The following is a 239,897-nucleotide window of genomic DNA, read 5'->3' as shown; positions in this document are numbered from 1 at the left end:
AAAAAAAGAAAAGTGCTTTGAATTGTGTCTGTCACGTAGGAAATATTTTGTGTTGTTGCTGCTGCTGCTGCTGTGTTCTAGTTGCTGGGGATACTGCTGGGTTCTTCTAGCTCCTACTAGAAAGACAATGAGCAGTGACTAGGGAAGTAACCCCGGTCTTTGCTTGTTGTCTTTCTAGTAGGAGCTGGATGCGTGGCCTCTCACTGACTGGGCATGCAACTGCATCACTGGGATGTCTGTTTTGCATGTGGAATAGGATATTTCTTGTGTGCTGTCATCACGGGTGAGTCTGTGATTGTTTGCCTGTGTTTGTGTTTGTGCTTGTAGGCAATATTGCTGTGTGTGTGTGATTCTTTGATTGTGCGGGTACAAATGCAAGGTCAAATCTAACACAAATTGTGAAGGCACGCATTTGGTGTGATCTTGTGTTTCTGACTCTGAGGTGCTGGGAGTGTGTCTGTAATTGGAGTCTTGAGAACCCTTCTCTCAGCTGTGAGGCCACTCCCCTACATAATGTCCCATAGGTGACCCCTGGGAGAGAGATCCTTCCAAAATGAGCCTCGGTTTCTCCCTAACGGGGATAGTGGGCCCAGTGTCTCGGGGAGAAACTCAGAGTGGAAAGGGAAGGTGGGAGGAGACCAATGAGGCCAGGGAGAGGCTGAGAAACGTGATGGTGACACAGAAAAACGATGGCTGGATGGGGACAGAAGAGCTGCACAGAGATGGGGATGTCTGTCCATTCATTCCGTGAGCATTTCCTGCAATGTGCCAGGACCTCTGGTTGGTTCAGGGGAAAGCGGAGACCCAGAGAGATGAACGCCCACCAGGAACGCTGTTGCTGCCCCAGGGTGGCCCTCTGCCTCCACAGTGGGCTTCAGTGACAGTTAAAAAAAATTTTTTTTTTGAGACAGAATCTCACTCTGCCACCCAAGCTGGAGTGCAGTGGCATGATCTCGGCTCATTGCAACCTCCACCCCCTGGGTTCAAGTGATTCTCCTGAATCAACCTCCTGAGTAGCTGGGACTACAGGCGCCTGCCACTGTGACCGGTTAATTTTTGTATTTTTAGTAGAGAGGGGGTTTCACCTTCTTGGCCAGGCTGGTCTTGAACTCCTGACCTCGTGATCCCTCTGCCTCGGCCTCCCAAAGTGCTGGGATTACAGGCGTGAGCCAGTGCGCCCGACCCTCAGTGACAGTTCTGAGTGACGGAGATGCAGAGATGAGGAGGGATGGAGAAGGCCAGATCTGTCCAGATCAAAGAACAGAGGCCAAGGGGGAAAGGTCCTTTCCAGGCTAAGGGCACCCCCATGATTCATTTTCTTATCACCTCCTAATAGGCTAATGATGTATCTGTGCCTCCTAATCATTATTTTCCACCGAAACCAGGCTCACACCCACAGCCAGAAGGGTTGAACAAGCCTTAGTATTGTGGATTCATGGGAGAAAATGCCTGGGAGACCCCATCCTTGGCCCTGCCTTCGCTGGGACTCAGGAGTCCGAGTCCCCACCTCTCCACTCCCCCAGCCCCAGGAGTCCCGCTCTCGGCCCCTTTCCTTTTCTTGTTTTCTCTCTGGGCCTGTAACTCTTTGTTTATCTCCATCTGTGTTTTGTGTCTCTCTTGTATCGTTACATCTGTATCTTGATTCTCCCTCACTGGGCCTCAATTTTCTCACTTGTAAAATGGGGATAATAATAATAATAATAATAATCCAATCTCTCAGAGCCGTGATGAGGAAGACATGAGATAATTATGTAAAATGCTTAGCACAGAACCAGGCCACAGTAAACTCAGTACAAGAGAGCTCTATGATTATTACTGTTTTATTCTTTTTATCTCCCTTTTGGTATCTCTGTTTTTCTCTTGGTCTCACGTGAGTCTCTGGTCACCTCTAGCTCTGGCTTCCTTTTGCAGACATCACCTGCCCCTGACTTCACTTTTCGGGTGAGGAAAGGGCATATCCAGGTCACAGCTTCCCCTAAGCCTCTTCCCTCTCCTTCTCTATAGACCAAGCTCCACCTCATTACCCAGAACACTTGCCTGGGGGTAAGGCCTGGTTCCCTTCCCATAAATAGCCTCATAAAATCCTGAACCCCAAACCTGTCATCCCCGGGCGGGCGAGTGACTCAAGATCTCGGAGTTCCCGCTCCTAGACACCAACCCTTCAGGTTCCCAGCCCCCTTCTCCCTCTGACCCAGGGGTCCGGGCCCCCAGTCCCTCCTTCCTCGCGTTCCAGCCTTCTCCTCCTTCGAGATCAAGGAGTCTGAACTCTTAGATCCCCAACCTTCCTCAAGACCCAAGGATCGGGTCAGCAAACATCCCAGGTATGTGGAGCCAGAAACCCCATTCACGGCTATTCTGCGACCGTCTACGCCCGGTGCTCCCACCCCGATTCTGTGTCCCTCCGGAGGCGGGTCCGACATGCGAGGCTCTCCTTCGAAGTCTGGCTGCGATAAGCTACCCCTGACGTCAGTCATTGCCTTCCAGCCAATGGCACTCGACCTTCTGCTTCCCTGGGCCACTCAGGACCCTTTTCCTAGTAGGCGGGACCATAACCTAACTTGAACAGCGATAGGCTACAGAAGACGCCAGTCTCTGCCAGGGCCCGTCAGTCGGCCAATAGAATATAGACCCGGAACCTGACGCATCGGAATCCCGGTCTACTCTGCGGAGGCCTGAGCGGGCTCGCGAGGGAACCAGTTCTACGGGTCCGGCCGGGTAAGCCCTTCCCAGCACGCCTAGTATTGGGATTCTGGACAGAGCTCGGGTGGGAAAACGTGAGGCATGGTGAGGCTCGAGGCGGAGAGGGGAGCTCAGCCCCGGAGAACCCATCTTGCTTCGTTGGAGAAACTGAGTCCGGGAAGGGGGATCTCAGTTATTTATCCATCCATTCCTCCCAGCCTAAGCCTGATTCTCGTCTGCTCCTGCCTTCCTGCTCCTTCATCCGTTCAGCTCTTCCTTCCCTCCCTAACTCCCTCACTCACAGATTTCCTGGTCTAGCCACTCACTCATACACTCTCCCACCTATTACCTAGACAAACATTTCCGGAGGCTTCTGGTGTGCCAAGCCTCGTGCTGGGCGATGCTGGTACCAAGATGAGTCAGCCTGGGCCGTGCCCTCAAGGAGCCCGGGTCAGATGGGAGGACAGACATTGACGGGCAGGGGTGTGCAGAGGCGATGGGGAGCCCAGGAGAGACTGTTTGTAGTTTGGCGTGGTCGGCAAAGGGTTTCCAGGGGAGGGACCATTGGAGCTGGATCTTGGAGGGGTAGGAGGTGCCAGGCAAAGTGGAGAAGAGGGTGTGGGGAGGGTGTTTTTGCGTGACCAAAGACAGGGAGGCATCCAGGAGCAGTGCTGTGTGCAGGTGCCCAAGGGGAAGGCCAGTCAAGTCGGTGTGGCCAGTAGGGGAACTGTAAGGCTGGAGAGGCCGAAGAGATGGGCAGAGTCCAGGCTGAGGAGCTTGGAGTTTGTCCTGGGGGTGAGGGGGTAGTGGAGAGCCATGGAAGGGTTGAGAGTAGCGGAGGACAAGGTCATAGTTGGACCAGAACTGGAGGAATGGAACTGGAAGCCAGTGGCCCAGGAGGCGGCTCTGGCAGGGATTCAGGGAGGAGAGAGTGGAGCCTGGAACAGGGAAGAGGCCGAGGGGATAAGATAGAGATTCAGAAGGCAAGGCTGGGTGCAGTGGCTCATGCCTGTAATCTCAGCACTTTGGGAGGTTGAGGTAGGAGGATCACTTGAGTCCAGGATTTTGAGACCAGCTTGGGCAACATAGTGAGAGCTTCATCTCTACAGAAAAATTAGCTGGCTGTGGTGGTGCGTGCCTGTGGTTCCAGCTACTGAGGAGACTGATGCAGGAAGATCACTTGAGCCTGGGAAGTGGAGGCTGCAGTGAGCCAAGATCGTGCCCCTACACTCCAACCTGCACAAGAGTGAGACCCTGTCTCAAAAAAAAAAAAAAGAGACTCAGGAGGCAGAGAGAACAGAAAGTGGGAATTGATGGGCTATGGGACAAGGGAGTATCCAGGATGAGACCCAGAGCTCTGGCCTGGAGGACGGCGTAGCCATCCCTGAGGTGGGGACAGGGAAGAGGAGCAGGTTGATGGGTAGTGACTCTTTTAAAAGACAGAGGTGAGCAAGGGGTTCTATGAGTTGGACACGGGAAGCTGTGACTCAGGCCAGTGGATCTAGACCTTCAGGAAGAGTTCTGGGCTGTGCAGCTCCCTGCTCCAGCACAGGCTCTGACTCAGAAGTCACTTGTTGGGTGAACGTGACCTCTGAGCTGAGGATCTCTTGCTTCTCATCCTCTCAGGAAACCACTTTCTTGTTTCTGCATCTTCAGTCTCTCCCACCTCGCCAGCATTCAAACATGTCCATCATCTCTAAACACGTGCCCTGTATCAAGCTCCCTTGTGGTGCCCACGGGCTCAATTCCTTACCTTCTACTCCCTCTTCAACTCACTATGTCTGGCTGCCCAACTGCCAGAGCCCTGCAGTGGTGCTGGACAGGGTCACTGAGGTCACCTGCTCACTGCTGAGACCTGAGGGTAACATTTCAATCCTCATCTGACATGGTCCACTCCCTGAAACTCCCTTTGCCCTACATCCTCCTTTCTGGGCAGCTTCCTCCCTCTCTGGTTGCTCCTTAGAGCCCTCCAGCCTTGCCTTCCACTGCCCACCCCACCTACCCCTTTACTGGGGGCGTGATCCTCAGGGCTGTCTCTGTCCTGGCCCTCCTCTTACTTGTCCCACATGCCCAGGCTTCCTGGAAAGGTTCCAGTCCCTTGGCTCCACCTAGACTGCACTTTTTTTTTTTTTTTTTTTTGAGACGGAGTCTTACTTTATTGCCCAGGCTGGAGTGCACTCGTGCAGTCTTGGCCCACTGCAATCTCTGCCTCCCAGGTTCAAGGGATTCTCTTGCCCCGGCCTCCCAAGAAGCTGGGATTACAGGTGTGCATCACCACACCTGGCTAATTTTTGTATTTTTAGTAGAGACAGGGTTTCACCATGTTGGTCAGGCTGGTCTTGAACTCCTGACCTCAGGTGATCCACCCACCTCGGCCTCCCAGAGTGCTGGGATTATAGGCGTGAGCCACTGCACCTGGCCCCAGACTGTACTTCTGACCCCTGCTGCCTCCTGGGTTGTCTTACTGAGACCTTCCAGCTCACCATGTCCAGAATGGCCTCAGCAGGCCCTGCACCCCTCACACACCTGAGCCTGAGCCTCCTCTCAGTGAAGAGACAGCTTCACTGTCCGTCTGCTCCCCTGGCCAGACCTGTGTGTCATCTCTGTTCCCTTGCTCTCCTGTAACCTCATCAGTAAGTGCTGTTCTTCCCACCTTTTTTTTTTTTTTTGAGATGTAGTCTTACTCTGTCACCCAGGCTGGAGTGCAGTGGTGCAATCTCAGCTTACTGCAACCTCCGCCTCCCGGGTTCAAGCAATTCTTCTGCCTCAGCCTCCTGAGTAGTTGGGACTACAAGTGTGTGCCACCACGCCCGGCTAATTTTTTAGAGATGGGTTTTCACCATGTTGGCCAGGATGGTCTCGATCTCCTGACCTCGTGATCCACCCGCCTCAGCCTCCCTCTTCCCACCTTTTATGGCTCTGGGATGCTCCACCTACACTGTCTACCCTCACAGCTCCTGCCCCAGCTCAGGCCTCCTTGGCCTGCAGGGCTCCAGTTTTGCCCTTTTCTGTCCATCCCCCAGTGTTCCAGCAGGATCTTTCAGTGCCCTGAGCTGACCCTGGCCCTTTCCTGCTCAAGGCATTCCTGTGGCTCCCCACTGCCCTCCAGTTTAGTCAAAATAGTACTCCAGGCTATTCAGGTCCCTCATACCCCTCCCCACTTTGCACCTGAACTTCTGGTCTGGGGGAAGCTTTTTCTAGCCAGGTGGTAGCTTTGATCACTGCCGGCCGGCTGTCACAACCTGGCATGTTTTTTCTTCCTAGAAGACTTTTGTTCATCCTTTAATGTCAACCTCAGATCACCACCTCTGTGAAGCCCTCCCTGACTATCACAGGTGGAACCCCTGGGGACTGTGACAGCCTGTGTCAGTTCCCCCACGCTCTCTGAATTCAGCATCAGAAGCCCTTTGAAGGCATGTCCTGGGTATAAATCATCTCAGCTCCAAGCTGAGGGCCTACAAGGGGCCAGTTGGTCCAAGAGCTGTCACAGCTGGACAGAACTTGCATTTCCAGTTTTTATGTGTGTTTTTGGAAACACGGTCTCACTCTGTTGTCCAAGTTGGAGTTTGTGGTGCAGTCATAGCTCACTGCAACTTTGAACTCCTGGGCTTAAGTGATCCTCCTGCTTCACCCTCCTGAGTAGCTGGGACTGCAGGACTGTGCCACCATGCCTGGCTAATTTTCAATTGTTTTTTTTTGTAGAGACGGGGGTCTTGCTATGTTGCCTAGGTTGGTCTCCAACTGGACAAACCATCCTCTTGAAGTGCTTGGATTACAGGTGTGAACCTCCGTGCCCAGCTATTTTGTCAGCTTGTTTCTGGTTTCCTGCTAACTTTGCTTCAGTTCTGTAGGGTGTTTGGGTCACTGGAGCCTTTGAGACTCAAGAGATTATTATTTCCCCCTGGTGGATGCTGAGCCTGGTCTCCCTGGGACCAGGGCGAGTCCAGCTAACCTAAGGTCTTTAAGGGGAGGAGCTGAGGATCCAGCATTTCCTAGCAGTGTACCTGGATGAAGTCTGCGGGGAGGTGGATCTGGTTTAGCAGGGAGTCTGCTCCCTTCTGGTCCCAAGAATCCAGGCCCCTACACCCCTCATTCCAGGTTTCTTGGTTTCCAGCCGCTTGAGTACGATGCTGCCCCCTGGTGGGCCAACACCCCACCCTATTTGAGAGAGGCCAAACGAAATACTTTTATTTACAACAAACGAACAAACAAACCGACCTGCAAGGGAGGGCCAGTGCCCGCCCGTGCGGTGGTCGCGTCAGCAGCATCAGCAGCAGCAGAAGGCAGCGGTGGCGTGCAGGTCCAGCCGTCTTGGTAACCAGTGTGTGTGCGCATCCCCCTCCCCCAGGCGGAGGTCTCAGCTTTCAGGTCCCCGTCCTGCCCCCTTGTCACCCCCGACTTAAGTAAGGCACAGCCCGCGCCCCCTCCCACCTGGCCTGGGGCGCATTCATCACGGAGGCCAGTGCAGATGGAAACAGGCGTTTAGTGTTGCCCCCCGCAGCCCTCGTCTCCCCGCGCGGCCTGGCTCCAGAGGGTGGCTCAGACCTGCGGTGGGGCGGGAGCGGGCGCAGCGGGCGGAGTGAGGACGAGGCGGATGCGCTCTACACACAGCTCTGCGGCCTGGCGTGTCTCGCGGCACAGCGACGCCAGGGTCAGGAAGCCATGTGGCAGGTCCTCCACTACGTGCAGCGTCACCGGCCGGTCCAAGTGGCGCAGTCGCCGCGCGAACATGACCGAGTCGTCCAGCATGGGGTCCAGCGCACACGCCTACGGGACAGGACAGGGATGGACATGGGGAGGGGGTGGGGGACCGACAGACCGGGGTCGGGTAGAGCGAGGAGGGGTTTGAAGATCAATGGGGGTGGGGAATAACGGATACAGACAGGGGTGACAGAGGCAGGAGACATGGGGGTGAGGAGTTGGGGAGAGAATAGTGGGGATGGGGGGAATTGTGGGAAGGAAGGGAGAATGACTTTTAACTGCGCTCCCTGGCCTCTGTCCAGCCTCTCCCTTTCCACTCCCTCTAAACCTACCTTTTTTCCTCTTGATTCTCTCCAAGCCCAAGGGGCTGCCCCACCCATCCTGCCTCTTGGTGCTCAAAATTGCAAAAGAAAATGGGGGGGGGGTGCGGGGGCAGCCCTGACTCCTCCTCCCTCCCGTTTGTTTGGGGCATTGTTCTCTCCTGGGGACACGCCTGTCCCTTTCTCCCCCCTCTGGAGCTTTCTCAGGTGCACCTGTGCCCGGCCCCGCTCCTCCCTGGGTGCCCTGCTTCTCTCTAAATGCACCTGCACCGACCCCCTCTGGTGCTCACCACGATGTGCACAGGTGGCAGGCTCTTGAGCATGCTGTCGGGTGCCAGCAGTGGCGACATGAAGGGATTCTTGACTATGGGCGAGGAGTAGAGAGGCATCTGTGTGGGACCCTGGCTGGAGCGCCGAGGGTGGAAACCCTGGGGAAAGGTGGCACTGACCCCCAGGCCTCTGTCCATGGGGCTCAGCTCATTTTTGGCCTCAGCCTCTTCCCCTGCATCCTCAGGCGGTAATAAGAAGTTGATATCGGAGGGCGTGGAGGGACCAAGTGTCTCAGCTGACAGCGACATCTCGGGGGTGTCTGACGTCTCGGAGTTTCCCCTCAGGCTCAAGTCCCTCAGGGTCAGGTTCTTGAGGGAATCCGTGCCCAGTGGGCCCTGGGGCTGGGCCAGCGCTGCTTCAGACACACTGCGTCGCATTGGCTCTGAGAGAGGGGCAGCAGATAGGCCTGGCTCTGTTAGTTTCGGGGTGTGTGTGGCTGGCAGGGAAGGCCACAGGAAGGGCAGTCACCTGTGGAGGGCTGTGAAAGGCTGTGTTTCCCCAGACTCATGCCTAGGGGATAGGTGGATGCCCAGGTGGTCATAGTGGGGGTCTTGGCAGTGGGGCTGTGTGTCCTAGTGAAGGATGTGTGTGTGTGACTGGGAAGGTTAGGTGCAGTTTACCTCTAGGAATCTATTTTTTCTTCTAGATCAAGGAAACGAAAATAGTCCTTAGTTCATAGGTGGCAGGACTCAGTGGGATAAGATGTGGGATTAGGTACCACTACCCACTGGGGGATAATAATATAGCAGTATTTTTTTTTTGAGATGGAGTTTCGCTCTTGTTGCCCAGGCTAGAGTGCAATGGTGTGAACTCCGCTCACTGCAACCTCTGTTTCCTGGGTTCAAGTGATTCTCCTGCCTCAGCCTTCTGAGTAGCTGGGATCACAGGTGTGCACCACCACGCCTGGCTAATTTTGTATTTTAAGGGTTTCTCCATGTTGGCCAGGCTAGTCTCAAACTCCTGACCTCAGGTGATCACCCACCTTGGTCTCCCAAAGTGCTGGGATTACAGGTGTGAGCCACTGAGCCTGAACTTTTTTTTTTTTTTTTTTTGAGACAAAGTCTCACTCTGTCACCCAGGCTGGAGTGCAGTGGTGAGAACATGGCTCATTGCAACCTCCACCTCCCAGGTTCAAGTGATTCTCGTGCCTCAGCTTCCCGAGTAGCTGGGACTATAGGCATATGCCACCATGCCCAGCTAATTTTTGTATTTTTAGTAGAGACGGGGTTTTGCCATGTTGGCCAGGCTGGTCTCCAATTCCCAGCCTCAAGTGATCCGCTGGCCTGGGCCTCCCAAAGTGCTGGGATTGCAGGCGTGAGCCACCACGCCTGGTCTTACTTGTCTTTATAAATCCACAAGGTGAGGAGCAAAACAATATGAGTAACTACGTAAGTGCTCTGTGGCCCAGAGGGTCAATGGAACAGAACGGGCACACCAGGGGTGTTGGCATCTTCTAATAGCACCTACTGGGTGCCACGTACTGTACTGGCCACTTGACCCAAATGGCTGGAGGCAGCCCTCACCACAGCCCAGTAAGGGTGCTCTTTTTTTATATTTTTGACAAGGTATTGCTCTGTTGCCCAGGCTGGAGTACAGAGACTCAATCTTGGCACTGCAACCTCTGCCACCCAGGTTCAAGCGATTCTCGTGCTTCAGCCTCCCTGGTAGCTGGGACTACAGGTGTATGCCACCACACCCCACTAAGTTTTGCTCTTTTTTGAGATGGAGTCTCGCTCTTGTTGACCAGGCTGGAGTGCAATGGAGCAATATCAGCTTACCGAAACCTCCACCTTCCAGGTTCAAGTGATTCTCCTGCCTCAGCCTTCTGAGTAGCTGGGATTACAGGCACCCGCCACCATGCCCAGCTAATAAGTTTTGTATTTTTTGTAGAGATGGAGTTTTGCCATGTGAGCCAGGCTGGTCTCAATCTCCTGACCTCAAGTGATCTGCCCACTTTGGCTTCCCAAAGTGCTGGGATTACAGGTGTGAGCCACCATGCCCAGCCTCTTCGCTGGGACTTTTGCTGTGCTAGGCTGTCCCTCCTGGCCACCCTGGCAGGGCATGTGATGGGAGGGAGTCACTCACCTGCTGTGGGCTCTGATATTTTTTGGGACTTGCGCCCACTCAACTCCAGGAAGGAGTTGAGCCATGAGGAGGCCCCCAGGCGGAAGTCCCGGAGGAGCATGGCTGTGTCCCGCCGCACCAGCCCCATCATGCCTAGGGCTTTCTGGTCTGAGTTGGAGTGGTCCTCTGTCTTTGCACCTGCAGAGTATATGTGGGGAGCTGAGTTGTTCTCTCTTTCTGTGTGCATGTGTGTGTGTGTTTGTGTATAAAAAGGCTTTTATTTTAATAAGTAAAAATGGCTAAGCTTCCAGAAGTTCTTCAATAGGATTTCAGAGGGAAGAAAAATACAAGAGGCCAGTGAGCCAGGCAGGTGAGAGAGCAGCAGAATCCCCCGCCCGCTGGCTGCCTCTGCCAGCCATAAATCTGGCACAGCCCCACGACAGGAGGCCGTGTGCCTCTGTACGCACCCCAGCTGCGGGACCCCTCCTTGGAGGGCTGCCTTTGGTGCCACCAACCCACTGCAGTCCCCATGGTTCCTGGGCCTGTCCAGAGGGTCCTCGCTAACCCCCTAAGGAGGGGGCTGCCCAGCCCTGCAAGCTGAGAAGAGGAGCCGGGGCAGCCTGGGCGAGAACCCTTGTCAGCCCCTGGCCAGGCAAGAGGCCCGCCCTCCTTCACACTCCTGCCCTCCTCACGGGGCCCAGCTCGCTGACAGCCCAGGCCTGCCAGGAAGAGCAGCTTCCCCTGCCCTTCTGCTGGGCCCAGTCTTAACGCACAGAACTTCAGGCATCTGTGGCCCCAGGGACCCAAGAATATCTGATTGCTTCAGAAGGGATAAGGCGGCTGGGTGCAGTAGCTCACGCCTGTAATCCCAGCACTTTGGGACGCCAAGATGAGAGGATCGCTTGAGCCCAGGAGTTCAAGACCAGCCTGGGCAACATAGCGAAAAACACAAAAATTAGCTGGGCATGGACATGGTGGTGCACACGTGTAGTCCCAGCTACTTGGGAGGCCGAGACAGGAAGATCTCTTCAGCCTGGGAGGTCGAGGCTGCAGTGAGGTGTGTTCGAGCCACTGCACTCAGCCTGAGCAACGTGAGACCTTCTCTCTCTCTCTCACACACACACACACACACACACACACACACACACACACAAAGGGACAAGGAGTGGTAGATTCCTCTGCCTGGCCTCTCCTTCCTCAGTCACAGGCGTCCCGGATCCCAACCTGTTCCTGCAGGACCCAGACATCCGGCAGTCCCCTTTCCTGCTGAGGATATGGGCCTCACCAGTATAGGCGCTGACACACTTGGAGAGCACACTGAGGGGCAGCAGGGGGTCCATGAGGCTCAGCAGGCGGGAAGGAGACGCAGCAGGCTGCAGCATTGTGGCCGGGTAGGCTGCCATGATGCCATCTGGCACCCGCACCCCATAGGCTGCTGCCCGAAGGGCCACAGTGAAGCAGAGGTTCCCGCCTGCACTGTCCCCTGCAAGGCATATTCGTTCTCCTGTTGAACCTGGTTTGGGAGAGGGGTGGTTGGTCACAGCCTGGCAGGGGCAGGGGACTGGGGAGGGAGGGCAGGGAGGAACTCAAGCTGGGATAACTGGGCTCTCCAAGGGAGGGTGTGGGGCACTCCAAGGTCTAGCAGACTGCAGTTTTGGAGACTGGCAGACTGAGGCACAGATTTGGGCTCATGTGGTAGGCAGAGGGTCAGGATGACTCAGGACCTGGAGAGGCCCAGGGAAGCTCTGGGAAAGCCTGGGGGTGCTGGAGGTTTGGAGTAGGGAAGGCAGGTGGTGGGGAAGGGGAGCTCAGGCCTGTTGGAGGAGGGGGGCCTCAGGGTGGAATGGAAGGTCAGGGTTCAGGCTCAGCACAGAGGGGCTGGGCTACAGGCTCTGTTCCCTGGGGCATGGCCACACGCTGCTCTGTCTCAGCGTCCTCCCAAGATGTTTATCTTTGAAGAGGGAGGTCAGAGACGTTGGAGTGTGGAATGGGAGGCTGGTATGGCAGGAAAGCAGGGCTTGGAGCTATCAGAGGGGGATGGCAGAGGCCCGAGGAGACAGGATGGTGGGTGGGAAGTGGAGGTGGAGGAGATGGAGAGCCAGCCTTGGGTGCCGTGGCGAGGGACAGAGGATAAAGTGGCTGAGGTGGAAGATTAGCCAGGACCTGGGTAAGCAGGTGGCAGGAGCTGGGAGGTGTGGTGGGAGAGGAAGGTAGAGGGTGTAAGGCTGAGGCTGGAGGAGCTTACAGCAGGCTGGGCTGGGATGGGAGCAGGTACAGGTGGCCATGGGGGACTGAGGCTCACCAAGGAGGGCACAGTGCTTGACGGCCCAGCAGTAGGCAAAGAAGCACTCCTCCAGCGCACGGGGGAAGGGGGCCTCGGGGGCCAGGGAGTAGTCGATGGAGATGATGGGGGCACCCAGCTCCAGGGCCCAGCTCTTGAGGTAGGGCTCATGGGATTTGGAGGTCTGGGCCACAAAGCCACCGCCGTGGAAGTGGACTACCAGGGACCGTGAGCGGGGCGCCTGCTGGGGACGTGTCCACAGCTCCAGGCTCCGTTGGCCGTTGGACTTCACCAGGCTGCTGAGCTCCTCACTGTCCTGGGGGTGAGGAGGGAGGCAGTGTGTGAGGCTGGGGAGGGCTGGCCAGAGCTGCCCCCTCTACGGGGATACCGAGGAGGGTCTGCTCATGCTCCTCAGCTCTGTCCCTGTCCCTGGCTGAGGCTGGAACCCTACCTACCTGTCCTTCACGCAGGTCATAGGAGATAAGCCTGATGAGGACGGGCCCAGGGCCCGTGTGGGCCAGTGGGGGTGAGATGGTGACCGTGAGCGTGGGGTCAGCAGTCAGCGGCATCTCAAAGGCTTCAGGTGGCAGGCTGAGCAGGCGGCTTACCCTCACGGTGGCTGATGCCATGTTGGCCAGAGACTGGAGGGAGGGGACAGAAGGGGTGCTGGGGAGGGGCTGCCTGCAGGGGGGCCCTTCACCCCTCCCTCTGATCCCCAGTCTTTCCCCTTGTGTGCTATCCCTGAGCCTGGAGCCCCTCAGAGACCTACTGTGGCCTCAGATGGGTCTCTGGACCTCAGCGTCCCCATCTGTAACAGGCCCTCACCGATAGCACCTCGATCTCAGTGATATTCCAGAAGGCTTTCCAGAAATGCACGTCCAGGTTCTGTGTGATCCGCTCAAACTCAGCCCCACGCAGCTCAGGGTCAATGGCAAAGCGGCCACTGGTGAAGAGGGAGCTGGCGGCCACACCTGGGGGTTGGAACGGGGGTGATGGAGTCCCAGTGGGTCAGGCTGCTCGAGCAGGGGTGGGGAGGAGGGCCAAGAGGGGAGGCTGTGGGCAGGACCCAGCCAGGACTCACTGAGGCCTGTCTCGTTGCGTTTGTAGTGCTCCCCGAAGGACACCAGCCCGATGGAGATGGTCTGCAGGAATGGCCGGATGGCAGGTGTGAACTGTTGAGAGACGCGGCTGTGTCACCCACCGCTCAGGAGAGGGAGGGGGACAGGGCAGGATCGAGGCGCAGGGACGTGTTGGGGAGACGCGTTCATTCAGTAAACGTTTCACAGGCTCCTACTGTGTGCTGGGCATAGCTCTCACCTGGTTCACGGACCTATGTTCTCAAAGGGAAAACAAATGATCAGCAGATAGGCAAAGCCAGAAGCAGCATCACAACAAGGAACCATGAATGGTTTGAAAAGAAAAGGCAGTAGGTGGAATGGACAAGGGTGATGACTCTGGAGGAGGGATCTGCCTGAAGCGAGGGGAGGGTGTTCCCTGCAGCGGGCAGAGTATGAATGCTTAGAGGTGAGCTCATGCTTGGTGCTTGCTGTGGGTAGCAAAAGCCAGGGAGGGAGCAGAGTGAGCAGTGGGGAGAGGGCCTGGGCAGAGGAATTTGGATTTCATTCTCAGTGCGGGGTGGAGCTACTGGTAGGCTGTGAGCTAGGGAGTAAGATGCTGCGGGGACTTCCTGAAAGTCAGAGAGAGGATGGGTTTGAGAGGGGGCAGCCAGAAGACAGGAACAGGGAGATGGTCAGAGGCAGCCCACCAGGCGCAGGGACCTGAGGCAGAAAGCCAGAGAGGGAGACTGAGGCCAGCTGGCCACCACATGGGGAGGGAGAGACAGCGTCTCAGAGAACAGACAGGCAGTTAAGGAAAGACAGTAGGGGGCAGGCGCAGTGGGACTCACGCCTGTAAACCCAGCACTTTCGGAGGCTGAGGCGGGCAGATCACTTGAGGTCAGGAGTTTGAGACCAGCCTGGCCAACATGGTGAAACCCCATCTCTACTAAACAAAATACAAAAAGAAAAATAAAAAAAGACAAGGTGATGGGGACACAGGATCTGAGGAAACGGAGCCACAGGAGGCTAAGACAAGGGACTGGTGGGTTCTTCTGTTCACTCTACACTGGCCAAGGTCCTGCTGCACATGGCCATGACAGGTGAGGCCTCTCTGGGGGACTGCCTTGCACCAAAGCAGAGCTGGGCCCTGCCCCTGGCTGGGTGCTCAGTAGGCCAGAGGGCACCTGAGTGCCTGGCTATTGTGGCTGGGATGCTGGTTCGGGCAGCCCCGGGAGCTCTTTCTCATGACTCTAGGGTCACGCTGGGACACAGGGAGGGGCTGGCTGGCCCAGCTGGGCTGATCAATACTTGTGGGTTCAGCCCTGGTGAGGGGAGGTCTCCAGGAACACCTGGGCTGGGTTGCCGAGGACAGGCTGGCCTGCAGGGAAACCTGGAGAGGTGGCGTGGGAGCAGGAGGCTGAGGTGCGGGGAGGCCCAGAGGGCCAGGACTATAGGGTCACACAGCTGCAGATCCCTCCCTGAGGGGTCTGAAACTCAAGTGACTTCAGAGGCCAGACAGGTAACACAGAGTGAATGCATCTCCTGAGTGTAGGACAATAGAGAGCAGTGGATATCCTGGTGAAAAAAGCTCTGCAGTTGTATTTCTTACTACTCAGCAGCTGTGGCACACACCCCTGGTGCAGCTCTGTCTGAGCTCCAGCCAACTTCCCCTTTCTGTACCTGCTGTTTCCTGGATCCAATAGTGCTGACCACTGTGGTTACTTTACCACACTCTAGGCCAGGCCAGGGGCCACCGGGTGCCTTCATCATGGGCCCAGAGGGGCACGGGGCGGGGGGCTCACCTGGAAGCCCAGGCAGCGGCCATAGAAGCAGCCCTTATGCAGCGTGACATACTCCCGCAGGAAGTCGGCAGTGAGCCCCTCGTCGCCCTCGAAGAAGAGCCCCCCGGGCTGATTGGTAACCAGCAGGCGCTGGGCGTAGTAGACCAGAGCGCGGAGCTGGGTGAGGGCAGCCAGGTAGGCCTCCAGCTCGGCCAGGTTGTGGCTGGTGCGGAAGAAGATGCTGCGGCGGTTGGAAGCCACATAGCGGGATTTGTGCAGGAGGTGCGCCAGGCAGCAGCGGGCCGTGTGCACTAGGCTGCGGTACCCGTTGGCCGGTGTCTCTGGGTCCAGGTCAAAGAGGTGTGCCACGCCGAGCAGGCGGCCCAGGGCTGGCTCCAGCCCCAGCGCCTGCTCCCGCACACCCTCAAAGACGCCTGATAGCCGCCGGGCCGTTTCCCCAGGGCCCTGGCTGGAGAAGAAGGCTATGTTGTCCTCTGCCAGCGTCACCAGCGACTGTGTCATTGTGCGCAAGTCCATGTTGTGGATGAGCCTCGAGGCTGTGGGCAGGTGGGGAGGCCTGTTAGGTGGGGCTTGCTCAGCGGGGGCCCAGGAGTCTGTGCCCTAGCTACCCCCTCCTCTGTCAGACCCCAGTTCTTTCTTCCTTCAGTCCCAGGGACCCAGGACCCCAGGGTCCCCCTCTGTTAGACACAAGGTCACCCCCTTGTCTCTAGGAATCAGAAATTTGGGGTCCCAGTTCACAGTGTCTTCCTCCCTCCTCGGGAGCCAGGAGTTCTGCCCCTCAGCTCCCTCTTCCCTCAGACCCAGGAGACCAGGCCCCAACCCTTCCTCTTCAGGACCCAGGAGTCCCTGCTGTCACCTATTTGGGACTCAGAAACTTGCTGCCTCAGCCTCCTCCTATCCCTCAGACCCAGCAATCCCAGCATTCTCCTAAGCCCACACGACTCTGGTTCCCTAACTCATTTCTCTCTCCTATGATCCAGGAGGCTGCTGGTCCTTCTTCCTTCCTTCCAGGAACCCGAGAGTCCAGGCACCTGTCTCCATGAACTCTCCTGGGGCCCAACACTCCTCCTAAATTCCAAGACATCTACCTCCAGTTGGTCCCCACTCTCAGGACCCAGGAGTCCAGGTCTCCTGTCCCATCTTTCCTTCTCAGGCCCCAAGTGCTACCCAAAGGCCGCTCCCCTCTAACAACATTTGGGAGAGTTCAGCCCCAGCCCATCCATTCCCATCTCTCTGGAGCTTGGTCTCCAAGCCCAACTCTCTCCCTGAACCCAGGAGTTCACAATTCTAGACTTCACTGAAGATTGTTCCTTGTCCTTCAAGTCTGGCTGTGGAACCCCCTCCAAATCCCAGTTCCCTCCCTGTTTTTCTATGAGATCCCCAATACTCAGTCTTGCTTCTTCCCCAGCAGGGTCCCCTGGCCTTCAGGCTTGTCACTCTTTCTGGGTTGCACAGCCGGCCCTGCTCCCCTGCCTGGAACAGCGATTCATCGCTGCCATCGACCTTGAGCATATCCGTGCAGGTTCCATGCTGAGAGCTTTCTGAGTGTTTGCTGCTTTAGTGCGATAACCCTCTGGGACCCACGCCACCTAGGTTCAAATCTCTACTATTGTCAGCATCCCCATTTTCCAGGACAGGAAACTGGGGCTCAGGTTTTAAGTGAGGAGGTAAAGGTTGCACTAAAAGTGGTAGAGCTTTTGTAAACCCAGCTCTCTAGGTCCACAGCCACTCTTATGGGGGGTTCCCCCCTAGGACTCTGGAAGCCACATCTTGAAAACTTGCCCTAGCTGGGTGTGGTGGCTCACACCTATAATCCCAGCACTTTGGGAAGCCAAGGCGGGTGGATCACAAGGTCAGGAGTTTGAGACCAGCCTGACCAACATGGTGAAACCTCATCTCTACTAAAAATAGAGAAATCAGCCGGGCATGGTGGTGCGTGCCTGTAATCCCAGCTACTCAGGAGGCTGAGGCAGGAGAACTGCTTGAACCCAGGAGCTGGATGTTGCAGTGAGCCGAGATCGCACCACTGCACTCCAGCCTGGATGAGAGTGTAAAACAAACAAAACAATTTTTTTTGTTTGTCTGTCTAAAACAAACAAACAAAAAAATCGCCTTGGATTACATCTGACTCTGCATACTTCCCGGTCCTCAATGCTCTTCCCTTTGAGATCCTTTCCCAGGCATTCAGGCCGCAAAAGCTGCCCTTGGTGGAATGCTACCATCTGCTCCAGGGACTTCCCTCCCAAAGCCCAGAACCTTGCCTGTTCCCCTAGAAGAAGGTATTTCCTTTCCCTTCTACGTCCTGGGGCCTGGCAGCAGCCATTCCTGTCTCTTAGCTGGCTGCAGACTCACCCCTCCCAGGCATCTTCCGAGCTCCCCTGGGCTGGGACTGCTGGTCTGTGGCTTGTGCCAGTAGCAGCCTGGGACAATAAACCGGGGGGCGGGGCTGGCTTGCTCAGGGTGTAGCCGTGCAAGCCACCTCCCACCCAGAAAGATCAGTGAGGACCACGTGCTGTAAACAGAGTAGAGAGCCCAGCTCCCTGCCCTGCCCCCCACCTGCTCCCAGACTCTCCTCAACTGGAAATCCTGTTACAGGCTCCTCTGTCTTAGAACCCAGGAGTCCACACCCACAGCCCCCTCCTCCCTCAGACCCAGGAATCCAGGCCCCCAGCCCCTTCATCCTTTAGGACCCAGGAGTCCCAGCCCCAGTCCTGAACTAGTTGTCCCCTCTCACCCAGCCAGGCTGCCCTCTCTCTCCCCAGAGAAGGCTCAGGGAGCCAAAGGCCCAGTGATCTCAGCTCCCTCCTCCTCCTCTGGCCCTGGCACAGCCGGTCCCAGCTGTTGTGGGGAGAGAGGAGGTAGCCAGCCCTGCCTGTCCCTCCTGGGAGGACAAAAGCTGATTAAGGGCAGTGCCAGGCTCAGCTAGGGGCCTGAGCAGCTGGTCCTACTGGGTGGTGTGACCACACTGGGCACCCTGGATCTGCCACTTACCCCTCTCAGCCCACCCTGCTGTGACTGGCATCCCCACTTCAGGCATAGGGAAAGAGAGGCTCGAGAGACCCTTCACCCATGTCATTCATCCATGTCATTCCACACACTCCTTGCCTGGCCTCAGCTTGTCACCTCAAAGAGGTACTCCCCAGTTGTTCCTCCCCACCTAAGATATGCACCCCCTCATTATTTTCGGCCATGATACTTAGTTCTGTTCCATTCTGCCATTTGACACTGTATTTATTTTTTGAGACGGAGTTTCGCTGTTGTTGCCCAGGCTGGAGTGCAATGGCGTGATCTTGGCTCACCGCAACCTCTGTCTCCCAGGTTCAAGTGATTCTCCTGCCTCAGCCTGAGTAGCTGGGACTATAGGCGCATACCACCACGTCTGGCTAATTTTGTATTTTTAGTAGAGACGGGGTTTCTCCATGTTAGTCAGGCTGGTCTCGAACTCCTGACCTCAGGTGATCTGCCCACCTCAGCCTCCCAAAGTGCTGAGATTACAGGCGTGAGCCACCTCACCCGGCCTTGACACTTTATAATTTGTTTACATACTTGTTCATCTCCCCCAGAACAGAACTGGGTTTTATGGAGCTATGAAACTTAGAAGGTGCAGGGGTGTGGCCCTTTAGAAAGAAGAATACAGAATAACAAATACGAGATTAGGGCCTTGGAAGGGGCCTGTGCGACTGAGAGGCCCTGAGGCTTCAGGGTCATTTGCTTGGCTGGAGGTGAATCTTTCGTCTGGGACTGTGATTCCTGAGGTGGCCCTGGGGCCTGCCATGGGACCTGGCACATAGCAGGTGCTCCGTGGATATCTGAAGCAGGAAGGAAGGCATGAAGAGGCAGAGTGCGGGCAGAGGGGCTGGTTAGCTCGGGAGAGGACTGGCCCTCCCCAAGGCTGGTGGACAGATGGACAGACAGAGGCCTTAGGAGGCAGTGTTAGGCTTGCAGCTGTGAAAATGGGACGATAACCCAAGCTGTCGACCCTGGATGAGTCTGGTTTCCTCATCTGGAAACTGCACTTGGCCGTTCTGCTGGCTCAGGGTGGGAGACAGGAATTTTTTTTTTTTTTTTTTGAGATGGAGTCTTGCTCTGTCGCCAGGTTGGAGTGCAGTGGCACAACCTTTGCTCACTGCAAGCTCCCCCTCCCGGGTTCAAGTGATTCTCCTGCCTCAGCCTCCCAAATAGCTGGGATTACAGGCGCCTGCCACCACGCCGGGCTAATTTTTGTATTTTTTAGTAGAGATGGCCAGGCTGGTCTCTATCTCCTGACCTTGTGATCCGCCCACCTCGGCCTCCCAAAGTGCTGGGATTACAGGCGTGAGCCACCAAGCCTGGCTGTGAGACAGGATTTATAAGCGGCAGCCATGGCTAGCGTGTTCTGCACACGGTTTACTTTGTGGGCTCACTTGACCTCCCTGAAATAGTGTATTGGGTGATTTTTCTCTGCAGCACTTGTCACCATCTAGTGTACTATACAATTTACTACAGGAATACCTCACTGTACTGTGCTTCGCACATACTGGATTTTTTACAGTTGAAGGTTTGTGGCAAGCCTGCGTCGAGCAAGTCTGTCTGCATCATTTTCCCACAGCAGGTGCTTACTTCCTGTCTCTGTCACATTTTGGTAGTTTTCACAGTATTTCACACTTTTCCATTATTATTATTATATCTGTTATGATGGTCTGTGATCAGTGATCTCTGATGTTACTGTTGTAATTGGGGGCGTTAACAACCATGTCCATGTAAGAGGGTGAACTTTACCGATAAATGTCGTGTGTGTTACCGATAAATGTCGTGTGTGTTCTGACTGCTCCACTGACCAGCTATTTCCCCCATAGCTCTTCTCCTCGAGCCTCCATATTCCCTGAGACATACAAAATTGAGGCTGGGTGTGGTGGCTCATGCCTGTAATCCCAGCACTTTGGGAGGCCGAGGCAGGTGGATCATTTGAGGTTTGGAGTTTGAGACCAGCGTGGCCCACATGGTGAAACCCCATCTCTACTGAAAATAAAAAATTAGCTGGCATGGTGGCTTGTGCCTGTGATCCCAGCTACTTGGGAGTCTGAGGCAGGAGAATTGCTTGAACCCGGAGGTGGAGATAGTAGTAAGCCAAGATCGTACCACTGCACTCCAGCCTGGGCTATAGAGCGAGACTCTGTCTCAAATAAATGCAATGAAAAATAAAATAGGCTGTGCATGGTGGCTCAAGCCTGTAATCCCAGCACTTTGGGAGGCTGAGGTAGGTGGATCACAAGGTCAGGAGATTGAGATCATCCTAACATGGTGAAACCCCATCTCTACTAAAAATACAAAAATTAGCTGGGTGCGGTGGCAGGTGCCTGTAATCCCAGCTACTCGAGAGGCTGAGACAGGAGAATCACTTGAACCTGGGAGGTAGAGGTTGCAGTGAGCTGAGATCATGCCACTGCACTCCGGCTTGGGCAACAAAAGCAAAACTCCATCTCAAAATAAAACAAAATAGAAATCAGTCCAATTAACAACCCTACAATGGCCTTGAAGTGTTCAAGTCAAGGAAGAGTCTTGTCTCTTTCATTTTAAATCAAAAACTAGAAGTGATTTAGTGAGCAAGGCATGTCCAATGCTGAAACGGGCTAAAAATCAGGCCTCTTTTGCCAGTTAGCCAAGTTGTGAATGCAAAGGAAAAGTTCTTGAAAGTAATGAAAGTGCTACTCCAGTGAACACATCAATGATAAGAAAGTGAACCAGCCTTCTTGCTGATACAGAAAAAGTTTGAGTGGTCCGGATAGAAGGTCAAACCAGCCACAACATGTCCTTAAGCCAAAACCTAATCCCAAGCAAGGCCCTGTCCCTCTTCAATTCCATGACTGGTGAGAGAAGTGAGGAAGCTGCAGAAAAAAAGGTTGGAAGCTAGCAGAGGTGGATTCATGAAGTTTAAGGAAAGAAGCCATCTCTGTAACATAAATGTATGAGGTGACGCAGCAGGTGCTGACGAAGGAGCTGCAGCAAGTTACCCAGAAGATCTAGCTAAGATCGTTGATGAAGACGGCTACATATTTTCAATGTAGATTAAACCACCATGTATTGGAAGAAGATGCCATCTAGGACTTTCACAGATGGAGAGGAGGTCAGTGCCTGGCTCCAAAGCTTCAAGGCCAGGCTGACCCCTTACCAGGGGCTAATGGAACTGGTGACTCAGTTGAAGCCAGTGCTCATTTATCATTCTAGAAATCCTAGGGCCCTCAGGGTTACCCCAGATCTACTCTGCCTGTGCTCTTAAATGGAACAAAGCCTGGATGACAAGATGTCTGTTTATAACATGGTTTATTGAGTATTTCAAGCCCACTGTTGAGACGTACTGCACAGAAAAAAACACTATTTCTCAAGGACAATGCAGGTGGTCACCCAAGAGCCCTCGTGGAGACATACAAGTAGATTAATATTGTTTTCTTTCTTTTTTTTTTGAGATGGAGTTTTGCTCTTGTTGCCCAGGCTGGAGTGCAATGGTGCAATCTCGGCTCACCACAACCTCCGCCTCCCAGGTTCAAGCAATTCTCCTGCCTTAGCCTCCCGAGTAGCTGGGATTACAGGCATGTGCCACCACACCCGGCTAATTTTGTATTTTTAGTAAAGACAGGTTTCTCCATGTTGGTCGGGCTGGTCTCAAACTCCCGACCTCAGGTGATCCGCCTGCCTCGGCCTCCCAAAGTGCTGGGATTACAGGTGTGAGCCACCGTGTCCGGCTAATGTTGTTTTCATGCCTGCTAACACATCATCTGTTCTGCAGCCCACAGGCCAAGGAGTAATTTCAACTTTTAAGTCTTACTATTTGTTATTATTTTTTTAATTTTTAGTTTTAGAGATGGATTCCTGCTGAGTATGGAGTGCAGTGGTGCAATCATACCTCACTGCAGCCTTGAACTTCTGGGCTCAAGTGATCCTTTCACTTCTGCCTCCTGAATAGTGGGGGCTACAGATGGGCACCACTATGCCTGGTTAATTGTTTTTTCAGATTTTTAGAGACAGAGTCTTGCTGTGTCACCTAGGCTGGTCTTGAACTCCAGGCCTCAAGAAATCCTCCTGCCTGTCTTGGCCTCTTGAGTAGCTGGGATTACAGGTGAGAGCCACTGCATCTGGCTATTTTTTTGCATTTTTTTTTTAAGAGATAGGGCTGTGGTGCCTAGGCTGATCCTGAACACCAGACCTCGAGTGATCCTCCTGCCTCAGCTTCCCGAGTAGCTGGAATTGCAGGTGACTGCCACCATGCCCGGCTAATTTTTGTATTTTTAGTAGAGACGGGGTTTCATCATGTTGGCCAGGCTGGTCTCAAACTCCTGACCTTGGGTGATTCGCCCACCTCAGCCTCCCAAAGTGCTGGGATTACAGGTGTGAGCTACCATGCCTGGACTGACCCAAATTTTGAAAGTTCTACTGTTGGCAAAATGGTATCAAACAGTATCACATGCTATGGAGAACTGTTTTGTGAAAGAAGAGTTTATCGATGCAGAAAACTTCATTGTTACCTATTTATTTATTTATTTTTTGAGATGGAGTTTTGCTCATTACCCAGGCTGGAGTGCAATGGAGCGATCTCGGCTCACTGCAACCTCTGCCTCCTGGGTTCAGGCAATTCTCCTGCCTCAGCCTCCTGAGTAGCTGGGATTACAGGCACGCGTCACCATGCCCAGCTAATTTTTTTGTATTTTTAGTAGAGACGGGGTTTCACCATGTTGACCAGGATGGTCTCGATTTCTTGACCTCGTGATCCACCCGCCTCGGCCTCCCAAAGTGCTGGGATTACACATTGTTACCTTATTTTAAGAAATTGCCACAGCCACCTTCCACAACCACCACCCTGATGAGTCAACAGCCATCACCACTGGCCCTCCACCAGCAAAAAGATGAGGATTTGCTTAAGGCTCAGATGATCATTAGCACCGTATGGGGCCAGGTATGGTAACTCATGCCTGTAATCCCAGCACTTTGGGAAGTTGAGGCAGGAGGCTCACTTGAGGCTAGGAGTTTAGACCAGCCTGGGCAACATAGCGAGACTCATCTCTACAGAAAAAAATTAAAATATATACATGGTGTTTTTAGACATATGCTATCATACACTGGATAGATTATAGTATAGTGTAAACATAACTTTTCTATGCACTGGGAAACCAAGAAATTTGTGTGACTTGCTTTATCAGGTGGTCTGGAACTGAACCCAAAATGTCTCTGAGGCATGCCTATATTTATATTGTTTGCCCTCTGTCTCCCCCACTAGATTATAAGCTCCTTCCTCCAAGGAGCAGGAAGTTTTGCTTGTTTTATTCAGCCCTTGGGCAGCACCTGGTGCACTGCTGCCCCTTGGTAAAGTGGCGGCATCCATGCAGGTAGGGATCCATGGGTAGGGATCTTTTAAGATGAGGAAGCCAGGCATGGTAGCTCACACCTATAATCCCAACACTTTGGGAGGCTGAGGCCAGTGGATCACCTGAGGTCAGGAGTTCGAGAACAGCCTGGCCAACATGGCGAAACTGTCTCTACTAAAAATACAAAACAGCCAGGTGTGTTGGCGCGTGCCTGTAATCCCAGCTACTGAGGGGTTGAGGCAGGAGAACTGCTTGAATCTGGGGGCAGAGATTGCAGCGAGCCAAGATCATGCCACTGCATTCCAGCCTGGGCAACAAAGAGAGACTCTGTCTCAAAAAAAAAAAACAAAAATAAAAGATGAGGAGAGGGGACATTTCCGACAGAACAAGTGACTGTAAAAAGGAGTTGAGAAGGGGCTGGACCCAGGCCCTAGGGACTCCAGAGCTCTGCCCTTTGTCCTGTTCCAGGCATCTCCCTGAGGGATGGGCTGGGCTGGGTGGAGCTGGCAGGAAGGGATGTTGAGGTTGCCAGAAACTCGCCAGGAATCCCTGTCAGAGGGCACTGGGGCAGGGGCAGGATTACTGGGGCCATGGGTGAGGACTGGGGCAGAGGTAGGGCCGAGGGGATTCGGCTCTGGGGGGGGTGTCCCACTGACTGAATATCCCCCCTAGGCCCTTTCTTTGCCCGAAAGAGTTTCTGAACAGCTGGATCCAACTCCTGAGGACTGAGCAGGGGTAAGAAGGGCAGTGGGGAAGAAAGTTGTGTGGGGGATGGAAGGGGGATGGGGGAAGGGCCAGGTCTGGGGCCTTGGGAGGAAGCAAAGCCTTCTGAAGCAGGGAAGCCTGGAATCAGATGCAGGCAGGGACAAGTGAGTGGCTGGATCCCTGAGAATGTCTGCATAAAAGAGCAAATGTTGTACCAACAGCCTCTGCGTGCCTCGTCTCTTTGTGTGTGTGTAATTTAAAAATAGAGATCAGGTCTGGCTATGTTGCCTAGACTGGTCTCGAACTCCTGTACTCATGCAATGCTCCTACTTTGGTCTCCCAAAGTGCTGGGATTTCTTTTTTTTTTTTTTTTTTTCATTCTCAAAGGAGGTAATGAGATTTATGTGTTTTATGTGAAGTGACTCATGTCAACCCATGAGTCATTATCTCAACCATTATCATCCCTTTTGGCAGATGACAAAATTGAGGCACAGAAAGGTGACGTGACTGCCTGAGGTGACATGGGCAGCATGGGGCAGCTCCAGGGTGGTACTGCTGTTCTCTGCTGTGTTTCTGTATGCTGCTCCCTCTCTCTGTCTGTGCTTCAAGTGTGTGCTTTCTGGTCAGGTGTGAGTGTGTCTGAGGTTCATGTGTTCGTTTGCACCTCTGCAAGTATGTGTCATGGCTAGTGTCCTGTCCTGTGTCCGTCGGCACTTTTTTTTTTTTTTTTTTTGAGATGGAGTTTAGCTCTTGTTGTCCAGGCTGGAGTGCAATGGAATGACCTTGGCTCACTGAAACCTCTGCCTCCTGGGTTCAAGCGATTCTCCTGCCTCAGCCTCCTGAGTAGCTAGGACTACAAGCGTGCACCACCACACCCAGCTAATTTTGTATTTTTAGTAGAGACGGGGTTTCTCCATGTTGGTCAGTCTAGTTACGAACGCCCGACCTCAGGTGATCTGACCACCTTGGCCTTCCAAAGTGCTGGGATTACAGGCGTGAGTCACTGCGCCCAGCCCTGTCAGGACTTTTTCTCAGCCTATACATGTTCTTGGTATGTTTGAAGGTATGAATGTTTGTATGCAAGCGTCATGGCCTATGTGTGTTTCTTAGCCTGTGAGTGCATCTGTGTCTGTTTCTCTTGGCCTGTAAGCTTGTGTGAGTGCGTCTCTATATCTCTGAATGGATATACTTGCTTGTGTGTGTCCTGGTCTCTGTGTGTGTGTTTAGAACAAATCTCTCCCCATTTGCTCAAGCTGGAACCCAGAGTGTCATCCCGGCTACCTCCCCACCCCCCAACTCCCATGCAATCCATCCCTAGTCCTGCCCACCCTGCCTATTAGGGGCCTCCGGAACCCGGCCCTTCTCCCCCCCTCTACTGCCTCCTCCCTGGTCCAGGATGTAGCATCATTATCTGGGTAACTGTGACATCTCTGATTTTGTTCTCTGATCTGTTGTCCACACAGCAGCCAGAGTATCCTTCTAAAACATAAATCTGTTCACATACTTCCAACCCTTCAACATCCCCTGCCTTGCTCTTAGGGTAAAGCCCCTAGTCCTGGACATGGCCTCCCAAACCAGATACCATCCTCCTTTCTCTTTCTCTATTTTTTTTTTTTTTTTTTTTTGAGACGGAGTTTCGCTCTTGTTACCCAGGCTGGAGTGCAATGGCGCGATCTCGGCTCACTGCAACCTCCGCCTCCTGGGTTCAGGCAATTCTCTGCCTCAGATTCCCGAGTATCTGGGATTACAGACACACACCACCATGCCCAGCTAATTTTTGTATTTTTAGTAGAGACAGGGTTTTCAGCATGTTGGTCAGGCTGATTTTGAACTCCTGACCTCATGATCCACCTGCCTTGGCCTCCCAAAGTGCTGGGATTATAGGCGTGAGCCACTGCACCTGGCCCCCTCTCTCTTTTTGAGACAAAGTCTCACTGTTGCCCAGGCTGGAGTACAGTGGTTGATCATAAGTCACTGCAGCCTTGACCTCCTAGGCTCAATTGATCCTCCCATCTCAGCCTCCCAGGTAGCTGGGACTACAGGTGCACCCCACCATGCCCAGCTAATTTTTGTATTTTTGGTAGAGACAGAGTCTCGCTATATTGCCCAGGCTGGCCTCAAACTCCTGGACTCAAGCGATCCTCCCACCTTGGCCTCCCAAAATGCCAGGATTACAGGTGTGAGCCACTGTACCCAGCTAGCCATCATCCTCCTCTCTTAACCTGCCTGCCCTGTTTCGTCTTCCTCTTTGTCTTGGCCTTGGCTGAGCTCCCCCTGCACTGTAACTCACTGCTTCCTCAAGCCCAGGTCTTTCTCTGTCCTGTCCTCTCTGTTCCCCTGCCCTCCCCCTGCTCTCCCCCTGCACAGCACTTAATGTCTGCTCACCCTTGGGTCCAATATTGCCTCCTTGGGAAGCCTCCCAATTCTGTCTTCTCAGGGTATTTTTCTCTGTTGTATTTATCACAGTTTACAGCCATAGTCTTATCTGAGTAATATCTGTGTCCCCAGCTCAACTGTGAATCTGTCCTTCTTGCTACCGAGAGCCCAGGCCTGGCACAGCTTGGTGTTCGGTGAATGTCTGCTGAACGAATCTGTGTGACTAGAACCTCTTGGGCCCAGAATCAAGTTTGGTTCCACAGCAGTTGTGGGCCCACAAACTCCCTGCCCCGAGGAGACTGGGGCAGCCATCTCTTTGCCCTCACTGGGCAGGTAAGGAAGCCCAGGCAGCCTTGGTCCCTCAGAGCCCCAGTGTCGTCATCTGAGAAATGGGGTGATCAAGGACACTAGCCTCATCCAGTTACTGGCAAGATGAAACTGATGACGAGGATTGCTCCAGCCAGCCCCGATGCCCTTGAGGCAGGAGCGAGTTCTGATTAATTCATCTAAGGCCAGACACCAGGGCAGGCCTCAGGAAATGACAGGCAAATCTTGGAGTTTGCAGTCATGAGCCTTTGTGAATGGCTTATTTTGCAGGGAGCCCTACTCAACTGGATTCTGACTCCTCATGACAACCCTAAGGGAAGCATGATTATTAATATCTCTGTTACAGTTCACACATTCCTTCACTTATTAATCCAATAAATATTTGAGTGCCTATGTGCCTGGCATACTGGGCTCTGTAAATATAGGGTAAACAAGGCAGATACAGCCCGGCTTTTAGGATGCTCACTGTCTAGGGGGAATAACTAATAATAACCTTCGCTTCTCAGGAGGGTTTGCTGGGTGCCTGTGCCATACGCTCTACACCCATTCAAACCTCACAAAAGGAGGCGCTCCTATCATCATACCCATTTTAGAGCTCAGACAGCTGAGGCAGGGAAAGAGGGAGCCTTCTGCCCAGCGCATCACTGCTCCTAGCCTGAGGAACCAGGTCTCTGAAGCCCACATTTCTTAACCACAGTCTGTACTGCCTCTGGGTATGCCATACTGCTTGTGAGGCTCAGTGTCTTGTGACAGCAAGTGCCCTTGGGCTCCAGTCTGTCTGCCCTCTGAGCCTGTCTGAGCCTGTGTGTGTCTGGAGCCAACTCCAGGTCAACTCTGGGCTAATGATGTGTTCTACCACAGGGGAAACAATGAGTCTGGGGTCCCTGGGGCTGAGGGGTGGTGGTAGTTTCTTTCCTGCATGGGAACTTCCCACAGGTCCTCATGCTGACTGACAAATGCTTCTAACTGAGGACCTGCTCCTGTCTGAGGCTTGCAGGATTTCTGATGGCCTGTCAGCCTTTCTTCACCCTTTTGAGATCTGAAAATAATGTGACATCCAGAGAAATCAGGCCTTCCCTTCTTTTTCCTGAGGCAGGTGTGGAGGTCTAAAGCCAAGTCAGGGCCCCTTGTCTTGGAAGGGGTAGGGGTCAGGGCTAGGCCCCGGTGGAGCCGGCTGAAGCAGGTGGACTGACATGGATGGATGGATGGACTGACTTGCCGGGTGGGAGGTCGGGGCTGCGATGAGCTTTACTGGCCCCGCTGCACTCTCCACTACAGGTACCCCTTCCTCCTACCTCTTCTTGACTCACCCCTAGACTTCCTCTTTGAGTAACAGCTGCTAACCCCCTTCTCCCTTATCCTCTCAAGAGCAACGGGGCCCTGAACATCGGCGCTCGAACCATTCCCCAGGTGGGAAACACTGAGGGCAGCCGTTGCCCTTGATCACACAGCGAATGAGGAACCCGAGCGGGAACCCTGGTCCACGAGGCTCGCATTCCGGACTCTGCTCCCAAGCCGATCTGGGCGTCAGCTAGTCCCTGTGACAGGGTGGGCCTCTCGGCTCTCACATCACCCCCTTCTCACAATGGATTATCCCGTCGTCCCCGCAAGCGGCAATGGGCCAGTCCGCGGAACCCCTCACTCCTCGCGGCAGTGGGCCAGTCCACGCTGTCCCCATTGCCCCGCAGGATATGCGAGGTTCCTTCCGGGCTGCTGCCGGTCTCCGGGCGCTCACCTTTGGCCTTGCCTTTTCGCCACCGCCGGCGACCGCGGCTCCTTGAGCCCTCTTTGGCATTCTTCGAGGCCGGGGCGGCCTCGGCGGCTTGCGTTCCCCCAGCCGACTCCATCAATTCCCCGCGGTCCTTGCGCGGGGGCCAATTCCCCCCGCGAGGCCCTGCCCGGAGGGCCAATCCTCGCTACACACTGCGGTGGGCCCCCCTTATCACCCAATCCCGGGCTTGCTCTTCTGTGGGCCCCGCTTCCTAACCAATCCTGGTCTCCCTCCGCTGCCGTGCTCCGCCCCAACCGCCAGAATTTAAGACCTGGCTCCTCCCCTGCCGCGCATTAAAGGGCTACCGGCCAACAAAAATGCAGCCTCTGAGGCGGCGAAAAGCGTCCTTCGGGCAGGACTAGTGCGGAGCCCCGCGGGGAGCTCCCCAGGAGGGAAGTCGCAGTCCTCCCTCGTGCTGGGAAACATCCCACGTGCAGACTCAGCCTCGCCAGCCCCCTCACCTTCCCAGGGAGGGCTCCCCTAGAACGCGGCCTGACCCGCCTGCTGAATGGGGAAAACGGGGCGCCTCTGAGCCTCTGCCTGGGGTGGGGGCGGGCTAGGTCCTCTGCCAACTCAAAGACGAGGCGGAGCGCCAGCGTTGGAGGCATGGCTGTGCCGGAGAGTCTCTGGAAGAGGGAGCCCTGCCTTCCCTCTCCAGTCTCCTTGTCCTCCTGTTCTCCCTCCGTCTCCGCCCCGCTCATCCCTGCTCCGGAGAATGGCGAGGGAGAGGGTGTGTGTGTGTGTGTGTGTGTGTGTGTGTGTGAATGGCGAGGGAGAGGGTGTGTGTGTGTGTGTGTGTGTTGGGGGGCGGGGGGGGGGCGGGAGAATGCTCGGCGCCTGCGCACTAGCTTCAAGCCGCGGGCCGGCCCACGAGAGGAGGTAGAGGGAACCACGCTTGCCTAAGAAAAGGCGGGAAACAGGAGGCTCGAGGCTCGCGCACACGCACACAGCCAAGTGCTTCTGGATCCCCTGAGAGGCGGCCTCGCCCGCCGCGGCGGTGTGGGGAGGGCGTCCCTTGCGACCGTGCTCTGGAGGCCTGGAGAAACAACTTTCCAGGTCCTCAATCCCTGTCCTGCCTGCCGCCGCCTCTCTTCCATCCTTCTCAAAGCATACCACCAGCCCCGGCTCTGAGAAACGAGTTACCCTCTTCTTCTCAGCTCTGGGAGACACGGGATGAACTGGCCGCCATTGCCTGCCCCCTGGACCAGGGCCTCACAGATGCTCACAGCTTCAGGATTAGGGCTGCATTGCTTTCCCCCCACCACCTCGGCCGACTTCAACAAGTAACCTCCAGTTCCGTGGATAAAACTTGCATTCACCCCTTCTCCATGGCAGGGGTTTTGAGCCTAGAGAAGGAAGATTGGAGCTTCCTGGGGCTCCTGTGAAGCAGGCAGGGGGCGGCACTGGGCCCTGGGAAGAGGAGGGAGTGCCTGCGGCGAGCCCAGAGCCTTGGGTCCATCACCCTCTGATGCTGCTCCCTCAACTTTCCTGCCGTCAGTCCCTGACCTTGCCTGAGACCTTGGTGGCTCCCGCACCTCCCTCCAAGCTCCTCCTTGCTGAGAACATAACCCGCAAGGCTGTTCCGCCTGGCTGGACTGAGTCCCCTATGGAGGCAGCCTGGCAGGGAGCAGGTGTCTTTCTGGCAGCAGAGGACAGACCTGGTAAACTGAGAGATGGTTGATGCCCTGAAGTTCTGCCTAACTTGCATGGAAACTCCAAAGGGTAAGTAAGTTCCTTGTCTCGCATTGTATTGCTGGGACTTAGCCCATGTCTGCTCCAGAGCTGGTGCTTGGTCAGTTTCTGTGGATGGATGAATGAATCCTGGCAAGAAGGCCGCTTTCCTGGTCTCCTGGTCCCTAGCCCAGAGTGAGAAAGCTTTCCCACTCTGGGATTTGATTTTCCCCAGATCCTCTTAGGGAGGCAGTCGGGTGCAGAGACCCCGGCTTCAAATACTGACTTTGCCACTTCCTAACTGCATGGCCCTGTGAAAGATCCTTTACTTCTTTATTTTTCTGCCTCAGTGTCCTCATTTGCAGAATGAGGATGTTGGCTGGGTGTGGAGTGGCTCATGCCTGTAATCTCAGCACTTTGGGAGGCCGAGGTGGGAGGATTGCTTGAGGCCAGGAGTTTGAGACCAGTCTGGGCAACATAGGTGAGATCACGTCTGTACAAAAAATGTAAAAATTAGCTGGGCATGGTGGTGCACCTGTAGTCCCAGCTACTTGGAAGGCTGAGGTGGGAGGATGGCTTGAGCCCAGGAGTTCGAGGCTGCAGTGAGCCGTGACTGCACTCCAGCCTGGGCAACACAGTGAGACTTCGTTTTATTTTATTTTTTCCTCTTCTTCTTCTTCTTCTTCTTTTTTTTTTCCTGTTGCCCAGGCTGGAGTGCAGTGGCACAATCTTGGCTCACTGCAACCTCCCACTCCCAGGTTCAAGCAGTTCTCTGCCTCAGCCTCCCAAGTAGCTGGGATTACAAGCGCCTGCCACCATGTCCAGATAATCTTTGTATTTTTGGTAGAGAAAGGGTTTCACCATTTTGGCCAGGCTGGTCTTGAACTCCTGACCTCATGATCCACCACCTCAGCCTCCCAAAGTGCTGGGATTGGAGGCATGAGCCACTGTGCTGGACTTTTTTTTTTTTTTTAATAATGGCAATGTTGATTTTTATCTCAGGATTGTTGAAGGATGGCCAGAGCTAACTTGATGCACCATAATTTTTTAGTATTTCTTAAGTAAATGAATGTCCCTGAGAGGCTTCAGTTCCTTCAGGTTCAGACTCACCTGTGTCCTGGTAGTGTCTGTGATTCTGGGCACTGGTTTTCTCATGTGGCGACGTCCCACCATATCCTAACATCGCTTTATAACCGGATTTTCTTTTCAAGGCTAGCTTCACTCCCGGGGCCACCATTCCAGCCGTCATGGCTGAAGAATCTGTGTCTGAAGATGACCCCATATCTGATTCTGACTCAGAATCTGTGATCCACTCAAAATATGCCTTCCACTCTAGGGCTGATCACTGTATGGACAGTTCTTGCAGTTTTTTTTAGAAATCCTGGCTCCGTCAAAGATCCTTGCTTGGATTTGGCTCCCTGGACTGGAGTTGTTCGCTGGGTTGTAGGGTCTGACTGTTCAGATGTCTCTTGGGATGTACATTCAGTGGGTGCCGGTGGTTTCCTTTTGGCTCTAGGTTTAGCCTGAGCCGCGGGTATTGATTCAGCTTCTTGTTGAGTTGGAGGTGGCTTTCCTGGCCCTGGCCCTGGTTGGGCTATGTGTCTTTCTCTCAATGCTGGCTCCTGCTGAGTTGTAGATTCTTTTCCTAGCCCAGGTCCCTGCTGGGAAGCAGCTTCCTGTTGAGTGAGGGGCACCCTTTTGATGTGAGGTGATTGCTGTGGTGCAGGCTTTTGTGGGGCAAGAAATTCCTCTTGCAAAGCAGATATTTGTTGGGCTCTAGGTTCCTTCTGGGATTCAGCATCATGTTGGGCAGGAGGCTCCTGCTGGGTGAGGGGTCTTTGCTTTGAAGCAGGCTCCTGTTGAGTATTGGATCCCTGCGGAGTCTTTGATTCTGGCTGGGCTGTGGGTGTCTCTTCTGGCCCAGGCTCTGGCAGGGTTATAGGCCTCTGGTGTGGCTCAGGTTCCCAATCTGGCCTAGATACTAACTGAGAACCTGGCTCCATTGTTATTTCCCTCACCAGAGAGGTTGATCTCCCAGGTTTCATCCTTCTGGGCTCTGACCCAGGCCTCTCTCTTCACAGATCTCTCATTGATTCCTCATGATGGCACTTCCCTTTGGGTTCCACTTCATCCTGGCATCACCGGTCTTCCTTTTTAAGGCAGCTGGCAGTGGGCTGATCACAGCTGGCCCCCACTAAGTAGTGAACTCTGTTGCCTCTTTTGAGGGAGGATTAGGAATAGGAGGAGCCTATGTGCCTAGCACTCTTATAAGAATGGAGGGGCTAGCTCTCTTGTGTCATAAATAGGGCCCCACCCCACTCACCACTCACTTAAAATGTTTCTTCTCATAAGGCAAGCATCCCAATTTAGTCCTCTGGGTCATTTGGGATGATAGAAGCCAGATGCTGAATGAGTATTCCTTTTTTCTCTCTCCTTTTGATGTTTGAGGAAAGCATCATTCAGGAGGCAGTCTTTGTAGTTGTTGTCATAATTATTTCCGTCTTTGTTCTTTCCTACAAATGGTTGCCAGTTTATTTATTTATTTATTTTTGAGACAGAATCTGGCTCTGTTGCCCAGGCTGGAGTGCAGTGGTGCCAGTTTTGCTCACTGCAGCCTCTACCTCCTGGGTTCAAGCCATTCTCCTGCTTCAACCTTCTGAGTAGCTGGGACTACAGGCATGCACTGCCATGCTGGGCTAATTTTTGTATTTTTAGTAGAGACTGGGTTTTGCCATGTTGGCCAGGCTGGTCTTGAACTCCTGACCTTAAGTGATTCACGCCCCCCAACCCAAAGTGCTGTGATTACAGGTGTGAGCTACTACACCCAGCCAGGTTGCCAGTTTAATTTCCTTATATTGTCACTCTGATCATTTAAGTCCCATGCTAAAGGCGAATGTCATGCCCTCCCATTTTTATAGCTTGAAGCCCCTCTGAATGACATTTGAGATTCTCTATGCCATCTCTCTAGCCTTAAAGTATGGTTCTGTACTGGATTGGAAACTCAGAGAATACAGTGACCACTGATGATGATGACTGATGATGACTGTGGTAATGGTGATGAGAGTAGTCATAAATACCGAGGGCTGCCTAAGTGCTAAGAAACTGTGCCAAGTTTTTTTTTTTAAACCTATATTATCTTTAATAAGACCATGTCTGGTTCATTGGTATGCTTTTTTTCTTTATCCCACCTAGCTCTTATCTCAGAAAGATTTGTTAGAATGAGTGACAGATGAACAAGTAGGCCAGTGGAGAGAAGTATGTGTAGAATCTGGATTCAGTCTGCAGTGAATAGGGTAAAATGGGTCCTTTGGATTTGAAGGAAACAATTTTGATATATTACGTTTTAAAAATATTTATTGACATCTGTTTGCTACTTTCCTGATTGTAGTTAAGATCAAATGAGTCCAGCTAGGAATCTACAGTTTCCTGGAATCTTTCAGATAATTAAGACTAAGCCTGGGTAGGGGGAGGGCACAGGATAAGAATGATGAGAGAAAAGGCACTAGAAAGAGCAATAATCAAAATGATCTTGAGAAACATGCTTTTTGAGAGCACCGGAATGATTTAGGGGGTGGGTGCGTGGGAGAATGAGGTGGGAGAAGAAAGGTGTCCTCTAGGTGTGCTCACTGTCTTCTTGACTGAGAATGTTTAATTGGGAGAGTAGGCGCTCAGAGCTCCTACAAAGGCAGAGCAAAGCTTGTTAGCTGACATTGTTTGAGAAATTGCTGGCAGGCTCTGGAATGCTTGTTTGGCTTCCTGTGGTGCCTTCGGTGTCCTACGATGCAAATAGAAGGGAGAGGCTAGTGTTAAAAACATTTTCAACAGTTAATTTATTTTATTTTTTTTTTGAGATGAAGTCTCACTCTTTTACCTAGGCTGGGGTGCAGTGGCGTGATCACAGCTCACTGCAACCTCCGCCTCCCAGGTTCAAGTGATTCTCCTACCTCAGCCTCCCAAGTAGCTGGGATTACAGGCACATGCCACCACGCCTAGCTAATTTTTGTATTTTTAGTAGAGACGGGGTTTCAGCAAGTTGGTCAGGGTGATCTGGAACTCCTGACCTCTGGTGACCCATCTGCCTTGGCCTCCCAAAGTGCTAGGATTACAGGCATGAACCATTGTGCCTGGCCTTAACATTTAATTTTTATGAGAGTTTTAAAAATTATAAAAATAAGACTCATCCAGTGGAGAAAATTTTAAAAATCCAGTAAAAAGTAAAAGGACTCCTCCCATCCCAGCCTCTGCAACACACTTTCCAGGGCTAACCACTGTTAATATGTTTGCTACATATTTTTCCATACCTTCTGGTATATAAATATAATGGTTTATTTTTAAAAACAAAAATGAGATTATACTCTACGTATTACCTTAGTGTGCACCTTTAACAAATCTGGCCAGGCATGGTGGCTTATGGCTGTAATCTGAGCACTTTAGGAGGCTTGAGCCCAGGAGTTCAAGACCAGCCTGAGCAACATGGAGAAACCCTATATCTATGAAAATATAAAAACTGGCCGGGCATGGTGGCCTGGGTACCTGTGTACCTGTGGTCCCATCTGATGGGGAGGCTGAGGTGGGAGGAACGTTTGAGCCCAGGAGGTGTGCTGTGATTGTGCCACTGCATTCCAGCCTGGGTGACAGAGCAAGACCTTGTCTCAAACCACCACCCCTAAAAAAACCCAAATCTATTTTTGGAAAGTATTATATTTCTATAGAAGTTCATAGAAGCTTATACATGCAGTATAAGTTTCTATTAACAACAAATAGGTATAAAGCAGATATTCGTGAAACTACTACCTAGAGTTAGAATATTGCTGCCGGGTGCAGTGGCTCACGCCTGTAATCCCAGCACTTTGGGAGGATGAGGTGGGCGGATCACCTGAGGTCTGGAGTTTGAGACCAGCCTGACCAACATGGAGAAACTCCGTCTCTACTAAAAATACAAAATTAGCTGGGTATGGTGGCACATGCCTGTAATCCCAGCTACTCGGGAGGCTGAAGCAGGATAATCGCTTGAACCCAGGAGATGGAGTTTGTGATGAGCCTAGATCATGCCATTGCACTCCAGCCTGGGCAACAAGAGCAAAACTCCAAAAAAAAAAAAAAAAAAAAACATCGAATACTGCCAGCATTTTCTTTATTATTTACCACCTATGTATATACATTCCTAAACAGTTTAGTTTACTTTTGCTCATTTTTGAACTTTATGTATACATTATGGTCTGAATGTTTATGTCTCTCCCAGTTTTTTTTTTGAGACACAGTCTCACTCTGTTGTCTGGGCTGGAGTGCAGTGGCTCACTGCAACCTCTGCCTCCTGGGTTCAAGTGATTCTCCTACCTCAGCCTCCCAAGTAGCTGGGATTACAGATGTGCACCATCCCGCCCAGCTAATTTTTTTGTATTTTAAGTCGAGATGGGGTTTCTCCGTGTTGGCCAGGCTGGTCTTGAACTCCTGACCTCAGGTGATCCGCCTGCCTTGGCCTTCCAAAATATTGGGATTACAGGCGTGAGCCATGTGCCTAGCCTCTGCCAGATTTATATGTTTAAATCCTAGCCCTCAAGGTGATGGTATTAGGAGGTGAGGCCTTTGGGAGGTGATTCGGTCATGGAGGCAGAGCTCTTATCAGTGGGATTAGTGCCCTTATAAAAGATGCCGAAGGAGTTTGCTGCTTCTGCCATGTGAGGTTAGAGTGAGAAGGCTGCTGTGTATAAAGAAGCAGACCCTCACCAGACAATCTATTGGCACCTTGATCTTGGACGTCCCAACCTCCAGAACTGTGAGAGATAAATTTCTATTTTGTAAAATCACTCCATCTATGGTATTTTGTTATGTTATTCTGCAAACCAAGCAGACTAAGACAGTACATAAAAATCATACTATAGTGATTCACTCATGTCTTATTTTTTTTTACTCAATATTATGTTTGTAAGAATCATTAATTTTATTATGTTTGTTCGTCCTCATGGATATATGATGTTCTAAGTACCACAGTTTATTTATTGATTCTACCATTGATGAATGTTTGGTCAGTTTTTAGTTTGAGGCAGTTATGAGCAATGCTACAATGAAATTCCTGTACACGTCTCCGGTAGATTGAAGCATATATACCCTTTGAGTATATACCAGAGAGTAGAAGAGTAGAATTGCTTAGTCACAGGACTATACCTAGCTTAAACTTTAGTAAATCACTGCCAGCAATTTTACACTCCCATTAACAGCATATGAGAGTTTTTTTGCTGTACTGTGCCAGTGCTTCATCTCGTTAGACTTTACATGTTTTTGATGTGTATTGACTTTTGTCACAAACTTAAAACTTTTGGCCATTCTGATGATTGTACAGTGATATCTCACTTTTTTTTTTTTTTTTTTGAGACAGGATATTGCTTTGTTGCCCAGGCTGGAGTGCAGTGGTGCGATCTCGGCTCACTGCAACCTCCACCTCCTGGGTTCAAGTGATTCTCTTGCCTCAGCTTCCCTGGGATTACAGGTTTGTGCCACCATGCCTGGCTAATTTCTGTATTTTTTTGTAGAGCTGGAGTTTCGCCATGTTGGCCAGGCTGATCTTGAACCAGGGAGGAGTCAAATTCTGTTTGATGCTGATACTGGTATAATCATCAGAGACTAATGACCAGGTCTTCAGCAGCCCCATCTACCCCCACTTTGGTAAACAGTGAGGTTTTGAAATCTAAGAATTTATTAAACCTTTCTAGTATCAGGAGAATTGTGTCCTGCTTTTCCTGCTCTTCCTATTTCCCGGCAAGTTGACACTGAGTAGAAAGGGCTGAGTTGTGTACTTATCCTGGTCTTAATTTCACCTCTTTTTTTCTATTCTCAACCCATGCTTCATCCCTAGTAATTCCACGGAGTGACTCTGGTATAAGGAAAGTCATTCTCTGAAAACTTACTTATTTTCTTCACATTGCCCTTGAAATGATCACAGGGACACTGCTTCTTTGGCAGCCCAGACGCTGTCATGAGTTTTCTTCTAGGGCCTCTCAGGAACCAATCTGAAACAACAGCATTACTACTTAGATGGGAAAGTTAATATATTTGATAGGAGGGAGTAGGACAGAGCTTTACTTGGCATCTTCTGTGCCTTGCATTTCTACTGCAGTGGGGTGGGAAAAGGGGTCAATACAGTATAGTGGGGACATCCAGCTATTTGAAGCCAGTATTTCTGAGTTGTTTTTCCTGACCTGTTTGGCCAAGGGTTTGGTGGCAGGTTTAGAGGGTGTATCAGAATATCATGAATCCAAAGAATTAGGAGCAAGGCCTGGGTGTCTGCCTTCCAGTGGCTGCTTTCCCTCGGGCAAGCCATTTTGCCTCTCTGCTTTCAGCCTTGTCTGTGAGTAAAACAAGGCTGAGAATAGGATTCAGGAAGCTTTTGGAAGGCTAGGAAAAAATAAAAAGCCTTTTGGACGGTAGCCCTGGGTTCTTCAGGAAAAGGATAAGGGGCAGGGGGCAGCCTGACATTTGGCTGGCTTTCCCCTAGACCTTGGAGGAGTCCAGTTCTTGCCTGACAGTCAGGAAGAAAGCAGGCACGGGTGCTGCATGTGGCAGGCTGGTGGAGAGGGGAATGGGTGAGGTCAGCTGAGATAACATCTGCATTGGTCTTAGAGGGGCCCCAGGGAGAGAGCTGGGGTCATGGTGATGCCATCGCTATTGTTGATGCTGAGTTACTGACCTTTGCACTCACATTCTTGGCCGCCTTCCTGGAGCCACCTCCTAGAAGCCTGGCCTTGGTCCCTATGGCCTCTGGCGACCCCTGTTGGAAGGAAACAGGTGCATCCATACACTGGAAAGGGAAGGGGCCAACAGAAATGGTCCTCCCAGCATTGTGCTACCTACGTCAGCACAGTACTATTTTTCCATTTTTACTTCAGGAATCTAGGTGACTTCAAGAGACAAATATTTTATTTTAATTTATATTTTTGAGATGGGGTTGCCTAGGCTGGTCTTGAACTCTTGGTCTCCAGTGATCCTTCTGCTTTGGCCTCCCTAAGTGCTAGGATTACAGGTGAGAGCCATTGTGTCCAGCTGAAGGGTCTTTTTTTTTTTTTTTTTTTCTGAGACAGAGTCTCGCTTTGTCACCAGGCGCCAGGCTGGAGTGCAGTGGCTCGAGCTCAGCTCACTGCAACCTCCGCCTCCTGGGTTCAAGCAATGCTCCTGCCTCAGCCTCCCAAGTAGCTGGGACTACAGGTGCATGCCACCATGCCCAGTTAGTTTTTTTTTTTTTTTAGTAGGGATGGGGTTTCATCATGTTGGCCAGGATGGTCTCGATCTCTTGACCTCATGATCCACCAGCCTTGGCCTCCCAAAGTGCTGAGATTATAGGCGTGAGCCACCGCGCCCGGCTGAGGGGTCTTTTAGTGGATAAGGAATTGAGGTTAAAAATCTGGCCTCTACGTAAGCATATTAAAAAATTTAATGACTAAAAAAAATCTGGCCTAGAGAAAAGCTTAGCTGAAGGTAGGTGGAGATAGAATGGCTTCTAGATGGAAGAGAGGATAAAAGGTAAGGGTTTGTTAAAACCTCCCCTCTCCCTCACCCCCTACATTAAAATCCTCATGACTTAAAAGAGTGAGAGCAAGAAGGAGATTATTCCATTAACTAAGATCTTCACTTGACCTCCAAGTTGCTGTATTGTTTTTTTTTGAAACAGGGTCTCACTCCGTCACTCAAACTGGAGTGTGGTGGTGCAATCATGGCTCACTGCAGCCTGGACCTCCTGGGCTTAGACAATCCTCCCACCTCAGTCTTCTGGGTAGCTGAAGCTTCAGGTGTGCATCACTCCTGGCTAATTTTTTGTATTTTTTGTAAAGACAGGGTTTTGCCATGTTACCCAGGCTGGTCTCAAACTCCTGAGCTTAATCAATTCGTCCGTCTTGGCCTCCCTGAAGTGCTGTGATTATAGGCATGAGTCACCACACCCAGCCCAAGTTGCCATATTTGAATCCAGAGTCCCAGTTCAACTATTAAACGATGTTATTTACCTTTGTTCCTCTGGAACAAATACATTCTTCTTTTGGCCTCTGAGTTTGTTTTATTTTCTGATTCTATCTTACACTTTTTTTTTTTTTTTTTTTTTTTTGTGTGTGTGTGTGTGGAGAACAGGGTCTTGCTATATTGCCCAGGCAGGTCTCGAACTCCTGGGCTCAAGCTATCCTCCCGCCTCTGCCTCTCTAAGAGCTGGGATTACAGGTGTGAGCCACAGCGCCTGTCTCTGATTCTATCTTATCTACAATTTTTGATACTTAAATATTCCTATGGCAGGCCGGGTGCGGTGGCTTATGCCTATAATCCCTTTACTTTGGGAGGCCAAGGCAGGCAGACCACAAGGTCAGGAAATCGAGACCATCCTGACTAACACAGTGAAACCCCATCTCTGCTAAAAATGCAAAAAATTAGCCAGGCATGGTGGCATGAGCCTGTAGTCCCTGCTACCTGGGAGGCTGAGGCAGGAGAATCACTTGAACCCAGGAGGCAGAGGTTACAGTGAGCCGAGATCATGCCACTGCACTCCAGCCTGACAACAGAGCAAGACTCTGTCTCAAAAAAAAAAAAAAAATATATATATATATATACACACACACACACACACACACACACACACACACACATTCCTATGACAGTCAAGGATGATGGTTTATAGACTTGAGATTCTCAGGCACAGTGGCTCACGCCTGTAATTCTAGCCCTTTGGGAGGTCGAGTTGGGCGGATCACCTGAGGTCAGGAGTTCAAGACCAGCCTGGCCATCATGGTGAAACCCCATCTTAAAAAAAAAAAAAAAAAGAGATTCTCAACTAAGAACTAGGCTCAGGTGACACCTCCTTTATGGGAGTTTCTGATATTTCCTGTTAGAATGAATTATGCCTTCATGTAGTTCCCCTTGTATTTGAATGCAATTCTGTTATTGCACTGTAATGCTATTTTTTGGAATCTTTTATGGACTGAATTATGTCTCCCAAAATTCACATGTTGAATCCCTAAGCCCCAGTACCTCAGAATGTCTGTATTTGGAGATAGGGCCTTTAAAGAGGTGATTAAAATGAGGCTGTGCTGTTATGGTGGGCCCTTCTCCAGTCTGGCTGGCATCCTTATAAGAAGAGGAGATTTGTACACACAAAAAGACCCCAGGGATACGTGTGCACAGAGGAACATGTGAGGACACAGCATGAAGGCAGCTCTTATGGACTGAAAGTGTGCCCCCCTCAAATTGATATGTTGAAATCCTAATCCCCAGTGTGGTAGTGTGAGGAGGTAGCCCTTTGGGAGATATTTAGGTCATGAAGGTGGAGCCCTTATGAATGGACGTAGGCCAGGTGTGGTGGCTCTCACCTGTAATCCCAGTGCTTTGGGAGGCTGAGGCCAGGGGCTCGCTTGAGGGCAGTAGTTCAAGATAGCCTGGGTAATGTAGCGAGGTCTTGTCTCTTCCAAAAAAAAAAAAAATTTAAAGGGACCCTAGACCCTTTAAAAAAATAGGCGTGGTGACTCATGCCTGTAGTCCCAGCACTTTGGGAGGCCGAGGCTGGTGAATCATTTGAGGTCAGGAGTTTGAGACCAGCCTGGCCAACATGGTGAAAGCCTGTCTCAACTGAAAATACAAAAATTAGCTGGATGGGGTTGCGCATGCTGCCTGTAGTCCCAGTTAGTAGGGGTGCTGAGGCAGAATTGCTTGAACCCGGGAGGCAGAGGTTTCAGATAGCCGAGATCATGCATCTGCACTCCAGCTTGAGCAACAGAGCAAGACCCTGTCTCAAAAAAAAAAAAAAAAAAAAGTGAAAGAAGAAAAGAGATCCTAGAGAGCTCTTTCATTCTCTTTCCACCTTGTGACAATATGAGAAGTCAGCTGTCTGTAACCTGGAAAAGGACCCTTGGCAGAATCCAATTGTGCTGGCACCCTGATTTTGGATATCCAGCCTGCAGAACTATGAGGAATAAATTTCTCTTGTTTATGCCACCCAGTCTGTGGTATTATGTTATGGCAGTTCTAGCAAACTAAAATAAAATCTTTGTCCTTCACTAGATTCTGAACCATTGGTTCAGTAGTCATTCAACTACATGGTTCCTGACACATGGTAGGCATTTGGTAAATGTTTGTTCAACAAGTGGTTGGATAAGTTGTTTGGAGAGGACCCTTAGAGATCATATGGCTCAATTCAGGTCTCCTCCTTCCCAGACTTCTGCCACACAGATGAAGGGTGTTACATCATTTCTCCAATGGCTGCTTTTCAAATGTTCTCATGTGCTGTTTTGAGTGCTGTCAAAGTAATTTAAGCAGGCACAGCCCCTGCCATCTAAACATTTCTAACATTTTTACTCTTGTCTGTCCTCTACTCCTAGTTCCAGAGAAAAACCACAGAATATTAGAGCCTGAAGGAAATCCTGGATATTATTTAGTTGAATTCCTTAATTCTGAAATTTTTTTTCTTTTCAGTTTAAATGTAATTTAACTGTTGGAGAAATGTTTTTTTTCTCCTCAGAAAAGAAAATTTCAAAAGTACAAACAAAGAAGTTATTATCCTTACCAACCATTCATATTTTGGCAGATTTGTTACCTACATATTTTTTTTGTTAATATAGTGGTAACCATAGCATGTAAACATATTCTCTTTTTCCATTCAGAGGCATGTTGCTGTGTCATCTTCATAACACATTTTTTTTTTTTTTTTGAGATGGAGTCTCCCTCTGTTGCCAGGGTGCAGTGCAGTGGCTTGATCTTAGCTCACTGCAACCTCTGCCTTCTGGGTTCAAGTGATTCTCCTGCCTCAGCCTCCCTAGTAGCTGGGACTACAGGCCCGTACCACCACACCCAGCTAATTTTTATGTTTTTAATAGAGATGGGGTTTCAGCATGTTGGCCAGGCTGGTCTCGGACTCCTGACCTCATGATCCGCCCCCCTCGGCCTCCCAAAGTGCTGGGATTACAGGTGTGAGCCACCATGCCTGGCCAACACATTTTTAATGAATGCATAATACTCTCAATAATTATATGTTCCAAATTATTTGCTGCTTTTACATTGCCGAATATTTTAGAAAGTTTTATTTTTTAGATGTTGGTAAATTTCTTTGTTCTTATAACTGTTTTCCAATTTTGGATTATTTTCTTGGGAGAGAGTTCCCAAAGTGGAATTACTGGGTCAAAAGTTAAGAAATCGCTGTACTAATTCAATTAAATCACTATCTCCCTTTCCTTTTTTTTTTTTAAGCTGAGGAAACAGGCCCAGAGAGAGCAAATGAAATGCCCAAGTTCATATAGGTATTGGTGACATATCTAGGCTGAAACCCAGGTCTAGGATTTTATTATATTTTTAGTGACAGGATCTTGCTATGTTGCCCAGGCTAGAGTGCAATAGCTGTTCACAGACATGACCACAGCACAGTGTGGCCTCAAACTCCTGGGCTCAAGTGATCCTCCTTCCTCATCCTCCTAAGCACTACCACACCCAACTACAGGTATAAGATTCTTAGTCTGTTGTTTTATTCTGCAGTGCTAGATGACCCTAGTTTCATAGATGAAACTGAAAATGAAGCTGCGTGGTGCTATAGTATTATGTCTCTCAAACCTCAGACAGTTTTAGACCTTCTTTGTGATTTTTTTTTCTATAGCTTGTACTACCCTTACTATTATTTACTTCATGCTTTTTCTTTCTTTCTTTCTTTCTTTTTTTTTTGAGGTGGAGTCTCGCTCTGTTGCCCAGGCTGGAGTGCAGTGGCATGATCTTGGCTCACTGCAACCTCCGCCTCCTGGGTTCAAGTGATTCTCCTTCCTCAGCCTCCTGAGTAGCTGGAATCACAGGCACCTGCCACCATACCTGGCTAATTTTTGTATTTTTAGTAGAGATGGGGTTTCACCATGTTGGCCAAGCTGGTCTTGAACTCTTAACCTGAAGTGATCTGCCCGCCTTGGCCTACCAAAGTGTTGGGATTACAGGCGTGAACTACTGTGCCTGGCCACTTCATACTTTTCCTTTTTTTTTTTTTTTTTTTTATAGAGATGAGGTTTCACCTTTTTGATCAGGCTGGTTTCAAACTCCTGACCTCAGGTGATCCACCTGCCTCGGCCTCCCAAAGTGCTGGGATTACAGGTGTGAGCCACTGCGCTTGGCCTCTTTTTTTGAGACAGAGTCTTTCTCTGTCGCCAGACGCCAGCCTGGAGTACAGTGGCATGATCTTGGCTCACTGCAACCTCCGCTTCCTGGGTTCAAGCAATTCTCCTGTCTCAGCCTCCCGAGTATCTGGGACTACAGGCGTGCACCACCACACCCAGCTAATTTTTGTATTTTTTAGTAGAGATGGGCTTTCACCAGGTTGGCCAGGTTGGTCTCGATCTCTTGACCTCGTGATCTGCCGCGACCTCCCAAAGTGCTGGGATTACAGACGTGAGCCACTGTACCCCGCCATACTTTTTCTTTAAATAAATTTAATTTGCAAAACATCCTCATCCTATGCAATATTAACTGAAATTACAGGTTTGATGTATGCTTAGATTTTTTTCCTAACATGTATTAAAATAAACACATAAGTATTAAAGTAAAAACAAGCTTATTTACTTTCCACCTAAAATCAGTTTTGGGAAATGCTGATACAATGGCATAATCATGGACTTTATATCCAGATAGACCTGGAGTCAGCTACTGGCTCTGTCACGTAACTATGTTGACTTAGACCACTCACTTGGCTTCTTTAATCTTTGAATCCCTGATTTGTAAAAGGAGGATGGTAAAATCTACCTTGCAGAGTTGTTAGGAATAAATGAGCAGCTGTGGGAGTCCAGTGCCCAGGCAGATATTGAGTACATGTTGGTTACCATCGTGGTTATTACTGTGGAGTTCTGGTTATTTTCCAAAGAGTGTGTATGCTGGAATATTGGGCTGTGGCTTTCTGCTGATGTGTATGTGTAAATAAGTTACTTCCACTTGTTAAGATTTGTGGTGCATCTGTCATTATTTTCATTTCCCAGATCCACTACATATGTACTTTGTGACTTTGGACATAGTACATATGTACTTTGTGTAACTTTTCTGTGCCTCATTTTCCTAATTTGTAAGATGTGGTTAATAATGGTACAATAGTCCTCCCTTATCCACAGGGGATGCATTCCAAGACCCCCAGTAGATACTTGAAGTCTCAGGTAGTACCGAATTGTGTTTTTTCCGTACATATATATTTATATTTATACACATGTTTATATTTATACATAGATATTTATGATAAAGTTTATGAATTAGGCACAGTATGAGATTAACAATAACTAATAGGATAGAACAATTTTTAAAATATAGTGTAATAAAAGTTATGTGAATGTGTCCTCTCTCTATTTCTCAAGATAACAATATTTTTGGACCACAGTTGGCAGGTAACCGCAACTGCAAATTACTGTACACCAGTATGCATGTGTGTTATTTCCCAGCTCTGACCACTAGAGGGCCTCAAAGCACTAGCACCTACTAGCAATGGGCATATCGGTGCCCATGGTCTGTAAACATCATTCTCCCATGAAAGGAACTAGGGCTTCCAGGAGAAATAGCTGATCCAGGACTGGGGCGGAAAAATACAAGAGGAGACTCAAGCTTCTTGTGGTATCAGAAAGTAAGGAACTGCTCAGAAAACGATGGGAATGTATGTAAACTTCACAGAAGCCAACTGGAAGGAGCTTCCGATGGCCAATTTTGGGACAATATGAGCAAGATAATAAAAAATGATAGTAATGGATTCCAACCCCAAAATACCCATGAGTCCATGCTGATATAAATAAATAACTGAACAAATAAGTAAATAAGGAAGAAGAGGCTGGGCATGGTGGCCAGTGCCTGTAATCCTGGCACTTTGGGAGGCCGAAGCAGTGGGATCACTTGGGGCCAGGAATTAGAGACCAGCCTGGCCAACATGACAAAACACCATCTTTACTAAAAATACAAAAATTAGCTGGGCGTAGTGGTGTGTGCCTGTAATCCCAGCTGCTCAGGAGACTGAGGCAGGAGGATCACTTGAGCCCAGAAGGTGGAGGTTGCAGTGAGCCAAGAAAAGAAATAACTCTTTCTTATGGCAGAATTCCGGTTAATAAATGTAGAAAGAAAACTGGAAAGAAAATCACTATTTGGCTAACACTGCAGTGATAATTATTTATAGGAAACAATCATCCATAGATTCTAGAAATTAATGTTAAAAGTATGATGATGATGTAACTGGTGAATAACAAGAAAAAAAGGTATGATGAGAAGAAACAGGCTATTTACCTATCTCCAAAGTGTCTCTCCACAAGATACTTATTAATTACAAGGAGATGAATAGTAACTTTAACCTGCAGACATCACCTGAACCAAGTGCTTAAAGTGAACCTCATCAATAACGAAAGATATCGACATCCTGGGCCTGTTCCTGGGACATCCAGAGAAGGATACCTCACTTCTGTAGTATTCTTGCCCAAAATGCCTAACTGCAAATATCAGACAAACCCAAATTCAGGGGCATTCTACAAAACAACTGGCTAGAACTTTTCAAAAGTGTCAAGGTCCTGAAAGAGGGGGAAAGACTGAGAAACTATTCCAGGTTGGAGGAGGCCTGGGATATGTGACATTTTATTCACAGGGATCCCGGATTGGAGTCTGGAGCAGAAAAAGGACACGAGTGGGATGATTAGAAAGATTTGAACGTTTTTAGATTAGTTAATATTGTGATATCAGTGCTAATCTCCTGGTTTTGATAATCGTATTATGGTTGCATAAGATATTGTTTGAAGACAATTGGATGAAGAATATACTGGAACTCTATCTTTACGATATTTTTGAAAGTCAGAAAACTGAAAAGTAAAAAAAAGAAATGTATTAAATTTCTGTGAGGACAAAATGAGATAGTGTGAAGTGCTTAGAACAATGCTTGTGATATAGGAGTTCTTAATGTGTCTGATACTATAAGTAATTTTATAATTAAATAATATTACAATTAATGAATAATCTGTTATTGTAAGTACTTTATTTCCTAATGTCCTCATATATTCTCACTTCTTTTCATTTCTTTTATTTTTTTTTGAGACCGAGTTTCACTTGTTGCCCAGGCTGGAGTGCAGTGGAGCAATCTCAGCTCACTGCAACCTCCGCCTTCCAGGTTCAAGCAATTCTCCTGCGTCAGCCTCCCGAGTAGCTGGGATTACAGGCATGCACCACCACACCCGGCTAATTTTTTTTTCAATTTTTTTTTGAGACAAAGTTTCACTTTTGTTGCCCAGGCTGGAGTGCGATGGCGCGATCTCGGCTCAGGGCAACCTCCGCCTCCCGGGTTAAAGTGATTTTCCTGCCTCAGCCTCCTGAGGAGCTGGGATTACAGGCATGCGCCACCACGCCCGGCTTCCGGCTAACTTTTTGTATTTTTAATAGAGGCGGGGTTTCACCATGTTGGCCAGGCTGGTTTCGTACTCCTGACCTCAGGTGCTGCACCCGCCTCGGCCTCCCAGAGCGCTGAGATTACAGGCGAGAGCCACCGTGCTCAGCGTATTCTCACTTATTTCTATTTCCCTTTCCCCTGGAAAAGCATATTGAACATGTATGTGATTAAGAGATAAAATAAGATTTTATTTTGAGAATTATTTTGAGGACAGAGGAGCTATTATTTCCTTTAGCCACTAAGTAGCTCAGACTCAGGCCCACACTGCAAAACCGCTTGGCTGGGAAACAAGGTTTGAGCCCCGCCGATACCCACCCTATGTGGTTTGTGATGGCGCCCCCTGGCGGCGCAGCGAGCTTTCCCCAGTTCTTCACCCTCTTCGTTTAGGAGTGACTTGGAAATTCCACGCAGTCCATTTATTAAACCCTTTCTAGGTCATGCCGCGGGTCATTTAATCTTCATAACAAGTGTGTGTGACAAATGGTATTTTCTTCATTTTGAGATGATAAAACTGAAACTCAAAAAAGTGAGGCAACTTGTCCAGGGTTGCAAAGTGAGTGGCAAAGCCAGCATTTGGATATAGGTCCCCCTGACTTCCAGGCTGAGTGTAAAGGTCTAGGTAAGTTTAAAAGTGTGGCCATGTAGAGAACTATTGGTGTAGAGCAGTGGTTGTTGACCAAGGGTGGTTCCCCTTCCAGGGACATTTGGCAACGTCGGGAGATAGTTTTGGCTTCCATAACAGGGGTTTGGATGGAGGAGAGGGAAGGCTGGTATTGGCATCGAGTGGAGAGAGGCCACGCGGATGCTGCTGGACGTCTCACAATGCACAGAACAGCCCCCACCACAAGGAACTGTTCAGCCCAAATGCCAGTAGAGCTGCTATGAAGCCCTGGTCTGACTCAGAAACCTGAGGATGCATCTTGCACTTAGCTAATGATTGCTGAGTGCTGAACTGGACAGCGTGAGGGATATGGAAACAGGGCACCAGTCTGTGCCACCAAGGAGGCTGCAGCCTAGAAGGGCAGGGAGTGGAGGCAGGAGAGGCACATGAAGGCCTTCCATATAAGGCAGCAGATGAACAGTGCTAGAAGAGAGCATCCGGTACGGCTGAGCCGGCTCTCAGGAGGAAGAGTGCACCTCTGACTATGGGAGGAACTGAGGGAATCTGTGGGAATGTGGTTTTGAGCTGGGTGTGTAAACGAAGTTGAGCTAGTGGGAAAAAAAAATGCCTGTTCAGGGAAGGGCAGACAGGCTAGTTTGGGTGGAGAAAGAGTATTTTTTAGTGAGTCGAGAGAGGTACACTGGAAAGGCAGGTTGGGGCTAGAGCTTTGAGTCCAGGCTAAGGACTCTAGCCTGGGTGTCTGTCATAGTGATGGAAAAGTCCTCCTTTTCGAAATAGTGGTCTAGGCCCTAGGGCTCTGGGGCTCAGCAGCTTCCAGAGTGCCCTCTCTACACAGGAGGGGATGCTGGAAATTGGGGTGGAGAAGGGAGAATGTTTCCTGATTTTAGGACCAAGTTGATGCTGAGTATGTAACAAAGCTGTTTCACCTCAAAGTGGCCCTTGGGGAGATGGTGCTCCCAAGCGGAAATACACATGGGGGTCAGCTCTCTTCTGAGTGGTTGTTCTATGAAGGACTGGGCCACTTTATAGTGAAACCTGGAGCAGATTTTGAACCCCTAAGCAAAGGTCTGCTTCCCAAAATGTGAGCTGTTACAGCAGGGCTTGCTGTGGATAAAGCTTCAAATATGGACACTACCTGGTGACAGGCTTTTTCTATTTATTACATTACTATTAAATGGCATTAAGACGCGTTGGTGCCATGTCCGGTGCACTGTAAAGAATGTAAGCAATGACTTCCTGATCTTCTATAAAGGTACCACCCTCCCATCACCATCATTAAGGTTAGCCGTGAGATATATGTAACTCTTTTGGAAAAAGGTTGGGGGAGAAGGTATGGGAGCAAATCTTTGTTGGGCTAGTATATACATACGTACATGCATACATACATATGTGTGTGTGTGAGGGATATCAGTTACAGTTGCAGATATGTTCATGTACTGAAAATATCTCATTTAACTCTCTCAACATCATTTGGGTTTAAGTAGTTTGCTGTTTTTTGTAAAGGAGGAAACTGTCACTGAGAAAGGCTCACTTGCCCCAAACCCCCATAGCTAAAAGAGGCTGCATTTTGATGCATCTGTCGCCTGTTCTGCCACATTTCCTCCCCCCATTTTTCCCTTCATAGACAGTCTTGTTTACCTGGATTCGGGCTGCTGGAGACCATGGACATCAGCATTAGTGGCAGCAGCAGGAGGAGGGAAGAGATTAGAACTTTCATTGCAACTGTTGGTTCAGCTGTAAGTTGCTTGAAGAGTATAATGGAAGGTTCCCCGTTGGAAGCTCCTGATCTCTGGGGATGGCTCAGGCCAGGGTACTCAGCCTGGCAGTCTGCGCTTTAGTCCCAGGCCAGCGTTCCCATTCGAGGGCAAGAGCAGGTGAGGTGACGCTGTCCTGCTGTTAGGTAACAGATTAAACCATGTGCTTTATGGGAATCTGGGAGGTGAAACTGGTCAAACAAAATAAATGCAGCATTCTTAAGAACATAAGAAGGTGACTGATAACTTGGCAGCTGTGCGCGTTCTCTCCTGTACTCCTTCCCGCCTCCCACACCCCAATGCCTCATGATTTCTTCCTCAAGTCTTTTTTTCTCACTTGGATTTCCTTATACCTTTCAATGACCCTCTCTATGTGAGTATTTGGCAGGGAAGTGGGTGCTAAGTGTTGGTAGAAGAGACGTTGACAAGGTCTGTTCCCCTCTGTGCTCCCGTTCCCATCCTTGACAGAATACCGGGAATAGTAGTGTTGTTGCCTGGGAAGTTGCCCTGTCCTCGCTCTGTTCACAGTTCCCTCCAATTCTGTAGCCACATAAGGTAGGAGCAGAGCAGGATCTGGGGCAAGAGGCCACTCCCCCTGCCCAGAACATCGCCACTGGAGCAGTAGGTAACACCCGGCATCCTTTTGTGTCCATCGGGAAGGTGGCCATGGCTTTGTTGTTCCAGTGTAAAGGAGAGGGAACTGGGTTGGGGGAGACCCCCAGAGCTGCAGGTCCCAGAGGGTTTGAGAAACAGGAGCCACAGGAGGGAAGGAGCCCTGGAAGTGTGTTTGCCCAGCTGCTGCTGGGGCGCCTGGCTCCAGCCCTTGTTTGGAAATGGCCCCAGGCAAAAGAAGAAAGGTAACAATACTTGAAGTAAACATTAAGGGTCATGGAATATCAGGACTTACTAAACTTGACATTTATTTGAGACTTTAGGAAATATGCTAAAAGGAAGAGGAGAGGCTGGGCTTGAATGCTGGGTGATTTTCATGGGGGCTGAAGGGAAGATTAGCAAGGGAGCCCTCCTTGGAAGCCTCCGGGCAGGAGTGAGAGCAGGGGATGTGACTTTGTTTCCCTGAGAGGAGGGAAGAGGCAAGGCATGAGTCAAAGCCCTTTGAGTTTTGTTTGACCGTTCTTTTTTCTTCACGTTTTCAAATTATCTTTGCCCGTTGACTTGTCACAGACTTGATTGTGGACTTTGCTACTGCAGGGTTTATAAAACACTGCAGGGGCCAGGGACTGTGCCAGGACTGAGCCTGTGTTCGAGTTGAAGACACAGGCTGGGCTTGTTCTGATGCAAATCACTGGTGTGGCTTCTTTCTGGAAAGTTCTAGAAATGGTCTCTGCCTTTAGGAGGCTCAAGTCTAACCAGGGAGTTGACATCCAGTTCATAAAGCCTAGAGATATGAGTGCAGTCATCTCTCAAAGTGGCAGGAGAGTAGGGGACTGAGTGGGTGGAACTTGAGCTGGTTTCACAGGGGGAGGATTTGGGTTGGTGGAGGGCAGAGAGGAGGGCTGTGCAGAGCAGGGGCGTGTTGAAGGAGAGGCGCCCCTGGAGCTCTTTGCATGGGGATCTTTGAGGACAGGGCTTTTTGTGTTCTTTTTTGTATTCCCTGAACTTACACAGGGCCTGGCACTTTGAGAGTATTCTATAAATTACTATTGAATGGGATGATGGTTTTGTAGCCCGTTAACTGGGCCTGATGTATTAGAAAGTGTGCAAAAATGCAGCTCATTAGCAGAAAGAACATTTTACTGAAAAACCATCCTGTGTACAAATGGAGCCTGGTGGGGCCGCTTTACTTAATGCTGCTGAGTTCTCATCAGTCCACACCGAGGCCACTGCAGGGGCCGGGAGCTCCTCCTGAGACCTTCCTCCGGGTCCCACAGTCTCTTTACCCCTCCATTCTCCCAGGTCCTGCTCCCTGTCAGTTCACTCCATCTCATTTTCCCCTCCATGCACTTGGGGTGGGTGTCACATCCTGTATCCCATTGGAGGGGGCTTCGGGTCCCTCAGGTCCATTGATTAAAACACCCCCAAGACAAATGGACTTCTTTCTTGTTAACATGACTTCTTACAATGCATCTTGAGAACATTACTTGTGTCAAGAGTCTCTCTGATGTACAGAGGCCCTCCCTCCCCCAGGAAGGAGGTAAGGGGAAGTTAGGAGAAAACCCCGTCCTGCCTGGGTTACTTATTTCCTTATTCTACAGTGTACTTGGTAGACGTTCAAAAATATGTGTTGACTTTGTCCATAATTCACATGGATCTAATGTAGTCATTTATTCACACATATGTTCAGTGAGGCTTTGAGCACCTGGTGTGTGCCTGGTATTTGCTAGATGGTGGATGCTGAGAAGATCAGGTGTGCTGCTGTCTCTGAGGAGCTCTCACTATGCACCTGGACCTAGGGTGACTGAACCTACCTGCTCTACTTTATAGATGTGGAAATTAAAGTGCAGGGCAGTTATAGGATTAGTTCAGCGACACGGTCACTAGCCTCGAAGTTAAGGGAGTAAATCAAGTTTTCTGACTTGCTGGATTTTCTGTTAGTGTGCAGCCACCTGGCTAGTGTGCAGCTACCTGGTGAGCTCTGATGGGAGAGAGAATGTTCAGAGTGAAGTCGGAGCCCTGAGCACCCTGGATTAGCCAGGAGGACATGCCGGGTCCAGCTGTGACTTCATGAAGGACCATTGGGGACATTTGCATTCTTTTTCACTTTGAGCTTCAGATGAGGAAAACTGACCCCAGAAAACCAAGAGTGGAAAATTTTTCACAGGGGATTGATGAGATGGGTCGGAAAACCCTGTATTGGGTGGGTGCAGTGGCTCATGCCTGTAATCCCAGCACTTTGGGAGGCTCAGGTGGGAGGATGGCTTGAGTCCAGGAGTTTGAGACCAGTGTGGACAACATGGTGAGACCCTGTCTCAACAAAAAGTATTTTTTTTTTTTTTAAAGAAAACCTTGTGTTGATGTCTGTCATGGTGTTTCTCACTGAATGGTCTGGCTTTGAGTGGGTTCTGTCTGTAGCCTGGAGCTCTGCGAGGCAGGGACCAGGTGTGATTCACCTTTGTCTCTCCAGAGACAGTACACAGCAGACTCCAGTAAATACTTCTCATAAAATAAAACTGAGCAAAAAGTAGACACCTGCACAGGTGTGGGATGACTGAGCAGCGGCACAAGCAGGAAAAGTCAGCGTCCCCAGATCAGCTGATGTGGCGTTTGGCTTCTAGAGAGAGGTGAGGTGCCAGGACGGGGATGGGGGTCCTGTGGCTCTGCTGCTCTGGGGACACCCCTAGGATTTGGAGTGTCTGCTGTGATTGCTTCACTTCACTTGCCTGTGGGAAAGTGAGCAGAGGGTGTGGGGCTTCAGGTCAACCCAGGTGGGAAATGGCTGAGGGAAGATGGGTGGGTGGCATATAGAGGTTGTTTCCCAATATTTGAAGGTGGGTTGTATGAAAAAATGTTGGACTTATTTCAGCCTACAGAGAGTAGGACGAGGATTGGTGAGTGTGTATCAGACATATTTTGGCTCAGGATGGAAAAGAACTGTCGCATAAAGTAACTTTCCTTGGGAAATTACAAGTTTACTGGTGCAGTTCAGGCCAGAGCTGGGTGTCTGAAAATACCTATTAGAGTGATTTCTAAGGTTACAAGGGCAGAGCTGGGCTTGAAACCAGGTTTCCCACTGATACCACATATTAAGATATTATACCAACTGTAGTTTGCAATGAGTCACTGCTCTATGATGCAGGCTGAGCTCCCTGACAGTTACTTCCTGTCTTTGTTGGGTGGTTGTGATTTTATCTCCTCTGTGACCCAGACTTTGCCCCTTACCCTTTGGTCTTGCCAGCCCTCCTACTTCCTTTACTGGTGACGAAGGTTAAGTGCATTTACTGATGATGGTCACAAGGCAGCAGCACTGCCTCGCTGGTATTTCCTAAGACTTCTGCTTGGATTTGGGCTAGTCTAAGACGCTGTTAGGATTAAGGGCATGAATGAGGCTAAAGGTAAACTGTATTTTCTTTTTTTCTCCTGTGAAGTAACAGAATTTGAGGTGAATGCAAAATAATTGCATTTTAGAACTGGAAGTACCATGTGCAGTGGTTCATGCCTATAATCTCAACACTTTGGGAGGCTGAAGCAGGAGGATGGTTTGAGCCCAGGAGTTCTAGACCAGCCTGGGCAATGTGGCAAGACCTCATCTCTATAAAAAATAAAAAAAAAATTAGCCAGGCACAGTGACACATGCCTGTGGTCCCCAATACTTGAGATCCTGAGGCAGGAGGATCACTTGAGCCCAGGAGGTTCAGGCTGCAGTAAGCTATAATCATGTCACTGCATTCCATCCAGCCTGGGAGACAGAATGAGACTCTGTCTCAAAAAACTCCAAAAATGAATAAAAAAAAAAGATCTGGAAGAAATGCTTCACACATTTTAATGTGTTCACATATCACCCAAAAATCTTGTTTAAATACAGATTCTGATTCTTCTGGTGGGACCTGAGATTCTGCATTTCTTTTTTTTTTTTTTTATGATTGACATTTTCACAAGATTCTGCATTTCTAAGGAGCATCTGGGCGATGTCATTGCTGCTGGTTGGGGGACCACACTTTGAGTAGCAAGGCTTGAGTATCATTTAGAGATGAATTCTCATTGCATTTGATTTATGGATGAGGAGAGACTAAAGTGCAGAGAGAGTCTATAACTTGTCCTCCATAGCCATGCCCTTACTGCATGACTTTGAGTTTAAACCCAGGGCTTCGGCCTCTTTATCCAGTCCTCGCTCCATGTATCATGTGGCCCCTGCACTGTTGCTGGTGGCATCTCTTTAGCTTAGGAACTCAGAACCCCATTTTTATCACCCACTCTGGGCTTGGCTTAGGGTGTCACTTTGACTGGTTCTGCCCTTACTGAAAACCTTCAGTGACTCTTATATTTTTTGAGATGGAGTCTCGCTTTGTCGCCAGGCTGGAGTGCAGTGGCATGATCTCGGCTTCCTGCAACCTCCGCCTCCCGGGTTCAAGTGGTTCTCCTGCCTCAGCCTCCTGAGTACCTGGGACTACAGGCATGTGCCACTACACCCAGCTAATTTTTATATTTTTAGTAGAGATGGGGTTTCACCATGTTGGCCAGGATGGTTTCGATCTCTTGACCTCGTGATCCACCCGTGTTAGCCTCCCAAAGTGCTCGTATTACAGGCCTGAGCCACCACACCTGGCCTTCAGTGACTCTTCTGTAATCACAAGATCAGGTTCAGACATCTGTATCTAGTGTTCATGCCTCTACAACGTATCATCCCCCTTTAGCAAGCTTACCTAACTTCCCTGTTTTGTAACCATCTCTTTCTGCTCTAGCTCTCCCTGCTCCTTCCTGTTCCCTACCCATACTCTGTTCTGGTCTCTCTCAGCGGTAGTGGTGGTGATATGGTCTCTGGTGTTAGACTCACTGAGTTTCTAATCCCACATCCACCACCAACCTTGGGAAGTTACTTCTCCTTTTTGAGGATCAGGATCCTCCTCTGAAATAATCCCATATGGTGGTTGGAGAGGAGTAAATAAAAAAGCATCTGTACCTCATAAATATATACAACTACTATGTACCCCCAAATGTGAAAATAAAAAAAAAAAAGAAAAATAGCATCTGCAAACCCACTTTCATTCCTGAGACCTTCTTCAAAGCTGGCATCTACAGTGATGCCTGACACCTGGTTCCCATGGCTTGTGTTTCTCCTTGTCTCTGCTTTCCAAAGGGTGAACCATTCAGGACCTTACCTGAATCCCATCTGTTCCATGAGATCTTTCCCAGCCATTCCTGACCCAGCTGATCCCTCCCTTATGTACATTATTTCACCCATGTGTTGGCATTTAATTATGTGCCAGCCCTCTCAGTGAAACCCCATAGGGAGGCTGGAAGGGTATTGACTGTGTGAGAATTGAAGGTTAATTGAATGAGTTCTTTTCTGACTACTCCCTGAGTGTTAGAGCTGCCTTCTCTCTCTCTCTCTTTTTTTCAGCTATTGCCAGCAGCAGTTCTTCCTGCACCAGCAGCACCAGACCCTGGCAGGCATGTGAATACCTTAGGGGTTGCTCTTGTGAGGGTCTTTCCTTCCTGCCTCTGGGTTTTCATTAAATTGGTATTTCCTTTTGCATGATATCAGTGGTCCCTCTAAGGGAGAGATTGATAATATCTCTTTATGGAAGTGCCAAAATAGTAACTGAGGAAGTTGAACACAGTATCTTATTGCTTAAACAGCCTGGTTACAGGAGATATGTACACATTTTCCTGTTTCATGAAAATTACAACAGTCTTTACTCTCTTATTTCAGAAGAGACTAAGGATAAAAGACCAAGTGGGAACCTGGGCAGTATAGCGAGACTCCATCTCTACAAAAAAATAAAAAATTAGCTGGGGGTGGTGGTGTGCACATGTAGTCCCTGCTACTCTGGAGGCTGAGGTGTGAGGATAGTTGAGCCCAAGAGCTCAAAGCTACAGTGAATTATGATCATGCTGCTGCACTCCAGCCTGGGTGATAGATCAAGAGAACAAAAACAAAAATACACGAGTGAGGAGGACAGGGTTGTTTAGGGGAGTTAATGTACCTCCAACCTGGATTCTGTGAACTGTTGATTCAGTCACACCTGGAAGTGTGCATCTTTGCATATGTGGTTATATATTTATATAACAGGATTCATAATGCCCTCTGTGTCAGTGGCAATTGGGAGATCATGTCAGTCAGGCTTAGGATATTAAAATGATATGATATGTGCTTTCACTGGAGCAAAGGTTTCTCTGAAGTTTGGAGAGAAAATGGGCCAGGAGGGCTGGACACTTTACTTGGTGTCCTCCCTTTTTCTTTTTATTGGACAGCAACCTACTCACTCATCACTTTCCCAATCAGGGTTTTTTTAACTTTCCCATTTTCTTACAATGGGTCCATGCCAGTGTTCAGATATATTTATTGTGCCTGGAACCAGATGTTCTTTTAAAAAAGAGAAGCCCAAGGACAGCTTCCTAGCTGGTTTCCAGGATTCTAATCTTCAGTCTAAGCTGTGGGTTTCCAACCCTGGATACTGATGAGAGTCGCTTGTAGGGCATTTAAAACCTACCAATGCCTATACCTTCCCCCAAGAGAGTCTGATTTGATTGGTGCAGGGTGTGGCTCAGACATTGGTTGTTTATGAATGCTTCCAAGGAAAATGACCATTTTACAGTGGAGGAACTCTAGCCCAGGGCTCAAAGTTAACATCTCCAGTAATCGGAGATACTGACATCTTAGGGCATCCTAATATGATGGGTGGAGAAGGCGCAGCATCGCCTCTGTGGTATTCTTGTCCAATGTGTGTAACTTGAGTTTCATCATGAGAAATAACTAGAAAAGCCCAAGCTAAGGGTCATTCTACAAAATAACTCACTAATACTCTTCAAAAATGTGAAGCTCATGAAGGCAAAATAAATTCTGAGGAACTGTCCCAGATTAAAGGAGACTGGGAGGACAGAGCAATGAGATGCAATGTGTGATCCTAGATTGGATCCTGGTCCAAAAAAAGAACATTAGTGGGAAGATAAAGGGGATTTGAATAAGATCTACAGATTCATCCCTTGTACAGTGTCAGCGATCATTTATTGAATTTTTTTTTTGGTTTTTGAGACGGAGTCTTGCTCTGTTACCAGACTGGGGTGCAGTGGCATGATCTCAGCTCACTGCAACCTCTGCCTCCCGGGTTCAAGTGATTACCTTGCCTCAGCCTCCTGAGTAGCTGGGACTACACGCGCACACCACTACACGTGGCTACTTTTTTGTATTTTAGTAGAGACGGGGTTTTACCATGTTGGCCAAGATGGTCTCAATCTCCTGACCTCGTGATCTGGCTGCCTCGGCCTCCCAAAGTGCTGGGATTACAGGTGTGAGCCATCCCAGGCCCATTTGTTGATTTTGATGATTATACTGTGGTTATCTAAAATGTTAACATTTGGGGAGGTTGAGTGAAAAGTATATGAGGACTCTGACTATTTGTAGAAGATTTTTGAAAGTCTGAAATTATTTCAGATAAAAGTAGAAGTAAAGAAAGGAAAAGAAAGTTTTCGGGTAATTCTAATGAGTTGCTAAAGCTGAGAACCACTTCCCTAAGTTATCTTGCCTAATAATACTGCCGAGAGTAATCTTCCTGGAAATACCATATGTGTACCACATACATATGTTTGTGACCTTCTCAAAGCTTTCTAGTGATTGCTGTCATCTAGGATGAAGTTCTTGTTCCTTAGGCTATCATTCAAAGGGCCATAGCATGTTCTCAATCTACTCCGTTGATCTACGTGGAAGGACTTAACCTACATTTTCCTTTCTCATGTCTGAGCTTACTCTAATTCTTTTACTCCTTCCTATATAATACCCTTTCCTTCCTATTCAGCCTCCTGAGCTGTTCCTTGTCCTATGGTCCATTTCAGACCCTTTCTGTTCATTGAAGCCTGTATAGTTATTTCTGTTAGAAGCAATCATCCTTCCTTTCTTTCAATTATGGTAGGTACAACATTGTGGATTGAGACATGAGCTTTAGATTCAGAAATATGTGACTCTGAATCCTTTGACCAGTTCCACTTTTGACCAGTTCTGAGATAAGGGACAAGTTTATTAACATCTTAGAATAGAGGGATAGTAGTACCTGCTTCAAAGGGTCATTGTGACCATTAACTCTGAAGCAAACATAAAGGTCCCCAGCACAGCACATAGCAGGTTCTTTTCTCATTATTTTTATAGCTCACTGGTCCCCAGAAAGTATGTGGGTAGTGCGAAGGGTCTTATCAAAATTTCCTGCAGAGCCTTTTAAAAATATTTGCACCTGGTCATCACTTTAATGGAACTGAATGCCTGGGACTTTAAGAAATTCATATGAGATTTTTTTCCCCCCCTTGGAACACTGAGTAAATAAGTGACCTATGGGCAGAGGAATGTAATTCAGTAGAGGGAGAAGGAAGGGACAATGGGTTTTTAAATGGGAAAAAGCTGTGATGCTTTCCACACCCACTCTGTTGCTGTCAGTGAGACAGCATTGAGGAAGTATAACTCCCTAGTACAACTCCTTAAACCATGAGTCCTGCACAACCCTTCACTAATCCATTCCCTGCCCAGGTGATGTGTTCCTAGGTGAGTCAGGTCCGCATGAGTCAAACACTCTTCTTCCGCTTCAGCTCCTCCATCCCACAGCTCAGTGCTGTGTGCTCTGGTCTGGCCCCAACTCCCAGGCCATTGAATTGGTCTAAGAAAGCAGGGCTGGGAGGGGCAGCTGAGAAGGAAGTCAGAGGCCACCAGGCATGGAAAGAGGCAGGTGGGGCTGTCATTGCTCAAAGGCCACACACTCTGGGTGTGTTTTATGACTGCTTCTGGATTTGAAATCTTCTCCCCTTTGTGACCATTCCAGGAACTCATCCTTCTCCTGCTTCCTTCTCATCACACTTTCTGTCTCTAGGACACCCCTTTTATGACTAGAGAATAGCTGTACAAATAGTTAACAATTCAGTAAAATATTTTTGTTTGTTTGATATGGAGTCTCACTCTGTCGCCAGGCTGGAGTGCAGTGATGCAATCTTGGCTCACTACAACCTCTGTCTCCCGGGTTCAAGTGATTCTCCTGTCTCAGCTTCTCGAGTAGCTGGGACTACAGGTGCACATCACCATGCCCAGCTAATTTTTGTATTTTTAATAGAGACGGGGTTTCACCATGTTGGCCAGGATGGTCTTGATCTCTTGACCTTGTGATCCACTCGCCTCAGCCTCCCAAAGTGCTGAGATTACAGGCATGAGCAGTAAAAATTATTTTTTATGAAAACCGGGAACCTGGCCTTTCTTTTTGCCAAAAGAGACTGAAGTTCGTAAAAGCCAGCTTTTATTCAGGGCTGTGCAGTTGTGAGTGTGGTGTTAGGGAATAGCTGTGTAAGTGAAGGGCGAGACAGAAAACAAAATGCTGGCTATTTGTCAAATCCTGAGAGCAGAGAGCACAAAAATCATTCTGGAAGGTGGATGTCATTCAGGAGACCTTGGACATCTTATGGCGTCCTCTGCTAAAGGAATCCCTTCTTGTAACCCAGATCATTATGTTTGTCTCGGTACTATCCTTATTTATAAGATGTAAAGAGAAAGACTGGGCCAGGCCTGGTGGCTCACACCTGTAATTCCAGCACTTTGGGAGGCCAAAGTGGTGGATCACCTGAGGTCAGGAGTTCGAGACCAGCCTGGCTGACTTGGCGAAACCCTATCTGTACTAAAAAGTACAAAAATTAACTGGGTGTGGTGGTATGTGCTTGTAATCCCAGCTACTCAGGAAGCTGAGGCAGGAGAATCACTTGAATCCAGGAGGTGGAGGTTGCAGTGAGCTGATATCATGCCACTGTACTACAGCCTGGATGACAAGAGCGAAACTCCTCAAAAGAGTGAAGAAGAGTGAAATAAGGAAATTCATATATTAATTAGCAGGGCAGAATCGGGACTGGTATGTGTAAGTTAAGAGGAAGCATGTAAAAATTATATGTGAACATAAAAAGGACTTGTTTTAAACAGACCTCTCTGTTCATAAATAATGTGGACTGTCTTGAGTAGATCATCACAAGAACATTCCAGCAGAATCACAAGGGAGTGAGTAGTGTGGCTTCTTTCCAAATGGTAGTTTAGAGTGAGCAAGTCACTGAAAAGAAAGGAGACCAAGAAGATGGGTGAGGGTGAGAGAAATGGGATGGCGAAAGGAAAAGATTGAAAGAAATGTTTACTGAGGACTCATCAGGTACCAGGCTCTGTGTTTTAATGACTTACACACCTTAATTTACTCTTTCTTTGTCACATTGTCATCCTCGGGTGGAGTAAGAGTCATCTGTGCTGCAAATGAGAAGAGGCTGTGGGAGGTGAAGTGAGTGGTCTAGGGTCATTCAGCCAGTTCATAGCAGAGCTGGTGTGTTTCACCTCAAAGCTTGTGCACTGGCCTGTGATTCAGACAGAAAAGTGAGACACGGAAGGCAAGGCAAACTTTTGTTGTGGGTGAAGTTTATAAAAGGTACTTTTATTAGGCAGAATAATGGCCTCCTAAAAATATCCACATTCAAATCCCGGAACCCGTGCATTTTACTTTATTTGGCAGAAAGACTTTGCAGATAAGATGAAGTTAAGAATCTTGAGATGGGGGAATTATTCTGGATTATCTGAGTGGGCACATTGTAAACAGAAGGATACTTATAAGTGAAAGAGGGAGGCAGGAGAGTCAGGGTGAAAATGATGTGGCATGAGAAAGACTCCACTGGCCTCCTCTTTGAAGACGGAAGGGGGCCATGAGCAAAGGAATGCAGGTCGCCTTGAGAAGCTAGGTCAGGCAAAGAAGAGGATCCACTCCTTAAACCTCCAGAAGGAGCACCGTCCTGCCAATGCTTTGATTTTAGCCCAGAGAGATCCATTTTGGACTTTTGACCTCCAGAACTGTAAGAACTGGGATAAATGTATGTAGTTTTTACATTCCAGGAGGTTACAGTCTGCTACACTGTAGAAAAAAGGGACTGGAAAAAATATGCCAAAATGTTAAACAATGATTAGGTCTAGATTATGGGTGGGAAATAGAATACAAGTGACAGTTATTTTTTCTTTCATACTTTATATCTTAATTTTCAAAGATAAGAAATTAAATATAATAACATTGTGATATTATAAATAGAAGTTTTTCAATGTACCTGTGAAAGCCCCTGGAAGATCACTGAGAGGGTATACCGTTGAGTGTAAGGATGAATTTGCCAAGGACAGGAGTGACGTTAGGGGTACAGTTTTTGCAAAGGCAGGAAGAAAGGGCCTTCCTTATCCTTCAATCTAAACGGTCCATCATTTCCATGGATCAAACTCAAAGGAATGAATCTTTAGTCATCAAGGAATGTGTTCAGTGACATCTTATGGGGTAAACAGAGACATTCCCGCAGCCTGGAATCAGGATGAAGTAGCTTCAGACTTGGTGGCAGGAGAGAATGTGTTCCTAAAATCTGTTGTTTAAGGCTCAGCCTTTCCTGCTTTTTTCCTCCTATTATTTCTTAACAATACTGGGCTGGGCAGGGCCCCAGTCCCGGAACAGGTCACCTATACTTTATAGGTGTACTTTTTTTGTTTCCTTTGTTGAAGGGGAGTGGATATATAGCTCTGAGTTTATTTGTTTGTTTTTCTTTTCTAGTAATTGGGGAAACAGAGTGGCTCTTTTCTCTACTAATGGCCTCATAATGGAGCCATCTAAGTCTCTTCTTGATTCCTCTACCCTCTAGGGAGCCACACCTTTCCCCAGCCCTCCTAGACATGGGGAATCAGAGGACCTTGCATAAAGCATTATATGAGGAACCAAACCAAACCTAGGCGTAAGAACTTTTGTAATTGGCTCTATTTTTTCTTCTTTCTTTCTTTTAAAATATTTTAAACTTTTATTTTAGGTTTCGGGCTCCATGTGCAGGTTATTTTTGTTTTGTTTTGTTTTGTTTTTGAGACAGAGTCTCGCTCTGTCACCCAGGCTGGAGTGCAGTGGGGTGATCTCAGCTCACTGCAACCTCCGTCTCCTGGGTTCAAACAATTCTTCCATCTCAGCCTCCTGAGTAGCGGGAATTACAGGCGCCCGCCACCATGCCCAGCTAATTTTTGTATTTTTATTAGAGACAAGGTTTCACCATGTTGGCCAGGCTGGTCTGGAACTCCTGACCTCAGGGGATCTGCCCACCTCAGCCTCCCAAAGTACTGGGATTACAGGCATGAACTACCGTGCCTGGCCTGCAGGTTTATTATATAGGTAAACTTGTGACTCAGGGGTTTCATATACAGATTATTTTGTCATTTGGGTACTAAGCATAGTACCCGACATTTTTTTTTTTTCCTGAATCTCTCCCTTCTCCCTCTCTCCACTCTCAGGTAGGCCTCAGTGTCTGTTGTTCCCCTCTTTCCGCCCATGTGTTCTCATTATTTACCTCCCACTTATAAGTGAGAATACATGGTATTTGGTTTTCTATTCCTGTATTAGTTTGCTAATCTATTTTATTAAAGTATGTGTCTTTTTCACCCCTCCTCCGTCTCCACCCTAACATTTTAGGGCTAAGTCCTCATCTCTGGACACAAAGAAACTGGTTTCCTAGATGTTGCTATGGTTTGGTTCCACCCACCAGGACAATGGGCCTATTTTTTTCTATAATCAAAGGCCCTGTGTTTAGCCCTTACAGTTCTACCCTGAACTGGTGCCAAAGCTCACATTTACCTGTTCTGTTCCTTCCAGGTCATCTCAGAATCTGCAGGCTTGTGGGGGCAGTGTAGGGGGTCCTGAGTTGTGTCCACAGAGAGGGGAAAGCTGTGGGAATCCAAGACAGTGTTCTTGAGAGAGTCTTCTAGGCCTGTTGGCAGAAGCAGCAGAATTGTGGGCCCGGACCTGGGTCTTAATGTTGGTGACTGAGCTCTGAGTTTGAATGAGTAGAATTTGCCTATCTAGGCCTTAGCTGAGCCTTCTGCAAAATGAGATTTGAGATGAACTCAAGCCTATACAGCTTGACTGCTCTGACTATAAATTTTCTTTCCTCTTCCTCACTGAAATCTATATCATTCTTTCAGGGCCCAAGGACCCACGCTCACATAAAATGAATTTGACTAATGTCCTTATGAGAGGGACCAACCCTCAGGCTTTATGTGCCCTTTGGCCTTTTAGGCAAGAGTGGAGAGGGTAGATGTTTTTGTCCTGGCCTTGTTTTGGTACTGTTTGGTAGCAGATCAGACTGTGAAAGTCTTGACTACCAGCTTAAGGAGTCTGGACTCTTGTGATTGGGGAACTACCAGAGGCTTTTAGTGGGAAGTGACCTGTGTCTCAGGACACATACTCTAAGAGAAGTGTGGCTATGTAGAGTCCACATGAGAGACTCAGATCTGAAGTAGGGGATCAGAGGGCATGGAGAACAGGGGGATAGGCCTGAGCCATTTGAGGAAGAGTTGGCAGGTCTTTCTGAGTGACCAGATGGGAGGAGGTGGCAAGGAGGGGCCTGAAGATGGCTCTGAGCTATGTCTAGTTTGGGCTTTTGGGTGGACTGGATGTCATTAGCCCCAAGATAAGGGTGGGGCTAGGTTGGTTAGGGACTGAATGCTAAACCCAGGTTTGGATGTTAAATAAGATTCCTATGGGCCATTCAGGTGGAACTACTGTGTGGGCAGTGGGAGAATACATCTGGGGCTGGAGCCAGGGAGTGGTGGAGGATAAGGAGGAAAGAGGGAGTGACCTGGAGGGTCTCTGCCTCTGTGGGAGCTTCACACCTGCTCTTCTGCATCCTGAGCTCATGGCTGTCTTCTACTCTTTCCCTCCCTTTTCTCTGATCAGAGTGATTTTGCAGGGTTTTGACTGAATAGATATTCTTATCCCAGGGGTCACATATTTACTACCAATAAGTCTTTTGGAAAATGGGGGCTGTGAATCAATGAATGGAGAGGTGAAGAGAGGAGAGTGAAGGAAGGACTTTTGGAGAAAGATAATAGGAAAGAGCAGGCAGGTGAAACACATGCTATAAAACATGTTAACATTCATTATAAACTATGAAAAGCACAATGCAAATGTACAGTTCTGCTGAGAACACTGCATCCATAGGTCAGAAGCAGGAAGGGTGAGACTAGGAGGGTAAAGGGGAAAAAGTAGCTTAGAAGGAGGAAAACCAAAAGCCTGGCTACCAGATCTAGAAGTTTCCTTGGAAGGCTCTCTACTGCTTAGAATTTACTTGGCCTATTTAATCTGTTGGGTGTAATGAGTTGTATGTGTTTATATGACAGTATTAAATGCTAATAGCCAACAAACATTGTATGATTACAGTAAGTACATCTAATGCAGCTAGTGTAATTAATATTATGTACTAACACTACAATGAGTAGCCAACAAATATTGTGTGCTCAGTACATACCAGGCAGTGTGCTAGACACTTTAGGTTACTTCAGTTGATCCTCACAACAGCACATGCGGTGGGTGCTTTTATTGGCCCCATTTTACAAAGATGAGGGAGGTGAGGTATAGTCGTTTGCCCAGGGCCTCGCAGCTTGTATGCTGGAGCCAGAATGTGAAGCCAGGCCGCCTGGCGGTGCTCTTAATCACTCAGCAGTTAAGTATAGTTCAGTAAATTTTATACTTTCCTGTTTTTTTTTGTGTGTTTTCTTTTACCTTAAAAGAAGACATAGATAAAATACAGCACAGGTACAGAAAGTGTCAACTTTCAGGTTGACTCCCAGATCGACACCAGGAATGCTGGGGAAAGCAACAGGGTAGGACTTCTCATAGAGTGGTCCTTGGATCATCTGTATTGGAATCTTCTAGGATGTTTGTTAAAAACTGAGGTCTAGGCCAGGTGTGATGGATCATGCCTATAATCCCAGCACTTTTGGAGGCTGAGGTGGGTGGATTGCCTGAAGTCAGGAGTTCAAGACCAGCCTGGCCAGTATGGTGAAACCCTGTTTCTCGCCAGGCACGGTGGCTCACGCCTGTAATCCCAGCACTTTGGGAGGCCGAGGTGGGCAGATCACCTGAGGTCAGGAGTGGGTCAAGACCACCCTGGCCAACATGGTGAAACCCTGTCTCTAGAAAAAAAAAAAAAGAAACCCTGTTTCTACTAAAAATACAAAAATTAGCCGGGCATGGTGGCAGGTGCCTGTGATCTCAGCTACTTGGACTCAGGAAGCTGAGGCAGGAGAATCACTTGAACCTGGCGGAGGTTGCAGTGAGCTCCGCGCCACTGCACTCCAGCTTGGCGACAGTGCAAGACTGTCTCAAAACACACACACACACACACAACACAACACAACACACACACACAACAAAAAACAAAAATTAGCTGGGCTTGGTAGTGCACGCCTTTAATCCTAGCTACCTGGGAGGCTGAGGCAGGAGAATTGCTTGAACCCAGGGGTTGGTGGTTGCAGTGAGCCGAGATTGTGCCACTGCACTCCAGCCTGGGCGACAGAGCAAGATTCTGCTTCGAACCAACCAACCAACCAACCAACCAACCAACCAACCAACCCAAAACAATAACGTGGTCCGTGCTTTCTTTCTTTCTCTGGGCTCTTGGAGGGGTGGGGTGGGAGGACAAAGAGCCGATGCACTGGCCTTTATGCCAGAGGGGCACAGTGAGGCAGCAACTCTTATATTTGCCTTTCGTCTTTCATTTGTTTTTCTCCCCCTGAGATAGGTTTCACTTCTCTCTCTGTCCCGTTGGGGAACTTCCCAGCTAAGGACCTCTGTGTGGTTGGGTGCTCAGCTGGGTGATGAGCTCCGGAGGGGAGCAGTCGTAGTTGTGACTTCTCTCGGGCCTGTCATGCTCTGCCATGGAGGTGGAGCGTTGTGAAGTTTAGCTGCTTCACCGCAGTCTGCTCAAGAGTGGGGACTCCTGAAAACAGTGAGGGACAGTGGAATTGCAGCCTGGGGTGTGAAATGGGGATCCCGTTACCTGCAGCTTCAGTCTTCACATGTCCTCATCTTTTCCAAAATGGAGGGTTAATCTCCCCTAGGACCCTGAGCTAAGCAATACAAACAAGAGGAAATGTTAATCTTTCTGCCTCACCTCATCCACTAACAAGTTTGGAGAGTCAATCCAGTTAAACCTACTGCCTTGGGTGAGGACATCAGACAGTTTTGTGCAGCTCAGTTTTTGGGATATTCACACTCTAGCCTCAGGAAGATCCAGAAGTGAAGGAAAGGCTCTTGGTTGGGAGTGAGGAGACCTCGTTCTGTGTCAGCTAGCTACCAACTTTCTTTGTTACCATGAGAAAGTCACTTACTTACTCTGGACAAGGTTTTCTTATCTGTAAACTGTTGGATTCGAGTGAGATAATCTTTGGTTTTCTCAAGGTCTGATTCTATGATTAGCAGTGGGAGGTTGGGACAGGTGTGGCAGAGCCACACCATGCTGCTTTTTCTGTCATGTGTGCCTCCCTCCCCCAAAAAAGAACAAGTTGTGTTTATTTGTATCTCTTCTTGAATAGTTCTGTGTTTCTGTGGGCTGAAGAGGCCCACTGTGGGTGTGGTGAGGAGAGTCTCTGGAGGCAGGAGCTTCCCTTGGGTCTGGGGAAGGAGGCCCTATTGGTAGCTTCCCTGCCACTGAACAGACTTGTCATGTTCTGATAATGGCATGACTTCCCTTCCTGCTCTGCCTGCCTCTCTAATATTCAGTCTCTAGATTAGGTTATGATTGTTTTAGTAGATTTCCTAACTGTTTCCTGCCTATGGTTCTTTGACCAAATAGCGGGAAATTATTTTCATAGCCATTAGGATCTATCTCTGTTTCATATTTCCCCTTTTCCATAGAACCTGACAGAACACACTGGGCACAGAGAGACACATCTGCACGCTCCAGGTCCCAGTGTTTATTCATACAGATATGGTGAAGGGTGGGTGGGGTTATGTTCTTACAGTTTGGTTAGTATTGTCTGGGGAGCTCCTGTAACACGTGAGAATCTGTGTGCCGTGATATGTCTTGTATGTCACTGTCACTTAAGAGTTTAAGGTGAAGCTTTGTGAGTGTGTCTGGTTTGTGGATGTGGGTCAGAGTGTGGATCAATGACTGCTGATGCTGAGAGGAAGTGATGTAGGAGCTGGGCTTGCTCTCTTGATATTTTTTGCTTTTTGTGCAGTGTCCTGGCTGGATAAGATGTTAGAAATTTTCTTTCTTTCTTTTTTTTTTTAGACAAAGTTTCACACTTGTTGCCCAGGCTGGAGTGCAATGGCACAATTTTGTCAAAGACTGGATAAGATGTTAGAAATTTTCTTTCTTTCTTTTTTTTTTTTTAGATAAAGTTTCACACTTGTTGCCCAGGCTGGGGTGCAATGGCATGATCTTGGCTTACCACATCCTCCACCTCCCGAGTTCAAGTGATTCTTCTGCCTCAGCCTCCCAGGTAGCTGGGATTAAAGGCACGCACCACCACACCCAGCTAATTTTTGTATTCTTAGTAGAGATGGGTTTTTTTTTTTTTTTGAGACGGAGTTTCGCTCTTGTTACCCAGGCTGGAGTGCAATGGCGTGATCTCCGCTCACCGCAACCTCCGCCTCCTGGGTTCAGGCAATTCTCCTGCCTCAGCCTCCTGAGTAGCTGGGATTACAGGCACGCGCCACCGTGCCCAGCTAATTTTTTGTATTTTTAGTAGAGACGGGGTTTCACCATGTTGACCAGGATGGTCTCGATCTCTTAACCTCGTGATCCACCCGCCTTGGCCTCCCAAAGTGCTGGGATTACAGGCGTGAGCCACCACGCCCGGCCCGAGATGGGGTTTTATCATGTTGGCCAGGCTGGTCTTGAACTCCTGACCTCAGGTGATCTGCCCGCTTTGGCCTCCCAAAGTACTGGGATTATAGGCGTAAGCCACTGTACCTGGCCCTAGAAATTTTCTTAATCCAGTCTGAAATCCGCCTTGTTTTATTCCTGGGTACATGTCATGTGAGGGGTTGGGAGGTGGAGGTTGAAATTCTCAGACCTTCCTGAATAGTCCAAGGTCAGTTCTCAGGAATCAGATGTTGGCTGTTTAGCCATTACATCCTTGGATTTATGAATAGGACCTAGACAATTTGATAGTTTCTGTGACAGAGGTATCGTCCTGTTCCCGGAAGATTAGTGACAAGTTGACATGCAGGAAACTGGTCATATTTATGGCTTGTTTCTAACCAACATTTAGGCATTTTGCCCTTTAAAAACAACTCAATTTCCCTGATATTTTTCATGTACCTAACAAGGGCCAGTTGTTGAATTCTCAAAGATAAATAAAATATGATCCCTTTCCTCAGGAACGAATGCTTTGTCTTTTCTTGAACATGGCCTTCTGGGGCTAATTTCCACAGTACCCAACTCTTTCTATTGCAAGCACTTGGGAGCTCTCAGAACCAGACAGCCTAGCTCAGACACTGCAGCAGCTGACAGAGGAGAGTAGGATGTGAGTCTAGCCTCTTGCCACTTCTGAATCTCCCTTTTAGGACACAGTGGCCATGGGAAGGCAGGACACTGGGCTCCTTAGGAAAGGCTGTGATGGGGAATGTGGTGGGGGTGGCAACTTTGATTATCCCTCAGCTTGCCCCTCAGGGCCCCAAGACACAACAGCATGGCCTCAAGCACACCCAGAGGTGGAGAATGGGTGTATGTTCCCTGGTGTACCAGAAATGGGATTTGTTAGTCATTCTTACAAACATTAGCAACGAGATGGCAGGGCAATTTGAGCCTCGTAGAGTCAGCAGTAAGGAACTATAATTACTTCCCTCCATTTAGACCAGGATGCTGGGCAGTAGTTAAAGGGGGCAGGAAGGACTAGGTGTGGTGGCTCATGCCTTTAATGCCAGCACTTTGGGAGGCTGAAGCGGGAGGATTGCTTGAGGCCAAGAGTTTGAGACCAGCCTGGCCAACTTGGTGAAACACTGTCTTTACTAAAAGTATAAAAATTAAGGCCAGGCACGGTGACTCATGCCTGTAATCTTTATACTTTGGGAGGCTAAGGTGGGCAGATCATATGAGGTCAGGAGTTCAAGACCAGCTTGGCCAACATGGTGAAACTCCCATCTCCACTAAAAATACAAAAATTAGCTGAGTGTGGTGACATGCACCTGTAATCCCAGCTACTTAGGCTGAGGCAGGAGAATTGCTTGAGCCCAGGAGGAGGAGGTTGCAGTGAGCTGAGATGACACCACTGTACTCCAGCCTGGGTAACAGAGTGAGACGCCATCTAAAAAATAAAAATACACATACATATATATGCCAGGCATGGTGGTGCACACCTGTAATCCTAGCCACTTGGGAGTCTGAGGCATGAGAATCACTTGAACCCAGGAGGTGGAGGTTGCAGTGAGCTGAGGTCACACCACTGCACTCCGGTGTGGGCGACAGAGTGAGACTCCATCCCAAAACAAGAGGTGGGGAGGGGCTTTTGGGGAGAAAGATGCACAAGAAATGCTCAGGCCAGGCACTGTGGCTCATGCCTGTAATCCCAATCCTTTGGGTGGCCGAGGTGGGAGGACTCCTTGAGCCCAAGAGTTCAAGACCAGTCTGGGCAACATAGCAAAGACCTCATTTCTAAAAAAAAATTTTATTATTATTTATTTTATTTTTTTAATATAGAGATGGGGTTTCACCATGTTGGTTAGGCTGGTCTCCTGACCTCAGGTGATACACTCACCTTGGCCTCCCAAAGTGCTGGGATTACAGGTGTGAGCCACCATGCCCGGCCTAAAAAAATTAAAAAAAAAAAATTTAGCTGAGTGTGGTGACACATGGCTGTAGTCCCAGCTACTTAAGAAGCTGAGGCAAGAGGATCGCCTGAGCCTTGGGGTCAAGGCTGCAGTGAGCCTTGATCGCACCGCTGTATTCCAGCCTGGGTGACAGAGAGCAGAGCCTGTCTCAAAATAAAAAAATGTAGCTGGGCATGGTGGCGCGTGCCTGTAATCCCAGCTACTCAGGAGGCTGAGGCAGGAGAATTGCCTGAACCCAGGAGGCAGAGGTTGCGGTGAGCCGAGATCGTGCCATTGCACTCCAGGCTGGGTAATAAGAGCGAAACTCCGTCTCAAAAATAAATAAATAAATAAATAAAAATAAAAAAATGAAAAAGACATGTTCAGACCAAGTGATGCCAAATTTTTGTCTGAGGCTCATACATTAAGCTGCTGTCTCTTCCACCACACAGAGGCACAAAGGCAGTGGCAGCTGGGACTTCCCTCCCTGTTTTCTCCCATTCTTCTAATTCTTCGTGATGCCCTTTTGTGACTTCTTTCCTTCTTTAACACTACCTTTGATATCATTTTAGCCTGATGTCACTTGTGTAAAATCACTGGGGGTAGGATGAGCGAAAATTTTCCAATTCTACATTCTTTTTTTTTTTTTTGAGACAAGAGTCTTGCTCTGTTGCACAGGCTGGAGTACCCTGTCATGATCATGGCTCACTGCAGCCACAACCTTTTGAGCTTAAGTGATTCTCCTGCCTCAGCTTCTGGAGCAGCTGGCTCATGCCACCATGCTTGGCTAATTTTTATTTTTTTATTTTTTGTAGAGACAAGGTCTAACTATGTTGCTTACACTGGTCTCAAACTCTCCTGGACTCATATGATCCTCCTGCCTCAGCCTCCCAAAGTGCTAGGATTATAGGCTTGAGCTGCTGTGCTCAGCTCAAACCCCACATTCTCTTTTTTTTTTTTTTTTGAGACAGGGTCTTGCTCTGTCACCCAGGCTGGAGTGCAGTGGTGTAAACACACCTCACTATAGTCTCAACCTCCTGGGGTCAAGCGATCCTCCCACTTCAGCCTCCTGGAGCTGAGATCACAGGCGTTGCCTGGCTCATTTTTTCACTTCTTTTTCTAGAGATGAGGTCTTTCTATATTGTTGAGGTTAGTCTTGAGCTCCTGGGCTCAAGTGATCCTCCTGCCTCAGCCTCCTATAGTGCTGGAATTATAGGCGTGAGCCACTGCGTCTGGCCCAAACCCCACATTCTTTTCATTCTTTTTTTTCTTTTCTTTTCTTTTTCTTTTGAGACGGATTCTTGTTCTGTTGCCCAGGCTGGAGTGCAATGGTGCAATCTTGACTCACTGCAACCTCTGCCTCCTGGGTTCAAGTAATTCTCAGCCTGGGTTGCTGGGATTACAGGTGTCCACCACCACGCCCAGCTAATTTTTTTTGTATTTTTAGTAGAGACAGGGTTTTACCATGTTGGCCAGGTTGGTCTCAAACTCCTGACCTCAGGTGATCCACTCACCTGGGCCTCCCAAAATGCTGGGATTGCAGGTGTGAGCCACCATGCCTGGCCCCAAACTCCACATTCCTAATGGCAGCTCTGAGCCCTACATATTTCACTTCTCCAGGATGACCCTGGGAACGTAATTCTAACCTGGGTCCTATTGTAGCTCTTTCGCCAGCCCAACAGCTCCCTAAGTATAGTTCAGCCTAAGAGAAAGAGACAGAGAGACTTTGAGCACTGGGTGTTTGGTGCCTCCGGAGTCAGACAGACTGGAAGATGGATTTAAATCCACTTTGTCCTCTATTATCTGTGTGACTTTGGGCAATTGACTTAAGCTGTCTAGAACTCAGTTGCGACATCTGTAAAATGAAGATGATACCATGTAATAATTATAATAATAGCTAGTGTATTGAGCGCTTTATATTCATTAATACAATTTATCCCCATACATCTCTAGGAATTAGGTACTATTGTAGTTGCCATTTTTCAAGTAAGAAAATTGAGGCACAGAGAAATTAAGCAGCATGCCTGCATTAACACAATTCTTAAGTTGTAGAGCTGGGATTCTGAACATGGAAGCTCGACCTCTGAGTATGTGTCCTTAACTACTGCACTGGAATAAGGATTAAGGGCAAAAAAACAAACAAACAAAAAACAGACCAGATGTGGTGGCTCACGCCTGTAATCCCAGCACTTTGGGAGGCCAAGGCAGGTGGATCACAAGGTCAGGAGTTCAAGACCAGTCTGGCCAAGATGGTGAAACCCTGTTTCTACTAAAAATACAAAAATTAACCAGGCGTGGTGCCTGTAATCTCAGCTACTGGAGAGTCTGAGGCAGAGAATCACTTTTGAACCCGGGAGGTGTAGGTTGCAGTGAGCCGAGATCGTGTCACTACACTCTGGTGTGGGTGACAGAGCGAGACTTCATCTCGGGGGAAAAAAAAAAACATTTAAAGCACCCAGTATAGAGCTTTGCAATCAGTATGCACTCAGTAAATGGCAGCTGTTGCCACTAGGGTAGAAAAGCCTATTTCCAAGCTGTGTTTCCACATGGGCATGTGGAGGATGTGGCCCTAGGTCAGGGCAGGTCAGGAGAGACACAGGTCTTCTCACTGACCGGGGTTTGTAAGATGTCAGGGCTTTTTCCACTCCAACTATGTTAGACAGAGTTTGTTGGCAAAAGTCTTGTTTCTTTAATCCCAAAGTTGCCTAACAGGCCCTGAAAGGAAAACACAGGAGCTGGGTGGCCATAGGAAGGAGCTCCCTCCCAGTGAGCCAGTTGCTCAAGAGTCACTTTTCTGACTGTTTCAGAGGAATCTAGCTTTTTGTATTCTGCTGTCTTACTCATTTAGTCAGGGCTCCTGGATAAGCTACGTGGGGAACAAAGTGGGGTCTCTGCCTAAATTGGCACAAGGTGAAGAGTCAGTGCCAAGAAACTAAGGAGACCCTGCAGGGACACGGGGAAACCCAAATCTGGACTTCAGAGGAAGGGAGCGTCAAGCCTGCTCTGATTCCTTGTCATGTATACTTTGGCCCTCTGCCTGGGCTTGTGAATGGCTTGGTCAGTCACTGAGCAGTTCCAGCACACCTGTCCCATTCAAATCACCAATTGGTTTAGAGGCAGCATGGCTTTTAGCTAAGTGTTTTTTTTGGAGGCCAAGGAAACTGCATTTCACCATAGCTCTGCCACTTTTTAGTTAAGTTGTGTGATCTTGACAGTTTACTCTTTTCTGAGCCTCACTTTTCTCCTTTCTGAGAAAATTATGAGCATCTTTTTTGAGACAGAATCTCATTCTGTTAACCAGGCTGGAGTGCAGTGGTGTGATCACAGCTCACTGTAGCCTCAACTTCCTAGGCTCAAGCAATTTTCTCATCTCAGCTTCCCAAGTAGCTGTGACTACAGATGTGTGACAGCATGCCTGGCTAATTTTTAAATTTTTTGTAGAGATGAGGTCTCTCTATGTTGCCCAGGCTAGTCTGAAACTCCTGGGCTCAAGCAGTTGTCCCACCTCAGCCACCTAAAGTTCTGGGATTATAGGCATGAGCCACTGTGCCTGGCCGAATTACGAGGACCAAATAAAATAACATACACAAAGCCCCTAGAACAGCAACTTACACACAGTAAGTGCTCAGTAAACGTTCACAGTCACAGGTTAGGTGCAGTTGGGGGCTGTGGAGATATATAAAGTATAATCCCTTGCCTTTAAGGAGGTTGTAGTCTAGGAGGGGTGAGAAGTAATAAGATAGAAAATCATGTAAATCACAATGTTGGGAAAGCATGTAACATAATACTGGCCAGTTTTGCACAATGATAGTATTTTAGCCAGTGAGGTTTATCCGAGGTGCAATTATTGTGAATGGGAAACTTCCCAGTAATGTCAGCCAACAAGTGTTGTGGACTGTGAAGGTTTTGGGAGTTCAGAGGTAGGAGAGCTGCCTTATGGGCTAAGCTGGCCAGGAAAGGCTTTCTGAACAAGCGAATGTTGCAGATGTGCAAAGATTGGAGAGGAAGGTGGAGGGACACTCCAGAAAAACATCAGAATGAGGCCAAGTAGCATAAATTCAGAGGATAGGGAAGAAAACAGACTGGAACCAAGGGCTTGTAGAAGACACTAGAGGGAGATGAGATTGAATAGGTAGGTTGAAGTCAGGTTGTAAAGAGCTTTGAATGCCACGCTAAGGAGTTTGGAATTTATCTGAAGGTTTTTGAGGAGGGGAATGACATTCATTTTATGACCTTGATGTGGTCACTTATTGTTTTAATTTCTCTGGGCTTTAGATCCTTCATCTATAAAGTAAGAAGTCTGGATCATGTGATTGTAGAGGAGTTTCTCTGGCTAGAGAGTTTATGATTTGGATCACCTGAGGTCAGGAGTTCGAGACCAGCCTGGCCAACATGGTGAAACCCCTTTTTTAAAAAATTATAAATTAAAAAAAAAAGAGTTTATGATTCTATGATACAGGAAGATTATTTTATTTTTATTTATATTCATTTATTTTTTTGAGATGGAGTCTTGCTCTGTCACTCAGACTGGAGTGCAGTGGCACAATCTTGGCTCACTGAAACCTCTGCCTTCCCAGGTTCAGCAATTCTTATGCCTCAGCCTCCCGAGTAGCTGGGATTATAGGTGCATGCCACCATACCCGGCTAATTTTTATGTTTTTAGTAGAGACGGGGTTTTACCATGTTGGACAGGCTTGTCTCAAACTCCTGACCTTGTGATCTTCCTACCTTGGCCTCCCAAAGTATTGAGATTACAGGAGTGAGCCAACGCATCTGGCCAGGAAGATTATTTTAATGATAAAACACAGAATTGGTATGAAGGGGAAAAACTGTGGGTGGAGGTATTATTTAGAAAGCCAGTGAAATATCAGGGAAGAAGCCTCTTGTAAGAGACTCTGTGTGTGGGTGAGGAAGGCTTTTATTGTATGTTATAGGTACTTTGACATTATAACTCTCTTAATGGTTTGAGTTCTGCAACATACATCTCAGGAGACACCAAACTTGGGGCCCCTGGAGAAGTGGAGAAGCTGATAAAATGTTTCAGGAAAGGAGTGATTATTTGATAGCCTTCAGGTTTATGTCAGTTTTGTTCTGAAATTATCTGAGAAGGAGAGAAATAACATTACTGCTTTTCCTTAAATGTTTTGTACAGTTTTTCAATTTGCAAAATAGTTTCACAGGTATTATCTCATTTGCTTTTCACCAGTCTCCTGAGGGAGATTAGGCAGGTGCTTTCTCAGAGTTTTTTTTTTTTTCTTCTTCAAATCGAGGCCTCATCATTCTTTCTTTTCTTTCCTTTTCTCTTTTTTTCCTTTTCCTCCTCCCCCCCACCCCTCCTCTCCCTTCTCTTCCTCCTCCTTCTTCTTCTCTCTTCCCTCTTCTTACTTCTTTGTAGAGACAGAGGGTCTCCTCATGTTGCCCAGGCTGTTCTTGAACTCTTGGGCTCAAGTGATCTTCCCACCTTGGCCTCCCAAAGTGTTAAAATTACAGGCATGAGCCACCACACTCAGAGTTACTGAATTTTTTAGTATCTGGCCAGATACTATTTACATTATAGACACCTATAAACCAAAGAGTGTCTGAGACGGATCTCAGTCAATTTAGAGGTTTATTTTGCCAACGTTGAGGATGCACCTGGGGAAAAAGAGACAAGTTGCAGTATGATCTGTGGCCTTGCTTTTTCCAAAGAGGGTTTTAAGGACTTCAGTATTTAAAGGGGAAAAAGCAGGCAGGAGAAGGAGGAGGAAAGAAAAAGAAAGGGGAGGCTATGCAGTGAGGCAAGCAGTTTCATTCTTGTGAGGCTTTGATTAGCACCCACTGAATTCACATTTTACATGTGAAAAGAAAGGAATGGAGGGGAAGTCAATTATGTATTTATCTAGTGCTCAATAGTTCTACATTTTACATAAGATAATGTAAGCCTGTGAAATTACAGCTATCTGTTTAGGAACAAAGAAAAGGCAGTTTCTGCATGACTCAGTTCCCAAGTTAATGTTTCTCTTTGGCGTAGTGAATTTGGGATCCCAAGATTTTATTTTCCTTTCACAAACTCAATGCATTGATTACATTTAAGACTATACCATGTACCTCACAGATGGAATCCAGTAAATGTTTGGTGCTATTCATTCATTCATTGAATTCCTTAATAAGCATGTAGTTTGCTGAATGCCTACTAGATACTAAGCACTATATTAGGTACTGAGTGTATTAATGGGAATAAAAACATGTGGCCTTGAAGGAACTCATAGTCTTATAAGGGAGACAAGTCAAACAGTTACAGAATTGAATGACAGGCATTGGCCAGGCGTGGTGGCTCATGCCTGTCATTTCAGCACTTTGGGAGGCTGAAGTGGGTGGATCACCTGAGATCAGGAGATTAAGACCAGCCTGGCCAACATGGTGAAAACCTGTCAAAAAAAAAAAAAGAAATCCTATCTCTACTAACAATACAAAAATTAGCCAGGCGTGATTGAAGCAGGAACAGCCACAAACAATCCTCTCAAACACTGAGCTGGGAAGGAATTGGCAGTTTTATTCGGCCGGGAGTCTTGGCAGACTCGGACTCGTGTCTCAGCAGACTCGTGTCTCAAGAATGAGCTCCTCGACAAAGAAAATCCTAGCCCTTTTAAAGGCTTACAGTTCTAGGAAGTACATGTGAGAGGGTCATGATTGATGAAGTAGGCATGGAATACATGACTAGGTGGGGGTTTGAGCAAGATTGAGTGAGAACAATGCTTTCTGGAGGGCGCTTCTCCATTTTATGCCTGTGATCTATAGGTAGGAGTGTGATTAAGGGTGGGGGCTTAATCTTAACCTCCAGGTCTGGTCAGCGGAGCCAGCCGACCTTGCCACTGACCTCATGCCTTCTATTTTCAACTTTTACTTATTTTGAAATACAATGTAGAAGGCTAAGGGGAGGTGGTCTTAGAAGCTTAAGAGGAAGGGGTCTCCTTCCTCATGATGAGAGCTCCTGTAATCCCAGCTACTTGGGAGGGTGAGGCAGAAGAATCACTTGAATCTGGAAGGTGGAAGTTGCAGTGAGCCGAGACTGTGCCACCGCACTCCAGCCTGGGCTGGAGTGAAACTCCACCTTAAAAAAAAAAAGAATGACAGGCCTTATGATTAAAGGACAAATCAAGTGTTACAGGAGCACAGGGGAGGGTTTCCTAACTTATCCTGGGATAAGAGTGCTGAGAACAGAGAAGCCTTTTCTTTTCTTTCTTTTTTTTTTAAGAGCTAAGTTCGGAAAGAAGAGTAGAAATTGAGAGAACTGCTGTCTAGGCAGAGGGAATAATACATGCAAAGTCAGTGATGTGAGGGAGCACCTGTGTTCAGGGAACTGCAAGTAGCTGAGCCTGTTGTCATAGAGAGTACACAGGGACAGTGATTAGAAATAATCAGGGACCAGATTATGAAGAGCCTGGTATGCTTGGTGAAGAAGTTTAGATTTTATCCTCAAGATGACGGAGAACTACACCTAGATTTTAGGCAGGTATTGATATAACCACCCAATGGGTTCTTCGTGCCCATAATCCACAAATAATGACCACAGCATTGCAGTAAAGAAAGAGTTTATGATGGGGTGGGAGGAAAGAGTTTAATTGACACAAGGCTGGCCACATCACATGGGAGATGGAATTGTTATTCAAATTAATCTCATCTTCAGCTCATAGGCCAGAGATCTTTCAAAGGCAGTTTGGGGGAAGGGGTTGGAGTGGCCATGCAATAGGTGCTTGCTGCTGATTGATTTGGGTGGAGATGAAATTATAGGGTCTTGAAGCTGCTCTCATGAGCTGAGTTGCTTCTGGGTGGGGCTACAGGAGTGGAGTTATCAGGTCCAGGTGGAGCTCTGGGTGTCAGACATGCAAAAAACCTGAAAAGGTATCTCAAAAGGCCAATCTACAATAGTGATGTTATGTGTAGAACGTTATCTGGTGACCAGTCTACAGCTTAGCAGAATTCAGTTGCCTCTCCTTCCCTGATGGCTTTTCATTAACTTTACAGAGGTGGCTGAATTTTGGGGAAGGTTTCTTATCATTTAAACTGTTAACTAAATGTTTCCCAAAGTTAGTTTAGCTTAAGCATGGGAATGATTAAGGGAAAGGCAAGATGGGGGAGCATGGGTTAGATAAGATCTCTTACTGCCATATTTTTTTTCACTGTTATAATTTTTCCAAAGGCAGTATCATTGACATTAGCAGACTTATGTTTTAGGGTGATATCTTTGACTGTCAAAGTGGAGGACAGATTGAATCAATGAGTTGGGGTAAGATGAACCCCAGAAACAGGATAAGTTGAATTAGCTGTGATTGCTGCTTTCTTCTCTGGGATGCTCCTTTCCATCTTTAGGGACCTTGCCTGTAGTACTTGCCATAGCACCAGGCAAACAGAAGGCATTTTACATCATGTGTTGCTTAGCTCCACCGCTGTGGCTTGTGCTAATAGTGACTGGGCACTTATTTGAAAGTAAAGTGAGTACCCTTTTTCTGTGGTCACAAACCAGGCAAAATTGCTTTCTTGGTTAGAACTGACATGGAAAATACACACACACACACAGACACACAGACAGACATATATACACACATGTATACACACACACACACACACACACACACACGGCAGAGTCTCACTCAGTTGCCCAGGTTGGAGTGCAGTGGTGCCATCTTGGCTCACTACAGCTTCCACCTCCTGGATGTAAGCAATTCTCTTGCCTCAGCTTCCTGAGTAGTACAGGCATGAGCCACCTCGCCCAGCCAGAAGATATGTTTTGTTTGACTTGTCTCAAGATGTTTCCATAGGCATTTTCCATTTTGTCAAGTCTTTGTTCCAGAATTGATAGTGGGTACCTTTAGGGCAGGAAACATATTTTTATTCATTTTGTGGTCCCTGGTCTTATCACAACACATGATACATACTAGGCAATGATAGATATTTGTTTCATGAATTTGAAATTCATTGTTTTGGATTTGAAATATATTTTGGCCAGGCATGGTGGCTCATGCCTGTAATCCCAGCACTTTGGGAAGCCAAGGTGGGTGGATCCCATAAGATCAGGAGTTTGAGACCAGCCTGACCAACATGGAGAAACCCTGTCTCTACTAAAAATAAAAAATTGACTGAACGTGGTGGCTCAAGCCTGTAATCCAAGCACTTTGGAGGCCAAGGCAGGCGGATCACCTGAGGTCGAGAGTTCAAGACCAGCCTGACCAACATGGTGAAACCTTGTCTTTAAAAAAAAAAATCAGCTGGACATGGTGGCGCATGCCTGTAATCCCAGCTACTCAGGAGGCTGAGGCAGGAGAATCGCTTGAACCCGGGAAGCGGAGGTTGCAGTGAGCTGAGATTGCGCCATTGCACTCTGGCCTGGGCAACAAGAGCAAAAAAAACTGTCTCAAAAAAAAAAAAAAGGAAATATATTTCATGAAATATGCTGTAAATGTTGATTAGGTGCTCAGATTCCCCCTCAAAATCTTTTAAATCTAGAGCCTAATGGGGTGCTGGGCATATCTAAGGCCTGAGAAGGAGGAAAAGGGAAGAATTAGCAGAATGGAAATAAGTTACTTCTCAGAAGTATTTAGCAGTTGAACTGAAACAGTTTCAGAAAGATTCTGGGCCAGAGGGTTTTAGTAAGACCTATTGGGGAGATTAGGAAGTTCTGAATTCCTTTTGCTACCTACTGTTATACAAATGTTTTTTGTTCTTCCTCATATACTTTAAACTACATTTGGCTGGCCCAGTGGCTGATGCCTGTAATCCCAACACTTTGGAAGGCCAAGGTAGGAAGATTGCTTGAGGCCAGGAGTTCAAGAGCAGCCTGGGCAACATAGCAAGATCCCCATTAAAAAATTAGCCAGGTGTGGTGGCATGCACCTATTGTCCCAGCTACTTGGGAGGCTGAGGTGAGAGGATCACTTGAGCCCAGGAGGTCAAGGCTGAGTGAGACATGATTGTGCCACTGCTCTCCAGCCTAGGTGACAGAGTGAGACCTTGTCTCTGGAAAAAAAAAAAGGAATAAAATTGGCAGGTGCAGTGACCCATGCCTGTAATCCCAGCACATTGGGAGGCTAAGGTGGGAGGATCACTTGAGCCCAGGAGTTCGAGAGCCACCTGAGCAATGTAGTGAGACCTTGTCTGTACAAAAAATAAACAAAATTACCTGGGCCTGGTGGCGCACACCTATAGTTCCAGCTACTTGAGAGGCTGAGGTGGGAGGATCACTTGTGAGCCCAGGAGGTTGAGGCTGCAGTGAGCTGAGATCATACCACTACACTCCAGCCTGGGCAACAGAGTGAGACCCCATCTAAATATAAATAAATAAATGGCAGTTAAACTAGATGATTTGCCATGGTTTCCTGATTCTTTGTCTTTTTATGTTTCCTTTCTTTGTTAGGAATGTTTCCTCCTTTATGCCATTATCATCATGTTCAGTGCCCTGCTGAAATGCTTTTCATGAAACCCTATAGAGAAAATAATCTCTCCCTACCCGAGTCATCTCAATTTTTAGACCCCCTTGTGGTACTTAATGCTCTCTACCTGGGATTATATATGGGTTGTCATTCTTACTCACACTAGAAGGAAGGAATCGTATGTAATTTAGCTATAAGTATTCCAGAGTATCTAGCACAGGTCTTTGTAAATGCTGAATAGATGATGTGGCTGAGCTATATTACTATATTAGTGTTCTGGTTACTTTTACTTGTCAACCTAGCTGGACTATGACATGCCCCAATATTTGATCAGATATTATTCTGGGTATTTCTTTTCTTTTTTCTTTTTTCTGAGATGGAGTCTTGCTCTGTCACCCAGGCTGGAGTGCAGTGGTGCCATCTCAGCTCATTTTAACCTCCACCTCCCAGGTTCAAGCAATTCTTCTGCCTCAGCCTCTTGAGTAGCTGGGATTACAGACTCATGCCTCCATGCCTGGCTAATTTTTGTATCTTTAGTAGAGATGGGGTTTCACCATGTTGGCCAGGCTGGTCTTGAACTCTTGACCTCATGATCCACCTGCCTTGAAAGTGCTGGGATTACAGGCGTGAGCCACTGTTCCCAGCCTATTCTGTGTATTTCTGTGAAGATATTTTTGTATGAGATTAACATTTAAATAGATAAATTGAATAAAGTAGATTGCTTTCCCTAATATGGGTGGGCCTCATTCAATCGGTTGAAGGCCTGAATAGAGAGAGCAAAAATACTTATTCTCCCTTGAGTAAAGGAATTCCTCCTGCCTGGCCACTTTTAAACTGGGATATTGTTTTTTTTCTGTTTCTAGACTCAAACTGAATCATCAGCTCATCCTGGGTCTTGAGCCTTGTGGGCCTTTGGACGAAACTATACCACTGGCTCTCTTGGGTCTCTAGCTTTCCAGCTCACCCTGAAGATCTTGGGATGTGTCAGTCTTCATAATTGTGTGAGACAATTCTTTATTATAAAGGTCTTTTTATATACAAACACATACACATCTTGTTGGTTCTGCTTCTCTGGAGAACCCTACTACACTTGGGTTCTAAATTTTAGAAATATCCCAGGAAAGGGAAAAGAGTTTTATTTACCATTCCTGGCATGGGATTAACGTGAGGCACACTTTAAAAATGATGCTTACCTTTGATATCTTTTCATCTCTCGAACCCTTTTTATGAACTCTTCTCCCTCTCCTAAGATTTAAACCATATAGGACTTTGATGCTACCTTTAACCCTCAACTTTAATATTGGATCCAGGCCTATCTTGTTCCTCATTTATGGCCCAAATTTCCTCTGCTTTTGAGTAATTTTCCCAACCCTACCCCATTAAAGCTCCCAACTCAGTGTGTTAGATGGAAGCTAGGTGGTTGGGGAAAAGCAGTTTGTACAAGTGATTCATGTGTGGCTGAAAGCACTGTAATCTTCTCAGAATCATTTGCTAAATGAATTGGATGAAATACTATGTAGTTTAATAAAGTGGGATGAAAATTTTAGGGGAGTTACTCAACCCTACCTGGAGTCAGTCCTATGGTTAGCATTCCGGTGCGCTTACTGCTTTGACAGATTATTCCCTTTTCCATCTTTGAAACCACAGTTTCTCCCAAAACATTAACAAACAAGCACTCCCACAGAAGTAGCAATGGAGATTCTACTGCTAATACAAGAAGAGAGAAAGAAGGAAATGATTTGTAGTCGCCAGTGGATTTTTATAAGTTCGCAACTATTTATAGTTTAGGAAGTCCTATTTTAGAAGAATATAGTTTGTTTAAAAGATGATGAGAGAATCAGTAGTTTTATTTTAAAGTTTTTGAGACGGAGTCTCGCTGTGTTGCCAGGCTGGAGTGCAGTGGCGTGATCTCAGCTCACTGCAACCTCCAACTCCCTGGTGTAAGGGACTCTCCTGCCTCAGCCTCCCAAGTAGCTGGGATCACAGGCACGCACCACCACGTCCAGCTAATTTTTGTATTTTTAGTAGAGATGGGGTTTCACCATGTTGGCCAGGATGGTCTTGATCTCCTGACCTTGTGATCCGCCTGCTTTGGCCTCCCAAAGTGCTGGGATAACAGGCGTAAGCCACCGTGCCCAGCCAGTAGTTTTATATTATATGTTCTCACAAGCAGAGAAAAGACCTGGTTGTAGGAGAGCAGATTTGAATGTGGTATGGGAGCCACTATGTTTGAAATGTTGGTAAGTCAAGTCTGTTGTGAAGCTGGTCTGGCTTAAAATACTTAGCATCTATCTAATCTTCAGCTAGCCCTTCCCTTCCAGATTTTGAAACCAGCTCAGTTGTGCCACAGGACTAATATTTATAGGTTTTTTTGATAAACATAGAAATTGGCCTTCCCTAGTCTTAAAACTCTAAACTTACATTTGTCTCATCTGAGTTCCTTCCTCAGGAAACCTACCCTTAGGTAAGAAACTGAAACTCATCAGATTCTCACACCCAGAGACTGAGATAACAGACTCCTCATCCATCATGACTTCTTCCCTCCCTCTTCCTAATTTCTGTTTTCCCACCTTCCCTGCTAAACTCCCCAATTTCAGTTGCTCAGAGAGACAGATTTGAGACTTTATCTCTTGTTGTCCTTCAGTGTACACCCACTGCAGCACCTGATTCACACCCTCCTTCCTGGCAATAGTTGTTGACTCAGTGACTGGCATTCTGTGAGGCAAACCACAGGACTAGGCTGAATGCCTGATATTTCAGTAATAATTTCCTGTGAGAAGGAAGGAAGTAGTTAGAAGAAAGAGCATGATCATAATAGAAAACTAAAAACTCCTGCATCTATTTCGATATTTTAATATTTAAATACATTTAAGCCTGTCTTATATTAAAAATATTCCTTTTTTGAACTGTACTTCTCTTGCTGGCTTCTACCGTATCACTCTCTTCTTTTTTTATAAACTAACATTTATTTATTTATTATTATTATTTTTTTGAGACGGAGCTTTGCTCTGTCGCCCAGGCTGAAGTGCAGTGGCACAATCCCAGCTCACTGTAACCTAACCTCCCAGGTCTAAGCGATTCTCCTGCCTCAGCCTCCCAAGTAGCTGGGACTACAGGCACGTACCACCACGATCAGCTGATTTTTTTATTTTTAGTAGAGACAGGGCTTCGCCATGTTGGCCATGCTGGTCTCGAATTTCTCACCTCAGGTGATCAGCCATCCTCGGGCTCCCAGAGTGATGGAATTATAGATATGAACTGCCGCACCTGGCCTAAACTAATACTTAAAAAGAGTTTATAGTTATTATCTCCATTTACTTGTCTCCCATCTACTACTTTCTTTTATTGTTTGAGACAGAGTCTCTGTCTGCCACCCAGGCTGGAGTGCAGTGGCGTGATCTTGGCTCACTGAAACCTCTGCCTCCTGGATTCAAGCGATTCTTTTGCCTTAGCCTCCCAGGTAGCTGAGATTATAGATGCCCACCACCACACCTAGCTAGTTTTTGTATTTTTAGTAGAGGTGGCATTTCACCATGTTGGGCAGGCTGGTCTTGAACTCCCGACTTCAAGTGATCTGCCCGCTTCGGCCTCCCAAAGTGCTGGAATTATAGCCATGAGTCACTGTACCCAGCCCTCCATCTCTCTTGAATTGTATATCTCAACAGTTCATTGGGCATCTGCTTTTGAATATGTAACATGTCCAAAAACTGAACTCATCTTGCCTTTAAACCTGATTCTTTAAAACAAAATTTTAGCCAGGTGCAGCAGCTCACACCTGTAATCCCAGCACTTATGGGAAGCTGAGGCAGGAGAATCACTTGAACCCAGGAGGGAGGTTGCAGTGAGCCAAGATTGTGCCATTTTACTCCAGGCTTGGTGACAAGAGCAAAACTGTGTCTCAAAAAAAAAAAAAGTTAAGGAAAGCATACTCTTACATGTGGAGATTTCTCTAAGGATATAAGTTGAGTGAATTACTGACTGGCTTTAGGGTGGAGCCTTTTAAAAAGCAAGGCCAGGGAAGCATGCGGTTTCTAGGGCCTAATAAGTGACATAGCTGGAAGGCAAAACAGATCCCCCAAAATTAAGGGACCTATTTTTATCCTGGATCCTGGATACCAAAAAAGAGGTCATCTGCCCATCCCCCATGGGAGACTCATCTCTCAGTGGGAGTTGGGGATGTTTCTACACCTTTTAGGTGGCTGAGAGCATGCTTGTTTGATCCAAACATGCAAAGAGCTGAGTATCCACCCATAACTACCATTAGCCATCCCTTAAGTATATTTCCTACCTACTTATTACACATTAAGGCTAAAAGCTCTCTCATAATGCAAAATAATTTCTGATACCCCCCCCCACAAGAATGTCAAAACGTCAGATAATGCAATGCAAAACAGAACAGAGCCTTAGATTTTGAGAGGCATCAGGCCGGGCGCGGTGGCTCACGCCTGTAATCCCAGCACTTTGGGAGGCCGAGGCGGGTGGATCACGAGGTCAAGAGATCTAGACCATCCTGGTCAACATGGTGTAACCCCGTCTCTACTAAAAATACAAAAAATTAGCTGGGCATGGTGGCGCGTGCCTATAATCCCAGCTACTCAGGAGGCTGAGGCAGGAGAATTGCCTGGACCCAGGAGGCGGAGGTTGCGGTGAGCCGAGATTGTGCCATTGCACTCCAGCCTGGGTAACAAGAGCGAAACTCTGTCTCAAAAAAAAAAAAAAAAAAAAAAAGAGAGGCATCTATCTACTTTTAATTCCTGAGGTTCCATGAAGAAAAGAGAGATTTTCCCCAAAATAGGGTCTGTGGCACCTCCTCTGTTTTTCTCAAGAAGTCCCAGGTTGTTAGACATTATCTTAGGTCCTCTTATGTGGGCATGAAGGTGGCAAGAAAAGAAAACTGGAGAAAGGGAATTCAGTTGTCTGAGAAGAAAACAAGTTTGTTTTTTTTTTTTCCCCCAGAAAAGTAGGATCCAAGAAAAAAACATAAAGGCCTTTAAAATGTATGCATAGCTTGGACATCTGCTTTTAATTAAGCTGGCTTTTAACCAAATCTCTTATTACCAGACTCTAGTTAAGGCACACAGCCAATATTTCTGGCTTTTGGACTTTACCAAAGGTCACTTCCCGGATGAAACCAATAAGTTTTAACTAAGGTTATGACTTAACTGTGGGTGTACGGTGTTTCCAAAGAGGTGGTAAGCAGTTTTTACAAGATCTAGAATCTCCAAAGGTAGCACAGAGAAAGGAAAATTTGAGAAAGGAAGCTAGAAGTTGTTCATGGAGTGGGCACATGTTCTCAGGATCTCCTGAGGTCTATGTCATGGGCAAAAAAATAAAAAAAAAAGTAATAAAAATAAAAGAGAAATTGTTCATGGAGGAAAAGAGAATTAATAAATGACAAAGGTCACACATGTACACCAGAAAGGCCTCATTCCCTAGGCTGGAAATTGAACCCAGGCTACCATTGTGAAAAGATAAAGTGTTAGCTACTGAGCTACAACATTGGGCAGTTTCTCTTATTCTTCCCAGAAGGAGCCTAGAGCAGCCAATTTTGAACTTGCTAAGACTTTTTACTGCTCAAGACAATTTTTAGGGCTATGACACGAGCCCCAAAATTCCTGCCCTCCAGATGGCAGAGGCCAAGAGAAAGTACCATGCTTACAATGTCAGACTCCCAAGGACATAAGACAGGGGAGAAGAAGCCTCATCCAGTTTTTTGTTTGTTTCTTTGTTTCATTTACCTGCAGCTGTTTGTAACTGACTAGCTTTCTGGGCCGGCTTGAACAGAGGGCTTACAGGGGTCCTTGGTTTGCATTTTATCCTATGGTATCTCTTTTTAGGACAGAATGGCACAGAAAGACAAATTCATAGCACAAATTACACTGAATTTGTTACAGCCTAAGATTAGCTTCGTAAGTCTTTTTCCCAGTAATGAAAACTTTGCAGAGGAGATAAAAAGTGATTCTTACCATGCATTCAACTTGTTTGCACAGAGAGAGAGAGAGAGAGAGAGAGAGAGAGAGGAAAGGGAAGGGAGAAAAGCATTGTCTGCAGCAGGGCAGGGGAGTCAAGGAGCTCAGGGGGGCCAGGGAAAGACCCACCCATTACAGCGACACTGAATCAAAAGTTCAGGCAACTGATTGTCAGTCTCCAAGGGATCTTTTCTGTTAGTCTCATTGGCTCTCAAGTTTCCCCCTTTAGGGAGAAAAAAGCTCCCTGTGTCCCACGTTCGTGTACATGCTTAATCCTGTCACTCATAGCCTTGAGCAAAGAGTACAAGGCAGATTAACCCAAAGAGAATAGTGGTTAACATCCCATAGTACCAAATTCATTTTTAACCAAGAGGAATGTTACCAAGGGAGACCTCTAACCCCCGACGTCTTAGGAGGGACTCTGACCTTCCTAAGTTGAGCCTTTAACCCAAGTTTAGACAAGTGTCCTTGCCCTAGCCTGCCTTCCTTCCTTCCTTCCTTCCTTCCTTCCTTCCTTCCTTCCTTCCTTCCTTCCTTCCTTCCTTCCTTCCTTCCCTCCCTTCCTCTCTCTCCTTCCCTCCTCTCTTCCATCTTTTCTTTCTTTCCATCTTCTTCCCTCCCTCCCTTCCTTCCCTTTCCCTCCCCTCCCCCACTCCCTTCCTTCCTCGCTCCCTCTCCTTCCCTCCTCTCCCCTCCTCTCCCCTTCCCTTCTCTCCTTCCCGCCTCTCTTCCATCTTCTTCCCTCCCTCCCTCCCTTCCTTCCTTCCCTTTCTCTTTTAATATATTAAAAATTTTAGCTAATATTCTCTGTATCTTTATGATTTTAGTATATGTGTTGCTGAAGCAAGCACAACCCTCTGTCTTAGGAGAGATTCTAACCCTTTCAGGTTGGGCCTTTAACCCAACTTTATCCTTCATCTGTGATAAAAGTACCCCAGCACTTAGCCAAAATCAGCCAGTTGGTGGTGCATGGATAATTTTCCTTTGGATTGGGGTTCTCTACAGTATTGTCCCTTCATGATTCCCAGAAAGATGTTACAGGAAAGGGGTCCCAATCCAGACCCCAAGAGAGGGTTCTTGGATCTTACACAAGAAAGAATTCAGAGCAAGTCCATAAAATGAAAGCAAGTTGATTAGACAAGTAAAGAAACAAAAGAATGGCTACTCCATAGGCAGAGCAGCCCTGAGTGCTGCTAGTTGGCTATTTTAATGGTTATTTCTTGAGCATATGCTAAATATAGGGTGGATTATTCATGAGTTTTTCCAGAGAAGGGGCAGGGGTTTCCTGGACCCAAGAGTTCCTCTTTTCTTTAGACCATATAGGGTAACTTCCAGACATTGCCAAGGCATTTATAAACTGTCATGGTGCTGGGGTGGGTGTATTCTAGCATGCTAATGCAATATAATTAATATATAAAGAGCAGTGAGGAAAACCAGAGGTCAGTTTCATTTCTATCTTGGTTTTGACCAGCTTCTTTACTGCATCCTGTTTTATCAGCAGGGGCTTTGTGACCTTTATGTTGTGTTAACCTCATAGCTCATCCTGCAACTAAGAATGCCTAACCTCCTGGGAATGCAGCCCAGCAGGTCTCAGCCTCATTTCAGTATGGAGTTGTTCTGGTTCGAACGCCTCTGACAGTATAGAGGGCTTACGATTCTTAAGAAGAGAGAGGTTGCTGAGGTTTAGAGAATAAACTCACACATGCATGAAGCACTGATAACTCTTGCCATTTACTTTGTTAATTTAGTGATAAATTTTACAGCTTTTTTTTGAATAATTTGCATTAATTAATTTTTTCGTTCTGATGTAAAGTAGGCAAGGAATGAGAAAAGCCTAATTCTCCTGTGTAGGGTAATAAAGATAATGAAGCCCTTCTTGGGTTAGATGGTAGTGGGAGAATGTCACATCTGTTTCTGTCCATTTCCACTCCTGCTCCCTCTCCCCTGGACCAAACAGGGCTCCGCTGATGGAGTTACCTAGGAAGGCTTCAACTGCGGAAGTTGGCCCATTTAAACTCCTGCTAGTATTAAACTGTTCCTCAGTCCTATGTAAGTTAAGACAATGAAGTTATGAAACTCATGTTATAGGTATAGGATTCTGTTAACACGTGTATCATATCCAGATAAATATGGGCACCTTAAAAGTAGTTGTCCTGGGGCTCTCTGCTCCTCCTGTTCCACAGATAGCCGTCTCTTCCCTCTCATCGCTAGCCACATCCCTGAGACACCATGGGGAAGGTGAAGGTCGGAGTCAACGGATTTGGTCGTATTGGCCGCCTGGTCACCAGGGCTGCTTTTAACTCTAGTAAAGTGGATATTGTCGCCATCAGTGATCCCTTCATTGACCTCAACTACATGGTCTACATGTTCCAGTATGATTCCACCCATGGCAAATTCCATGGCACTGTCAAGGCTGAGAACGGGAAGCTTGTCATCAATGGAAATCCCATCACCATCTTCCAGGAGCGAGATCCCTCCAAAATCAAGTGGGGCGATGCTGGCGCTGAGTACGTGGTGGAGTCCACTGGCGTCTTCACCACCATGGAGAAGACTGGGGCTCACTTGCAGGGGGGAGCCAAAAGGGTCATCATCTCTGCCCCCTCTGCTGATGCCCCCATGTTCGTGATGGGCGTGAACCATGAGAAGTATGACAACAGCCTCAAGATCGTCAGCAATGCCTCCTGCACCACCAACTGCTTAGCACCCCTGGCCAAGGTCATCCATGACAACTTTGGTATCGTGGAAGGACTCATGACCACTGTCCACGCCATCACTGCCACCCAGAAGACCGTGGATGGCCCCTCCGGGAAACTGTGGCATGATGGCCGTGGGGCTCTCCAGAACATCATCCCTGCCTCTACTGGCGCTGCCAAGACTGTGGGCAAGGTCATCCCTGAGCTGAATGGGAAGCTCACTGGCATGGCCTTCCATGTCCCCACTGCCAACGTGTCAGTGGTGGACCTGACCTGCCGTCTGGAAAAACCTGCCAAATATGATGACATCAAGAAGGTGGTGAAGCAGGCGTCAGAGGGCCCCCTCAAGGGCATCCTGGGCTACACTGAACACCAGGTGGTGTCCTCTGACTTCAACAGTGACACCCATTCTTCCACCTTCGATGCTGGGGCTGGCATTGCCCTCAACGACCACTTCGTCAAGCTCATTTCCTGGTATGACAATGAATTTGGCTACAGCAACAGGGTGGTGGACCTCATGTCCCACATGGCCTCCAAGGAGTAAGACCCCTGGACCACCAGCCCCAGCGAGAGCACGAGAGGAAGAGAGGCCCTCACTGCTGGGGAGTCCCTACCACACTGAGTCCCCCACCACACTGAATTGTTCCTCCTCACAGTTTCCATGCAGACCCCTTGAAGAGGGAGGGGCCTAGGGAGCCCCACCTTGTTGTGTACCATCAATAAAGTCCCCTGTGCTCAGCCAAAAAAAAAAAAAAAAAAAAAAAGTGGTTGTCCTGGGAATAAATATGTGTCTATTAAAAAAATTCTGTCATCATTACTTAAAATATTTTGGTCACTTACCTTGTAAAGTTACTTTTAAAACCAGTCTGAGACCTACAAGAAAACCAGTTTCACTTCCTTATAATCACACTTAGGATTTCAGATATTTGCCACTCTGCTTGTGTTTATTGGCCTTTCTGTTTATAGTTACCCGTTTTTATTCCTCTCTCTAGCCCCAAGCAAGGAAAACTCTGGGTTCACATAGTGCTCCAAGTATGGGACAAGGCTCACATCATACAGAGCCCAAGCAATGAAGGAAGATTGGCATGCTTCACAAGACTTTGACCTTTAAACAAAGCATGCTCAATCTGTTTTCTCCAGTGTCCCATTTCTGCTTTGTGATCCCCTCCCCCACCCTTTTCATATTAAAGAACCCTTAAACCTGAGGCTGGGGACAAGGCCTTGAACTGTCCTCTCAGAGAAAACAGGGAGAATGGGTAGAGAGAGGTACTTCAGAGGTCTCTTTTCGTTCTGCTTGTGGGTAGTTAGTTAATGATCTACCAGCAATCCCCACTCTTGGGAAGACTGGGATCATGTTCCAGCCCCACATCATGGCTCAGGGCAGAGGGCACTTTGTACAGCTGCATCTGACTTTCCTACTTCATCTTTAGAGTCAGTAGCCATCTGTGGTCTTATATCTTCTCAGTTTCCAGGCTCCAGATATGAAAATGGATCTTCCCATTTTCTTTCTCTCTCTTGTCTGATCTGCGGGTAAGTGAGGATGTTTACTAGCAGAGGAAAAAGAAATACTGAAGTTTGCAAAAATGTATAGAAAGCTGGGCTCCCTGCTCATCATAACCCCCTTCCTCCCTAGCAGTTTCTAAACCCCCAGAACATTACAGTGAGATTTTAGCTGATGGTACAAACGTGTCTGCAGGATTTCCTCAAACTGGGGCTAACTTTGAAGGCTTTATATTTTGCCCATCTGACCTGCTTTTCTCTTTTCCAGAGATTCTACTTTTCACAAATAGATATGATCTAGGAATTCAGCCTCCCTCACCCTTCACTAATTGCAGAATAAGCAAAGCAGAGGCCGTTTAGGGAATGGACCAGAGGGCATAATTAATAAATGAACATCTCTGGAGCAAAATAGGGGAGGAGTTAGACACAAAGAAGGAAGCTAAAGGAAGCCAGAGAATTGCAGGAATTGAGAGTATAACATGGAGAAATAAAGAGGGAGTTAGACAGAGGCTGTTGGTGGTCCCTTCCCTGCTACCTGAAAGAATTGCCTGATAAGGGCCTATTGTGGGCATGGTCTTAGGCTAAGTTTTAGGGATACAGAGATAAATAAGACACAGTCCTTATTTTACAAGTTTACAGTCTAACAAAAAGGAGATAAATTACCAAATTAGAGGAGATTTTCAGAATGCGTGGTATTATGGGCTAGGAGTCTGCTACCATTGCTAATAGCTAGGATTTATTGTTTACCCACTGTCTTCTAAACATTTTACACATTAAATAACTCATCAACTCCTGACATCAGCCCCTTGAAGCATATATTGCTATAATCCTTGTTTTATAGATAAAGAATCCGACAGAGACATTACACATAGCCTGCCTGAGGTCTCACAGCAGGGACTCAGAAGCAGAACTCCAGCACAGGTAGTCTGGTTCTAGAACCTATGCTCAAACTAACACGGCTGTTAGTAAGTCATCCAGAGTGTGGGGAAGCTCTGCTGCTTCACGCCTGCAGAAACCTTTGTACCCACTTGTCTATCCTTTGTCCTGGGATGCTCTACCTTAAAGCCTCTGGTTGAGGGGCTCTTCTCTGGTATCTTTTCTGACTCCTTCTGCCTATCCCAGGGCTGTTGTTGCCCTTGGAGCTTACCCAACACTTTGTCATTGTATTCTATTTGCTGGAATGTCTGACTTCTTGTATTATAAGCTTCTGGAGAGCAAGGAATTTTTATTCTTGGAAAACAGTTATAAAAGTAGAACCAATAGTATAGTGAATTTACATGTACGCATCATCCAGCTTCAGTTTTAACATTTCAGTTCAATCTTATGTCATCTATATTCCCCCTTCCAACCATGAATTATTTTGTAGAAAATCATAGATATCAAATCATTTCATCTGTAGATATTTCAGCTTACTCCTAAAATACAAGGGCATTTTAAGAAACAGTATTACAAACGTATCAGAAAACATCATCACACTAAAAGATTATTTACTCCTTAATATCATAAAATATCCAACCAATGATCAAATTTCTGTAATTACCTTATACTTGTTCTTCCTTCCTTTTTTCTTCATTTATTTGTTCTTTCTTTCCTTCCTTTGTTCTTTCCCTCCCTCCTCTTCTTCTTCTTTTTTTTTTTTTTTTTTGAGACGGAGTTTCGCTCTCGTTACCCAGGCTGGAGTGCAATGGCGCGATCTCGGCTCACCGCAACCTCCGCCTCCCGGGTTCAGGCAATTCTCCTTCCTCAGCCTCCTGAGTAGCTGGGATTACAGGCACGCGCCACCATGCCCAGCTAATTTTTTGTATTAGTAGAGACGGGGTTTCACCATGTTGACCAGGATGGTCTCGATATCTTGACCTAGTGATCCACCCGCCTCGGCCTCCCAAAGTGCTGGGATTACAGGCTTGAGCCACCGCGCCCGGCCTTCTTCTTTTTTAAGTAGTAGGATTGTTTGAATTAGAGTCCAAATCAGAAGGACTTTATTTTTTAATCTTCATGTTCTCACACCTAGCTTAGTATTTGACATACAGTAAGTCCTCAACAAATGTTTGCTGAGCAAATAATCAGGAATCTAGATTCCTGAACCCCAGAACAGTCCTAGAGCCCTGTCTGATATTTGATTGATCTCTTGGAATGCCTTCAATTTCTGATAACCTTAGTTTTTCAGGGGTTAACTTTGGTGCTAGCTCTTATCAGTGCCTATGAACATTGCTAAAAGTTTGAGGGCAATGGGTATCCTTGACTCAATCATTTACAGGCTAGGGGGACATGGGGGTCCTTGCTTTCTTTTTTTTTCCTTTGAGACAGGGTCTCATACTGTCACCCATGTTTTGTGCAGTGGGATGACCTTGGCTGCAACCTCTGCCTTCCAAGTTCAGGCGATTCTCATGCCCCAGCCTCCTGAGTAGCTGGGATTACAGGTGTGCACCACCATGCCCAACTAATTTTTTGTATTTTTGGTAGAGACAGGGTTTCACCATGTTGCCCAGGCTGGTCTAGAACTCCTGGCCTCAGGTGATCCACGTCTTGGCCTCCCAAAGTGCTAGGATTACAGGCATGAGCCACTTTACCTGTCTAGGTCCTTGCTTTCTTATTTCTGTTTTTTTGTCCTTGGTTTCTGTCATGGACTGAATTGTGTTTCCTGAAAATTCTTCCTTTGAAACCCTAACCCCTAGTGCCTCAGAATGTGACTGTATTTGAAGATAGGAACTTTAAAGGTGATTAAGTTAAAATAATGTCTGTAGGGTGGGCTCTAATTCGTTCTGGCTGATGTCCTTAAAGAAGAGGAAATTTGAACACAAAGAGAGACACCACAGAGGTGTAGGTACAGAGAAGAGACCATGTGAGGGCACGGCAAGAAGGCACCTCCAAACCTATGAGAAATGCATTTCTGTTGTTGAAGCCATTCAGGCTTTCTGGTACTTTGTTATGGCAGCCAGAGCAGAGTAATATAGTTATCTTATCGCATGTTAAATTGTGGCTCACTCTTGTAATCCCAGCACTTTGTTAGGCTGAAGCAGGAAGATTGCTTGTGTTCAGGACTTCAAGAACAGCCTGGGCAACATAGCAAGACTGTCTCTACAAAAAATAAAATATTAGTCCCATGTGGTAGTATGCACTTGTGGTCCCATCTATTCAGGAGGCTGAGCCTGTGAATTGCCTGAGCCTGGGAGGTCAAGGCTGCAGTAAGCCGTGGTTGAGCCACTACACTCCAGCCTGGGCAACATAGCGAGATCCTATCTCAAAAAATAAAAGTTGGGGGCCAGACACAGTGCTTCACACCTATAATTCCAGTATTCTGGGAGGCCAAGGTAGGCAGATGGATCACTTGAGGCCAGGAGTTTGAGACTAGCCTGACCAACATGGTGAAACACCATCTCTACTAAAAAAAAAAAAAAACAACCAAAAATTAGCCCAGTATGGTAGTGCGCACCTGTAATCCCAGCTACTCAGGAGGCTGAGGCATGAGAATCACTTGAACCCAGGATACTGAGATTGCATTGGGCTGAGATCATGCCACTGTACTCCAGCCTGGGTGACAGAGTGAGACTGTCTAAAAAAAAAAAAAAGTTAGATTCATCATTTTTGGCTTCTTTGCCACTTCCTCAGAACAAGATTGTAAAGGAGCTTCCAGAGAGCACCCACTGCTTTATATGTGCTTGGTACACAGAATTCTAAGACGGCTCTTAATACCTGGAACTATGAATATGATGAGCTATCACACCCATGATTATGTTACATGGATTTTGAAGACATTTCAGGTTACAACTAAGTTGATATTAATCAGAAGGGGAATGATCTGAGTGGACCTAATGTAATCACATGAGTCTTTTAAAAACATAATTGGAGAGTTTTCTCAGGCTGGTCTCAGAAGGGAACATCAGAGGCAGTAGAAGTGTGAGAGGAATTTGACTTGAGGGAAGTTCTCTGTGGCTAAGACGGAAGAGGTCACAGTGCTAGGACCTGCGAAGGTCTTCTAGAGATAATAGTTCCTGGCTGACAACAGGACAATAGGGAACTGAAACTATGACTTCAAGGAACTGGATTCGGCAAACTAATGAGTAAGTGTTGTTTTAAGCCACTAAATTAGTGGTGGTTTATTGCATAGCAAAATAACATGAATACAGGTGCTTTGTACCTGATAGATTGAATTAGTGGCTCCTTTGCTTAGTGTATATTTAAAAACTGAAGTAAAATAAAAATACATTGAAATGTATATAGATCTCAAGTGTACAATTTGATTTTTGGTAAATGTGTATACCCATGTAATCACTACCAGAATTGAGATGTAGAACATTTCCATCAGCCCCAAAGCTCTCTTGAGCACCTTTGCCGTTAATCCCACCCTCTAGGGCGAATTCTTAACATCATTAATTCGAATTGCCTGTTCTTGAGCTTCATTTAAATGGCATCACATAGGCTGAGCATGATGGCTTATGCCTGTAATTCCAGCACTTTGGGAGGGCCGAGGCGGGAAGATCACTTGCCTCCAGGAGTTCAAGACAAGCCTGGGGAACATAGCGAGACTTCCTCTCTACAAAAAATGAAAAATTAGCTGGGTGTGGTGGTGGCATGCACCTGTAGTCCCAGCTACTGGGGAGGCATCATTTGAGCCTGGGAGGTCAAGGCTGCAGTGAACCATGATCTTGCCACTGCACTAGGCCTAGGTGACAGAGTGAGACCCCATCTGAAAAAGAAAAATGGCATTATATATCATGCATTTCTTTGTGTCTGGCTTCTTTTGCACAGCATAATGTTTTCAAAATTCATCTTTTTTTTCTTTTTAGACAGGGTCTCGTTCTGTTGTGCAGGCTGCAGTGCCGTAGTATGATTATAACTCACTGCAGCTTTGAACTCCTGGTCTCAAGCAGATTCTTCCACCTTGACCTCTTAAAGTGCTAGAATTGCAGGTATGGGCCATGGCGCTGGCCCATCCATTTTGTTATATCAGTAGTTTGTACCCTTTGATTGCTGATTAGTATACTGTTGCATGAATATTCCACAATTTGTTTATCCATTCATCTACTGATAGACATTTGGGTTTCTAGTTTTTGGCTATTATCAATAATACTGCTATGAGCATTCACGTATAACTCTTTGTGTGGATATGTATTTTCTTTTTTTTTTTTTTTTTTTTGAGACGGAGTGTCGCTCTTGTTACCCAGGCTGGAGTGCAATGGCGTGATCTCAGCTCACTGCAACCTCCGCCTCCTGGGTTCAAGCAATTCTCCTGCCTCAGCCTCCTGAGTAGCTGGGACTACAGGAGTGCGCCACCATGCCCAGCTAATTTTCGTATTTTTAGTAGAGACGGGGTTTCACCATGTTGACCAGGATGGTCTCTATCTCTTGACCTCGTGATCCACTCGCCTTGGCCTCCCAAAGTGCTGGAATTATAGGCGTGAGCCACTGTGCCCGGCCGGATATGTATTTTCATTTCTCTTGGGTAAATATCTATGAGTAGGATTGCTGGATTGTATAAGCGTGTATTTAACTTTATAAGAAACTGTCAACTGCTTTCTCGAGTGGGTGGGCCATTTTCAATTTCCTTTACCAATATGAGAGAGTACCAGTTGTTCCCCATCCTTACTTGGTATTGTCAAGTCTTTTTTTTTTTTCTTTCAGACAGAGTTTTGCTCTTGTTGCCCAGTCTGGAGTGCAATGGCACAGTTTCGGCTCACTGTGACCTCTGCCTCCCAGGTTCAAGCGATTCTCCTTCCACAGCCCCCGAGTACTGGGACTGTAGGCATGTACCACCACACCCAGTTAATTTTGTATTTTTAGTAGAGCTGGGTTTTCTCCGTGTTTCTTAGGCTGGTCTCAAACTCCCGACCTCTGGTGATATACCTCCCAAACTGCTGGGATTACAGGGGTGAGCCACTGCACATGGCCTGTCATGTCTTTTAAAGTTCAGCCATTTGCCAACAATTTCTTCTTGAGTACCTCTCTGTGCTTTTCAGGATAGATTATTCATCAAATACCCATCATATAGAATGTTCTTCCAACTCTTTTTATCATTTCAGTACTACCTATGCTTCAGGTCACTGTTTCCTAACACAGAATATATGTGAGAATCATTTGAGAGTTTTTCAGAATATACAAGCCCAAGTCTCACTACAGGCATATCGTATCAGCCTTTCCAGGGATGGTGTATATACCTATGTATGTTGAAAAGGTTCCCTAGGTAATTCTGATGTGTACCCTTTGCTAAAATCCATTGATTTAGCCCCAGGTCTTACCTATTACCTCCATCCTGGCTATAGGTTAGTAGTGTCTAGGAAGGTCTGGGTCCCTCTCCAGACCAATTATATTGGAATTTGTGGGTGGAGTCTGAGCATCAGTTGTTCTTTTAAAAAATTCCCCAGTTATTCCAATATGTAGCCATAGTTCCCATTAGATTTCTCTGACTTTTTGTGGCATTTACGCCTTTCTTTTCTGGTATTATGATTATTTTTCAGGTCTTATTTCATGTCTTGGGCTTTATATTCCTTGGGGTAGGGACATTGCATTTTTAATTTCCCTATCTTTTGTGAACACATGAATTGGTCATCAGGAAGAGATTTTCAGCCACATATAGGTTGTGTCCTGGGTCTCAGGTTCACATGTTAATGTTACAGTCTTTGTTCTCCACAAGGTCAGAGGTTGCTTGTGATGAAGGTTGTGGGTAATTCCACAGTACAGATGGTAGATGGAGGTTACCCTGTTTGGTATGCTTTTAGGTGTAGAATTGGAACTAAGAATTCTATGTGTGTGCGGTGGAGGGCAGGGATATATAGGGAGACAGAGATAATTAGGATTGCAGAATTATACAAGGAAGTATCGATAAAGGAAGGAAGACACTTCTCTTTAGAAGAAGTTTGAACTTATCTAATAGGCCAGAGTAAGCCACTGTAGATTTTTGAATAGGAGAGTGGACTCGTTTTTAGGAAGGTAATGAGGCAGTCATATGCAAGAAAGATTTCAGAGAGACTGGAGACAAGAAGTCATCCAAGACTTTGAGTGTTGTTGAGGGCCTGAGTCAGTTAGGTTTATGGGAATGGTGAGAACAGCATAATTGAGAGTTGTTAAAAAAAGAACAAGAGGCTTTCACAATGTATTGAATCTGGAAACAAATGAGCAGGGGCTGTGGATACTTAGGGGGTGTCACTGGGAGAAATGAGTGAACTGTGTGGAAGAGCTTGTTTAAATGGGTGACTTCAGACAGTATTTGGATGTGGGTGTCATGAGTTCTACAAGTAGTTGGGGCTAGAGATATAAATTAAGAGCCATCTCCAGAGAGATCACTAAGCTGATGAAAGAGGGTGGATGGAGGGAGACAAGCAGGGTCTGAGTACTACATCTGGTTTGAGGGTACAGTATATAAGCGGGAGATGGAGGGAGGAGAGCTCTCCAGAAGGGAAAATTTGTCTGTGATCTTAGATACTGTAAAAGGAAAAAGTATGAGTATTATAAAAATACTTTTGTATTTCACCAAGGCATGGATACTGATTTTGTGCTGTTTCCAGTGATCTTGGGTATGGAGGCAGTGCAGAGGGCCAGGAAAAATTAGGTGATGATGAAAGGGAAAGACAGCACATACATTTCAATTGCTTGGAAGTGAAACAAATGAGGTTATAGCTTAATATTTAGCAGAATTAATAAAGGAAGGCTATTTAGGTTAGAAGAGATCTGACCCTCCAAGAGGGCAGAAAAAAGGAACTGGGAACCGGGAAGAGGCAGAAGGTCGAGAGAGATTTCTGTGTGAATAAACCTTGGAGACCCTTGCATAGCTACATCTGATTCACTGGAACCGCCTGAGTGGGAAGTGTTATTGGCCCCTAATGAAGAGGCTGGGAGGCCTTTTACTCATGAGATCATCTTCTCTCCCAGAGGAAGGTAGGCACTTCCTTCCAGGCAAGTTGGTCGGTTGCTCCCAGATATACTCATTTTGTTGGCAGGTATGCAAATGAATTTAGTAAATTCTCTGGTCAAATAGAACAAATATCTGTAGACTTAGAAATAGTTTTACTCTGACTCCGCATTGAACAATTTTGTTTTTTTTCTGCCTGTAGAGAACCATTGTCTAAGGTAGTATCAACCATGAGGCAGCATGTTGATGTCTGATATATTATTTTTATTATAAACATAGAACAATTTTTATATATAATTCAGAATAGTCTTAGCCAGGCAAAATTAAATAACAAAAGAGCATGGATGAGGGAAAGTATGCACAGTCTGTGTCAAGGTTAGAAAACCCTGAAAGAGGTACCTGAGTATAGAGAACTCTGAACCAATCCTCTTTGAAAAAGTCTCTTAGGCCTAACATGAGATCAGGTAGGCAATATAGAATAAAACCTTTCTCTTAGCCCCAAAGACATTCCATCTGTGTAGAAGACTGGGTGAGAAGTACATTTGCCTGTCTTCCTCCTATCCTGCCTTTTTATTATAAGATGCATTTATAGACCCCATAGGAGAAAATAAATTTCAAAGGCTGTTAAAAAAGGCTAGGCCCAAGTTATAAACCACCTCCTCACAAACCTGTTTCCTCAGCACCAGTGCAGCTTTCTAGTTGTAAATAATGCCACCAGCACGAGTGATAGTGTCCCTGTAGGGTGCTTCCACTTCTCAAGGACCAAATATACCTTAGCAGAGTCCAAGGTTTCCTGAGAAAGTGAGTGGAGGCAGACAGAAAATGCACAGGTGCAAACATGGAATAGAATGGGAGTTGATGATTGGTCTGAGGTGCCTAGAAACTGAGTTAAATCTAGTTCTAGTTATGAATGAGGAAAACCTTTTCTTATTTTCTATTTGGAGCTTCTGACAAAAAACCTTGAGAAGCTTCTGACCAAGGGACCTGAGGGATTTTGGTGGCTTCTTTCACCTAAGGCAATCAGATTGCCCTACATAGCTAAGCTAAGTAAAAATAATCCTTTTCACATAAATAAACAGTTATAAAAATTAAAATGGTGTAATGTCTCAGAAAAAAAGAGAAAAACCCCAATACCCCAAATTGTGTATTCTTTAACAGTAATTTAAATAATCTCTGAAGGGCAGGTCTCTGATTCCTTTCCCAAGTTCCTAGCAGATTGTGTTTATCAGAAGCTGGTTCCCTCCTAGAGCTATAACCCCTCCCTCTCTCAGCACTTCTTTGAATAGAGCCCATAAAGATAATAAAACATATCTGTGCTTTTGCATTTTCCATCAGGAATTGCCTTGGAGTTCGGCAAGTGGTTTTCCTAGTTGCTTCTAGTGGATTCCCAGAAGACAGGCTTGCCAGAAGGATTAGGTGGCATTCTAGCTAAGCAGCAAGCTGCTTAGACCCTGATCCTACAGGTAGAAACCCTGACAGTGGACAAAGGTGTGTAATTTCACTATTGTTACATATTTGGTTTTCTTGTGTTTGGTGAGTTCACACAAGGCTTTGGAGAAATAGGAGAAGCCATTACTGCTTTAACTTTTTCTCTCTCTTGTTTTCTGGCACATGTACTTCATGGAAAAGGATGTAACCTCAAAGCTATGGCAAACCCGAATTACAGTGATAGGACAGGACTGGGGTGGGAAGGAATGAGTGCTCTGAATAGGTAAGTTTAAAACAAGTCCAGGTTTGGAAAAGGGGAAGGCAGGGGAAGTTCTGGCCACTCTTTACCGAAGTCAGCTTTGCCAAATTTCAATCACAAGAAGGTTGGGTTTCCTACAGACTCCCAATGTACCTTTCATCTATCGACACTGAGGGAGGGGCTGTGACCAGGCAGCCTGGAGGTGCCTTTTAGGAAGGAAGAGTAGGGGAAACTTCTTTCTGTCCCCAACCTCCCCACCACTCCCAGAGGGGAAAGGAATCTCCTATTGATGAGGATAAGAGACTTGGAATACATCAGCATGCAGTGAACAGGACAGGTTGCATTACTTCTTTTTTACTTCTGAATAAATTATGTCTGTGGTTGTTGGGGATGAGGAGGCTGACATTGGTTGTCTGGGTTGCTGGGCTGTGAAGTTCAGGGAAGAGTAAGTAACTTCCTTCATCTGAAAAGCACAAGTAATGATCAGTTAGGTCAGTGTCACAGGACAGGGCCTCACCTTGCCTGGTGTGATTCAGCACCACAAGCTGTTACCATTTTGAAATTTTAGCTCTGGAGAAGGGCTTTTGTTGTTATCCATTCTCTACCTGCTGACCTCCTGATGAATGATCATTAGAAGAGATAAATGATGGTATATATGCAATGGAATACGATAATGCAGCAATGAGAACAAGCAGACCACAAATACATACAACAATATGGATGAATCTCACAAAAGAGTGTTGAAGGAAAGAAGCTACATATAAGGATGTTGTATTTTTCCTTTATGTAGGAACAAAACCAAGCAAAACTAATCTGGAGCATTAGAAGTCAGGATAGTGGTTACTCTTTGGAGGGAAGTGACTGGAAGAGTTTCTTTTTTTCTGTTTTTATTTTGAGACAGAGTCTCTTTCTGTCACTCAGGCTGGAGTGCAATGGCATGATCTTGGCTCATTGCACCCTCCACCTCTCAGGTTCAAGTGATTCTCCTGTCTCAGCCTTTCAAGTAACTGGGATTACAGGTGTTCATCACCACGCCTGGCAGTAGAGACGAGGTTTCACCATGTTGGCCAGGCTTGTTTTGAACTCCTGACCTCAAGTGATCTGCCCACCTTGGCCTCCCAAAGTGTTAGCCACTGTGCCTGGCTGGAAGGGTTTCTTTTTAAGGGGAGATCATGCAGTATTTCAGGTCATGTAGTATTTCATGATTTGGGTGCTGCTTACCTTGGTGTGTTCAACTTGTGAAAGTTTCTACATTGTAAAAGTATAATTATGATTTAGCACTTTTCAGTATGTGTGTTTGCTCTACTGTAAAGGTAAAATGGAAAATTCTATAAAATTATTATAAAATAAACAGAATCTCAGATCTATTAAAATGGAAATTATCCTTTTGACAGTAAGAGCAGGATCAGACTGCAGGTAGGGGAGTGAGAATGATTCGGTGCCTTCCTTTTTTAGGCCAATGCGCTGGGTGCTCTATGTAGGTTATCTTGTTTAATACCTTCGACTTCTCTTTGAAGTAAGCAGAATGCCCATTTTACAGATGACAAAGCTGAGGATCAAAGAGATTAGGTTACTTGACCAGGGTCACAGAGCTACTAAGAGTCACATCCAGTATTCAGACACAGGATGGGGATAATTCCAAAATGCACATTCTTGCTGCGAATGGGAGTGACTGCAAATACATCTTTGTTGCTGCACTGAGGAACATTAACCCAAACTTGATGTTACATTGTGTTTTCAGGAATAACCAATTCTATACAGAGTCATTTCCATGAGAAAATAAGCCCAGGAAAACTGGCTGTGCTTACCTTGTTAGGAGAGTTGTCAGAGTGGTCCTGAGCTAGAGAAGCAAAAGAAGAGTTACCAATCCAAGGAAATGCAAAGCTGACTTAAGGTGATTCTAGCTGAAGGAGGTGGCAGTTGGAGGGTAGGGAGGTAGCCCATGATCAGTTAAGGAATTTACTTCCCTCAGAGTGTCTGGTCCAGACCCAGCACATTAGTACCAGATGAGGGGCAGGGGCAGAGCCACAGGAGGCCACAATCCACTTCTGAAGAGTTCTACCAGTTCACAAGGCCTTGATTATTTTTGCCCAGACGTGTTTCTCAGCAACATGCTCCAATTGCAAGGAGGGGCATTGAGGCTTGCAGCACCCACAGCACCCACAAGACAAGGAAAGTCTCACCAAGGGAGAATGCCCACATCCGTAATAGAGGCAGGAGGCGGAAGGAGTAAGGCTGAGGAAATGGCTCCTGGAAACATGGGTTCTTCCTCAGGCCTGCCTGGCCTGGGCAGAGTGAGCTTCTCTCCTCAGATGTGTCTCAGGGGACTCTTGTGGCTAGAAAGGGTGTGAAGACCTATGCCACCTTAGGGGTGGGAAATAGACATCCTTTCTGTGAAAATTTAGAAGGGAGGGAGTGGTTTGGGAATCCAGGATTCCCTACCAGGGGAGGGCACGTGGTGGAACATACCAGTTCTCACTGGGTAAGTGGCTTTACTTACTGTGGTTGGAGTCTGAGAGTTTGTGCTCTGTGAGATCACGCTGGTCGCTTGCCCTAAATAAATATCAGACACTGTGACTGCTTTTCCCAAGCACAGGATCTTTGTTCCCTGATTTAGGAAGGGCACTGTGAGCAGGTCATTCCTTGGGGTCCTTGATGTTGATACTGCCTTTCTTATGAGGGCCTCATTCTTCAGTCTAACTACAATCCCTTCTAGTGTTTCCTCTTTTCCTGTTTGCTAGATGGTCACATTTCATTCCATTCTTTATCAGCTGCTTCTCTGCCTACTTGTACCCTTAAGACCTTTCCCATTTTGTTTTCTGGGGTACTTTTTTTTCCTATTTATTGTTCAAGAGGACTGTGGTTGTTTTTGCTTTCTCTTAGGTTCTCTTCCTATCCTATCTCTCCCTCCTCTTGCTACTGTGCACGTGACTTGCTTTCTCCTGCTGCTTCTTTTATTTTTTCATTTGTATTCCTTCTTAGACCTTGGTTTCCGTGACTGGGGGACAGAGGAACATAACTGAGTCTCTTCCTCTAGATTAGATGGGGATTGGAATAGCCATGTCCAAGAGACAATGGGAGACAGGGAGCATGAAGACCAGGGAAGAGGAGACCTGCAGGAATTAGTGCCGAGAAGCAGGAGTTTAGTGGGAGGAGGAGATCCAGGCCCAGAGACAGGCAAAGAAGTTCTTTTCCTCTCCCAAGCATGGCAGTCAGCCTTGGAGGAAACAGAACAAGAGGAAAGGTCGTCATACCTGCCAGTCTTCCTGGAATGCAGAAAATACACCACCAGGGCTGCTATTAGGGCCACCCCGGCCAGTACTCCAATCACAATGCCAGCAATGGCCCCCCCTGAGAGGCCAGAACTTTCTGTATCTGTCATGGAAAGAAAAGAGGAGAAGAAATGAAGGTGAAATTATTTTACATTGGGGGCTGGAAACAATTCTCAGAATGAAGTTGTTTCTAATTGTTCCTTCAAGGAATACAGTTTTGTTGTAGGAGGGTTGCTGGAAGATGATTAGCTAATTATATCCTTGCAATTTTTTTGTTTTTCTGTCAACCATGTTTCTAGGTTGATGATCAGTCTTCTGTCAATTCCATCCTGGCCTTTCTGCGCTCAGACATTTTTGAAGATTTTGAAATGTGAGAAAGGCTGATTGCTATTTTGTATGTGACTAGAACTTTCCACCTTTTTTTGTGGTTGCATCTTTTTCTCAGTGTCTCAGTTGTGGCAGTCAGTGCATTCTGAATTCAGCATCTCTTTTGCATAGACACCTCGCTTCCCACAGGCTCCCAGCAAGGGTATGAAAGCAAGCCCAGTTCTGTGTGACTGTTTTACTCTGAAGTGTGAATGGCTGGAGGACTCCCTGTCAACCTTGCAGAAACTCTTAGAACTGCACTGCAATCTAAAACTTCCTTTGTCTCTTTCTCTTCCACAGGAATCAGATCTGCATCATGATCTGAGGGCTCTCTCAGGTTCCTTTCACTCTCGCCTCACTTTCCCCAATAGGCATTTCCCCCAATAAATTATCTCATATGCTTAATCCCATCTTTGCTGTATCTCAGTGGATGGAAATAACGTACCAGGCTTGAGACTTTGCTTTAACTCCCCTTTTCTCCCCTTTCTCATATTTAATTATAATCATGTACTGGTGGGTTTCTTGTATAATGCTTCTCCCCCATATGTATATATTATTATTATTTATGTATTTATTCTATATTATTTATGTATAATAAATATATAAATAATATACATAATAAAAATAAATACATAAAATATAAAAATTTATATAATAAATATATAGATAATATATTTTGCATCTATTTCTTCTTCTTCTTTTTTTTTTTGAGGCAGGTTCTCACTTTGTCACCAAGGCTGGAGTGCAGTGGCACAATCATGGCTCATTGTAGCCTCTTGGGATCAAGTGATCCTCCTACCTCAGTCTCCTCAGTAGCTGGGACTACTGGCACATGCCACCACACCTGGCTAATTTTTTTTTTGAGACAGAGTTTCACTCTTGTTGCCCAGGCTGGAGTGCAATGGTGCGATCTCGGCTCACAACCTCTGCCTCCCAGGTTCAAGTGATTCTCCTGCTTCAGCCTCCCAAGTAGCTGGGATTGCAGGCATGCACCACCAAGCCTGGCTAATTTTGTATTTTTAGTAGAGATGGGGTTTCTCCATGTTGGTCAGACTTTCCTCGAACTCCCGACCTCAGGTGATCCATCTGCCTCGGCCTCCCAAAGTGCTGGGATTACAGGCATGAGCCACGGCACCCAGCTACCTGGTTAATTTTCAAAAATAATTTTTGTAGAGCTAGGGTTCCACTATATTGCCCAGTCTGGTCTTGGACTCCTGGGCTCAAGAGATCCTCCAGCCTCGGCCTCCCAAGTGTTGGGATTACAGATGTGAGCTACTGTGTCCAGCCTATTTCTTCTTTATATCTATTGTAACCATTTGGGGCTTAGCCCTCACCAGTCAACTCAGGCTGGTGATTAATGCTATGTTAGCTACTTTTGTGGGGTATTTCCTGTGTGCCAGGCCCTGTACTGCTAAATGCTTTACATGTATCTCATTTGATCCATAAAATAGTGCTGTCAGGTAGACATTATTTCCATTTTAAACATGAAAAAATGGAAGCTTAGAGTGGTAAAAACCTTACCTAAAGTCAGATGGATAGTGAGAGGTGGATCTGAGATTTGACTCTAGGACTACCTGATTTGAAGGCTAATGATAATAGTAGTGGTAATAGCAGCTAACATTTATGAAACATTCCTTCTGTGTGTGGTTGTGTGGTATTTTGCTGAAAGTTTGTTATTACAATTAAATTTTTAAAACAATACTATGGGGCCAGGTGTGGTGGCTCACACCTGTAATCCCAGCACTTTGGGAGACTGAGATGAGAGGATTGCTTGATCCTAGGAGTTGGAGTCTAGCCTGGATAATATGGTGAGATTCTGTCTCTCTGAAAGCAAAAATAAAAATAAATTAGCCAGGTGTGGTAGCATGTACTACTTAGGTCGCTAAGGTAGGGGAATTGCTTGAGCCTAGGAGGTTGAGGCTGCAGTGAGCTGTGTTTGCACCACTGCATTCCAGTTTGGGTGACAGAGTGAGACCCTGTCTCAAAAACAAAGCAAAAACCCAACCCCCCTGCAATACTATGAAGCAGGCATTCTTAGTGCAATTTTCGGTTGAGGAATCCGAGGCTCAGAGTAGTTAAGAATCTTGTGCAAGAAAGAAATTTATAACTGTAGGCCAGGTACAGTGGCACCTGATTGTAATCCCAGCAATTTGGAAGGCCAAGGCAGATGCATCACTTGAGCTCAGGAATTTCAGACCAGCTGGGCAAGATGATGAAACCCTGTCTCTACAAAAAAATTACAACAATTAGCTGGGGGTGGTGGCATGTGTCTGGTTTCAGCTACCCAGGAGGCTGAGGCAGGAGGATAGCTTGAACCTGGCAGGTTAAGGCTGTGGTGAGCCATGATCAGCCATGGTGACAGAGTAAGAGCCTGTCTCAAACAACAAAAAAAGTTGTTCTTTAAAAAGACCACTATAATTGACAACCTTTAACTAGGCTGACTAAGAGAGAAAGAAGATTCAAATTACTAAAATCAGAAATGAAAGTGAAAATATTGCTACTAATTCTTTAGAAATAATAAGGATTATAAGAGTACTATGAGTAATTGTATGCCAACAAATTGGATAACCTGGATGAAATGAACAAATTTCTAGAAACACAAAACCTGCCACGATAGAATCATGAATAAATAGAAAATCTGAATAGACCTATAACCAGTAATGAAAATGAATCGGTAAAAGCATTTGACAAAATTCAACATTCTTGGGCTGGGTGCAGTGGCTCATGCCTGTAATCCCAGCACTTTGGGAGGCCGAGGTGGGCTATCATGAGGTCCAGAGATCGAGATGATGCTGGCTAACACGGTGAAACCCCGTCTCTACTAAAAATACAAAAAATTAGCTGGTGTGGTAGTGGGCGTGTGTAATCCCAGCTACTCAGGAGGCTGAGGCAGGAGAATTGCTTGAATCCGGGAGGTGGAGGTTGCAGTGAGCCAAGATTGTGCCACTGTACTGCAGCCTGGGTGATAGAGTAAGACTCTGTCTTAAAAAAAAAAAAAAATTCAACATTCGTTCATGCTAAAAAAACACTGTAACTAGGAACAGAAGGAAATTCTCAACATAATAAATGCTACAAATGAAAGGCCCCTAGCTACCATCACAGTCAATGGTGAAAGACTGAAAACTTTTCCTTTAAGATCAAGAGCAAGACAAGGATACCTGCTTTTGCCACTTCTATTCAACATAGTATTAGAATTCCTAGCCAGAACAATTAGGCAAGAAAAAAAACCCATCTAGATTGGAAAGAAGTAAAATTATATCTGTTTGTAGAATATGCTAACTCATATGTAGAAAACCCTAAAGATTCCACAAAAGCTGTTAGACAATAAATTCAGCAAAGTGGCAGGATACAAAATCAACATGCAAAAATCAATTGTATTTTTGTGTACTAACAATGAACAATTCAGAGGAAAATTAAGAAAAAAAATTGCCAAAAAAAATTAAATAAGACATAACTAAATGGAAAAGACATCCCATTTTCATGGATTAGAAGACTTAATATTGTTAAGAGATTTCAGTGTCAGTGCTACCCAGTGATCTACAGATTCAGTGCAATCCCTATCAAAATCCCAGTAATATTTTTTTGCAGAAATAGAAAAATTCATTCTAAAATTTATATAGACTCTGAAGGGACCATGAATAGCCAAAGCAGTCTTGAAAAAGAACAAAGTTGAAGGGCTCACACTTCCTGGTTTCAAAATTTTAAAGCTATGGTGATCATCACGCTTGTAATCTTAGTACTTTGGGAGGCGGAGGTGGGCGGATTGCTTGAGCTCAGGAGTTCCAGACCAGCCTAGGCAACATGGTGAAACCCTATACCTACAAAGAAAAGTGAAAAAAACAAAAGAACCCCAAAATCCCCAAACAACAGCAACAACAACAAAAAACAAACAAACAAACAAACAAAAAGCTACAATAATCAAAACAATATGATACTGGCATAAAGAAATAGAAACCAGTGGAATAAAATACAGAGCTCAGAAAGAAACGCTTGCATATATAGTCAAATGGTTTTTGACAAGGGTGCCAAGATCATTCAATGGGAAAAGGATAGTCTTTTTAACAAATGGCATTGAGGAAACTGGGTATCCATGCAAAAGAATGAAATTGAACCTTTACATAATACCATATATGAAATTAATTCAAAATACATCAAAGACCTAAATGTAAGAGCTAAAACTATAAAGCTCTTGGAAGATAGAGTGAAAACTTTGTAACACTGGATTTGGCAATGATTTCTTGGCTATGACACCAAAAGCATAGGCAACAAAAGAATGAAATTGGACTTTATGAAAAGTTTTTGTGCATCAAAGCACATTATCATGGAAGTAAAAAGACCTCTTATAGAATGAGAGAAAATATTTGAGAATCATATATATGATAAGGGATTACTATCCAAAATATATAAAGAACTACTGCAACTCAACAACAACAACAAAATCCCCAAACAACCCAATTAAAACATGGGCAAAGGACTTGAATAAACATTTCTCCAAAGAAGATAAATGGCCAATAAGCACATGAAAGGATGCTAAATATTGCTAAGCATTAGGGAAATGCAAATCAAAACTCCAGTGATATACCACCTTACAAGCATTAGGATGGCTATTGTAAAAAACAAAACAAAACCAAAAAACAAATGTTTTTGAGGATGTAGAGAAATTTGAACTCTAGTGCATTGTTGGTGGGAATGTGAAATGGTATAGCCACTGTGGAAAGTGGTATGATGGTTCTTCAGAATTAAACAGGATTACCATTTGATCCAGCAATTCCACTTCCGAGTATCTATTCAAAAGAATTGAAAGCAGGGGTTTTAACAGATGTTTGTATACCCTTGTTTGTAATAGCATTATTCATAATAGCCAAAAGGTGGAAGCAATCTAACTGTCCATAGATGGATGAATGGATAAGCAAAATGTGATATATCTATCTACACAGTGTAATATTATTCAGTCTCCAAAAGGAATGAAATTCTGATGCATTCTATGTCATGGATGGACCTTGAAGACTTTATGCTAAATGAAGTAAGCCAGACACAAAAGGACAAATACTACATGCTTCCATCTGTATGAGAGGTACTAAGAATAGTTAAATACAGTCTGGGCACAGTGGCTCATTCCTGTAATCCTAGCACTTTGGAAGGCCGAGGCTGAGACCAGGAAATTGAGACCACTCTGGGCAACACAACGAAACCCCATCTCTACAAAACAATTGAAAAAAATTAGCCAGGCATGGTGGTGCACGCCTGTAATCCCAGGTACTCTGGAGGTAGAGGTGGCAGGATTGCTTGAGCCCAGGGGATCAAGGCTGGAGTGAGCTTTGATCATGCTGTAGCACTCCAGCCTGGGTGACAGAGTGAGACCCTGTCTCAAAAAAACAAAACAAAAAAACCCAACCAACCAAAAAAAAAAAAAACACAAAAAAATAAAAAAACAACTAAGTATATTTGATTCAGAGCCTGAGCTCTTCACCACTTTGCAATTCTGTTTACTATAATGGTCTCTTAATTGATATTCTGCCCCCTGTGAGTTTTATCTTTTTTTTTTTTTGAGACAGAGTTTTGCTCTTTCACCCAGGCTGGAGTGTAGTGGTGGGATCTTGGCTCATGGCAACCTCAATCTCCTGGGTTCAAGCAATTCTCCTGTCTCAGCCTCCCAAGTAGCTGGGATAATAGGCACTCACTACCATGCCTGGCTAATTTTTATATTTTTAGTAGAGATGGGTTTTTACCATGTTGGCCAGGCTGATCTCTAGCTCCTGACCTCGTGATTTGCCCACCTTGGCCTCCCAAAGTGCTGGGATTACTGGTATGAGCCACTGTGCCCGGCCAAGTTTTATCTATTTTGCCCACCATTGGCAGAGTAATCCTCCAGGGACATATAGGGAGGGGTGAGGAGTCACTTACATTTCACGGTCAGGCTTATGGGGTCACTTTGGTTGACACTGATTGGGTTGGAGACCTCACAATAATACTCCCCAGCATCCTCCCTTTTGACAGGGTCTATTCTGAGGGTTCTGTTGTCCTGGAATAGCTTTATCCTCTCTGAGGATAAGATATTCTGGCTATTAAAGAACCACTTGATGGAGATTTCAGTGTCATTTGTGGAGCAGGTCAGGTTCACAGAGTCCTTGTCTTCTGTGACTGTGGTGCTGGTGGCTTGAACTTCAGGCCGTGCCACTTGATTTAGTTCTGTGGACAAATAGAGGAGAGAATCTACTGAGAATGGGCTTGGGGCTTGGGGCCTGGGGGCTACGCTCTTTTCCCTGAGCTCTTAGCGAGCTCTCAGGTCACAAGTGAGCTGTGCAAAGGTGACCAACCACGGGATGGCCCTGACCCTCTGCAGAAAGTCAAGTGTCTTTGTTCAGTGATGATCTGTAAGGAGAGGGCTGCACCTCCTTTCTGACCCCAGATCATCTCAGAGTGACCCCCTGCATATTTCTGTATCCCCACTTGTAATCCTCTTCTCAGCCCATGTGTCCAGCAACCTCATCATCAGGTAGAACGTTTTTCCCACTGACTTTTGTGTGACCCTTTCCTAGAGCTTTCTGTGATCAGGCATCCTTCCTATGACTGTAACCTTTACATACAAAAGGGAAGGTAGTTTTTTTTTTCCATTAAATAATTTTTTAGGGAATGAAGATGGCCCAGTCAGTCTTCATGACGTTAGTATCTGGACAAGTTCCAATCCAAAGGATTTCTCACTCTAAAGAGGAGTTTTACTTCCTGGTCTGTGGATAGAATATCACGGTGAAGGAGATTCCTAGAGAGTAGTCACAGTGTTAACAGAAGATTGATATTCTTACCTTCTCTACAAATACACACTGTTTGGCACTGCCCATTTTCTCCCATGCAGAACCCCTGTGGCTGAATCTCCTGATTTTTCCAAATGTGTGTCACTCGCTGTACTCTGTGCTACCACATGTGCTGTGCCCACAGCCTCATATAACATGACTTCAGAGCCACGGCAAGCTCAGGGACCCTGAGGCTCCCTCTCTTCCCATTTCCTTGCAGCATGACCCAGGGGAAGCTTTGGTGTTGACTGCCATAGTTTTTTTTTGTTTGAGACAGAATCTCTCTCTGTTGCCCAGGCTGGAGTGCAGTGGTGCAGTCTTGGCTTTCTGCAACCTCTGCCTCCTGGGTTCAAGTGATTCTTGTGCCTCAGCCTCCCGAGTGGCTGGGATTACAGGCAAGGGCAACCATGCCTGGCTAGTTTTTTGTTTTTTTTGTTTTTGTATTTTTAGTAGAGATGGAGTTTTGCCATGCTGGATGTTGGTCAGGGTGGTCTCAAACTCCTGACCTCAGGTGATCCTCCCACCTTGGCCTCCCAAAGTATTGTGAGCCACCATGCCCAACCATTGACTGCCATCTTGATTTAGCCAGATTCACAACCGGCCACCTGGATAACTTCTCCACATACCCACATCCTACCCCAGATGGAGTCAGGGCAGAGCCAGTTACCAGGCAAGCTGAGAGCAGAGCAGGGAGCAGAGTCTGAGCTGCTCATCCCTGATGAAGGGCATTTCCTTCTCTCATTTAGGGAAAACTAATATGAGCCTATTTCAAAACCTCACATATTCCTTGTATCACATGGAGTAGGTAAAAGAAGGTCAAGAAGTTACAGAAAGGGACATGTTAGTGACAGAAGCAACTTGATCTTGATGACCCTTTCTGCTTCCCACTCTGTGAAGCCCCTCCCACGACATGGGGCTTTCTGGGACTGAAAGAACCCCATCCCCACATTCTAGGTTGGACCTTAGGTCAGCTGTGAGAAATCAGAAAAACAAAGGGAAGAGAGTCTGCCGAGATGAATTGGGAGGGTTCAGGGGAGAATTTGGACTTGCTTGTGCCCATTGGATACAGACTAGAAATGAAAATTTCTTTTCTGGTCCTATTTGAAAACCAGACAGCTTATACTTCAGAGCTTAGTGTTGATGCTCCAGGGAGCACTTACTAGAGACTGTGATTGTCTTGACTGTGGTCCTGTTGCGGCCAGTGACTGGGTTAAGGGCGACGCAGGCATAGGATCCACTATGATCCACAGTGATGTTGGAGATAAAGAGCTCTTGTGTGTTTTTCTGGTGTGATGTTCCATTGATAAGCCAAGAGTACTCTGCAGGTGGGTTAGAGGCTGCATCGCAGAAGAGGCTGAGATTTGCCCCTGGATAGTAAGAGGTTTTTGAAGGGGAAATGGTGGGGGTGTCCGGGCCATCTGGAGCAAAGAGAATAAAGCCACAGGTGATGTCATCAGAGGGAAGGGGAAGCTTCTGGTCTGGAGGAGGGCCACAGTGTTTTTCTCTACCAAGTGACAATCCTGAAGTCCCAACCAAACTTCCGCTCTGTCCACTGAGTCTGAGTCTGAGACATTCAGCTGTTTCTCCCATCACAGGCTATGGACCCTGAGCCTCCCAGGACAGGAGCAGCCCCTCCCCGCCTATTCTTGGTTCAGGCTGGGGCTGCCCAGGTTTGCTTGGGGCAGGAAGTCATGGCCAGCCTGGGTTTCCTGGGTTAAGGGTCTGCGTCCTTAGACCTGAGAGGGACTGAGAGGCCTGGCCTCTGGCCTTGTGGATTTGGGCTGGCAGCCTGGGTCACAGAGGAACAGAAGATACTCACAGGTCACATTCAGGGTGACTGGGTCACTGCGGTTTGCACTCACTGGGTTCTGTATTTCACACTCATAGGGTCCTGTGTCGTTCCTTGTGACGTTGAGTAGAGTGAGGGTCCTGTTGTCACTGGAGAGCAACAGCCTGGGACTGACCGGGAGGTTCTGATTGTTCACCCACCACAGGTAGGTTGTGTTCTGAGTCTCAGGTTCACAGGTTAAGGCCACAACATCCTCATCCTCCACGGGGTTGTAGTTGTTGCTGGTGATGTAGGGCTTGGACAGCTCCGCTGTGCAGATAACAGAGAGAAGATTGCCCTGTGTGGCACCTGTGATTCCGCCACAGGCATTTTTCTTTCTTCCTTTCTTTCTTTTTTTGGAGACGGCGTCTCGTTCTGTCACCCGGGCTGGAGTGCAGTGGCGCGATCTTGGCTCACTGAAACCTCCGCCTCCTGGGTTCAAGTGATTCTCCTGCCTCAGCCTCCCAAGTAGCGGGGATTACAGGCACATGCCGCCACGCCTGGCTAATTTTTTGTATTTTAGTAGAGACAGGGTTTTACCATGTTGCCCAGGCTGGTCTCAAACTCCTGAGCTCAGGCAATCCATCTGCCTTGGCCTCCCAAAATGCTGGGATTACAGGCGCAAGCCACTGCTTCCAGCCAGGCATTTTTCAGAGATGGCATCTCCCCACCTCTTAGCCAACTGAAGTCCTTAAAAGCCCATGGCAAGTGTGTGTGTCACAAGACAGATGTACGACGATCTGAGGGCTCAGAGACTGTGAGGCCTCCTGCTCTGTGTGGTTCTCCCACAGACTTTCTCAAGTGTGAACTGAGCAGCAGTGCTGGGTCGTGGACAGACACAGGACTGGGAGTAATAGCCCCCGGCACTTCTGGTTCTTCCCTGACTGGCTGATGACTGTGGACCTCACCTGGAATGTGCAGGTGCTGGGTCTCTTCCACCTTCACAGTCCTACTTTGCCCCATTAGGTGTGTTTTCTCTGTGGCTTCCCTGTCTAAGGACATCCTAGAGATGGGTGATGATGGGACTTCCCATTGTCCTTAAACCCAGAGGATTCTGTGCAGCCTGGTCTGGGACTGTATATTTCAGCAGAAATAACACAGGGGACAGGCTGGGCGTGGTGGCTCATGCCTGTAGTCCCAGCACTTTGGGAGGCTGAGGCAGGTGGATCATGAGGTCAAGAGATTGAGACCATCCTGGTCAACATGGTGAAACCACATCTCAACTAAAAGTGTAAAAATTAGCTGGGTGTGGTGGTGTGTGCCTGTAGTCCCAGCTACTCGGGAGGCCGAGGCAGGAGAATTGCTTGAACTCAGGAGGCGGAGGTTGCAGTGAGCTAAGATTACGCCACTGCACTCCAGCCTGGACAACAGAGTAAGACTCCATCTCAAACAAACAAACAAACAAACAAACAAACCACAGGGGACACCACAGGCAAGCCTGGAGGTCAGTTCAGTCGTCAGGCAGTGGAAACACAAGGTGGGGCAGTTTTTCCCAGGTGTCTGATGATGACTGACTTGAGCCAGTGACCCCTAAAGGTAGAGTCCAAGGAATGATCTAGAAAAGAGTGAGGTGACAGGCAGGAGCTGCCTGGATTTAATAGCATACCTATGTTCCTTGTCTTTGGTCTTTACTGTCCTTTCTCCCCCTGAAGAGGGCAGGTGAGGATGCTGTGGATGTTTTCTGAATTATGTGGGGTTTTTGCAAATGCAGAATAACCGACTGGTGGAATGGAAGGAGCATGAACTTGCTGAAAATCGGACCCTCGTGGACCGTGTGTGTTTGGTAGATCTGGGATATAAATTTGAGAAGTTAAATTCTTCCATATGTGAAAATCGTTATTAATACTCTGGATCTAAGACCCACTACTGAGAGGAATATTTCTCTAGAGAACATGGTAAACTCTTAAACCAAGATCTAAAGTCCAGAAGGATCATGTTATGATCAAAGAAAAATGCTAAAGTCAGTTTGAAATCAGTGACTCCTAGGTAGAGGGGATTCACGGGTCCTGTTAGGAAGACAGAACTTGTCAGAGGGGACATCTGAAGGGTCTCAATTACATAAAGAGAGAAATGAAGCCATATGAAGATAAGTGATGTATGTTATGTTAGTAAATTTAGAAAGTTCTGTGTTACAAATTCCTGTGGAGATTCAGGTGAAAAGAAGAGGAGCCCAAAATAGTCATATGAAATGTTTTCTTCCTTTTCTCTCGACCTCAGGAAACACAATTAGAGTTTGACCAAATTTGTCAAAATTGGGCAGAGTCTAAGTGAGACAACAGTGGCTGGTGCATCTCCCTGTCCAAGGGACCCCAACTTATGACAATGGTGTCATTGTGAGGACACAGATGTATGTGGAACGGGCAGCACACCCATCAGACAGCACCCACCTGGCCAGCTACACCTGGAGAAGGTCCCAGGAACCACTAGAGGATGTGAGCCCACAGCAGGATGGGCATGGAGTTGTGAATCAAATGGCTGAAGTGAGCCCATGGGCTTTGGGGACTGCAGACCTGTCATTCTGCCTCTGACCCCCTGGTGAGTCAGTGTAGAGAGTGGATGGAGGAGTCACTCATCCCTGTCCTGTGGCCTGTTCCACATGTTGGCCTCACTGAGGGAAAGAGCCCTGGTTGGGGACACGGTGGAAGCTCGTTCTCCTGGTGACCTGGGGACATTGGCTCATGATGGAGCCTGGCAGGGGTAGTAGCTGCTTTGGCTTATTTCTCTGCGTATCGTATTGCCTGGGAGGTGGGCCTGGCCACAGTGTGAGTGGGAAGGGAACAGGACAGTCAGCCTTGTTAGAGGGAGTGTCTGGGGAAGGCCTAAGGGTGGAGGAATAAAGGGAGAGGAAAATGAGGACATGGAGGAGCAGAGAGAGTCAGAGATGGCCATGACAGTGAGCAGTGGGGGCTACAGTGACCTCAGAGACCCCAGCAATCAGGAGCCGGAAGCCCTAAAAACCTTCCCACAGCCGAGCAGCCCCAGAGTCACATGAGATGTGGTTCTTGGGGTGGCTTTAGGGGCAGATGGTCAGGGGATGGAACATGGGTTCAGTCCCTGGAGGGATGAGGAGAGGTATGGCAAGAGCCTCCTAGGATTCTGCAACCAGATCTGGTCTCTAAAGAGGTTATGGATCATTCATTCATTCATTCATTCATTCATTCATAAGAGAACTACTGAGTGTATGTCTCATGTTGGACCCTGGCTGGTTCAGGGTGTGAGTAGAGAGAGAAAGCAAAGTCCTTTCCTTTATCCTCCTGTGGGAGTGATACCAACAATCAGGAAACACAGGATTTCAAGTCCAGGGAGCAGGGGTGTGGGTCTTGAGGGGATAGGCCTGAATATTTCTTTTCTTTTCTTTTTTTTTTTTTTTTTTGAGATGGAGTCTTGCTCTGTCTCCCAGGCTGGGGTGCAGTGGCACGATCTCGGCTCACTGCAACCTCTGCCTCCTGGGTTTAAGCAATTCTCCTGCCTCAGTCTCCCAAGTACCTGGAATTACAGATGTGTGCCACCATGCTCGTTTTTGTATTTTTAGTGGAGATGGGGTTTCACCATGTTGGCCAGGCTGGTCTCAAACTCCTAACATCAAGTGATCTGCTCACCTAAGCCTCCCAAAGTGCTGGGATTACAGGTGTGAGCTACCACGCCCAGCCCAGGCCTGAACATTTCTGACACTGACTCTAATTGTTGAATAAATTCCAGAATAAAACTTGGTTGATTCTCCATTTGCTCTTACTCCCCAGACCAGGGTCTCCCCTCTGGGCTGCAGATGCCTAAGAAGGGAGGAACTGAACCAACTCTGGTATTGGGGTTCACAGATGCCAAATAAGGCTCCTGAGTAGAGGAGAGGTTGAGGCTATGCTTGAAGACAAATCTCCTGTCACTCTGATCTGCCAGTTATGGGTCTGTGTGATCTTGATATAGTGATTGTATTACCATGTGGCTCAGTTTTTCCCCATAAAATAGTATAAATGGTTAATGATTTTGGGTTGTCTTGTGGTCTGTGAATGAACCTTAAAATATTTGTAATTATTTGACCTCAGCTCTGCATAGGGGAGTTGCCCAAATAAACAGCATCTATTTATTTTTTATTTTTTTTGAGACAGAGTCTCGCTCTGTCACCCAGGTTGGAGTGCAGTGGCACAATCTCGGCTCACTGCAACCTCCGCCTTCCAGGTTCAAGTGATTCTTCTGCCTCAGCCTCCTGAGTAGCTGGGATTACAGGCAGGTGCCACCACGCCTGGCTAATTTTTTTGTATTTTTAATAGAGAGTGGTTAGCTCTGCCCAGGAGGCCACAACCTAGCCCTGGCACAGGCTCCTCAGGGTCACCAGGAGTCGGGAACCTTGGGATAGTTTTTTGGAGCCGAGTTTCTCTGTGAGGATCCCAGAATGCCCCTCAGGCCAGATCCTGACTGAGTCCTACTGGGTCTTTCTAGGGGACATGTTCACCAGGAAGGTCCCAGCAGGGCTAGATTGAGACTGATCTCCCCTTGATAAGTTACCTACATCAGATTGTCCTTCCCCTGAAGCAAATGTCTGCAGGATCAGGATTGCAGGGTAAGAAATTCGATATTTTGCTATCTGTCCCATAGTGTGTGTCCTGTGCTAAATGCTCAAACCTTACCATGAGATGTAATGCAGAGGGGACACAGGCACAGCCCAGCCCTGAGAATCCCGTGTGTGGGAAGCAGAACCGGCTGCAACACCTAGAGTTCATGGGGAAATACTCACGGTATACACGGAACTGGCCAGTTGCTTCTTCATTCACAAGATCTGCCATTATGACTTGTAGCCTGTAGAATCCTGTGTCATTCAGGGTGACGTTCTGGATCAGCAGGGAGGCATTGGGGTATATTGTCTCTCGGCCGCTGTGTGCGGGCCCTGGGATAGTTTGTTGAGTTGTTGTTACATATCCCATAATTCGACGGGTGCTGTCCACGCTTTCCCCTTTGTACCAGTTGAAGCCGGTATTATTCTGGGGCAGATTGTGGGTGAGTAGAAGAACCTCCTTCCCCTCTGCGACATTGGATGGCATGGATTCAATAGTGAGCTGGGCACTGGTGGGCGGGTTCCAGAAGGTTAGAAGTGAGGCTGGGAGAGAGGAGAGAGCATCAGTCAATATTAGGACCTGTGCATTGGGATGGAAGGATGGGGCCCTGGGTCCTGAGCAGGTCTCTTCATCCCTCCACCTTAGGGTGTGTGTGTGTGTGTCCTATTGGGTCAAGGTCAGCAGAGTGACCGCATTCCCTTAGTGCCTCTGACCTTGTCATTTCTCTGGAATGCTCTTCCCCAGGGGTCTGCACGGCTCCCTCCCCACCGCCCTCAGATCCTGCTTACATCAGGGGATTCTTGGGAGACCCCTCCCCTGACACCTCCTCTAGAGACCCTGGGTCTTCCCTTTCTGACCTTTTCCAGCTCTGTTCCCTCCAGTGCTCTTGTCAACACCTGACCTCACATTCTAGATCTCTTTGCGTGTCTGTCTTCCTCCCCATGAGAGTGTGAGCTCCGTGAGGAAAGGAAGTTGTATGATCTTGGTTGCCCCGCTATGCCTGGGACAGGCTGCAGACTCCTGTGGATCAGCTCATGAGCATTCCCAGAGCCCTCCACGTCCTGGGGTTTATTTGCCAATATCTGAGGTTGGTGACTCAGGGCTCTGTTTAATGCCTCTTTTAATTTTTTTCCCTTAATTGTCACACTGACTTAAATTGTGATTATTGTCATCAGTTTTTGAAAAATGTATTGCTCATTGATGATTCACTTGGAAAAGGTAAAAAATGGGAGACCGTTTCTTCACTAACAGTTTCAGATCACTGAGACTTTCCTTTTATGATCTCTATCCCTCTTTCATGTCCTCTCTCCTATTTGGCTCCAAGAGAAGCCCTTTCTCCCCTCTTAGAGCCTGATCCTTCCCAGGAGACCCCAGCCATTCTCTGTGCTCCCTCCTCCTACCCCTTCTCAGGGAGTCCTCTCCTCACCTGTGAGCAGAAGCCCCTGCCAGGGGACACACACTCTATGAAGTCGGGCTGAGAGGTGCCCCATGGTGTCTGCTGCCTGCTCTGTCTTCACCTGTGTAGAAGAGCCTGGGCTGCAGGAACGCTTTGAGCACGGCTGCTCTGACTGTCAGCTCTGCTGTTTTTCCACCCTCTGTGCTGAGCCTCCTCCCTGGGACCCAGAGCTTTGTCTGGTCATGTGTGCTGGGGCGGGGTTTGTGCCGAGGAAGCTCTCTGTTTCCTCTCCTCTCATTCCTGCTTTTGTCCTTACTTTCTCTTTCCTGTCTGTTTACATTTTGGTTTCCCAGACCACACTTCGAGAATCAAGGCTGATGGGACCTCTGTCCCCATCAGGGGAGGAGGACTCCCCCGTCTCCAGCAGTGACTGCTATTGTGTCCTGGCTTTGGGTCTCTCAGCAGCACACAGAGAACCCTGGCATATCCAAATGTGGTAATTATTTCCTTTGAGACACAGTGAGTTTCCAGGTCTCTTCATGTTCTCCAGTGCTCTGGGAAGGTAGGAAGACACGCAGCAGGAAGGTGAGAGAGGTGGCTCTGGGGGATAGAAAGGGGCTTATTGGGGGATGACTGGGGAGGGACCAGCCCTCTGTCTGTAGTTTCACTAGGCAGGCCTCTGTCCCAGGGACAGAGACCCAGGCCCAGGGGTCTCAGGCAGAGATACAGCTCCTGGGTGTGGAGGGAGGTATCCTGGGAAGAGAGGACTGTGGTGGAGGGAAGTGGGTGTCTCTGGGCTCTGCTGTCCTTGGGGAAGGCTTCAGGGGCACCCTCCCTCTCCATGTCTGTTGGCTGAGCTGAGGCTCAGGGCCTGTCCATGTTCTTCCTGACCGTCCCAGGTGGCTTCTGTTCTCTATGAGGCTGACTGTCCTGTGGTCACCGCACCTACCCCATGGGTGGTGTCAGGAGGGAATGGGGAGCTACACAGGGACCCCTTGTGGAACAGGGTCCTCAGAGCACCCTGGAAGGGACAGAGCAGGTATGTGGGAGGGCCCAGAAGGGTCTTTTGGAGCAAGGGATGGAAAGTGGGCTCTACCTTTACCTCCTTAGCAAAGCCAGGTTCACAACCAGGGGAATCCATTTCCTGAGTGTTGTCTGTGTGCAATGTCTCCCCCTGGAGGGCAAGATGAGACCTGCGGCCTTGCCCGGGGCTGCCCCAGGGATGCTGACCAGGGTCCACATGATGTGGGCTGGCCCTGACCCCTGGGCAGAGGTGGGCTCTGACCTCCAGGCTTCAAGGTCAAGTCACCCCAGGTCCTGTTCATTGCGTGTCCGCAGGCTGCCCTACTCCATGCAGTGCAGGATGAGCCCAGGGAGATTCGAGAGAACTGTCCACTAGAACTGTCCCAGAGGTTTGAGAGAAAAAAAAATGGCCCAGTGAGGTGTCTCTGGGGGCTTTAGAATGAAATCCTGTCGTGTGACAATGTGAATGGAACTGGAGAATGTTAAGTTAAATAGGAACAGAAAGTTAAGCACCACATGTTCCTACTAGTATGTGGAACGTGAAAACAGTTGATTTCATAGAAGGAAAAAGTAGAATAGAGGATACCAGAGGCTGGGAAGGGTAGAGAAATGGAGAGACATGAAAGATTTGTTAAAGGATATAAAATTACAGCTAGATAGGAGGAGGAATAAGTTCTAATGTTCTATACCACTGTAGGATGGCTATAGAGTTTATTTATTCATTTTTTTGAGACAGGGTCTCGCCCTGTTGCCTAGGCTGGAGTACACTGCAGCCTCAACCTCCTGGGTTGAGTGATCCTCCTGCCTCAGTCTCCCATGTAGCTGGAATTATAGGTGCATGCCACTATGCTTGGCTAATTTTTTGTTTTGTTTTTTCATTTTTTTTTTTTAAAAAAGAGACAGGGTATCACGATATTGCCCAGGCTGGCCTTGAACTTCTGAGCTAAAGCGATCTTCCCATCTAGGCCTCTCAAAGTACTAGGATTACAGGCACGAGCCACCATGACAACCAAATGTTTTGATTTTTTTTTGTAGAGATTGGTCTCATTATGTTGCTCAGGCTGGTCTCTAACTCTAGGCTCAAGCAGTCCTCCCGCCTTGTCCTTCCAAAGTGCTGAGATTATAGGTGTGACCCACCAAACCTGGCCTGACTATAGTTAACAATAATATATAGTTCCAAGTACCTAGAAAGAGGATACTGAATGTTCCCAACACAAAGAAATGCTAAATGTTTGAGATGATGGATAGGCTAATTATCCTGACCTGATCACTATACCTTGTATGTATTACATTGCTATGGACCCATAAGTAGGTACAATTATTATGTGTCAACTAAAAAAATACAATTAAAAAGTCATTTAGAGCTAAATCATGATGTGACATGTTGTTTTTTTTTACCTCTCATCTCATGACAAACAACACTTGGCAATGGTAAAACATGCTCAGGAGCTGTGGCTTTTTGCTTTAGTGCACAAACCAGTTTGTTTGTGAGAATGTGCCACCTAATCTGAGTGAACCTACATGAGATCATCACCCTTCCTTGGGGACCTCAGAGAAGGACTTATAACCGCTGACTCAGGTATGTGGAGGAGGTTGCAGGCGAGCCACTTGCTGGAAGGAAGGCCTGTGGGCCAGCTTGAGGAGGAATCCATTTGTGGAGGCCACCAGATGGGGCCACCAGGGCCTGGGTGAAGAGGGCCTGAGGGCACAGGACCCAGGGGGAGAGAGAAGGTGGTCCACGTTATCATGCAGGCAAGTGCTTCAAGTGTCTCTTAACTCATGCACGGCAGGCAACTCACACGGTAACATAGCAACTCAGCAAATAAAATGAGGATATTGGCTGGGTGCAGTGGCTCACGCGCATAATCTCAGCACTTTGGGAAGCCAAGGTGGGTGGATCACCTGAGGTCAGGAGTTCAAGACCAGCCTGACCAACATGGTGAAATCCCGTCTCCACTAAAAATACAAAGATTAGCTGGGCGTGATGGCACACACCTGTAGTCCCAGCTACTTGGGAGGCTGAGGCAGGAGAATTGCTTGAACCCAAGAGGTGGAGGGTGCAGTGAGCTGAGATCTTGCCACTGCACTCCAGCCTGGGTGACAGAGCAGGACTCCGTCTCAAAAAAAAAAAAAAAAAAAAAAAAAAAGAAAACAACATAAGGATAAATCTTTATGACCTCAGATATGGCAATGGACTTTTTAGATGCGACACAAAAACATGAACAACAAAAGGAAAAAATAAACTGGACTTTATCAAGATGAAAACCTTTTGTGCCTCAAAGGACATTATCAAGAAAGTGAAAAGATCACCCACAGAATGGGAGAAAAAATTTGCAGACCATTATATGAATAAGATTTTATGTTCAGAAACTATAAAGAACTGCTACAGCTCAACAATAACAAAAACCCAAAAACCTGATTAAAAATGGGCAATGGACTCAGATGGACATTTCTCCAAATGATATACAAATAGTCAATAAGCACATGAAAAGACATCATTAGACTTGGCATCAACAGTCATTAGTGAAATGCAAATCAAAACCACGGTAAGACACCACATCATACCTGCAACAATTGCTACAATTCATTTAAAATGTTAAATAAGAATTGTTGGCAATATGTGGAGAAGCTGGAATCCTCATACATTGCTGGTAGGAATGTAAAATGGCACAGTCACTGTGGGAAACGGTTTGGCTGTTCCTTAAAAAGCTAAACATAGAATTATCATATGAAACAGCAATTTCATTCCTAGGTATATGCCCAAAGAATTGAAAACAGGGACTCAACCAGATACTTGCATGAGAATGTTCATTGCAGCATTGTTCCCAAAGGTAAAATGTAGAAACAACCCAAGTGGGCTGGGCACAATGGTTCACGCCTGTAATCCCAGCACTTTGGGAGGTTGAGGTGGGGCAGATCACGAGATCAGGAGTTCAAGACCAGCCTGACCAATATGGTGAAACCTCATCTCTACCAAAACTAAAAAAATTAGCTGGGCATGGTGGCGCGTGCCTGTAGTCCCAGCTACTTGGGAGGCTGAGGCAGGAGAATCACTTGAACCTGGGAGGCAGAGGTTGCAGTGAGCCAAGACTGTGCCACTGCACTCCAGCCTGGATGACAGAGCAAGACTCCATCTCAAAAAAAAAAAAAAAAAAAAAGAAAAGAAAAAAAAAAATCCAAGTATCCATCAACACATGAATGGATAAACAAATATGGCGATAGGCGATACATATACTAGAATGTTAATCAGCCTTAAAATGGAGTGAAGCTCTGACATATGCTGCAACATGGATGGACCTTGGAAACATTATGCTAAGTGAAATAAGCCAGAAACAAAGTGACACATGTGTATGATGCCATTTATATGAAAAATCAAGAATAGCTAAATGCAGAGACAGAAAGTAGATTAGAGATTATCAAGATCTGGGGGCAGGGAGCAATGGGGAATTATTTTTTAAAAAACATTAAAAAAATTTTAATGTTTGTGGGTATATAGTAGGTATATATATTTATGGGGTACACGAGACATTTTAGTACAGGCATGCACTGTATAATAATCACATCATGGAAAATTGGGTATCTATCCCCTCAAGTATTTATCCTTTTTGTTACAAACAATCTAATTATATTCTTTTAGTTACTTTAAAATATACAATTATTGTTGACTATAATCCCCTTGTGCTATTGAATAGTAGATCTTACTCATTCTTTCTATATATTTTTTGTATACCCATTAACCATCCCCGTCTCTCCCCTATCCTACCACTACCCTTCTAGTTTCTGGTAACCATCCTTCTCTTCTTTATTTCCATGAGTTCAATTGTTTTGATTTTTTTTGAATTTTTAAAAATTATACTTTAAGTTCTGGGGTACATGTGCAGATCTTGCAGGACTGTTACATAGTATACACCTACCATGATGGTTTGCTGCCTCCATCCCCCCATCACCTACATTAGGTATTTCTCCTAATGTTATCCCTCGCCAATCTCCTCAGCCCCTGCTATCCCTCCTCTAGCCCCCCACCCCTCAACAGACCCCAGTGTATGATGTTCACCTCCCTGTGTCCATGTGTTCTCATTGTTCAATACTCACTTATCAGTGAGAACATGCAGTGTTTGGTTTTCTGTTCTTGTGTCAGTTTGCTGAGAATGATGGTTTCCAGCATTATCCATGTCCCTGCAAAGGTCATGAACTTATCCTTTTTTTATGGCTGCATAGTATTCCATGGTGTATATATGCCACAGTTTCTTTATCCAGTCTATCACTGATGGGCATTTGGGTTGGTTCCAGGTCTTTGCTATTGTAAGCAGTGTTGCAGTGAACATACGTGTGCATGTGTCTTTATAACAGAATGATTAATAATCCCTTGGGTATATACCCAGTAATAGGATTGCTGGGTCAAATGGTATTTATATTTCTAGATCCTTGAGGAATTGCCATACTGTTTTCCACAATGGTTGCACTAATTTACACTCTCAACAGTGTAAAAGCATTCCTATTTCTCCACATCCTCTCCAGCATCTGTTATCTCCAGATTTCTTTAATGATCACCATTCTAACTGGCAGGAGATGGTATCTCAATGTAGTTTTGATTTGCATTTCTCTAATGACCAGTAATGATGAGCATTTTTTCATATGTTTGTTGGCCACATAAATGTCTTCTTTTGAAAAGTGTCTGTTCATGTCCTTCACCCACTTTTTGATTTTTTTTTTTTTTGTGAATTTGTTTTAGTTCTTTGTAGACTCTGGATATTAGCTCTTTGTCATATGGGTAGCTTGCCAAAACTTTTTTCCATTCTGTTGGTTGCCAGTTCACTTTAATGATTGTTTCTTTTGCTGTGCAGAGCACTTAAGTTTGATTAGGTCCCATTTGTCTATTTTGGCTTTTGTTGTCATTGCTTTTGGTGTTTTAGTCATGAAGTCCCTGCCTATGCCCTTGTCCTGAATGGTATTGCCTAGGTTTTCTTCTAGGGTTTTTATGGTGTTAGGTCTTATGTTTAAATCTTTAATCCATCTGAGTTAATTTTTGTATAAGGTGTAAGGAAGGGGTCCAGTTTCAGCTTTCTGCACATGGCTAGCCAGTTTTTCCAGCACCATTTGTTAAACAGGGAATCCTTTCTCCATTGCTTGTTTTTGTCGTGTTTGTCAAAGATCAGATTGTTGTAGATGTGTGACATTACTTCCGAGGCCTCTGTTCTGTTCCATTGGTCTATATCTCTGTTTTGGTACCAGTACCATGCTATCTTGATTACTGTAGCCTTGTAGTATAGTTTGAAGTCAGGTAGCTTGATGCCTCCAGCTTTGTTCTTTTTGCTTAGGATTGTCTTGGCTATGTGGGCTCTCTTTTGGTTCCATGTGAAGTTTAAGGTGGTTTTTTCCAGTTATCTGAAGACAGTCAGTGGTAGCTTGATGGGGATAGCATTGAATCTATAAATTAATATGGGCAGTATGGCCATTTTCATGACATTGATTCTTCCTAACCATGAGCGTGGAATGTTTTTCCATCTGTTTGTGTCCTCTCTTATTTCCTTGAGCAGTGGTTTGTAGTTCTCCTTGAAGAGGTCCTTCATGTCCTTTGTTAGTTGTGTTCCTAGGTATTTTATTCTCTTTGTAGTAATTGTGAATGGGAGTTCGCTCATGATTTGGCTCTCTGTGTGTCTGTTATTGGTGTGTAGGAATGCTTGTGATTTTTGCACATTGATTTTTTATCTTGAGACTTTGCTGAAGTTGCTTATCATCTTAAGGAGATTTTGGGCTGAAACAATGGAGTCTTCTAAATATATTTGTTTTGATTTTTAGATCCCACAAATAAGTGAGAACATATGATGTTTGTCTTCCTGTGCCTGGCTTATTTCACTTAACATGATGACCTTTAACTCCATCCATCTTGTTGCAAATGACAGAATCTCATTCTTTTTTTTATGGCTGAATAATACTTTGTTGTGTGTAAGTACCACCTTGTCTTCATTCATTCATCTGTTGATGGACACTTAGGTTACTTCACAATCTTGGCTGTTGTGAACAGCTCTGCAACAAACATGAGAGTGCAGATATCTCTTTGATATACTGATTTTCTTTCTTTTGGGCATATACCCAGCATTAGGATTGCTGGATTGTATGGTAGTTCTATTTTTAGTTTTTTGAGGAATCTCTGAACTCTTCATAGTGGTTGTGCTAATTTATGTTCCCACCAACAGTAAGGGTCCCCTTTTCTCCATATCCTTGCTAGCATTTGTTATTGCCTGTCTTTTGAATAAAAGCCATTTTAACTGGGGCAAGATGATATCTCATTGTGGGCTTTATTTGCATTTCTCTGATGATGAGTGATGTTGAGCACCTTTTCATACGCCTGTCTTTCAGATGTCTTCTTTTGAGAAAGTCTATTCAGATATTTTGCCCTTCTTTTAATTGGATTATTAGATTTTTTTTCCATAGAGTTGTTCGAGCTCCTTATATGTTCTGGTTGTTAGCCTTTCTAGTACTTTAAGATGCATTGTTAGGTTTTAGGTTATTATTTGAAGTTTTTCTCTTTTTTTGATGTAGGCACTTACAGCTCTATATTTCCCTCTTAGTACTGCTTTTGTTGTATCCCACAGGTTTTGGTATGTTGTATTTTCATTATCATGTGTTTTGAGAAATATTTTTTTCTTTTTTTTTGAGATGGAGTTTTGCTCTTGTTGCCCAGGCTGGAGTGCAATGGCACGATCTCAGCTCACTGCAACCTCCGCTTCCCGGGTTCAAGTGAGTCTCCTGCCTCAGCCTCCCAAGTAGCTTGGATTATAGGCATGCGCCACCACGCCTGGCTAACTTTTGTATTTTTAGTAGAGATGGGATTTCTCCATGTTGGTCAGGCTGGTCTCGAGCTCCCAACCTCAGGTAATCTGCCTGCCTTGGTCTCCCAAAGTGCTGGGATTATAGGCATTAGCGACTGCCCCTGGCCTGTTTTGGGAAAAATTTCAATTCCTTCTTAATTTCTTTGTTGAATCACTGGCCATTTAGGAGCATATTGTTTGATTTCCATGTGTTTGTATAGTTTCCAAAATATCTCTTGTTATTGATTCCTAGTTTTATTCCATTGTAGTCAGGGAAGATGCTTGATATTACTTCAATTTTTTGAATGTTTTAAGACTTGTGTTGTGACCTAATATGTGGCTTGTTCTTGAGAATGATCAATGTACTGAGGAGAAGAATGTGTATTTTGCAGCCATTGGATGAAGTGTTCTATAAAGATCTATTAGGTCCATTTGTTCTATAGTTCAGATTAAGTCTGATGTTTGTTGATTTTCTGTCTGGGAGATCTGTCTAATGCTGAAAGTGGGGTGTTGAAGTCTCCAGCTATTATGATATTAGGGTCTACCTCTCTCTTTAGCTCTAATAATATTTGATTTATATATCTGGGTGCTCCAGTTTTGGGTGCATATATGCTTACAATTGTTTTATCCTCTTGCTGAATTGACCCCTTTATCATTGTATAATGACCTCCTTTATCTCTTACAGTTTTTGTCTTTTTTTTTTGAGACAGAGTCCCACTCTGTCACCAGGCTGGAGTGTAGTGGTGTGATATCAGCTCACTGCAACCTCCAAATCTCTGTTTTTTTTTTTTTTTTTTTTTACATTCTCCTTCCCCATCCTCTTAATACAGTTGTGTCATAAGTTTGGATTCTATTGATATTTATGTTTACATGTATAATGAGTTGTGCTATGAAGACAATTTCTTGTACTCCCCCCCCCTTTTTTTTTGCTACTAATAAGTGCTTTACACTTGCTTGAAGAAGTGAATGATACACCATCCCAAAACATACCAAACTGGTAATTTGATTATTATTATTATTTTTTTTAAGAAGAAAAAAAGAATGAAGGAGAGGAAGAAAAAGGAAGAGAAAGAGAAAGAGGGAGAGAGAATGGGAGTATTGCTTTATTGCCCAGGCTAGAATGCAGTCTAAAAATGGGAATTGAAAACCTCTTTTATGCCAATAATTGTGCTTAACAATGGAGACAGGAAGGAATAAGGGAAAAAAATAACAAACAAGCAGCCAACCAATATTTCATTTAAATGAAATGCTATGAAATGCTATGCAATTATTGAGGAGTGATTTATTTCCAATTATGTAGTCACTTTTGGAATAGGTGTGATATGGTACTGATAAGAATGTATGTTTTGTGTATTTGAAGTGGAGAGTTCTATAAATGTTTATTAAGTTTACTTGTTCCAGGTCTGAGTTCAAGTCCTGGATATCCTTGTTAATTTTCTGTCTCGATGATCTGTCTAATATTGACAATGTGATGTTACAGTCTCCCACTATTATTGTGTGGGAGTCTAAGTCTCTTTATAAGTCATTAAGAACTTGTCTTATGTATCTGGGTGCTCCTGTATTGGGTGCGTATATATTTAGGATCATTAGCTCTTCTTGTTGCATTGATCCTTTTACCATTATCTAATGTCCTTCTTTGCCTCTTTTGATATTTGTTGCTTTAAAGTCTATTTTATCAGAGGTGAGAATTGCAACTCCTGCTTTTTATTTATTTATTTATTTTTGCTCTCTGTTTAGTTGGTAAATCTTCCTCTGTCCCTTTGTTTTGAGTCTTTGTGTATCGTTACATGTGAGATGGGTCTGGATGCAGCATACCGATGGGTTTTGGCTTTTAATCCAGTTTGATTAATAATAATATATGTGAGTTTAATACTGCCATTTGTTCTAGCTGGCTGTTTTGCCCATTAGTTGATGTAAATTCTTCATTATGTTAATGCTGTTTACTTTTTGATATATTTTTGGAAAGGCTGATACTGATTGTTCCTTTATATGTGTAGTGCTTCTTTCAGAAGCTCTTGTAAAGCAGGCCTGGTGGTGGTGAAATCTCTAAGTACTTGCTTGTTCGAAAAAATTTTATTTTTCCTTCGCTTTTGAAGCTCAGTTTGGCTGGATATGAAATTCTGGGTTGAAAGTTCTTTTCTTTAAGGATGTTGAATATTGGCCCCCACTCTTTTCTGGCTTGTAGGGTTTCTGCTGAGAGATCTGCTGTAAGTCTGATAGGCTTCCCTTTGTGGGTAACCTGACCTTTCTCTCTGGCTGCCCTTAGTATTTTCTCCTTCATTTCAACCCTAATGAATCTGACGATTATGTGCCTTGGGGTTGGTCTTCTTGAAGAATATCTTTGTGGTGTTCTCTGTATTACCTGGAGTTGAATATTGTCTTGCCTTACTAGGTTGGGAAAGTTTTCCTGAATAATAGCCTGAAGAGTATTTTCCAACTTGGATTCATTCTCTTGGTCACATTCAGGTACATCTATCAAACGTAGATTAGGTCTTTTCACATAGTCCCATATTTCTTGGAGACTTTGCTCATTCCTTTTTATCCTTTTTTCTCTAATCTTGTCTTCTGCTTGATCAATTTGACTGTTAAAACTTGTGCATACTTCGCGAAGTTCTCGTGTTGTGTTTTTCAGCTCCATTAATTCACTTATATTCCTCTCTAAATTGTCTGTTCTCATTAGCATTTCGTCAAACCTTTTTTCAAAGTTCTTAGTTTCTTTGCATTGGGTTAGAACAAGTTCTTTTAATTCACAGAAGTTTCTTATCATCCACCTTTTGAAGCCTACTTCTGTTAATGGAATGCCCTCATTCTCCATCAGGCCTTGTTCTGTTGCTGATGAGGAACTGTGATCCCCTGTAGAGGGAGAGGCATTCTGATTTTGGGTATTCTCTTCCTTTTTAGACTGGTTTCTTCCCTTCATTATAGATTTATCCATCTGTCGTCTTTGTAATTACTGACTTTTTAATTAGATCTCTGAGTGGACATCCAACTTGTTGATTCCCTCGCCAAAATCTGAGCAATCCACTGCGCCAGCCAAAACAGTGGTGTTAAGATTGATGGTGCTTTTCTGCCTGGGAATCTCCGATCTGGCTCCCTTCTTGAGTCCATCCTTCAATCAGCTGAATAGGCGACTCTGCCTTCCTGGAGCTCCAGACGTCAGCCAAAAGGGGACCCAGTCCTGCTTACTCTGCACCAAGAACCACCGCACCAATGCGCCGGCCACAAGAGTTGCGCTGGCGACCCATGGGGCTCCTCCGCTGGGAACCTCCTGGTCCGTGAGCAACAAAAATTCGTCTGAAAGTGTGGCATCCTCTCATTCTCTGTGCTTTCACTGGGAGCTACAATCCCGAGCTGCTAGTGATCAGCCATCTAGGATCTCTCACCTAAGGTCAAAGGATACTTTGACCTTAGGGAATTTGATTGTTAGATGCCTTGATGCAGTCTTCTTTGTGTTAAATCTGCTTGGTGTTCCTTCTTGGTGTAACCTTCTTGTACTTGAATGTTGATATCTTTCTCCAGGTTTGGGAAGTTCTCTTTATTATTCCTTTGAATAAACTTTATATGCCTATCTTTTTCTCGACCTCCTCTTTAAGGCCAATAACTCTTAGATTTATCCTTTTGAGCCTGTTTTCTAGATCTTGTAGGTATACTTCATTGCTTTTTTTCTTTTCTCTCCTGTGTTTTCAAATAGCCTGTCTTCAACTCCCTGGTTTAAGCAATTCTTCTGCCTTAGCCTCCTGAGTAGCTGAGATTACAGGCACATGTCACCATGCCCAGCTAATTTTTATATTTTTAGTAGAAATGGGGTTTCACCATATTAGCTAGGATGGCCTCGATTTCCTGACCTTGTGATCCACCTGCCTTAGCTTCCCAAAGTGCTGGGATTACAGGCCTGAGCCACCTTGCCAGGCCTAGTTTTTGTCTTTAAATCTATTTTGTCTGATGTAAGTATAGCTATTCCTACTCTTTTTTTGGTTTCCATTGGCATGGAATATCTTGTTCCATCCTTTTAATTTCAGTCCGTATGTATCTATATGAGTGAAGTGTGTTTCTTTTAGGCAACAGATCATTAGGTCTTGTTTTCATCTATTCAGCCACTCTATGTCTGTTTTTTGGAGAGTTTAGTCTATTTGCATTCAATATTATTATTGATAAATAGGAACTTACTCCTGCCATATTGTTATTTGTTTTTCTGTTTTTATTTATTGCGGCCTTCTCTTTCTTCTTTCCTTCCCTCTTGTCCTCTTTTTAGTGAAGGTGATTTTCTCTGGTGGTATGCTTTAATTTCTAGCTTTTTATTTTTCATATATCTGTTGTATGGTTTTTGATTTGTGGTTACTATGAGGCTTGCAAATACTATCTTAAAACCACTGTTTTAAAGTGATGACAATTTAACATTGATTGCATAAACAAACATGCAAAAAGAAAACTTATAAAAACTCCACACTTCAACTTTGTCACCCCACTTTTTAATGTTTTATTGTTTCTCTTTATGTCTTGTTAAACTTTCTATGTCTTGAAAAGTTGTCATAGTTATTATTTTTGATTGGCTCATCATTTAGTCTTTCTACATAAGAGAAGTTTACACACCACAATTACAGTTTATACTATTCTGTGGGCTTACTATTACCAGTGAGTTTTGTACCTTTAGGTGATTTCTTCTTCATCATTAACATCCTTTTCTTTCAGATTAGAGAATTCCCTTTAGCATTTCTTATAGGACAGGTCTGGTGTTGATGAAATCCCTCAGCTTTTGTTTTTCTGGAAAGGTCTTTATTTCTCCTTCATGTTTGAAGGATACTTTTGCCTGATATACTATTCTAGGGTAAAAGTTTTTTTCCTTCAGCACTTTAAATATGCCATACACTCTCTCCTGGCCTGTAAAGTTTCCACTGAAAAGTCTGCTGCCAGATGTATTGGAGCTCCATTGTATGTTATTTCTTTTCTCTTGATGCTTTTAGGATACTTTGACCTTAGGGAGTTTGATTGTTAGATGCCTTGATGCAGTCTTCTTTGTGTTAAATCTGCTTGGTGTTCCTTCTTGGTGTAACCTTCTTGTACTTGAATGTTGATATCTTTCTTCAGGTTTGGGAAGTTCTCTTATATTATTCCTTTGAATAAACTTTGTATGCCTATCTTTTTCTCTACCTCCTCTTTAAGGCCAATAACTCTTAGATTTGTCCTTTTGAGCTTGTTTTCTAGATCTTGTAGGTATACTTCATTGCTTTTTTTCTTTTCTCTCCTCTGTGTTTTCAAATAGCCTGTCTTCAAGCTCACAAATTCTTTCTTCAGCTTGATCAATCCTGCTATTAAGAGACTCTTGCATTCTTCAGCTCCTCAATTGCATTTTCAACTCTAGAATTTCTGCTTGATTCTTTTTAATTATTTTAATCTCTTTGTTTACATTTTTATTTTATTTATTTTATAGAGACAGGGTCTCACTACGTTGCCCAGGCTGGTCTCAAACTCCTGAGTTGAAGTGATCCTCTGGCTTCTGTCTCCCAAAGTGTTAGGATTACAGGCATGAGCCATTGTACCCAGCCTGTTTGTTAAATTTATCTGATAGGATTCTGAATTCCTTCTCTGTGTTATCTTGAATTTCTTTAAGTTTCTTCAAAACAATTATTTGAATACTCTGTTTAAAAGGTCACATATCTCTGTTTTTCCAGGATTGGTTCCTGGTGTCTTATTTAGTTTGTTTGGTGAGGTCATGTTTTCATAGATGGTGTTGATGCTTATAGGTGTTTGTTGGTGTCTGGACCCTGAAGAGTTAAGTATTTATTGTAGTCTTCACATCGTAGTCTGGGCTTGTTTGTGCCTGTCCTTCTTGGGAAGGCCTTCCAAGTATTTGAAGGCACTTGGGTCTCAAGCCCAAGAATGCTGGGTTTTTGCAGACTTATAGAGGTATTGCCTTGGTGATCTTGGATAAGTTCTGGAAGAATTACCCGGATTACCAGGTAGAGACCCTTGTTCTTTTCCCTTATTTTGTCTCAAACAAATGGAATCTCTCTCTTTGTGCTGAGCCACCTGGAGCTGGGAGTGTGGTGATGCAGGCACCCCTGTGGCCGCCACCACTGGGATTGTGCTCAGTCAGATCTAAGCACCACACTGGATCTTGCCCAAGGCCCTTCCCTTCAGGGTGGTGAGTTCTCTCAAGCCACAGGTATGTCTACCAATGCTGTCTGGGAGCCAGGGATTGGAGTAAAAACCTGTGGCTGATTAGCCGGGCATGGTGGCAGGTGCCTGTAATACCAGCTACTCTGGAAGGTGAGGGAGGAGAATCACTTGAACTTGGGAGGTGGAGGTTGCAGTGAGCTGAGATCACACCATTGCACTCCAGCCTGGGTGACAAGAGTGAGCCTCCATCTCAAAAACCAACCAAACAAAACAACTGTGGCTTATCTGGCATTCAAACAACAATGCAAAGTCCTTCCTGCTCTTCCTTCCCCTTTCTCCACAGGAACCTCTCCCTGTGGCCACCACCACCACTGTTCCACAGGGGATTCCACCAGTCCTCTGCTGATGTTAACTTAAAGCCCAGGGGCTCTTCCATTAGCTTGTGGCGAATGCTGGCAGGCCTGGGACTCACTCTTCAGGGCAGTGGGCTCTACTCTGGCCCAGGGAAGGTCCAGAAATGCTCTCCAGGAACGTAGGCCTGGACTCAGGGACCTTAAGAGACTGCTTATTGTTCTGTCCCACTGTGGCTGAGCTGGTACCTGAGGCGCAAGACAAAGTCCCCTTTACTTTTTCCTCTACTCTTCTCAAGCAGAAGGGGTCTCTCCCTATGGGTACCACAGCTGGGAATGTGCTGGGTCACCCCTGAAGCCAGCATGTCTCAGAGCCCAAGGGCCACTGCATACTACCTGGGTATCACTGCTGGTTATCCAGGGCCCAAGGGCTCTTTAGTCTGCAGCTGATGAGTTCTGTGAGTATTGGGTCCTTCCCTTCATGGCAGTGGGTTCCCTTTTGGCTCATGGTGTGTCTGGGAACTAGGGCCTAGAATAGGGGCTTCACGACTCTGCCTAGTTCCCTATCCTACTGTGGCTGAGCTTGGTCCAAGATGCAAGACAAAGTCCTCCTTACTCTTTGCTCTTCTCTCCTTAATCAGAAGGAAGGAGTCACTTTCGTTGTCTCTAGCTTCATTGGGTTGGGGGAGGGATGGTGAAGGCACTCTCTTAGCCATGCCAGCTGGTGCCTTCCTTGGTCAACATACCACCCTAGTCCACTTGCTTTAAGCCCAGCCTAACTAGGAATTGCCTTTCAAGTTTACCTAGGACTCCAGAGCACATCAGCCTACCATGGGGAGGCTTGCTGAAAAACTGAAGTTCCGACTGCTGGGATAGCGATTTCTCTCTGGCTAGAGCTGGTCCAAATACTGTTTCTGTGTGTGGGCACTGCCTGAGCCCAGCATGACTTTATTCTTTGCTGTGACAGGGCATCACTGAATTCAATGTAAGGTCTCCAGCCACTGTGCTCTCCCTTCCCAAAGTGCACAGTTTCTCTCTCCACACTGCAGGGCTGCTGTTGGGTGGTGGGCGATGGGTGAGGGGTGGCGTGGCATCTCTCTTGCCCTCTTCAGTGCCTTTTTTCTTTTTGTAAGACAGAGCCTTGCTGTGTTGCCCAGGCTGGAATGCAGTGGCACAATCTCAGCTCACTGCAGCCTCCGGCTCCTGGGTTCGAGCAATTCTCATGCCTCAGCCTCTCGAGTAGCTGGGATTATGGGCGTGTGCCACCATCCCTGGCTAATTTTTGTATTTTTAGTAGAGATGGGGTCTCGGCATGTAGCCCAGGCTGGTCTCACACTCCTGACCTCAGATGATACACCTGTCTTGGCCTCCCAAAGTGCTGGGATTACAGGCATGAGCCACTGAACTTGGCCCAATGCCTCTTTCAGTGATATGAAGTTAAAACCAGGTACTGTGATTGCTCCCCTGGTTTTTGGTTTTTCTGACAGTGGTTTCTTGTGTGCAAATACTTGTTAAAATGTGATGTTCCAGTGGGGCTGGGAGAAGGCCAGGCCCATCCCTGTCACATCACCTAAGGGGCTCTCTGACCTGAGGGTCTGCAGAAGAGTTGAACAGAGTGAGAGGCGTGAGAAGCCGTAGGGCCGTGTCTCTTCTTGAGCTCTGTGAACTTTTGTCTTCTGAGTCCCTGAGGTACTCCCAAGTGTGGGCATCTAGACCTGAGGCAGGAGGGCAGGATGGAGACAACTTCTTGGCACGTGACCTGTGCCATCACATGGGGCCCTGTGCTTAGAAGGGTCCTGCACTTCATATAATGCCCTTCTGTGGCTGTGTTGAAACTCTTAATCATGTCTTGAGGAAGGATACTGCATTTTCAGGTTGCACTGAATCTCCCACATTATGTAGCTCTTCCTGGGTCAGGAGCTGGGAGAGGGAGAGGCTTGAGGTGAGGGGGGACTCTGGGCTGGATGGGACCTGTGTTCCCCAGGGCTCTGTGCTGCACCTGTCTTAGGAACTGCAGGGTGGTTTGGTCTCATCTGTTCACTCCCAGTGTCCACTGAATGGTGAATCCTTATATAGCAGGGACTGTCCCACTATCCAGGAAAAGCTTACAGTGTGTATACTCACTCAGTGTGTGTGTCAAGCTGGACAGAACCCCACTTTATCCCCGTCTGCTTTGGGAGCTGCAGCAAGGACCCCCTCCTAGGAGTGTTGGTGCCTCTCTACCTGAGTGGTGAGATGAGGAGACCTCAAAGGGCCATCTCAGAGGCAACTCAACAGTGTGGGGGCTGGAGGAGGCCAGGGCTCTGGGGCCCAAGGATATCACACACCTCCTCAGTCTTTTTGAATAGTTTCATCTGTTGTTTTGAAAATCGCATAGGAGGCCGGATGTGGTGGCTCATGCCTGTAATCCCAGCAGTTTTGGAGGCTGAGGGGGTGGATCACTTGAGGCCAGGAATTCAAGACCAGCCTGGCCAACATGGTGAAACCCCATCTCTACTAAAAATACAAAAATTAGCCAGGTGTGGTGGTGCATGCCTGTAATCTTAGCTACTTGGAAGGCTGAGGCAGGAGAGTCACTTGAACCCAGCAGGCAAAGGTTGCAGTGAGCCACGATCACCCCATTGCACTCCAGCCTGGATGACAGAGTGAGACTCTGTCTCAAAAAAAAAAAAAAAAAGATCACACAGGAAACCACACTTACTGTAAATTCTAGCAATATAAGCATGTGTAAAATAAGGTGTCAGATCCCTGACCACACCCCACCCCAATTCTATTTCCAGGATGTAACCGCTGTTTGCATTTGGTGTGAATCTTTCAATAATACTTTCTCATTTGTCCCACTCATTGTTTATACAGCCAAACATTAATGAATTACATTATGACTTGATAACATTGTTTTTGTTTCATAGTGAAGCACCTAAGGTGGACACTTCCTTTCTCAATACATGTGGATTTGCTCCAACTGTGTTTCTTTTTCTGTGTTAGAACTTTTATTTTAGGTTCAGGGGTACATGTACAGATTTATTATATACATAAACTGCATGTCACAGGGGTCTAGTTTACAGATGATTTTGTCACCCAGGTATTAAGCCAATAGGTGTTTCATCTGATCTTCTCCCTCCTCTCACCCTCCACCCTCAAGAAGGCTCCAGTGTCTTTTGTTCTCTTTGTGTCCATGGGTTCTCATCATTCAGCTCCCACTTAAAAGTGAGAACATGTGGTATTTAGTTTTCTGTTCCTGTATTAGTTTGCTAAGGATAATGGCCTCCAGCTCCATCCATGTTCCTGCAAAGGAAATGACCTCATTCTTTTTTATAGCTGTGTAGTATTCCATGGTGTATATGTACCAGATTTTCTTTATCTGGTTTACCATTGATGGACACTTAGGTTGATTCCATGTCTTTGCTATTGTGAATAGTTCTGCAGTGAACATTTGTATGCATGTATCTTTATGGCAGAATGATTTATATTCCTCTGGGTATATACCCAGTAATAGGGTTGTGGGGTCAAATGGTAATTCTGTTTTTAGCTTTTTGAGGAATTGCCACACTGCTTTCCATAATGGCTGAACTAATTTACACTCTCACCAACAGTGTATAAACATTCCCTTTTCTCTCTCTCTGCTCACTTGCCCTTCCTTCCCTCCCTCCTTCCTTCCTTCCTTCCTTCTTCCTTCTTCCTTCTCCCTTTCTTCTCGGAGTTTTGCTCTGTCACCCAGGATCTCAGCTCACTGCCACCTCTGTCTCCCAGGTTCAAGCAATTCTCCTGTCTCAGCCTCCTGAGTAGCTGGGATTACAGGCATGCACCACCACACCCAGCTCATTTTTTGTGTTTTTAGTAGAGACAGGGTTTTACCATGTTGGTCAGGCTGGTCTTGAACTCCTGACCTTGTGATCCACCCACCTCAGCCTCCCAAAGTACTGGAGTTACAGGCATGAGCCACAGTACCCTGCCTGTTTTTTTCTTTTATAGACGGTGTCTTGCTCTGTTGCTCAGGCTGGAGTGTAGTGGCACAGTCTTAGCTCTCTGCAACCTCCACCTCCTGGGTTCAAGTGATTCTCATGCCTCAGCCTCCCAAGTAGCTGGGACTGCAGGTATGCACCACCACACCCGGCTAATTTTTGTATTTTTAGTAGAGTCGAGGTTTCATCCTGTTGGCCAGGCTGGTCTTGAACTTCTGTTCTCAAGTGATCTGCCCTCCTCGGCTTCCAAATTGCTGGGATTACAGGTGTGAGCCACCATGCCTGGCACATTCCTTTTTCTCTGCAACCTCGGCAGCATGTGTTATTTTTTGATTTTTTAATAAGCCACTCTGACTGGTGTGAAATGATATCTAACTGTGGTTTTGATTTGCATTTCTCTAATAATTATTGATGTTGAACATTTTTTCATATGCTTGTTGGCCACATGTATATATTCAAGCTTTTTTTTTTTTTTTTTTTTTTAGACAGAGTCTTGCTCAGTTGCCCAGGCTGGGGTGCAATGGTGTGATCTCCACTCATTGCAACCTCTGCCTCCTGGGTTCAAGTGATTTTCCTGCCTCAGCCTCCAGAGTAGCTGGGATTACAGGCACATGCCACCATGCCTAATATATATATATTTTTGTATTTTTAGTAGAGATGGGGTTTCAGCATGTTGGCCAGGCTGGCCTCAAAACTACTGACCTTGTGATCCACCTGCCTTGGCCTCCCAAAGTGCTGGGATTACAGGCGTGAGCCACTGCACCCGGCCCCTGTTCAAGCTTTTGAAAAGTGTCTATTCATGTTCTTTACCCCAGTTATGTTTTTAAATTGGTTTCCCCTTATTTATTTTATTGGGAGGCTACACTGTGATGCTTTATCCACTCACCTTTTGCTGGATTTGACACTGTGTCCCACTCTTCATATTGACAAGACATTCTGCAGTGACTATACTCGTACACATATCTTTTCTGCATGTGGAATGTTAATCCAGGAACTCATTCATTCAACTCTTAAAAAGTACCCTGTGCCAGACTGTGGGCAGGTCAAGGGCTTTAACAGAGAGAGGGCAGGCACAGTCCTGCCTTCTCAGAGCTCACTGCTCAGTGAGGCTCTCAGGAGTGGGATGGTCATCAAAGTGTATGCACGCTAAATACAAGGAGGCCAGTGCTGGGCATGGTGGCTCAGCTCAAACCTGCAATTTCAGAGCATTGGGAGGCCAAGGCAGGAGGTTTCCTGAGGGTAGGAGTTCAAGACTGCAGTGAGCTCTGATCATGCCACTGTACTCCTGCCAGGGCAACAGAGCGAGACTCCATCTCAACCCCTCCCCCACCCGCCAAACAAAACAAAAAAACACATGGGCCAACATAATGTCATTGTATGTCCTGCAGTCCCATCAGAAATATATGAAGATGCCCATCTTTAATATCCCCACCTTTCTTGGAATAATTATTGGAGTAGAAGGTGCATGTGTTCCTGTGTCTACCTCTGCCCACACACCCACTTACAATTAGTCATCCACCACTTATCCTTTCACTAAGCGGTACCATTATGTATGTGCCTGTGGTGCACCAGGTGCCAGGAGCCCTGAGATGTCCTGAGCAGCTCCCCCTGCTGGTCCTTCCAAGAGTTCTGGTTCCGCAGATGACACACCTGAGCACAGGTGACCCCTGCAGAACCTGTGATTACCACTGAAGGCCAACAGTGATCAGTGGGTATTCTAGAAGGGGCCATCATCTCCATGTACAGGGTCAGGGAAGATGGAAGGGAGCAGGTGGCTGATGACTTTGGCTGTAAGGCAGGTGGACAGGCAGATGTGGGCTCCTGGGAAGGGAAGGAGAGAAAGGGGAGGGGAGGGGAGGGGAGGGAATATAGAGGTTGGAACCTGCCTTCATGGACCAAGAACAGCAGGGAGGTCACCAGGCTGCAGCTGGGGAGGGAAGAAGTGGGGAGTAGTGGGTCAAGGGAGAAGCAGACTGTGATTGACCTTGGGGGCTGGATGGTGAGCAGAAGTGTGTTACGTGTGTCCATCTCTGTCACAGATATGAGGAGGGGTGGGGCTGTGGGTGACACCTGGGTCAGTGGGATTTCCTAGTATCTGCTGTTATCCAAAGCCTCTCCATGTAGAGGGTTAGAATAGATCTGAGGCTGTGTCTGGGGGAAGGGGCTGGTGGTCCGAGTCAGCCTGTGGTGCTTACTGTCCCTAGGGATGGGAGGAGAGGGATGAGGATGCCTCTTTACAGTGAAGCCTTAGGTGTATGGAGCCACAGATGTGTTACCTGGTAACTTTCATCAGATATGTGCCTTGGGTGAGAGTTTCAGGGTTCTGGTGGTTGTTACTGTTATGATGTTTACCTGACAAGGACCCAGGTATCCAGGGATCCAGAGCACAAGGCCCCTGGTGAGGGAAGGGTCAGATGAGGCTGAGCAGGTTCAAGTGGTCAAAGTGGGAGTGACTCCTGGAGAGACAGAGTCTCAACTCTTCCTGTCAGGAGCTGTGGCTGTGTCCAGGAGACATGACAAGGGTGACCCAGGACACTGAGTGAGTCATTGAGACATTGAGGGTGAGGACAAGGCAGAGAGGACCCTGGTGACTGCTCAGATGTAGGATGTGAGGAGGGCTCTGACTCATGCAAGTTAGAGGATCCCCCCACCCTTGAACCCAAGGTGACCCTTACATTAGGCATCCTGAGTGCTGTATGTGCCCAGCAGGGACACTGGATTGGCTGGACCTCAGTCCCTGTAAGGGCAGGGCTGGTCTATAGGACCAGAGTCTTCTCTGTGGGTGTGATGTGGGTGGGAATGAGCAAGATGGGGGTGATAAGGCTTGGCTTGGAGGAGCTGGTAGCGGAACCTCGGGGCTTGGGTCACCTCAGCTTCCCAGGGGCTCAGGTGGGGCTGGAGAAGCAGGATGCTGTGCACAGGGGGTGCTCCAGGCTGGGTGGTGTGTGTGGTTCCAGGGTCACACAAGAGGGTCACAAATTAATCATGAAAAGTTTCCACTTTTTGTAGGCAGAGACAGTGGCCTGAGTGTCAGAGGGAGGAAGATGCATCATGAGGCAGGAGCAGGCTCTCAGCCTAGAGACCACACCCTGGGTGCAGCAATCAGCCCTGGAGGGAGTGGCAACAGATGTGCCTACAACCCTAATGTTCAGGCACATGCAACACATGTTCCTCCCTCATTGCATCTTATGTGGATTAGAATGGGCAGTGATATAGTTTCACTGTGTCCCCACCCAAATTTTTATCTTGGATTGTAATTCCCATAATTCCCACATGTTGTGGGAGGGACATGGTGGGAGGTGCTACATTTATTATTATTTATTTAATACTATTTTTTTTCTAAATAAATGTAGTTTACAAAACATCCTTGTTCAAGCAGGGCACGATGGCTCACACCTGTGATCCCAGCTACTCGAGAGGCTGAGGTGGGAGGATGGCATGAGGCCAGGATTTTGAGACAAAACATCCTTGTCTTATGCAATATTGTCCATGAAATTACAGATTTGATGTGTGCTTAAATGTTTTTCTAACATGCATTAAAATAAACACATAAGTATTAAAATTATAAAACAGCTTATTTAACTTTCACCTAAAATCAGTTTTGAGAAATGCTGACACAGTGGCATAAGCATGGACTTTGTATCCAGATAGACCCGGGGTCAGCTGCTGGCTCTGTCACTTAACTGTGTTGACTTGGACAAGTCACTTGGCTGCCTTGATTCCCTGATTTGTAAAAGGAGGATGGTAAAATCTACCTTGCAGAGTTGTTGGGAATAAATGAGCGGCTGTGGAAGCCCAGTGCCCAGGCAGATATTGAGTACATGTTGGTTACCATCATGGTTATTGCTGTGGAGTTATTTTCCAAAGGGAGTGTCTATGCTGGACTATTGGGCTGTGGCTTTCTGCTGATGTGTATGTGTGAAGAAGTTACTTTCACTTGTTAGGACTTGTGGTGCATCTGTCATTATTTTCATGTCAGTTTTTTTTTTTTTTTTAAATGGGAATTGAAAACCTCTTTTATGCCAATAATAGTGCTTAACAATGGAGACAGGAAGGAATAAGGGAAAAAAATAACAAACAAGCAGCCAACCAATATTTCATTTAAACCTATGAAATGCTATGCAATTATTGAGGAGTGATCTACTTGCAACTATGTAGTCACTTCCGGAATAGGTGTGATATGGTACTGATAAGAATGCATGTTTTGTGTATTTGTAGTGGAGAGTTCTATAAATGTTTACTAAGTTTACTTGTTCCGAGTCTGAATTCAAGTCCTGGATATCCCCGTTAACTCCCTATCTCGCTGATCCGTCTAATATTGACAATGTGATGCTACAGTCTCCCACCATTATTGTGTGGGAGGCCAAGTCCCCCTATAAGTCATCAAGAACTTGTCCCATATATCTGGGTGCTCCTGCATTGGGTGCGTGCACATACAGGACCGTCAGCTCTTCTTGTTGCATTGATCCCTTTACCACTATGCAATGTCCTTTCCTGCCTCCCCCGATCTCCGTTGCCTTAAGGTCCATTCCGTCAGAGGTAAGAATTGCAACTCCTGCCTTTCATTTATTTATTTATGTTTGCTCTCCGTTTGGTTGGCAAATCCTCCTCTGTCCCCCCGAGTCCCCGTGTATCATTGCATGTGAGATGGGTCTGGATACAGTGTACCGATGGGTTTTGGCTTTTTATCCAGTTAATAATATATATGAGTTTAATACTGCCATTTGATGCTAGCTGGATATATTTTTGGAAAGGTTGATACTGGTTGTTCGTTTATATGTGTAGTGCTTCTTTCAGAAGCTTCTGCAAAGCTGGCCTGGTGATGGTAAAATCTCTAAGTACTTGCTTGTTTGCAAAAGATTTTATTTTTCCTTTGCTTTTGAAGCTCAGTTTGGCTGGATATGAAATTCTGGGTTGAAAGTTCTTTTCTTTAAGGATGTTGAATATTGGCCCCCACTCTTTTCTGGCTTGTAGGGTTTCTGCTGAGAGATCTGCTGTAAGTCTGATAGGCTTCCCTTTGTGGGTAACCTGACCTTTCTCTCTGGCTGCCCTTAGTATTTTCTCCTTCATTTCAACCCTAATGAATCTGACGATTATGTGCCTTGGGGTTGGTCTTCTTGAGGAATATCTTTGTGGTGTTCTCTGTATTACCTGGAGTTGAATATTGTCCTGTCTTACTAGGTTGGGAAAGTTTTCCTGGATAATCTCCTGAAGAGTATTTTCCAACTTGCATTCATTCTCTTGGTCACATTCAGGTACATCTATCAAATGTAGATTAGGTCTTTTCACATAGTCCCATATTTCTTGGAGACTTTGCTCATTCCTTTTTATCCTTCTCTAATCTTGACTTCTCGTTTTATTTCGTTAAGTTGGTCTTCGAACTCTGATATCCTTTTTTCTGCTTGATCAATTCGACTGTTAAAACTTGTGCATTCTTCACGAAGTTCTCGTGTTGTGTTTTTCAGCTCCATTAATTCACCTATATTCCTCTCCAAATTGTCTATTCTTGTTAGCATTTCGTCAAACCTTTTTTCAAAGTTCTTAGTTTCTTTGCATTGGGTTAGAACAAGTTCTTTTAATTCACAGAAGTTTCTTATCATCCACCTTCTGAAGCCTACTTCTGATAATGGAACACACTCGTTCTCCATCAGGGCTTGTTCCGTTGCTGATGAGGAACTGTGATCACCTGTGGAGGGAGAGGCATTCTGATTTTGGGTATTCTCAGCCTTTTTACGCTGGTTTCTTCCCATCATTGTACATTTATCCACCTATCGTCTTTATAATTTCCGACTTTCAAATTAGGTTTCTGAGTGGACGTCGAACTTGTTGATTCCCAGCGCCGAAATCTGAGCAATCCACTGTGCCGGCCAAAACAGCGGTGTTAAGATTGATGGTGCTTTTCTGCCCGGGAATCGGCCAAAAGGGGACCCGGTCCCGCTCACTCTGCACCAAGAACCGCCGCGCTGAGGCGCCAGCAAAACCGCCGTGCCGGCCACAAGAGTCGCGCTAGCAACCCGTGGGGCTCCTCTGCTGGGAATCTCCTGGTCCGTGAGCAACAAAAATTCGTCTGGAAGTGTGGCGTCCTCTGGTTCTCTGCACTTTCACTTGGAGCTACTATCCCGAGCTGCTAGTGGTCAGCCATCTTGGATCTCTCTTCCTCATGTCAGTTTTACTACCTCTTTGCTCTGCGATTTTGGTCAAGTTGCCCAACTTTTCTGTGCCTCATTTACCTAATCTGCAAAATGTGGGTAACCGTAAACTACTGTGGATGTGTATTTCCCAGATCTGACCACTAGAGGGCACAGAAGCACCAGCACCTACTAACCATGGGCATATCAGTTCCCATGGTCTGCAAACATCATTCTCCCATGAAAGGAACCAGGGATCCCAGGAGAAATAGCTGATTCCAGGGCTGGGTCAGGAAAGCATAGAGGAGCCTGGAGCTTCTTGTGGGGCTAGAAAGTAAGGAACTACATGGAAAATGATGGGGATGTGTTGAAAGTTCACAGATTTCCAAGGAGCTCTCAATGGTCAATTTTCAGACAGTATGAACAACATAATAAATAATGATAGCAATGGATTCCAGTTCATAAATACCCACGAGCCCATGCTAATATAAATAAATGATTGAATAAATAAATAAATGAGGGAGCAGAAACAGCTTTTTCTTGTAGCAGAATTCCAGTTAATAAATGTAGAAGGAGTGATGGAAATAGAAAATCACTATTTGGCTAACACCACAGTTATTGTTATTTGTAGGCTAGGATCGTCATGGAATAGGAAAGAACCTGGAATATCAGCACTTACTGAACTTGACACCTATTTCATAGACTTTAGGAAAAGAGGCAGGAGTGAGAACAGGTGGTGTGATTTTGTTTTCCTGAGAGGAGGGAAGAGGCAAGCCATGAGTCAAAGCCCTTTGATTTTTGTTTGACCGTTCTTCCCTCTGTGTTTTCACATTATCCCGGCCTGTTGCCTTGTCACAGAGTTGGTTGTGGACTTTGCTACTGCAGGGTTTATAAAGCACCTACAGGGCCAGGGACTGTGCCAGGCAGTGGAGCCTGTGTGAGTTGAAGGCTCAGGCTGGGCCTAAGCTTGGTCTGATGCAAACCACCGATGTGACTTCTTTCTGGAAAATTCTAAAAATAATCTCTGCCTTCAGGAGGCTCAAGTCTAATGAGGGAGTTGACATCCAGTTCATAAAGCCTAGAGATATAAGTGCAGTCATCTCTCAAAGTGGCAGGAGTGCAGGGGACTGAGAGGGACTCTGGGTTAGGCAGAACTCAAGCTGGTCTCACAGGGTGTGGGAGGATTTGGTTTGGTGGAGGGCAGCAAGGAGGGCTGTGCAGAGCAGGGGCGTGTTATAGGAGAGGCGCCCCTGGAGCTCTTTGCATGGGGATCTTTGAGGACAGGGCTGTTTGTGTTCATTTTTGTATTTCCTGAACATACACAGGGCCTGGCACTTTGGGAGTATTCTATAATGATTGTTGAATGGGATGACGGTTTTGTAACCTGTCAGCTGGGCCTGGTGTGTTAGAAAATATGCGAAAGTGCAGCCCATGAGCAGAAAGAAAATCTTACTGAAAAGCGATCCCATGTACGCATGGAGCCTGGTGGGGCCGCTTTACTTATGCTGCTGAGTTCTCATCAGTCCACACCGAGGCCACCGCAGGGGCTGGGAGCTCCTCCTGAGACCTTCCTCCGGGTCTCACAGTCTCTACACCTCTGTTCTCCCAGGTCCTGCTCCCTGTCAGTTCACTCCATCTCATTTTCCCCTCCAAGCACTTGGGGTGGGTGTCGCATTCTGTGTCCCATTGGAGGGGGCTTCGGGTCCCTCAGGTCCATTGATTAAAACACCTCTATGTTGTCAAGAGTCTCTCTGATGTACAGAGGCCCTCCCTCCCCCAGGAAGGAGGTAAGGGGAAGTTAGGAGAAAACCCCGTCCTGCCTGGGTTACTTATTTCCTTATTCCACAGTGTACTTGGTAGACGTTCAAAAATATGTGTTGACTTTGTCCATAATTCACATGGATCTAATGTAGTCATTTATTCACACATATGTTCAGTGAGGCTTTGAGCACCTGGTGTGTGCCTGGTATTTGCTAGTTGGTGGATGCTGAGAAGATCAGGTGTGCTGCTGTCTCTGAGGAGCTCTCACTATGCACTTGGACTTAGGGTGACTGAATCCACCTGCTCCACTTTACAGACGTGGAAATTAAAGTGCAGGGAAGTTATAGGATTAGTTCAGCAACATGGTCACTAGCCTCGAAGTTACAGGACTAAAGCAAGTTTCCTGACTTGCTGGATTTTCTGTTAGTGTGCAGCCACCTGGCTGCTGCAGGTGCAGACAGCGGTGAGCTCCGATAGCAGAGAGAACGTTCAGAGTGAAGTCGGAGCCCTGAGCACCCTGGATTAGCCAGGAGGACATGCCGGGTCCAGCTGTGACCGCACAAAGGACCATTGGGGACATTGACATTCTCTTTTTCACTTTGAGCTTGAAATGAGGAAAACTGATCCCAGAAAAAACCAAGAGTGGAAGGTATTTCACAGGGGATTGGTGAGATGGGTCAGAAAAGCCTGTGTGATGATCTGTCATGGCATTTCTCACTGAATGGTAATGGTCTGGTTTTGAGTGGGTTCCATCTGTAGCCTGGAGCTCTTCGAGGCAGGGACCAGGTGTGATTCACCTTTGTCTCACCAGTGACAGTACACTGCAGACTCCGATAAATACTTCTTACAAAATAAAACTGAGCAAAAAGTAGACACCTGCACAGGTGTGGGATGACTGAGCAGCAGCACAAGCAGGAAAAGTCAGCGTCCTCAGGTCAGCTGGTATGGCATTTAGCTGCTAGATAGGGATGAGGTGCCAGGATGGGGACAGAGGTCCTGTGGCTCTGCTGCTCTGGGGACACCCCTAGGATTCGGAGTGTCTGCTGTGGTTGCTGCACTTCACTTGCCCATGGGAAAGTGATCATAGGGCGTGGGGCTTCAGGTCACCCCACATGGCAAATGGCTGAGGGAAGATGGGTGGGTGGTGCATGGGGAGAGTTTACCCATATTTGCAGGTTGGTTGTATGAAAAGGTGTTAAACTTATTTCAGCCTGTGGAGAGGAGGATGAGGATTGGTGAGCATGTATCAGACACATTTTGACTCAAGATGAAAAAGAACTGTCACAGTAAAGGAAGTTCCATTGGAAAATTGCAAGTTTACTGGCAGAATTTAAGCCAGGGCTGGGTGTCTGAAAATACCTGGTAGAGTGATTTCTGAGGTTACAAGGGCAGAGCTGGGCTTGGAATGTGATTTCCCACGGATATCACATATTAAGTATTATAAAAACTGCCCTTTGCAATTGGACATTGCTCAGTGATTCAGGCTGAGCTCTCTGTGACAGTTATTTTCAGTCATTGTGGGCAGTTGTGATTCTCATATCCAGTCTGTGACTTGGACTTTACCAAGTACCTCTGTTCTTGCCCCTGCCTGCCCTATCCTCTCCTTTACCTCTAAGAGTTAAGATACATTACTGGTGATGGCCACAAGGTGGCAATGCTGCCTCTCTGGTGTTTTCTTTCTTTTTCTTTTTTTCTTTTTTTTTCTTTTTTTGAGGCGAAGTCGCGCTTGTCGCCAAAACTAGAGTGCAGTGGCTGATCTCAGCTCACTGCAACATCCGCCTCCTGTATTCAAGCAATTCTCCTGCCTCAGCCTCCTGAGTAGCTGAGACTACAGGCACGTGCCACCACGCCCTGCTAATTTTTTGTATTTTTAGTAGAGATGGGACTTCACCGTGTTAGCCAGGATGGTCTTGATCTCCTGACCTTGTGATCCACCCTCCTTGGCCTCCCAAAGTGCTGGGATTACAGGCGTGAGCCACGATACCTGGCCACCTCTGGTGTTTTCTAAAACCTCTACCTGAATGCAGGCAAGCCTAAGAAGCTTTCAGCATTAAGAAAAGGTCACAAATGAGGTGAAAGGGGAACTTTATTATCCTTTTTCTCTTGTGAGGTGATACAGTTGAGATGAGTGTGAAATAGTTGCATTTTGAACTGGAAGACACCGGAGAGAACTGCTTCACAACCTTAATGTGTTCATGGAACACCTGAAGATCTTGATTATATACGGAGTCTGATTCTTCTAGTGGGGCCTGAGACTCTCAATTTCTAAGGAGCTTTTGGATGATGTCATTACTGCTGGTTGGTCCACCACACTTTGAGTAGCAAGGCTTGAGGGTCATTTGGAGATGAATTCTCACTCCACGTGATTTAAGGCTGAAGACAGACCACAGTGCAGAGAGAGAATATAACCTGCCCTCCTTAGCCATGCCCTTACTGCATGACTTTCTGCACTTCAGTGCGGGGCTTCAGCTTCTCCGTTCAGTCCTTGCTCCACGCATCACGTGGCCCCTTCACTGTTGGTGGCATCACTTTACCTGAGGAACCCAGGGCCCCATTTTCACCACCCACTGATCTTGGCCCAAGGTTTCACTTTGACTGGTTCTGCCCTTACTCAAAACCTTCAGGAGCTCTTCTATAATCACAAGATCAAGTTCGAACGTCTGTGTCTACTGTTCATGCCTCTACAACATGTGATTCCCCCTTTACCAAGCTTACCTAACTTGCCTGTTTGTAAACTGGCTCTGCTCCGGCTCTCCCTGCTCCTTCCTGTTCCCTACACTTACTTCATTCAGGTCCCTCAATGGTAGTGGTGGCGGCATGGGCGCTGGTGTCAGACTCACCAACTTTCTAATCCCACATCCGCCATCAACCTTGGGAAGTTACTTCCCCTTTCTGAGGATGAGCATCCTCCTCTGAAATAATTTCATGTGCCGGTTGAGAGAGTAAATAAAATAACATCTGCAAGCCCACTCTCATTACTGGGACCCTCTTCAAAACTAGTATCTACAGTGGTGCCTGACATGTGGTTCCCTGGCTTAGGTTTCTCCATGTCTCTGCTTTCCTGAGGCTGAACCATTCAGGGCCTAACCTGAATCCTGTCTCTTTTGTGACTATTTCTGACCCAGTTGATCCCTTGCTTCTATAAATTGTTTCACTCATGTATTGGCATTTAATCATGTGCCAGTCCTCTCAGTGAGACCCTACAGGGAGGCTGGAAGCGTACTGGCTATGTGAGAATTGAAGGGTAATTGAGTGAGTTCTTTTCTTACTATCCCCTGAGTGTTAGAGCTGCCATCTCTTTTTTTCAGCTATTGCCAGCAGCAATTCCTCCTGCACCAGCAGCACCAGACCCTGGCAGGCCTGTGAATACCTTAGGCCTGTGATTGCTCTTGTCAGGGTCCTTCCTGCCTCTGGGTTTTAGTGAAATTGGCGTTTTATTTTGCATGTTTTCAGATGGCCCCTCTGAGGAGGTGATTGACGCTATCCCTTTATGGAAACGCTAAGATAATAACTCTAAGGAAGTTGAGCACAGTATTTTCTAACTTAAACAGCTTGGTGGCAGATGTGTATACTTTCCTATTTCATAAAATTTACAACAGATTCAGAAGAGATTACAGACAAAGGACCAAATGGGGAGGACAGGTTTAAGGGAGGTCATGTACTTTCAGTCTGGATTCTGTGAACTGTTTATTCAACTCTATGTGGAAATGTGCATCTTTGCATATGTGGTTACATATTTGTATCACATGATTTGTAATTCTGTCCCTGTCAGTGGCAATTAGGAGCTCATGTCAGGCTTAAGATAATAAAATATATGGGTGTGCACTATTACTGAAGCCAGGTTTCTGATATCTGGAGAGAAAATAGGCCAGTAGGAGGGCTGGTCACTTTACTTGATGTCCTGTGCACTCTCTCTCCCTCCTCTGCCCCTCTTTCTCTTTTGACACAGATTCTCACTCTGACATCCAGGCTGGAGTGTAGTGGAGTATGTATATAGCTCACTTTAACCTCCACCTCTTGGACTCAAGCAGTCCTCCATGTCAGCTTCCTGATTAGCTGGGACCACAAACACATCCCATCATGCCAAGCTATTTTTTTGTTTTGTTTGTTTGTCTGTTTTTGTCGAGATGGGGTTTTACCATATTGCCCAGGCTGATCTCGAACTCCTGAGCTCAAGTGATCTAGTCGTTTTTGTCCTCCTCAAATGCTGGGATTACAAGTGTGAGCCACTATACCTGGCCCTGCCTTCTCTTTTTATTAGACAGCAGTCTACTCACTCATCATGTTCCCAATGAGAGGATTTTTAACCTTCCCATTTTCCTACCAGGGGTCTATGCCAAGTCCATAGATACTTATTTGTGTCTAGAACTGGATGTTCTTTGTAAAAAAAGAAACCCAAGGAATGACTTCCTAGCTGATTTTCAGGATTCTAATCTTCATTTTCTAAACTTTAGGTTTCCATCCCTGGATACCGGTTAGAATCACTTGTAGGGTGTTTAAAACCTACTAATACCTGTGCCTTTCCCAAGTGTGTCTGATTAGATTGGTGCATAGTGTGGCCCAAGCATTGGTTGTTTAAGACTGCTTCTGAGCTGGGTGCGGTGGCTCACGCCTGTAATCCCAGCACTTTGGGAGTCCGAGGTGGGTGGAGCACGAGATCGAGAGATCGATACCATCCTGGTCAACATGGTGAAACCCTGTCTCTACTAAAAATACAAAAAATTAGCTGGGCATGGTGGTGCGTGCCTGTAATCCCAACTACTCAGGAGGCTGAGGCAGGAGAATTGCCTGAACCCAGGAGGCGGAGGTTGCTGTGAGCCTAGATCGCGCCATTGCACTCCTGCTTCTGGCTGGGCACAGTGACTCATGCCTGTAATCCCAGCACTTTGGGAGGCCGAGGTGGGTAGATCACGAGGTCGGGAGTTCGAGACCAGCCTGAGCAGCATGGTGAAACCCTGTCTCTACTAAAAATACAAAAATTATCTGGGTGTGGTGGCATGTGCCTGTAATCCCAGCTACTTAGGAGGCTGAGGCAGGAGAATCGTTTGAACCAGGGAGGTGGAGGTTGCAGTGAGCCGAGATTACACCACTGCATTACAGCCTGGGCAACAAGAGTGAAACTCCATCTCAAAAAAAAAAATGCTTCCAAGGAAAATGGTCACTTTATTGTGGAGGAATTTTAGCCCAGGGCTCAAAGTTAACGTCCCATTAATTAGAGTTATCAACATCGTATGGTATCCTAGTATAATGGATGGAGAACACACAAAACCACATCTTTGGTTTTCTTGCCCAAAGTGCCTAAGCTGAGTATAATCATGAGAAGAAATTAGAAACATTTAAACAAAGGCTAATTCTACAAACTAACTCACCAATACTTTTCAACATTTTAAGGTCATACATGCAAAAGAAATTCTATGGAACTGTTGCAGATTAAAGGAGACTGAGAGGACAGAACAATGAGATACAGTGTGTGATCTGACGTTGGACCCTGGTCCAGAAAGAGGACATTAGGGGAAAGATAGAGAGGATTTGAATATGGTCTGTAGATTCATTCGTTGTATGATGTCAGCAATAATTTATTGATTTTAATGTTGGCACTGTGGTTATCTAAAACAATATTTGGGGAAGTTGAGTGAAAAGTATATGGGGACTCTGACTAGTTTTGGAACATTTTTGAAAGTCTGAAATAATTTCAAAATGAAAAGTTTGAAAAAAAAAAAAGAAGAAATCTAGATATGTCTATTAAGTTGCCAGAGCTGAAGACCATTTCCCAAGTTACCTTGCCTAATGTTGTCAGTGTAATCTTCCTGGAAATGCTGTTTGTCATGTTTGTGACCTTCTCAAAGCTTTCCAGTGACTTCTCTTATCTGTTGGATGAAGTTCTCATTCCTTAGGCTGCCATTCGGAGCCCTCACAGCCTGGCCCCAATCTACTCCCTTGATTTACATTGAAGGACCTGACCCACATTTTACTTTCTCATTTCCAAACATTTTCTAGTTCTTTTCCTTGTTCATATCATACCCTTGTCTGTCTTCTCAGTCTCCTGAATTGTTCTTTGTCCTAAGGCCCATTTCAGACCCTCTTCACTGAAGCCTGTATGGTTATTTCTGTTAGAATCAGTTATCTTTCCTTTCTTTGAATTCTTGTAGGTACAATGGTGTGGAGTGAAACATGAGTTTTATTTAATTATTATCATGTTTTAGAAAAAAAAATCAATGTATTCTGCTAATTGAAAGCTTTTCTTTCTTTTTTTTTTTTTTAGACTGAATCTTGCTCCGTCACCCAGGCTGGAGTGTAGTAGCGCGATCTCGGCTCATTGCCAGCTTCCGACTCCCTGGTTCAAGTGATTCTCCTGCCTCAGCCTTCTGAGTAACTGGGATTTCAGGTACAAGCTACCATGCCCAGCTGATTTTTTGTATTTTTAGTAGAGACGGGGTTTCACCATGTTGGCCAAATGGTCTCAATCTCCTGAGCTCGTGATTTGCCTGCCTCAGCCTCCCAAAGTGCTGGGGTTACAGGTGTGAGCCACCGCGCCTGGGCTAAAAGTTTTTCTTTAAAAAAAAATCTTTATAGTAGAATGATTTATAATCCTTTGGGTATATACCCAGTAGTAGTGGGATTGCTGGGTCAAATGGTATTTCTATTTCTAGATCCTTGAGGAATTACCACACTGTCTTCCACAATGGTTGCACTAATTTACACTCCCACCAACAGTGTAAAAGCGTTCCTATTTTGGTTGGGGAGGGATAACATTAGGAGAAATACCTAATGTAGATGACGGGGGGATGGAGGCAGCAAACTATCATGGCACGTGTATACCTATGTAACAATCCTTGCAAGATCTGCACATGTACCCCAGAACTTAAAGTATAGTAATAAAAAAATACAAAAAAACTTAAAATTTTGATTGGAGAAGGATTAGAGGTTAAATTGTTGGTGTTTGAATTTTATCGTGGTTTAAAAAACTTTTATTTTAGGTTCAGGGTACGTGTGCAGTTTTGTTATGTAGGTAAACACTTGTTACAGGGGTTTGATGTACAAATTATTTCATTACCCAGATACTAAGCCTAGTACCAGTAGTTATTTTTTCTGCTCCTCTTCTAACTCCCACCCTCTGCCCTCTTGTAGGCCCCAGTATCTGTTTTCCCCCCTTTTTTTGTCTGTATGTTCTCATCATTTAGCTCCCAGTTATAAGTGAGAACATGCAGTATTTGGTTTTCTGTTTCTGTGTTAGCTTGCTAAGGATAATGTCCTCTAGCTCCATCCATGTTCCTGGAAAAGAGATGACCACATTATTTTTTATGGCTGCATAGTATTCTGTGGTGTATATGTACCGTATTTTAAAAATGCGGTTTTCCATTGATGGGCATTTCGATTGACTCCATGTCTTCTCTATTGTGAACAGTGCTGCAGTGAACACTCATGTGCACGTGTCTTTATGGTAGAATGATTTATATTCCTATGGTTATATACCCAGTAATGAGATTGCTGGGTCAAATGGTAGTTCTGATTTTAGCTCTTTGAGGAATTGCCACACTACTTTCCACAATGACTGAACTAACTGACACTTCCACCAGCAGTGTATAAGCATCCCCTTTTCTCTACCACCTTGCCAGCATGTTATTTTTTTGATGTTAGCCATTCTGACTGGTGTGAGATGGTATCTCATTGTAGTTTTGTTTGCATTTCTCTAATGATCAGTGATAGTGAGCTTTATTTCCTATGCTGTTGGCCACATGTATGTCTTCTTTTGAAAAGTGTCTGTTGACTGGGTGTGATGGCTCACATCTGTAATCCTAGCACTTTGGGAGGCTGAGGCAGGTGGATCACTTGAGGTCAGGAGTTCAAAACCAGCCTGGCCAACATGGTGAAACTCTATCTCTATTTAAAGTGCAAAAAAAAAAAAAAAAAAAAAAAAAAAATAGCCAGGCGTACACCTGTAATCCCAGCTACTTGGGAGGCTGAGGCAGGAGAATTGCTTGAATCTGGGAGGCAGAGGTTGCAGTGAGCTGAGATCATGCCAGTACACTCCAGCCTGTGACAGAGTGAGACTCCATACAAAAAAAGAAAAAAAAGAAAAGTGTCTGTTCATGTCCTTTGCCCACTTTTTAATGGAGTTGTTTTTTTCCTATAAGTTTGTTTAAGTTCCCTATAGATGCTGGATATTACATTTTTGTCAAATGCATAGTTTGAAAATACGTTCTCCCATTCTGTAGGTTGTCTGTTTACTCTGTTGATGGTGTCTTTTGCTGGAAGCATGAGTTTTAGATTCAGAAATATGTGAGTCTGAGTCCTGGTTCCACCTTTTATCGGTGAGATAAGCGACAAGTTAATTGATGTCTTGGAATAGAGGGATAATAGTGCCTTCTTAAAGGGTCATTGTGAACGTTGCATGAGGTGCAGACATAAAGGTCCCAAGCATGTAGCAGATTACTTCCTTTTCATTTTTGTAGCTCACTGGCTCTACTAATCATCACTGGCTGTGAACATGCATCAAAAGGCAAAAATCCAACTAATGTAAATATAGATCTAATTGGCTTTTATTTGTGATTCAGGATTTGGGGCAGCTCCCACGCTACCAATACAGTGATAGCTCCCCGTGGGCAATACAATAACAGAACAGTGGGTTTTGTCAAATTGGAACCAGTAAACAGAGCCATATAAATAAATTGATTGGGTAACGTCAGGGTACTTCAGTTACTTTTTTTGGGGTAAATGTTAAAGGAGAGGGGACTTCCTTGTTATGTTGACTCAGGGAGACTGGACTCTTCCATTTTCAGAAAAAAACTGGTCTATTTTGAGATCTGCTTCCTTAAAATTCCAGCTGGAGTATGTAGCATTTAGCATGATTGGCTCTAATTTGGAGTTTTTAGGCTCTCATTTATGTGAGAATGTGACCAAAACCTAAAGCATTAGCATGACTCTCAGTTATCATCATTTTTGGCTTCCATCATTTATAGGTTATAATATCCTCCTGATCACACATTTCTTTGAGTTTATGTAATTCCAGCCAAAGAGAGACCATTTGATATTAGATGGATGGCAGCACGCAAACATTTAAAACTTTTAGAGATTACAGCACACCAGGGAGACTACTAGGATGATTATCAGGAAGACAATATGAAGAGTTTGGAGTATGCACCTTTGGCAAGATGCAAATCAACTAATATAGAATAGATCAAAGAATGAACTAGTTGGGTGTAGCCATTTTAACCAAGTAGCATATTTGTTAATTTTTGCAACTGAGACTCTTTAATACCCAGTGTATTTATCCATGTGCAGTGAGAAGCGTCATAAACTTCACAGACTCTTATCTGTTCAGCCAGTAGGGAGCAATTTTATTATCTAGCATCGTATGCCTGGGTCAAACTAAAACACGGAGTGAGAACAAGTGAGTCTAGAAGTCTAACTCTAAAAGGGACCATGATACATTTGAACAAACAGTTGTGTTGAAGATGCTGCTAATGTTAGCCACTGGGTGGACTAAAGGATCTCTTATGTAAAAATTTGGGGTTGACACAATAGATTAGACACTTGGTTAATCTGTCATTCTATGTATATTCTCAAATATAACATCCCAATCAAAGCCTTGGTAATATAACCAATGTTTAAAAATATATCCCATTATAAAGACGGCAGATTCTTACTGAACTTGTGCAAATAACTGAATTACCATAAACCTATGAATACTCATGAATAATTGCCTAGTTCTGTGGCAGTCAGGTAGGGAGCAAAAGTAAATGTTATAATTTTTGTTCACAAAAGTATACTTTACCAAATTGCCGTAAACTATAAATAAAAAACAACTTATTTATAGTAAAAAATAAAGAAATTTGGCTGGTCATGGTGGCTCATGCCTGTAATCCCAGCATTTTGGGAGGCCAAAGTGGGTGGATCACCTGAGGTCAGGAGTTTGAGACCAGCCTGGCCAACATGGTGAAACCTCGTCTCTACTAAAATTACAAAAATTAGCCGGGCATTGTGGTAGGCGCCTGTAATCGCAGCTGCTTGAGAGGCTGAGGCAGGATAATTGCTAGGACCCAAGAGGTGAAGGTTGCAGTGAGCTGAGGTCATGCCACTGCACTCCAGCCTGGGTGACAAAGCAAGACTCCATCTCAAAAAAAAAAAGAAAAAAAGAAAAAGAAATTAATAAATCTGAAAAAGAAAACACTTAAAAGAATTAGCAAATTTTCAAATACAAAATTTTAAAAACATTATCCTCATTATTATTTAGTTCAATGAAATTGATTTTTTTCTTGTTTTGATTGGCAATTTCACGAAGGCATCAGCCTGTTTGCAAGTTCTTAGACAGTCCAGTGGTATGATCTTAAAGTTAACAGAAACTTGTATTCAAGAGTACTTGTCAGAGTCTTTTCCATAAACCTCCTTGAAGAAGAAGCAATTTTGGATAGTAGCTGATTGCAAATGCTTTGAGGAAGAATAAAAACAATTGTCTGTGAATGACAAAGATTGAAAATGATTATGGTTAAAACTCTGATGAGAGCTTATTATGATAAAGGCACAGCTCACATAGAAATTAAGTTACTTCTGTGGCATATGACATTATGACTGATAACATACTCTTTTTCTAGGAATCTCATATAATTTTTGGAACACCCATATCAGTAACATACCCATAAGTATAACTTAGAAAAGGTTTAGCATCACCTATCAATTGACAATGCTTTCCATGGAATTTAACATACCAAATAAGTGGTTTTTCCACTTAGCTTCTCTTTCTCAGCTGGATTACTGAGTTCTTGATGGAGCCCATTAATGAATGGGGCCAAAAAATATAGCTTGTATATGTTGAAAAAGGTTTCTAGGAAATTTGAATACTCCCAGCTAAAGAAACATTGTTTTAGCCTTACATTCTACCTATTAGAATAGGAGTTCTCCATCCTAGTTACATTTGAGTAGCATCTGGGAAGGCTTAAAAATTACCAGTGCCTGGGTCCCACTCCAGACATTAGGTCACAATTTATGGATGAGGCTTAAGCATCATTTAAAAAAATATTTCTCAGTGATTTCCAGTGTGCAGCTATATTTCCCATCAGATTTGTTTGATTTCTTATGGCAGTCACTTTTTTATATTTTGGTATTATGATTATTTTTCAAATATTATCTGCTGTCTTAGGCCATATGTTCTCTGGGATAGGGACCTTGCCTTCTTTATTTCTGTATCTTTCATGAACACATGAATTGGTCATTGGGAAAAGGTTCTCAACCACACATAGGTTGTGTCCTGTGTCTCAGGTTCACACATTAATGCTAGAGTTATTGTTCTCCACAAGGTCAGTGGTTGCCTGTGATGAAGGGTGTGGGTAATTCCACAGTTCAGAGAGTGGATGGGAGAGCACCCTGTTTTTAGGCGTAGCATTGAAACTAAGAATTGGATGTGCATATGGGCAGAGGGGCAGGGATGTGTAGAGATCAGATCTTATTAGGATGGAGGAATCATACTAGGGAGTAGAGGTCAAGAAATTAAGAAGGATTAGTAAAGAGAAGAAATGTGAACTTATCAAATAGGCCAGAATAGATCCCTGAAGATTCTTGAGTAGGTGAGTGAACTAGATTTTAGGAAGGTAATGAGGCAGCCATATGCAAGGAAAATTTCAAAGACTGGAGACAAGAAGTCAAGCAGGACTTCGAGCAGTTGTTGAGGTTTATGGGAATGGAGAGAATGACACAAGTGATAGATCTTAACAAGGGATCAAAAGACTTTCACAGTGTATTGAATTTGGGAAACAAATGAGTAGAGACTGGGAATAATCACATCTAAGAGACGGTGAGGCACATGGAGCATGTAGACCAGGGAAGAAGAGACCTGAAGGAGTTAGTGATGAGAAGCAGGAGTTTGTTGGGAGGAGGATGAGATTCAATCCTGGGATACAGTTCTCTTTCCCGAGCATGGTGGTCAGCCTTGCAGGAAACAGGACAAGAGGAAAGGCCATCATACCTGCCAGTCTTCCTGAAATGCAGAAACCACACCAGGGCTGCTATATCAGAGCCACCCTGGCCAGCACTCCAATCATGATGCTGACAGTGGCCCCAGCTGAGAGGACAAGAGAACTATCTGGTACTGAAGCATCTGTCATGGAAAGAAAAGAGAAGGAATGAAGGTGATGTTATTTTACAGTGTGGTGCCCCAGGAACCAGCTCTTAGCATGAAGTAGTCTCTACTTGTCCTTTCAAAAAGTATATTATTTTTGTGGGAAGGTTGCTGGGAATTGATTAGCCAACTATATTCTTACAGTTTTTTTTCCCTCTCACCATGTTTCTAGGTTGACGATCAGTCTTCTGTCAATTTCATCCTGACCTTTCTTTACTCAGATATTTTTGAAGGCTTTGGGATGTGAGAAAGGCTGTGATATTTTCTGTGTCATTAGAACCTTCTACTTTTCATGGTTGCATCTTTTTCTCAGTGTCTTAGTTGTGGCAGGTCTCTATGGCAGGGAGTGGATGGACAGAAGGTCCGTGTCAATGCATTCCAAATTGACCACCACCTTTGCACAGAGACCTTTCTTCTCAGGGGCTCCCAGCAGGGGTATGAAAGCAAGCCCAGTATTATGAGACTCTGTTTAACTCTAATGGGTTCCTAGTTGGAAGACACCCCATCAGCCTTGCTGAGACTCACTTAGAACTGTACCACTATTTGGCTGGGCACAGTGGCTCATGCCTGTAATCCTAGCACTTTGGGAGGCTGAGGTGGGTGGATCACCAGTTGAGGAGATTGAGAACACCCTGGCTAACACAGTGGAACCCTGTCTGTACTAAAAATACAAAAAAGTAGCTGGGCATGGTCGCAGGCACCTGTAATCCCAGCTACTCAGGAGGCTGAGGCAGGAGAATCACTTGAACCTGGGAGGCAGAGGTTCCCTTAAGCCGAGATCACACCACTGTACTCCACCCTGGGCAACAGAGTGAGACTGTCTCAAAAAAAAAAAAAAAAAAAAAGAACTGCACTGCTATCTGAAACTTTTTTTCTCTTTCTCCTTCACAGGGATCAGATCTGCATCGTGGTCTGAGGGATCTCCCAGACTTCTCCCACACCTGCCCAACTTTCCCTCACAGGTGTTTTTCCTAATAAATTATCTTGCATGTCTAATCCCATCTTGGCTGCATCTCAGTGGGTAAAAACTAACATGCTAGGTTTGATTCTTTGCATTTAGCTTTTTATTCTCTCTCTTTCACATGTAGCCAATTATGTCCTAGTGTTTTCTGTGTTGCCTTTTTTTAATGTGTGTGTATTTACATAAAATACCTTTTACACACACACACACACACACACACACACACACACCCTTTTGCATCTGTTTCTTTATTTCTATTGGAACCATTTACTTTTGGCCCTCACCAGTCAACTCAGGCTGATGGTTAACGCTATGTTAGCTACTGTTGAGGGGCACCTCCTATGGGCCAGGCCCTGTGCTGAATACTTTACCTGTATCTCATTTGATTTTTACAAGAATCCTGTTAGGTAGACATTATTTTCATTTTACAGATGAGAAGACAAAGACTTAGAGTGGTGAAAAAACTGTAGTAATATAGCAGCTAACATTTGTGAAACATTTCCTCTGTATGTGGCATTTTGCTGAAGATTTCATTGATGATTACATTAAACCTTTAAAACAATGCTATGAAGCAAACATTGTTACTGCAATTTTCAGTTGAGGAATCAGAGGCTCAGAGAAGTTAAGAATCTTGTGCAATAAATTTATAACTGCAGACTCTTACATTAAAAAAGAAAGATCTTAAATCAACAACCTAATTTACAACTTCACAATATAGGAGAAAAATAAACTAAAGCCAAACACAGTGAATGAAGGAAGTAATAAGAATTAGAGTGGATATAAATAAAATGGAGAATGGAAAAACAACAGAGAAATCAATGAAACCAAAAGTTGGTTCTTCAAAGTAAGATCAACAAAATTGACAATCGTTAACTAGATTGACTAAGAAAAAAAGAGAGAAGACTGAAATTACTAAAATCAGAAATGAAAATGGAGTCAGGCATGGTGGCTTACACCTTTAATCCCAGCACTTTGGGAAGCCAAATCCAGAGGATTGCTTGAGGCCTAGAGTTTGAAACCAGCCAACATAGGGAGATTCTATCTCTACAAAATTAAAAAAGGAAATCAGCCAGGCATGGTGGTGTGCACCTGTAGTTTCAGCTACCTGGGAAGCTGAGATGGGAGGATCGCTTGAGCTTAGGAGTTTGAGGCTGCAGTGAGTTGTGATTTCACCACTGCACTCCACCCTGGGCTGGCCTAAAGAGTGGGACCCTGTTTTTCTCTCAAAAAAAAAAAAAAAGAAAAGAAAATGGAGACATTATATCAATTCTAGAGAAATAACGTTTACAAAAGTACTATGAATAATTGTATGCCAATAAATTGGATAACCTAGATGAAAATGGACAAATCCCTAGAAAGACACAAAAAAATCGGAATAGACGTATAATTAGTAGAAAGATTGAATAAAAATTGCATTTGACAAAATTCAACATTCTTTCTTAATAAAACATTATAAGTATGAATGGAAGGAAACCATCTCAATATAATAAAAGCAATATTTGAGAAGCCTAAGGCTGACATCATACTCAATAGAGAAAGACTGAAAGCCTTCCCCCTATGATCAGGAACAAGAAAAGGATGCCTGCTTTTGCCACATCTATTTAAATAGTATTAGAAATCCTAGCCAGAGAAATTAGGCAAGAAAAAAAAAGACTTTCAAATTGGAAAGAAGTAAAATTATCTGTCTGTTCACAGATAACTTTGAAGTTGTATGTAGAAAACTTTAAAGATGAAAAAAACCTGTTAGAATTTATTAATAAATTCAGTAATGTTGCAGGATACAAAATCAACACGCAAGCATCAGTTGCATTTCTATATACTGACAATGAACAATCTGAAAATAAATTAAGAAAAAATTTTAATTCACCTTAACATCAAAAAGAATAAAATATTAACCAAGGTGAAAGGATTATGTTCTGAAAACTAGAAAACATTTCTGAAGGAAATTAAAGATGACCTCAATAAATGGGAAGATGTTTTGTTTTTATGGATTGGAAGACTCAGTATTGTTATGAGGACAGTACTACCCAAAGTGAGCTACAGATTCAACACAATTTCTATCAGAATGCCAATGACAGTTTTTGCAGAAATAGAAAAATCTATCCTAAAGTTCATATGGAATTTCAGGACTCAAAATAGCCAAACAAGTGTGAAAAAAAAATCTTGAAAAAATGCTGAATCCTGATTTCTGCATTTACTACAAAGCCACAATAATCAATACAATGTGGTACTTGCATAAAGGAAGACATAGAAACCAGTGGAATAGAAAAGAAAGCCCAGAAAGGAATGCTTGCATATATGGCCGAATGCTTTTTGATAAGGATGCCAAGACCATTCAATGGGGAAAGTGCAGTCTTTTCAACAGATGACTCTGGGAAAGCTGGATATCCATGCAGAAGGATAAGTTGAACCTTTACATGACACCATATAAAAAAAATTAACCCACAGTAGATCGAAGACCAAATGTAAGAGTAAAAAACTATAAAACTCTTGGAAGAAAACACAAGGAAAAAACTCCATGACATTGGATTTCACAGTGGTTTCTTGGTTATAAAAACAAAAGCATAGGCAACAAAAGAAAGAATGTATAAGTTGGACTTCATGAAAATTAGTAACTTTTATATATCAAAGAACATTATCGAGGAAGTGAAAGGGCAACCCATGAAGTGGGAAAAATATTTGCAAATCAGGTATGATAAAGGATTTATTTTCAGAATATGTGAAGAACTACTACAAATCAAGAACAGCAAAAATCCAAAAACCCAATTAAAAAAGGACAAAAGACCAAAATAGAGATTTCTCCAAGGAAGATACACAAGTGGCCAATAAGCACATGCAAAGATGCTCAACATCACTAATACTTAGAGATATGCAAAACAAAACCCCAATGATAGAATACCTCAAAGACATCAGGATGGCTTTGATTAAAAAAAAAAAAAAACCACACACACACAAACAATAAGTGTCTTTAAGGAGGTGGAAAAATTGGAGCTCTAGTGCATTGCTGATGGGATTGTGAAATGTTACAGCCGCTGTGGAAAATGGTGTGGCAGTTTCTCAAAAAATTAAACAAAGAATTAATAATTGAGCCAGAAATTCCACTTCTGGACATAGATGCAAGAGAATTGGAAGGAATTTGAACAGATATTTGTGAACAAATGTTCACAGCAGCATTAGCCACACAATAGCCGAAAGGTGGAAACAACTGTAGTCCATTGAAAGATAAGTGGATGGGAAAATGAGGTGTATCCATACAATGGAATGTTACTCAGCCTTAACAAGGAATAAAATTGTGATACATGGTGCAATATGGATGAACCGTGAAGACATTATGCTAAGTGAAATAAGCCAGACACAAAAGCACAACTATTATATAATTCCATTTATATAAGGTTAGAATAGTCAATTACATGGAGACAGAAAGTAAGTAGAATGGAGCTTACCAGGGGTTAGCGGAAGAAGAAGTAAGAGTTACTGTTTATTGGGTGCAGAGGTTTAATATGGTGAGATGAAAAAGTTATGGACATGGATAGTGGTGATGGTTACACAACAGTAAATTTCATGGATAGAAATAGTTAATGGTAAGTCTTATGTAAAAAAGAAAAAATATATATATAGCGGCTGGTAGTCTTACCCTTTCTATAAATGCACACTGGCACTGTCCCTTCCCTCCCATGCAGAGCCCCGTGGGTGAATCTCCCTATGTCTCCAGGTGTGTATCACTTGCTGTCCTCTGTGCTGTGCCCACAGCCTCATACAGCCAGCGACTTCAGAGCCAGGACACAGCTCAGGAGTCTTCCCGGAGGCTCCTTGTCTTCCCTTTTCTCTGCAGCCTGACCAGGGGGAGGCTTGGCTTCAACTGGCATCTTGATTTAGCCAGATTTGGGGCAGGCTACCTGGATACCTTCTCCATACAGCCAGGTCCCACCTCAGGTTGAATCAGGGCAGGGCCTGTCACTGGGGGTGCTGGGAACAGAGAAGGGAGCAGGGTCTGAGCTGCTCCTCCCCCAACCAAGGGACTTCCTCCTCTCATTGGGGGAATGTTGTGGGCTTGTTTCAAAGCCTTAGATGTTTCTTGCAGCTGATGGAATAGGTAAAAGAAAACGAAGGGGTAATAGAAACATAGGGGTGCCACATATTGGTGACAAAGAAAAGCAACTTGACCTTGAGGACCCTCCTTCTTCCCCCTTTGTGAAGCCCCTTCCACTACATAGGGGTCTGGGGCTGACCAAGTCCCCTTTCCACATTTCTCAAGTCAGCCCCAAGGTCAGCCATGAGAAATCAGAAAAATAAGCAGAAGAGAGTCTGTAGAGATGAATTGGGAAGGTTTAGGAGAAAATTTTGGGATTTGTTTATGCTGTTGGACAGAGGCTGGGAATAAAACTTTTTTTCTGGCTCTTCTCTGAAAGTCAGATAGATTCTACCAGTAAACACTGCCAGTGCTCCAGGGATCCACATACCAGACACTGTGATCATCTTGACTGTGGTCCTGTTGCGGCCAGTGGCTGAGTTCATGGCATGGCAGGTGTAGGATCCGCTGTTCTTCACAGTAATGTTGGGGATAAAGAGCTTTTGTTTGTGTTGCTGGAATGTGCCATTTACAGACCAAGAATACTGTGAGGCTGGATTAGAGGCTGCATGGCAGGAGAGGCTGAGATTTCCTCCTGGGTAGTAATAGGTGTCTGAAGGAGAAATGATGGGGGCATCTGGGCCATCTGGAACAAAGAGAATAAAGTCACAGATGATGTCATCAGAGGGAAGGGGAAGCTCCTGGTCTGTGGAAGGGCCATAGTGTCCCTCTGAGACAAGTCACAACTCTGAAGTCTCAACCAAATCCCCGCTGTGTCTACTGAGATGGAGTCTGAAACAATTACCTGTTTCTCCCACCAGAAGATGTGGACCCCGAGTCTCCTATGACAGGAGCACACTCTCCCCTCTTATTCTTGGTCAAGGCTGGGGCTACCCATATTTGCCTGGGGCAGGAAGTCATGACCACCTGGGTGTCTAGAGGTGAGGGTCTGCATCTTTGGACCTGATAGGGACTGAGAGGCCTGGCATCTGGCTGTATGGATTTGGGATGGAAGGCAGGGCCACAGAGGAACAGAAGATACTCACAGAGGACATTCAGGGTGACTGGGTCACTGAAGTTCGCACTCACTGGGTTCTGTATTTCACACTCATAGGGTCCTGTGTCATTCCTTGTGATGCTGAGTAGAGTGAGGGTCCTGTTGTCACTGGACAGCTGCAGCCTGGGACTGACCAGGAGGCTCTGACCATTTACCCACCACAGGTAGGTTGTGTCCTGAGTCTCAGGTTCACAGGTTAAGGCAACAGCATCCTTGTTCTCCACAGGGTTGGAGTTGTTGCTGGTGATGTAGGGCTTGGACAGCTCCACTGTACAGATAACAGAGAGAAGATTGCCCTGTGTGGCACCTGTGATTCCTCCACGGGCATCTTTCAATCAGAGTCGGCATCTCTCACCTCTCGGCCCACCTGAGTCCTTAAAAGCCTGCAGCAGGTGTGTGTGTCACAAGACAGATGCATGACAATCAGGGCTTAGAGACCATTAGGCTGCCTTCTCTGTGTGGGAGAAGCACAGACTTTCTCAAGTGTGAATTGAGCAGCAGCTCTGGGTTGTGGATGGACCCAGGACTGGGAGTTACAGTCCTGGTGCCTCTTCTGGTCCCTCCCTAACTGGCTGCCCGCCTGCCCCACTTTGGGGTCCTCACCTAGAACCTATAGGTGCTGAGCCCCTTCCAGCTTCACAGTCCTACTTTGCCCCTCGAGGTGTGTTTTTGAGGGTTTTCTTTCCAAGAACATTCTAGAGCTGGGAGATGATAGGATTTGCCATTATCCTTAATTCCCAAGGATACTGGGCAGTCTGACCTGGGACTGGGTGTTTTGACAGAAATAACAGGAGAGGAAGGCCAGGGGCAAGCCTGGAGGTCGGCTTGGTCACTAGGCACCAGCAGCCACAAGGTGAGGCAGTTTTCCTAGGTGTTTCATGGTGATTTGCTAGAGCCAGTGACCTCTAAAGATAGAGCAGTCCAAGGAATGATCTAGAAAGAGTGAAGGGGACAGGCATAACAGCAGGTGGCTTTGGAGCAGAACCGTGTTTCCTTTCCTTAGTTTTTAATGTCCCTTCTTTTCCTGCAGAGGGCAAGTGAGGAGCTCTGGATCCTTCCATAAATACAAAGGGACATTTGCAAATGCAAACTGACTGACGGAAACGGGGAGCATGAACTGCTGGAAGTCTGGTCCTCATGGACCATGTGTGTTTGAAAGTTATGAGACAGAAACTTGGGAGGAAGTTTTGCAACTATCTTCTCCCATTGGACATTATGCAAAGTGAAAAAAGTAACTCATAGGACAAATACTGTATGATTTCACTTATATGAGGTTCCTAGGGTAGTCAAACTCATGGAATCAGGTAGTAGAATGGTAGTTGCTATGGGATGGGTGTGGGAGAATGAGGAGTTGTTCAATGGGTGTGAAGTTTCATTTACACAGGATGAGGAGTTTCTAGAGATCTGCTGTACAGCTTCATGCCTGTAGTTCTCACAGACTATTTCTTATGCATAAGGCTTAGGACCAAAAGTGTTTTGAAATTCTAACTTTTTAAAATTTTTGAATATTTGCAGTATACTTACCGGCTTAGCATCTCACATCTGAAAATTCAAAATTCAAAATGCTCCAGTGAGCATTTCTTTTGAGCATCACATTAATGGCAAAAAAGTGTGGAATTTTGGAACATTTCAGATTTTGGATTTTTTTTTTTTTTTTTTTTTTTTTTGAGATGGAGTCTCGCTCTGTCACCCAGGCTGGAGTGCAGTGGCAAGATCTTGGCTCACTGCAACCTCTGCCCCCATGGTTCAAACAGTTTTCCTGCCTCAGTGTCCTGAGTAGGTGGGACTACAGGTGCATACCACCACATCTGGCTAATTTTTTTGTATTTTTAATAGAGATGGAGTTTCACCGTGTTGCTGAGGCTGGTTTCAAACTCCTGAGCTCAGGCAATCCATCTGCCCTGGCCTCCCAAAGTGCTAGGTGTGAGCCACCACGCCCGCCCAGATTTTGGATTTTTGATGGTCAATGTGTATGTAACTAATTCGCTTTTTAAAATGTGTCAAGAGTTTAGCTATTATGTTATGTTCTGACTATAGTAAAAAACAAAATTGGAGGAAACATTAATTTTTTTCCATAAGTAGAAATTGCTATTAATTGTCCACAGATCTAAAATTAATTGGTGGAAGGAGCATTTCTTTTGATAATAAAATAAAGTTTAGGTGTCCGGTGAATTCCAGCGGGATCACATTATGCCCAAAGGAAGATCCTGAAGTTCGTTTGAAATTAGCAACTTCCAGTAGAGGGAGGCACGTGAGTCCTGTTAGGAGGACAGGACAGTCAGAGAGGAAGTCTTAGGTGTGTCAATTACATAAAGGGAGGAACGATTTCAAATTAGGAGAAGTGATGTGTGTTACACTGGTAAATTTAGAAAGCTTCCTGCCCCTAATTCCTACGGAGTTAGGCAAAACTGGGAGGAACCCAAAACAGGCATATGCAATGCTTTCTTCATTTTTCTCTTGACCTCAGGAGGCAAGTAGAGTTTAATTAGGTTTTTGTGAATTGGACAGTCTAAGTGAGATGCCGGTGGCTCATGCGTCTCCCCACCTGAAGGACCCCACCTTATCACAATGGCACCATCATGAGGACACAGATGTGTGTGCAACAGGCAGTAAACCCATCAGGCAGCACCTGCCTGGCCGTCCAGGATCTAGTTGCTAAATAGGTTATGGATCATTCATTCTTTCATTCATTCCCTCTCCCCTTCATGAGAGAACTAGTGAGTGTGTGTCAGCTGTTGGGCCTGTCCTGATACAGAGTGTGAGTGGGGAGAGAAAGCAAAGTCCTCTCTTTTGTCCTCCCATGGGAGTGACACCAACACACCAGGAAACAGGATCTCAGGTTCAGTGAGGGGATTAAGATCATAGAGGGAGCCAGGACGTTCCTTGCGCTGGCTCTGACAGTTGGGGCAAGTGATTTAGTTTTGGAGTATAAACTAATCAATTGTTTATTTGCTTTCACTCTTCTGAGGGTTGGATGCCCAGGAAGAAAGGATTTGAGCCAATGGATGACCGTGGGGTCCATGGAACCCAATAAGTCCCCACTTCTTGTGGAAGAGAGGACGGGGCTGTGGCTGGAGAGGGACCTGATGGGACTCTGATCTGGCCCTTGTGTTTGTGTGACCCTGGTTCAGTGACTGTGTCTTTCTGTGCCTCTCTTCTCAGTAATAAGCTTCTGTTGGCCAGGCGCTGTGGCTCACTCCTGTAATCCCAGAACTTTGGGAGGCCTAGGCAGGTGGATCATGATGTCAAGAGACCAAGGCCATCCTGGCCAATATGGTGAAACCCTGTCTTTACTAAAAATACAAAAATTAGCTGGGCATGGTGGCACACACCTGTAGTTCCAGCTACTCGGGAGGCTGAGGCAGGAGAATCACTTGAACCTGGGAGGTGGAGGTTGCAGTGGGCTGAGATTGTGCCACTGGCACAGCAGCCTGGTGACAGAGGGAGACTCCATCTCAAAAAAAAAAAAGCTTCTCTTAAAATTAGCATTAAATTATTCATAGTCACCTGACCTGAAGTCACAGAGGAGGCACTCACACAAGCAGATGGGCTATTATTTGCCTTCATGAGAGGGTCCCCTTGGCATGATCCCTGCTGGACAAGTTGCTGTTGGGAGCATCTTTCTTCTATTTCTGTCCCCTGGGGACACTGAACTTTCTATGGAGTCTCCTAAACCTCCCAGGGCAGTTGGCCGATGGCCTAAGAAGCTTGCCCATCTGTCCTCTTCACTGAGTCTCAGGTGAAGGACAAGACTCTGTCCTTGCCCAGATGAGGCTCTGGGGTCTGAGCCCTGGCTGGTGAGCAGCTCCAGGAACCACAGCCCTTGGACAGCTGGTAATTCTTTGTTGCCAGTTGGCCCTGCCCAGAAGGCTGCCACCCAGCTCTGGCACAGGTTCCCTAGGGTCACCTGGAGTCAGGATCCTGGGATAGAGGGTCTGGAGCAGGGGCTTCCAGGGCTGAGCTTCTCTGTGAGGATCCCGGGGGTCCCTCAGGTCAGGCCCTGACCCAGTTCTTTAGGGGCTTTCTCAGGGTCAGGTCCAAGGGGAGGGCATGGGGTGCTTGGCTGAGATTGATATCCTGATGAGTCCCCGTCATCAGACTGTCCTTCCTCTGCCCCGAGTATCTGCAGGGTCTGGATGCAGGAAAGGGATTCTGATCTGTGGAAGTTTGTCTCCCCTGTGTGTGCCCTGCACTAAATGCCCAAACCCTAAAATAGGACATAATGCAGAGGAGGACACAGGCTCAGCCCAGGCCTCACAATCCTGTGTGTGTGAAGTGGAACTGACCCCCAACACCCAGAGGACAGGAGGAATCACTCACGGTGTACGCTGAACTGGCCCGTTACTTCTTCATTCACAAGATCTAGCTTTATGACTTGTAGGGTGTAGGATCCTGTGTCATTTCTGGTGACGTTCTGCATCAGTAGGGATGCATTGGGGTATAGTGCCTCTCGACCGCTGTATGCGGGCCCTGTGGTAGTTATTTGAGATCTCACTACATATCCTGTAATTCGCTGTTTGGCATCCACTGTTTCCCCTTTGTACCAGTTGTAGCCAAAAGGGTCCTGGGGCAGATTGTGGACAAGCAGAAGAACCTCCTTCCCCTCTGCAGCATTGGGTGGCACAGCTTCAATACTGAGCTGGGCAGTGGTGGGCAGGTTCCAGAAGGTGAAAAGTGAGGCTAGGAGGGGGAGAGAGCATCAGTCAATATTGCAGCCTATGTATTGGGGTGGAAAGATGGAGATCTGAGCTTTGGAGTGTGTGTGTGTCCTACTGAGTCAAAGTCAGCAGCAGCACAGTCCCCTTTTCTTCAACACCTCTGACCCTGGCATTTCCCTGTGTGGAATACTCTTCTTCAGGGGTCTGCGTGGCTCCCTCCACAATGCCCTCAGAGCCTGCTAACATCAGGGCATCCTTAGGAGACCCCTTCCTTGACACCTCCTCTAGAGACCTTGGGTTTTCCCTTTCTGACCTTTCCCTGCTGTGTTCCCTCCCTCCAGGGCTCTTGTCAACACCTGACCTCACATTCTAGATCTCTTTGTGTGGCTGTCTTCCTCCCTAGGAGAGTGTAAGCTCTGTGAGGGCAGGGACTTGTGTGATCTTGGCTGCACCCCAGTGCCTGGGACAGGCTGCAGACTCCTGTGGATGAGCTCATGAGCCTTCCCAGGGCCCTCTGCTTCCTGGGGTTTATTTGCCAATGTCTGACATTGTTGGCTGAGGACAATGTTTCATGCCCTGGTTATGTTTTTATGTGAAGTGTCATCTCATATAGTTATTATTTTCATTTTTCAAAATGTAGTGGCCAGTGATGATTGACCAGGAATATGGAACACTTGAGATGTTCCTGCCTCTTGCCAATTCCAGTTCAATGTGATTTTCCTGCTTTGACCCCCGTCTGCCTCTGGTGTCCTCTCTTCTATTAAGGCTCCAGTAGAAGCCCTCAGCCCCACTGAGAGCCCCGACCTCCCCAGCCAGTCACTGCGCTTCCTCTTCCTGTCCTCTCCCAGGAAGTTCACTCCTTACCTGTGAGCAGGAACCCCTGCCAGGGGATGTGCCATCTGCAGGGAGGGGCTGAGGGAGGCACCATGGTCTCTGCTGCCTATGTATCCTTCTCTGTGGAGATGAGCCTGGGATCCAGAAACTTTCAGATCACAACTGTCAGCTGTGCTGTCCTTCCTCCTTCTGCACTGAGCCTCTTCCCAGGACAGGAGCACTTCTTAGGCTCATGGGTGGGGTCTGTGCTCAGGACACACCTCTCTGTCCCCTCCCCTCTCAGTCCTGCCTCCTTGTCCCTCCTTTTTATTTTCTGTCTGTGTTTCAGGCCCCTGGGAGGTCTCTTCCTTCTTCAGCAGTGATTCGCTCACCCAGGCTCTGTATACACTACACACCCACACACCCACACCAACACCCACACCTACACACCCACACACAAAGAGACACACCCAGACACACAGTCACACACACATCCTGTAGGTTGGGTGAGCACAGCCCTGGGCCCTCAGCATCCTGCAGCCCACGTCACCAGGTTGAGGTGCACAGTCGCTCCCCCTGCCCTCTCCCATCCCCATCTGGCTCTTCCCTTCAGATCAGGAGGTTGGGGCTCTACCACTGTCAAAGGGACACCACCACTGAGCTTTGGGGAGCTGAATGCTCACTGGGGAGAGGGATCCTCCCTCTCTCATTGTGTCAAGTTTGGTTGTAGCTTCCAAGGATTGACATTCAATGCCCTGGGTATCCCAGAGGGGACTGTCCTTTCTGCTGGTGTGCAGGGCAAATAATCTCTTATGCTCCTGAGAGAGAGGGCCGTTCTTGTTGGTCAGTGGGGGCTGTGGACCTTGTGGTCACCAGGGACAGGTCTCAGCCATTTTCTTGCTCCCTGGGTTCTGGCAGCTGAGCGGGGGCTCAGGCCTTCCATGTTCTCTCTAACCATCTTGGGTGTCCTCTGTTTTTGCCTGGCTGACTGTCCTGTGGTCACCCCACCTTCCCCATGGAGGGTACAGCAGGGAGTGAGGAGTTGACCAGGGGCCCCACAGGACACGGCTCCCTCAGATCCAGGAGAGGCAGCCTGGGACAGAGCAGGGGTTCAGAGCTGGAGAGAGACTCATTCCAGCTTACCCTGCAGCCAGGATGGGCTCAGTCCTCCCCATGCTGACATCATCTGGGTTCTGTCCTAAGGGTTTGGACCTGGTCAAGCCCCTCTGTGTAGAGGAAGGATGGGCAGTGGCCGGAGAGCCCATCTGGGATGGGAAACGTTGCTCACACCTGAGAAGGCAGGTAGGAGTGGGACGTTTTCTGGGAACAAAGGGAGCTCATCTCTTGCCCCTCATGTTGTACACATGAGAGAACTCTGTCCTCCCTCCTGACTTCATGAACGACAGCAGGGGGCAGGTGGCCACAGCCCAGATGGTGCCTGGGTATGACTGTCACATACTCTCTGAGCCTTCTGGGGTGCAGAGGGAAGGTCACAGGGTGCCCGGCTGATTCCCCAGAGGCACTGTGGGCCCTCAGGTGTCTGTGGTTCTGTGTCAGCGCTGGGCTCAGCCTGTCATGCCCTAGAGAACAGGACAGAGGGAGCAGGGGTGGGCATTTAGGGAGCAGTCACAGAAAGAGTTGATGAGGATGGAAGGAGGTCACGAGAGGAAAGTGCTCAGTGTGGCCTCGCGTGCACCAGCGCTGCCCTGGGAGATGCCTTTTTAGCTGAGCCCAGGGAAGGAGTGGGTGTTTGGGGCAGGAGCTGCCTGCAGAGGGAGTGGCCTCACGTTGGCGGCCGTCTGGCTGCAGGGAGGAGCTGACAGAGTACGTGTGGGGAGCTTGGAGGGTGAGGGTGGACCCTGTTGGGCTGTGGGTTCCGCTGAGGGAGGTCAGCAGCCCTTGGGAAGGCTCCAGGCCGGTAGGGACTCTGCCGCCCTCTGGTGGAGTAGAAGGGAAGTGTGGATGGCAGCAGTTCCAGGCCAGGCTGCCTATTTTGTTCCACATGGATTTGCATATTTCACACGTGGTCTCACATGTTATGTTACAACTTCATCAGGATGCAGCCTAGTGAGTCCCACTCTCTGTGGCTGCAAATTCACTGTACTTCCTCTTTCATAATCAGATGTCTCAGGCACAGATTTCTGTCATCTTCTGTGAGTTTGTGTTTATGTGCAGTAGGCTGCACTGTGTATGCCCTGGGGACAATGATGTCTGCGGCAGAGCACTGGGCAGGGATTTGGGAGCAGAAGAGGGAGGTGCAGCGTGGGAAGATCAGTGTCAGGGGAGCAGAGGGGGAGCAGGGGCAAGTCATCTTTATTTCTCACTCCCCGGGCACCAAGATCTGAGACCCTGACTCTGGGGCACAGCACCCCACCCTGATGGTGTCCCTGGGTGTTGCAGGTGCTCATAATTTTATGTTGCCTTGGATTTTTTTTAAGTTGTAAGTTTAAGTGCCTTATATCAGAGGCAGGGCTTGGTCACCATGACAGTTTTCAATACTGTACTTGATCCACATGTCTCCAGTTGGTGGCCAGAGATAAAATCTTAGAGGCATCTCTCCTGCTTAATATGCTGGGCTCCCCTCTTTCCAGCTGTTTTTTTTTTTTTTTTTGAGGGAGTCTTCCTCTGTCACCAGGCTGGAGTGCGATCTTGACTCATTGCAACCTCCGACTCCCTGGTTCAAGCGATTCTCCTGCCTCAGCCTCCTGAGTAGCTGAGATTACAGGCAGGCGACATCATGCCCAGCTAATTTTTTGTATTTTTAGTAGAGACGGGGTTTCACCATGTTGACCAGGATGGTCTCGATTTCTTGACCTCGTGATCCACCTGCCTCGGCCTCTCAAAGTGCTGGGATTACAGGCGTGAGCCACCGCGCCCGGCCGATAAATATATATTTATAAATATATCTGTAAATATACACATTTGTTTATGCATAATGCATCATTTTAACCACTTTAAAATATACAATCAAATGTAATTAACCACATTCACTGTATTAAATAACCATCACTATTTTTCCTAGAAAATTTTTATCATTCCAAACTGAAACTCTGTACCTTTTAAACAATAACTCCCTATTTCTTCCACCCTAAACCTTGATTATCTCTAGTCTACTTTCTGCCTCTCTGAATTTGCCAGTTCTTGGGGTTTCATATAAATGGAATCATACACATATGTCATTTTGTTTCTGGCATATTTTACTTAGCATAATGTTTCCAAGGTCCATGCATGTTCCAGTGTGTCTCAGAGCTTCGTTCCTCTTTATGGCTGATTAACTTTCTGTTGTATCACCATATTTGTTTATTTATTCATGTGTTGATGGGCTTGAGTTGTTTCTATATTTTATCTATTGTGAATATTGCTGTAATCAACATTCCCATTCAAGTACTTCTTTGAGTCCCTGGATTCAATTTTTTGGGTATATACCTAGAAAAGAATGTTGTTTCATATGGGAAGTCTATGATTAGTTTTTTGAGGAAGAGCACAACTCTTTCTCATAGTTGCTGTACTTTTTTATATTTTCACCAGCAATGTATGAGGATTCCAAATTCTCTATAAGGCTGCCACTTGTTAGTTAACATTTTAAGCTTTCACTGCTGAAGCCTGGATTGAATTTGTGGTCAGGAAACCAGGCCTCTTTTGTTTTGATATTTGTTTGATTTTTTCAGTTTTTGAGGTACTCATTTAACTCTTTGGAGATGCCTCGTACATCCTTGGCTAAGTCATAATCTTTATTAAGGCTTATTTCAGTTGGAAGAGTACTTTTGATAAAAGAGATTCAAAAGCCAGAAATCTCAGTTGTTTGTCCTAGCTAAATTCTGACAATAAGAAATCTGAAAGTGTTAAAGTTAGGTAGCTAGTCAGACATGAGCAGGGTAGGAGAGGGCAGAAATGTCAGGTGACCATCAGGTGATGGTTAGGTGGTTGTTAACAGTCTCTCTAAAATAATAATTGGTCACAGCCAGCTTCAGGTAAAGGCAGTCTCCCAGCAGATAGGAAACATCTGAAACTGGTGATCAGCAGCTTCCCAATAAGATCTCGGAAGTTACGGATAGCTTGGAGATCCTGTTGTGTGGGCTCAAGTGTGCATATTAAGAGGCAAAATGGTGGAGTTTAACTGGTATATGGCCTCCCAGGGACATTTGATTGGTAAAGGAAGAAAACCTCAAGTGAGTGTGTATACAACTCCTGTAAACACACTGTGTTTGCTCACATCCCAAGTGCTGACAGGCCACTGAACATGTGGATAGCCCACTCTAAGGGAAGAATCAGGGGAGAAGAGATGCAGACCCTGGAAGTATGCCAAAATGCAAAAGCCTAAGTCAAAGGTCAAACCATGCACTGGATGTCTCAGGTCACCTACTTGGTTCTTATCCAAGTGTTCTTTACTTCTAAAGGTTTTCAAGAAACGTTCACTCCTGCTGTTAAACTTGCCTCAGTCTATCCTTCTACCTTATGCCTCTCAGTCAAATTCTTTCTTCTGAAGAGGCAAAATTGAGATTGCTGCTGACCCATACAAATTATGCTGCTGCCACTGACATATTTTGGTACCATGTCTTTGATACATTTGGCTGCTAACAAAAGGATTTCTAAAAAGAGCTCTATGATTAAAAGTTAGCTTAATTAAAAACTGATTTTCAAGCCATATATATTCATATTGAATATATATTCTATATAATTTTGATACAGGAGATAGAAAGAAATTATTTAGGCAGATAGTAAGGGGAACAGAATTTCCCTTTTAACAAAAAAGCAGCCCCCAAATCATTTCTTTTTTAACAAAGAGCAGGCTTTCTTTGCCCTGTGAGACAACCCAGGCCTTTGCAATCATTGCACAATTGACTCAGCTCTTTTAGCACTCATATCAGGCAGGCCCAAAAGGAATGATTCCCCAAAACTGGAAAGGCAATTTCTGGGGGCATCATCTGAGGAAGCTATTGAGTGTCTTGGCCTTCTTGTTTCCCTTATCTGTGGCCTCCTCCAGTCATGCCATCAGCTCATCCAGACCCACCATCTCCAAGACTCTCCACTCCCCAGCCTCACTCTTACCCCTACAGGAAATGCTCAGTGGAGGTGATAGCAGTAGGGTTCAGGTTCACCTCTTATTGCAGGACCTTGCACAAATAAAGGGAGACTTAATCCAATTTTCTGATTGCCCCGATAGGTATACAGAAGCTTTCTAAAATTTAACTCTGGTGTTTGATCTCTTATGGAGGGATTTTATGCTGCTCCTAAGCCAAACCCTAACTGCAGCTGAAAAACAGGTAGCATTCTCATTTTTCCATCCTCTCAGTCTCCTTTAATCAGAGAAACTTCCTCAGGATTTCTTTTGCTTTTAAGACCTTCACATTTTTTGAAGAGTGTTGGTGAGTTATTTTGTAGATCCTCAATTTTGCTCTTCTATTTTTTTCTCATGATTAAACTCAGGTTATGCACTTTGAGCAAAAATACCACATAGGTGATGCCACACCTTCTCCACCCATCGTATTAGGATGTCCTAAGATGTCAATATCTCTGATTACTGAGGACACTAACTTTGAGCACTGGGCTAAAGTTCATTCACTGTACAATGACCATTTTCTGGAAAGCATTTTTAAACAACAATACCTGGGCCACAGCACACACCAATTAAATCAGAGACTCTTGGGGGAAAGGCACAGGCATTGGTAGGCTTTAAATGCCCTACAAGTGACTCTAACCAGTATTCAGGGTTGAAAACCTATGACTTAGACAGTGAAGATTAGAATCCTGAAAGTCAGCTGGGAAGCTATTCCTAAGGCTTCTCTTTTTAAAAGAACATCCAAGTCTAGACTAAAGTATACATATCTGGATTTTGGCATGGACACGTGGTAGAGGAACAGAGAAAAATTTAGAAATCACCTGATTGGGAAAGTGATGAGTGTGTAGACTGCTGTCCAATAAAAAGACAAGGTAGAATCGGGTGTGATGGCTAATGCTTGTAATCCCAGAATTTTGGGGGCTAAGTAGTTGGATCACTTGAGCCAAGGAGTTTGAGACCAGCTTGGGCAACCTGGTGAAACCCAATATCTATACAACAAGCAAAGAAACATTAGCTGGGCATGGTGGCACATGCCTGTGATTTGAGCTACTCATGAGACTGAGGCAAGAGGATTGCTTGAGCCCAGGAGGCTGAGGCTGCAGTCATCTATGATCCCACCACTGCACTTCAGCTTGGCTGGGAGAGTTAGACCTGTCTCTGGAAAAAACAACAACAACAACAGTAAAAGTAATGTTTTTAAGGTCAGATCTAGTACAAAAACGGAATCTTGGTCTATGTTTACATGCTATAATTAGAACAGAACATGGGGGTGTTTCCATATGAATAGCTGATCAGTTGTCTATTTGGTGTCACCTCTCTGAGGTTTAGATGCCTAAAAAGAAAGAATTTGAGCTAATGGATGACTGTACGGTCCTTGGAACCCAGCAAGCACCCCCTTCCCATGAAGAAGAGAATGGGGCTATGGGTGCAGACTGACCTCATGTGACTCTGATCTACCCCTAATGTTTGTGTGATCCTGGTTCAGTTACTGTGTTTCCCTGTGCCTCCATTTCCTCTCAGTCAGATAAGCTACACGGCAAATGGGCTGTGGCTTTTTGTGTTGTCTGTGAATGAAACTTAAATTATTCACTTACCTGACCTAATGCTTGGCACAGAGGAGGTGTTCACACAAACACTGTTTATTTATTATTTGCCTCCATAAAAAAGCACCTCTAGTCCTGATCCCTGGTTGACAGCTTGCTGCCAAGATCGTCTTTTCTTTCCTGTTTCTGCCCCTGGAGACATTGAACATTCCATGGAGTCTCCTAACCCTCCCAGGGCAGTTGGCAGATGACCTGAGAAGCTTGTCCATTTGTCTTCTTCACTCTGAGTCTTAGGTAAAAGAGAAGTCTCAGTTCTTGCCCGGATGTGGCTCTGGGGACTGAACCCAGGCTGGAGAGTAGCTCCAGGAGCCACAACCCTCAAACAGCTGGTAAATACTTGCTCCCAGTCAGTCCTGCCCACGGGGCCACAAACCAGCCCTGGCACAGGTACTTGGCTGAGACTGATCTCCACCTTCTGAGACTCATCAGACTGTCCCTTCTCAGCAGCGACTATCTGCAAGGTCTGGGTGCAGGAAAGGAACTCTGATCTCTTAAAGTTTGTCTCTCTGTGTGTATCCTACATTGAATGTCCAAACCCTAAAATGGGACATAATGTGGAGAGGGACGCAGGCACAGCCCACACCTGACAATTCTGTGTGTGTGAAGTAAAATGGACCCCCAACCCCCAGAGATCGTGAGGAATCACTCACGGCATACATAAATATACCCAGTTGCTTCTTCGGTCCTAAGATCTTGCTTATGACTTGCAGGGTGTAGAATCCTGTGTCCTCCGGTTGACTTTTTGGATCACCAGGGATCGTTTTTAAACATTTCCTCTCGATAACTGTACACAGGTCCTGGGATAAGTTTTTGAGAGTACACTGCGTATCCTACCATTCGATTGCTGTCGTCAGTTTCCCCCTTTGTACCAGTTGTGGCCAAGAAGATTCTGGGGCAGATTGTGGGCACGTAGAAGAGCCTCCTCTACCTCTAGGACACCTAATGACACAGTTTCAGTAATGATGTAGGCTGTGGTGGGTGGGTTCCAGAAGGTTAAAAATGAGGATAGAAGAGGAAAAGAGCATTGGTCAATATTGGAACCTATGTATTGGGGTGGAAAGATGGGGCCCTGGGTCATTAGAAGTTCTCTTCACCCATCAGCCTTGGAAAAAGAGAGAGAGAGAGAGAGAGAGAGAGAGAGAGTGTGTGTGTGTCTTAGTTCGTCAACATCAGCAGCAAGACCCCCATTTTCTGAGCACCTCTGACCTTGGCATTTTCCTGTGTGGAATCCTCTTCCCCAGGAGTCTGCATGGCTCCCTCCCACTGCCCTCAGATCCTGCTCACATCAAGGCATCACTGAAGGACTCTTCCCTGACATACCCTCTGGAGTCCCTGGGTCTTCCCTTTCTGACCTTCCCCTGCTCTGTTCACCCCAGGGCTCTTGTCAACACCTGACCTCATGTTCTACATCTCCTGTGCGTCTTGCTCTTTCCCCATGAGAGTATGAGCTCAAGAGGACAGAAGCTTGTGTGATCTTGGTTGCACCCCAGTTCCTGGGACAGGCTGCAGAATCCTGTGGATGAGTTCCCGAGTGTTCCCAGGGACCTCCGCGGCCTGGTGTATATTTTGCAATTTCTGAAGTTGGTGGATGAGGACAATGTTTTATGCCCAGCTTATGTTTTTTTGGAAGTGATCATCTTAAATTGTTATTACTACCATTTTTCAAAATGTAGTGGCCAGTGATAATTTACCAGGAATATAGAACACTTGAGATTTTTCTGCTTCTTGGGAATTTCAGTTCAATGTGATTTTCCTGTTTTGACCCCTGTCCTTTCTGATATCCTTTTTCCTATTAAGGCTGTAGTAGAAGCCCTAAGTCCCCTCTCAGAGCCCCGTCCTCCCCACAGAACTCCTCTACTTACAGAGTTTTCCTCACTTCCTACAAGAAAGGGGAGTTTCCTACTCCTGTGACAGTGGAGAGCAGACTTCATCTTGGTCCCCTCTCATGTAATGAGCTGGTTTGGGGTTTTGTTTTAGAACTTGGTAGTTACAGGTGAAGGTTTATTGTTTCTTGACTCTAACCTCTCCTTATGCTTTGAGTATTCAAAAATATGTAAATTGTGCAATGGCTGTTTGTGTTTTTGGTTTTCATCACTGTTCCTCTGGATTTGACCAACTCTTTGGCCTATCTAGTGCCCGGAACACCTTCCAACTTGGTCACATCCAACAGGAGCTCTAAATGATGGTGAATCAGGCCTCTACAGTGGCTAAAACACCTGCAACTGCTGAACATCAAATTCCACCTCTAGAAACACCTGCCAGTTTAACCCAAAACATATTTCTTTGAAAAATGTTTAAATGGCTGCCAGAGGGTCAGCAAAAAAGAGTGACACTGCAAAGCTGCCTTTTGTAGGGAAATTTACATCATAGAGACTCTTTATTAATGCAGGCAGGTCTTCCCTTATCTGAATCTGGGAAAATTTAACTGAATCTTTGGTTTTGATATTTGTGTGATTTTGAGTTGTTGAGGTACTCGTTCACCTTTTTGAAGATGCCTCACACATCCTTGGCGGAGTCATAATCTACATTAAGACTTATTAGTTTCAGTTGGGCAGATATTTCTGGTAAAAAAAAATTCAAAATCCTGTAATATCGGCAGTGTGTTCTAGCTAAAATCTGATCATAAGAAGTCTGAAAGTGTTATAGTAGGTAGCTCATCAGACATGAGCAGGGCAGGAAGCAGCTTTCCACCGCATACGCTAGGAATGTCAGCTGACTATCAAGTGATGGTGAGGTGGTTGTTAACTGCCTCTCATCAGTAATAATTGGTCACAGCCAGTGCCAGGTAAAGGCAGTCTTTCGATAGATAGAAAACACCTGAAACAGGTAATGAGCAGTTTGCTGATAAATTCACAGAAGCTGGGAGCGTGGGCTCAGGCACGTAAATGAAGAGGCTAAATGGTGAGGGCAGGAAACCTCAAGTGAGCATGCGTACAATTCCAGTAAACACGGGACACCTGCTCCCCTCTCGAGGGCTGGCGGGCCACTGTGCGTGCCGACGCCTCACTCCAAGGGAAAAATCGGAGAAGAGATGCAGACCCCAGAATTACGCCAGCATACAATAGCGTAAGTAAAGTCAAACCACGCTCTTGATCTATCGTCACCTGCTTGCTCCTCTTTTAAGTGTACTATTTTTTTTTTTAACTCTTGCTCTAAAGCTTTTTAATAAACCTTCACTCCTGCTCTAAAACTTGCCTCAGTCTCTTCTGCCTCATGACTCTTAGTGAAACTCTTTCTTCTAAAGAGGCAAAAATTGAGGTTCCTGCAGATTTGTCCAAATCTGCTGCTGCTAACATACTTTGGTGCCGTTTCCAGATAAGTATGGTGGCCAAGAGAAACGTTTTTTAAAAGAGCTCTATGATGAAATGTCAGCTTAATGAAAAACCATATTCAAGCCATGTATTTATTTCATGTAAAATATACATATTCTGGTAGAATACATATTAATATTAAATATATATGCAGAATATATATTCCTATTATGTATGTATTCAGAAAATCTGAAAATATGTTCAAGTCCTTTCTGCTTTTCTTTAATATCTTTAAAAGATTTTCCTTTCAGTTGACTGAAATCTTTTAAAATCGTGTGCTTAGTGTCACTTATTTTTCTTTCTTAAGAATTCTTTTTCTGTTTATTTCTTTGCCCCTTTTTTCTTTTGCTACTGTTGATGCCCCATGAAGGGACCTAGAATATTTCTAATAGCCTAGGTCCCCTTTAAGAAAGCAGAAATGATAACACAGCTGCCGCCATATGGGAGGAACCAGTTTTTGTTTTTAAACCCCAGAGCGTGGTAAGTGAATAAATTCCCCTCGGGGTAAAACTCTGCTCTCTTTGCTCTTGTGTTACCTGACCTCTTTGGCTTTTGGGGGCATCAGACATTACTTTCTACTGTAAAAATACTTGATCTTGTATCTGTGTTGGCTCCTGGGTCAGGGGCATGAGCTCTGGTTTTGGAGGTGACTAACAGTAGTTACAATGAATGATTATTACTTCAAAGGCCATTAATTTCTTGTGTGTTTAGACAAGAACGACATGATTTAAAGAATTCTAAAAGTAGAAATTCATGAAAAGTAGAATTTTAAAAATTCTAAAAGTAAAGGAGGCAAAAATCTGGAAGGCGGATGTTATTCAGGAGACCTCAGAAATCTTAGGGTGTCCTATTTCCAGATGAAGTGGTGAATGAGGTTTAATTATAGAGTTGGGTTATACTGGGCACATAACTCATCTGCCTCAGTGTTTTTTTAATTTGTGAAAATCAGGATGCTGACACTTAGGACTTTTACTGAGAACTGTAACTATTAATATAGTGTCTGGTGCACAGTGAGTGATGACTCAGCGTAAGCTATTATAATTATGGGAATAGACAAAGGTGCCACCCTGGGCCCCCAGAATGGGAGGAATTTTCTAGCCAGAGTCCTGGAAGGCCAGCTGCAGATGAAGATGGTTAAGGGGGAACCTTAGCTTCTAGAAGTAAAAGGACTGGGGAGGAGTAACTCATGCACAATATTCTGTGAAAATACGTTCAGCCAACAGCTGGACTATCCAGAGTGGGTGTGACTTCTGTCACAATTACTGTCTCCTGAGAGCCCAAGAATGTGTCCTAGAGTCAGATCACTTTGATGTAAGCCATGCCTAGAAATGCACTTCAGAGCCGCTTTGAACATACTGTTCATCTCGCCGAGGAAAAGAATTCACCTTTCTAGAGAAATCCGCTCTTGTGGTCCAGGCCATTATTCATGTCTCTGTATTATTGTAATTTATGAGGTGTTAAGATAAAGACTAAAGAAGTGTGAAATAAGGAATAACATGTCTGAATTAACAGGGAAGAACTGGGACTGGTATGTGTAAATAAGAGGAAGCATGTATAAATCTTGTGTGAATATATAAGGAACTTCTTGTTTTAAATAGACGTCTTCATATATATAGTAGCCACTGCCTTGAGTGGATAGCAGACTGCGTCATTGCTGGAAGAACATTCCCGCAGAGTCATGAGAGACTGAGTAGTGTGGGTTCTTTACTACATTTCGGGCTAGAGTGAGTAAAATACTGAAGAGAAGTGAGTCAAAGAAGAAGATGGGTGAGGATGAGAGAAATGGAATGGTGAAAAGAAAGAACTGAAAGGAATGTTTACCAAGTGCTCATTAGGTACCAGTCTCTGTGACTAAGAGCTTAAACATTTAAATTTACTCATTCGCTGTCATTTTCTGAGGCAGTAAGAGTCACTTTTGTGCTGTAGCTAAGAAAAGAGGCTGAGGGAGGTCAAATGAGTGATTCAGGGTTATCAAGCCACTTCATGGTACAGCTAGTGTTTCTCACATCAAAGTTTGTTTGCAGACAAAAAAGTGAGACTCAGAAGAAAGGCAAAGCAAGTTTTTATTTGTGTGACATTTATTACAGTTACCTGTTTTAGGCAGAATAAAGGCTAAAAAACTGGGATTTTTAAGGTGGATCTGAAGTGACCTAGCAGCCTTAGCTTGACCTATTCTTCTTGGAGTTGTCCACACTTATGGATTAATATTTGCTTCTATTAAGGGAAGACAAACAGTTTTTCCTGGGGCCATGAGGATCCTGGTCTCCATATGGGCTAAAATGTCTCTACCTTCCTGGTGTGGTTGCTCATGCCTGTAATCCTAGCATTTTGGGAGGCAGAGGCAGGTGGATCACGAGGTCAGGAGTTGAAGACCAGCCTGGCCCAGATGGTGAAACCCCGTCTCTACTAAAAATACAAAAATTAGTTGGGTGTGGTGGTGAGTGCCTGTAATCCCGCTTAGGCAGAGAATTGCTTGAACCTGGGAGGCAGAGGTTGCAGTGAGCCGAGATGGCTCCACTATACTTAGCCTGGGTGATAGAGTGAGACTGGCTCAAAAAAAAAAAAAAAAAAAAAGTCTCTACCCAATAAAAAAGTGGGACTTTCAGACATGATTTAAACAGGCATGTGTAAATAATAAGTCTCCCAACTACAACTAATTGAGAAAAATATCAGGTTAGAGTCTTTCATGAGAAACACACCACAGTTGTTCTATGGGAAGAATGAGGGCCTGGATTGGAGAAGAGAACAGACTGGCTTCAGTATCCAGGAGGATGTCCATCTTCTTCCCTCCAGTTTTCAAAATCACCCGAGGCTCCTGAGCACTGATGGCTTAGAAGCAGCATAACTGCTCTTCAGCCTGAGCCACTGGAGTTGGGGGTTTGAGCCCTGGGACCCATCAGTCCGGCTGGATCATCTGTGAGACCAGTTCTGGACCCAGTGACTTTGGTCTCCAGGGGCAGTTCTGTCTCCAGTGGTCTCCACCACACGCTGGACAGGGTCCAGGTGGCGTTTTCTTGTTGCCTGGGCAATTCTTCTTAAAGTGCCCTGCCTTGCCACACCGGTAACAACTAGTGGATGCTCCTCAGGAGCTAGACTCTTAAGGCTTGCAAAACAACCACTAGAACCTCAGTCATTCTCTTGTGCTTTCTCTCTTTCTCCTGGGTCCCCTCTCAGTCCCTCTTGTGAAAGAACATGGTGGCCACCTTCAGGAGATTCTCCAAGGTGCTGTCTGGTCCTATAGCCTGTTTCTGTATCTTCCTTCTAATATCAGGAGATGCCTGTGTAATAAGCTTGTACTTCAGGATGAGCTGCCCCTCAGCTGAATCAGGGGACAAGGAGGTGTGTTTTATTAAATCGGGGGCAAGGAGGTGTGTTTTATTAAAGCTTCTCTCAGCCTTTCCAAAAAGGCAGGGAGATTTTCATTTAGTTTCTGGTTTAACAAGGACATTTAGGGTAATTAAGAGGTTTGGTTCTGGTTCTTTGCAAGCCTGTTAAAATGCACATGTAAAGCATTTTCTGTTTATCTACAGGGTCACAGGGATTTCACTCAGAACTATTAGGAGGTACAGTCTCTCTCTATATTGAGAATGGTTGTCCTGTTATTTCCTTATGTTCCCTATCTCCCTTTTCTTCTGGTCTACTGTAGGAGACATAGTTCATCTCCGAAATATTCTGCTGCTTGCAGAGCTGCCTGCTTTTCAGCTACAATGAGGGTTTGGCTTAGAAGCAGCATAACTGCTCTTCATGTGAGATCAAACACTTGTGTTAAATTTCGGAAGGAATCTATATACCTATCGGCATCATCGAAAAATCAACCCGAGTCTCCCTTTATTTGTGTAAGGTCCTATAATGAGATGGGAATATGTACCCTAGTGTTGCCCCTTCCATCTGGCATTTCTTGTAGGGGTAAAGTTGAAGTTGGGGCAGTCGGGAGTTTTGGAGATGGTGGAACTGATGGCACCGTTGGAGGGGGCCCTGAATAAAGGAAACTAGAAGAACTGGGGCACATTGATGCCACCTCCAACAGCTCTTCAAAAACTTGGTCTTCTGACCTAAGGGAACTGCTCTTTAAAGAACCAGCCTGATATGATTGTTAAGAGGGCTGAGTCAGGCCAGGCACAGTGGCTCATGCCTGTAATCCCAGCACTTTGGGAGGCTGAGGCAGGCAGATCACCTGAGATCAGGAATTTGAGACCAGCCTGGCCAATACGGTGAAACTCCATCTTTACTAAAAATACAAAAATTATCTGGATGCAGTGGTGTGTACCTGTGGTCCCAGCTACTTGGGAGGCTGAGGCAGGAGAATCTCTTGAACCTGGGTGGTGGAGGTTGCAGGGAGCCGAGGTGACACCACTGCACTCTAACCTGGTGACAGAGCGAGACTCCATCTAAAAAAGAAAGGGCTGAGTCAATTGTGCAATGCTTGCAAAGGTCTAGGTTGTCTCACAGGGCAAGGAAAGCCTATACATAGGGGATCTCACACCATTTGACCTCCTGTCTACAGAAAAGATCTAATTGTTGGATAAGATTAAAGTCAAGGCTCCCTTCAGCTGGGCAGGTCTGTGCATTCTCAAGATGGCAAGAATGTCATGCCCTTGGGCAAAAAATAATGAGTCACTCATTTTTTAGAATTTTGAGGTCAAAGGAGTACAAAAAGCAATCCAGAGGAGTACAGGCTGAAGATGACTTGCTACCCATCCTAGAAAAGAGACAAGAGAAGAAGTGTTCCTGTGTCCTTGTTCTTTTTGGTTTGACCAAGGGTGGAGGGGAAAACAGGGGCGTTCCCCCAGCTGTTCTCCCTCCTTGTTCCCTGGATCCTGGCACAGTGTGTGCCACCCCATGATTGCAGGCATGACCCTCAAACATGGTCCCAAAGGTCCTAATCAGTGGGGATAGTCATGCTTACCCATGTGACCTTAGTCCTCTGCCTGGTGATTGCCCTTTGACCTCTTAGACCTGTGTGACCTGCATTGATCTTTGATGGATGTGTCTCAGGAAAGATTATGTAACAGTTGCATTTGAGCAAGGCAGCTTAATGGAGGGAGTATACTGGGCTGAGCTATATACTCTGGTATTATGGACCAGACTAGAGAATTTATTCTTAGGTGGTGGTTCTGGTTAACTGCCAAACATAAAATCTCCTTTCTATTTAGATGCCATTCTAGTTGTAGGCAGAATAGATGTCTCAAAAAAACGTAAGTGTTGAATGGTGGCTTTCCTGTTAATGAATAGTGTGTTGAATTTAAAAATTGGTTTTGGAGTTCATTTTTTTCTTTTCTGTTGAAAGCAGAGTTCTCCCCATCACAGAGTGGGGCATAAGGTTTGGTCTCTAGCAGAGGGATGTAAAAGGGAGAACTGGAAAGCCAGAGGCTTTTGGCAAAGGACAGACTAGGTTCCCCATTAAGAGGATTACCATTTCACTAGATGGCACTGTAAGCCTTGAAATACCAGGCAGTAACTTTCCTTCTTATGCTCTCTAAATAAAGGACAGACAGGGAAGTCTGACATGTGGCATGCTTTCACTACAGCATACCTGCTAGCAGGAGAAAATTAATTCACCTCATAGAGGGACTATCCTTATTCGGTTCTTATTAGAACCCAATAAGAACACAGTTCTCATGGAGGAGAGGGTGGGGCTGTGGCTGCATACAGACCTCATGTGACTCTGATCTGCCCTTTATGTTTGCATGACCCTGGTCCAGTGACTGTGTCTTCCTGTATCTCAGTTCCCTATCCATAAAATAAGCTAAATGGCGAATGTACTGTGGCTTTTCATTTCTCTCTGAATGTAATTTAAATTATTTACTGTCACCTGATCTAATGCTTGGCACATAGAAGGTGTTCCCAAAAAGAGCATTTATTTATTATTTGCCTCCATGAGAGGGCACCTGTGGGCCTGATCCCTGATGGTCAAGTTGCTGCCAGAAACATCTTCTCTCTTTGGTTTCTTCCCCTGGCGACAATGAACTTTTTATGGAGTCTCCTAAACTTCCAAGGGCAGTTGGCTGGTGGCCCAGGAAACTTGCCCACCTGTCCTGTCCACTCTGATTCTCAGGTGAAGGACAAGTTTCTTTCCTTGCCTACAGGAGGCTCTGGGGGCTGAGCCTCAGCTGGTGAGCAGCTTCAGGAGCCATAGTTCTAGGACAGCTGGTAAATACTTGCTCTTAGTCAACCCTACCTAGGAGGCCCAATCCAGCCCTGACACAGGTTTTCCAGAGTCACTTGGAGTCAGGATCCTGAGGACAGGGTCCTGGGGTTGAGGCTTCCAGGAGTGAGCTTCTTTGTGAGGATCCCAGGGGGCCCTCAGGCCAGGCCCTGACTCAGTCCTCCCGGGTCTTTTTCAGAGTCAGGTCCATGGGGAGGGCACGGGGTGCTTGGCTGAGACTGATCTTCTCCTACTGAGACGCCCTCATTAGACTGTCTTTTCTCATGAGTGTCTGCAGGGTCTGGATACAGGAAGGGCATTCTGATCTTTTGATGTTTGCCTCCCCTGTGTGTGTCCTGTACTAAATGCCCATCCCATAATAAGATATAATGTAGAGGGGGACACAGGCACAGTCCAAGCCTAACGATCCTGTGTGTGTGAAGTAGAACTGACCCCCAACACCCAGAGGTTATGAGGAATCACTCGTCGTATACACAAAATTGTCCAATTACTTCTTCACTTGGAAGATACAGCTCGATGGCTTGTAGTATGTAGGATCCTGAGTCATTCTGGGTGACATCCCAGATCCCACTTGAGCCTAGGGTTTTGAGACCAGCCTGGGCAACACAGATCACATTTCTATAAAAAAATTTAAAAAGCTAGGCGTGGGGGCACACCTGTAGTCCCAGCTATACAGGAGGCTGAGGGAGGGAGATCACTTGAGCCTGAGAGGTTGAGGCTGCAGTGAGCTGTGATTGTGCCACTGCACTCCATTCTAGGTGACATAGCGAGACCCTGTTTCAAAAATGAAAGTTATTAAAAGAATAATGGCTAAAACTGAATGAATATAGAAAGTTGGTGAAAGAGAATGGAAAAAAACTTAAAAGCTTAAATAAAATCTCATGAAAATTTGACCTTGTGATTAAAACTGATTAAGATTACATGGGTTTGCTTATAAGGTTTTATTAAAATTAGCTTTAGCATTAATAATACACAAAGCAAAGGTAAAACTTTTTGAACAAGATTTGTATGTAGTATTAATACAAAATAGTAAAATATTTTGAGAAAAAAATAGGAAAGAGAAAGACAGATTCAGTACCCCTCATGGTTTCTTTATTCAGTCTTATCAGAAAACGGAGTCTCTTCCTAAAAAAAGATTTTTCAAAGAATAAAGTTTTTTTTTCCTTAAAATTTTGAAATGATTATTTTGGCTAAGTGAATGACTATTATTTTGCAGTGACCTCGGACCCTATTTTGAACAAGTGTCTTAAACTTTTGATATTTGACAAAATTTCTAATGTCAAGATTTCAAACCTTGAAATCAGTCTTTTTGATCTCACACTAACTTTTTGAATATTAGGGCCCCTGGAAGTTCAAGAAAGACACATTATACTCATTTGGTATGTTAAGCATAGTCAAATACAAAATAGTGTTTACCTTTCTTTGGTTTATATTTGTATAAATATTAGCATGTGTTTAAAATTTTACAAAATTTCTAAAATTCTGACATGTCTTAGTATATGTTATTAATAATAATTAATTGTATTGTCAAATTTTTGTATGCCACAGAAATAATCTAATTTCCTTTGCGATTGAATCTTTAAGCATGGGTATTCTTAGACTTTTTGTTTTTTGTCTACTGACAGTTATTGTTTCATTTTGATTCTTCTCATGAAACTGTTTAAGTACAGTGTAAAACTGGTATTCTGCTTTAAGGAAATTTGTTAGAATAGATTCTTTAAAGTACTCTTATTATTATTATTTTTTTTGCCAAGGAAATGTGTACCTTGGTGAGTCACTCACTTCATGATTCGACAGATGTTTTCCTTTTTTTCCCTTTTTCACCCCCACCACTCAGTGCTGTGTGCTCTGGCCTGACCAAGTTGTTAGTTTTGGTATAAGAAAGAGGACCAAGAGGGGCAGGCTGAGAAAGTCAGAGAGCGACAGTCATAGATAGAGGCAGATGGGGCTATAATTGATCAAAGCCATCCACTCCGAGTGCATTTTATGATTTTTTTCTGGATTTGGAATCTCCTTCTCCGTGTGACCGTCTAGAAACTCACCCTCCTGTGTCGAACAATGAGAACACATGGACCCGGGGAGGGGAGCATCACACACTGGGTTCTGTTGTGGGGGAGGGCTAGGGGAGGGACAGTGCGGGGTGGGGAGGTGGAGGAGGGATAACACAGGGAGAAATGCCAGATATAGATGATGGGGGGATGGAGGCAGCAAACCACCTTGCCATGTATGTACCTATGCAACAGTCCTGCATGATCTGCAGATGTACCCCAGAACCTAAAGTACAATAATAAAAAAAAGACTCACCCTCCTACTTTCTTCTCATGACAATTTCTGTTCCTAGTGCACCCCTTTATGGCCAAAGAATGGCCATCCAAATAGTTGACGATTGAGTGAAAATGAATTTTTCTGAGACTCTTAATCCTGCCCTGCTTTATCCCAAAAGAGACAGGTTTACAAAAACCAGCTTTTATGCCAACCCATGCAGTTGTGAGTGTGGTGTTAAGGAGCAGGGACATAAGTGAAGGGTGAGACAGAAAACAAAATGCTGGCTGTTTGCCAAATTGTGAAAGTAGAGGAGGCAAAAATCATCTGGAAGCTGGATATCATTCAGGAGACCTTAAATTTTAGGGTGTCCTTTTTTTCAGATGAAGTGTTGGATGAGGCAAAATTATGGAGTTGAGTTACACTGGGGACATCACCTGTCTGCCTCCATTTTTTTTTTAATCTGGGAAAATGGTGACGTGACAGTCAAATGTTTTTGTGAGGACTGTAGCTAGCTGGGAAGGTCTTAGGGGTAGTGCAAGGTGTGAGGTGTGTGCTGCATCCATGGGAGATATTATAATTATGGGAATAGACAAAGGTGTCACCCTGAGCATCCTGGGTGGGGAGATATTTTTCTAGCCAGAGTCCTGGCAGGCTTGCTGGAAAGAAAGATGGTGAAAGGGGAAGGTTAATTTCCAGGAGTGAAATAATTGTGGAGGAGTAACCAGGAACAACATTCTGTGAAAATACCTTCACTTAACAGCTGGAATACACAGAGTAGGTGCGGCTTCTGTGACAAATACCATCAACTGGATGTCTAAGAACGTATCCTAGAGTCAACTAGCTTGGATGTAAGCTAAGCCTGGAAATGGGCTTCAGAGCTGCCTTGCACATAGTATTCTAGGATACAGGTTGGAATATGTCACATTTAATATGAATGGCACTATTTTGTAGTCTCTATGCTCTCAGGTGAGAGTGAGAGAGAAAATTAAAGCATTAACATTACTCTCAGTAGCCACTATTTTGGGCTTCCTAGGTTATAACATCTTCCTGATCACAGATTTTTTTTTTTGAGGTGCAAGGTGGGAAGATTAGTGTCAGGGGATGACAGGGGGAGCAGGGACAAGTCATCTTCATTTCTCTCTCCCAGGAGACCAGAACTCAGAATCCTGAGTTTGGGGCAGAGCACCACATCCTTCTGACGTCCCTGAGTATCATGGGTGCTCATCATTTCATGTTGCCTCTGCATCCACTTATTAAAGTGTAAGTTTAGCTGCCTCATCTCAGAGGCAGGGCTCGGTCACAATGACAGTTTCCAATAAAATACCCAGTTCAAATGGCTGCAATTGGTGGCCAGAGATGAAATCTTAGCGGTATCTCTCCTGTTTGGTGTGCTCAGCTCCCCTCTCTCCAGCTGTTTCCTTTAAACTGACAGTTCTGACATTTGCCCTCAAATTTAAAGTGACCACCTCTCAGTCACAGCATGATCCCCTGGCCCCAGTGTTTAACTGCTTTAATCCCACCCATCAAAGCCCCCTGCTGGAAACCTGTCAGATAACACCCTGGACCCACTAAAGCCATCGGTCTACAGGTCTCTTCTCTCTTCCCTGCCTCGGCTTTCTGACCTCTAGGTCTCTGGTGTCCAGAGGTACCGTGTGCTCTTCAGTGTCTGCTAGGTCAGTAGTGATAACTTTCCCCTTCACATTGTGTTTGTATCACTGACCCTTTGCCTGCCATCCAGGACCTAATGTTGAGGCGGTCCCATGGGACCTCTGCAGGTTCACCCAATGGAGCTCTGCTGTAGTTATCTCATGAATGAAGGAGGACAAACGAGGAAATGAAGACAAAGACAAAGGTTCTGTTTGAAAGAAGGGATCAGAGGGCTCTTTGCTTCTAGTGAACATAGGCCCTGAGCTTTTACAGCCCTTCATTTTTATTTTATTTATTTATTTTGGGACAGTCTTGCACTGTTGCCCAGGCTAGAGTGCAGTGGCACAGTCTCAGCTCACTGCAACCTCTGCTTCCCGGATTCAAGCAGTTCTCCTGTCTCAGACTCAAAAGCAGCTGGGATTACAGGCAACTGCCACCATGCTCAGCTAATTTTTTCTTTTTTCTTTTTGTATTTTTAATAGAGATGGGGTTTTATTATGTTGGCCAGGCTTGTTTCAAACTCTTGACCTCATGATCCACCTGCCTCTGCCTCCCAAAGTGCTGGGATTACAGGCATGAGCCTTCATATTTATTATGTAAAGTGAATAGGGAGGAGGGGGTGATTGTCACTCAGCTACTTGATTTATCACATGGACCACTTTGCTTGTTCAACAGGTCCCAGATGTTCAGGTAGATGACCTCCAGGAGTATAGATGACCTCAAGGAGCACAGGACCTGGGACGTGACTGCCCTCAACATTCCTTCTGGTGGCAGACGCAGTTTGTCAGTTTCCCGACATCCTGCTTTCGTCAGGACAGGTTGCTGTTTACTCATGTAGCCTCCAGAGGTGTATTGAGTTGGTCACGTCCCACATTCTTGGGGTCTCCAGCATCTCCCCCTTTCATTCTTTGTATTAATTGAATAAAGGTAATTCTAGGCTGGGCAGCTTTCAGTTACTGGTTAGTGGTCCACCTGATCCTGTAGACTATGAACAGAAAACAGAGACATAATAGCATTATTCCTATAATGATAAAAGCAACATTGAGATTATGTTTAAGATAAGTCCCTGAGTTAAGGCTCTCCAAGCCCTGCTGGAATTCTGTCCAGGATTCTAAAGAAGGAGTTTGCTTATTCAAGTCAAGAATTTTGTTTTGTAAATCACTGAAATCGAAAGTAACATTGGAGTAAGAGCTCCTTGTTATGAGCCTTTACGAGGTTCCACAGATATTCACTTTGATTGTATTCCAAACTGTTTACACAGATGTGAGTATGGTCAAAATGACAGCACAATTGCTGCAGCGATTGCAAACCTTGTAGTTGTTCTCCAGGCTGCAAAACAGTCGTCTTCAGCATTGCTGCTTCTGTTTGTAATTTGGCATTAATATTTTTTCTGGAACATAACATGCGTGGTCGGCTGTACATGTCCAATTTTCTACATGTCGGACTCTTTGAATTGAACTTTGTAGTGCTACTGAGGACACTATGACAGAAGTTATTACTGTGGCCAGGGAGACGAGAGCAAAAATTATCATGTGTAAGGCTCTACGAGCATGCTGAGTGAGCTGGGGAGGAAGTTTCACAAAAGGTAAAGCAGGGGTAGCAGCCCATGGTTCAGACAAATTGACAGGAATCCATAATCCAGGAATACGACTTGAAATTATTAGGGTGGATATGTTGTGTATTTGTCTAGTACTATGATTAAGGCAATGATACAGTTGACAAGAGACACAAGTCAGTTGGGTGATGATTACCTGGAGTTGACCCTTCTTAGCTGCTAGAAAAACCTAAGGATTGAAAACACCATAAATTGAGTGGTAATGTTTCTAACAAAAGGTGATATTGAAACTGTGTTGAACAGAATTACTGTTATTGGATAGTGTTCCAACCCAAATGCTACCATTGATACATGGGAGTGCTGTTTTCCAAATCGACTCCTGAACTGGGCCCCTCTTCCCTAGATAATGCCACTGAGGTAACGGTGGGCTGAAGCCGGTGCCATGCAAAGCAAGTTGTGTGGCAGATTGCGATGAATCCCAGTTTGGTGTAAAGAAGAGGTGCTGAAGGTCCAGTGCCAACAACGTTTATGCCAAGAGGTTTGATTTACATCTTTCCCATCTAATTGGCCCCAAGGACCCCAGTCAGTAATGTCTCCTATTAACGTGGATTGTCTGGCCAGGGGGTCAAGACACTGGGTCCGAGGAGGGGGGTGAGAATTTTCAAAGGGAGTCCATGTCACATAATCAATACAATTTGGGTGATGGGACTGGGAGCAATTAGTAAACACACCAGTAATATTAATAGAGCTGGGGCCTAATAAATACAAACTTTTCCCCTGGTGACTTAACCATGCCTGAGATTGGACTGCACGACAGCTATGGTTGGGCGATGTATCCATGGTGATACACAAAGGGAATCCTTCTAAAGGGGCAGTGTAATTGATGCTATTGTTCTGGGAGTTTAATTGTTCTGTGTGTCGGGGAGTCAGCAGTCCTGGAGCCCCCGCTCCCTGATCATGAGATATTTTAGGAGAAATATCACTCCAGAGTACCGGTCCCACTCCTGGGGGGTTGGGAACATATACCCAATATGTTTTCACCTCCACACAGGGAAAACATACTGCACAGAGCACTACAGCTAGCACTGCCAGGAACATGGAGTCAGGGGCTTTTGTTCCAGCAATTTCTCAGCTTCCTGCATGGTTTTCTTGATCTGTCCCCGTTAAGGGTTTGGTTATCATTGTGACTCCGGTTGGCCTTCATTCAGTTTTCACATTCAGATGGCTCGTGCTGGAGGGACTGCGCCCGTGGTTGGCCACCATGATCCCTCCAGTCTCCTGTTCCATGGTCGCACACACGTGGACGGCACCCACACCGTTTGCCCATCTTCTGTAAAAACACAAGCATACCCTCGTCCCCACGTCAGCAAATCCACTGGGCCTTTCCATCATCCTTCTTCCAGGCATTTCCATAACACTTCTGGATAAACTTGCCTCTTTTTCCCCTAACACTTGCCACTGTCTTTCTGCTGAAGTCTTACCATCCATACCCGGAGTCAAAAAATTTAAAGCAAACAAGGCTATGTGTAATTTTGTTTAAGGTGGTAATTGGTCTCCTATCCCCCTTTTTGTTTTTTCAACATTCATTGTAGTGTTTGATGTGCCTGCTCAATAATCCCTTGTTGTTGGGGATTGTATGCAATTCCTGTTTTGTGTTTGATTGCCCACAATTGTAAAAAGTTTTGAAAAGCATGACTGCCATAAGCAGGTTCATTGTCAGTTTTGAATTGTTTAGGGACTCCCATGTGGGCAAATGATGACAGGCAGTGTCGTCGGACATGACCAGCTGTTTCTCCTGCTTGACATGTGGCATGTAACATTTGAGAGCAGGTATCTGCAGTTACATGAACATAGCTGAGCTTGCCAAAGGCTGCCACATGTGCAACATCCATCTGCCAAATTTCATCTGGAGCTAAGCCTCATGGGTTACATCCTTCCTTGGGTGTAACACCAGGGATATGTTTGCAAGTGGGACAGGCTTGCACAATGCCTCGAGCCTGGTTGTGAGATAGATGAAACATGCGGATGAGGGCAGAGGTGTTTTGATGTAGTAATGTATGGGAAGCTTGGGCCTGCTGAAATACACAACCAATTCACTTGTCTGCTTTCTCCTTGCCTAGAGATGATGGCCCAGGAAGTTATGTGTGTGATTAGATATGAGAAATATGAAAAGGAGCAGCACGAGAGTGAATAACTTGTTGAAGTCTTAGGAGTAAGTTAAGCAGTTCTGGCTCTAGGGTGCTTTTAATAGTGGCAGTCTCACTATGACTGGCTACAGTTACAACATAGGCCAAATCACAGAAAATATTGATGGGGGATAAAGCGGTGAGCTGCAGAACCTGAATAATTACCAATAATTCTCAACATTGGGCTGAAACTCCAGGGGTCTTGATTGAGTATGTTTAGGTCCATAAATACCTGCACAGCCTTTAGAAGAGCTGCTAGTAAAATAAGTCTGTCTACCTGGAATAGGCTTGTGATGAGTGATCACAGGGAGGATGAAAGGGTGGACTTCGTAAAATTGCAAAATCTCATCTGATGGATGATGGTTCCCTCTAACTCCTACAAAATCCGCAAGAGTGATTTGCCACACAGTCGATGTTTCCCAGGCCACAGCCTGCTTTTGGGAATCCAAGGGAACAGTAACCATATCAGGGTCATACCTGTAAGCATTTTTGATCTGTGCCTGCCCATTGTTTTAAGTTATGTGATTAAAGAAAGATAGGCCAGGCACAGTGGCTCATGCTTATAATCCCAGCACTTTGGGAGGCCAAGATGGGTAGATCACCTGAGGTCAGGAGTTCGTAGCCCAGCCTGTCCAATAGGGTGAAACCCTGTTTCTACCAAAAAAATACAAAAATTAGTTGGGTGTGGTGGCACACACCTGTAGTCCCAGCTACTCAGGGACTAAGGCAGGAGAAACGCTTGAACCTGGGATCCAGAGATTGCAGTGAGCCAAGATTGTGCCACTGCACTCCAGCCTGGGCAACAGAGTGAGACTCTGTCTCAGAAAAAGAAAAGAAAAAAAAAAGATAAACTTGCAAAGATTTTGCTGTCTGATTGGATAGACAAAGCCATTCTATTCCCCTTATAGTTTTGTCTGTGAACTGTCCTAAAAGTCCTGTTGGAGAATGGGGAGTGGGAAGAATAAACCAAGGCAGAGGCTTTTGTGGGTGGAGTCGGGAGATGTGTCATTCCTGAAGCATTTGTTTTAGAAGCTGCAACTCGGCTTCTGCCTCCTGAGTAAGTTGTCATGCAGAATCTAATGAAGAATCTCCTTGGAGTGTTTGATAGAGGTGTTTGAGTTGATAAGTAGCAATACCTAGTATCGGTTGCAGCCAATTAATATCCCCCAGTAATTGCTGGATATCATTCAGATTTTGTGATCTGTCTCTGCAAAGACCTACCTTTTGAGGCCAAACACTTCTTCAGTAACAGTAGTTTCTAAGTACTGATATGGGGAGATTGTTTGCACCTTTTCAGGAGCTATTTTGAGGTTCCATTTAGTCAAGCCTTGTTTTATTTCTCTAAATAGCTGGTGTAGTACTTGATTTGTCGGAGCGGCCAAAAGAATATCATCCATGTAATGAATGATGTAGCCGGTGGGAAACATGCTCCGAGGCTCCTTCAATGCTTTTCTTACAAAATGCTGGCATAACGTAGGACTGTTGAGCATGCCCTGGGGTAAAACTTTCCCCTGATAGTGAGATACAGGCTCTCTTTGATTAATAGGAGACACAGAGAATGCAAATCGAGGCTTGTCCTTCTCATGTGATGGTGTAGTAATACAACCACCTTTGAGATGTATGACCACGCGAGGCCAATCTCTTGGAATGGCTGTTGGGGATGGTAAACCTTGCTGCAATGCACCCATTGGTTTCTTCTGTGCATTAAGAGGTCTTAAGTCATGTAGCAGTCACCATTTTTCCTGATTTTTTTCAGAATCACAAATACTGGTGAATTCCAAGGGTTAACTGACTCTTCTAGATGTCCTGCATTAAATTGTTCTCTTACTAGCTGATGAAGCTGAGTCAGTTTTTCCTGTGATAGGGGCCATTGATCCACCCATACAGGTTTATCAGTCAGCCGCTCTAATGGCAAAGCGGTGGTTGGAGGAGAAGAATCAATGACCCCCATTAGAAATCCTGAAAGCCCAGCCCGTTTCTATTTGTTTGGCCAGTTACAGATACTGGATCAGGGCTTCCCTGCAGGGACTTTGCTAAGCCTTTTCCACTCTGATAACTCTTTTTCAACATTTTAAATCCTGGGTTATCAATTTTCTCATTTGTAAGCCTCATATCCCATGCCGTAAGTCAGTCTCAGCCCCATAAATTAACAGCTGTATTTGCAACATAAGTTTGAAAAGCACATGATTGCCCATCTGGACCAAGGCAGGGTACAATTTCAGTACTCTGCTGAACACTTTGAGCCGTTCCAATTCCCACTAAGGATGTAGAGGTTAATTTCAAGGGCCAAGGTGGGGGCCAGTTGTTTTTAGATATTACTGATACATCCGCTCCTGTGTCCATAAGCCCATAGAACTTCTTTCCTTTAATTTGCACTACACAGGTGGGCTGATTAGAAGCTATGGGTTGGGAGAGGTAAACTTCCCGTGTAGTTGTACTCCCAAATCTTTGATTTTCTTGTCTCTCCTTTCTTGGAGAAGGGTGGGACTTGCAGGGAATAAGCAACAGCTGAGCAATATATTCCCCGGTTCAGAAACCCAGGATCCTGTGACATTCCAATTACGTGAATTTCTCCTTCATAGTCAGAGTCGACAACCTGGGGGACAACACTAATGCCTTGTAAGTTAAGACGGCTTTTACCCAAGAGTAATCCCATATATCCTGTTGGCAAAGGTCCCCAAATGCTGGTGGGAATTTTGGTGGGTTTGTCTCCTCCAACTAATGTGGCTTGTTCTCTGACTGGGAGATCTCATCCTGCACTTCCGGATGTTCCTGGGGAAAGGGAATCAGTGTTCCCCCAGGAACCCACCCCTGAAGTGGGGTTGTGGTCTGGATGTGGAGTGCTGTCATTGTTTGAGGGGCCAAGATCCAGGCCCCCGTCTCATTTCCAAACAAGAGAGTGCCGTTCTCGAAATTTTCAATAGCGTTGATTAGCCCAGTGGTTTCCTTCATTACAGCAAGGGCAAATTCCTGGTGTTTTTTTCAGTTAGAGGGTGAGGGTATCACATTACAAGATTCCTTTTTCCCATTAGTCTGGCAACATTCCATTCTTTTTTCTTTTTAAAAATTTTTTTTTAATTTTATTTTTTTAAATTATACTTTAAGTTCTGTGGTACATGTGCAGAACATGCAGGTTTGTTACATAGGTATACACGTGCCTTGGTGGTTTGCAGGGGGTGGGGAGGAATAGCATTAGGAGAAATAGCAATTTAGATGATGTTCCTTTTTACAATGCCCAGTTTCTTCACAGTTGTAACATTTTCCCAGTTTAGGGCTTAATCCTTGGCCTTTTTAGATTTCTTTACTACTACACTAGCCATGACTTGAGCCAACACCATAGAACCATGGGACTCAGTTCTTACATCCTGGCAGGCTTTGAGAAACTGTGCCAAGTTTTGTGTGCATTTTACCTGTGCCAATGCACGTTTACAATCTGCATTTGCATTTTCAAAGGGTAAAGACAGTGTAAGCATTTCTGCAGCAGTGGTATGAGGAATCTGGTGCCCCACTGCCTCCTGTAGTCGTGTGACAACATTGCATAGGGTTCCTGCCATGCTTGCACAACATGTAGGAAAGATTGCACTGAGACCGCTTCCTCAGGGATGTTGGCCCAGACACGTTTGGCAGCTAAGGCACACTGATGGTAAGCAGCGTCTGGGAGTGCCAATTGCTGCACCAAATCTGAATAAGGACCACTGCCCAATAGCATATCCTCTGTAATGTTTCCGTGTCCAGGGCACGATTCTGTCTAGTTTGGTGTGCACCCATTTCTTCCCAATTTAGATTCCATGTCAAATATGCACTAGCAGACAAGCAAGTGTGAGATAAATGCTTTATATCAAAGGGTGGGAGGCACATAGCACAAAATACAGATTCTAGCAATCCTAAAATAAATGGGCTCCGTACTCCATTATTAACCACGTGAGTTTTTAATTCTTCTAATAGCTTAAATGCTACTGAAGTGTGTTTATGAAGTAGTCCTTGTGGATTGTTTGGATCGGGCCTTCCGGTGATAGGAAACGCGCAAGGTCCTGAGGGCTCCCCAGCTATAGCTGCAGCGCCCAGAACTTTTTGTATTGGAGTCTGTTTCTGCTACTAAAGGAAGTGGCACAGACCCGCTCTCTGCCTCTCTCCTGTTTGTGACTTTCAATGGGCACTGTTGGTGAGGCAGAGGCTCTTTCAATTTTTGAGAGTCAGAGCCTGACTCCTGCTGTCCAATTGCATGAGAAGGAGATAATGTCAGAAGGACAGTGAGGACCAAACTCCAAGCAGAGAAAACAGAGGGATCTACTTTAAGACCTTTCTGATGAGCCCGTTTCAAATCTTCTCCTACCCGGTCCCAATTTTCCACACCGAGGGTGCCTGTTTGCAGAAACCGTGGGTCATGTGTAGTGTGTAATGACTTCCTGTAGAAGCTTAGTTAGTGTGTGAAAACTGACCTGGGCACCAGATTAAGTAAAACTTTAAGCAACTGCATATACTGTTGCTCCTCAATAGACAAATTCTGCCCCATGTTACCCTGATTCAGAAACTTTTATATCCGCTGAAGGCAATATAAAATTCCCAGGGTTCCTTTTCCATCTGATGACTTTCACTACCCTCACTACCTCTGCTCCAACAGACCTTCATTCAGGTCCCTGTTCGGGCACCACTTGCTGTAGTTATCTCATGAATGAAGGGGACAAATTTGGAATTGAAGACAAAGATGAAAGGTTCTGTTTGAAAGAAGGGGTCAGGGTGCTCTTTGCCTCTAGTGAACAAAGGCCCTGAGCTTTTACATCCCTTCATATTTATTAAGTAAAGTGAAGAAGGAGGAGGGGGTGATTGTCTCTCAGCTACTTGATTTATCACAGGGACCACTTTGCTTGTTCAACAGGTCCCAGATGTTCAGGTAGATAATAACCTCAAGGAGCACAGATGACCTCAAGGAGCACGGGACCTGGGACGTGACTGCCCTCAACATTCCTTCTGGTGGCAGACGCAGTTTTCTGCTTTAGTGAGGACAGTTTGCTGTTTGCACATATAGCCTCCAGAGGTATATTGAGTTGGTCACGTCCCACAGTCTTGAAGTCTCCAGCAGAGCTTTTATCTTGGGACCCCTGTTGCTGCTGGGGACAGGAGCTACCAGCTAATTTGATGGAGAAACTGAAGAGTTTCATTTAAATCAGTGGATCAGATGATGTATTCCTTGGCTTGAGCTGCTGTAGCAGACACTGTAGCCTGGGTGATTTAATAATAGAAATCTATTTCTCAGAGTTCTGAAGGCTGGGAAGTTTAAGGTCAAGGTTCCAGCTGATTCAGTTCCTGTGAGGCCCCCCTTGCAGATACCTGCTTTCTTGCTGTATCTTCACATGTTGGAGTCTGGGAAGGGTTGGAAAGACAGAGGAAGAGAGAAAGACCATTTCCTTGTGTCTTTCTCTTTTTAGAAGGGCATGGATTCCATCATGAAGCCCACATTTTTGAGACCTAGTCTTACTATACTTACCTCCAAAGGCTCCCCCTTCAAATTTCATCACATGAAGGATGAGGGTTCCACCAATTTTGGGGAGACACATTCAGTCCTGAGCAGGGGAGGTGGGAGCTGCTTCCCTTCCTGATCATGGGGACTAGTCTTTTCTGGTGAGATGGCTTCACATGGTTTTACCCCAGGCTGCAGCCCCACAGAGCCTGTGTCCTTCTCTTCTCTCCTGCCCATTCCTGGGTTTTCCTTAATGTGTCACCTTCTTCCTGTGGCCCCACCTCCTCCCATTCCAGGCAGCTGCCCCTAGGTCACTGCCCCATTCACCATGTCTCCCCTCTCTGGTGTATGCCATTTCTTCTCAGCCATGAGCCCTGAGCCCTGGGAGGGAGGAAGAGTGAAGCTAGGATGAGTGCTGTCCAAGGTGCTACTCTCTCTGGACAGCTTGACAGTGAGAAACCTTGATATGTTACCATGGAGGCTGCTGTTGGAAAAAGCTGTTTCTCAGGGGTTCCTAAATCACATCGGGTGTGGGTGGGGCTGGGCACTTAAGAGTGGGCTGGACCCACTCTGGATCCCTGCTCTGTGTTAGGAAACAACTCCTTCAACTTTCTGTTTCTGTCTGTAGCTGCTTCTCTGGTGTGATCCCTGAGCTTCTACTAGAGTCTTCCTCGTAATGCCTGATGGTCAGAGCTGTGTGTGGATACCTAATGGGGGTTACTCATGTGCTCACACAGAGCATCCAGAGGACAGGCTTCCTGACCTCTCCTTCCTCAACCCCACAACAAGATCTGGATCATTGCCTGGGTCAGATAAATTTATCCATGGGGAGAATGTGTATCCTGGCAGTGCTGAGATCTGTGCCCCCAACTTAACTCTCAGTCCCTTTGCGAATACATTTATATTGTGCATCTGCAGCTGGCTGTGCTGTCTTGTGTTCCTAAATCCTTGAATCTCTCTGTGGGTGAGGTCATGAAGAAAGTGTATATAAGTTATAGGAGGGCTGTGTGATCACAGCGCGTTTGTTTTACATAGTTGGGTTTTTTCACCAAAGGCTATTCAAAAAATTGTGGTACAGGGTATATATACACACCTACACATTTATATATGTAAGATGTAAATATATATTTATACATTTAATACATATTTATAAATATATCAATGAATATATGCATATTTTACATAATGCACCATTTTAACCACTTTCAACTGTGCAATCAAATGGAAGTATGTATCACAATGTTTTTGTTTTTATTCATGTGTTGATGGACACGTGTTTCCATATTTTATCTATTGTGAATAATGCTGCAGTCAGCATCCCCATTTGAGTACCTGTTTGAGTCCCTGGATTCATTTCTCTGTGTATATACCTGGGAATGTATGTTGGTTCCTATGAAAATTCTATGATTAGCTTTTTGAGACCGGTACAACTGTTTCTCATAGCGGCCATTCCTTTTTATGTTCCCATCAGCGATGCATGAGCATTTTAAATTCTACATAAGGCTTCCACTTGTTACTTAACATTTTGAAAAAATGATAGCCACATTTGTAAGTGTGATATGGTATCTCACTGTGGCTTTGACTTTGCATTTTCCTAATAACTAATGATGTTGAGTGTCTTTTCATGTCCTTATAAACAATTTGTATATCTTCTTTGAAGAAATGTCTATTTGAGTCCTTTGCCCATTTATACATTGGGTGGTTTTTCATTTTTATATTGAGTTATGGGTATTCTTTATATATTCTGGACATAAAACCCTTACATATGTGATTTGCAAATTATTTCTCCCATTGTGTCTAGTCTTTTTCTTGATAATTTGCTTTGATGCACAGAATTCTTACATCTTAATAAAGCCCAGTGTATCTATTTTTCCTTGCATCTCATGCTTTTGTGTCATATCTAAGAATCCATTGCACATTTGAGGTCATCAAGATTTACCCCATGTCTGTTTCTACGATTTTGATTTTTGGTTATAGCTCTTATATTTAACTCACTGATCTGATTTTAGATAATTTCTTGATATGGTGGGAAGTAAAGTCTCCTAAGTTCATTGTTTTTAATGTGTTTATTGAGATTTCTCTGCAGCATTATTTGAAAAGATTATTCTTCCTTCATTAAGTTATCTTGACACCCTTGTCAAAGAGCAATTGACCATAAGTGAGAGGGTTTATTTCTGGACTTCAAATTTTATCCCATTGATCCCTACGTGTATTCTTACACCAGCAGCACACTGTTTACATAACTGTATTGTTTTAGAAGATTTCACATAAGAAAGTGAAAGTTCTTAAATTTATCCTGGCAAGATTGTTTTGGCTGTTCAAAGATGCTTTTTTGGAAAGCGGTAGTTCACAATTGGTGAAGCCTTTTCTGTTTCTTCCTGGGGAAGTGGAATTTAGTTGTATAGAGACCTTTTTAGGAACTTAATCTTAATAGGTAAATAATCCCCACTTCCTTTGCTGAGGTGCTGTGTTACCATGTGCATTGCCTCCTGGGAAAGAATTGAGAGACCCTGGAAGCACTTGTCCATGTGTGGAGGGACAGTGAGGGGCAAAGAGGACATTGTTTTGGGACACACTGTTGTTGCGGGAGCCGTATGTATTTCTGCTTCTATATTTTTTTGTATGGCTCTCATCTCTGTTGGACATAGTAGATGTTAAAATCTTTGTTAATCCTCTGAGGTCTGGGTCTTAGCTGACCTGTCAGCTGGAGCTTGAGGAGGTGCCTGGCAAAGCAGTGACCCCCATGGGGAGGAGGATATCTCAGCAGTGTAAAAGCAGCTGGGACCCAGAGAAACCAGGAAGGTCTGACCCTTAGAAGCTGGGGTTCAGCATGTGGGTGTCCTCAGAAGTAAATGGACCACGCTGGTACCCATTGTGGTAGACTGGAACATGATAAGAGGCCTTGGGTATCCCATGTCCTCTCTCAGCTCCCCAGCTAAAGATTTGGGCCCTGGGCTGGTGCTGTTTTACAGCAGGGGCAAGGTAGACAAGATTGGCTGCATATCAGGCTGAGTCCATGTCATTTTCTCAGATATTGTCACTGGAGAGGGAGAATTTTGTTCAGAGGCCCAGCCTGGGAACATGGGAGGGACCACCCCATTCTTTTAAAATTATTTTTAGAAAAACTGTATCGGTAATGTCATGCATGTTTTATTCTTCTAGAATCATCACTAATGTCATATTTTACAATGCATCTCTTAGGGGAATGGTGAGAACCATCTACATAATGTACATTTTAAGGTGACTCTCCTTTAATTTCAGCTTTCATATGTTCCTATAAAAACCATCTTCTCTCTGAACACACAAGCAATATCTCTGTGTTCATCTCTACTGTGTTAAAAGAAAAACTTTGGCCAAATTAAATTTAAAGGAGTTTAATTGAGCAATGAATGACTCACGAATCAGGCAGCCCCTTAATCACAGCAGATTCAGTGACTAGAAGTGCCTCATGGTCAGAACAAATTTATAGACAAAAAAAGTAAAATGATGTGCAGACATTGGAATTGAGGTACAGAAACAGCTGGATTAGTTAAGCTCAGGGTTTGCCTTATCTGAACACAGTTTGGACAGTCAGCAGTGTATAACTTGTTGAAGTATGGCTGCTGAGGTTGGCCGAGACTTAGCAGTTGTTACAGGTGCATACACCTAAGTTCATCTACAAGGACTCCCATAGAGAAGTACAGAGTCCTTTTCAGGCCATATTTAGTTTGCTTTAACAATTCATCCCATTGGGTCATTTTCTCCATTTTGAGAGATTGACCACAACTTTAGTCCTGATATCACTGTCACCATCCTAAATTTACTTACTTGGTCTTGAAGCCCACTGGGAAAACAGTAGAATAGTGAGTTTTTCAAAGGTAGGAAGAAGGGCTAAGTAGAAGGTGCCTCCTTATGCTGGAGCTTTCTGTTTATGGGAGAAAACCAAAACCTGGTCTGTTCTGGTCTAATATCCATGTGTTTCTTTAAAGTCTTACTTTGGTGATGTGGTGTTTAGCGTGAGCAACTCCATTTTGTTAGGTTTGGTCTATCAGGGTTTAGTGCATGAGCTCAGTCCAATACAATGGCCTCCCATAATTTTGTTTTTAAAATTTCTCCTTTTGGGTCAGGTTCTCACTTAGGCGAGAGTGTGACCAAAACGTACGGTCTCAGGGCCATTCTCAGTTACCATCAATTTGGGTTTCTGGTCTCAACATATCATTCATAGGTTTTGGTGTCCTCAGGATTGCACCTTTCTTTCAGCTTGGGTCATTCTGGTTGAAGAGGAACCATTTGACATTCTAGAGATGACTGCATGCAAACATTTAACAGCTTTGAGAAAATACAGTGCACCAGGGAGACTATTACTATGACTATCAGGAGGATAATACCAAGAGTTTAGAGTATGCTTTTTGCCCAGGGTCCCCATAAACCAAATCACTTAAAATTAAAGACATCAAAGAATAAGCTGGGTAAAGAGTTTACTCACTTGACTAAGCAACCTTTTTGTTAATCTTCTACAACTAAATCTCTGTAATACCTGATGTTTTCTCCATAGGCCGTAAGTGCCAGCAGCTGCACAGATACTTTTCTGTTTAGCCAATTCCCTTATTTAGCATAACTTTCACATGAGAATTTAAAACCTGTTGTGTAACCACAGCCTTTACAGTAGAATCTGCTATAGAGCTTATTATGAAAGACACATTTCTAATTATTGCCTAATTTATTTCAAACCACATAAAAAGGTCATAACAAATAATGCCCTTCTATTATAGAAAAGTGAAGGCCTCCTGGCGATGTTTCAAACTCATAATGTAGGTTAAGAGGAGTGAATTAATGTTCTGATTCTGACTGGGTATGAGGCAACGTACATACCATTAAGGTTTCTCACCTACATCGGGCCTTTATCTTTTATCTATCAAAACATAAGATTATTTATGTATAAGGCTGGCTGTAAAATCCTTCACAAATAAAAGTGTACCCCATAAGTGCACGCAACAGACCTGCTTTTCATTTCTGTTGTTTATAGAGGCCCAAAAAAGAAAAAAAATATTCAAAGATAACAGTTTCATGATGGTAGAAGTCTTGATCCATGATCTTGAAAAAGCTGTTTACATCAAGGATGCCAGCTTCTTCTGGGGAGAGTTTCCTGGTTAGCTTTACCTTAAGGGTACCAATGGGTGTATGTTTCCAAGTGTGTGGAGGGGCCCTTCACAGTTGTCATGTTATGAACCCAAAGTTCAAGGTTCCAACGTTTTGCTGCAATCCGGATGGCAAGGACAGACTTTCTCTGATGTTCTTAGAAGATCCAATCTTTAGGTTCTAGATGTGTAAAGTTGATTATATGTAGTGAACCATAGAAAACTTTCTTTACCTGGTGAAAATACACTGTAACATAATAACTTAGTGTGGTAACATGAGCCTCCTTGCATGGGAGAACTTTTATACAACCAGAGTGAGAAAACATGCATTGAAAATAACAATTGAATGAAATCTCATTTTAAAATGTTTAAATGGAGCACCAGGTGACCAGGAGTACCTGAAGCTTTGAGTGTTTTCTCAGGAATATGGGGCCAAACTTTGGTTATAAACTCTTTAAGCAATTGATGTCACCACACCAATATATTCCATTAGAATATTTTTCATTTCCATGATGAGTTATGGAATTCAGAATTTGTAATGATAAAAGCTTTAAGGACTTAGGAAGGACAAGATGGCCATCCTGGTTCGCCATGAGTCCATGCCTAGTTAATATTAGACTTCTATCCCTTTGTATCCCAGTCTTTCTTCAAACTATGTGCATAGCACTGAAAAGTGATGGGTTATCATAGGTAACTTGACTTAGACCATGGAGTTTATTCAAATTGTATATCTAATTTTAGTATTAGCTGATGTAGCATGAGTGCTGATTGGTAAGGTAGGAGATGAAATCATAGGAAGTTGAAGCTGTCCTTTTGTGCTGAGTCAGCTCCTCAGTAGTGGGTCATGAGATCAGATGACCCAGTTTATCAATCTGGGTGGTGCCAACTGATGCATCAAGTGCCGGATCCACAATGTATCTCAAACACTGATGTTAGGAGCAGTTTAGGGAGAGTCAGAATCTTGTAGCCTCCAACTGCATGACTCTTAAACCATAATTTCTAATCTTGTGGCTAATTTGCTAGTCCTACAAAGGCAGTCTAGTTCCCAGGCAAGAAGGAGGTTTGTTTTGGGAAAGGACTGTTATCATCTTTGTTTTAAACTATACAAAACAAATGTGTGTTGTGGGTGAAGTTTATGAAAGTTACCTGTGTTAGCACGTGTATTTATTGCAGCACTGTTCACAATAGCAAAGACTTGGAACCAACCCAAATGCCTATCAATGATAGACTGGATAAAGAAAATGTGGCACATATACACCATGGAATACTATGCAGCCATAAAAAAGGTTGAGTTCATGTCTTTTGCAGGAACATGGATGAAACTGGAAACCATAATTCTCAACAAACTGACACAAGAACAGAAAAGCAAACACCACATGTTCTCACTCATAAGTAGGTGTTGAATAATGAGAACACATGGACACAGGGAGGGGAACATCACACACTGGGGCCTGGTGGGTGGGGAACTAGGGGAGGAATAGTAAGAGGTTGGGGGATTGGGGAGGGATAGCATTAGGAGAAATACCTAATGTAGATGACAGGGCAATGGATGCAGCAAACCACCACCATGGCATGTGTCTACCTATGTAACAAACCTGCATGATCTGCACATGTACCCCAGAACATAAAGTATAATAAATACATTTTACAAAGGAAGGTTACCAGTGTTAGGCAGAACAATGGCCTCTAAAAGTGTCCACATTCTAACTCCTGACACGTGCATCTACCTTTCTTGGTAAAAAGGCTTTGCAGTGGTAATGAAGTTAAGTATCTTGAGGGTATTCTGGATAATCTGGGGTGGCCCAGTGAAATCAGAAGCATCCATATAAGTAAAAGTGAGAGGCAGGAGGGTCAGGGTGAGAAAGATGCAGCCTGAGAGACTCCACTGGCCATCACTGGCTGTAAACATGCATCATAAAGCAAAGTTACAACTAATTTAGTTATACATCTAATTGACTTTTATTTGTGAGGCATTGTTTTGGGCAGCTCCCCCTGGGCAGTATAATACCAGAACGGTGGGTGAATTTCTAATGACAGCATTATCCTGCCAAGTGAAGGAGGCAGGCATAAGCAAGAACAAATTAAGAGGGGTGAAAGTTTCATCATGAGAGGAGTCTTGTTCTGACATCTTTGAAAAAGCTGTCCACAGTGTGAAGTTGTCAACTCTTGTCCTGGTCTGCAGTTTGAGGGTCTCTCGTCATGGTGAGTTGAACAATTCAGTGAAGTCTCTAAGTGGCTCACACCTCAGGCATGAGGGTTATCTCTTGAAATTGACATTGAGTTGTCCACCTCCAGCTTATGGGGCTTCAGGAACAGAGCAGCTCTTGTTCTTAGTAATTCCATGGGAGAGCTTTGGATTGAAGTAGCTAGAAGAATCCACGGTCCAGTTCAGTCTACAGGTGGATAATAAAAACTTAATGAGCAGAGTTGCAGTCTCATCACAGGTGCACTATAGTCTTTCTTTTCAACATATTTTTTTCTCTCTATAGAAGTCACTATTTTTACCTTTTTCTCTCTATAGGAGTCTCTATTTTTATTTTTCTCTCTATAAAGTCTCTATCTTTACAAAGATAACTACCAGTAGGACAAATTTGTTTGCAAAGTAAGTTGAGTCTCATCAAACTTGACCTGATTCTTCAAATAAGTGCAGCAAGAGTAGTGATGAACCACGGAGGCTCTTTTTAAAGTTTGCTTTGCTAGAAGTTTTTATAAGGAATCTCACATTAAACTTAAAAAAAAAAAAAAAAAAAAAAAACCTTTTGAGACTATAAAAGAAAACCAAGGCTGACTTCAGAATTTGCCTGCAGTACCTGTGGACTCATTCTGTGTATATTCTCAAATATAACATCCCAGTCAAAGCCTTGGTAATATAACCAGTTGTTTCAAATGTGTCCTGTTATAGAAAGGGCAGATTCTTACTGAACTTGTGCAAATAACTGTGTTACCATAAACATATAAATACTCATGAATAGTTCCCCATTCCTGGGGCAGTCAGGTAAGGAGCACAAATAAATATTTCTATTTTTGTTCACAAAAGTGTACTTTACCAAATGACTGTAAGGTATAGATTGCTTAAAAGAGAAAAAAGTCATGAATCTGGAAAACAAAATATTTAAAGAATCAGGAAATTTCCAAATAAAAAATCATAAAAATATTATCCTCATTATTATTATTTAGTCCAATGAAATTGATTTTTTTCCTGCTTATTCTTGGTTGTCAATTTCATGAAAGTATCAGCCTGTTTATTAAAAATCTAAAACTTCTTAGAATGTCCAGAGGTATGATCTTAAAGTTATCAGAAACTTATATTCAAGAGTACTTGTCAGAGTCTTTTTTATAAATCTTTTTGAAGAAGAAGCAACTTTGGACTGTAGCTGATTGCAACTGCTTTGAGAAGAAGTCAAAACAGCTGTCTGTGAATGACCAAGATTGAAAATGACTATGGTTAGAAACCTGATTAGAGTTCATTATGATAAAGACATGGCTCACACAGAAACTTAGGTACTACTGTGGCATATGACATTATGACTGACAATAGTTTTCTAGGACTCATAATTTTGGAACACTCAGTAACACACCCATAAATGTAAATTAGAGACAGTTTAGCATCGCGTATTACTTATCATTTGACAATGCTTTCCATATAATTTAACATATCAAATGAGGTGGCTTTTTCATTTACCTTCTGGTTCTCAAATGGATTACTTAGTTTTTGTGTAGCCCATTAATGAGTAGGGCCAACAAAGTATAGGTTTCTGTATGTTGAAAAAGTTCCCTAGGTAATTCCGATATTTCTAGCTAAAAATCATTGATGTAGGTCTGAATTCTACGTATTAGAACAGGGGTTCTCTATTCTAGTTACATGTTAGTAGCATCTCAGAAGACTTAAAAATTACCAATGCCTGGGTCCCACTCTATAATCCGTTTGATTTAATGGTCATTAAATCACAATTTATGGATGGGGCTAGAGCATCCACTTATAAAAATGTTTCCCAGTGATTCCAATGTGTAGCTATATTTCAGAATTCTCTGATTTCTTGTGGCATTCATCTCTTTCTTTCTTTCCTCTTTCTTTTTCTTTTTCTTTTTTTTTTTTTTGAAACAGAGTCTTGCTTGCTCTGTTGCCCATGCTGGAGTGCAGTGGCATGATCTCAGTTCACTGCAACCTCTGCCTCCTGGGCTCATGCAATTCTCCTGCCTCAGCCTCCTGAGTAGCTGGGATTATAGGCACCCACCAACACACCCAGCTAATTTTTATATTTTTAGTAGAGATGGGGTTTCACCATGTTGCCCAGGCTGGTCTTGAACTCCTAACACCAGATGATCTGCCTGCCTCAGCCTCCCAAAGTACTGGGATTTCAGGCGTCAGCCACCACGCCTGGCCTCAGTTCTTTGTATTATGGTATCATGATTATTTTCAGGTCTTATCTCCTGTCTTAGGCTCTATGTTTCCTGGGGAAGGGACCTTACCTTCTTCATTTCTGTATCTTTCATAAACACATGAATTGGTCATCAGGGAAAAAGTCTCCTTCACATGTTAGGTTGTGTCCTGAATCTCAGGTTCACACATTAATGCTAGAGTCTCTGATCTCCATGAGGTCAGAGTTTACTTGTGATGAGGGTGTGAATAAACCTGAAGGGCAGATGGTGGAGCGGGATCACCCTGATTTTAGGCATAGCATTGAAACTACGAATTCTATGTATATGTGGGGTGGAGGGGCAGGGATGTGGAGGAAGACAGTTCTATTAGGATGGAAAACTTACACTAGGGAATAAAGGTAAAGGAAGTGAGAAGGATTATTAAAAAGCAGAAAAGTGAACATATCAAATAGGCTAGAGTAGAACCCTGAGGATTCTGGATTAGGTGAATTCACTAGATTTCAGGAAGGTAATGAGGCAGTCATATGCAGGGAACATTTCAAAGACTGGAGACAAGAAGTCAATCAGTACTTCAAGCAACTGTGGAGGTTTTATGGAAATGGAGAGAATGACACAAGCGAGAGATGTTTAAAAAGGACCAGGAGGGTTTTACAAAATATTGAATCTGGGAAGCAAATGAGAAGAGGCTGGGGATAATGATGTCTAAGAGAAACTGGGGATCCAGAGAGCATGGACACCAAGGAGGAAGCGACCTGCAGGAATTAGTGCTGAGAAGCAGTTTAGTGGGAGGAGGAGGAGATCTGGTCCAGATAGAGGCAAAGAAGTTCTTTCCCTCTCCCAAGCATGGCAGTCAGTCCCATAGGAAATAGGACAAGGGGGAAGGCCATTGGATCTGCCAGTCTTTCTGAAATACAGAAACTAAACCAGGGCTGCTACATCAGAACCACCCTGGCTGGCACTCCAATCATAATGCCGACAGTGGCCCCAGCTGAGAAGCCAAGAGAACTTCATTCTGAAGCATCTGTCATGGAAAGAAAAGAAGGCTGAGTGCAGTGGCTCACGCCTGTAATCCCAGAACTTTGAGAGGCGGAGGCAGGTGGATCGTGAGGCCAGGAGTTCAAGACCAAGGTCATTGCTTTTTTCTATACCATTAGAAAATTTCACCTTTTTGTGGTTGCATCTTTTTCTCATGTCTCAGTTATGGCCTGGCCAAGATAGTGAAAGCCCATCTCTGCTAAAAATACAAAAATTAGCTAGGCGTGGTAGTCTCTAATTGTTCCTTCAAGGAATACATAATTCTTGTGGAAAGGGTGCTGGGAAATGATTAGCCAACTATATTCCTGCAGTTTTTAAAAATTCCTCTCACCATGTTTCTAGATTGGCAGTGAGTCTTTGTTCAAATCCATACTGGCCATGCTGTACTCAGATATTTTTGAAGGCTTTGGAACATCAGAAAGGGCCATTGCTTTTTTCTATACAGTTAGAATATTTCACCTTTTTGTGGCTGCATCTTTTACTCATGTCTCTGTTATGGCAGCCATGAATAAGACCCTGTCTGGTCTTCTGTCAGTCATGTCACTTGATTGACAGAAGGCCCAGATCAGTGCATTCCAAATTAACCACTTTGTTTGTACAGAGACTTTGCCTCCCACAGGCTCCCAGCAGAAGTGTGAAAGCAAGACTAGTTCTCTGAGACTCCGTTTTACTCTCATGGGTGATTGGTTGGGGGACCTCCCCACCAGTCTTTCAGTAACTCTCTTTCAACTGCATTGGTACCTGCAACCTTTGTCTTTCTCCTTCACAGAAATCAGCTCTGCATCCTTGTCTGAGGGCTCTGTCAGGCTACTTTCATGCCTGCCCCACTTTCCCTCACATGTGTCTTCCCTAATAAATTGTCTTGCATATCTAAACCAATCTTGGATGCATCTCAGTGGCTATAAACTAACATACCTGGTTTGATCCTTTGCACTTCATTTTTTTCTCCCTCTTCCACACGTAGTCAGTGACCATGTCCTAGTGTTTTACCTCTTTATATAATGTCTGTGTGTGTTTGTGTTCATGTATGTGTATTTACATAAGATGCATTTTCCACACACACACACGTACACACACAGATACACATGCACGCAGACACGTACAATACCTTTTGCATCTGTTTGTTTATTTCTGTTGCAACCATTTACTTTTAGACCTCACCAGTCAACTCAGGCTGATGATTAATGTTATGTTAGCTAGTGTCGAGGGGCACTTCCTATGTGCCGGGCCCTGTACTAAATTCTTTACCTGTCTTATTTCATTCATGTAATAATTCTGTTGGGTAGACATTATTTTCATTTTACATATAAAAAGATGGAGGCTTAGGAAAAAGCTTTCCTGGTGTCATAAGGCTAATAAGAGGTGGATCTGAGATTTGATTCTAGGACTACCTGACTTCAAGGCTAATGATAATGGTAGTAATACGGCAGCTGACATGTATGAAACATTTCCTGTGTGTGGCATTTTGCTGAAGGTTTTATTGATAATTACATTAAACCTTTAAAACAATACTGTAAGGCAAGCACTCTTATTGCAGTTTTCAGTTGAGGAATCAGAGGCTCAGAGAGATTAAGAATCTTGTGCAAGAAATTTATAACTGTAAACTCTTACATTAAGAAATAAAAAAGATCTCAAATCAACAACCTAATTTACAACCTCAGGATATAGAAGAACAACCTAAACTCAAACACAGTGAATGAAGGAAATAATAAGTATTACAGTGGATATAAATAAAATGAAGAATAGAAAAACAACGGAGAAAATCAGTGAAACCAAAAGTCGGTTCTTCACAATGAGATGAACAAAATTGACAACCATTAACTAGACTGACTAAGAAAAAAAGGAAGAAACATGAAATTACTAAAATCAGAAATGAAAGTGGAGTCTGGCCATGGTGGCTTATGTTTTAATTCCAGCACTTTTATGTCAAAGCAAAAAGATGGGTTGGGGTCAGGAGTTCGAAACCAGCCTGGAAAACATAGGAAGACCCTGTCCCTACAAAACATTTCTATAAAAAATTAGCTAGGCATGATGGCATATACTAGGTACTAGGGAGGCTGAAGGAGGAGTATTTCTTGAGCTCAGAAGGTTGAGATTGCAGTAAGCCATGATTATGCCACTGCACTCCAGCCTGGGCTGACCTACACAGTGAGACCTTGACCTTGTCTCTTTCTCTTAAAAAAAAAAGGGGGACTGGGCGCGGTGGCTCACGCCTGTAATCCAAGCACTTTGGGAGGCCAAGGTGGGTGGATCACGAGGTCAAGAGATCGAGACCATCCTGGTCAACATGGTGAAACCCCGTCTCTACTAAAAATACAAAAAATTAGCTGGGCATGGGGGCGCGTGCCTGTAATCCCAGCTACTCAGGAGGCTGAGGCAGGAGAATTGCCTGAACCCAGGAGGCGGAGGTTGCTGTGAGCCAAGATCGCGCCATTGCACTCCAGCCTGGGTAACAAGAGCGAAACTCCGTCTCAAAAAAAAAAAAAAAGAGAGAGAGAGACAGAAAAGTAAGTAGAGACATTATTAGCAATTCAAAAGCAATAAAATTGTAAAAGTACTATGCATAATTCTATGTCAATAAATTGGATAATCTAGATAAAATGAATCAATTCCTAGAAACATATGAAAATCTGAATAGACCTGTAATTAGTAATAAAATTGAACCAATAAAACCATTTGACAAAATTCAATATTCTGCTATAATAAAAACATTCTGACTATGAATGGAAGGAAACCACCTTGACATAATGAAGGCAATATGTGAAAAGCCCAGTGCTAACATAGTCAATGGAGAAAGACGGACAGTTTTCCCCATATGATCAGGAACAAGACACAGATGCATGCTTTTGTCACTTCTATTCAACATAGTATTGGAAGTCCTAGACAAGAAATTAGTCAAGAAAAAAAAGATACATTTGAAAGAAAAAGTAAAATAATCTCTGTTCACAGATAACTTGAACTTACATGTAAAAAACACTAAAGATGAAAAAACTGTTAGGATAAATTCAGTAAAGTTGCAGCATACAAAATCAACAGGCAAACATCAGTTGTGTTTCTATACACTAACAATTAACAATCTGAAGGGAAATTAAGAAAAATTTTCAATTCAAGTTAACATCAAAAAGAATAAATATTTTAGAATAAGTTTAACTGAGAAGTTGAAAGAATTGTACCCCAAAATCTACAAAATAGTGCCAAAAGAAATCAAAGATGACATCAATAAATGGAAAGATGTTTCATTTTCATGGATGAGAAGACTTGACATTGTTAGGAGGAAAACACTACCCAAGTGAGCTGCAGGTTCAATGTAATTCCTATCAGAATCCCAGTGACGTTTTTTGCAGAAATAGAAAAATCTGTCCTAAGATTCATATTGACTCTCAAGACTATAAATAGACAAACAATCTTGAAAAAAAAAAAAAAAAAAAAGAATGAACCTAGAGGACTCACACTTCCTGATTTCAACATTTACTACAAAGCCACAGTAGTGAATACAGTGTAGGACTGGCATAAAGGAGGACATAGAAATTAACAGAATAGAATAGAGAGCCCACAAAGAAATGCTTGCATATATGGCCAAATGATTTTGACAACATTCCAAGGCCATTCCGTGGGGAAAGGATAGTCTTTTTAACAAAAGATATTGGGAAGCTGGATATCCATGGATAGAAATGAGCTGAGCCTTTACCTAGCACCGTATACAAAAATTATCCCACAATGGATCAAAGAATGAAAGGGAAGAGCAAAAACTATAAAACTGTTAGAATAAAATATAGGGAAAAAGCTTCATGACATTAGATTTCACAGTGATTTCTTGGTTGTAACAGCAAAAACAGAGGCAATAAAGTAGGTAAGTTGGACTTCATGAAAATTAAAACTTTTATATATAAAAAATTAAAGTGAAAAGGTAACCCATTAAATGGGAAAAATTATTTGCAAATTATATATCTGATAAGGGATTAATCTCCAGACTATAGGAAGAACTACTACATATCAACAGCAAAAAATCCAAAAACCCAATGAAATATGAACAAAGGACTAAAATAGAGATTTCTCCAGGGAGGGTATACAAATGGCCAAGAAGCACATGCATAGATGCTCAACATCGCTAATACTTAGAGATATGTGACTCTAAACCACAATGATCCTGCACGCCACACACATTAGGATGGCTTTGATTAAAAAAAAAAGGCATGCAAGAATATCGAACAACAGGTATTTTCAAGTAAGTGGAAAAATTGGAACTCTAGTGCATTGCTGTTGAGAATGTGACTTGTTATAACCTCTGTGGAAAATGGTATGGCTGTTTCCGAAAACAAAGAATTGCCAATTGATCCAGCAATTCCACTCTGGACAAACACTCTAAATCTTAAAAGAAATGTGAACAGATATTTGTACACTGATGTTCACAGCAGCAGTACTCACAATGGTCAACAGGTGGAAAGAACTGAAAAGTCCATTAAAACATAAGTGAATAGGAAAATGCGGTATATCCATGCAATGGAATGTTATTCAATCTTACTTAACGAGCAATACAATTCTGATACATGGACAAAGTGTATGAACCCTTTGTGTGTGTACATATATAGTATATGGTATATGTAGTCTATATAATATATATCTATATATCTATAGACTATATATAGAATATAGTGTGTAGTCTATATATACTCTATGTATATACTATAGTCTATATATAAAGTCTATATAATTTATATATAGACAATATATTAGAGTATATTGTATATATATAATACATATACTGTATATATACAATATATGGTATATAGTATATATGTGTCTATATAGACATACATGTAGACTCATACTTATATATATAGACTTTATATATACTTATATATAGACTATATAGTTTGTATAGACTATGTATATAAAAAGTCTCTCTCTCTCTCTCCATATATATATACACACACACACACACACACACACACACACACACACACACACACACACACTTTTTGGCACTGCCCTTTCCCTGCCATGCAGGGTCCTTGTGGATGAATCTCTGTATGTCTCCAACTGTACGTCACTCACTGTCCTCTGTACTGTGTCCCATGTGCTGTGCCCACAGCCTCATACAGCCACTGACATCAGAGCCAGGACACAGCTCAGGAGTCTTCTCTGAGGCTTCCCATCTGCTTATTTCCCTGCAGGCTGACCCAGAGGACACTTGGCTTAAACTGGCAACTCGATTTAGCCAAATTCAGGACAGGCCACCAGGGCTCTTTCTCCGCACACACTGGTCCTACCCCAGGTGCAGTCAGGCAGGGCCAGTCACAGAGGAGCCTGAGGCAGAGCAGGGAGCAGAGTCTGAGCTGCTCCTCCCTCATCCAAGGGGCTTCCTCCTCTCATCTGGGGGAAAAGCGTGAGCTTGTTTCAAAGCCTCAGATGTTTCTTGAAGCTCATGCAGTAGGTAAAAGAAAACAAAGACGTGACAGAAAGGGATGTGTTGGTGACAACGAGAAGCAACTGATCTTGAGGCCTCTCCTTCTTGTCCCTCTGTGAAGCCTCTTCCACCGCATAGGGCTCAGGCCTGACAAAGCCCCCTCCCTACATTGCTCAGGCCGGACACAAGGTCAGTCATGAGAAATCAGGAAAACAAGGAAAACAGAGTCTGTAGAGACCAATTGGGAGGGTTCAGGAGGAGAATTTAGGATTTGCTTGTGCCTATGGGACACAGGCTGGGAATAAAAATGTTTTCCTGACTTTCTCTGAAAGCCAGATAGACTCCATCTAAAAACCTACTGCCAATGATGCTGGGATTCACTTACCAACGACTTTGATCTTCTTGACTGCGAGCTTTCCCTTGCCAGTGACTGAGTTCTGAGCAAAACAACCATAGCGCCCACTATTCTTTGTAGTGATTTGGGGAACAAAGACCTCTTTTCCTGGTGGCAGAAATGTCCCATTAACGATCCAAAGATACTCTGCCGGTGGGTTAGAGTCCGCGAAGCAGGTGAGGTGGAGGTTTCCACCTCGACGGTAAAGGGTATCTGAAGGAGAAATCCTGGAGAAGTCTGGACCATCTGGAACAAAAGAATAAAGCCACAGGTAATGTCCTCTGAGGGAAGGCAATGGTCCTGGTCAGTTAAAGGGATACAGTGTTCCTCTGAGCTAAGACACACCCTGAAGTCCTAGCCAAACCCCCTCTGTGTTCACTGAGCCGAAGCCTGAAGTATTCACCGGTTTCTCTCATCACAAGCTGTTGACCCCAGGTCTCCCATGACAAGCATCCCTCCCCCTATATTCTTGGTCAAGACTGTGCCCACCCAGGTTTCCCAGGGCAAGAAGTCATGGCCAGCTTGGGTGTCCAGAAGTAAAGGTGTCGTACTTGAACCTGAGAGAGACTGAGAGTCCTGGCCTCTGGCTGTTTGGATTTGAGCTGGTGGCCTGGTCCACAGAGGAACAAAAGATACTCACAGAGGACATTTAGGGTGACTGGGTCACTGCGGATGGCATCCACTGAGGTCTGTATTTCACATTCATAGGATCCTGTGTCATTTCTTGTGACGTTGTGTAGAGTGAGGGTCCTGTTGTCATCAGACCATTGCATCCTGGGACTGAACGGGAGGCTCTGACCATTAACCCACCACAGGTAGGTGGCATTTCCAATTTCAGGTACACAGGTTAAGGTTACCTGATCGTCATGTTCCACGGCATTGAATTTGTTGATGGTGATGGAGGCTTTGGGCAGCTGCCCTGTGGAGATAACAGAGAGAAGATTGCCCTGTGTGGCATCTTTGATTCCTCCACAGGCATCTTTCAGTCAGAGTTGCATCTCCCACCTCTCAACCCACCCACATCCTTGAAAGCCAATGGCTGGTATGTGTGTCACAAGACAGATGTACGATGATCTAAGGATTCCAAGACAGTGAGGCCACCTGTTCTGTCCTAGGGAAGCACAGGCTTTCTCAGGTGTGAATTGAGCAGCAGTGTTGGGTCATGAACCGACATGTAAGTGGGAGTCACAGCCCCTGGTGCCCCTCCCAGTCCTTCCCTAATCAGCTGACTGGCTGGCCCACCTTGGGTTCCTCACCTGGAATGTGTGACTGCTGGGTCCCTTCCAAATTCCATCCTACTTTGCCCCCTTAGGTGTATTTTCTCTGCAGCTTCCCTTTCCAAGGACATTCTAGAGATGAGTAACAATGGGAGTTCCCATTGTCCTGAAACCCTGAAGGTACTGAGCAGCCTGGCCTGGGACTGGATGTTTCAGCAGAAATAAGCCAGGGGAGACCAGAGTCAAGCCTGGAGGTCAGTTCAGCCATCAGGCAGTGGAGGCACAAGGTGGGGCAGTTTTCCCCAGATGTTTCATGGTGACTGACTTGAGCCAGTGACCTCTAAAGATAGAGCAGAGTCCAAGGAATGACCTAGAAAGAGTGAAGGGGACAGGCAAGAGCTGGTGGCTTTGGAGCAGAACCATATTCCCTGTCCTGGGTTCTTGAAGTTTTCTCTCCTTCTGCAGAGGGCAGGTGAGGACCATGGAAATCCTTCTAGCAGTACACATGGACATTTGCAAATGCAGGGCTGACTGGTGGAAATGGGGAGCATGAACTGCTGGAAGTCTGGTCCTCACGGACCATGAGTGTTTAATGGATATGAGACAGAAATTTGGGAAGAAGTTTTGCAAATTTTTTTTTCATTGAACATTCTACTCTCTGATTCCATGGATTTGACTACTCCAGGGACCTCATATAAGTGGATTCCAGAGTGAATCAGAGGAGAGACTGCTGGTTGCAGGAGCTGGTAGTGAGGAGAATAAGGAGTTATTGATGGGTGTGCAGTTTCAGTTATGGGAGATTGGGAGTTTCTAGACATCTGCTGTACAGCTTGATGCCTATAGTTCACACAGATTGAGTATTTCCTATGCATAAGACTTAGGATGAAAAGGGTTTTGTATTTCTGACATTTTTTTTGATTCTGAAATATTTGCCATATACTTACTGATTCAGCATCCCAAATCTGAAAGATTCAAAATCCAAAATGCTCCAGTGAGCATTTCCTTTCAGCATCAGATTAGTGGGCAAAAGTGGGAGGTGACAAGTCAGATATATTCCTGCCTTCTTTTGTTCCTCACCACGTTTCTAGCTTGGTGATTAGTCTTTGGTGAATTCCCTACTGGCCCTGCTGCACTCGTATATTTTTGAATGCTTTGAGATGTGAGAAGGGCCGGTTGTTATTTTCTGTGTCATCAGAACTTTCCACCTTCCCATGGTTGCTTCTTACTCTCAGTGTCTATGTTGTGGCAGTCATTAATAAGAGCCTGTCAGGTCAGATTTAGGACAGATTTTTCTAATTTTGCAGAAACTGTTACTGGGATTCTGGTAGGGGTTGGGCTGAAGCTGCAGCTTACTTTGGGTAATGCTGTCTTCCTAACAGTATTGAGTCTTCAAGTCCATGCAAATGAAATGTCTTTCTATTTATTGATGTCATCTTTAATTTCTTTCAGCAATGTTTTGTAGTTTTCAGAGTAGAATCCTTTGACCTTTCTGGTTAAAATTATTTCAAAATATTTTATTCCTTTTGATGTTAATGTCAATTGAAATTCTTAATTTCCTTTCAGATTGTTCATTGTTAGTGTATAGTCTAGAGAATCATCTAGAAAGAGTGAAGTGGACAGGCCAAAGCTGGTGGCTTTGGAGTAGAAACATTCCCTGTCATGGGTTTTTGATGTCCCCTCTCCCTTTGCAGAGGGCAGGTGGCTCTTTCCTGCTATCCAGATAGACCTCACTGGGAAACATTGCCAGTGCTCTAGGGATCCACTTACCAGGGACTGTGATCCTCTTGATTATGAGATGTGTTCTGCCAGTGTCTGAGTTATGGATGACACAGTTATAGACCCCTCCATGTCTTAGTGATTTTGGGGATAAAGAACACTTGTGCTGATTGCTGGAACTTCCCATCAATCAGCCAAGAATGCTCTTCCAGTGGGTGAGAGTCTGTGAGGCAGGAGACCTTGGGGATTTCCCCTGGATGGTAATAGTTGTATGAAGAAGAAATGGTAGGGGCATCCAGGCCATCTGGAGCAAAGAGAATAAAGCCACAGGTGATATTGTCAGGGGGAAGGGGAAGCTCCTGGTCTGTGGAAGGGCCACAGTGACCCTGTGAACCAAGTCACAGCACCGAAGTCCCAGGCAAACCCCTGCTGTGTTCACTGATCTGGAGCCTGAGACACCCACCTGTTTCTTTCATCACAAGCTGTGGACCCTGAGCCTCCTGTGACAGGAGCAGCCCCTTTCTTCCCTTTGTTGATTAAGGCTAGGCCTGCTCTGGTTTGCCCAGGGCAGAAAATCATGGCCAGCTTTGATGTCCAGGGGTAAAGGTCTCTGTATTTGGACCTGAGAGGCCTGGCCACTGGCCATGTGTATCTGGGATGGAAGCCTGGGCCCACAGAGGAACAGACGATACTCACGAAGGACATTCAGGGTGACTGGATCACTGCGGCTGGCACTCACTGGGTTCTTCACTTCACATTCATAGGGTGCTGAATCATTCTCCGTGACACTGAATAGAATGAGGGTTCTGTTGTCATTGGACAGCTGCAGCCTGCTACTGATTGGGAGGCTCTGACCATTTATCCACCACAGGTAGCTTGCACCCCGAATCTCAGGTTCACAGGTTAAGGTCACAGTGTCGGCCTCCTTGGGGTTTGAGTTGTTGGTGGCGATGGAGGGCTTGGGAGTCTCCACTGTGCAGATAACAGAGAGAAGATTACCCTGTGTGGCACGTTTGATTCCTCCAAAGGCATTTTTCAGTGAGAGTTGGCATCTCCCACCTCTTAGCCTACTGAAGTCCTTCAAACCCCATGGCAGGTGTGTGTGTGTGTGTGTGTTACAAGACAGATGCATGGCAATCTGAGGGCTCAGAGATAGTGAGGCTGCCTGCTTTATGTGGGAGAAGTACAGACTTTCTCCAGCATGAATGGAGCAGCTCTGTTGGGTCATGCAAAGACACAGGACCAAGAGTCACAGCTCCTGGTGCATCTCTGAGTCCCTCCCTCTCCAGCTGCCTGCCTGGCCCACCTTGTGGTCCTCACCTGGAACATGCAGCTGCTGGAATGTTTTCAGTTTCAGTTTTACTTTTCCCCCTGGTATGTTTTCTCTGCAGCTTCCCTTTCCAAGGACATCCTAGAGATGAGTGATGATGGAACTTACCATTGTCCTTTGGGTACCCTGTGGATACTGGGCAGCCTGGCCTGGGACTGGTACTTCAGCAGAAGTAACACAGGGGAGGCCAGGGGCAAGCCTGGAGGTCAGTTCAGCCATCAGGCAGTGGAGGCCCAAGGTGGGGCAGTTTCCCCCAGGGGTTTCATAGTGACTGACTTGAGCCAGTGACTCTAAAGATAGAGCAGAGTCCAAAGAATGATCAAAGAAAGAGTGAAGGGGACAGGCAAGAGCTGGCAACTTTGGAGCAAGACCATGTTCCGTGTTCTGTGTCCATGATACTCTCTTTCCCCTTGTAGAGTGAAGGTGAGGACCATGTGGATCTTTCTAGAAATACATGTGGATGTCTGCAAATGCAGAACTGACTGGTGGAAAGGGGGAGCAGGAACTGCTGGAAATCTGCACCTCATGGATCATATGTGTTTGGACATGAGACCAAAATTTGGGAAGAAGTCTTGCAGATACTTTGTCTCATTAGACATTCTACTCTGTGATTCCAGGATTTTGACTACTCTATGGACCTCATATCAGTGCATTCCCGAGTGAGTCAGAGAATAGAATGGTAGTTGCCAGGAGCTGGGGTCAGGAGAATAGGGCATGGTTCAATGGGTGTGCAGTTTCAGTTATGCAGGATGAGGAGGTTCTAGAGATCTGCTGTACAGCTTCATGCCTATAGTTTATATGAATAAAGGATTCCTTATGCAGAAAGCCTAAAACCAGAAGTGTTTTGGATTTCTAGCTTGGTTTGATTTTGGAATATTTGCAGTGTACTTAATGGTTTAGCATCCAAAATCTGAAAAAGTTTAAATCCAAAATGCTCCAGTGAGCACTTCTTTTTTGCATCACAGAAGTGGTCAGAAGTGTTGGATTTTGGGGCATTTCAGATTTTGGATTTTTAGATTTTGGCTGCTCAATTTGTAATAATGTAAAAAGTTGTCAGGAGTTCAGACCTCATGTTATATTCTGACTCTAGTAACAGAAAATATTTGGTGGCAACATGAAAATTTTTTCGTAACTGGACATTTTTATTGATGATCCAAACATCTAAGATCAATTGCTGGTAGTAGTATTTCTCTTGATAGCAAAATAAGGTTTAGGTGTGTTGTGAATTCCAGCAGGATCACACTATGCTCAAAGGAAGAAGCCGAAGGTGAGTTGAAATGAGCCACTCTCCAAGTAGAGAGTCCCAATCAAAGGACAGAACTGGTGAGAGAGAGAGTCTTAGGTGTGTCAATTACATAAAGGGAGGAATGATGCCAAATTAAGAGAAGTGATGTGTGTTGTGTTAGTAAATATAGAAAGAGCTCCCTGCTTCTCATTTCTGTGCAGAGTTAGGAAAAATGGGGAGGAGCCCACAACAGGTATGTGAAATGCTTTCTCCATTTTCTCGTAACCTCAGGAAACACAACTAGAGTTTAAGTTCATGTTAATTAGGAAGAGTCTAAGTGAGATGCCAGTGGCTTGTGTGTCTCTCCACATGAAGAACCCCAACTTATGAAAATGGCATCATCATGAGGAAACAGGTGTATGTGGAACAGACAGTAAAACCATCAGATAGCACCCACCTGGACACCTCCAACTGCTCCCCCAAACCACCAGTATTCCCATTACATGTATGTTACAGACTTTGTAGTTCACCCACAACTATAAAATTTAAAAATTGCTATTTTCAATACAAAATATTAAACATGTAGTTGACTATGTTGTTCTGCTTGTTTTTTTCCACCCTTTTTGAACTTTCCTGTTTCAGTTTTGGACGTTCCTATTGACACATCCTCCAGCTAGGGATTCTTTCCTTGGCTGTGTCCAGTCTATCAGTAAGCCCATCACAGGCATTCTTCATTTCTCTAACGGTAGTTTTTATCTCTAGCATTTCTGTTGATTCTCTCTTAGAATATTCATCTCTCTGCTTACATCATTCATCTGTTCCTGCATGGTGTCTTTTTTTAAATTTTGACCCTTAATCACATTTCTTTTAAATTCCCAGTGTGGGCTGGGTGCAGTGGCTCACACCTGTAATCCCAGCACTTTGGGAGGCCGAGGCAGGCAGATCATCACAGGTTGGGAGTTTGAGACCAACTTGACCAACATGGAGAAATGCATCTCTACTAAAAATACAAAATTAGCCAGTCATGGTGGCAGGAGCCTGTAATCCCAGCTACTTAGGAGGCTGAGGCAGGAGAATTACTTGAACCTGGGAGGGAGAGGTTGCAGTGAGCTGAGATCATGCTACTGCACTCCAGCCTGGGCAAAAAGAGCAAAAACTCCATCTCAAAAAAAAAAAAAAAAATTCCCAATCTGATAATTTCAACACATCTGTCACATCTATGTTTTGTTCTAATCCTTGCTCTTTCAAATTGCATATATATATATTTACATATTTATATATATATATATATATTGTCATAGTCTGTCTCGTATGATTTGTGGAAAGTCAGACATGATGTAGCGGGTAAAGGGACTTGAGAGAGCAGGCATTCAGTGATGTGATACTGAGTGGAGAGGGAAGGGTTCTGTGGTCCTGGATGAGGTCGGTGCCCTGGGCTGTGAATATCACAAGTGCCCCTGGGCTGTGAATGTCACAAGGGGCACTTGTGACATTCACAGCCAAGGACACAGCCCAGGACACAAAAATCTGAAGCCTCTCAGGTTTGTCCTCATTATAGGTGAGACATAATAGCTAGAGGAATTTGGAGTGGAATATTTTCTCTCCTCCAGGCCATTTAGGCTCTGACAAAACCCTAGCTGATTAGGCTGTGGTAAAATAGTTTCTCTTAAAGGCAGGTCTTATTAAGAAGAATAGAATTCACTGGCATATCTTCAGGTTGTTCCTTTACCCTCCCCCCACAGAAAGGATGAGGATATTTTTAGTGAATATTCACTGCAAAAACCTGGTAGAGCTCCAGAAGCTAAGAGTCACAAAAAGTGCCCCTGTTGTCAAAAGTGGTCCATCCCCTCAAGTGTTTCCCTCTGGGTCTTGTCCGCATTGATTCTTTGGCAACTCACCAGTTACAGTTCAGGTTCTCTGTCCCCAGCACTGGTTCCCACTGGGGTTTCTGTGCCGGGGTTTGTGCTCAGATGAGGTTGCTGATCTGTCTTTGCCTGTCACTCTCTCCAATATGTGGGTCAGTTGGCACTGAGACCTCACATCTCTGAGGGATTTTGGAGAGTTGTTGAGTTTTGAGTTTGTTCAGCGTTTTACTTGCTGTTGGAACTGAATGACAAATCTCCAGCTTGTTATGTGCCTGACAGGAAACCAGAAGCCTCTAGGAAGTGACTGGAGAATGTGAGCTCCACAGCAGGTTGCGGATGGAATCACGAGTGACATGGGTGAAATGAGCCCATGGGGTTTGGTGACTGCAGGCTTGTCCAGCCTGTGACTCCCCGGTGAGTCAGTGCAAAGATGACAACAGTGAGAGCAAACTAGATGGCCGACTCCATCCGGTGTCTAGCCTCAGGCTGGCTGTCCTCACTCATTCCTGGGCATAGGCCAGGCTAACCATGGGCAGAATTTAGTTTATGCTTTAACTTTGAAGCAAGAGTGATAATAGTTCCTCCATGAAACTAATTCCCTTATTGCCCAGGGACTGCCTTTGTAAAACTAATGAAAGATCATGAGATTAAGATTATAGGAGCAGCCTGAATTCTGCTAAAATGTAGGCACAGTCTATAATCCCTTACTGTTCCAATGTCATTAGGCCGGAGTTTACAAAATTAGTGATGAATTGGTCCTGTAGATAACATCACTATTGTAGAACCTCAGATTGGTCTTTTGAGATGTTTCTCAGATTTTGCATTCTGGCAACCAGCTGACATCCTCTGTACCAAAGACTAATGGCTCATCCAGTCATGTGGTACCCACCTAGAGGCGGATTCCACAAAGACAGATCATTTCCCCCCACCTGCATGATTTCATCCCCAAACAATTAGCAGTACTTATTTTTCAGTCCTGTGTCCCTGAAACTCCTCGAAAATGTGTTTTTTTTTTTTGTTTTTTTTTTTTTGAGTCGGAGTCTTGCTCTGCACCCAGGTTGGAGTACAGTGGCACAATCTCGGCTCACTGCAACCTCCAGCTCCCAGATTCAAGTGATTCTCCTTTCTCAGCCTCCCGAGTATCTGGGAATACAGGCATGTGCCACTACGCCCTGCTAATTTTTTTGTATGTTTTGTAGAGACAGGGTTTCACCGTGTTACCCAGCATGGTCTCGATCTCCTGACCCGCTTCAGCCTCCCAAAGTGCTGGAATTACAGGCATGAGCCACTGTGCCCGGCCAACTCCTTGAAAATCTCTAACTTTTGATCCACTGGGGAGGCTGATTTGAGAAATAATAAACCTCTGTCCTCCTGTTTGGCAGATTTGGAGTAATTAAAATCTTTCTTTACTGCAAATCACTCTGTCGGTAAGTTGGTATTGTTTGTGCAGGAGGCCAGAAGAACTTGTCTGGCAGTTATAGGAGTAGATGGAGGTACTGCCCATCCCTGTCCCATGGTGTTTTCCACAGGTCAGCCTCACGCAGGGAAAGAGCCCTGGATGGGGACACAGTGGAAGCTCATTCTCTTAGTGACCTGGGGACATTGGTTTGAAATGTCCTGGCAGGAGCGGCAACTCCAGCTGATTTCTGTGCCTTTCCTAATTCCTGGGAGGTGGGCCCGGGCACACTGTGAGTGTCAAGGGAACAGAATCGTCAGCCTAGTTAGAGGGAATGTCTGGAGAAGCCCTAAGGTGGAGGAAACTGTGCAGGACTCGCCTTGCCAGTTAGAATGAAGGGGGAGGAAGATGAGGGACACGGAGGAGCAGAGAGAGCCAGAGACACTGATGGCAGTGAGCAGAGGGGGCTACAGTGACCTCAGAGACCCGAGGGACCGGGTGCCCCCAGTGCCACAGTCCAGGTCCAGGGAGCCCTGAAAACCTTCCAGTGGCCAAGGAGCTTCAAAGTCACATGAGGTGGGGTGGCTTTAGGGCAAGAGGTAGAGAGGGGATGAAACATAGGTGTCAGCCTCTGAAGGACAAAGAACAGCTGTGGCTAGAACCTCCTAGGATTCTGCATCCAGGATCCAGTCCCTAAAGAGGTTATGGATCATTCCTTCCTTCATTAAATTCCTTCATTTTTGACGTGAGAACTCCTGAGTATGTGTCTCTCTCTGGGCCTGTGCTGGTGCAGGGTGTGAATGGGGAAAGAAAACAAAGGCCTCTCCTGTATCCTCTCACGAGAGTGACGTCACCACTTTGGGAAACACCGGATTTTAGATTCAGTGATCGGGGTTAAGATCTAAGGGGGAGGCCGGGACAGTTTTGCCCTGACTCTGACAGTTGAGGCCGGCGATTTAGTTGTGGAGTACAAACTAATCAACTGTCCATTTGCCCTCACTTCTCTGAGGTTTGGATGCCTAAGAAGAAAGAATTTGAGCCAGTAAATGACTGTAGGGTCCTTAGACCCCAGTAAGCCCTCACTTTTGGTGGAGAGGATGGGCCTGTGGCTGCAGACAGACCTCACGGGACTCTGACCTGCCCTTGGTGTTTGTGTGACTCTGGTTTGGTGACTGTGCCTTCCTGTGCCTCAGTTTTCTCTCCATCAAATAAGCTTTTTCTCCATCAAAGTCTGTGGCTTTTCATGCTATCTGTAAATACACTTTAAATTACTCACCTGACCTAATGCTTGGCACAGAGGAGGTGTTCACACAAACAGCATTTATTATGAGTTGCCTCCATGAGAGAGCACCTTTAGGTCATATCCCTGTTGACAAGCTGCTGCCAGGTACATCTTCTGTCTTCTGTTTCTGCTTCTGGGAACACTAGACTTTCTATGGAGTGTCCTAAACCTCCCAAGGTAGTTGGCTGATGGCCTACAAAGCTTGTCTTTCTGTCCTCTCTACTCTGAGTATCGGGTGAAGAAGGTTCTGTCCTTGCCCAGATGAGGCTCTGAGGGCTGAGCCCTGGCTGGTGAGCAACTCCAGGAGCCACAGTCTTCAGACAGCTGGTAAATCCTGGCTCCCAGTAATCCCTGCCCAGGAAGCCACAACCCGGCCCTCGCACAGGCTCCTCAGCTTTATCTGGAGTAAGGATTTTGGGATAGGGTCTGGGGTTGGGGCTTCTAGGGCTGAGCTGCTCTGAGAGTATCCCAGGGGACCCCTCAGGCCAAGCCCTACTCCATTCTCCAGGGTCTTCCTCAGGGTGAGGTTTATGGAGAGGGCATGATATGCTTGGCTGAGACTGATCTCCTGCTGAGTCCCCCCATCAGACTGTCCTTCCTTTGCAGTGAGTGTCTGCGGGGTCTGGATGCAGGAAAGGAATTCTGATCTGTGGAAGTTTGTCTCCCCTGCATGTGTCCTGTGCTAAATGCCCAAACCCCAACATGGGACATAATGCAGAGAGGAACAGACAGTCGAGGTCTAACAATCCTGTGTGTGCAAAGTAGAAGTGACCACCCCCGACCCGACACCACCCAGGGATCCTGTGGAATCACTCACTGTGTAAGGTGAAATGTCCAGTTGCTCCTTTATTAATATCTCGTCGTGTGTTGACTTGCAGTGTGTAGGATCCTGCATCATTCAGGGTGACGTTCTTGATCAGCAGGGATGCATTGGAATATATTTTTTCTCGTCCACTGTATGCAGGCCCAAATATAACTTCGCGAGTTTCTATTAAATATGCTGTAAGGTAATGGCTGATGTCCTTGATCTTCCCTCTGTACCAGCTGTAGCCAGTAAGATTCTGGGGCAAATTGTGGACAAGTAGAAGAACATCCTTCCCCTCTGAAACAACGTGTGGCTGGGCTTCGATCATGACTTGGGCAGTGGTGGGTGGGTTCCAGAAGTTTAAAAGTGACGCTAGGAGGTAGAGCATCTGTCAATATGGAGAGCTTTACATCGTGGTGAAAAGATGGGGCTCAGTCCTGAGAAGGTCTCTTCAATCCTTAGCCTTGAAGAGACACACACATACACCTTTTGTGTGTATGTGTGTGTCCTACTGTTCTACTGGGTCAAGGTCAGCAGCATGACCCCCATTCCTTCAACACTTCTGACCTTGGCCGTTTTGCTGTTTGGAATCCTCTTCCCTTAGGGCTGCCTGGCTCCCTCCCCACTGCCCTCAGATCCTGTTCACATCAGGGCAGCCTTAGAAGCCTTCTTTCTTGACACCTCCTCCGGAGACCCTGGGTTTCCCTTTCTGACCTTTCCCTGCTCTGTTCCCTCCAGGGCTCTTGTCAACACCTGACCTCACATTTTAGATCTCTTTGCATGTTTGTCTTCCTCCCCATGAGAGCATGAGCTCCATGAGGACAGACGGTTTGTGATCTTGGTTGCACCCTAGTACCTGGGAAAGACTGCAGACTCCTGTAGATGTGAGAGTTCCCGGGGCCCTCCACATCCTGGTGGTGTTTTTTTCCTTTCCCAACTGTTGAGGTTTTTGGCTGAGGACACTGTTTCATGCCCTGCTTATGTTTTTAAGTGTCATTGATATAGTTATTCTCATTTTATGAAATGTAGTGGCCAGTGATAATTAAGCAGGAAAACAGAACACTTGAGATTTTCTTGCCTCTTACCAATTCCAGTTCACTGAGATTTTCCTGTTTTGACCCCTGTCCCTTTCTGGTGTATTTTCCCCCTATCTAGGCTCCAACAGAGCCTTGTTTCTTTTTTAGAGCCCCCTCCTCCCCAGGAGACCCCAGCCAGTAACTGCACTTCCTCCTCCTGTGCTCTCCTCACCTGTGAGCAGGAACCCCTGCCAGGTGATGTGCTGTGTGCAGGGAGGTGCTAAGGGGAACACCATGGTCTCTGCTGCCTGTGTGTCCTCCTCTGTGGAGATAAGCCTGGGATCCAGAAACTTTCAGATCCCGGATGCCAGCTCTGCTGTTCTTCCTCCTTCTGCACTGAGCCTCTTCCCTGGCAGGAGCACTTATCAGTCTCATGGGCGGGGTCTGTCCCCAGGACACCTCTCGTCCCCTCCCCTCAGTCCTGCCTCCTTTTCCCTCCTTCTCTTTTTCCTTTTGTCTGTGTTTCAGACCCCTGGGAACTGCTCTGCCTCCTTCAGCAGTGATTCTCTCACCCACTTCTACACACACTATGTGCAGAAACACAGACACACACACACAAAAGAGACACACACAGACACATACAGTCACACACATACCCTATAGGTTGGGCAAGCACAGTCCTGAGCCTCAGCCTCCTGCTGTCCCCATGGCTCTGGGTCAGGATGCACGTTCACACCCTTTGCCCTTTCTCATCCCCATCTGGCTCTTCCCTTCAGTGCAGGCACCTGGGGCTGCATCAGGTCCCTGTCACAGGGATGCCTGACTGTGCTGTGGGTGAGCTGAGTGTTGGCTGGTGAGAGGGACCCTTCCTTTCTCTGATTGCGTCTAACTTGGCTGCAGTTTCCAAGGATGGACATTCAGGACCTGGGTGTCCCAGAGGAAACCGTCCTTCCTGGAGGTGTGCAGAGTAAATCTCTCATGCCTCTTGGGAGGAGAGGCCTGTGCTGGTTGCTCAGTGGGGCCTGTGAGTCCCATGGTCACAGGGACAGTTCTCAGTCATTCTCTTGCTCCCTGGGGTCTGGCAGCTGAGCTGGGGTTCAGGGCTTTTCATGTTCTTCCTGACCATCTTGGGTGTCCTCTCTTCTCTGCCCAGCTGGTTGTCCTGTGGTCCCTGCACCTTTCCCGTGGTGGTGCCGCAGGATGTTGGGGTTCACTCGGGGTGGCTGGCAAAATATTAAGGAAATATTAGGGAAAGTTAGAAGAATATAGTCTCAAACCTTTTGGAAGGCCTAAAGGTTTTGATGGAACAGACTGAAGGCAGCCAGTTCATGACGTTAGAATTTTAAGTCATAGGGTAAAAGAGCAATCAAATTTCCCCAGCTAAGTCTCTTTACTCCACATCCCTTTGTCTCTACTCTGATTTGTTTGATCATGTAACCTTTCTGCAGGATGACCCTCTCAGGGGAGGTCAAAGGGGAATTACGCATTAATAATGTTTACTCTGGGCCCCAGAACCTAAAGCTTTTATCATTCGTAAAACCACTCTTTTAACCATGTTAATTATCCACAAGCATGTTGATTTAGAACCTCTGTTCTGAAATGTGTCCTGAATAAATGTGAGGATGGAGAGGGAGTCTTGGTCAGTTGGCTGCAATTGCCCTCTGAAAGCAGCCGATGACCATCCCTAGCCCACTCTAATCACTGTAATGGGTGTGAGAGTGCATTTATGCATCCGTTGCTGAGTCATGGTCTGCAGGACAGACCTCTGCAGCTGGTGGTGATCCAGACGTGATTGAGGTCTGAGCAGGAAGCAGGTAGTTACCCAGGAATCCTGCAGGACATGGCTCGTTAACACTCAGGAGGGGAAGCCTGGGACAGAGCAGGAGCTCAGAACTGGAGAGATTCATCCCGACTTACTATGTGGCCATGATGGGCTCAGCCCTCCATGTGCTGACATACTCCGGGGTCTGCTCTGAGGGTTTTGACCTGGCCAAGCTGCTCTCTCTGGAGGAAGAAAGGGCAGTGGCCAGAGAGCCTGTCTGGAGGGACTTTGCTCACAGCTGAGAGGGCAAGTGGGTTGTTTCTGGGAGCAAAGAGAACTAATACCCTCCGTTTTCCCCCATGCACCCAGGACAGGTCTGTTTTCCCTCCTGACTTCACCAGGGACAGCTGGGGGTAGGCGGCCACATCCCAGATGGTACCGTTGTATGACCGTCACATGCACTGAGCCTCCTGGGGTGCAGTGGGCAGGTCACAGGCTGTCTGGCTGATTCCCAGGGAGTCTGTGGGCCCCCAGGCAGCTGCTGTTCTGTGTCAGTGCTAGGCTTGGCCTGGGATGCCCCAGAGAACCAGACGGATGGAGTGTGGGTGGGCATTTAGAAAGCAGTGACAGAAAGAGTTGATGAGAATGGAAGGAGTTCATGAAGGGAACGTGTCCAGTGTGGCTTCATGTGCACCAGCACTGCCCTGGGAGATGTCCTACTGGCTGAGACCCAAGAAGGAAGGAATATGGGAAAGGAGCTGTTTGTAGAGGGAGCGGCTGCCAGGCTGTAGGGAGGGGCTGACAGTCCCTGTGGGGATGTCAGAGGGCGAGGAGGATGTGGGAGGATGTGAGCCAAGGTGACCCTGGTGAGGGCGGACCATGCTGGGCTGTGGGCCCTGAGAGAAGTCAGCAACCCCCAGGGAGGCTCCAAGCCAGGAGGGACTCTTCCGCCCTCTGGTGGACAGGAAGGGAAGTGTGGACGGCAGCATTCCCAGGCCAGGCTGCGTGTTTTATTATTCCTCATGAATCTGCACATTCCACATGAGGTCACACATATGTCATGTGACAGCTCCATCACCTTCCAGCCCGGTGAGTCTCACTCTCCATAGCTGTAACTTTACTGTTCTCCCTCTTTCACAATCAACCAGGTGTCCCAAACACAGATTTTTGTTACCTCCTGTGGTCTGTGTGTGTGTGCAATAGGCAGCACGGTGGATACCCTGGGGGCAGTGACGTCTGGGGCTGAGCACTGCACATGGGTTAGGAGCAGAAGAGGGAGAAGCAGGGTGGGAAGATCAATGTCAGGGGAGCAGGGACAAGTCATTTTCATTTCTCACTCCCAGAGGCCAGAACCCAATACCGTGACTCCAGGGCATAGCGCCACACCCTGCTGGTGTCCCTGGATGTCTTGAGTGCTCATAACGTCATATTGCCTTAGCATTTATTTTTTCAGGTGTAGGTTTACTTGCCTCACATCAGAGGCAGGGCTTGGTCACCATGGCAGTTTCTAATACTGTACCTGGTTCAAGTGGCTCCAGTTGGTGGCCAGAGATAAAATCTTAGAGCTATCTCTCATGCTTGGTATGCTGGGCTCCCCTCTCTCCGGCTGCTTTCTTTAAACTGACAGTTCTGACATTTGCCCTCAAATTTAAAGTGACCACCTCAGTGCACACCTGTAATTCCAGCTACCCGGGGGGCTGAGGCAGGAGAATTGCTTGAACGTGGGAGGTGGAAGTTGTGGTGAGCTGAGATTGTGCCATTGCATTCCAGCCTGGGCAACAAGCGCAAAACTCCATCTCAAAAAATAATAGCAAGAATAACAAAATAAATAAACAAATATAGTGAGCATCTCTCAGCCACACTGTGATCTCCTGGTCCTAGTGTTTGCTTGCTTTAAACACATGCATTAATGCTCCCTGCTGGAAACCTGTCAGATAGCATCCTGGACTTAATAAAGCCATTGGCTTACAGGTCCCTTCTCTCCTCCCTGCCTGGGCTCACTGACCTCTGTGTCTGTGGTCTGCAAGTGTGCTGAGTGCTCCCCAGTGTCTGTAAGTAGTGAAAGAACTTAAACTTTCACATTGTGGTTGTATCACCGTGTGGGGATTCAGTCAGGGTGGTGGCAAAAATATTAAGGGAAACATATTAGAGATAGTCACAGAATAGTCTGAAACCCTTTTGAAAGGCCAAAGGGTTTTTTTCTGTAGTTCTTGGCTGAAGGCAGCCTTGTCCCCTTAGTTAAATAAATTAGAGTAGAAACAGAGGAATGTGGGGAGTTTACCTGACTAACTTGTTTACTCATGTGATCCTACAAAATTAACCTTTGATCATTCCAGATGACTCTCTCAGTGGGGGAGGTCGACCAGGGATTTAACCAATAATGGTGTTTGCTTTGGGCATCGGAACTTATCCTTTAATCTTTAACCTCTAGTGATGTTGACTTGGTTTTTGTCATTTAATGTGTGCTCAATAAAGACCCGCAGGGCAGTGTGTCAGCACTGCTATCTCCTTACAGAACTCTCCTCTGTGTGGCCACAGACACTCAGTCAAACTGGCAAAGCATAATATCTGTGTGTCAGTGTACTTTATCCATCCGTCATTGTGTCAGGGTCTGCAGGACAGACCCCCACAGGTGGCAACCCTGACAGTGGTGCCCATTTCACCATCGCTGCAAGAGAGCTTGTCGGACCCCAGGAAATGAAGATTAAGAGGACTGCACGGTCAAGTCAGTAAAACAGTGAGTTAGTACGTCATTGGTGCCTGCTGGGGATTACCAAGATTGGGGTGGGGGGATTGTTCAGGCTGAGGTTTCATCATGGGACACCAGTTACCAGCTCAACAGAAACAGTATATAAAAGTATTGAAACAACTGCTCAAGGCTAGGGGAACCTCAGCTTCACAGGCTCAATTAAGGGACCTAACGCAAACTGTTGTTTCCCACAGCCCAGGGTTCCCGGCAGAAAGTAAGCTAGATGTAAAGCTCTGAGAACAAGTGGGGAGAAATCTTAGCATCATGCACAAGGGGAACGGTCCCAGTAACATTACCACTGGGCCAAAATAACAAAGAGGAAATGGGGTTCTGTCTGAGACCCCTCCTCCAATAGACAGGCAAGCAGCATTAGAAAGGGCACAGTGGCTCATGCCTGTAATCCCAGCACTTTGGGAGGCTAAGTTCGGCAGATCACTACAGGTCGGGAGTTTGAGACCAGCCTGACCAACATGGAGAAACCCTGTCTCTACTAAAAATACAAATAGCCGGGTGTGGTCGCCCATGTTTGTAATCCCAGCTACTCAGGAGTCTGAGTCAGTAGAATTGGTTGAACCCGGGAGGCGGAGGTTGCAGTGAGCCGAAATCATGCCATTGTACTCCAGCCTGGGCAACAAGAGTGAAACTTTGTCTCCAAAACAAACAAATATGAAACAAAACAAAACAAAAAAAGAAAGGGAGTTCTTAGCCTGCCCCTTTATACAGGATTGACAAATCAATCCGGTACATAAAAGGATAAGAAAAAGTATTAAAGTCCACAGCCAGCCAAGCGAGCAGTAGGCAGAAGGAAAGCCTTGACAGCAAGAAAGCTCACAAATCCAGAGCCGGCAAATGCTGCCAGGAACTCAGCCTCCATGGGGCTATGGTGACAGCCAGCCAGGCTCAACGTGCAGGAGTTAACCTGCTGGGGAGGGGTGGGAGTGGTGCACAAAAAAGTTTGCCCAGCAGGCAGCAGCACCCTGGAGGCGGGGGGAGGGAGTGGCACAAACAAAAAGCAAAAAATGGCACAGACAAAAAGTGGCAAGCCCAGTGCAGCCGCCAGGGACCCTGCAGCTACTCTCCGGGTCCATGGGCAGTCCACAGTGGAAATTTGTATGGGGATGGCTGCATATCAGGGCCAAGTCTATGTCATCTTCTTAGGCATTGTTACTGCAGATGGAGGATTCTGTTTAGAGATCTGGCCTGGACACGTGGGAGGGCGCCCATCCCATTCCTGTAAAGTTATTTTAAGGAAACACTATTAGCAAAGGTGGCACATGTTTTATTCTGCTAGAATCACTATTACTGTCATGTTTTACAATGTATCTCTTAGGAAATGGTGAGAGCCAACCATACAATATGCATTTAAAATGGACTCTATTATAATTTCAGCTTTCATAACTTTTTATAGAAACCATCTTCTCTGCAAAAACACAGAAAATATCTCTGTGTTCATTTCTATCGGGAACCCTGTATGCAGGGTGGAGAGAGTCACATTTCCCCCTGAGATGTTATGTAAAAATTTGAGGGTGACGTGATGTATCTGTCAATCCGTTACTCGCAGAAGGTACATCATGTGAAATTTTAATGACAGCATTATCCTGCAAAGTCAAAGAGGCAGGCACCAGCATGGACAAACTATGAGGGGTAAGAGCCGGATTTTTTTTTTTTTTTTTTTGAGACAGAGTCTTTCTCTGTCACCCAGACTGGAGTGCAGTGGCGTGATCTTGGCTCACTGCAATCTCCACCTCCTGGGTTCAAACAATTCTCCTGCCTGAGCCTCCCAAGTAGCTGGGATTACAGGCATGCACCACCATGCCCAGCCAATTTTTGTATTTTTAGTAGAGACAGGGTTTCACCATGTTGTCCAGGATGGTCTGGATCTCTTTACCTCATGAGCTACCCGCCTCGGCCTCTCAAAGTGCTGGGATTACAGGTGTGAGCCACCGCACCCAGCCAAGAGCCTGATTTTGATGTGGAGAATTGCTCTGACAAATTGAGAAAAGCTTTTCACAGTGTGAAGATACCAATTTCTTGTGACATCAGATAGAATGAGGATCCTGTTGTCTTTGGACCGCCGCATCCTGTGACGGAACAGGAGACTCTGAATATTTACCAACCACAGGTAGGTGGAGTTTTGAATCTCAGTTTCATAGGTTAAGGTTACAAAATCCCCATGTTCCACGGCATTGAATTTCTTGCTGGTGATGGAGGGGGCAGCTGCGCTGTGGAGATAACAGAGAAGATTGCCCTGTGTGGCATCTTTGATTCCTCCAAAGGCGTCTTTCAATCAGAGTTGTGCCTCCCACCTCTAAGCCCGCCCACGTCCTTGAAAGCCAATGGCTGGTATGTGTGTCACAAGACAGATGTACGACCATCTAAGGGTTCCAAGACAGTGAGGCCACCTGCTCTGTCTTAGGGAAGCACAGGCTTTCTCAGGTGTGAATTGAGCAGCAGTGTTGGGTCATGAACAGACATGTGAGTGGGAGTCACAGCCCCTGGTGCCCCTCCCAGTCCTTCCCTAATCAGCTGACTGGCTGGCCCACGTTGGGTTCCTCACCTGGAATGTGAGACTGCTGGGTCCCTTCCAAATTCCATCCTACTTTGCCCCCTTAGGTGTATTTTCTCTGCAGCTTCCCTTTCCAAGGACATTCTAGAGATGAGTAATAATGGGACTTCCCATTGTCCTGAAACCCTGAAGGTACTGAGCAGCCTGGCCTGGGACTGGATGTTTCAGCAGAAATAAGCCAGGGGAGACCAGAGTCAAGCCTGGAGGTCAGTTCAGCTATCAGGCAGTGGAGGCACAAGGTGGGGCAGTTTTCCCCAGATGTTTCATAGTGCCTGACTTGAGCCAGTGACCTCTAAAGATAGAGCAGAGTCCAAGGAATGACCTAGAAAGAGTGAAGGGGACAGGCAAGAGCTGGTGGCTTTGGAGCAGAACCATATTCCCTGTCCTGGGTTCTTGAAGTTTTCTCTCCTTCTGCAGAGGGCAGGTGAGGACCATGGAAATCCTTCTAGCAGTACACGTGGACATTTGCAAATGCAGGGCTGACTGGCGGAAATGGGGAGCATGAACTGCTGGAAATCTGGTCCTCATGGACCATGAGTGTTTGATGGATATGAGACAGAAATTTGGGAAGAAGTTTTGCAAATTTTTTTTTCATTGAACATTCTACTCTCTGATTCCATGGGTTTGACTACTCTAGGGACCTCATGTAAGCGGATTCCAGAGTGAATCAGAGGAGAGACTGCTGGTTGCAGGAGCTGGTAGTGAGGAGAATAAGGAGTTATTGATGGGTGTGCAGTTTCAGTTATGGGAGATTGGGAGTTTCTAGACATCTGCTCTACAGCTTGATGCCTATAGTTCACACACATTGAGTATTTCTTATGCATAAGACTTAGGATGAAAAGGGTTTTGTATTTCTGACATTTTTTGATTCTGAAATATTTGCCATATACTTACTGGTTTAGCATCCCATATCTGAGTGATTCAAGATCCGAAATGCCCCAGTGAGCATTTCTTTTCAACATCAGATTAGTAGGTAAAAGTGGGAGGTGATGAGCCAAATACATTCTTCCTCCTCCCCCACCACGTTTCTAGCTTGGTGATTAGTCTTTGGTGAATTCCCTACTGGCCCTGCTGCACTCGTATATTTTTGAATGCTTTGAGATGTGAGAAGGGCTGGTTGTTATTTTCTGTGTCATCAGAACTTTCCACCTTCCCATGGTTGCTTCTTTCTCTCAGTGTCTATGTTGTGGCAGTCATTAATAAGAACCTGTCAGGTCAGATTTAGGACAGATGTTTCTAATTCTGCAGAAACTGTTACTGGGATTCTGGTGGGCGTTGGGCTGAAGCTGCAGCTCCCTTTGGGTGGTGCTGTCTTCCTAACAGTATTGAGTCTTCAAGTCCATGCAAATGAAATGTCTTTCCATTTATTGATGTCATCTTTCTTTCCGCAATATTTTGTAGGTTTCAGGGTAGAATCCTTTGATCTTTTTTGATTAAAGTTATTCCAAAATATTTTATTCTTTTTGATGTTAATGTGAATTGAAATTCTTAATTTCCTTTAGATTGTTCATTGTTAATGCATAGAAATGCAACTGATGTTTGCATGTTGATTTTTTTATCCTGCAACCTTACTGAATTTATTTATTAATTCCAAATTCTAATTATACTTTTGGCTCTGGGGTACATGTGCAGATCATGCAGGATTGTTGCATAGGTACATATATGGCAAGGTGGTTTGCTGCCTTCATCCCCCGATCACCTGTATTTGGTATTTCTCCCCTCCTCTAGCTCCCCACTGCTGACCGCAGTGTGTAATCCTCCCTCCCCATGTCCATGTGTTCTAATTGTTCAACATTCACCTATGAGTGATAACATGCAGTGTTTGGTGTCCTGTTCTTGTTTCAGTTTTCTGAAAATGATGGTTTTCAAGTCTTTGCTATTGTAAACAGTGCCACAATGAACATACGTGTGCATGTGTCTTTATAATAGGACAATTTATAATTCTTTGGGTATATACTCAGTTGTGGGATTGCTGGGTCGAATGGTATTTCTATTTCTAGGTCTTTGAGGAATCGCCACCCTGTCTTCCACAATGGTTGAACTACTTTATACTCCCACCAACAGTGTAAAAGTGTTCCTATTTCTCCACATCTTCTCCAGCATCTGTTGTCTCCAGATTTTTTAATGATTGCCATTCTAACTGGTGTGAAATGGTATCTCAATGTGGTTTTGATTTGCATTTCTCTGATAACCAGTGATGATGAGCATTGTTTCATATGTTTATTGGCCTCATATATGTCTTCTTTTGAAAAGTGTCTTCATATCCTTTGCCCACTTTTGAATAGGTCTGTTTTATTCTTGTAAATCTGTTTTAGTTCTTTGTAGATTCTGGATATTAGCCCTTTGACAGATGGGTAGACTGCAAAAATTTTTTCCCATTCTGTTGGTTGTGATTTCACTCTAATGACTGTTTCCTTTGATGTAAAGAAGCTCTGGAGTTTAATTACATCCCATTTGTCTATTTTGGCATTTTAGACATGAAGACCTTGCCTATGTCCTGAATGGTTTTGCCTAGGTTTTCTTCTAGGATTTTTATGGCGTTAGGTCTTATGCTTAAGTCTTTAATCCATCTGGAGTTAATTTTAGTATAAGGAGTCAGGAAGGGGTCCAGTTTCTGCTTTCTGCACATGGCTAGTCAGTTTTCCGAACACCATTTATTAAACAGGGAATCCTTCCCCCATTGCTTGTTTTTGTCAGGTTTGTCAAAGATCAGATGGTTGTACATGTGTGGCATTGCCTCTGAGGCCTCTGTTCGGTTCAATTGGTCTATATCTCTGTTTTGGTACCAGTACCATGCTGTTTTGATTACTGTAGCCTTGTAGTATAGTTTGAAGTCAGGTAGTGTGATGCCTCCAGCTTTGTTCCTTTTGCTTAGAATTTACTTGGCTATGTGGGCTCTCTTTTGGTTCCATATGAAGTTTAAGGTGGTTTTTTCCAGTTCTGTGAAGAAGGTCATTGGTAGCTTGGTGGGGATAGCATTGAATCTATAAATTACTTTGGGGAGTGTGGCCATTTTCATATTGATTCTTCCTAAGCATAAGAATGGAATGCTTCTCCATCTGTTTGAGTCCTCTCTTATTTCATTGAGCAGTGGTTTGTAGTTCTCCTTGAAGAGGTCCTTGATGTTCTTTGTAAGTTGTATTCCTAGGTATTTTATTCTCTTTGTAGCAATTGTGAATGGCAGTTCGTTCTTGATTTGGCTCTCTTTAAGTCTGTTATTGGTGTATAGGAATGCTTGTGATTTTTTGTACATTAATTCTGTATCCTGAGACTGCTGAAGTTACTTATCAATTTGAGGAGATTTTGGGCTGAGACGATGGGGTCTTCTAAATATACAATCATGTGATCTGCAAATAGAGACAATTTGACTTCCTCCTTTCCTAACTGAATACCCTTTATTTCTTTTTCTTGCCTGATTGCTCTGGCTAGAACTTCCAATACTCTATTGAATAGGAGTGGTGAGAGAGGGCATCCTTGTCTAGTGCCAGATTTCAAGGGGAATGTTTCCAGTTTTTGCCCATTCAGTATGCTATTGGCTGTGGGTTTGTGGTAAATGGCTTTTAGTATTTTGAGATACATTCCATTAATACCTAGTTTATTGAGAATTTTTAGCAAAAAGGGCTGTTGAATTTTGTCAGAGGCCTTCTCTGCATCTAATCATGTGATTTTTTGTCTTTGGTTCTGTTTATGTGGTGAATTACATTTATAGACTTGCGTATGTTGAACCAGTCTTGCATCCCCGGGATGAAGCCTACTTGATCATGGTGGATAAGCTTTTTGATGTGCTGTTGCAATCGGTTTGCCAGTATTTTATTGAAGATTTTTGCATCTATGTTCATCGTGGATATTGACCTGAAGTTTTCTTTTCTTTCTGAATCTCTGCCGGGTTTTGGTATCAGGATGATGTTGGTCTCATAAAATGATTTGGGGAGGATTCCCTCTTTTTGGATTGTTTGGAAAAGTTTCAGAAGGAGTGGTACCAGTTCCTCTTTGTATGTCTGGTAGAATTCGGCTGTGAACCCATCTGGACCTGTGCTTTTTTTTGTTGGGAAGCTATTAATTGCTGCCTCAACTTCAGCCTTTATTATTGATCTATTCAGTGTTTTGACTTCTGGTTTAGGCTTGGATAAATTCCTGGACACTTAGACCCTTCCAAGCCTAACAAGTCTAAACCAGGAAGAAGTTGAAACCTTGAAAAGAACAATAACAAGGGCTGAAGTTGAGGCAGCAATTAATAGCCTACCAACCAAAAAAAGTCCAGGTCCACATGGGTTCACAGCCAAATTCTACCAGACATACAAAGAGGAGCTGGTACCACTCCTTCTGAAACTATTCCAAACAATCCAAAAAGAGGGCATCCTCCCCAGATCATTTTATGAGACCAACATCATCCTGATACCAAAACCCGGTAGAGATTCAGAAAGAAAAGAAAACTTCAGGTCAATATCCACGATGAACATAGATGCAAAAATCTTCAATAAAATACTGGCAAACCGATTGCAACAGCACAATCAAAAAGCTTATACAGCATGATCAAGTAGGCTTCATCCCGGTGATGCAAGGCTGGTTCAACATATGCAAGTCTACAAACGTAATTCACCACGTAAACAGAACCAAAGACAAAAACCACATGATTATCTCAATAGATGAATCTTGTCAAAGGCCTTCTCTGCAAAAGTGCTTTATGCTAAAAACTCTCAATAAACTAGGTATTGATGGAATGTATCTCAAAATAATAAAAGCTATTTACAACAAACCCACAGCCAATAGCATACTGAATGGGCAAAAACTGGAAGCATTCCCTTTGAATTCAGGCACTAGACAAGGATGCCCTCTCTCACCACTCCCATTCAATATAGTATTGGAAGTTCTAGCCAGAGCAATCAGGCAAGAAAAAGAATAAAAGGGTATTCAGTTAGGAAAGGAGGAAGTCAAATTGTCTCTATTTGCAGATGACATGATTGTATATTTAGAAGACCCCATAGTCTCAGCCCAAAATCTCCTGTAACTGACAAGCGACTTCAGCAAAGTCTCAGGATGCAATATCAGTGTGCAAAAATCACAGGCATTCCTATACACCAATAACAGACTTAAAGAGAGCCGTATCAAGAACGAACTGCCATTCACAATTGCTACAAAGAGAATAAAGTACCTAGGAATACAACTTACAAAGAACATCAAGGACTTCTTCAAGGAGAACTACAAACCACTGCTCAACGAAATAAGAGAGGACACAAAAAGTTGGAGAAACATTCCATGCTTATGGTTAGGAAGAATCAATATTGTGAAAATGGCGATACTCCCCAAAGTAATTTATAGATTCGATGCTATCCCCATCAAGCTAACAACGACCTTCTTCACAGAATTGGAAAAAACCACCTTAAACTTCATATGGAACCAAAAGAGAGCCCACATAGCCAAGTAAATTCTAAGCAAAAAGAACAAAGCTGGAGGCATCACACTACCTGACTTCAAACTACACTACAAGGCTACAGTAATCAAAACAGCATGGTACTGGTACCAAAACAGAGATATGGACCAATGAAACAGAACAGAGGCCTCAGAGGCAACACCACACATGTACAACCATCTGATCTTTGACAAACCTGACAAAAACAAGCAATGGGGAAAGGATTCCCTGTTTAATAAATGGTGTTGGGAAAACTGGCTAGCCATGTGCAGAAAGCAGAATCTGGAACCCTTCCTGACACTTTATACTAAAATTAACTCCAGATGGATTAAAGACTTAAGCATAAGACCTAACGCCATAAAAATCCTAGAAGAAAACCTGGGAAAAACCATTCAGGACATAGGCATAGGCAAGGACTTCATGACTAAAACACCGAAAGCAATGGCAACAAAAGCCAAAATAGACAAATGGGACCTAATCGAACTCCACAGCTTCTTGACAGCAAAAGAAACAGTCATTAGAGTGAACCAGCAACCAACAGAATGGGAAAAAATATTTTGCAATGTACCCATCTGACAAAGGGCTAATATCCATAATCTACAAAGAATTAAAACAGATTTACAAGAAAAAAACGCAAGCCCATTCAAAAGTGGGCGAAGGAAATGAACAGACACTTTACAAGAGAAGACATATATGAGGTCAACAAACATGAAAAAATGCTCATCATCACTGGTCATTAGAGAAATGCAGATCAAAACTACATTGAGATACCACCTCATGCCAGTTAGAATGGTGATCATTAAAAAAATCTGGAGGTAACAGATGCTGGAGAGGATGTGGAGAAATAGGAGCACTTTTACAGTGTTAGTGGGAGTGTAAGTTAGTTCAACCATTGTGGAAGACAGTGTGATGATTCCTCCAGGACCTAGAAATAGAAATTCCATTTGACCCAGCAATCCCATTACTGGGTGTAGATCCAAAGGATTATAAATCGTTCTATTATAAGGACACATGCACACGAATGTTCACTGTGGCACTGTTTACAATAGCAAAGACTTGGAACCAACCCAAATGCCCATTAATGATAGACTGGACAGGGAAAATGTGGCATATATATAGTATGGAATACTATAAAGCTATAAAAAAAGATGAGTTCGTGTCCTTTGTAGGGACATGGATGAACCTGGAAACCAGGTCTTCTCCCTCTAGGTGGGGAGACCACCACAGTGAGCATTCAGGACTGCGTGGCCCAGCCTTCGGGCTCCTTGTTGAACCACACCAGGCAAATCAGGATCTTCTCTGTGCATGAGGAGGATGATGAGCAGCTTCCTGTCCCTAAGCCCCAGGGAGGTGGGGCCGGGGGTCTGGAGTCTCACATCGGTGGCTGGGGCTGGCACTGACCCTGGCGCTGTGGTCGGGGATGCTTTGTCCTTCCCACTAACTTCATTTCCCCTGTGATTCTTCACCTCTGCTGACCACCACACCTAGCCGTCCTTCTGACCTCTTACCCTCAGGGCCTTGGACACCAAATTCTTTTCCCGGCCTGTCCATGAATTATCGTCCCCCACACACCCATTCACACCTGCTCACCTAATAAAGACACTGTGGAGGACCCGGAGCAGCTGGACTTGCCCGATGGGAGAGGGGATATTGGAGGAGTGGCTGCGTGTATCTGATAATAAAGACCCTGTCCTTTTTCCCAGTGCTGGGATCTCTCCATGTGAGGGACAGCAGGACACCCAGCGATCTAGCATGTGGGAGGAGAGGAACCTGATGAGAAAACAATTCAGAGCCTGTCCTTTATTGTTCTGGTTCACGTCTCTAAACCAGCTTGGTTGGTAGCAGAGCCTTCAGGGCACTCCAGCCAAGTGTATTTGGGCATCACTGTGGCCAGGGAGGGGAGGATACCCTGAGAGGTGCCCTGCCACAAACAGGCAGCTCATCCCATCTGAGCAGCTACAGGACAGGTTAGTGCAGTCGTTCCTCGTTTCATGATGGGGATGTGTTTTGAGAATTGTGTCATTAGGTGACTTATCACCATAGGGACATCATAGGGTGCACTTACACAAACCCGGATGGCACTGCCATGTAACCCAAGTCTTGATTCTTACAGGGAGTGAGTTTTGGATGGTCTTATCTTAGAGTCCAGGGAAGGCCAATTTGGAACCCTCAGTGTGTACGTATCCCTGTGAGGACAAAGCTCAGTCCCCTCCAGGATGGGACATGACCTGTGTAGCCAGCCTGTCTGCAGTGGCGGCATAGTCCTGCTGTAAAATGACACCTTCCAGGGGCTTAGCCCCGGGCTCTGCCTACACCGGGCAGGGCTGGGTACAGGTCAGTCCTGGGAGACTTGGTCCACTTGTGGTAAGGTCCATGGCCGTCCTCCCTGTCCATGTGGCCATCTGCACCTGGATCCCCTGAATAAACACTGAGGGCTGTATGACTTTCTGAGGATT

General features: G+C 45.4%; 7 protein-coding genes and 1 long non-coding RNA gene across 19 annotated transcripts; 2 read left to right on the top strand and 6 right to left on the bottom strand.

Moving 5' to 3' along the window:
* Nucleotides 1-5,480: 5,480 nt before the first annotated feature.
* Nucleotides 5,481-28,856, bottom strand: LOC105723458 (hormone-sensitive lipase). 4 transcript variants are annotated; one of them, XM_064381245.1, is made up of 10 exons: nucleotides 28,715-28,856; nucleotides 15,236-15,771; nucleotides 13,457-13,547; nucleotides 13,201-13,346; nucleotides 12,831-13,016; nucleotides 12,397-12,691; nucleotides 11,380-11,607; nucleotides 10,116-10,292; nucleotides 7,991-8,412; nucleotides 5,481-7,446 (listed from the first exon to the last, which is right to left on the bottom strand). In XM_064381245.1, the coding sequence occupies exons 1-10, from the start codon at nucleotides 28,824-28,826 to the stop codon at nucleotides 7,219-7,221; spliced, it is 2,421 nt and encodes an 806-aa protein (XP_064237315.1). In that variant the 5' UTR covers nucleotides 28,827-28,856; the 3' UTR covers nucleotides 5,481-7,218. The 4 variants fall into 4 exon arrangements, with proteins under 4 accessions (XP_064237315.1, XP_064237316.1, XP_064237317.1 ...); XM_064381246.1 differs by lacking the exon at nucleotides 28,715-28,856 and adding an exon at nucleotides 17,588-17,618; XM_064381247.1 differs by lacking the exon at nucleotides 28,715-28,856 and adding an exon at nucleotides 17,497-17,601.
* A 1,307-nt stretch (nucleotides 28,857-30,163) lies between these two features.
* On the top strand, nucleotides 30,164-156,961 carry LOC105723483 (uncharacterized). The gene is made up of 5 exons (XR_001108834.2): nucleotides 30,164-30,472; nucleotides 111,812-111,918; nucleotides 118,049-118,280; nucleotides 150,111-150,233; nucleotides 156,852-156,961. It is a non-coding gene; the product is annotated as an uncharacterized LOC105723483 (long non-coding RNA).
* Nucleotides 31,479-32,424, bottom strand: LOC135276676 (hormone-sensitive lipase-like). Its single transcript, XM_064380745.1, is given in 2 exon segments — nucleotides 31,479-31,793; nucleotides 31,795-32,424. Coding segments are annotated over 2 exon segments (945 nt in total).
* Nucleotides 33,534-49,351, bottom strand: CXCL17 (C-X-C motif chemokine ligand 17). The gene is made up of 4 exons (XM_012461538.3): nucleotides 49,066-49,351; nucleotides 38,106-38,186; nucleotides 37,327-37,428; nucleotides 33,534-34,196 (listed from the first exon to the last, which is right to left on the bottom strand). The coding sequence occupies exons 1-4, from the start codon at nucleotides 49,142-49,144 to the stop codon at nucleotides 34,099-34,101; spliced, it is 360 nt and encodes a 119-aa protein (XP_012316961.1). The 5' UTR covers nucleotides 49,145-49,351; the 3' UTR covers nucleotides 33,534-34,098.
* Nucleotides 87,984-89,104, top strand: LOC105723394 (glyceraldehyde-3-phosphate dehydrogenase-like). The gene has a single exon (XM_064381275.1). The coding sequence runs from the start codon at nucleotides 87,999-88,001 to the stop codon at nucleotides 89,004-89,006; it is 1,008 nt and encodes a 335-aa protein (XP_064237345.1). The 5' UTR covers nucleotides 87,984-87,998; the 3' UTR covers nucleotides 89,007-89,104.
* CEACAM1 (CEA cell adhesion molecule 1) lies at nucleotides 98,052-117,940 on the bottom strand. Of its 7 annotated transcripts, XM_012461513.3 has the most exons (10): nucleotides 117,726-117,940; nucleotides 116,482-116,841; nucleotides 111,744-112,022; nucleotides 111,085-111,342; nucleotides 109,038-109,322; nucleotides 102,750-102,870; nucleotides 101,996-102,048; nucleotides 101,304-101,335; nucleotides 100,994-101,044; nucleotides 99,834-99,958 (listed from the first exon to the last, which is right to left on the bottom strand). In XM_012461513.3, exons 1-9 carry the CDS (start codon nucleotides 117,787-117,789, stop codon nucleotides 101,030-101,032), a joined length of 1,467 nt encoding a protein of 488 aa, XP_012316936.2. In that variant the 5' UTR covers nucleotides 117,790-117,940; the 3' UTR covers nucleotides 99,834-99,958; nucleotides 100,994-101,029. The 7 variants fall into 7 exon arrangements, 6 of the variants coding, with proteins under 6 accessions (XP_012316933.2, XP_012316936.2, XP_012316935.2 ...); XM_012461510.3 differs by lacking the exon at nucleotides 100,994-101,044 and having other exon boundaries at nucleotides 98,052-99,958; XR_010344259.1 differs by lacking the exon at nucleotides 101,996-102,048 and having other exon boundaries at nucleotides 117,726-117,935.
* On the bottom strand, nucleotides 153,166-167,838 carry LOC105723464 (carcinoembryonic antigen-related cell adhesion molecule 8-like). Of its 3 annotated transcripts, XM_021670409.2 has the most exons (6): nucleotides 167,570-167,837; nucleotides 166,368-166,727; nucleotides 162,037-162,315; nucleotides 161,382-161,636; nucleotides 155,808-155,939; nucleotides 153,166-154,302 (listed from the first exon to the last, which is right to left on the bottom strand). In XM_021670409.2, the coding sequence occupies exons 1-5, from the start codon at nucleotides 167,631-167,633 to the stop codon at nucleotides 155,848-155,850; spliced, it is 1,050 nt and encodes a 349-aa protein (XP_021526084.2). In that variant the 5' UTR covers nucleotides 167,634-167,837; the 3' UTR covers nucleotides 153,166-154,302; nucleotides 155,808-155,847. The 3 variants fall into 3 exon arrangements, with proteins under 3 accessions (XP_021526084.2, XP_012316942.2, XP_012316941.2); XM_012461519.3 differs by lacking the exons at nucleotides 153,166-154,302; nucleotides 155,808-155,939 and adding an exon at nucleotides 159,322-160,887; XM_012461518.3 differs by lacking the exons at nucleotides 153,166-154,302; nucleotides 155,808-155,939 and having other exon boundaries at nucleotides 160,804-161,636; nucleotides 167,570-167,838.
* A 679-nt stretch (nucleotides 167,839-168,517) lies between these two features.
* LOC110568162 (pregnancy-specific beta-1-glycoprotein 7-like) lies at nucleotides 168,518-228,136 on the bottom strand. Its single transcript, XM_064382124.1, has 11 exons — nucleotides 228,077-228,136; nucleotides 226,078-226,177; nucleotides 225,187-225,276; nucleotides 223,951-224,310; nucleotides 216,732-217,007; nucleotides 213,743-214,021; nucleotides 213,094-213,348; nucleotides 169,306-169,455; nucleotides 168,978-169,098; nucleotides 168,662-168,808; nucleotides 168,518-168,611 (listed from the first exon to the last, which is right to left on the bottom strand). The coding sequence occupies exons 1-11, from the start codon at nucleotides 228,134-228,136 to the stop codon at nucleotides 168,518-168,520; spliced, it is 1,932 nt and encodes a 643-aa protein (XP_064238194.1).
* Nucleotides 228,137-239,897: the final 11,761 nt, after the last annotated feature.

This window comes from Aotus nancymaae, unplaced genomic scaffold (assembly GCF_030222135.1).
Source record: "Aotus nancymaae isolate 86718 unplaced genomic scaffold, 86718_ANA_hifiasm-v0.15.2.pri h1tg000028l, whole genome shotgun sequence".
NCBI classification, from domain to species: domain Eukaryota; kingdom Metazoa; phylum Chordata; class Mammalia; order Primates; family Aotidae; genus Aotus; species Aotus nancymaae.
This window is presented reverse-complemented; position numbering and strand designations above follow the sequence as displayed.

What these genes read in the sequence shown, in the direction of transcription:
- LOC105723458 (XM_064381245.1), bottom strand. Translation starts at nt 28,826, where the DNA reads ATGGAGTCGGCTGGGGGAACGCAAGCCGCCGAGGCCGCCCCGGCCTCG. An exon ending in CAAGCACTGTGCCCTCCTTG is followed by an intron (nt 11,608 to 12,396) that starts GTGAGCCTCAGT and finishes CTCCCAAACCAG; the next exon opens with GTTCAACAGGAGAACGAATA. An exon ending in GTGTGTCAGCGCCTATACTG is followed by an intron (nt 10,293 to 11,379) that starts GTGAGGCCCATA and finishes TATACTCTGCAG; the next exon opens with GTGCAAAGACAGAGGACCAC.
- CXCL17 (XM_012461538.3), bottom strand. Translation starts at nt 49,144, where the DNA reads ATGAAAGTTCTAATCTCTTCCCTCCTCCTGCTGCTGCCACTAATGCTG. An exon ending in CCAAGAATGTGAGTGCAAAG is followed by an intron (nt 37,429 to 38,105) that starts GTCAGTAACTCA and finishes CTGTTGTTTCAG; the next exon opens with ATTGGTTCCTGAGAGGCCCT. An exon ending in GGGCAATGTGAAGAAAATAA is followed by an intron (nt 34,197 to 37,326) that starts GTAAGTTTTCAG and finishes TTTGCATCGTAG; the next exon opens with GACACCGAAGGCACCACAGG.
- LOC105723394 (XM_064381275.1), top strand. Translation starts at nt 87,999, where the DNA reads ATGGGGAAGGTGAAGGTCGGAGTCAACGGATTTGGTCGTATTGGCCGC.
- CEACAM1 (XM_012461510.3), bottom strand. Translation starts at nt 117,789, where the DNA reads ATGGGGCACCTCTCAGCCCGACTTCATAGAGTGTGTGTCCCCTGGCAG. An exon ending in GCAGGGGCTTCTGCTCACAG is followed by an intron (nt 116,842 to 117,725) that starts GTGAGGAGAGGA and finishes CCTCTCTCCCAG; the next exon opens with CCTCACTTCTAACCTTCTGG. An exon ending in CTGACAACTCTCCTAACAAG is followed by an intron (nt 99,959 to 101,303) that starts GTAAGCACAGCC and finishes TGTGCTTTTCAG; the next exon opens with ATGAAGGAAGTTACTTACTC.
- LOC105723464 (XM_012461518.3), bottom strand. Translation starts at nt 167,633, where the DNA reads ATGGTGCCTCCCTCAGCCCCTCCCTGCAGATGGCACATCCCCTGGCAG. An exon ending in GCAGGGGTTCCTGCTCACAG is followed by an intron (nt 166,728 to 167,569) that starts GTAAGGAGTGAA and finishes TCCCCCTCCTAG; the next exon opens with CCTCACTTTTCACCTTCTGG. An exon ending in AGTCACCCTGAATGTCCTCT is followed by an intron (nt 161,637 to 162,036) that starts GTGAGTATCTTC and finishes TCTTTGTTCCAG; the next exon opens with ATGGCCCAGATGCCCCCATC.
- LOC110568162 (XM_064382124.1), bottom strand. Translation starts at nt 228,136, where the DNA reads ATGAGCACTCAAGACATCCAGGGACACCAGCAGGGTGTGGCGCTATGC. An exon ending in AAGAGAGGACACCCAAGATG is followed by an intron (nt 225,277 to 226,077) that starts GTCAGGAAGAAC and finishes TTATCTCCACAG; the next exon opens with AGGAGGACACACAGGCAGCA. An exon ending in CACCCCAGAAGGCTCAGAGA is followed by an intron (nt 168,809 to 168,977) that starts GTATGTGACAGT and finishes CTGCCTTCTCAG; the next exon opens with GTGTGAGCAACGTTTCCCAT.